Raw genomic sequence first — 213,972 nt, 5'->3', positions numbered from 1 at the left:
TATTACCCAGGGGGCAAAGCAAAAAAACGGACACGGAGCGTTGTAAAAGGTTTGACACCAGAAATGATATCTAGGAACTTCAAGGATTAAAACCTGGGTGGACAACCCGGTCAACTCGCTGCTGGAAAGATACAGGGGGCTAAAACCCCTTTCTGGGGTCATTTTGCTGGCGAAATGATGTAAATGCAAATATTTAGGTACTACAATGGCATAAATAGTCATACAACTATAACATTTGGCAGAGAGTATCTTGACACATAGGGGGAGGCATGAAAAAAAGATTCTGGGGTTTGTTGCAACTCAATTTTAAGATATCTCCCTCAACATCCCAAAAAAGACAAAAAAAAGTACTGTTTGCCTGACAAATTCTCATGAAAATTATTATTTTTCAGCACTTTATGGAGAATATCTATGCTTAACATGTATATAGAAAATTTCCTTAATTCATAAGCTTCCATTTGAAACCAAGATAGCCAGTTTCTATCTCAAAAGCCCCACTTGCTGTGGCCAACGGTCTTCTCTATCTATCTGTTCACTTTGGGGAGACCAGAAATAGAATGGTTTCTGATCATGCCAGTTAACATGTAGTTTTTCACAATAGGTGTTGCATTGTTTGGAGACAGCCTGTAGCTTTCCAGTAGCTAGTAGAAAGGCTATCTTGGACTCAAATGGAAGCTTATGAATTAAGGAAATTTTCTATATATATGTTAAGCATAGATATTCTCCATAAAGTGCTGAAAAATAATAATTTTCATGAGAATTTGTCAGGCGAACAGTACTTTTTTTGGTCTTTTTTGGGATGTTGAGGGTGATATCTTAAAATTGAGTTGCATCAAACCCCAGAATCTTTTTTTCATGCCTCCCCCTATGTGTCAAGATACTCTCTGCCAAATTTTATAGTTGTATGACTATTTATGCCATTGTAGTACCAAAATATTTGCATTTACATCATTTCGCCAGCAAAATGACCCCAGAAAGGGGTTTTGGCCCCTGTAGCTTTCCAGCAGCTAGTTGACCAGGTTGTCCACCCAGGTTTTAATCCTTGAAGTTCCTAGATATCATTTCTGGTGTCAAACCTTTTACAACGCTCCGTGTCCGTTTTTCAAAAAACTGGGATTTTGCCCCCTGGGTATATGGTAGAACTGGTGTTCTGGGAAATAAAAGAAGACAATCAATGAAACAACCAAATATAAAAAACTACAGTCTTGTGATGATGTGGATGTGTAGATGAATGTTTCTGTATAAAAACAACTATGTGCATATTATTAGGAGTTATCGCTACTAAACTGGCTAGAGTTAGCCTACACAAGCTAATGTTATTCTGAACAAGCTGATGTTAGCAGAGTAAGCTAGCTTTAGCTTAAACAAGCCAACATTAGACTGAGCTGGGGTGACTTTAGCTTGCTACCATCACGTTGTTAGCATTAACACAAGTTGGCTTGTTGATGCTAATGCTAGCTTGTTTAGAGTAAAACTAGCTTGTTTGGAATCACTTTAGCTCGTTAACGCTAACAAAGTGATGGTAGGTTTGTTCATGTGTATTAGCTTACTGTGTTAGCAGCAGCATTTGTTTTATCAATTGTGAAATTTCATACCAACTTCCACATCTGCTATCTGTTGTATTGACATCCCTTTAGAAGAAGCTTTTACTGCTATGCTAATGCTAGCTTGTTTAGAGTAAAACTAGCTTGTTTGGAATCACTTTAGCTCATTAGCGCTAACAAAGTGATGGTAGCAAGCTAAAGTCACCCCAGCTCAGTCTAATGTTGGCTTGTTTAAGCTAAAGCTAGCTTACTCTGCTAACATCAGCTTGTTCAGAATAACATTAGCTTGTGTAGGCTAACTCTAGCCAGTTTAGGCTAACACAAGTTGGCTTGTTGATGCTAATGCTAGCTTGTTTAGAGTAAAACTAGCTTGTTTGGAATCACTTTAGCTCATTAGCGCTAACAAAGTGATGGTAGCAAGCTAAAGTCACCCCAGCTCAGTCTAATGTTGGCTTGTTTAAGCTAAAGCTATCTTACTTGGCTAACATCAGCTTGTTCAGAATAACATTAGCTTGTGTAGGCTAACTCTAGCCAGTTTAGGCTAACACGAGTTGGCTTGTTGATGCTAATGCTAGCTTGTTTAGAGTAAAACTAGCTTGTTTGGAATAACTTTAGCTCGTTAACGCTAACGGAGTGATGGTAGGTTTGTGCATGTGTGTTAGCAGCAGCTTTTGTTTTATCAGTTGTGAAATTTCATACCAACTTCCACATAGGCTATCTGGTGTATTGACATCCCTTTAGAAGAAGCTTTTACTGCTATGCTAATGCTAGCTTGTTTAGAGTAAAACTAGCTTGTCTGGAATAACTTTAGCTTGCTACCATCACGTTGTTAGCATTAACGAGCTTAAGTCACCCCAGCTCAGTCTAATGTTGGCTTGTTTAAGCTAAAGCTAGCTTACTCTGCTAACATCAGCTTGTTCAGAATAACATTAGCTTGTGTAGGCTAACTCTAGCCAGTTTAGGCTAACACAAGTTGGCTTGTTGATGCTAATGCTAGCTTGTTTAGAGTAAAACTAGCTTGTTTGGAATCACTTTAGCTCGTTAACGCTAACAAAGTGATGGTAGGTTTGTTCATGTGTATTAGCTTACTGTGTTAGCAGCAGCTTTTGTTTTATCAATTGTGAAATTTCATACCAACTTCCACATCTGCTATCTGTTGTATTGACATCCCTTTAGAAGAAGCTTTTACTGCTATGCTAATGATAGCTTGTTTAGAGTAAAACTAGCTTGTTTGGAATCACTTTAGCTCATTAGCGCTAACAAAGTGATGGTAGCAAGCTAAAGTCACCCCAGCTCAGTCTAATGTTGGCTTGTTTAAGCTAAAGCTATCTTACTTGGCTAACATCAGCTTGTTCAGAATAACATTAGCTTGTGTAGGCTAACTCTAGCCAGTTTAGGCTAACACGAGTTGGCTTGTTGATGCTAATGCTAGCTTGTTTAGAGTAAAACTAGCTTGTTTGGAATCACTTTAGCTCGTTAACGCTAACAAAGTGATGGTAGGTTTGTTCATGTGTATTAGCTTACTGTGTTAGCAGCAGCTTTTGTTTTATCAATTGTGAAATTTCATACCAACTTCCACATCTGCTATCTGTTGTATTGACATCCCTTTAGAAGAAGATTTTACTGCTATGCTAATGCTAGCTTGTTTAGAGTAAAACTAGCTTGTTTGGAATCACTTTAGCTCATTAGCGCTAACAAAGTGATGGTAGCAAGCTAAAGTCACCCCAGCTCAGTCTAATGTTGGCTTGTTTAAGCTAAAGCTAGCTTACTCTGCTAACATCAGCTTGTTCAGAATAACATTAGCTTGTGTAGGCTAACTCTATAGCCAGTTTAGGCTAACACGAGTTGGCTTGTTGATGCTAATGCTAGCTTATTTAGAGTAAAACTAGCTTGTTTGGAATAACTTTAGCTCGTTAACGCTAACGGAGTGATGGTAGGTTTGTGCATGTGTGTTAGCAGCAGCTTTTGTTTTATCAGTTGTGAAATTTCATACCAACTTCCACATAGGCTATCTGGTGTATTGACATCCCTTTAGAAGAAGCTTTTACTGCTATGCTAATGCTAGCTTGTTTAGAGTAAAATTAGCTTGTCTGGAATAACTTTAGCTTGCTACCATCACGTTGTTAGCATTAACGAGCTTAAGTCACCCCAGCTCAGTCTAATGTTGGCTTGTTTAAGCTAAAGCTAGCTTACTCTGCTAACATCAGCTTGTTCAGAATAACATTAGCTTGTGTAGGCTAACTCTAGCCAGTTTAGGCTAACACGAGTTGGCTTGTTGATGCTAATGCTAGCTTGTTTGGAGTAAAACTAGCTTGTTTGGAATAACTTTAGCTCGTTAACGCTAACGGAGTGATGGTAGGTTTGTGCATGTGTGTTAGCAGCAGCTTTTGTTTTATCAGTTGTGAAATTTCATACCAACTTCCACATAGGCTATCTGGTGTATTGACATCCCTTTAGAAGAAGCTTTTACTGCTATGCTAATGCTAGCTTGTTTAGAGTAAAACTAGCTTGTCTGGAATAACTTTAGCTTGCTACCATCACGTTGTTAGCATTAACGAGCTTAAGTCACCCCAGCTCAGTCTAATGTTGGCTTGTTTAAGCTAAAGCTAGCTTACTCTGCTAACATCAGCTTGTTCAGAATAACATTAGCTTGTGTAGGCTAACTCTAGCCAGTTTAGGCTAACACAAGTTGGCTTGTTGATGCTAATGCTAGCTTGTTTAGAGTAAAACTAGCTTGTTTGGAATCACTTTAGCTCGTTAACGCTAACAAAGTGATGGTAGGTTTGTTCATGTGTATTAGCTTACTGTGTTAGCAGCAGCTTTTGTTTTATCAATTGTGAAATTTCATACCAACTTCCACATCTGCTATCTGTTGTATTGACATCCCTTTAGAAGAAGCTTTTACTGCTATGCTAATGCTAGCTTGTTTAGAGTAAAACTAGCTTGTTTGGAATCACTTTAGCTCATTAGCGCTAACAAAGTGATGGTAGCAAGCTAAAGTTACCCCAGCTCAGTCTAGTGTTGGCTTGTTCGAGCTAAAGCTAGCTTACTCTGCTAACATCAGCTTGTTCAGAATAACATTAGCTTGTGTAGGCTAACTCTAGCCAGTTTAGGCTAACACGAGTTGGCTTGTTGATGCTAATGCTAGCTTGTTTAGAGTAAAACTAGCTTGTTTGGAATAACTTTAGCTCGTTAACGCTAACGGAGTGATGGTAGGTTTGTGCATGTGTGTTAGCAGCAGCTTTTGTTTTATCAGTTGTGAAATTTCATACCAACTTCCACATAGGCTATCTGGTGTATTGACATCCCTTTAGAAGAAGCTTTTACTGCTATGCTAATGCTAGCTTGTTTAGAGTAAAACTAGCTTGTCTGGAATAACTTTAGCTTGCTACCATCACGTTGTTAGCATAACGAGCTTAAGTCACCCCAGCTCAGTCTAATGTTGGCTTGTTTAAGCTAAAGCTAGCTTACTCTGCTAACATCAGCTTGTTCAGAATAACATTAGCTTGTGTAGGCTAACTCTAGCCAGTTTAGGCTAACACGAGTTGGCTTGTTGATGCTAATGCTCGCTTGTTTAGAGTAAAACTAGCTTGTTTGGAATAACTTTAGCTCGTTAACGCTAACGGAGTGATGGTAGGTTTGTGCATGTGTGTTAGCAGCAGCTTTTGTTTTATCAGTTGTGAAATTTCATACCAACTTCCACATAGGCTATCTGGTGTATTGACATCCCTTTAGAAGAAGCTTTTACTGCTATGCTAATGCTAGCTTGTTTAGAGTAAAACTAGCTTGTCTGGAATAACTTAACCCTTGTGTTGTCCTCACATTAAACAGACATCCCTTGTCTCCTAGGGTCACACTGTCCCCAATGATTGATCCCGCTGTCCCGATATTACGATTGCTACACACACACACACACACACACACACACACACACACACACACACACACACACACACACACACACACACAGAGACAAGCATGCAGGAACGTACGCAGGGGCTCATCCCCATATACACGTGCGTGGGGTCGGGGGGAGGGGGGGGGGGGGGGGGGGGGGGGTGTATTATTAAAAAAAAATTATCATTATAATTATTACTATTATAAAAAAATATCCCATACCGTACAGCTTACACAGAAACATGACCAATGACAAGTTATGTTTAGATAGATAGATAGATAGATAGATAGATAGATAGATAGATAGATAGATAGATAGATAGATAGATAGATAGAGTGATCACCAATCAATCAATCTGGTCACCAATCAATCCAAAAAATTATTATTATTATTATTATTATAAAAAATATATCCCATACCTTTATCTTTATATCTCATATTTTTATTGTACAGCTTACACAGAAACATGGCCAATGACAAGTTATAGATAGATAGATAGATAGATAGATAGATAGATAGATAGATAGATAGATAGATAGATAGATAGATAGATAGATAGATAGATAGATAGAGTGGTCACCAATCAATCTAGTCACCAATCAATCAATCAAACAATCAATCAATCAAGTTCCAAATTCCCAGCAGCACACTCACCGCAGTATGGAAGCGAACAGCTTTTGCAGATATATTTTTTACACCCGCAGCACAAAGTGTAGGTTTTGTTGTCCTTTTTCCGTGGGCAAAACTGACACATCTTCCTCTTCCTCGCCCCCCCGGTGAGGTTATCTGCTGCTCCTCCTGCTCCTGCTCCTGCTCCTGCTCCTGCTCCTGCTCCTGCTCCTGCTCCTGCTCCTGCTCCTGCTCCTGCTCCTGCTGCTCCTGCTCCTGCTGCTGCTGCTCCTGCTGCTGCTGCTGCATCCTCACGTCCATCGCAAAATCTAGATCTAGCCCCCATCCGAATCCCTCGTACGACTGCTGCTGATGCTGTTGTACGGGGGAGACGCTCCCTCCTTTCTATCAACGGACTCACCAGCGCCTTTCCCAGCTGCTCGAGAAACACCCTCCTCTTGTTCCGCTTCTGAGACATCCAGTCAGGGTTCATTTCTCTCCATATCACGAAAGCATTGTAGGCGGAAATGTCGACTATGTTGTGGAAAATGACCAAGGGCCAGCGAGCGGTCATCCTTCTACAGCTGTACGTTCCAATCACCTTGTCGAGGTTATCGACACCTCCTTTGTTGCGGTTGGTCTAGTATGATGACCGGTTTTCTGTCACGGCGATCGCTCACTCCGGCCTCCTCCGTGTGCTTCGTGCTGACCAGTATCACGTTTTTGTTTTTCTTGGGCACATAGGAAACTGCAGCAGTGGTTGGCGTGAAGGCAAATTTCGACGAGAACACAGCTCTTCCCTTCGCCTGGAGCAGTTCAAGCGGGAGCTCGGGCTTGTTTTTTCGAATGGTGCCGACCATGGTCATCTTTCTTTTCAGCAGCTGCTGTCCGAGTTCATAAGAGGTGAAGAAATTGTCACATGTGACATTGCGATCCCTCAGTCCCTCCGTGACATCGAGCACAACCCGCATCCCCTGGTTCTTTTCTGGGCCTGGACCTGGACCTGGACCTGGACCTTCTCTTCCTCTTCCTCTTCCTCTTCCTCTTCCTCGTTCTCCTACGCCGGCGGCCGCGGCGGTGCTGGTGCTGGCGGTGGCGCTGGCCTTCCCCGTATACACTTGCATCTTCCAAGCGTAACTGGATTTTGCATCACACGCCACCCATGACTTGATCCCATATTTTGCAGGCTTGCTGGGCATATACTGCCGAAAGGGACAGCGGCCTTTGAACGGAACCAGTTGTTCGTCCACCGTTACCTCAGGCCCTGGGTTGTAGAAGTACGGCAACCGACCCACCCACTTGTCCCAGACCTCTCTTATGGCCGCCAGTTTGTCAGTGGCACTTCTCGCGGGTCTCGACTCGCGGTCGTCAAATCTCAGCAGTCTGGAGTAGACGTGAAAGACTTTCAGCGGCATCGTGGCACGAAAGATGGCCCGTCCGCTCTCTGCGTCCCATAGACTGGCCGTAGCCTCACCTCGGGACCTGTAAACGCCCGCCAAGAGCAGCAGCCCTACGTAGGCGCGAAGATCGGTGGCATCCATGGGTTTCCAGCCGTCGTCTCCGTATTTCCGACGCCCCTCCAAATTTGTCATCTTCAAGATTATAATTTCTATCAACGGAGTGGTGAACATGAGAAATGTGGAGACAATGTCGTGGGCGAGGGCGAGTGAATATTCTGTCGGTCCCGGTGGGCCAGTTGTTGGCAGTGGTGGTGGTGGTGACGGCGGTGGTGGTAGTGGTGGCGACGACGACGGCGGTGTAATGTTACTTTCCACCCTCCCGTCATTTCTACCCTGCTGCCGTTCATTGTATGCTATGGAGGACCATTTAATTTTGCCATTTTTTGAGAAAAAACCTTCTTCTCTGTCCACTTCTTCTTCTTCTTCTTCTTCTTCTTCTTCTTCTTCTTCTTCTTCTTCCCCGCGCTCTTCTCTTTCCACGAGTTCACTCTCTTCTTCTTCACTTTCTTCTTCTTCACTGTCTTCTCCTTCTTCTTCGCTGTCTTCTCCTTCTTCTTCGCTGTCTTCTTCTTTTTCACTGTGTTCTTCTTCACTGTGTTCTTCTTCTTCTTCTTCTTCTTCTTCACCACTGTCTTCTTCTTCTTCTTCACTGTGTTCTTCTATTCCTACTCTTACGCCTTCTTCCAATCCTCCACTTTCCTCTCCTTCAGACCATGACATATTGTGCTCTGGATTACATTCATCACAATCTTCTTCCTCAAACACATCCTCCACTTGTTCATCACCATCATCATCATCATCATCAAGGCATGCATTTGAGAGCATCTGTTTTAGACGGCCTAGAGCGCCTAATTCTTGACTCATGGCTACAGCGCAGTATTGTGGTGGTGTTTTTGTTGTAATGTTTTGCTGTATTAGGACTAGGACTTGTAGTAGTACAACTTTTTCCCATTAGCAAGGCAAGGCAAGGCAATAGGATATAGAAAGCCAATTTTATTTGTACAGCACTTAGAAGTTTCAAGCACAATGTGAGAAATCCAACATCATCATCATCATCATCATCATCACAGTCCACATTCTTCTTCTCCCTAGACATCAGTAAACTGTTCCTCAGCTTTTTTTTTTAAACATTAGAGGTGGGAATTATGGTGGGCCAGTTGTTGGCAGTGGTGGTGGCGACGACGGCGGTGTAATGTTACTTTCCACCCTCCCGTCATTTCTACCCTGCTGCCGTTCATTGTATGCTATGGAGGACCATTTAATTTTGCCATTTTTTGAGAAAAAACCTTCTTCTCTGTCCACTTCTTCTTCTTCTTCTTCTTCTTCTTCTTCTTTGTCTTCTTCTTCTTCTTCTTCTTCTTCTTCTTCTTCTTCTTCTTCTTCTTCTTCTTCTTCTTCTTCTTCTTCTTCCTCTTCCCCGCGCTCTTCTCTTTCCACGAGTTCACTTTCTTCTTCTTCTTCACTGTCTTCTCCTTCGTCTTCACTGTCTTCTTCTTCTTCTTCTTTGTCTTCTTCTTCTTCCTCTTCTTCTTCTTCTTCTTCTTCCTCTTCCCCGCGCTCTTCTCTTTCCACGAGTTCACTTTCTTCTTCTTCTTCACTGTCTTCTCCTTCGTCTTCACTGTCTTCTTCTTCTTCTTCTTCTTCTTCTTCTTCTTCTTCTTCTTCTTCTTCTTCTTCTTCTTCTTCTTCTTCTTCACCACTGTGTTCTTCTATTCCTACTCTTACTAATCCTCCACTTTCCTCTCCTTCAGACCATGACATATTGTGCTCTGGATTACATTCATCACAATCTTCTTCCTCAAACACATCCTCCACTTGTTCATCACCATCATCATCGTCATCATCAAGGCATGCATTTGAAAAGTTGATTGAAAATCAGTTTTAGACGGCCTAGAGCGCCTAATTCTTCACTCATGGCTACAGCGCAGTGTTGTGGTGATGATGTTGTTGTTGTTGTTGTTGTAATGTTTTGCTGTATTAGGACAAGTACTTGTAGTAGTACAACTTTTCTTCCCATTAGCAAGGCAAGGCAAGGCAAAGAAAGGCAAGGAAGGCACCAATAGGAATTAAGTCAGTTTTATTTGTGCAGCACAAATCAACATCAACTCCAATACTCCAATACTCACCCTCCTCCCGGCTGTTTTAGAAACAGGGAGACACACAGACACAGAAACACAGAAACAGAGAGAGACACACACACACACACACACACACACACACACACACACACACACACACACACACACACACACACACACACACACACACACACACACACACGCACACACATATTCTCTCTCTCTCTCTCTCTTTAGGTTGCCATGTCAGTTTCATTGTCCAACAAAAGCAAACACTGCTGTAAAACACCAACGGGTGAAGTGTGTGTCTTTGTGTGCGCTTGTGTGTGTGAGACATGCTTCATTGTGCATGCAAACCAGCCACACATCTGGAGCACGAAAGGTCATGCCCCCCACATATCTGAACCTGTGAGTCTGTGTTCAGGCCTGCTGCTTGTTGATTTGGCCATGTACAGTACAGCTTTACAGTGGGAGATACTGGTGAGCCCATGGCACCTCCATGCTGGTCTGTCTCTATTCTCAACAGTATTATTGGATGCTGTTGGAACAGGCATTGCTTAAGAGCTTGGTGCTCAACGCAGTGGATGATTACTGATACCAAAACTTTGGCACACAGAGTAGTAAATTATGATAAACAGCCACCGACAATGAACAATATCCTATTCTTGGTTTCACAGTGCCGCCCTTGGCACCAACAGGCGTTATCATAACGTGCCACATGCCTGTTGTAAACAGCTGCTGGATTCTGCAGTGTTAGAGATACTAGACATGTTAATCAGAGCGATCACATCAGGAGCTATTTTTTTATGTGAAAAGATGTAAAGTTCCATGACAAGTCCAGATGTGTCATCACCTAAAAATACCTTTTTGAGTTGTGACCCATCTGAAAAATTTATTATTAGGCACTACATTGGGACAAAGATACTAAATTACACATTTTTGGCATTAAAAAAAAAAACATTACTGACTGATTGTGACCACATAGGCCTAATAAATCTAAATAGTTAATATTGCATGCATGTAAGTTAATTAATTTCTCATATCCTTTTGAAAAAGTTGTTCAATTGGCTGGTTTGTATTATTCCATGGTATCTCAGGAAATGCAAGACTTGGAACAGCTGGCTGAATGGAGCACACTGATTTAAAAAAAACAACAACCAATGGGCCAATTTAAATTTAGGGGTTTACTATACATGGCAAGAACCTAACAATCACCCCCGGAGCAGCTCTCTGGTATCACTCTGCTTTGAATATATGACAGGGTGTGTTTTACTGATTACTGAGACCTGTGTTGAGCAGACACCATCAAGTACTGTGGGCAGTTTCTTAGATAGTGTCAGCTCTATAAATATATGGGGTGCTTTGAAAGTTTCCATGTCGGTGCTCCATTGTCCTGTGCCACAAGGGGTTCTACAGACCTACAGGCGTGTGTGTGTAGTTTGTATGATTTGTAATTTGACATGACTCATAATTGTAGTGAGGGATCTTTTACAAGTGATAGGCCATAGCAAGACTGTTTTTGGTCTTTCTATCATCAATTTTTATTTAGAGGATAGCTGATTGACTGGAAGTATATTTACATTCTACAACATCGTATTAAAAGAAAAGTTTGTATTCCTTCCCCAGATTTTTGGGATAAGCCTACCTACATCAACCATAGCAGAAAAAAAATCATAGCCTACTCAACCATGGTTAACTTAAATACACAATTTATTAAAGGTGATAAAAGTATGGCCACAGGTGATCTGTTTCTAGTCCTGTGTAAAAATACAAAAATGTTGGAGTGATGTCTCATTTGAAATATGAAAGGTTGAAGAAGGGGTTTGAACTCGGTTTCCCTCCTCATGGGTCTTTCAGTGGCCGTGTGTGTCATCAGAAAAAACTGTATAATGTCATGACATTTTGTGCCAGGAAAATATTCTTCAGCACTGGATTTCAGATAAAGCCCCCTTGGTTGTGGGATGGCATATAGGACAATAATGGACTGTAGCCTACCTCTGGACAATCTGTCTCCTGCTGCACTACAAACTAATGCCTTGAAAGAATATAGAAACCATTTCTTGATAGTATTAATGTAAACTTCTGCTATAATGACAAGATGTTTTGTAATAATAAAAACTGTAGGCCTATTATTTTTCTTTATTTAGCTCCCATTTAGCCTGTCACATTTAGGCTGAACTTATCTGTTAGTGTTTTTTTTTTCTTATTGCCAGCTTGTTTGGTCTTATATGGAAATTAGATTCTTATTGTCTTAAATTAATTAATAAACACATGTAAAAAAAAAAAAAAAAAAAAAAAAAAAAAAGGGCCCATAGCAACCCAGGGGAGTCCATAGCAACGGGCAAGTTCTTCCTGTCAACAATGTAGCTAAGCTGCTAGCTAGTTGAACACGTCTTTTCAGTGACAAAGTGAACTTAATTATCTCTAGGCGACAGGAACTTGAATTATTCGTGGCCATAAATTGTCGCCTTTCTTAAAATGGGGGATGAAAAGCAACGGACTCGTCCCAAACGTATTTTTATCAGCAACGTCGACGGTTATTCCTCCAAGCACATCGCTAAGGTAAAAGTATGGATAGGTCGGTGTGTGCTGTGGGGTAACATGAGCAGTCATTAGCATCAGTGTAGAATAACTTACTGTGTTTATCCCACTGCAATACTGTAGTTTTTGTCGGCGTGCGCGGCCGGGGGGAGCTCAGAGGATGAAGAGCCAGAGACTTCAGCCTCGTCTCCAGCTGAACCTGCTTTCCACATAGTGGGGACTGTTTCCTCCTCCTCCAGCGACGAGAAGACAGGTTTCCTACAGGAACGATATACAGTAAGTCTGAGTAAATAAAAGCACATAAAAACCTCCTGCAATTTTTGATATTGATGTTTTTGCACACTCAAAATTGTTGCTTTTTGCTCTCAAATTATCTTTCTTTATACTGTACTTGCACGCCACCAAACGTTGAATATCTAACCTTTTTTTTTTTTAAATACAGAGCATAATCAGGTTGTATGAGGATGTGATTGCAATAGATTAAAGTATCCAGCACTACACTTTATAATGTATATTACTATTGAGACCATTATATTCTTGACTATTGAGTAATTTTGAATAGCACGCTTTAACTTGCTATAATGCCTTACCTTTTCCCAAGTATAGGATCTAAATGTTTGCTCCACAACACAGGAACATTTTCAGCTTTAACTTATATCTATTTCTGGGTAATGTGATTAATAAAAGATGATGCGTAATATGCTATACAAAATTGTTTGGTAGTCACCAACTCGGGATGAGCTCCTTGAACATCTCCTGGAGTGTGATGTGGTTGTGTACAACATCTCAGAAAATGCAACTCAGCAGCTGATTGAAGAGGCAACATGGGCATTCACAGGTAAGGGAATGAGGTAGGCTTATTATTATGTGGCATGGTGTCATCCTATCAATCTCTTGCAGTTAAAAGATGATATGATTCATCAATGTGACCAAAGTGTAGGCTTAATGTCTTCCCTCCCTGTTCTTTTCCTCCTGGTTTCACAAACAGCCCTTCATGCTCAGTTGGAAAACCTAAAATCTCGGAAAATGTTCATCTTAGTCTCAACAGTGATGACCTGGGCCATGACCAAGCCGCAGAATCCAGTGAGCCTGAATAAAATTAAGGGAAGCTTTTGTCTTTTCCTGGGCATAACAAGCCACAAGTGTGATTATAATTTCTCTTTTCAGGCGGATACAGATGTTCTGCTAACAGAAGAAGAGTTCAGAAGAAGAAGGCCACATCCCGCTTTCAAAAACCACAACAATCTGGAGAAACTTGTCCTCAAATTGGGGAGAGGGGTAAGTAAATTATGATACTGAAAATATTTCAGCACAACAACAGCAAATCATGGCATCACCTGACAAGACAAACACTGGAAAACATTTGTGATCCATATTGATTCAATTGTCCCCTGATTTCAGTCCAAAAAGTCCAAACTTACTGGTTATGTTGTAGCGAGTGGTCTTCAGTACGGAAAGGGGGAGAACCTGTTTCACTACTTTTTCAAGGTAACATAATAAACATATTTAAGATGATATGATATGATACACTGTCAGCTGCATGTACAATTTACAATATCTTTATTTTCAACAGGTGTCTTGGTTGATGCAATTTCCAGAAGTTCCTGTGTTTGGACAGGGCACAAATTGTATTCCCATGATTCACGTACATGACCTTGCAGGGTAATTGTTGTTGTTGTTAATGCTATTCATTAAAGACAAATTCATTTTTTTCCCTTTTTGGATCTTGTGCTAAAATTCCCTCAATTAAACTTTCCCCCGTCAATCGACACTCCATTATGAAGAAGCACAAACAATTTACATATCTGTAGTCTATGGTCTGTATAGATCTGAACTGGTTTTCCCTTTTTTCAGAGTGATCCAAAACATCACTGAGCTCAGGCCAAAGTCAAAGTATATCCTTGCCGTTGATGACTCTAAGAACACATTGGAGGATATTATAAAGGTAAGCTTGTTATAAGCAAGACTGTATCACGTACATTTGTAGTATATATAGCATAGTGGGCTGCTGTGAGACTGATTGCACAACACAATGACAAATAATCTGCAAAAATCTCTCTCTCTGACTCTTAACAAGATGATAAGTGATACACTGGGGCCAGGAAAAATTAACAAGCTACCAGAGCAGGAAGCCATCACCATGAGGGCATTTAAGGTGAAGTTTTGCATTTTTTTTCTTATTCTCTTGAGTTGCGTTCCTGTCTGGCAATAGTTCTCAGTCTTTTCCCTCGGCTGTGCATTCTTTGTATATTTTGTTTGTCAATATTCAGTATTCAACAAACTGTGAAATGTGTATTCAGCCAGAGGAGCTGGAGTACTTTAGTGTCAACCTCCGCCTGGATGCTTTTATCATCAAAGACTCCTTCAGCCTACAATGGACTTCTGACTCTGGGATGATTGAGAACATGGACAGCATTGTGAAAGAATACAAAGACACCAGGCAGCTACTTGTAAGTGTTTAGGTGATTCCGATGAGGAAAAGAGTCACAGCACATTTGTTTTTGATTCTCATTTGTACTTGATGTAAACAAGGCTTCAGGGTTAGATCATTTCTGAATATACTGTATATATGTCAGCAAATTCAGGTGATAAATGCTATTTTTTATATCAGATGAAAGCTGACATGATGCATTCACAATCCAGATGTTTTTTTCCTCATCCGTGTAGCCCATCAGAATCTGCCTGGTCGGACCACCATCTGTGGGTAAAACCACCGTTTCAGAGAAGCTCTGCAATCATTACCAGATACACCACATCAAGATCAAAGAGGTCATTGAGGAAAAGATTACACAACTGGTCAGTGGAAGCCAAAAGTTTGACTGGAGTAATAGATAGAATTTCTCTCATTGTTTTTTCACCGGCATACAGCTGAAGGAAATATACTGCCCTCTTGTGGAACTTCTTCTTTGAAAACAGGAGACGTACTTGTAATGAACATGTACTGTAGATGGGATTTAAAAGGTGTACAGTGAATCTTCTTTATGTCACAGAAGGAAATCGTAGATGGAGGTGACCCTGAACATGTCAGTGAAGAGGTTGAAGCAGCTGCACGGGCAGAGCTGGACAATTTTAACAAAGGCATGGAAATGAATGAAGGTTAGTAATGAAAGCACAGAGAAACTCCACCAGTGTCTCTCAGTGTTACAAACACATGGTTGTTTCTTTTTAGTTCATTAACATCATTTAGATACTTTGGATTGCACAGTGTCTTACGTATTAACCAGTATTCTGATCCATCAGGTCGACTGGAAGACCATCTGGCTTTTAACATTTTGCAGGAAAAACTGAATTCGAGGCCGTGTAGGAACCAAGGATTTGTTCTTGATGGCTTCCCTAAGACCTATGAGCAAGCCAAGATCATTTTCATGGGCAAGTTTCATTCATAAAGCTAAATACCATTTTACTCTTGGTACTATATATATCACCCATATGTGTGTGATGTTCTTTTATCGTTTAGATGAGGACACAGATCACCATGAATCAATGGTCAAAGCTCCTGCGTACAACAAAAAGATCACCCCAGGTCAACAGAATACTTCATTACAAACTAATAAGAGTTGGATCTTCTCTTAAAAAAACAACTTATTAAACTAAAATGTGTTATCCTGTGTGTTTATGCTTTGCAGAGCATGTATTTTCCTTAGAAGCATCTGATGATTTCCTGACAAAAAGAGTACAAGAGCTTCCAGAAAGTGTTGCAGAGGAAATGCGTTACACCCAGGATGAATTCCTCCCTCGCCTGATGAGATACAGGAAGCTCAGCACTGCTGATGAAACCCTGCTGGACTACTTTGATGAGCTGGAAATTCACCCTGAACATATTGGTACTACTGTCCTACATCTCAGGGAAATAATGCGATTTAGACAAACGTGAAAGAAAGATTAGTGCAGAAATGATGAATGGGAAATCGTAAGGAAGGCATATTTCAATTCAGTTTATTCACACGTGTCTTGTTTCTCTCCAGAGGTCAATACAGATGATCCAGAGTACACAGTGGTCATGGAGAAAATCACAGAGATTGTTGGGCTTCCCAAGAACTATGGCCTGAGTCCAGAGGAGCAGGAGGAGGAGGACAGGATGAAAGAAGAGGAAAAGAAGCAGAAACTGTCCACAGATGCTGCTGAGAAGAAACGCAGGAATGAGGCTGTGCTGGCTGAGATGGCTGCTCAGTACGAGGAGTGGGTAAGACGAGAGAGAAGCTGTGCTGTTCACAGAGGACAAAGATGAGCTCTGAATGTCATTCAACAGTGGGTTAAGAGAAATCTTTCAGCGCTAGAGTCCAAGAGAGAAAATAAAAACCATGTCTATCCCATTTCCCAATAGTCAAGGGAATAGATTTTACAGGATGTTTTTTCTTTTGTAGCAGAAGAATTTGTCTGAGGTGAAGAGGCAGGAGCTGGAGCTGCTGGAGGCTCACTCTCTTCCTCTGAGGAACTACCTGATGAAGCATGTGATGCCCTCACTCACTGAGGCCATGTTGGAGTGCTGCAAGATCAAACCAGACGACCCCGTCGACTTCTTGGTGCTCCTCAGTGTTTATATTGAACTGAATTGTCTTTATTACATCAGTGAACCCATACAACAGTTGCCCCTTCCTAAATGTTATGTTTTGTTTTTGCAGGCTGAACATCTTCTGCAAAGCAACCAGCAAGATTAGAAAGTCTATTTCATGAGGTGATATATTTATTTCCAACATCTGAGGGTGTGTTATCTACAATAATAATAATCAAAATGACGATGGTACAACAAATGGTAAGATAGATTTTGCTTTTTTTTTTCTCATCCTATCATTCAAGTACTTGATGTGTCTGATATTTACATACATTAATGACTGTAAAGTCACATGTCATGCTTGGTTGGGCCTTTGTTGTTTAATGTTTGCCTGAAGCAGAGAGAGAGAGAGATGACACTGATCTTATCAGGCAGTGAAAAAAACTTTCTTTATAAAACAAGAACAAAACACAAACAGTTCTCCACAGTGAGTCATTTCAGTTATTATGTAGTCCCTGGTCCGTTCCTAAATTGTAACCAGTGGATTATGTAACATTTTTCTTTTCTTTATCAGCTACAGTATATGACATATCTATTAATAGAAGCAACTTCTTGTGTTGCCAGGTTGTGGAAAGAATCTCTGGCTGTTGAGACATTTACAATCAAGTAACTGAAAATGCTCATAAACTTTTCACCTCTTAATAAACCACCAGATGAGGTATTAATGTTAATAAAGCGCCACAAGTTCCTCACCTTGCACTAAACATCAGTAAAAAAAAAAGAACAAAAAAGGCAGTGTTTTGCAGCCAAATGTCAATGACAAATTACTTGTTTTAAAAATCTTAAATTTGCTGCTTTAAATCTGGAAATTGTCTTTGCCCTTTTCAGAAGGTCAGAGGTCTAAGGTCAAATGCGCCATTGGAGGCTCCACTACTGTAAATAACGTGAGAATTAGGACTGGCTAGTGATTTGTCAAAACTTTGCAACCCAAAAGCACTTCTCGACAATGGCTTAAAAATCATAAAACAGGAATAAAACATTTGGTAAGAGGAGACTGGAGAGCAGTGGTCACAACGACAGCCAAAGTGGAAAATAAATCTTTTTATTGGCTCCTTGGCCAAGTCAGGAAAGTCTGCACAGTGTATAAAATAAAATGAATTCTTTCACCCAGGAGGGTTTCAGGAGGAATTACATCATTGATTATCAGTTTAAATGGACTAAAACTGCATTTAAAGCACATTAGATATCCAACAAACGAAATACCACACTTACAGTATTAAAAATCGTCTTAGTTCAGGACTTTGTTCAGTGATTGCGAGCTCTGTCTATAGTTTAGCCAGGTTTCCACTCATTACAGATCATAGCCTCCATCTGGTCTGTGACTCAGCTCCCACTGTGTTGTACAGTCAGAGCTTACTGGAAGTAGCATGCTGACACTGGTTGTAGTCCAGTGAGGATGTAAACACGGCAATCTTCAAGGAGACTATCTTATTTTGAAGCACTTTATGGCTGCAGCTGTTGGAGATTATTTTCGAAAAAAATGTAGATAACAAAAAGAGAAGCTGATATCGTGTGGGATGTATATTTATGACACTTACCGTTAAAGAGAAATTTGATAATCATTTCACCCATGAAAAAGTCAAATTAGGAAAACAAAATTTTGAATTTAAGTCAAGCATATAATTGTGCAATGGTCAAATTAGTTAGCAAGAATTCATATTGCATGCAGTTATACAGAAATGTACAACCCAGTCTTTCAACACTAGGTGGCACAGGAGTTCTTTCTAGATAGACAAGAGCCTGGACTGACTGAGGTGTTTAAATTAGCATTTTTTTTCTCACTCAGTGCTCCTAATATTAAATGCGCTACAATGCATCTGTGCAAACCAAATGAGTCTGGCTGTGGCGAGGGGCCTTTGTTCTAATGTGGTTGTAAAATGCATCGTAAAATAAGAATGTGTCGCTCCCGTTTGTTGTGGATTATTGAAGTTATTAAGGTCAGAAGTGGTGTCTGGAGTTTACTTTGTAGTTTGTTTGTGACTGAAATTCACCGTCAAAACAGAGGCTGACTGCAGTATATGGAAGATAAATCATGATATTATAGAAACACTTCCTTGTTCTATCTACTTGTCTGTACCACTATAAAGTGCTGTTATAGCTAAGCGGTACTGCAAAACATTATCTGCCTCTATAGTCTTTGTTTTTCATACTGTGAGACCACAGCCAGACAAGCCTTGAGCTTTTTTCTTATAGCACTGGACTGTAAAACTGTTATTATCTTTTCCTATGTTGAGTTATTTCCAGATTACCTGTGGAGCCTGTACTGTACGTCCTTGCATAGTAGCAACTAGAAACCATCAAAACCCCACATGGCTCATCCACACAGGTGTTTTGTGTTATTCTTGCATTAGGCCTGCTCTGTTTGGAAATAAGTGAAAACACCTGTGTAGGTGTGAGTGAGGACCTGTACGTGAGTTGAACACTGACAGTTCTTATTTCAGGCTTTGTATTACTTGTTACAGCAGTTTACATAGTGAACGTGGCTGGATTAACCTCCAAGGGGCCCCTGGAGGCAGAGGTTTGTTGTTGGGCCCCTGTTGACCTTTGCCCATGTCAGTCTTAGTATTTCCTCAGGGAACCATAAACCAACCAGTTGGCTACTATTGACCAGAAATAATTCATTCATTACCTGGCAGAAAATTAATTGGCAACCATTTTCAAAAATCAAAAAATTAACTTGTCCCATTGTGTAAAATTTGAACATCTGCTGGTCTCCCAGTTTTCTATGACAATAGACTCAGTCTTTGGGCAGTTTGAAAATGTTATTGTGCCTGATGATTTTATACACTGAGCAACTGATTGACAAAGAAAATAATGATCAGATGATTTAGTGTCAATAATAGTCGTTTTCTGCAACCCTGTAGATTTTGATAATTGAGTGATGCAAATTTCAAAATTGTAATTCAGTTTTTTCCCAGGACCTTTACAAAGTTGTTGAACCAACCTTAACAGTAGCAGTTTTATTGTGGTTTATATGGTGATTTTAGTATTACCAGAGAAGAAATGTTACAGCATTTACTGTGTTGTAAAAACACAGTTTATATTAGCAACCCTTACCTGAACCCCTTCATGAGTACACAACTTGGATTGCTGTTGATTTAATCCTGCATTAGTTGGATTTTGTCCACTTGGAGGCAGTGCAGCAAACTGTAACCATAACATTATACATATTAACAGCTCATAATGTTTATTTATATGTTGGCAAAGGTTTGATCATTATCCAGTGGACACAGAGCAGCTATACAGCATTCATGTCCCCTGAAGTGGATCTGGTTTCCACAACCTCTGTTCATTGTTGTATTAATAACTCTGTTGATTACATTTTTAATATAAGAAATATTGATTGGGCCAGTTTGAAGTCCATTTACTTTGTTGAATCTTGTCATCGTGAATCGGATGGTGGAATAATCCACAATCAGAAGGCAGGGATCAGCAAACCAAAACCATAAGGGGAAGTGGGGAAGCATGAAATCCAAAAAGACAGTCACAAGATGACAATAGGAAATGCAATGATGTGACAAATTGACTGTCACTCACTATTTTTTATTTTAAGTCAATAATTTAGTCATGTATGCTGTTAATCTGTCTATCATCATCTCTGTGTGGTCCAAAGTGTAGGACAGAAGACTTAGTCGGTGCACTCTCCTTGATGTGTGTGACAGTGATTGGGGCGAGTTCTACAGTTCATTGGCGTGGGACACTGTAATTTGCAGTAGGGCAAAAGGTCGACCCAATCAACCACAATAAAAAGTGTTGGCAGTGACTGTGAGAGCCCCAGTGGTCTGGCAGAACAAGTTGCTTCCCCTGCAGGGACCGAGTCCAGCTCTGTCACTGACATTTAATTTCATATTTATAGGGGAGAAATGACGAGATGTTCTGGCCAAACACCCACGGTTCCCATACTTCATATCCTCAATGCATGTACGTGTCAGTTAAGTTCTTTACTGGCCTCCAAAGTCAGACCACCCCTCTCTTATTTCCTGTATGGTACTGCTGTAAGAGGAGGATGTTATTCTGCCTATTAAGGACTATTTTTCCCACTAGGCACTGGTGCAGTTTAGATGTTGGGAAACTGAAACTTGGAGAATATACTGATTCTGTTTATAGTCAGTATATATAGAGAGGATTGTTGTCATTATAAACTGATGTCCTCTGATCTAAACAGCCATAATGGTCGTTTTCTCCAACCCTACAATACGACTCTAAGGCGTGTCTCTGAAAACAGTGCCTCTATGAAAACAGATGACCTGAGTTGTCATCGTAAAGACACTAACCACAGTACTGTACAGAGAGTGGTCCTACCAATCAACACCACGGCTTGATTATGTATTTATTGAGAAAGAGGAAAAATCAGAAGCAACATTGTAGATCGCAAATTCCATACCTTTTTCGCAAAATTTTCGTTATCTTTTGCTGGTCTGGCTTGAAGTGTGGGCTACACTGAACGGGACAGGCACAGATATCTGCAGATAAATGAACATAGAGTGGAACAGAAGGTCTCTGTCCATATCCGTATGCGAACATGGCAAAGAACATAAATGAGCCGCATTTGCTCCTGTCATAATAATTACGGCCACTAGATGTCGCCTAGTAACAAAACGCATCTATGGGTCATGTATGATCTGCTTGTTTCTTACCGGAAGACAGTTACGAAAACAAATATTTCTTTGCTTGTTTGCGACTGACAGGTGCCAGTTTGAACAGCTGCATCCTAAACTGAAAACTAATATCCGTAAGCGGTGAACTCGGTCCATCTGGCACCACAAAAAGGTTGCTGAGACTTTGCTGTAAATAGCTGGCGCTGTATTTGTATTTATCTGGAAAGCATGAGTCATCATCCCACATGCCTCAGCTTCCTCCTCTGTACTGAAACTTTGAAGCTTGTTGAAAAACAGACTTTTCAGGTAAAAGTAAAACTTCTAAGTTCCTCCCTCTGCCTGGCTGCTCACATAAAGGCGTTTGATTGACTAATGAATTCCATCCACCATTTCTTTGAGACCACAGTTTCTTTTAATAACATTATGACATGCTGTCAATATGTCTAGGGACACCCGAAGCAACCCTCCCTTCCAAAATAAATCAAACAGAAAATAAATAAAAAGACAAAATAACATATCTTCAGTAAAGCTCTCCAAATCCCTCACTGGTGACAGCCAGAGGTCACTGTCTGGTCTCGCTGTGTGGCTGCTGTCCAGTGGAAAACCTCTCATCCAGGATGCCAGAAATAGTAAAGTAGTGAAGACTTTCACCTGAACAAGCGAAGAAGAAAGGTCTCATTCTGTGGTGCAGGGCGTCGTCTCGACCCGCTGAAGTACAGAACATTAATGGTAGAAATAAAGTCCTCTGTCCTTGACCTTTTTTAAACTGCCAGTCTTACATAATGCATCTTAATATTGAGCACTTTCCCCTCTCTGCGTCATAAAGTTTTTTTTCCCTTTATGTATTTTATAGTGTAGCGTTAAGTATATTTTCATTCTCATTGATGGGAAATATGCTGTCACCTTCATCCATATACTGTAGCAGCCCATCCTCCACCTACAGTACAGCAAACACAGATGACTTATGCAAAAGAAAAGGGAGCAGTAAAATTACCCATGGTGCCAAATGGTCTGCACATAGCGTGTGTGTGTGTGTGTGTGTGTTAGAGAGAGTAGGGGAGAGTCAGTGTGAGGTCTGTGGTGGTCTCAGTTTGCCATTTGTTGTTTTATTCACAATAACCTCTACCACCCTTGCAGTGGTCTCCTTCTCTCTTGGTACACACACACACACGATGGAAATAGCATGCGCTGGTGGTAACCCCAACATCTGCTGGTGGTTGCAAATGTGAGGCGAGGACCACACACACACACATCTACATGTCATGGCCCTAAGTGGACACTGAACCATGTCCGTGTTTCTCAATGTAATAACAACACACACGGACGGACGCACACACACACACACACACACACACACATGGACGGACACACACAAATGCCATGGATGCCACAAGTAGCCCTGCATGTCTTGTCTTCACACTTCAAGGAGGAAATTATTCATTCCGACCCCATGTGTTGGCCAGATTGACCTAACACACACCAGAACATGGTGTCGCGTGCTTTAACACATACACACACACACACACACATATTCTCTCTCTCTCTCTCTCTCTCTTTAGGTTGCCATGTCAGTTTCATTATCCAACAAAAGCAAACACTGCTGTAAAACACCAAAGGGTGAAGTGTGTGTCTTTGTGTGCGCTCGTTTGTCTGTGTGTGTGAGACATGCTTCATTGTGCATGCAAACCAGCCACACATCTGGAGCACGAAAGGTCAACTATCATTTGTTTTAACCAATATATAATATCTGTGTGTTTCTACTTGAGATTTATTTTTCTCAAACTTTCATGAACGACACTTTTTTGAACTATTTATTCTATAATTAGAAGTTAATCAGTTCACTGTGGCGACTCTTCCTGGCCAGTGGCTTCTTTCTCCATGTTTACTCACTTCATTTCCAGTTGTTTTTTTGGTCCCAGTTTTAAAATTTATGATGAGACGACAGAGTAATTAAGAGCACACGGCTTAACACATACCAGGTGATGTTCTGCAATGAGGTTCTTTGCGTTGTTTTTTTCTTCTTACCATGTGCATTCCTGCTGTTCAGTCTGGCTTGCGTTTGTGTATTTGTGCATGTTCGTCTGGATGCGTGACTCTTTCATAACATATTTATGGACTTTACCGTAAGAGTGGCTCGTGATGTTGTGCAAAAAACATGGCTCCAACCCCTCTGACCTCTTTGGGTTAGGTGGGGGCTGAAAACCGTGGCCAACATTTGCTTTTATCGTGTAAAGAGTATCAGTTGGAGTAGAGGAAGTGTCAGCAGTTTAACTCATGGCTTCTCCAGGGGTAAACAGACCCTTTCAATCAATCACAGATACAAATATCTGAATGGCTTCCCAATGCTAATGGGAGCCAGGTCCTGCGAGTCAGTACAAGGAATGTTTGGACAGCAAGGACCAAGTTCAAATATGAAGGAAAATGTGATGTGTGACGCAGCACTGAAAGAATTTCCTGCAGAAAAGGTGCAGTTTGGCTTTTCATCAGTCGTTCTGTACAGTAGACTCTCAGTGGATATCCATCATCCGGGGGTATAAGGGTCCTCTGGATAAGAGCACTTTGAGCTCTTAAGAATCAAGACTTAGGCCTTAATACCGCTCAAATTCATTTCCCAAACAAGAGGGATCCAACTGCATCCAGAGGTCGATCTCGTGCCTTTGACTGTGTTTACATGAGTGTGTGTTTTTTAAAAATGTGTTGTGTAGTGGGTGGGTGGTTGTGTGAGCGTGCATGTTTGCAACGTTATGAACATCCCATAATTATCGCTGATTGCCCTGGGGACCCCCGACTCCTACAAGCCCGCAGTCACAGAGTCGCTATCACGACACATGAGGCCGTGTTTCATTTACAACTTCACCATAATCTGCTCCCCATGGAAATAATTATCTGTGTTGAAATGGGTTTGTTTACATTGACAGGCTCTAGTTAGTCTCATTTCATGGTGTCTTCTTTGCACCCCAGAAATACTCCAACCCTGTGTAGCCCATAGTGATCTGATACGACCACCACATCTGGTTCCACTATAGATTATATACAGTATAGGTCACTGCACACAAATAAACACACAGAGGAGAAAATACAGCATCTTTCACAAGCAAGAGGCCACACACTGAAAACACTACTGCAAAACAAAACCTGACTTTATATTGTCAGTTACAACTTCAGCTCCTTTTGTTCTCAATTATTTAGATTTTATTAGTTACAACCAGACAACATGATATAAAATAAAAACAGCCACAACAACATGCAAATCAAGAGATATTAGTGTGGCCTATAAATTAATTAAAAACGCTAAATAAAAACACTGTAAAAACACTGTAGTTTATAGCATCTTTGATTGATTAAATGTTTACACTTCTTAGACACTAAGAACAACAAACGGAGGATGACTCTTAAATTTGAGTTTGAACAGCCGATAGACTGTTAATTAAGGTTGATGTAGCCTCTGTGATGTCACACATATATACCCCTTTTCCACCAAACTGGTTCCAGTGCTGGTTCGGTGCTTAAAGCAGAAGTGAGTGATATATTTGTGTTAATATAAGTCTTAAATAGTTATATCTTCCGACAGCAATCACTTACATAGAGTGTTTGGACTGAAACACGGGTCTCTCAGTCCCTCTGCTCTGCTCTGAGCCGAAGAGAAAACATTTATCGTATCCTACAGTTTTTATCCAATGAGGAGAGAGAACGGCATGCAGGGCTGTGTGTGCAGCCAAGGAACGCCGTGAATGTGGTGACTTAGCGAAGAGGACTGTTATGGTGCGTTCAAGGAAACTCGTATTTTTCCGACCGTGAAGTGGTACCAGTTCGATCTGGTACGAGTTCACCGGTCGGAAGTTACGAGTGGCCGTTATAGTGACTTTCACCGGTAAAACAGGTCGGAAAAACACGAGTGGGTTGCCTGGAACGCTACAAAGTCGTAAGTTGTGACTTGAAGCTGTAATTTACGATTTCAAAAGCCTGCCTGGAACGCAGCATTAGCGAAAACGACCGGATCACTCACTTCTGCTTTAACTGGTTCAACTCTGGTGCCTCCAAAGAACCAGTTTGCTTTTGCACTGGTTAGGAGCCAAGTCAGAACCACCCTCCCCATCCAGGAGCTGCTCCTGTCTATGCTGCCTGCTATAGTTATAAACGGACCACCCGAGGGTGATCAACACTGGACCCGATGTGGTCTGTCTAATTAGCGATAACTATCAGTCTAAACCCAGCTTTTTTTTAAAAAGAAAAAATGTAGCCGTCTTCGTTGTAATTGCCACGACTGGCAACTACGTTTTGACGGCGATATAGCCACTGCCTGTAGCTCAGATCGATTACATAGCGGATAAACAAACTTAATACGTATCGATAACGTCTCTGTATATCTTCGCGCTGGTCTTGTTGCTCAGGTAACCCCAGCCCCCGCCCCTGGAGGAACCGGTTCTGTTCTGTAGCCCAGGAAGGAGTTGGTGCCTGCTTGGAGAACCAGTTTTAGGAACCAAGAACCAGTGCTTAGGTGGTGGAAAAGCAAAGAACCGGTGCTAAACAGGGACTGGCTCCGAACCAGTGCTGGAACCAGCTCGGTGGAAAAGGACTCTAACCCTAACCCTGATGTTTTGAAGCTCAGAGTGGGCTGCTCCGCCATTGCCATCTTGGCAGTACTTGACTCTAGAGTCCTCAACGGGCCGGGCCAGCCCGACAAACCCGACGGGACCCGTGGGTTCGGGCCAGGTTCGGGTCGAAAAAATATGAAAGTGACTCGGGTCGGGTCGGACCTCGGGCTTCCTTTTTTACCCCTCATAAAACACATTTATGGTGTAAATTGTTGTTTGTTCATGTGTGAGTCTCAGACAAATATCCCACTCTGCATCTTGTGCTGCTGTGGGCAGAACCACTGAAACATTACGATAGGCATGTGTCTACTCCACAGCTGCAGCTGTGCGTCAACAGCACGCGCACTGGTTGGTGGATAAATCTCCACAAAGACGCACCGTTCCCACAGCGGAAATGTAATCAATTGCGCCCGCTGATCGAAGGACAAGTGTAGCCTACAGCAGTACGTTAAGTCCCGCCCGTTAGCGGGCCGGTACCGGAGGAGCCAGATGACGTGAGGCAGAAGGCGAGTGCTGCGTCACCGGCAGCGGCACCTCCCGCTGCAAAGAAAGCATGCCGCTTTTTTTTTTTGGGCCGGATCGGGTTCGGGTAGATAATTAATGCTGGTCTGTCGGGTTCTGTCGGGTGCGGGCTTAATAACCCACGGGTCGGGTCGGTTCGGGTTGTAATTTTCAGGCCCGTTGAGAACTCTACTTGACTCCACCCTTGACTCCTGGCTAATCCAAAAAATGGGCAAAGAGGAGGGGCTCATCATAAAGGAGGAAATGAGCCGGAGCTCCAATTCAACCTCCTTATTGTTCAGCAGAATAAACACTGCAGTTCGGCTTGGACAGGAAGTCTTAAGGGTAGCCAGGCTGTCCCAGTATCTGTCCGGTATCAGAAGCGGCAGCCAAGTGGCATTTGTAGTGCTGAACTGTCTCGTCATCAGTGAGCGCATACAGGCCCTGAAGAAAAACATGATTCAGTCAGTCACTACTAGACCGTTTAATGGCAACATAGCTTTGCCAAAAACTACTTACTGTAGGTGAGTTTGTAACACAATTTCCGCTCCCAATGCTTTGATTTATACTAGTGACAGTTTGGGATCATGTAAGAGCTGAGTAGGTGAAGCAGTATGGCCATGTCTGGCTTTGCACTTTGCAGTGCATCATATGCCTGATCCCTGGACTGTTTAACTTCAGTAGAATCAAAATATTCGTTTTATAGCTCTAATTTGCTGCAAAGACATGAAGTGATGAAAATATTTGATCAGTCAGTTGATTAGCAGTGTGTATGAAATGTGCTTGAACCCCTGTCTGGTTCGGATCTGCTGCTTGATGAAGTATCATGAACTCTGAAAGACTTATTACATCACATAATAAATTCAGTTTTTATATTCCCCTGCTTGTGCAAGTGAAACCATGGGAAGTATTACAGCGTGGAGGAGACGTAAGACAGGGTACACCGAGTCAGGCTGCACAACATAATGCAAACGAGAGGTTATTTAAATATGTAATGGCCTACATCCCTGCTCTGGCAGAGCTGCTGCGACTCATTTGATATAAAACAGAGATCGGAGACGAAGGAGCGGGGTGAAGCGTCTGAAAGCAGCAGTTTCCACTTGGAGCAGCTGGACCTGTGTTATTCTAAACACAGGGAGGGAAATGAAGAGAGGATTTTATACTGCAGCTCCTCCCAGACACACTGGGTGAGGGTTAACCAAGGGTCTGACTGTGTGTCTGTACAGGCTCATGTGTTGGGTGCAGCTCTCTAAAAGAAACATACCATATGAATCTGTTAATTTATCCATTGAGCGATATCAGAAATGTAAGATTTGTTGTCTGGAGGAGCGTGAACTTAAACTATACGGAATCAGACACTTCAATCAGGTCCATCACACAATGAATATTCATTGGCGAGACTGTCCTCCATTTAAAAAAGAGCTCTTTTAGGTAATTTGTGCAGCAGATTATTAGGCTATGCCCTATAGTTACATTTTGTTTTGAGGCGACATCTAGTGGCAGAGTGAAGACGTGCAGTGACAAGATGGATCTATCATACACAGGATTTTGAAACAGGAGAGTGAGGTTTGATTCCAACACGGAACTAGCGCCGAAATAGCTTTTTTTTTGTTTTTCACTGCAGCGGTCTTAAACAATGTTATTACTTGATTATTATAGTAACCATAAGAACAAATGTTGAGGAAGAACTTATTTTAACTGCAATCATGATCCTCTCCCAAACCTAAAATAAACCCATGACCGTTATTTTAGTCGACATGTGCCAGTACAATGACATGTTGCATGGGTTGCATCAAGGGGTTAAAAAAGGATCCATGTGGTTTTTTATGGTTGAAGAATTTGCTGTCACTGCTGGTCCATGTTTTTTAGAGTCTTTTGTTCTTGGCTGTTTTATGTCAAACACTCAACAACAAGCCTAAACGACATAACCCCTTGATGCGACCACGATCCTCATCATCATGGTTGCAATACTTACCACTCCTGTGCAGTGTTCAATGATAATTATCTGTGGATTTGTAACACATTAAATGTCAAAATATTTAGTTAATGAAGCTTTAAAAACAAAAACTCATGACTCACTATTGATTTGTTGTCTTTTCTTCAGATAGCCTATTGAAATGATTAGTAGCTGTAGTGGCAATAATTGCACTGACAGGACTTGGAAACACTTGGAGCTTGGAGACAAACATTGTGCATGACAAGAAAGAACATTTTTATTACTATTACTTACTACTGAAATAAAAGTGGAATGAGATGATGAAATGAACTGGTATCGTTTCTCCTTGCATCATCACAATAAGACCAGAAATCCCTGATGTATGGTAAATATTCGCAGAACTGCTTTTGACCGTTTGCCGATGAGCGCTGGAGTTTGCAGTCTGTCAAAGTTTTATGGCTAAAATTTACAGATGATGGCAAAGTCGAAGAGAAAGAAGTTTAACCTCAATAACCTAATTGCTGGTTTTTAATGTGGAGAAACTGTCATGAGTCATCCTCGCAGTCACCACAGCTGTCTCCCATGTGGGTCCTGCATGACTCGAGCACAACTTGGCCTCTAACGACAAACAGGAAAAAGCAATGAGAGAAAACCCACCAACCCACAACAAGACCACCATCCTGTTGCTGCTTAATTGCAATGATCGTAACCAGGACTCGGAGTTTTAACTATTTGGTTCATATTGGTTGTTTAGACGATGATGAAGAAGAAGAAGAAACAGGACTGGTAAATAAAAACATTTCTGATTGCAAAAAGAAGGGATCAGAGGAACAAACATCCACCTTAGGACAAAATCCCAAGTTTACAGAAAAGCAGCAGATAAACCAAACAATATGAGAGACTTTCATCCGCTTTTAAACCTATTTGTGGCATCACTGATCCAGAATTAGACACACGTTTTGCAAGATGAAGCTTTAGACTGTTGGACTTTTTATTTTACTGCTTATGAAATCACTCAAAAACTAAAATAACAAAGTTAATTGCAGAGTTATTACAATATTCTCTCTAGAATTGCGGTCGTTTCTCTGTTTACATGAGGAATATTTTTTATTGCTATCTTTAAGAAAACCACACTGTCCTAATGTAATGTTCTGATTTACGCCTCTGACTCATTGCTCATTATGATTTCTTGACAGGCCTCAGAACGAGGAAGAAGCGTTTATTGGAATTAGCTAATACAAAAATAGTCTGAACCATTTCATAGGAGCCAATTCAAGACGTGTTGGATCAAAGTGCCAGAAATAAAAACAAATCGGCCAGTGTTCTGCAGCGGGTGACTGCAGACTAATCTTCCTCATTTGGCAGCAGATTCACTCCAAACTCCAAACACGTGGTTATGATAATACAAGGCCTCATTCTTCTTTCCCCCCTCCGCTTGCCATGCAAAGCAAACAAACATTTAATACTTTAATTTAGTCTCTGTATTAAATGTTCGGCTCCTTATTGAAATGGCTGCAGTGTCTGGAGGAAGCTGTTCCGCAGGCGAGTCATTTTCCTCCGATGGAGCAAAACAGTCCTAGAGAGAGAGAGAGGAGGATTAAGAACTGGGCCGGTGGTCAAGGTAAACAGGTGTGTGATGTGAAAACTGCAAATGTGTATTTTCATGCGCATTATGCATGATGTTTATTTTGCTTTTATATTGTTTTTTTCTCCATCCTATCAATCTGTCCACACATAGATGTACATACGGTGTATTCTATATACTATTACGTATGGAGGATTCGGTTAAATAGACACTCAGCCTCTGAAATCTGGAAAAAGTAAACAGGACCGAGGCAGCAGCAGCTCTACAAGCAGGAAGGCGTCCCACCACTGAGGTTTCAACATGGTGTGGAGCGTGGCAGCAGGCCAGGCCAGACACTGGTGCTTCATGCTGCTGCTGCTGCACTTTCACAGTTCACTGAGACATTCAAGGTGGTTCATGGTTTGGGGTTATTTGACGTGGGGGTTGTGTGAGGTAGCTGCTGTGGACGAGGACAGCAAAATACAAACTCATACTCAGCCACTTAAAAACACGACCACTGAAGTGGACACTTTATTTTGAATATTTTCATTGCTTCCTGTTGGTGTCAAACAGCCCTTTACTTCACTGAATGTGCTTATACTACCTTACACTGACTAGTACCTCATACAACCAATGTCAAATAAGCTGAACTATATAGTAATAATTATACTAATTACACATTTTTTCCTCACGATGAGCGCCTTGATATTTTTTCTGTTTTTACTACTGCTCTAGCCCTGAACCAGAGAGCACCATCTTAGCAATAAAGTCCTTAGTTTCAGGGAGCACTCGTACTCTTCTGCTTTTTCATAAGCTGAACTATTTTTTCAATGGATGGTCAATGCAACTAGTTCAACATTATTGGACATACACATAACTGCTTTCTTGATCCATCTGAAACATAAAGTTAGCCTGTATCTCTTCAAAGCTTGCTCACTAGCTCCTCCAAGGCTGAACTATCAACATATCTGTTTAACTGACAGATGAATGAAAACTGTACGGTTAGCTCACTGAGCTTTCTAGAATATCTAACACCGAGAGTGCTACCAATCTCACTCGAAGCGAATAACCTAAAATGTTGGACAATCACTTTTTCCTTCTTGGGATCCTGTGTAACCAATGGATGGAAGGGCCCTGTCCAAGTGTTGTGTGATAGATCAGGAAAACTTCTTCAAGTGCTAAGATCACATTGAAGTTGGTTCTATGCAGCATGATGTCATTACTGCTCTGGACATGGACACCATGATGGTTGGAGGATCTGGTCAAACCTGGTCAAATCCTTATTGTTGAGGACTTCCTGCTTTACACCCATGGACCTTTGATTGACTTGCTGAACCAACGTTGCTTTACTTCCATCCCTTTGTTCGATCTCCTCTGTTAGAAGGCCAGCCCATGTATTTGAGACAGAAAAAACATCATGTAATAACATTTGCTCTGCTCTGACATGATAAATCGATGACCAGGCCCACTTCCTTTTTCCCAGCTTCAGGCGGGGACCTCCACAGCACCTCAGCAGAGACGAGGGCAGAGTTCAGGCGGCTCCTCCTGTGTCTGTCGTGATTCCTGCAGACGCTCCCGTGCCTTTCACCGGGCCTGCAGCTCTCCCACCCTCCTCGCTGGCGTCACTGCCAAAAGAAACAGTGCCTCCAGCTGGATGACTCGGGAGGTTCGAAAGGTCTGCGGAGGCCTTTCTTCAGGTTCGAGGCAGAGCTGCTTGTAACTTTAGACAATGCAGACCCTCATAAAACGACAAAGCACAAAAAGCCAGTGTGCCGTTGGCCTGCATGCGTTCCCGACTCGACTCTGACAACAGCAACCAACCACGAATCAAGAGTTACCTCCTCCTACTCTATCCAATAACACCGCACACACCTAAACAACACTGATGAGAGGTTAATACAACTAACCCAATAGCAAATATCCAATCCAACCCAATCCACACACAATTAACAATCCGTAATCACATGCAGAAAGACGTGTAACAGTCTGTTTATTTTGAGATTTCCTTGCTGACTCACTTCGCACAGTGCAGCAGGTGCGATCCCAGTCCTCACACACATTCAGAATAAAAGTTACCTGAGCCAGAGTGAAAGGCCAAGTGTGTTTTTACAGCTGTCTACGTAATGAGCACTTTGGGGGCCTGTCAAGTCAACGGTTAGCTAACGTCTCAAATTGTGTGTGTGTGTGTGTGTGTGTGTGTGTGTGTGTGTGTGTGTGTGTGTGTGTGTGTGTGTGTGTGTGTGTGTGTGTGTGTGTGTGTGTGTGTGTGTGTGTGTGTGTGTGTGTGTGTGTGTACGTGTGCATATATGTACTTAGAGTGACTGTGTGTTTGGGTGTTGGTGCTGCTGGTTAGGTAATGTCTCCCTGTGCCACCTCCCACTCACAGCCAGATTTAATGTCATTATGACTGAGATTATACAACGTGACATGAGAATTAAAGAGACGGGAGAGCTGCACGGGAGAGATAATGACATTTAAAAGAGGAACATTTGAGAGAAATCATTTATTTTATCCCCATGGAGCTCAGCAAACTTAAAGAAGAGATAAGATTTACGAAAGATCAGCACAGAGCTGTTAGATCAATTAGTGGCACAGACATTACAAAGGTGAAGGGCTCAGCTGCCAGTGCTGTCGATCTTAATCGTTATATAAGCAGTTCATGACTTTTACGACTGAGCGTGTCCATCAATAAACATCACTCAGGTCATACAGCTGCGTGAAATTCATCATTAGAGGCTGTAAATTGGAAAAAAAAAAGTCTTTGAGGTGACACTGATGTTTGCTTTCTGTTGAACACGTAACTAAGCAACATCATCATTTTATAAGTCACTGCAGCAATAGGCTACGTATGTGTCACAGAGAAAATTGAGGCATTTTATTATATTCACTGGCGTGGAAGAACACGTCAGGTGATGTTGTCACTCCGTCTACACAGAGTCTTGGAAAATTAGTGTGGAGTTAATGTGTTAATACTAATTACGTGTGTTTTAATTTTGCCAAGTTGTGGTCCACTTCTCATTTGTGGAGCTTTCAGCTTCAGCGATGTGATAACAGGTGGTTGTATTGGATGTTTTAGTGATTGTTTTCAATGTATTTTTGTTTGTACATAAAGACAAACGCTATTTTCGTCCCGGCAAAATCCTTAAAAATCCTTTCCTGGGCATGTATCCAATATCTCCATGCAAAATCCCCACCGAATACAACCACAGGGTCAGGGTATATTTGAGAAAGTGGAGTAAAAGGCTGTCTGTCATTGAGCCGAGGGAGACAAAATAATTGTTTAATGGTTTTTAATCAGGGATGATGACTGTTCGCAGACTTTCCAGGTTGATATTTCTAGCGTTGCACTTGTTTGTAGACACAAAAAAATGACAGAAGTTGAGTCCAGTGACCAAAATTCAGTGTCAGAGCGTCTAGCCGACTGCCAACGTCAACTTGATGTAGAACACAGACGGGAGCTGATGTTGATAATTTTCATACATGTTTTTGCCAACGCTGCCTTGACATATAAAATACAGATGTTCTAGTGGTGAGCAAAAACACATCGTTTACTAAACATCTGCTAAATATGTTCTAAATACGTCAAATTAGTCCACACTGGCGTCAAAGACAATTTAATGACTGTCCGATGTTACAGTCGTTAGCGTGCAACGGCTTTCCGACATTACATACAGTACTGTAGCCTACGTCTGGTGTCAGCTGGGAGAGATGAGACAGAGAAAGTCCAAACATTATTTATTTACTCACTTCCTCACAGCTGGACATTCGCATGAAATAGTTGCGATGGTGATGACATGCTTTGCAAAAAGTCAGTCGGCGTATGGCGGTGACTGGGAATCGGCAAAGTGAGTGTGATTTATCATCTGGAAACCATGAATGTCTGTGTAAAACCTGCTGCCAGCCTGTTTAGTAGATGCAGCTGAAGCAAAGTAAAGTTCGAGGATCGGTTGAGTGACTCTGGGCCGCGGTGGTGAACTGACAGACCAACATTTCCACCCAACTGTCTAAACTCTAAACACAACCCCCTCTGCTCCGCAATGAAATCTGAATTACAGTCTGAAGGAAGGATTGTTTTTTAATTGCAAAACGCCCATGCGATCCCTCGCTCGCATTCAAGCCATGTGCAAGGCATGACATCACAACGCTGAGTCAGCAGAAAGCTAGCAGCGGTCCTGTGTGGCATGTTAAAGGCAACAAAAAACCATTACCCTGTTGCAGCACATCACAGCTACTCAATCCACTTCACAGCCAATCAGCCCCGAGGTGTTCATGTGGAGAGAGGCAGCGAGTGTTACATCCCATCGTTAATGACTAACAGACAGAGAATAGCAGGTAAATCATGAAGTTAGAGCTTTTTCAGCCTGTTGCTAAGCCTGTTTGGGTGAGAAAACTGCACTAATATGAAACCGTGGGGGGAAATTTATTCCACCAGGACAAAGTCGGACCTGGCAGAGTTTGACGAGAGCACATCTGGCTGCGGGGTTTATGCTGGCTGGATCGGGTGTTTTTCACCACAGCTATAGCACGCCACGCGGTCCTCTCACACTTCACACCTCACTTCCTTTTTACCATAGCAAAAAGCTGCTCTTTGTCCATGTTGGAGATTTTTTTTTAATGTACTAACTCAATTCGCTTCTGTTTCAGTTTCACAAAATTATACCATAAAAACTCAAAGACTGCAAGGAAAAGACACCGCTGCTTTTCTCGGTCTGCAAAAAAAAAACCTTGTCATCTCTACGGTCTTGATGAGCATTTGCGGTGTTTTTCTTGTCAAGGCCGTGTGTTTACAAGAGTCTAGGATTAGAGATGCTGAGCCACTATAATAAGTAGGAAAACAATAATTAAGCTCTTCCAAAAAAAATCCCCCTCCTGTGACCTCTGGCGATATTAAAGCTCTCAAATATACCTTGCAAGTAAGCATGCGGTGTGCAGGGCAAACCAAAATTAACAAGAGCTTCCTGCCAGTTTAAACAGGCCTCGGTCCCCTGCCCCTTTTCCCACATTACTCAAGTGAACCATAGTTCGATTGTGGCCGACTGACGATGTGAAACGTGAGGCACTGAGTGTTGCTGTTACTGATGTGAAGGTTTAGATGGAGCTGAGGTTAGAAGACTAAATAATAACACAGGTTATGTATCTTTTGTCTTGTGTCTCGGCCCTTTTTGCGTCAGCTTAAGCAACTAACAGGAGCGTGAGCGTGGCTAAAATTTCATAATGGGAAGACATCTGCAGCGTTTCTGTGACTAACATTTTATCCAGCAGACACGGATCCACACTAGAGTCCTAGGAGCGAATGTCTCAAAACAACATCTGTTTAAGTTCAAGTCACAAAGCCTTCTAGCAGCTGCAGTAACTATGATGGGAGTAAAAAAAGGAAGTCAGATGATGGTATTACAGAGCAACAGAGTCAGAGCAGCGAGGAGGTTATGGAGTCACAGAGGTGCCGTAAAAAAAAAGAAGAGTCAATTAATAATTATGGAAAAGCAAAGATAAATAAATGTCGGAATTGATCTGTTGCTTCATTTGACGTCATATATAGAGCTCCATTCAAGACTGTGCCAGACAAACCTCATCAATAGGTCCATGAAGCACAATTCAAAATGCAAACTAAAACATGTAAAGCAAACATAGAATTTCATTTAAAAAAAATGGAAACATTGAAATTATGTTGTGAGTTGAGAAAACACATGCCTTGCATAAACTCAATACTCAATGGAAACACAGATTATTCACTGTTGTGTCACTTCTCTTTTGCACAATATTGCAATGGAAAGCCAACTAACGTCTGCATTCACGGTTTCTTCCAGTTAAACATTCAAAGGTCTCTCCTGTCTGCAAGTTTTCATTGTTTTGTGTTTAGCTATAGCTGTACAGCTTTGTGTCTATGTGCATATGAGGGTGGATGGATATATTGTATATCGTCAATCACTGGTTATTGTTTACATCTGTCTGCCCTCTCTTTCGCTCTCATTCTGTTATGTTCTCCCTGTGTCTCTGTGTGTTGGATGTGGTGACATCTGTGGTACTGTGCCCTGCAAATTTGTCTCGCAACAGTTTAACAGTCCTCTGGCTCCGCATGTGGAAATATTTGTCTGCTGGAGGTCTCGCTCACCCACAAGGGAGACGCAGAGAATTGATGCTCGTCAGATTGAAGGATTTCTAGAAGAAGAACACGACATACAGTACAGTAAGCAAATCAGACATATGGAGGAATCGACCATATTTTCTTGCTCCGGGGTCCTGAGGTGAGAACAGTGCGTGATTTGGAGCAAATGTTCCGTGCTCATAACTAACAGCCATAGGGGCTTAAGGAATAAGGGATTTGGGTGGACTCTTAAAGGAAGTTTTTGTTGGAGATCAGTTTCCCCAACATCCCACAAGGCCTGTCATGTTCCAGCCCCGTGAAAGAGAGAACTGCTCTGAAAGTATCATCAGCAGGAGATCGGGGCCGTAGCCACAAGCTGCTGCAGGAAGGTTATCAACTACTTTCTGCAACAACACGTCTGCACAAATCCGTGTCACATATTAATATCACAGATGGTGATTTTCAGTGAGTCGTGCCATCTTGATGTTAACGTTTCGTGTGCCCTTTGCTTTTCTCTATTCTATGAACCGCAACATGTAAATTACAGGCCACATTTTTGGCGGAGTACCTATATTAAAACAACAGGGTAAACCAAGACAATCGAATATCTCTGAGGCAGTGGTTGCAGACCTCAAAAATTTTACAGGAGGGGTTGACATGTGTTTTGAATTAATGACAAAACCACTCCCTTTCCCTTCACAGGGCCACAATAGCAGCCTGCTTTGGTACAGTAGGATACTGACAAGACTGGGACTGTTACAAAAAAAAGCATTTATTGAAGTTCGATGCAAGCCAGTCGCATTTCATTACAACACACAGGTTTATACAAAAATAATGTTTCCCTTTTAGAAAAGCCATTTTTAAGGAGATATAAATGATTATTCATTTGTGTATCATAAGACTCCAAAACAAGTTTATAAAGATGTTTTTGTTGTTGTTGCTGCAGGAAAACAAACTGCTACTTTGGTACCAGCATGGTCGAATAAGTTTCATTGACCCTTAAGCCTTCGTAACTGTTAAAGTCGTAGTTCACCATTTTCTATACCACTCTCTTGTTGGTGAATAAAGTACAAGGCTAGAGCTGGGGGCAATTAGCTTAGCTCAGCATAACATAACACATTGGAAACAAAGGGAAATGGATAGCCTGACTCAATCTCCAGACACCTCATATCATTCAAATGGCCATGTTATATGATGTTTGTACTTTATATAAGGAAAATATAGAAAGACAGTTTGTGATTTTAGCAGCAATTAACATGTCAAGAAAAACCTACAACATTCCTCCCAAAACCACAAATGAAACTGTTCTTTTTACATTTCTGTTGGTGTAATACAATGTGTTAATAAGTAAGACCTAGGCAGAGCCAGGCTAGCTGTTTCCCTTTGCTTCCAACCTTTATGCTAAGCTAGGCTAAACACCTCCAGCTCCAATCTGCTACTTAACTTTGTCAAATACAGATCATTAGTTTTGCCCATTAAGTGTAAAAAGTCTTCAGAGATCCTGCTCTGAAAAGCCAAAATAAAAAAGCATCCAACCTTTGATTTTTACTCTTTACACTAAGAATCTATAAAGTGCTATCCACCAGAAAAGGCTATGTCAAAATGTCATTTTTTCCCCCCATGCCCATATAGCAGTGCATGGATGTCAACCTTTGAGTTGAGTAGTCCGTATGGGAAAATACCACTTTAGTCCAAATCTGTGGTTAACAACCCTATTTCAGTTCATTATACCCTGTGAGGTTTTGGTGGCGTGACAACAACCTCAAACACATTCTTTACTTCCAGTACATTCAACTAGGCAAGGCGTCCAAATTTAACAGATTTGTTTTTATTCCTTCATTCCTAATAATCTCATCATCATCTAAGGTAAGGTTTTAATTCTGGTGAAAACACATTCTGTACTTTGTAACTTGTATATACTGTATGAACTAACAGGTTGGAAAGTCTGTTGTATTTGGGTCTAATACAAGAAAAGACCCATCAACATACATAACAGTATGAGATCCATATGTTGTATGAAGACCACAACAATGTAATAGTCTGTATTATAGTCTGTGGTAGCAGTCCTTGGTTCATTTCATGTGGCCGTGTTATTGCATCAAGGGAATGCCTCTTTTCAAACCCCAACTCCAGTTCAATTTGTGGCATTGGATCATTAAGTTCTCCATTGTCTTGGACGATCCCGTACGAGTGGAGTGGACTACTGCGTCTCCAGTCACAATGGACGACATTTCTTCAGTTTGTATCAGATTCTTAATGGTCTTTGTTCTGGACAGATCGTCTCTAGTCCATGTTTCTGTCCATGTCTCTACTGCCTCTTGGACCCCGCAGCGGGCGCCGCGGTCTGCTGCTGCTGGGTGTTGATCCGGTCGTGGGGGTACGGCAGCCCTGGGGGTCCAGGGGTTCCTGGGGGTCCCGGTGGCCCCGCTGGCCCTGGTTTTCCCCTCGGTCCCGTTGGCCCAATGATGCCCGGTAGTCCTGCCTGACCCTGGATCCCTTGAGGCCCCGAAGGTCCTGGGACTCCGTCTTTACCAGCGGGGCCCACGTCGCCCTTCTGACCCCTCTCACCACGCGGCCCTGGTGTACCGAGGGCCCCCTTAGCTCCTTTGACCCCTACTGCTCCTCTATTGCCGCTGGGACCTGGTTCACCTTGTGCTCCCTTGGCACCAAGAGGTCCTTTCTCTCCGGCAGATCCTCTGCCTCCGATGGGGCCTCGGTCACCTTTGCTCCCAGTCAGTCCCATGGGCCCCTTTGAACCGGATTCACCACGATTCCCTTTAGGCCCCGGTGGTCCAGGAGCACCTGTTGGTAAAAGACAGTGAGATGAAGTTAAAAAGAACTGGATGAGACTTTATCTTTCATGATATAATATTTACCGTAAAATTCGGAATATAAGTCGCACTGGTATATAAGCCGCAGTCTATTTTTGAGGGCCTCAAACTGGGAAAACAAGGTTTTCTATTGCTATTTGGTAATTAAAACATTATACAGGTTCCACATGTTTCTGTGCTGCGGTGTAGCTCTTTCTTGTTATTTTATATTTAAAAAGAAAAGAGATTGCGGGGTAATTAAACACTGTAGCCTACATTTAGCGCGATATAGTGCGTTATAGTGTTCCATGAGACTGGGTCCAGCAGGAGGAGGGGCTGAATGACAGAGATGAGAGACGGTGGTTTAAAAAAAAACCATAACAATAATAGTATTTTATGTCGGAGACTATGGCGGGCCCAAATGAGTCTCGTTAATTATCGTCATTGGAAATGCCGTTCCGCCCGCGTAGTCGTATGCGGATACAGGACGCATTACCATTTACACCTGTGTTCACACACATGTGGTCACAATGCGACCCCGACCACCTCCGGGAGGTGGTTTGGCCCATCGGATCACAATCCGTCCTCAATGCACCCTGGTTGCCCTACTTTCAAGTGGTCTATCTGACTGCAGTCTGATCACTGAGAACGCTGTTAATACCAGTTTTAAACGGGGTTGACATTTACCATGGTCTATACAGGTCGCACCGGTGTATAAGCCGCACCCAACTTTTTAGATGAAAAAAAAAGGAAAAAAAGTGTGACTTATACACCAAATTTTACGGTACTGTACCTTTTACTATTGTGAAGTTCTTGATTAGCTGAGTATGGTGAACGTCCACTAGTTTCATCTCCTCCATCACCATAGACAGGTTCCTGACGTCCACATCCAGTCGGACATTTAACAACATGTTCTGTTGCCTCAGCGTGTCGGCCAAGTGGAGGAGCAACAAGACCGTGTTGTTCAGGTTCTGCAGAAAGTATGTGAGGGTGAAGAGAAGAGGGGTAATAAGGAGATAAAGAAGAGAAGTAGAGGTCAGTGAGATGAAATACAGAAGTATCACACTATCAGTGGGTGTACTTTGCCATAGATCGTTGTTTAGATTGCAGCAGCTGTAAAGCGATTGGCCTGTGTGCTGTTCTTGATCAATAGCAGACTGATGGCAAAGATATTTGTCCCTGTCAATCATTTATATCCAAAAACATGGGTCGAAAAGACTGTTGGCCATCAGAAATATGTTCTAAGATAATTCTTGGTTCCTCTGTGGTTACCACCTGTAGATCCTCTGTGTGTCGGCTCATGCGGCCCTGGCAGGACGAGCTCTCGATGTTGATGTACTTGTACATGGACTGGACGTGGGTGACGGTGGCGTTGATGCTGGAGGAGACGGTGTCGATCTCCATCTCGATGGAGTTCAGACGACCATCCAGGGCTGAGAAACGCTCGCCTGTGCGGTTCTCATAGTACCTGAAGACAAAGGTTGAGGGTCAAGGGTTAAGGCAGAGATTAGGGATGAAAGGTTGAAGGAAGTCAATGTAGTACCGTGCTCGGTAACACTTTACTTGACGCCTATCTCTATAGCACATTATAACCATACTTATAATGAGGTATAATGCAGTTATAACACTGTATAACTATAGTTATAAACACTTATAAATGATCATAATGCTTTATAACAATAATCATAACGCACTATAAAGCATTTTATCATGACTTATAAGGTATTATAATACATTATAATTGTTAGTAACTCGCTGACAATGTCCACATCGATAATTCATTATAAATATAGTTATAATGTGTTATAATTGGCTTATAAACGTGTACAACCATAATTATAAACACTCATAAATCACATAAGACTTTATAACAATAAGCATAAAACATTATAGAGCATTATAACTCTATTATAATACTAAGACCTTATACACGTTTATAAGCCAATTATAACACATTATAACTATATTTATAATGAATTATCGATGTGGGCATTGTCAGCCAGTTACTTACAATTATAACCTATTATAAAACCTAACCTTATAAGTCATGATAAAATGCTTTATAGTGTGTTATGATTATTGTTATAAAGCATTATGATCATTTATGAGTGTTTATAACTATAGTTATACAGTGCTATAACTGCATTATACCTCATTATAGGTATGGTTATAATGTATTATAGAGATAGGCGTCAAGTAAAATGTTACCCCGTGCTCTTGTAAATGTAATTGAACAAATTGTATGTGGATTACTTGGAATGGTAGTGAAGGTCGTGCATGTTTTCTTCGTGTTCATCCATGAAAGACGTCACGTTGTCGAGCTGCATCTGCAGGTTCATCACCTGGAGAAAACACAGACACATGTTGTAGCTCTTTTTCCCCTTCCCTTTTTTATATTTAAAGGTATGAAAATATACATTGGTTCTAGTTTTATGGCCACACACACCTGCTGAGTTAGATCATAGTACACCTCAGTGGACATGGCGATCCTCTGGTGATCTGCTACGATGTTGTTTTGGAGGAAGCGCACGGTTTGCGTGGTGACGCTCGAGTTGGATTTGATGGCGCTCAGGACTCGGCTGTAGTTCTGCCAGTCGCTGGTCAACTTCTGGAGGACCAGAGTCTCCTCGTCTGCTTTCCTCTGCAGGGCGTCTATCCACATCGTACTGGAGAAGGAGAGGGAAAGACAGAACATGTACTGTAAGGACCAGGGGATATAAAAAATACTTCTTTGACAGTCCAATTACTCAACAACTGTTTCATGTTTGCAGTTTTGTGCAGACAATGATTGTTCTTCTGACTCCTGATGACTTTTCCTTTAGTGTTTCCAAGAGGTTAACCTTTTTTGATTTAGAGTGAAATGTCACAACAAACTGTTTCTCTGACATTTCATGACATTACCATCTTGTACCTTTGCTTTATGCTAACTGGCAAATATTGGTAGACTCTAACTTAATGTGTTGTTGTGTTGACTATTACCTGCTAAACATCAGTATGGTAATATGCTGACATTAGCATTTAGCTCACAGAGCCTTAGCATGGTTTTTTCACATGCTCTCCTGTGTTTCCATTCACAAACTATCAAAAAGCAGACAGAAAATCACTAATATTTTCCCTAAATGCTTTTTTCCCCTGTTGTTAACAGGAAATAATGAGGTAAAAATACAGTTTCTAGTAAACTAATCATGTACACATTGCAAATTCAATCAAACCCACTCAGTCACATTTCAGATTTGAATCAGCGTTATGTGTCCCAGCTGTGCCTTTTTCAAACAGGAGTTGTTTTTCTTACTGTACTTTGCCTTCATAAATAATGGTTTGCATATGCGGATTGTGAAAGAAATTGCAGTTGTGGCTATGAAGCTGGCTTCTTGCCTGCTCTCGGCCATTGATTACGTTCCCCATTCAGTCAGTTTACTGGAAGTTAATAAACACATGATAAAGTTAGTTGGAAATGATTATAATCTTTAGGGCGCCTGCATGTTGGGTTGGAGATTGTGTCAATAATGACTCAGCTAAAAATGTGCTCATGATCAAGAAATAAAGAAATCTGAAAGTTAAGTGTATCAGGCAGCCGATACCTACATGTAGTCTTAGTATAACGCTGTATATGATGTGTTTGTGAGATCCTCGTTCACCTGAGAGCCACCGTAGTGTTGACCTGCTGTGCCGTGGCTTTGATGTCGTACTGATCCTCACTCATAGTCTTCATCTTCTCCTCAGTTTCCTCGATCACGTCCTTCCAGCCCTCCACTTGGTCCATGTATCTCTCCAGCGACTGGTTGAGCAGTTTGATTGACATGATGTGGTTTTGCATGTCGCGCATCAGCCGGCTGCTGGTGGTCCTCAGGGTGGCCTGGGCCTGGGAGGCCTGGTCCAGGACCTGGAGGGGGGCAACGAGCAGAAGTGATGGGTGCTGCTTTTCTGTGTTTTATTTTTATTTTTTATTTTTTTATTTTTTTTAGAAATTTAACACATTTCAGTTGTGGACAGTTGTTTGATGTTGTCTTTGTGTTACGACCCTGGCTCTATAAGGGAAAAAGGGACGCAACACAAAATGCCTTGGTGAAATAGGCAGGGTAATTTGAGTATGGAAAAGGGGTAACATAACACACAAAACCAACTGAGGAAGAGGGCCGGGGGATGCTGGTCAACTCAAAAACAGAATAAAACATAAAGAGGGCTCACTGGGAGCTATTTCTTGTTATGATCAACTACCAAAAGAAAAGGAAACAAAGACAACTAACTAACTGAAAACCAAACTACAAGGACCAGCACCCCTGCACCTAGTGAAACTAAACATTCAGTATCCTACGTAACGTGAGTGGACAAGAAACAGCATCAGTACCTAAATCTAATTACTAACCCTGGCCACACTTCTCAGAGACGTACCTGCTCCTGTCCCAGTATCATCCTCTGGATGTCTTCAAACTCTCTCTTCAGCCGGCTGATCTCTTCACTGTACAGAGTCACATCCAGACAGCCTGAGCAGTTAGAGGTGGAGCTCAGGTCTGAGAGAAAGGAGAGGAAAGAGGCAGGAAACAGATACAATGAATCAGCATGGGTAAAAAACCTCTGGTAACCATGTGTGTTTTCGAAAAGAAATCTTCTCAGGTCCCATGACATCATCTGGACGACTTTACTGTATGCTTCATGAATTACCTTTAAAAACAAGGTGCAGAGTGCACAGAGTTTACAAAGCCAGGAGCATTTGAGTGAACGGGAACATTACCAAATTTAACTAAGTCATTAGGTGGTTGCAAGCTCCCCAAGTTTCCACGGTCCACGGTGAACTTATGCATGCCCTCAAAAAACATGGATAAGAAGTCCTCGAGGTGTTCAGAAGAGAATAAACAAGAATAAACGATGAACAATCTTAAGGGCCAAAGTAAACTACCGGTACATGTTTTTATGATTCTGAATAATATCAGAAATCAGCTATTTTATGCTTTTTGGGGGGTTTAAAAGAATTAAGTTATAAAATGTATTCATCATGTTCTGTTGCTGTTGTCACATGTCCTGCTGAGGGAACATAACAATAGCTAAAATTAGACATAAACTGATTACAAGTCAATCCAGATGCTTTACCGTCTATTCCTTGCTGAACTCTGTTGATCTTCGTGTGGTAGACGGACTCTTCTTCGGACAAACTGTCGACCTTCCTGAACACTGGAGACACAGTGAGGTTGATAAACAAACAATAAAATGTTCAGGAATTAAAACACAACATTGTTCCAGATATTAGGATTCGTACTTCAAAACAGAAATGAGACGACACTGGAAATTAAACCGTTACTTCTAAGCAGAAAAACATCAACAACATATGGATGTATAAATACTGCTGAGTGGACACAGATATGATTAACATCAGCAGTACCTTGGTGTTAACAGGAAAGAGGAAGTATTTAAAGGAGCAAAAACAGGAAATTGTCATTTAAGCCCTGATATCAAAACACATTATGTTTTCATTAGCTAACAAACGCTGATGGATGGTGGTTTGGCCAGCTGGGTATGTCTCACTGCCCCAACATATTTCCCATGAGAGCAACAACCATTTAGTGAGTGTGAGTTTTTTTGCGAGTGCAAGTTTGCATAAAGTGTGTTTGCAGACTTTTTCAGCCTCCTAGTCTTTGCCTCTGGGGACTCATGCAGGTCTGATCCACAGTGTGTTTGCATATAAAAATACTTCCACATGCTTCCTGCACAGATTACCTGCTCCACTCAATTAGCTGCTGTGAAGATGCTCAACATGGTTCACGCCACATTTTGTGCATGCATGCATTGCCAGTGGTGTATATTTTTAAATATTTTATATGCAATGAGTTGACATAATGTATTTCACTCCAGAAAAGCCTCATGCAGTGATGCACAGAGCTAAAAATTGCTTCAGTCCAAACTTGTCACCTCACAGATCTTTGCAGAGGAAAGTATTTGTTGTAAAACAGATGTTTCCTCAGGGAATGGAAAATCAAAGATTAGTGTTTTTCTTCGAGCACATGCACAGTTTAGGAGTTACAGCCAAGTGCAATACTCTCTCTGTTGATACTAAGCTGTTCGGTGCTTTGGTGTCATACAGCTGGGCTGTAATTTGAGAAAAAACATAAGCTGAGCTCTGTTTCTATGTATAAAGCGTTACGAAACACTGACATGCCATGTGCTGTTTATAAATGCCCGTTGGCAAATATGACGGTTCGTAAATGCTGATTTACGCTTGGAACGAATCATCTAACTCTAACTGTGATGTAATGTGTTTATTTACATTTAAACAAAACCACAATCTTTCCCTAACTGTAACCAGAGAGCTTTTGTTTCCCCAAACCCAACCACAGCTCGGAGACCCAGTTACCTCCTGCGACTCTGATGCAAGTTATAAATGAAGCACTTGATTCGCTCCAAAAAACATGTTGCCACTGAACAAAAGCCAGCTAGTGATTATGTCGCCACCACAACGTAATGAAGAAAACTGTTTAGTAATAATTGAACTTCATCTCCAGGAAACAGGTTTCACATGTGTGTATTACTCAGCCCGTGTACAAAGGACATCACTGTTACTAATCTAGACATACACACAAGTCACAGTTGTGTTTGCCTCAGACAACTTGCTCTGCACAATACTGTAGCTAAATGCTGATCGCAAATATATCACAGTTACAGGAAGCTTTAGGAAATGGAGCACCTAACCAACAAGGGGATTTATGGGTAAAAGGTTGTACTTAATGCTTTTTGGCAACAGATTTGACAAAGTGGTGGATGTGACAAACCTCGGTGAACATGTAGCTACAGTATGTCGACATGTTTCCTGCACAACACTAGACTTTTATTACCCTTCTGTGCATATGTATAGCTATGTGAATACAACCTTAAACAGTATGCCTGTGTGTGTGTGTTGTCTGTTGTGTGGATTTTGCATCACTCTACCACGTCTCTCTCTCTGAGATCTGAGGTCCCAGGGTGGCGGTTAAAGATAAAGATTTATGGCTTTGAAACCCAATAAAAGAGTCACGTTAATGTGAAAAGCATCTGTCGGTGTGGAGCAGCTGTCAGGTAAAACGTGGCACACAGGAGCCAGGACCTCATTCATTTGATCTATGGGAGTTAAATGGACCTTGTTTTATCGAGACAAACACACACACATACAAATCAAAGTCTGACCTTTTCACATTGCAAACCTACTTGTAACTTGTAGCTTGAAATGTTTCTTAAAAATGTCCCAGTATTTTGCCGTACACTAATTGACTTTATGCTGCAAATGTTAGGTCACACTGAGCTCACCAAGTGATGCCAACACTGCCACGGTGATGATGAGGAACACAACGAATCCGTAAAGGACTTTAACAGCGAGCTGAAGTGAGTGGCTCTGCTGACACCTCACACAGCCTCCTCTGCTTCGACCTGGACACACAGTGAATACATGTGAGAGGTGAGAAGGTACAACAACGACACAAAAACTCATCAGACTCATTACAATTTAGACCCTATTTTCTGAGCTTTAAAGGGATAGTTCAAATTGGCCCATTGCCATAATCCCTATAGTTTTAGCAGTAGGTTCGTTACCTTTAATTGTCGGTGCAACGGCGGAGCAGAGCCGCAAGCTGCTCAGAGCTACACTACGGAGGCTCATGGGATTTCTTGGTTTCCCTCATCAAACTCATCAAATACACAATCCAAGAACTCCAAAATGCTCTGGTGGACAAGTTGTGACCTGCACATTCACCGCGCTATGAGATAATAACAGAACGTTACAAGACAGAGTTGTTTTCCAGGCAAATGTAGGGACTGCTTGCCGAAAAACTGCCTCAGACGGGAACGCGCATCAGCGGTTTTGAATGAATTTACCTATAAAACAACTCTGTCTGGTAACGTTCTGTTACTATCTCATATCGTGGTGAATGTGCAGGTCACAACTTGTCCACCAGAGCGTTTTGGAGTTGTTGGATTGTGTATTTGATGAGTTTGATGAGGGAAACCAAGAAATCCCATTAGCCTCTGTAGCGTAGCTCTGAGCAGCTGCTCCGCCGTTCTAAAAACAGCTTGCACCGACAATTAATGGTAACGAACCTACTCCTAAAACTATAGGGATTACGGCAATGGGCCAATTTGCCAAAATGTTGAACTATTCCTTTAAGCATCACCTCCCCTTACTCTAGTGATGCTGCAGCTGCATCTAAAAATAAGTCAGATGGGATGAGAAACATGAGCGCTCAGGAATCACCAAGGTTTCAAACAAACCCTCAAGCAAGTCAAGAGAGAAGAACCGAAGAACCTCCTGGGTTCATTTTGAACTTCTCGTGCAGTTATGTCCACACACACACACACACACACACACACACACACACACACACACACACACACACACACAGTTTTTGTGTGTCATTAGGGATTATTATTGAATTTTAAGGTTTTCTCTCAGTGCTCTTTGACTCTGGTCCTGTCAAACTCATCTTCCCAAACCTCCCTGCAGACGTATCGTAGGAGATGGAAAAAATGCAAATCAGATGAAAACAAGAACCCGAGTTGTGTGGAGCCACATTGAAAAGTCAAACTCAGGCATTCACGCTCGAGCCGTGCGTGAACACACATGGCTGTGTGTACATAACATGTCACTGTTGATACGAATGGCTTTGTTTGTTGTTGTTGGACTTGTTGCGCATGTGTACATGGCCCTCACCTCTAAATGAAGGCATTTCCTCCTCCTCTCCAGTGAAGTCCTCCTCTGGAAAACAAGACGAGGAAAACATGCAAACATGACAATATGAAACAACACAAACTGGACTTTTTGAAATGTTTGCTCTCATGACAATTCAAACTACTCTTAAATACTTAAAACAAAGAGTTGCAATCAACAGCATATGGGTCTTTGTCATCCTGGTTGAGTTACAGCCCTATAAATGGCATGTAATTGTAACTGTGTTAAGATATGACGGGATATCATCATTATAATGCCACATTTATGTCATTTCAGATGGATAGTAGGTATTACTCAAGATCATTGTGTAATGTAAAGTTAATCTGAAAAGGAAACGGTAATTATACGTTGACATTATAGCACAACATCCATCAAATTGAGGTTTAATAACACATTTCTTTGGTTTCCTATTCAAAGTTGCAATTTGCATGTCAATGTAAATGTTATTTTCAACTTCGCATGAAGTTGTAATTAAGATGGATTAACACCAGACTCATTTACTGCTCTCCACCAAACTGACCTCCAGATTCAATCGATAAGCGACAGTCGTGTATAATGAACTGGTTGACACATCGATCGTTACCTTTGAAAAGCTGGTTTTCATATCCACCATAGTTGTCTGCCAACAGAAGAGGAGAGAGGAAGGTTACAAAACAAAACAAAACAAAACGTTAGAAGAGCTGAACTGAACTGACTGAAGCAAATTGTACCGGAGCCACCGACAAGTTTTATTACTCCTGTTGTAAATCATACAAACCAGTTGCCTCACTTCTCCCCCTCTGAATACTCTGAGGCTGTCGTCTCAACAACAACAAAAATGCCTGTTTTTGTTCAGTGGAGCAAGGTTTGAAGCTTTGTGTGCTGAGAGTATTGTGTATGTGTGTGTGTTGTGTGTGCACGTGTCTAGGGAGGTTGTCAACACACGCTGAAAGGCTGAAAACAGACAAAGTACAAATGACAGAATACAACCAGAGGACTTAATAACCCAAGGAAAGACAGTTTACTTTACTTTAAAGTCTCAGACTACACTCAACGTCATGTTTTTATAACTGTATGTAACAGCAGACTCTATACAACATGTCATTTTAACTGTGCACCACTCAAAACCCCACACCTGAGGGCCTGCAGTCGTGGAGCTTGACGTTGGGGGAAACGGAAACACTCGGGGAGTTTGGTTTTCTGAAGGAAAAGCAACCGGGGACTCGCTGAGACGCATGCAGGGAAACGTGGGTTTGGCAGGTTGTTGACAAGCTGAAGAGAGACAGTTGGACGCGTTCCTGTGCTGATGCTGCCAAAAGGAGCTGCAGCCTTTAAGCTAACAATGTCAGGCTGCCATATGATGTAATGTATGTGGACATGTTGAAGACTTACTTTGTCTCTGCACCTGAATATACTTGACTTCACAATTATTGTGGAAAATGTGGAAAATGTGTTGACTGACTCCAGACAGATGTTTTAAAGCACCAGTCCACCGGAGGAAAAATCTACTGCAGCAGTTTTACTCGTGGCGTCGGCTGCTTGGCTTGGCCTCCATCTGACCACTAACATCATATAATCTGATCATAGTATCTGATTTTATCCTGTAATCTTATTCCTGCTTCCAAAAGGAGCAACATCAGTGGTTGCAGCAGCAGGTGCACGAAATCTACGTATGTGCATTTCACAATTCCCCCTAGTGGCTGAAGTGGAGACTTCTGAGACTAAAACCACTGACTAAACAATAAGAGTGCATTATTTAACATGCCTGCAAGTGCATCCCATCCAGGTTTTCCTCTGGAGACACTTCCTTTGTGTTGTGCCTGCACCACTAAATGTGGAGCTCTTGAGGCCATCGTATTTGTGTGTTTCAGTTGAGTAACTCTCAGTACAAGCAATGCATTTGTGGAGACTATGTTGTTGGATTTACTAGTTTACAGTTCATTTTGGGCTGTCAGAAGATATATATATGTACTTTTTTTTGTTTATTCCATGTCTTTCTGAAACCAAACTGTCTGCTGCGGTTAACCACATAATCAGCTCAACACAGAGGGAAGTCTGGGCGCTGACGGAGAGAGAGCCAGAGAAAAATAGTTTTAAAGGTCATGAAGCTGGTGGTAGCGCTACACAATGTCCGACGAAGATCTGCTCTGCATCTATTAACTTACACAAAGTTGTTGTCCAGACTGTTTCGGTGCATTTTTATCCACTTCTCAGCTACTGCACATATACTTCAACAGTTTATCTCTGTTCACTATGAGAAGTTAATAACCGGGTTCAAGAAGGGTGATGATTTGATGATGACACAAACAGGATCAGGTTTAGGTTTTGATCGCAGGTTTTGCTTTCACAAATGATTTGGCTTAAACTAAAGAAAGAAAACATACAGTACCTCCACAAGTTTTGATAGAACAAACTTGACTTGCAAACGTCACTGTGAGGCAAATGTTTATATGAGTCACTGCCTGGTGGAACAGCTGAAGTCAGGTCTGGGTGGACAAGTCACAAAACACTGAGGCTGCTGACATAATGATGGAGGGAGGAGAGAGGAGCGGTGGAGAGAGGAGAGGTGAAGGTAAAAAAAAGACTGCAATTAAGAAAGTGCATCAAAAATAGAAAAGTGCAGCAGAAATGTCAGTTGATGCTCCGAAGTTGTCAAAACATCTCAGAGAGACCAATCTGCACAAACTCTTCCAGGATTAGACAGATTGATTTATCTAGTATTGGTGCTTTGAGCTGAGACTTGGTCATGTCAAAAGGTCACATAAAATGACCTGTAGCAGTAATGGTAACAATTACATACTGTAAGAAATGACTGACATGATGACTCGTTTCCATCTAAGCACACTTGATCAAAAGGTAAGATGTAGCGTACTGTGAAAATGATCTATGCTGTCGTTCCCCTCAGGTCTGTGGAGCACTTCTGTTTCTTTCAGCTCATTGTTTTGGTTTTATAACCTGCAACTTTAACCTCATTTTAAGCAGCTCTCAGTAGAAAAGATTAAATAAATTAATTGTCCAATCCATCCAACAACAAACACCAGACAGACAAAGTTAGAGTCTATAGGTGGTGAACAACATGGAGCTACAAGGTCAATAGATTGTGGACTCCCTTTTGCTAGCTGACCAGAAAAAATTGTTTTGTTTCTTAACCAGTTAGCAAACAAGTCGCTGACCAGTTTTGGCCCCCAAGTGGCCAAAAAATGAACTTCCACTCCTTTAAAATCAGATCACAAACTTGTTCACCAGTTTTTTTTAGTTTTTTTTAAGAGAAGAATGACACATGGAGATTAAAAATGCAAACACAGAGTTTCAGTATGAGTTTCAGTAGTAGCAGTGAGACTAGTATTGAGTATTGAGAGTGCAGTGCGGTTGTGTAGGGTTGTGGTATGGTATCACAATAACACAACACTATGTGGACTTTTACTCAGCTTTCCCACCCTGATTAAAACACATTTCTGTGGGAAAAGTGAATTCTTGTCATTTTTTGGACTTCTGTGGTATGAAAATAGTTAGATCCAGATGTTTCACTGTCAGCACATAATTTTCTATTGCAAAGCTGGAATTCCAAAACATCACAATCAATAACCTCCCTCAAATATATTTATTGGCTCCTTGGTCATATTTCCCCTCCATCCCTCTCTCCTTGCTGCTCTTCTTCTCTCCCTTTCTTCGTGTTTTTCAAACTCTCTGTGGAAAAAAAACCCTGGTTTCTGTCTCGTTAGTGAGGAAGTCGACCCGTCCAACACACACACGGCAGAGCTGAGCCGATCTGACAGCAGCACGACACGGCTCCATCAGGTCGTACCTATACAGCCAGGTCATGGCAAAACATGATGGAACTACTAAATATGTATTTGGTTCAGTCTGAATCAGTGTATGAACCTAAAATACACTTTTTTATTTGAGTACATTCTCTGTCCACACACAAATTAGTTGGTTATTTTATGTATTACTTCATTATCATTATTATAAAACACTGCTTATGTGTAACCACTCTTACTGTAATGTTTCAAATTACAACTTAAACTTAAGCCCGACCTGCCAGTCTGGGTCCATACATACATATAAACAGATGTGAGTATGATGTACAGTACTGTATATCCTATGTTACATGCTTGAGGTTTGGCAAACACGTGGTTAAGATTAGGGAAAGTTGTGGTCACGGTTAATGCAGAAGCGATTAATTAAAAGATCTGTGACGGGAAACAAACCCTGATCACGAGCCTGAAACTCAGACCCAACTACAGTACATGCCAACATCACCCCACCCCCCCCCCCCCCCCCCCCCCCCCCCCCCCCCCGACCCTAACTTTCCATCTCACTACTTAAAGGGAACATCACTCCCTATATGGCATGTCAGTCTAAACCTCTGATCTGGAAAGATGATATACTGTAGGTAATAGGATGAGTGGGTATTAAGATTTAGGTTAATGTGACTGGAAGAAATTACTCAACATGTGCAATTACTTTTAATATTTTTAAATAAATATATTAAGACCAGGCGTGCCATTGGGTGGATGTATTTTGTGGCCTAAATGGATCTAACTAGACCTGGTTGTTCAGTTGTTTATCCAGACTGAGAGGGAGACAGTGAATGGAAATGTTTGGTTGCAGCTAGTGCATGTGCACTTAGCTGTAAGAAGAAGTAAATATATATACAGCAAGGATGTGCTAAAGAAAATCCAACTCTACTAAACATTTCCACCAGTCTTTCCCAATCCTGAACAGAGAGTAATTCAATAAAAGGCACAATAAGGCCATGGAAATTGCTATCTCTTCATAATCTGCCTGGAAAACTCTTTTTGACAAACCATATCATACGGCTGTTAAATTCTGTTTTGACAACTGGTTCCTTTGTTTTGCAAATTAACTGCAGAGCAGCTGACCACTCGGCTCCGCTGGTCAAGGTTGCTGAACTGAAAATAAACTGCTGCTCTCTGCAAAATACCATTAAATTGCTTTGATTTTTAATAGTTCATGCTCATGGGCCGTGTCGAACTGAACACAAATAAGACTAATAAGACTGGTGAGATGAGAATAACACTTCACGGACATAAGTATGTGGATACCAAAACATCACACTTTTCCACAATTAGCCAAGCTTTTGCAGTTGGAGTTTATCCCAACTTCATCCCAATGGTCAATTCTTTCCACAACAAGAAAACAAGATCTTTACAGACCTTATGTCAGAATGAAACAGGAAAACCCTTCCATAAACTAATGCCATAAACTGGTACATGACTAAGATTTCCCTCAGTTTGGAACAAATGATTGATATCCTGATCCTGAAAAACAGTCTAGGGACAAATGACCCAATCTATTTTATGTCCATACACTTGTAGGCATTGTGTACCACTCTATATACCAACATTTTCCTGATGTGAACAACCTAGCTAACTGGTATATATCTACAAATACAAATTACTTCATTAATCCCCAAAGGGAAATTCATTTGTCTGTCATCTCGTCTACCATTTGCAGAAGAATTAAAAAGCCTGATGGCTGGAGGTTTAAACGGTCTTCTATATTTCTCCGTCCTGCAGCGAAGAGAGAGGTAAAACCTTAGTAAAACCTTTGGGAACACAATGGGCTTGACCTTATACCTGCAGTCGCCCCAACTTTCCAGTCACCTGATTCCCTGTATCCACCTGCTGTTCCCTATTAGTTCCCTCAGTGTTTGTACCACCTACTACCACCAGCATCAGACTGAAGGTCACAAGACACAACTTCAACGAATTTGCCACACCCTTTTAAGCATAAGAATAGAAAAACGTCTTTACATGAGTCTCCAACGTCTTGTCTCTACAACGCTTAATTAACTCACCACAAAATCATCAAGGCAACGTTACAGTGACCAGCCACCACACCTATGAAAATATCAACCGGGCAGATATGTTACAGGCTGCTTTACAGAGCTTTTCTAACCAGTTCCATAAGGATACGTGTACAAGCGATTGTATATAGGCCTAGGTATCGGTTACAGAATTAAACACAAGGTTACGGGCAAGTGACTGCAGGGCTTTAAGTTTAAACCGAGTGAAGTTACAAAAATAAACACAACAAATATCAGGATGTTGCTCTTCAACCACATGGAGTCAATCAGCAGCCTCCTCCTACTGTAACCCCCTCCATCCTCTTTCACCCTCAGACGTTTGTGAACGCAGCACCCAGGGCCTTTTCTTGAGTCAGCTAACCATCAGCGCCACTTTATGTTTGTGGTTCCTCTGTGGTGGTTTCTCTCAGGGGGTTTTGGACTTTCCAAACCCCTTCCCCACCCTCGCCCTCTCTCCATCACCCCTCTGTGACTTTGCTTTCGACAGGGGATTGTGCAAAGTGTTATCCTCGGTACATAGCGCCACTTTCCTCTAACCTCACCACCAGGTTACTGTACGTCGCTGTGATGCCCTCATTATTAAGACACTTTTAGATTCAACATGTCATATGAGTTTGACCAGAAAAGTCCTCCTTAAATCCCAGTTTTAAATAAAACCAAGAGTCATGGGCCTTACTCCAGACCAGAGTGGAGGTCTTGACCACAAACGAGTCCCTCCCCAAAATCTCTGAGCTCATCCAAGTCATTTAGGTAGGCTATACCCTCTGACAAGAATGTGTGGTCTCCTTACCAAACTATTAACGCCTGGTATGTGTTGCTGCAGCCTGCAGAGCTGAAGTTATAGACAAGCCGTTACAAGGGGAATGCTTCTTTTTTTGTGGCCTGGCAGTGAAACGGGAGATTTTCAGAGTCACAATCCCATAAACGCATCATGTTTTCTCTGGACTAAACCGCTTTGCATAGCCAGCCTGAGACACGCAGAAAAGCCTGGTTGGGTTTACAGGACTCTGAGGGCCAAAGGGTGTGTACAATACTCTCTAATGCTTTGTTTGGTATTTCTTCACTCGCCCTCAAATTTCACATCATCATCGTAGGCAAACTTCCCACAGAGATAGAGATAGATAACGTATCGGCTATGGGTGGTACTGTGTTGACGCATTAATTTGGATCGGTTTTCTGCACCAAAACACAGAACATATCTCTTGATGGCCCTATAATCTGCTTAGCTCATGGTCATTGATTGAATTACCACGAGATGCATTACAAAAACTAGTTTGATTGCTATTGTCACTAGTTGTCATCAGTTACAGACAGATACATAATTAAGCTATTTTGTCATAAACCATCACTCGACATTGGCTTGCTAACATATCAGCTGTTCTGTTGGAACACATTCATTTAAAAAAAAGTTAATGAGTTCAAAATTATGTAAAATTATGTAAATAGGAAGTTTTTAGTTGAACAAAAGTTACCTAGACAATCAACCTCAAATCACAGCTTTAGCCTTATGGCATTAATGTCCAGATAGCATTGGCTAGGCTAGCTTAAATCTCCTTTGATTGGAAGGAAAACAAACGACAATATTGACCAGAGGAGTCACTTATAGTTAGTTAAATGTTATCAAAGTGCCAAAACATCTACATGAAATGGGATTAAAACCAATCTAAATACAGAGCGACCTCTCACCATAATAATAACACCTCTATCTTTTTAAACACGTATCCAGTTGCTGCACATTCAACATTTTTATGTGTATAGTTTTAGTGTAAAAACAGGGAAAAAATCCAGCAGAAACATTAAGATACGCCAAGTGAGAAAAATAAATCAAAAAAGTGCATGGACTCAGTAGAAAGGAGTCGATATGACGTAGGTAGGATAGTCTCGTAGCGGCTCGATCTCCTCTCAGTCCAAATTCAAGACGCTACGACTCTCGGTTAAAGCTGCTGCCACAGCAGAAATGGCATTAAGAACAAGAAAAACCCTCTTTCTTCACTCTCTTCCTTCAGTCACTCTTTCCTTGTCCTTTGCCAACCATACACCTGTCTCCTAACCTTCCCCCCTTCTCCACTGCCTTCCTCTTCTCCGAGCCCCCTCCTCCTCCTCCTCCTCCTCCACCTCCTCCTCCTCCACCTCTTCCTCCAGCCCTGGTAGGAATGTATGAGGCAGCATGTTTTGTTCTGGTCGGTCTGGGTTGAACTCGTTTTCAGCAAGACTGGAGACCACATTAACAGACCTCCTGCGCTGTTTGGCTGAGGGATGTCCTGTGTATGTTCTTGGAGTTAATTTGCTGTGTCATCCTGAGGTTCATGGCAGCTTTGCTCAACATAAAAACTGCATTAAATCAAATAAATAAATAAAAATCCACATAAAAGAGGTTAAACAAATGCTAATATCTATTCAATACAGCAGAAGTTCATATTCATGCTTTGTAATGTGACGTCAGTATGAGCAAAAGCAGACAGCTGAATAAACTCTCTGAAGAATTATATTTCATTTTGGGGGGCAGATGACTTTCATTTAATTTAGTGAATAAAGTTAGCTTGACAGTTTAAGTAAATTTTTGATTTTCATTCTTGTATGGCAAGGAGATTTCTTACAATCTTGGTTATAGTTATCAGATAAAAACAACTTCTGATTTCTAGCCAGCAACCGTTGATTTTCGCTGGCAGATTCAGAAAGTGGTTAAAATGCTGCATGTCTCCAACTACTTTGTATTGTTTCTCACTGACTTTGTTGAAACAAGAACCTTGTAAAGGATGGTTTGAATCCACACTAGATGCCTGTGCACATGAAACCACTGTAAATAAAGGCATGAAAGCCTCCCAAGAAAAACTTAAAAAAAGAAAAAAAAAGAAAGAAACAGCTGACAAATAACATAATAATAAATAATAATAATAATAATAATACATTTTTTATTTGGTAGATGCTCTTGAACCGACTGTTAGTTAGTTAGTTAGTTAGTTAGTTAGTTAGTTAGTTAGTTAGTTAGTTAGTTAGTTAGTTAGTTAGTTAGATAGTTAGTTAGTTAGATCAAGGAAAGTGGTTTAAGCAAAGTGGTGTCCATGGACCCCTATCCTTGAAGGGGTTCCTGGTTAAAAGAAAAAAGTGAATAACTTACAACAATGAGTCAGTGAATTAATATTAATAAAATATCTACCTCCCCATATCCTGAGGAGATGTGAGACCCTGGGACAAAAGTTCATCAAATGGGGGCACATGGTCTAATCTCAGTTCGGCTACATCACAGGCACTAAGGCACGACCCAGACAAACACAGGCATCACATCACTGAACACATTCACAAGACTGGCACGTGATCTGTGGGAAGTGGAGCGCTGAAGTACAACAACAACAATCATCACTCAGCAAATTAGGAAATCGCAGCTTAACACCTCCAACACCAAGTTTAGACACATCACTGTAGCTACTGTGATATTTCACTTCTAATTGATAATAAATACAGGTCAAAATCCATCATGTGCCAATGTATGTCAGCATTTCTCAACATCTTTCCAAGCTGTTCACCCACATGTGGGATTTTCTTTCTGCTTCATTTCATTCCCTCTCTGTTATCCTCTCTTACTGTTTCCTCTCATCTCTGTCAGCCTTTCACTTCTCCCACTGTATGTCTGGGAAACATGTATGAGCCTCAGCCTCTGCACTGGCAGCTCCCCTTTCATGCCGTGTTGTGAAAGCGCTCAAATTCGAATGTTATGTTTTCACTCTCCATCTTTTAAAAAGGGGGATATTAAGTCAATCTGCGGCAGGCTGGCAGAGTTAGGGAACATTTTATGTTTTATGAAACAGGGCTGTGGTGTGCACGCACACACATATAGAGACTTAAAGCTGACTGATCAAAGTCTCACGTCCAAGAACAACAAGCCGACACTTTCTCAGGATCCACTCGTCCAAGTTTCTGCTCAGATGAGAAACACATGTGGTCGCCTGTGCCCTGTGCAGGTGCTTGCCTGCATGCCACCATGACAGATACAGTTCCTGGCTGCACTTTAAAGTATTTTTCACATAAGAAAATGCACCCAGTCATTAGTAAGAGAAGTTTTTTATGCATTCAAAGGGAAAGGAAGGATGTAGTAAAGAGGTTTTTCTACCTTTCATGATTCCTGGCTCAAGAATCCCGTATTAAAAAAAACTTGTCCAATTTCCTGAAGCTCAGCTTGATGATGATGATGATGGCGGTGATGCTGCAGTCTTGTCCAGGAATAGCAAAGGTTGTCAGCAAGTTACCTTTGAGCTGTCAGCAAAATCACTCCTGCTGCAACATTTTTTCCACTTGTCTCCAAATTTCCAAAGAAATGAAAAGGTCCCCCCCAAAAAATGAAATGACTTCCACAGCTTTACAAAAATGGAGAGGAACGCCTCAGGATGAAGCCGCACTAGATGTCAGCCCATAAGGGCAAAAGGTGTGCACAGATTATCTCAAGTCTTCTTGCTGTATGAGGCTATCAATGCTAAAGGAAGCTGGACAAAGTTCCTCTACCTTTTGGACATGTGTGTTTGCCTGCAGCAGCTCTCTGGCATCACCCCTCTCCCATCCAGAGCCTGAGAAAACTAAACCTCCTCAGACAGAAACCATGTGCAAGTTTAGAGAAGGAGGGAGGGAGAGAGGAGGAGGAGGAGGAGGAGGAGGAGAGGGAGGAAGAAGGGCAAGAAAAAGAAAGAGCAAAGCAGAGTGAGAGAGATGGGAGGGGAACAAAGAAACTGGAAAATGAGGGAGGGACTGGAAAAGGGACAGGATAAAAAAAAAAAAAAGAAGAGGGAGAGGGAGTGGGAGAGGGAGGGTCTCTGTGTTTTGTTGAAAGTTGGTTTTGTGGCCGGGGCTAATTGCTAACAAATGTCTGAACATTGAGGAGTGAGCACCTTGAATATCTTGTGGCCTTGGCCTGCGAGACAGGAAAATATGCCCTGTGAGCACACACCTACACACACACACACACACACACACACACACACACGGTTACACACATGTCAAAGCTATAATCCCTCTCTGGCACCGGCTCGCAGTCTTCTCGGCTTGCTCCCGCTAAACCCCCCGACTACCAGCGTGTAAGACTAACAGCAGGTGTAATTCCCTCATCAACACACACATCCAGCTGACGAGGCAGCTCCAGCGGCTTTCTGGCATCCTCGCTTTTCAGCTCCTTTATTTCCTCCTCCTGCACTCCGTGATGTTTTAACACGGTGTGATACCGCAACGTAACATATTATGGTTATTTTTATGTCCGTCCACAAAATGTGAAGACAACTCAGCGGCTCAGTTGACTGCTCCAATAACATCTTACAACACTAACATGGAGGACAAATACATATTCAGTGGATTATCAGAATGAAAAAAAACAAGCTTTTATAAATAATGACTGTCAAGCTGTTGTGACCTATTAGACAGTAAATATAGCATTATTAATAGGCCATGACCTTTTGACCCCAACCCTTAACCAAGAGGAATCTGTTTACCAGTCTACATCTGTGGTGACACATAAAAGTTTTTGTAAAGTACAGCAGTAATGTGCACACATCAGGTGAATATTTTTTATGAAATAGATGTATATAATTGAAATATGCACACTGGCAACTCTTTGGCCAACCACAGATCTTTCTCATGCAACTATTGTGCATATCCAACCAACTCCAGCTGACATTAGGTAGGTTGACCAGAAAAAAAAAAAGTGGGAAAGTGGGATAAAGACATTTTTTATGTGGGACAAAAGTCTAAAATGTTGATAGATTGTATCTTAATTACAAAAATATTAAACAGACCACAGACTGAAGGTTTCAGTTATACTGGTGCTTTCATCCTCCAAACACAAGACTGCATGTCAAAGTATTTCCTTGCAGAAATTTTGACAGGGTACTGACAGGATGTAATCACTGTGAACATGGGAATTGAACCCGCGTCCTTAAAGGCAAATTTTTGTTTTTTACAATCTGGACCTTATTTCTAGCATAAAATACGATCATTTACTCACCCAGATATGCGGAATGCAGCCTCCAAATAACACATTATCTGCAACGAAACTCGTTCATTTCACCAATATTTAGTTCTGATAGGCTAGTGCTATTCCCCTCTGAGTCCGGGGTTAGCCTACCTGTTATCAACATCCGGGGTCTGTAAGTTGGCCTACTGACCTCTGACCTGGATGATGTCATCTCTGAGCGCGGCACGGCGCGGCTTGTTGGCTACTGCTAATACTACGGTTCGTTTCTGCGTGTTTCCGACTTGTCAGAACAAAATGAGCAGCTGGATGAAGTTCAGCTTCCACAGGCTTCCTCTCCGCAGCCTGGACTCACTAAATCTCCAGCTAGTTGCGCTAAAAATGGACCCGAATACCGAAGTGGAATCATTATTATCAGAATGAGCCGGGCAGCGGTCGGAGATGACATCATCCAGGTCAGAGGTCAGTAGGTCAACCTACAGACCCCGGATGTTGATAATAGGTAAAACCCCCCCGGACTCAGAGGAGAATAGCACTAGCGTATCATAACAAAATATTGGTGAAACAAACGGGTTTTATTTCATTCATTCATGTGGTATTTAGAGGCTGCATTCTACTGCCCCATGTTATATGGATATACGTGGCTCTCGGCTGGATCCAATTTCGTCGGAACGACTCGTAATGACACCAAAGTTCTGTTTATTGTGTTTTGTCTCATTATAATTAGAAAATGGAATGGAAGATATTAATATGGTGCCGCTAAGAACTGACCATATCCAGCTGGATAGGGGAGTGGGTGATGCTATTGACTTTGGAGCAGGAGGCTGGGGGTTTGAATCCCACTCATAGCTAATATGTTTCCTGAGACAACAAGATCAGAAGAAGAAGAGCTTCTTTTCTTATAATAAAAAGATGTGAAAAGTATTTGCTGTAATCACAATGAGTTGTTTTGTGTTAGTATTATCAGGGAGTGAAGTGTAAGATAATAGTATTGTGGGCCTGAGGGCTCAACACATCCAGCTGGATAGCTCAGTGGGAAATGGCACTGACTTTGGATCATCAGGCTGCAGGTTTGAATCCCCCTCATGACTGCTATGTTGCTGTTTGACCAACACGCTCTGTGAAAGAAGAGCTTGTTTTGGAGTGAATAAATGTGAAAAGTATTTGCTGTAATCACAATGAATTGCGTTTGTGTCATAACTGGTAAGCATTATCAGGAAGTAATGTAAGATAATCAACACATCCAGGTGGAAAGCTCAGTGGGAAATGGCATTGACTTCGTATAGGAAGGCTTTGCTATGTTATGGTATGGTGTCGGTGCGATGCTGTGCGAAAAGAAGAAGAAGTGTGGCCTTGGGTTTGGCTCAAGCACATTTTGTAATTACACATGAAATGCCTGAAACATGATTTGCAAAATTAGAGGGAATAAACTTGACAGATCCAAACAGTATCATAATATAATCAGCACAGGGCTAAGCATGATGCTGATCCGGGGAGAAAGGGCTGCATATTTGCAGAAACAGAGGCATGAAAACAACCAGCGAGGGAAAGTCAATACAGTGAAAAATGAAAGTGAGAGGGAGAAGAGAAGGAAACAAGTTTATTGGAGAATAGTCTCACGCCACACCAGTCTTTTTGTTGTTGGTTTTTTGGTTTGTTTTCACATTTTCCGACACACGAATCATCCTGACAGTAAAGTTTGCGTGACATGGAACAAGGGATGAAAATGTTGTGCAGTCTCTCTAATAGAATGAGGCACAAGTCCAGAGATACACAGATAATTCATGTCTTACCTAATCTGCATGTCTATTATGGATTGTAGGAGGAAGCTGAAGAACCGGGAGAGAGGTGCAGAGGTGCAGAGGTGCAGGGAGAACTCCACCCAGAGAGGCACCAGGACTAGTGTTTGATCCCCAAACCCTCTTGCTCTAAGGTTACAGTGCTAACCACTTTCTTATGCAACTTCCCATACGAAGAAAATAGTAACATACACATGGCAAAATTACCCATTGCATTCATGGTTGTAATGTTAACACAAATGCTATTCTCAGAAATGCCTTAAAGGGATAGTTAAACATTTTGGCAAATTGGCCCATTGCCATAAACCCTATAGTTTTAGCAGTAGGTTTTTTACCTTTAATTGTCGGTGCAAGCTATTTTTAGAACGGCGGAGCAGAGCCATGAGCTGCTCAGAGCTACACTACGGAGGCTCATGGGATTTCTTGGTTTCCCTCATCAAACTCATCAAATACACAATCCAACAACTCCAAAACACTCAAGCAGTCTCTGCATTTGCCTCGGAAACAACTCTGTCTCATAACGTTACATTATTATGTCAAAGCGAGAGCGTTTTAGAGTTGTTGGATTGTGTATTTGATGAGGGAAACCAAGAAATCCCATTAGCCTCCGTAGCGTAGCTCTGATAAGCTCGCCGCTCTGCTCCGCCGTTCTAAAAATAGCTTGCACCGACAAATAAAGGTAACAAACCTACTGCTATGACTATAGGGATTATGGCAATGGGCCAATTTGCCCAAATGTTGAACTATCCCTTTAACACAGATCAAATGTATCATTAATACGTCATTCTATGAAAGTGGAGCACTTATTCGGTAGTAACAGGTACAACGCTTTCTTCTCCAGTGATAAAAACAACATTACAGTCTCTTCATGCAAATGCCTAATATGAAGGTATTTACAGTATCAGGGCACAAAACAGAGCTGACGTAATGGCCGACCAATTAAGACGCTCTGTTTGGACAAACACTTCCCAGAACCAGAGCTCCTGGTACCCTGAAGGACATTCCTTACTGTGATTACTACTTTACTGTTACCAGGACATTTCAGTGCTCCCAGATTGTTGTGTGATTGCAATGCATCACCATCGCAACCATAATCAGAGCAAAACTAAATGCCCTCTTGAGCTTTACTTCTGCATCCCCGGACTCTTTCCTCACGAAGAAGTTAAGACAAAGTGATTTCAGCTCTGACCCTGATGCTCCGGTTTGAATCCATGAACTAATTTAATGACCAATATCCCTTTAACGCTCTTTGATCATGAATCCACCAGCCTTTGATTAAAATGAGAAGTTACTTAATCAGCTCAGTCCGTGCACATTCCAGCGCACTCACACATCTGCACACTCACACAGAAACACAATTTCCTCTAAATTGATCCCAGAATCATCCGAGTGTTTGAAGTTCATCTGTGGCCTGTCAGCCCTGCATCGTTCAGTACCACCAATGGCTCCAATTAAGCCTGGTGATAATTATGTTTCATGTTAGAGGCCAAGCAGAGCATCTCCTTCAGAGCTTGCCATGTGTTTCCATGTGTGGAAATTAATGCCACTGGTTGAGGATTGGCTGCAGAGCCCACGAACATGGTTTCAGTTGAAAAGTTGGCCAACTAAACACCAGAGGAGCTCGTCACAGGATGCATTCACACACATACACACACACGTTTCTCCCTTGCCAGCAATAGACTTGTTGGGCTGACCATGTGTCCACTGTTATTTCTAATCATTTTGAATAAACAAAACTGTAATGAATTTGTACAGAGTCTCATTGTAAACATCACAATATCTCCTGTTTCTGATTAACCAAAATACCTTATTTCTGTTTTTTATCCAAAGCTGTTGTGTTCCTGTACTGTAGGTTGATATCTGTAAACTATATACCCAAGTCTTAAAAGGATAGTTCACCCAAAATTCAAATTGCACTCATTATCTACTCACCCTCATGTCGACTAAGGGCTGGGAGAAGTTTCAGAGTCCTCCATCCGTGGCTTCTCGAGTTACAGGGGGTCTCGGCGTAGCAGTGCATGTCCATATGACGGTTGCAAATGGATACCACTTTTCTTTGTAACAAAAAGACACACCAAAAAACATCCAAATACCTCCATGCTGCTCGTATGTAATGTCCCTCTTGTATTGAAGCCCCGAAATGGGAAATTGTTCCGAAAAAAATTAAATAAGTCTATATTTCAAGCTTGTTTGTAGCGGAAGCTCCTCTTCCTGGTCCGTCCAAATCTCGCGTGATTTGCGCCGGCGTCAGTGCGATTACTGACGCAGGCGCAAATCTCGCGAGATTTCCCATTTTGTATAAAGTGAGGCTTCCATGTCTTCTTTGATGATAAAGCAGGTCTACGTTCTGTATAGGCTACTGTAAAAAAAAAATATCAAAGCCTCACTCCACTGAGAAACGCACACAGTCTATATTTAGTTGAATTCAGAAAGTGAGTCTTAAAATTAACATTCTGTAACTACAGTATTGTCAAAGCAGTAACCACTCTCAGCCATGCCCAAGCCCCGCCCACCTGGACCAACTATCCAGTTTTACATGATTTGGTTGCTGTGAATGTTTTTACTGAAATCTGTTGCATCAATCCAAAAAACAGTCAAACCAATTAGATTAGAGTCTCAAAGCCTCGTCTCTTCTGATTGGCTCAGTGACCTTTTGTTACTTGTTAAGCTCCTTAAAGAAGCCTGAGGAAGTAGATGGAAAACTACACTGAGATAGTTTCTGGTTCTTCAAATGTCTTATAATGGATCAACACTAAAATACTAAAACATCATGCTTCTCACGGCATCTTTAAGTAATGTTCCTATTGCGAATGACCTTTAATAAAAGAGCGACAAGGTTGTAAATATTCCCATCTTCTAGACCGCCCCCCTGACAGTTATGTGCTCTTTTGCAACAGCGTCCATCTTGGTTTGATGAAGCTCGATCCAGAGTCCATTGTGACACAAACAAGTCTGCAAAAGAAGAGCAGCAGCAAGCACAGATGGAGGGACACACATACTGTAACAATAGGCTACATAACAATAGAATAATATAGAAATGAACGTCAGGCTCCCATTGTCACTCAAACAGATTTCTTTAATAGATTAAATATGCTAAAGCTGCCGTCATGCAAACAGCTGTTTCGTGACAGTGATGCGTTCATATGTGGAGGCCATACTGGAGGGAGTACAGACAGACAGATATTTTTACAAGCTCTTACTCATATTTATTGCTTCTACAGTTCCTCCATAACTATTTTCTTTACACAGATGTTCTTTACTGAATTTAGAGCCAGTGTGACTTTAAAAACAGGCTCAAACTAACTTGTTGTGGTGGATTTAAACAACAACACAGGAAAACATACTGCAAAGGAAGAGGTGGATAAATCCTCATTAAAGTTAACATAAACCTGAATGTACTATCTTGGGAAAGCAACGAGTAAAGGGTTAGAATAGTACATAAATAACATGTGGAAAAGACAATTTAAAAGTCATATTACAGTTCATTATAGCAACATGGTGCAGATTCACAGTCTTTATTGGCATCTGGGTGAGTGCTGATCTTGGAGAGTAAAATACTTAAGCAGAGTTAGTAAGAATGACGTTCCTGCCACCTAGTGTCACATTTGTGTTTCACACGGATGGAGAAAGCAGCCAAACACCTGGTGGAGCATTAAGGACCACATGTGGTCGACAGTAAACAGATACATGAAAGTTTAGTAAAACCTCACTGACTGTGATGGGATTATGGAAACACATGTGTCCTGAAATAAACTTCAAAGTTTTGTGTAAGTAGACAATGTTAATAAAAAAAAGGAAGCTTCTTCCTGCTGGTGTGATGTCTGGATTAGAGATCCCTCAAAAACATGATTTACTTGACCCAGAAGAATAAAAAATAAAACCTGCAACTAAATTCAGAGGGTTGATTCTTTAGGGAGTCAAGTTTATGCAGGAAACAAACAATGTGGAGACCAGTTTAAAGGGTCAGTGTCCCCTTGTTCCCCTCCGACCAGACCTGAACTCTTCACCTCTCTGAAACTCCTTATGTAAGAAACAGTAAAGGTAAAGGAAGGTAAAGAAAAGTCTCTAGAGGTTCAACAGTACGGCTTTATCATAAAAGATAACACAGGAATTTCGTCACATTTCCTATCTTTTCTCAATGATACAACATTTTATCCCCTTCAATATATTATCTACTGTGGTTTTTCCACTGCTTTTATGTCTTTAGGGGTCAGGAGGGGGCCATAGTAAAATCTGAAGACAGCCATGAGTGAAAACCTCTCAAGAAACATGGCTCAGATGTTCTGAGTTGGGTTCAATTCCCAGGTAACTTGATGAATTTTGAAGTTTGACTCCACAGGACAAAAAATGAAAGATCAAAGAAAGGTTTTGATTAAGTCTAATGTGAGGAAAGGAAAAAGTCAAAGGCTCAAAGAAAGCTCAAGTGTGTCTGGACAAATAGCTCAGGTTGTCAGAGGACCACTTGGCTCCAATCCTCGGGCCCTTCACAGATAATAAACACTCAATGGTTCTATTAAATTCTGATTAAGTGTCTGTTTACAGCTGTCTCTGAGCATGCTTGAAAGTTTTGGAGGACAAGCGCCTGATACTTATTAGCCTCACTGAAATTTGAAGTCCAATGACCCTGAGGCTCAAATGCTCAAAGAAATAACAACTTCAGAGGTGTGCGAAGTTTGGAGGCGGTGCAGGGTTGAGTCCTTGGTGAATTTCCAAGTGCAATATTCAGATGAAAGACTGAACCTCAAGTGTTTCTGGCCAAAGGACGGCCCAGAGGATCAGAGTACATGACGGTCGGTGTTGATGAGGCCCAATAAGTTTTTTTTTTTTTTTGTGAAGAACTTTTTTATTGAACCACAGCGAGTGAGACATACAGCAGCATCCGTACAGCTTAATATAAAGCAGAAGTAAGCGGAATATTTGTGTTAATATAAGTCTTAAATAGTTATATCTTCCGACAGCAATCACTTATATAGAGTGTTTGGTCCGAAACACGGGTCTGTCAGTCACTCTGCTCTGCTGTAAGCCGAGGAGAAAACTTTCCTCGTATCCTACAACCTTTATCCAATGAGGAGAGAGAACGGCATAAAGGGGCGGTCCTCTCTGTGTGTGCAGCCAAGGGATGCGCGTGAATGTGGTGACGTAGGGACGAGGGCGGGGACTGCTAACTCCATCGGCTGACAGGAAGTTAGCCAAAACGACTGGATCGCTTACTTCTGCTTTAATACCCACCTAACCCGCCCCCAAAAAGCCTGAACAGAGGGACATTCCCACATCATGTGTCTATAACATCCTATTGCATTGAGTTGGCACTGCTTGGACTTGGTATCAGTTTCATGCAAAACCTAGTCACACGTGTATAATAGAGTCTGTGACACACTTTAAAGTGAATAAGTTGGTGATTTGGATTCTTGGAGGCGAGAAAGATGTTCTCCCACACATTGTTCCAGGAAATGTCATCATCTTTCAGATCAAAGTCTCTCTGCCATCATGCTCTGAGCATCGATAGAGTCTCTTGTTGTCCAGATAGTTTGGAGTAGACTTTCGATACAAAGTCCCTGCAGGGAAGGGAGTTCATCCAATTTATCAGAGGGTGCATGGGAAGCTTAGCCCTCAGTGGCAAATGAAAAAAGAAGAGTCGATCAAAGCGGTCCTTCAAATCCTGATAGCTAAGCATGCCATTGCCATTATACAGGTTCCCAATAACATGGATACCTTTCAAAGACCATGGTTTAAAGTCCAGCGGCTTATTTCCAATCTGTACATTCATGTTGTGCCATAGAGGGGCATCACTGTGCCACTTTAAGTTCCCCTTTAAGTCTCTCTCCACGATCCTGAAATGTCTAATTGTGTTGGCAATAGCTAATGGGGCCACAGTGCAACATAGCTACAGTATTTGAGGCCCAGTAAGTTTTACAGTCCAAACACCCAAAGTGGGGGACTGAAGAGAAAAAGAAGCTACAACTGCAATCAGTGGCATTGTGGTTCATTTGTGAATATGAGGTCTAGTAGATGTAAAACCACAAGTGGGAAAAGCAGTTTTTCAGACAAAAAAAACAAAACACGACAATAAAAAAAAGAAAAGAAAAAAAAACGTGGTCCTCATTTGGTTTGTTTGCAGTAACAGTTCGCTGTTGGCAAGGTAGGAATGTGTGTGTGTGTGTGTGTGTGTGTGTGTGTGTGTGTGTGTGTGTGTGTGTGTGTGTGTGTGTGTGTGTGTGTGTGTGTGTGTGCGTGCGTGCGCTTTTGTTTATGTGATTTACTGGAAGATCCATCCCCTATGATGCAGCCCTTCAGCAATAATAATAATTTATTTGACGTCTGACCTGACTCACCAGCCACACAATTATAAGTGAGTGTGTGTCTCTCTCTGTGTTTGTGTGTGTGTGTGTGTGTGTGTGTGTGTGTGTGTGTGTGTGTGTGTGTGTGTGTGTGTGTGTGTGTGTGTGTGTGTGTGTGTGTGTGTGTGTGTGTGTGTGTGTGTGTGTACATGCTTTTACTCCTCTGTGCTCGTCTCTCTGGTGTTTAGATTCCTGTGACCTTTCTGCTTACTCACACTTACGGAAAGTGTTGCGAGTTCAGACAAGCTGCTCTTTGTCAGGCAAAACAATCAGGAGGTCAAGAAGAAAACACAACAACGTAAATTCACTACTTTATTCAATGGGCTTCTAACTAGCTCTGCAGTGTCATCATCAAAAGTGAGTTATTTTTTGTTAATAAAAGGTAACACCGTTATTGTTCTGTGCACATTGTCTTGCAGTGGAACAGTGGACAGGCTGTGATAAATCAAAAACATCTGAACGTTTGAATGAGTGGTTCTAACATTTTGCATGGAGAAATTGTTGTTTCGTCTGTTTTTGTGGATGTCTTATAGTTGCTTTGCTTCTTTTTGTGGTTGTTTGATGTCTTTTATGACCAGGGGTCCTGCAACATTGTGAGATTCTGGTCTGGTAAATAATAATAGACCTATTTACTATCTCAATTAATCTCAATTAATGCACTAGGGCTGTGTAAATACCCTAGCATATGTATTTTGTATACCATGAAACACAAAGGAAGCTCTCATTGTACAAACTGTGTAATATCATATGACTTTTGAATTTTGCAAGTCATTTTTGTTGTATTTCTGCTTTCTACTTTTTTCTCTTTATTGTGCATCTCTTGTGAAACAGTGAACATAATGTGGTAAAATGTAAACACTGGTAATGTGTAGTCAATTAGTAATATGCAGACAATGAAATGTGAAAGTGAAATTATTAAATGTTGAGTCACGGTCCGGATGAATCAAATGTTTGTCTTTCTGCTCAGCAGCTCTCAGTGCCTCTGCCAATAAATTACAAAACTTCTGGAAAAGTCCTCTGGCTTAAAAGTGTCAAGTCACGTACAGTTAAACACCACAACAGGAAAACTCACCCTGACTTCAAAATAAAAGCTCAGGGTTTTTTCCCCCTAATAACTATTTTCTCTCTGAAACCAGTAGTTTATACTTATTAGTTTTTATTTTTTTTTAAATTCCATAACCCATGACATGACCCCAACCCTTTCACAAACTTTTTTCCCCATTAAATAAATGTGATAACAAAGGTCAATCGAGGTAACCTTAAGAAACTTTTCTTACCGTTACTACTATACAAAAACAAAATGATAAATGCATGTTTATTATTGTTACCTTGACAATGAAGGTCCAATATGGCTGCCACTGGTGCACTCTTACTGGTTATATTCAAGGTTATATATTCAAAGTCCTATCTAAGAAACTTTTCACATGTGATCACATGTGGTAACGATCACATGTTACCACGTGTTACCATGTAAAGCACATGTGTAAAACATGTTACCACATGTGGAAAATGGGTTCACATGTGTGGTTTTTTTGTAACGTGTGTGAATGAGGCACAACAATCCTCCAGACAGCAACAACAATCCTACATGTTTTTCCTACATAATTCAGCACTGGGAACAGTTCCCATGATGCACCAGCGCCCCCTTGTGGACCAACCATTCATTTATTAATGAATAAATTACATTAATAGTGATGCATCAATGTTTAAACAGCATTTTGAGCATCTATGCATCTGTTTTTTGACTATATTTCCCATATATAGTGCTTTTATTTTGAAGGGTGAGACAGGACGTGCAGTTTGTCCGTCTCAGCGCTTTGACAGTAGCGTGCTTTGCTCAGTGAATCACGTATCTGCACCGTCCCCGTTATCCACGGGTATAAATAGGAGCAGCAGAGAGACGGAGGCAGCTTCAGACAGTCTGGAGTCTCAGGAAACTAACTGAGGTGAGTCACAGGAGCTGTTGTGTTTGTGTTTGAGTCTGTAGTTCATGATGCTCTCAGAGAAACGACCTCTTCATGCGCAGCTGTTAGTGTGTGTGGTAGTTTTATTCTAACAGATTAGAGCAGAACAGTGCAACATCCTGCATTGTTGGTTTGTCTTTAAAAAAAATGTCATGCTGTAAATATTTCTACCTCTAATTCAGCTCCTTGATGTGCATTGGTTTTTATGTTAAATGTTGGTCCATGCAGTTGTTTTTGTCAGTGCAGGAATGCTGACCTCATGCTGTAGGTGTTGTTTGTATTGCTTACTCATGGGTGTGACCTCCATCTCTGGATCAAAACAACTGGATTAGGGTAAATGACATCACTACATTGTGGTTGGCTCACTTGAAAACACACATCACTGTTTGTTAGCGCTGCAAAATTTAAATTCATATGTGTAAATTGTAATAATCATTCAGGTTCACCTGTTCTTTTGACTTACCATAAAATGACTTTAAAACAATACATGTAGTATAGATATTGGGGGATTTTAGTAGATTTTCTGTGTTAGATCTGGCCTGAATTTAGCAGAAACTGTGTAATGAGTGACTCCTCTGGGTGCAAAGAAAATCCCCAAACACTTTAAAATGAGGCCAGAATGAGGCCAAATGTTCTGATGTCCCATTCGTTGTAAATGGAGCTGAGATGATCCAGATTAGTTAATTGTTCTTCCCTTTTTTCTGGCTTTGGGAAAGACTTTAATGAAGATTTTGCACTTCTAACAGAGAAAATTATAATAAATTATATTTAATAAAAAAGAAAAGAAAAGAAAAATACTTTTGGAAGTTGTGCATAAACTCCACAAGCACATCCACTGCATTACCTTGAGCTCCGTTAACATGATACCATAACAAAAATAGAGTCATCATTATCGATTGAAGGTATTCATTTCTGTGAGGCCAAGAAAAACAGGAAGTTTGATGTCTGAGATTGAAGGAGATGCAAAACGTTTTATTTAAAGATGACTTAAACTAATAATGAATTATCAAAATTGTTGTTCTAGTGATTAACTCATTTATTAACTGATTAATTAATCATATCAGTCTTTAATACAATAACAGTGATGGTGTATTATTACAGTAAAATAAAATAGGTTTAGATGTGAAAACATGTCTGATGTAGATGGGAAGATATAATAGACCAGTAAAGACAGAAATAGCTCTTTAATCTGTATCACATCACATCACTTCTTCAGTCTGAGGCTGAACTTTCTGGAAGGCCTCGTCGTCGTCCACATCTGGAGCAGAGGCCCGTCGGACAGTTTGCATTCTTTCTGTTGTGCAACCAGGATCCCTGCAGCTGCTATTCAACAAATAACCGAGCTTGACCTCTGCATGGCAAATTGATTCTGCATTTCATTCCTATTTATTTCCTTTTCTCTGTGTTATTCTCTGACTTTTTCTTTTTTCTTTCTCTTGCACTCTCTCCTTTCTCTCCCTCTGCACATCAAATTACTCTGTTTTTTGTTTTTTTCATTAAATAAGCTGCTGTCATTCCTCCCCTCCTGTTAACAAACCCTCCACTTACTGGCCTGCTAAAATGAAGCGAGAGGTTTAATTTCCTCACATTAATAATGACCTTGTTGTGCGAGAGACTCTGAAGTGTTAAACTCCCGGACACATGAGCTCATATAGAGCGGAGAAAGTGGGACGTTTATTTAGCTCCCAGGTGGGCGTTCAGTCCTGCTGCGTTTGGGAACAGTCGGTGACATTTTTCAGATTAAAATAACGAACTGAGATGAGAACAGATACCAGGAACTCTTTGTAGTTGCTTCACGGATGAGAAAGCCACTGTTGCATCACATAAAACATAAAATCAGGGATTATAAATTTAGCAACAATGCCAAATACTAAGGACAAGGCTTATTTGCATTTGGTTGAATAGTGCAGCCAAAGGGCAAAAAGGGTGGAGGGAACGGGGTATTGTAGGAGTGGATTTATTAACAAATTCATTTAAAAGTCATAAATCTTTGGTTAAATTTATAGGTGAATTGTCGCAGTTGCTTGTTTCCATAGGAACAGGAGACTGTGACTGTGCATGAGAGTGAGTGGAGGAGATGAACAAATAGATCAGGACCATGAACACAGCAAATAACTACAGCATCAAGGTTTTTTTTTTAACACACGTTGCCATTGCAGCATGTGTTTTACTGTACTTATATTTACTTTTACATCCATGGACCAGGACAAAGTTCTGCTTTAAGTTTTTATTGGTGACCATTTGTGTTGATAAAGTCATCAGAGTTTCAGATTTTGATTTGATAGGACTTGATTTCTTGTTAAATTTCTCAATTTTCCTTTTAACTTTTACTTTTCAAGGGGTTTTGATTCATAATTTTCTTATGTATGTTAAAATGTTACTTTCTCACCATTAGGTCCTTTTACTGGAACATATCTGGAGCTTTCAGTTACATTTTATGGCCTTCGATCATCAGCACATAAATGAATCTATGACGCATGTATGTAATTTGGTTGATGAGTTTACAGGTGGATTGAAAACTGCCACAAGGCAACAAGAAGACGTCACCAGATGAGTGTTTTTGAGGGTTGAGCCTTCAAATCCCAGTTTGACTCATGATGTCATTAGTCTGGTGGGCAAAAGGCCGGTCTACTGGTGCGTTGAGCCGCGTCTGTAGAGGAAAATGAGAGATTAACGTTTGGCTGCAGAAACAATGAACAGAGATTAGAGCCACAGAGAGAGATTTGTACGGCCTGGGAAAGACTGCACAGAGAGAGAGAGAGAGAGAGAGAGGATCAGTCCATCTGTCTGAGTCCAGAGGAAGAGGAGGAGGAGGAGGAGGAGAAGAAACCAAATGCTATAGTCTCTCTCTGTTGAATCTATCATTGTTGAATACACGAGCAGCTGACCGAGCTCACGTCACAGAGAAAGGGCCTGCTGTTCTCTTTATGCAATTCCCCTGAAAGACACAAAGTCAAAGTCACAGGAAACACTGATCTGGGGTCAGAGTCCGGTGACCACGACGACGTCCTTGCTGAATGTGACTTTATGAATTATTTATCAGTATTGACCGACCGGTATATTTTTATATTCTGCAGAAAACTGCTGAGCAAGAGTGCTCAATTTCTCCTGCGTAGCTCTTTAACTGGTGTCCAATGTGTGTGTGTGTGTGTGTGTGTGTGTGTGTGTGTGTGTGTGTGTGTGTGTGTGTGTGTGTGTGTGTGTGTGTGTGTGTGTGTGTGTGTCGCCCCCTAGTGGAGCTGCAGGGACGTTACAACAACATGAGGATGCTCAGACTGAACAACAATGTCTCATGTGTCTCTTGTGTTTCCTGCAGGTTTTTGCTCATCACTGCCTGCTGGCCCGCTCAGAGTCAGAGAGGATGTTAATGATGATGATGATGATGATGAAGAAGAAGGGGCTGAAGTCCCTGGCCGTGGTCGCCCTCGTCCTGGCCTCGGCCAACTGCATCCTCCCTCCTTCAAAGGAAGATCTGTCCCGTGAGTGTCTCTCTGCACCGGCATCCGGAAACTTTCATGAAAATAATTGCCAATTTTCAATTTTCATTAGATTTTTTTTCAACAAAGTGAAGTTTTTGGATCATTGTCCCTTTAAAAACAGAGAAACATTGTTTCTGTCACAAAACAGGTGGCAGAAATCTCCAATATTAAAAAATTGAACAAATAAAACTACATTTAAAGTCAATTAAAGAAGTAATTAATAAGAAAAAAAAAGTTTTTATATGGAATAACTTGCAGAATAACCTTTAAATCTCTTGAAATCTTTAATTACATCACATTTTACTTCCAGATGTTCCTGTTTTAGCTCATCTGTACACCCTTATTTTGATGTTTTACGTAATCAGTGTGAAGGTTTTGTTTATTCTGACAGATTTGTGGCTTTTATTGTTCTGTTTCTTGACACTTGATTTTATTGTGTTTTTGTTTCCTGCCACTTTTATATGAGCTCAACACTGGAGTTTCTAGTGTGGAGAAGTATTTTTAACTTATCCTTTGCTCATATGTTTATGAGGTCTCTACTCCACTGTGTTCCCAATTTAAAATAAAGGCTGAATGAACATGCAAAGAGATATAATAATAGCCTCAAAGTAAGAAATGAGCAGAGGTTGGAGAATGACTGATGTTAATGATGTTTGTCTTTGCAGAGCTCTCGCTTCAGGGAGAGAAGTATCTGGATAAACAGATTGAAAACGCCATCAACGGAGTGAAGGAGATGAAGAGCGTGATGCAGAAATCTTCAGAGGATCACAAGAAGTTCCTGGACGAGCTGGAGAAAACCAAGGAGCAGAAAGACGTACGTTATATCAGTGTCACACTCACATCTTAGACAGTGGTTCTTTATATGGTGGTGGAACTGGATTAACTGCGTTTTTCTTAATACAGTCCGTTGGTAGGAGTTAAAATATGAGTCACTGAGAAAAAAAACAAAACAAAGGAGGTTATTTTGTTTCAGTGGAGCTGACTAAACCATTGTAGAACAGTTAATATGCTTTTAAAATCACAGCACAGCGCTACGCCCAGTAGTTTATACAAGAATCCAGATGTTTTCTCTGTTATTTTATTGTGTGGAAGTGAAAAATGAAATGAGAAACAGCTGGAAAGGTTTCCTGACAGGACATAGAATAAGAAAGAAAAGACAGAATACCTTTAAAATGTCTTTAAACAACAGAAAAATAATATTCGGTCTTGAACTTTAAGTGAATCCCTTCATTTATATAGCACCTTTCAAGAGCAAAGATATAGATAGAATAGAATAGAAAATACTTTATTAATCCCTAAGAGGGAAATTCATACCATTCAGCAGCTTACATAACCTAAAATAATATGATATAAATGATATAAGAAAAACTGGACTTTTCAAATAAGAGAGAACCTGCAGTGTAAAACACCGTCTACTTTAGTTTTAACTCTCTACGTGATCACAGGAATATGTCTTACAGGAAATAGGACAAACAGTGATACTAAACTGGCAGTGACGGCACAGTGTCTGAGGATATATAGTTTCCATGATGTTTCACGGCAGGAGGCGATGCGTAAGGCTCAGGAGATGGAGGCCAAGCTGGAGCAGGAGGAGGAGGTCTGCAACGAGACCATGAAGGCTCTGTGGGAGGAGTGTAAGCCCTGTCTGAAGAACACCTGCGTCAAATACTACTCCAGGACCTGCAGCAGCGGGTCGGGACTGGTGGGACGCCAGGTGAGACACACACACACACACACACACACACACGGCTAATAATGCTTATAGACGTCGAATGAGGAGTTGTGAGTGTGGTTTAAAACACTGTTAAAACAGTATCTCTTAGAATTTAATGAATTATTTAGTCTATAAAGAGGACTGGTTTACAGTTTGAATGCAGTTGTGGTTGTACCCTTTTGGTAACACTTTACAATAAGGGTCCCTTAATTAATGTTAGTTAGTACATTATTAAGCATTAATTAACTGTTTACAGATATATTAACAATCATTATTATGTATTACTTCAGATTAGGAAACACATTAATTAATGTAGCCTATTAGTAAGCAGTTAATGTTTACTACTGAAAGTTAGTTAATAAATTATTAATTAATAATAAAAGTTGAATAATCATTATGTATGCATTACTCAGCATTAATTAACACATTATTTAATGTTTAATAATGTACTAACTAACGTTAATTAAGGGACCCTTATTGTAAAGTGTTACCTTTTATTTTTATTTATTTACTTTGTGTGTGTATTATACTAGATTATTTAAGGTATTGAAGTATAGAATGAAATCTGAGTGCAGAGAAATGATGATGTCTGTGGTGTCTGTCAAATGTCTGTCAGATTTTTTTTTCTGTGGTTTGTTTATTTTTAGGGAGTTGTCGTTGTTTGCTCTTGTTGTGTCATGTATAAATGTATGTTTCTTATGTGCAAGTGTGAGTGTAGCCTATGTTGTCCTAATAAAGAAAAGAAAAGAAAGAAAAAGTGTATGATTTAAAGTGTTGTGTCCTCTGTGCAGCTGGAGGAGGTGCTGAACAGGTCGTCTCCCTTCTCCATCTGGATCAACGGGGAGAAGATCGACGTCCTGCAGCAGGAGGGACAGCGACAGAACAAGGAGTTCAGGCAGCTGGAGGAGAAGTACTCCGAGATGGCCGACGGCGTGGACAGCATTTACTCAGACAGCAGGAAGGTACGGGTGTTTCTGAGTGATGTGTTGTTGTATATTCCTGTGATCTGAGCCTCATTCCTCCTCCTCCTCCTCCTCCTCCTCCTCCTCCTCCTCCTCCTCCTCCTCCTCCTCCTCCTCCTCCTCAGGTGGCTGAACAGGGAAGCTTCTGGCCCTTCATGGCTCCCGGTTTCTTTCTCGGCCCCAGTCCCAGGCGCATAACTCGCTCTATTTTCAACAATCCTTTCCACGGCTTCCAAAACCTCTTCTCTCCCATGATGGGAATGGGCAGGAACTTCTTTGGACACATGGACTCCATGACGGACATCGATAGCGACGTCGCTCCCAATGAGGGTATACGATTTCTGACTGTTTACTGTATGAGTTTTAACATTGTGTGAAGTTTCAAAGTGATGTGAGAGCTGAAAAGAAGGAAGAAAAAAGTTGTCTGCACACTGTCCTTTGATTTGCAAAAAACTATAATATGGAAAAAAAGCACAGACTTTTGTCATGCAGAGATTTACTGCGTCTTCAAAAACTGTGAAATATCTTTTTCTGCAATGCTAATTTTTTTCCATCTGTGAAAAATTGTGTAATGAAAGGCAAGTGATTTTTAAAAATATTGTATTACTTTATTTTTTATATTCTAAAATTGACTCCCATATTATTTTTGAGGGTCGCTTTTTCAGAATAATGGGCAAAAGTCCTCTGCACTACTGTAAAATGAAAGTGAGGATGTTTTTTTTTTTTTAAATGAATAGTTGGCTACTTCTACACATGCACGTTTAACATGTAAACGTTTTAGCAGAATTGAGGTGAAGTGTTTGTTGTGTGTGTTTGTGCGTTTGCCTTCAGACGGCAGCGTGAACGAGGACGTGGTGATCACCAGACCGTTTGGTAACGGCAGGATGACCTGCAGGGAGATTCGCCGCAACTCGGCCGGCTGCATCAAGTTCCGTGACGAGTGTCAGAAGTGCAAAGAAATCCAACACATCGGTGAGCTCAATCTCTGCTGCTGGGTCATGGATCCAAGATGTAAACATGGGAAACTAGAAACATGATGTAGAGTAGAGATGACGTTGGAAACAAGGAAGTTAAAAACATAAAAGCAGCCAAAACTACATGAGGAATATGGATTAATTATGTAAAATGTCATAAAACGTATACAAAAAAAACAACCATTTAAAAGGTCCGGCTGTGTCCTCATCTGACAGGAAACAGGAAGTGGAAACCTGGACGAGGAGTCTGAGATGGTTTTTTTTTGTTTTGTTAGAGCTACAAAATTAGAATAATTCGATGATCATAAAGAAAACAGGAAGTGATATTCAAATGAATGACCAGTGACTTGGAAAGACTGAAATCCAATTATGTAACAACTTCCTGTGTGTTAACGAGGTTTGGGACTGCAAACACAGTGGATGGATCACCATGGTAACCTTATTGTTGCGCAGCCAGACCACTGACCAATCAGATCACAAGGAGATTTTCTGATGAGAATGACAATATTATATTATATTATAATATATTATATTATCAGTCAGTCAGCATTTATTTGTATAGCACATTTAAAACAACAGCAGTCGACCAAAGTGCTGCACATCAATAGCAAGTAATAAAATAGATGTAAAACAAAAGTATGACAGGGCAAACAGTGCAGGTAATCATGAAACAGATAAAAAGATAAAAGGGAGAGAGAAACCCACGGGGTCAACGTAAAATCAGGCTGAATGATACGCCAGGTGGAAAAGGTGGGTTTTCTACATAAAAATACAAAATACTTAATAAATATTATATATTTATTAAGTATTTATTGTAGGCTATTATTCTCCTAATTCCTGATTCGATTATGTCACTTTTCATTACCAACTCATGAAGCCAAATAAAGCCAGACCAGTTCAGCCCAGTGTGTAGGTTACCAAGAGGCGTTTTGAAGCTCATTGATTAATTGATTATACTTTATTTATCCCCGAGAGGAAATTTGTTCATGACAGCAGCCTTAGAAAGAAGAAAAAGCAGGACAAATTATACAAAGAATAAAATACACAATTCATAAAAATACTTTAAAAGAAGAAGAAGATGCTACTGTGCTCTCTGTCTGCTGGGCAAAATAACAGATTAAAAAGTGCTTGCTGGTCAAATAAAAAAAAAAAAACAATTTAATGATGATGATGATGATGATGATGATGATGTTTTCCTCCGCAGACTGCTCAGGGAACAAACCTCTGGAGAGCCCCCTGAAGCAGGAGCTGGAGCAGGCCCTGGCGCTGGCCGAGCGCTTCACTCAGCTCTACAACTCCCAGCTGCAGAAGTTCGAGGAGGAGATGTTCAACACCTCCTCCGTCCTCGACCTGTTCAACACGCAGTTCGGCTGGGTGTCGTCTCTGGCCAACATCACCAGCAGCAGGGACGGCATCTTCCACCTACAGACGGTAAAGCACCTTGTTGTGTCGTCTTATTCACTCCCCGACCGCGGCCGTCCATCTGCTCTGAGGAGGCTGGAAACACTCTGCACCAATAGAAAGAGACTGGTTTGGGCAATTTGTACCTGAATTCTGGTTTGTTTTGCCATGTTTGGTTTGGTTGATATAAATTACTACAAAATCACCAATCAGAGCACAGCTACAAATCGACTAATCATAGCACAGCTGCAAACCAACCAATCACAATGTGGTCATAAGTCCACCAATCAGAACGCAGCCACCAAACCAACCAATCAAAAATTACAAAAGCAAATTTTAAAACATTTCAAAAATTGTATCCAGTTGGAATGTGGCTACAAACAAACCAATCAGAGCACAGCTACAAGCCGACCAATCAGTATGGGGTCCTAAATCCACCAATCAGAACGTAGGAATGGAGACAACCAATCAGAATGCATCTACAAAACCGATCAATCAGAAAAACAACTAGACAGAGTTGTTTTCTAGGTAAATGCAGAGACTGCTTGCTGAAAAACCGCCCCTGACGGTAACGCGCTATAGTGGTTTTGCATGAATTTACCTCTAAAACAACTCTGTCTCGTAATGTTCTGTTATTATCTCATAGTGTGGTGAATGTGCAGGTCACTACTTGTCCACCAGAGCGTTTTGGAGTTGTTGGATTGTGTATTTGATGAGTTTGATGAGGGAAACCCAAGAAATCCCATGAGCCTCCGTAGCGTAGCTCTGAACAGCTCGTGGCTCTGCTCCGCCGTTCTAAAAATAGCTTGCACCAACAAATAAAGGTAACAAACCTACTGCTGAGACTATAGGGATTATAGCAATGGGCCAATTTTCCAAAATGTTGAAATATCCCTTTAAAAATATGTATAATGGTTCATTAATAATCACAGTGACTGGTGCGTTTATATCTCTAACATGTAGTGTAACAGGATGAACTGAACCCCCCTCCCCCCTTTGTGCTACAGGTGATCTGTAAGGACGGCGAGGAGCAGCCGGGTGAGGAAGGCGAGGAGAAGGAAGCCGGAGACACCAACGTGTCCGTGCAGCTCTTCGACTCTGCTCCCATGAACTTCACGGTGCCAGGCGACATCCCCTGGACCGACCCCAAGTTCTCCGAGGTCGTGGCCCAGGAGGCTCTGGACCGCTACAAGGAAACCAGTGTGTGAGTGTCTCAATTGGTCTCATTTAAAGGAACAGTCCAACATTTTGGGAAATACAGTTTGTCCCCCTCATATCTTTTCTTACTCTCACTTCATCTGATCTGAAAACATAAAAACAATTAAAAAAATACATTACATTACATTGTCAGTATGCCAGTATTTTATATGTAACAGATATGTTTTAAAATTAATACCATTCAATAAATGTATGTTGATGAAATGCAGTTTAAGATTTTACTTTACTTGGATGATGGAAGCCCTGAACGGCCATATTTTCATAAATTTTTTATAGTATATATGTACATATAAGTAAGTAAGATTGCTTCTCTGATAAAGCTGAAGTCTCCTTAACTTAATCCTCTTCTTAAATGTTGCACGCAAATATGTATGTTGTCTATAACAACACATGAAGCTAGTTTAGCCTCTGGTCATGCACTGATTTTTTTCCTGCTCCTCTGATATTGATACACTGAATGATGTTTCCAGCCAATATTCACTGTTTTGATGATGGGATAATTTTGGGGGAATCTAAAAAACAAGGCAACAGAGGAGATAAAATATATGAATCTATGGCCTCTCAAGGCTTCCATACATATGGGGATGAAAATGAAGCATTGCCTCCTTTCCTCTGATGTTGCTTTCTCTCTCTTTTTTTTCCACAGTGTGCTCAAATAAATTCAGAGTTGGATTTGTTCCCCCGACCCTCATCGTCTGCTGACAAGAAAATGTTCTGGATTCATTGAAACACAAAACAAACAAAAAACCAGAAGCCGACCCAATGATCCTGTTGTAACCCCCCCCCCCCACCCTCAAAGTCCTGCTTTTGCAAATGACCCAGTTTAAACTCAGAGATTTATATTATAACATTAGAGCTGTTTGTCCTGCTGTAAGAACAGATAACTGGCCTGACTCGTGTCGGCTGTTCCTCCAACACTGGGGCTCGTATCAAACCTGGTTTATTCTCTTCTCCTCTCTTCTCTCTCAGCCTTTCTAACACTTGTAACTAGATTAACTTCTGATTTTCTCTGGAAACAACTTCACGGAGCAATAAATTGATTTTATTTGCAACACATGTATAAATTCAGGCTGTTTCAGTGGCTTTAATGACCTGATCGAGCCCTCGACAGATCTCCGATAAGTTCGACCTGAGTTGGTTGAAGCGATTGCTGGAGGCTGGAGTTGAAGTCGCTGATTGGAGAGAATTTGGTTAAAACAGGCGTTGTTAATTCAGGATAAGTCCCTCTGTAAAAAAAACAAAACAAAAAACAACAACAGCCTAGCAATGAAGCAATACATAGAGATTCAATAAAACCTGCTCAAACCCGCTGTGTCTCTTTACTGTGAGCCTGTGTCTGAATTCAGGATGTTACTGAAACATTAAAGCGTCATTAACAGCTTTGTTAAATAAAACATTTCAGAAAAATGTCTCTAAATACAAAGCACTTGCACCATATTTTAAAAATGTCATAATAACTGTGTTACTATTCTAACAAATAAGTGTTTTGTATGTTCCACAGTTTATTTAATAGTCTCAACACTTAAAGGGGTTAAGGAAAACAAGATGGACTCTACATAAATAGTCAAATATTCCCATTCGTGTGATTTACCTGTCTTCATATTAAACATATGTATGTATGGTTTATCCGTTATAAAGTGGTGCATTTCCTATTATTTTAGCCATTATTCTAACTCTGAAACACAAATAAATTTAGAAGTTTGTGCAAATTACTTTTTTCTCCTTCCTTTGTCCTGCTGTTTTAAGTTTTAAGGCAAAGCTAAAACACCAGAAGACACTAAAATAAGTCTTCTTTTAAATGTTAACACACGGATACTTAAGTTCAATAACGCCCTCGTCTGTCCGTTCCTGATTTAGAAGTCTTCACCCACTCTTCCTGCAGATCTCTTCAGATATTTTTAGGTTTGTCTTGCTCACGCAGCTCGTTCCTGTGCCCACAGACTGTCAGTGGTGTGTTCAGGGCAGAGGACTGTTAACAACGTTCAAGAGCCGAGCGTCAGTCTGTGTTTCTAAAAGTAGCTCATGGTGGATTTTTAAAATACAGATTTTTCACATTTAGTAGAATACATTTATTTTCTAAAATAGCGGCTGTTGCTCAACCATAAAGTTTAATTTCTGTTAATAGGCGGAGTTCCTGACACACTTTTGCTCATGCATGAATTCAACTTAAAGTCAGTAAAATAAAATTGGGCAACACTTTATAATAAGCACACACTGTTAAGCATTAGTTAAGCATTCATTTATACTGAGTTCTTCATTTAATGCATGAATACTCATTAGTATGTAGTCTATACATACAGCTAGTGCTTATCAATGATGAGTAAAACATTTTTAACTGTGTTTATAAACTACATACTAATGGGTATTCACTGTTGTAAATGATGAATTCAGTATTTCATGCTTAACTAATGCTTAATAGTGTGTATAAAGTGTTACCTAAAATTTTACTAAGACTATTTTTTGCTGCAGGAGTGTGATGTGGTGCCAAAACTTGCAAGTGTACTTCATTATTTTTTAACACAGCTACAGTGGAAACTAAACTTTATTCACAGTATATTACAGCTAGTGTCACAGTTGATGATTTGAACTCTGAAGGCTTGCATGTGTTGTCAAATTGATACAGATGTTTTCTTTTCTCTTTTTTTTTTATCCATTTGCATGTGCTTCCTAAATTTGTTGGTCATTGACTTCTCAGGGCCACCGTACATTTTGGGTAAACATTGTCATATATCAGTTGGAGTTAATTCCCGAAACTGCTTCCTTATGTTTTTCCTTTATACAAGTCAAAGTTTAGGAACGTTTAGGAAACAGCTGAGCAGTTTTTCACATGAACGAAGAAGTCACTGAGGAGAACAGAGTTTAAAATATTGTGCCGTTTTTATTTTTGTGTAAAAATCACACAGCTGCTAGTTGACTCTGCAGAGATACAGTACATCCATGCAGTTAAACATCTAGGATCCCACAGCCAAGAGAGAAGGAATTAAATAGAATATTCTTTCGCTGTTAGTCAGCAATTAATGCAAATTTACATATGAGTCCAAAAGTGTGTATCATATACAATATACAACACAGATCTGGGAGCAAATAGCATTCAAAATCCCATCAAAGACTTTGTTAACGACTGATTGCTTCTGCCTGCCTGGATTGCCTTTTGGGTCGTGGGGAAGAAAAGGAGGGAGCTATTTTGTGCTAGCAAACATAAATCAATCCCACATGAAGGTGTTTAATAGGGTTTTAAATGGTATTAGTTCCAGGTCTGGAAACAATATAACACACATACATACGTGCACGCACACACACACGCACGCACGCACACACACACACACACCAAGTACACCATCGTCCTCAACAGCAGAAAAAAGAAGGCGAGCCTTGATACGACAAGGAAAAGAGGTCAGTCAGCCACCGTGGAAACCTGAACGCCAGTCGGGGGAGTAAGGCTTTAGAAGACAGATCCTTCACCAACACACAGGAAGCTCCAGGGACAAAACACTTACATTAAAAAAGAAAGAAAAAAAAAAAGAAATCACCAAACAAGACGGGATATTTTAGGGAACTGGCACAAAGAGTAAGAAAAAAAAAAACAAATCAAAGTTTCCAGGTTGTACTGAAGAGATAAAACCAGTGGTTCTATCTTTTTTTTTTTGTCTTAAAGCATCTTCTTTCTTCCTTTTTTTTTTTTTAAATAAACGTGAAAGACAAAAAACAACAACATGCAGGTTAAAAGAAAGCGAGGGTAAAGGAGGGTAAGTAACAAATAAAAAATACAAAAGAAATAAGGAGGGGTAGCGAGTGAGTGGGAGGGGAGGGGGAGTTAAGTTCAAAGTGCTGTTGGGTCATTCAGGTCTCCCTCTATGTCGACTGGTCTCTGTCTGAAGTCCTGTTTCAGCTTCATGTTGCAGATTTCAGGTGAAACTGCACTGATTTAAAAAAAAAAAAGAAAAGAGAAAAAGAAACAAAAACACTGATCTGGAGTTTACGTCCCTCTGGAGCCGAGAGCGGGGAGGAAGTAGTAGACTGACAAAAACAAAAAGAAAAAAGGCAAAAAAAAATGAATCACAAACATACAGTAGATGGGTTTTTTTTTTTTTTCTCTGGAAGATCTACGATACAAAAACCAGATTATTACTGTTCACACAGTTGCTACTATCATAGTACAAACAGCTAAGTATAGTTGGTCTGTGGAGATGTAATCGCCCGTACTTTGCATAGTGCCAACTGCCCAGGTGGAGAGAATCGATAAATCTCTATCAACTCTTCATCCGCACCATCGGTTTTCATCTGTGCATGTGTGTTTTTCGCTGAGCAGGAAAAAAAAGCTTCTTTTTCTTCATCTTTATCATCATCATCAGCAACAACACAACAATTCTTCATCAACGCTGCGTCCTGCAGTCGAGCAGCTGAAAAAAAAATCTTCAAAACCCCCTTTAAGTCTGTGTTTTTTGTTTTTTTTCCCGCCGTCCAGGTGAGATGAACCCCAGGAGACAAGAGTGAAGAGGTTTTTAAAGGGAAAAGCTGAAATGTTGAGCCACAGCGATGTTGAAAGAAAAAACTGTAGGAAAGTGAAATGAAGTTGCATTTTTCTTTCTTTTCTCCTTTAAAAAAAAAAAACACAGCTCAAGTCGAGGTGAGAGCGCGAGCGAGTGAGAGAGAGTTCAGTCATTTGGCATTAAAGTTAACGCATTCAGTCACATCAATCCCCAAAACACTGTAACAGTAAAAGGAAAAACAGACGACAACACATCCATTCATCATATCACACCATCACACACACACACTCATACGTCGACTTCAAGGGGCAGTAAGAAGATGGATGTGGGCTGAAATCAATGTCACAGGATGAGTCAAAAAAAAAAAAAAAAAAAGCCTTCACCATGATGATGACGACGCCTTTGAAGGCATCACACACAAACACACACATACACACAAACGTCCTGTCTGTAGTAGCCTGGTATGTTTTAACAGGGAAACCCACCACACCAAAAAAAAAAAAAAACTCCCATCAGCCAATTTCGCTCCTTGCTTATGGACAAGACGTGCATGGCTTCCTGCTGCAGATAGACACTTTCTACACTTTTCAAAACCTCTATTATGTTAATGTAACGTAATATTTTATCATTTTGAAAATGGAGGAGAAATGGCCTCTACGAGACGTTGAGGCGGAGAGCTGATATTTAAAGCAGAGTAGAGATGTTGTTTCCCCATCACGGTCGTCCAATGAGCAAGAAGACAAGGAAATGGTTCAATACTTTGGGAATTTGTTTTATTCACTTTAAGATGGAACATTTTTTAACATGTAACACCCTTAAATCCACAGATAACTGTTTATAAGTGTCTGTTTTTGTGTTGATTAATGGAAAAACTGTGTTGATTAGTGAATTTTGGTGATTTATTTTTTATGTGTTTTTTTTTTTAGCTTTGAGAGACGTTTCCAGTCTTAGTTCAGATTCTCATCTCACTTTTCTTCTCACAGCGTTTACGGATACTTCAGGGTCGTCGATTTAATTTTTTTTAAATATTTGGTGTGGCGGAGTCTGTAACCCCCCGTACTGATGCTGCTACCCTCTCTAAGTTAAAGTCACCGGACAGGAACACAAATACACAACCAGTCGCACAAACACGTGACTCACACACTCGTTCGCCTTTCTTCTTCTTCTTCTTTTTCTTCTTCTTCTTCTTCTTCTTCAGTCGCTCAGAGAGTAAAGTAAATCAGACGCCAGCGTTCGCAGCGTCTCGTCTGCTTCTCCAAAAACCGTTTCTCAGTTCACCGTCGTCGTCGTCGTCGCCTTCGCCTTCGCCTCTCCTCAGAGAAAACATGAAAAGTGCCAGTTTGTAAGACCCCGCCCACTCCTCCTCCTCCTCTTCCTCCTCTTCCTCCTCCTCCTCCTCTCTGGGTTAAGACTGCGCTCTCACGTCCGTTGATTGATGATCGGGATGATCGAGCGTGAGAGTTTTAACGGAGCGCCCCGCGGCAGGTCCGAGCCTCCATGGGGAGAAGCCGGGATGAGGGAAGGAAGAAGGGAAGGAAGGAAGGAAGGGAGCGAAGGAGGGATGAAGGGATGAAGGGATGGAGGGGGAGGAGGAAGGGTCCCACTGAGGCCAACAGCCTTGCGTTGGATGAACTACAGCCGAGTTTTTTGTTTTGTTTTTTTCTTCCTCCACACGTTGGTTAAAGATGAGAGAAAGGTCTGAGCTGCTCCAGCTGGACTTCCAGAGATATCCTCTCCTCCAGCAGGTCCTGGAAGACCACGAGTTGTTATGAGTGGTTTTTATTTTTTTACATCAGGAAAAAAAGAGTTGAGAACATCCAGTGGCTTCATGCAAACGTTTGGTCACAATGTCTGTTACTGTGTTAAGCAAGTGGAAGATAATCTCCAAAAGACAGAAAGCTCAACATGAAACACTCTTTTGCAATTTTTTTTTTTAGAAATATCAATGTATTATTGTGGGTTTCTACAATTTTAGAGTGAAAAAGCAGAAGCCTGCAGAAGAATGAGAAACCCAGGAGACTTAAACTCTCTGATAACTTTGACAAAGGTATCACACAAGCTATTTACTATTTACATGCTGTGCTACTAGGTACTAACTATACAGGGGGCCCCTTTCCTTTTCTGTCATTTTGAAAATGTAAAATATAATATATATATATATATATATATATATATATATATATATATATATATATATATATATATATATATATATATATATATATATATATTGTTTAAACTGTAAAGGAAATGTGTCATCTGTAACTTTATGCCTTTTGGAGATCATTTCATCTTCCTCTTGCTTAAGAAGAAGAATAGAAGAATATCCTTTATTCTTATCCTCTGCCATCAATATGTGAATGTATGTGTGAATGGGTGAATGCAATGTATGATGTAAAAGCGCTTTGGGTATCGTTGCAGGTATAGTAAAGCGCTATATAAATACAGACCATTTACCATTTACTTTACTGTCATTGTCACATGTGCAATGACATTAAATAGGCCAAACCAGACGGTGCAACCATAAAATGTTAAGTGTAAATGAGCATAAAAAAAGAATAGCTAGAATTAATAATGTTAATACTGAAATAAAACAAAAACAAACACACAACCATACATTCAATTCACCGAACTGCACATCCTATATTGCACTGCGATTAGGTTTTGGTGGTTTTGAGTGTGGTGGTTATTGTTGTGGGGTAGAAAAAGTTTTTGAATCTATTTCTTCTTGTTCACATCAACAGAAACTTTGACCAAACTTCTGCATGATGCCACTGTATAAATACTTTGATTTCCTCTGTACCTTCAGCTGTTGCTGCAGTTCACTGTTCAGTCTCGCCAACACTGTGTTTGTCTCCTTGTTTCTTCTGATTGAAGCTTGAATCGCCTTCTTGTCCTTTCCTACCGACCTGAAGTCACACAAACACACACACACAGTTTACTTAAACATCACACATACAAAATTAAGTATTTTTACATTAAACAAGAGTCTCATTAATGGCTCAGCCCGGTCGGCTACCTGGGGATGGAGGGCTGAGTGGCCAGGACAGCAGCTATGACGTTTGACTTTTGCGGACCGTGCTGTTCGTCCTCCGGCCGCAGCTCATCCTCAGATTTCAACCTCCGACGCACGGGTTTCGGAGGAGGAGCTAGAGGACCGGACGAACCTTTGGCCTGATGGGAGCAAATAACAAAAAACAACACATGTGACTGAGCAGGAGAAGCTTCCACTTGTAAAAAGTTAATAATTATCAAATGAAACAATTGCTCTGAGCTTTGATCCAGATGTGACGCCGGCATCATTTTCACTTCTCAGATACGACTCAGTGAAGCGTAATGACCGGGTAACAGGGATCAGAGGATGTTCGGAGGATGTTAAACCTACAGAGTTGACAGTAGTTGAGGTTCTCTCGTCTGCTTGGCCGTCGCTCTTCACTGATCTCAAGGGGCCGGCTCCCTCTGGCGCCTTCTCCACCTGTAGACACAGAAAGCAGCGACGTGATGTCAGACGATGGATTAATAAACGGATGAGGTACAAACACTTTTGATTTCTGACTAGTAAACTGACGGAGCATAAACTTTAAGTCTTTTACTGGCTCAGTGTTTGAATCTTGAATCTTTATTGTGAAACCGTTGATCATAAACCAGTGATATAAAAAAAAGACAGATGTGAGAGTGTGTGTGGAGCTGCCTCCAGGGTGTTGGTTGGTTGGACTCATCTGGCTCTGAAAGTATTTCTTAAAGGGACAGTTCAACATTTTAGCAAATTGGCCCATTGTCATAATCCCTATTGTCATAGCAGTAGGTTCGTTACCTTTAATTGTCGGTGCAAGATATTTTTATAACGGTGGAGCAGAGGCGTGAGCTGCTCAGAGCTACGCTATATGGAGGCTAATGGGATTTCTTGGTTTCCCTCATCAAACTCATCAAATACACAATCCAACAACTCCAAAACGCTCTGGTGGACAAGTTGTGACCTGCACATTCACCACGCTATGAGATAATAACAGAACGTTACGAGACGGAGTTGTTTTAGAGGTGAATGCAGAGACTTCTTGCCAAAAAACTGCCCCGATGGGAACACGCATCAGTGGTTTTGCATGAATTTACCTCTAAAACAACTCTGTCTCATAATGTTCTGTTATTATCTCATAGCGTGGTGAATGTGCAGCTCACAACTTGTCAACCAGAGCGTTTTGGAGTTGTTGGATTGTGTATTTGATGAGTTTGATGAGGGAAACCAAGAAATCCCATTAGCCTCTGTAGTGTACTTCTCAGTTCTAAAAATAGCTTGCACCGACAATTAAAGGTAACAAACCTACTCCTAAGACTATAGGGATTATGGCAATGGGCCAATTTGCCAAAATGTTGAACTATCCCTTTAAATATTTACCACATATTCCTCGCTGTGGTGGTCGACCTCGGGCAGACTGGAGGGCTGCTCGGAGGCAGCGAACGCCTGGAACTGGCTGAAGTCGGCGAAGTTTGGCTGCTGAGGAATCTGCTGGGGGGAGGTGGTGGCGAGGGCGGCCCCTCCCCCGGGCACGGGCTCGGCATCGACACGGTGGCCGGTGTGTGGCACTGACGTCTGTTGGAGGAGAGGAGAGGAGAGGAGATTTTTTTGATTTTTAAAACCAAACTTTTATTATCAGTCCGTCCTTTGTCACAAAACTCTATCAAATTCAATCACAAAATTCCGACAGAGAAAACCAGGACATGGTCAACTGAGCAAAAAAACACAACAGAAAAGACTCAAAACTTCAGGACCTGGACCGAAAACAAAACCTTGTTTACAGCGGAGAGGAGAGGAGAGGAGAAGAGAAGAGAATAGAAGAGGAGAGGAGAGGAGAGGAGAGGAGAGGAGAGGAGAGGAGAGGAGAGGAGAGGAGGGAAAGGGGGAGGAGAGGAGAGTAGAGGAGAGGAGAGGAGAGGAGAGGAGAGGAGAGGAGAGGAGAGGAGAGGAGAGGAGAGGAAAGGAGAGGAGAGGAGAAGAGAGGAGAGGAGGGAAAAGGAGAGGGGAGGAGAGGAGAGGAGGGAAAGGGGGAGGAGAGGAGAGTAGAGGAGAGGAGAGGAGATGAGAGGAGAGGAGGGAAAAGGAGAGAAGAGGAGAGAAGGGAAGAGAAGAGAAAAGAAGAAAAGAGAAGAGAAGAGGAGAGAAGGGAAGAGAAGAGAAAAGAAGAAAAGAGAAGAGGAGAGGAGAGAAGGGAAGGGAAGAGGAGAGCAGAGCAGAGGAGAAGAGAAGAGAAGAGAAGAGAAAGAGGAGAAGAGGAAGAGGAGAGGAGAGGAGAGAAGAGAAGAGGAGGAGAGAAGAAAAGAGAAGAGAAGAGGAGGAGAGAAGAGAAGAGAAGAGAAGAGAAGAGAAGAGAAGAGAAGAGAAGAGAAGAGAAGAGTTTCTATCACTGAGCCCCAACATTTACTGATGTTAAAATTTACCAAACTAAAAGTCTCTTGTGTGTGTCTGACCTGTGTTGGCAGCGGTCGGGGAGGCACGGCGGGCGGGTACGCTATCGTCGAGGGCTGTGGCTGTCCCGTGGCCGAGGCGGCGGCGAAGGTTCGGTTCATGTCCAGAGACGAGGAGCGGGAGTGGGAGGGGTGAGGGCGGGGGGGAGGCGGGGGAGGGGCGACCACCTTCAGAGCCTCCGGAGACGTACCCGACTGAGACCTGAACACAACACATGAATGAATGAATGAATAAATAAATAAAACGCTCAAACGGACGCAGATCTGCGAGATAAGATACTACAGTACTGATAACGATACAAGTGTGGAAAAATATATCAAATATAAAATTGTGATGATCTGTTAATTGGCACATTTTTTGGATTAAAGGGGAACTATGCAAGATTTGCTAACCCTCCTCCTGGTCATGTGCTTTTCTTTACAATGAAGCCGGTGAGAAATCAATCAATAGAGCAGTAGATAACGTTATATATCATATACGATGTTACGATGTGTATATTTGTGTAGTTTAATGTGTCAAAAACAAAAGATTACGGGTTATGGGGTAGTTTCATCTGCCATAAACAAGAGACTACGGGTTACGGGATGCGTTTGTGTCATGGTGCCACAGAGACGAGGGCTGGGACACTATGTCGGAGGCTCTGATCTTACAAGGTTGGTTTATGGCCAAGAAATGCTAGGTGGAAGGCAGAGAGCCTCCATTCTCCCTCGTAACAAGTTACATATCATTTATAAACCATCACAATTACTCCAAAGCTGTTTAATTAAGGTAAAAATGTAGCATAGTTAAGCTAAAAATCCTGCATAGATCCTCTTTAACTTATCAATTACTTGGTTTAAGAGATGTATAAAACAACAGAGCTCATGGTGACGTCCTCAAATGTAACAGTCTTGTCATTTGGGAAACTGAAATCTTAATGTGTTGTATTTGTTCACTATTTTTTGCATGGTGGAAAATGATAGATTTTTTATGTTTTCTTGTCAAACAACTGCTTGGTTAATTAACAAATCATTTCAGTACTGAACATGAGAATAAATAAATAAAAAGAAAGAGATTGTGAGAGAATATGAGAGCTACTGACCTTTGTCTTGTGATTGGCTCCTGGTCTGACGTGAAGGAGTCTGAACTGCTATAACCATCACCTCCATGGAGACAAACAAACACTTTGTTAACCTCCTGACTGATAGAAATCCTAACAATGTTTCACTCACCACACAAATATATTCATAACATGACAGGAACTGATTCATTAAGATGAAAATACACAGGTTTAACTACTAATATACATAAAACTTTGATCCAGTGTGCACTCGTCTCGTGCTGCAGAGGCCGTCCTTTACTCACCTACAGTGTTAGCGGCTACAAACTTCATGGAGGCAGGTAGGTTGGCTTCTTCTGACAGTTCTGGGGGTTTGGCGAGTAGAGGACTGGTTGGGTGGTTGTGGTCTGAAGGTCAGAGGGAATAACAGGAGAAAAGTGTTGAGTAAATAATGTAAAATGTAAAACAGGTGACAGTCGCAGCGTCACTTCGACCACTGCGTGTTTATGAATTAAAGAAAAGTGTAGTTTGATCATATTTAATGACAGTTTCTGTTTACTGAGAACAAATAGCAGCCCTTTTAGGTTGTTATTATCTTTCCCATGTTGCAGACTCAGCCAAACACATTAAGTGTACGGTAGGTATCATATCGGTTTAAACCACAATCGTCAGTGAGGTGAAGCTCCAAACATATAATGATACAAACTGACTACACTGTCTTTTATTTAATTATAGATCAGGATGGCGACAGTGAGGCGTGAAGTCAGAGGGCTTCTTCTCACCGCTGCCTGTTCTCTTCAGCTCCATCTCCTGCATGTGGATCTTACTGGGCGTCATTCGGATGGGAACCGGGTGGACGATGGCCGTGTCCTGGAGGACGGGGACAAAAAGGTGACAGGGTGAGACAGGCAGGTTTATGAAGGGGAGACAAGACGAGGTTCAGGGACGGAGGAGTTCAGGAGTCTCCATTAGCGGCCCTCATGAGTTTATCTATGTAAATATTATCTACTATTCCCATTGGAAATTGTTTCACTGTGACTCCTGTGTGGACGGCAGTTGGTAAAGTGAAATGTCACCATAATAAGTGCATTTACTCAGAGCAATAAAGTAGAAATTTGAAGTTTTATCTCATTCATTTTAATTCAAAATTAGAGATTTTACGCTAAGTCAGTAAAAACTATATGATTAGTGTGACTACTTCCTTCCTAAAAACTTTACACTGTACCTCTATAACTTTGCATTAAACTGCCCAACAACATGTAAAATTCAAAATACACCATTGAAATGCTCCTTTTTTATGAATCCATCAGTAATATAATATATAACACTTTAAAACACACAATAGCCAATTTTCCCATGATAAACGTTTTACTATTAGAACTTCTTTTTGCCTTGGAAGAACATTTTGCATGACAAAACTAAACTTTTGCCAAAGATAAAAGCTTATTTTGCATTATAAAAACTTTTCTCCACTCATAAGAACTTATTATTACTTTTTTTTTTCTTTTGCATCATAAAAAAATATTTTTTAACATCTTTACAGCACCAGCTAGTGACATTTTTGATACAGGACTTTTAGATGCAATGATATATTTCATATCACAGTATAATAGCTTTATCTACTGTATACTTTGTATGTTTTTTGTTGTTGTTGTTGTTCCACTTTTTAATATGCTGTTTTATATATCCTTCATATGCTAATAAAAATACAATACAATACAAATAATAGCTTTTAATCAGCTAAAGTATTATGATATTTCTTCCCTGACAGCATGAACCTCTTGGTAAAGCGTCTTTTCCACAAAATGTCAGATCATCAATTTATCACTGAGAAAAAAAAGTAGTGGTTATGAATGAAACGATCTGTCATTGTTTAGGTTCTTCTGCTCAGTGATTTTTTACTTTGGGATTTCTGCCCAGAATTGCTGAGCAGTGAGCACCTACAGCAATTTAAAAAAAAAAAAGATGCACACTCTTGCAAATTGTGGTTGTCAATGTCGCACTTTTCATCACATTAATTGTGCAGAGCCATTCCAGAGCCAGTTATTGCTGGAAGGAGAAAAAATTCTGCCTGAGAGACAGAAAAAAAGGTTTTTAAAAAAAGACAACGTAATTGGACAGTTCAACAGTATAATGACAAAAAGCACCGCACACATTTTCTTTTCTCTTTTTAAAAAAATACTTACAGTAATGACCATACATGGAAACATTTATCTGTCACAATCTGCAAGTGCACTAGTGATTGGTGGATGTCACTGTAGGAAAAAAAAAAGAGGCGATGCCCAATAGAAGCTAAGCCAGCCAAATCACAACACACGCTGTCGACTGCTGATGCAGCGGACGGCATTTGGAAAAGAACATCATGCACAGACAGAGTGATAGAGTGACAGAGAGAGTGACAGATACAGAGAGATAGAGAAAGAGATGGAGAGAGAGAGAGAGAGAGAGAAAGAGAGATCCAGAGAGGGTTAATGTCTGTCCATTAATGGTGAAACCATGCATACTAAGTGATTGACTTACAGGGTCAGCTGGTGCAATGTTAGAGTCAAATTGGGTCAGAGTTTGTGAGCTGGAGGAGCGCTCGCTAAACGTCTCCCACTGCTGCAGGAGACAGGACAGACAGTGAGAAAAAACATGTCAGTCAGCCAGTGCAGTGACATCACACAATTACATCATCAAGTCCGCACAATGCGACATCACCGCTCGTTTGTCGACATGATGGGTGGAAACTTTAAAAAAAAAACAGAGTCCGAGAAGTGACAGAAGTGAGAGAGAGGAGCTGGTGAATTATCAGTAATTATGTTTTGTTTTTTTGATGATGATGATGATGATGATGAAGAGGATGGATGGAGTGGCGATCAATTCGATGGTGGATGGATAATAAAGAAAAAAGGCCAAACGTCGCCTGATTGATTAACCATGGGGCGATTATTTCAGATGGATCAAATGCAAACACAAGCAAAAGCAAACAGACGTGTGACATGACACCACAGTACGTGATGAGTGTGTGTGTGTGTGTGTGTGTGTGTGTGTGTGTGTGTGTGTGTGTGTGTGTGTGTGTGTATGTGGGAACCTCGTTGCTCTGGTTCATCTCGGGCCAGGCCTGGTTGAGTGAAGGCATGGAGGGAGACTTGTTGGGCGTCACCTCCACCGGCGAGCCCGAGTATCCGACGTCGGCCGCCTGCTCCGGGACTTCTGTGGAAATAAAACCAGACGCGAGACGGATTCATGTACAGGTGCATTTAAATAAATTAAGAATACCATGGAAAAGTTTATTTATGTCAGTAATTCAATTCAAAAAGTGAAACTAATACCCATTACAGAATGCAACATTTCATGTCTTTATTTGGTAACACTTTAGAATAAGTAGCCTACACACTATTAAGCATTAATAAATACTGAATTCTTCGTTTATAATGCATGAATACTTTAACTGTGTTTATAAACTACATACTAATGAGTATTCATGTGTTATAAACGATTAATTCAGTATTTAATGCTTAATAGTGTGTACTTATTATAAAGTGTAACCCTTTATTTATTTAATTTCTTCCAATTGTAATGATTATGGATTACATTTAATGAAGACCCAAAATTCAGTATCTCAAAAAAATTGAATATTACAAAAGACCAATTAAAAAAAGCATTTTTAATATGGAAATGTTCATCTATATGCTCTTAATACTTGGTTGGGGCTTTTTGACTTGAAATACTGGAAATGGACTATTCCATGATATTCTAATTAATTGAGATGCACCTGTATGTGCTGTATGTGAGCCTCAGATATTTAACACAAATTAATAATTATCATTAGTTACTCAGCATCACTTTGGTTTTAGTGGCATAAAATATTCTGGTTGTGCAGTTTTCTTCATGTGAACATCCTTTATAAATTATACTTATCACCGCAGCTCTGTTATAGTATTATAAAATTATTTAAAAAAATATATATTTCTTTAGTCTAAAAACCTTTTAATCTTCTTATTTTAGCTGATAGTGACAGGACAGAGAGGAGGAGAGGAGGTGACATGCAGCAAAGGGCCGTAGGTTGGAGTCGACCACAGAGCCGCTGCACATTAGGACTTACTAAAGTTAAAGTGATACATGATCTACCAGCTAAAAGAATAATTTGACAACTTGGGAAATGTATTTAATTTAAATGGCTTTGATGCCAGAAGTCAGAGGAGACGGACGATCCCTCTCTGTAATATGAAGCTACTATCACCACCAGCAGGAAATTAGCTTAGTTTAGTTTGGAGGGAAACGGGTAAATTGACTCTGTGAAAAGGAAACAAAACGCCTCCAACCAGCACCGCAGCAGCTCACTAATCCTGACTCACATGGCGCCTTGTTCATTAATAAAAAGAGGGCAAAAAGGGTGCACATCCAAAGAAGGCTGTGTGCAGGATTAAAGATTGCAGACTTAGAAAAAAAGGAAAAGAAATCTGCACACTGCAGAGGCTCCCTGTGACTTTTTATGTTCTGCTGAATAAAAAGTTGAGGATTTCTTTCCCTTTTTTGCCTTGTTTATTGTTAATTACTTATAAGAAACAAGATGTAAAGGTGACGTGCAGTGGCTTCATTCATTAAAAAGACTTTAGAAAGATATAATAGTAGTATCAGTCTCTAAAGAAAATGAAAATGTTGCACAACTCCTTACAAACACAGGTGGATTTGGTGCAGAATCTGCTGCAGAAAAAACAAGTTTTCACTTAAAAAATGACACATTGCAGGGGGGTCTGCTGTGGCGCTGGTGGAAACACAAAATTACCGGAGCTGCTGATCCAGTTACATCAGAACCCGCTGTGATTATCTGCTCTTTCATTGATATTTTAACCTCTGCCCTTCAGAGGATATAATATTGAACAGCAGCAGTTTTTGGCCGGCACGCTAACGAACAATGATAAACACTCTGCAGTTATTACATTTGTCCAAACACAGCTAAAAGGATGAAACCTGAAACACCACCAACAGTTTTTTTTAGTTTTGTTTTTAGTTTTGTTTCCTGCCACAGAGAATTGAGCATCGTGTGTGTCGTTTACTCTGCTGTTCTGCCATTATCTAAAAATATATTAACAATTTAATATTGTTATTGTCTCTCGGCTGCTCCCACGAGGCCTCGCCACAGCACAGATCAACCATCAGTAAATTTGATTTGGTTTAGGTTTTACACCAGATGCTGCTTCCTGACAACCTCATCATGCTTAATGAACATGCTAATAATGGCTCGCAGCTAATGAGGCCACGTCATGTTTTGTTGTTGCTCTTTGTCCTCCTTTTTGGTTTAATTTTGCATGTATACTTCGCTGACATATTTTCGCTTACATAATTATGGATTTGTATTTTTTTTGTGAAAATAAATTAACAAAAAAATAATAAATTCAGGGGGGCGGGCCTTTTCTGCTGCAGCCCCTCGACTCTGGAACAGCCTGCCAGAAGCCATTAGAAAAGCCGACTCTGTTGAGGCTTTCAAGAAGCTCCTTAAGACCCATTTCTATGTTTTGGCTTTTAATTAGCACTTAATCTGTTTTTTCTATAATGCTTGGATTTAATAATTTAATAATTTGTATCTCTTCCTTTGATTAATTGAAGTGTATGATGTTGTTGCATTGTATTGGTTTTGGTTTATGCCTATGTGACCTGTTGACTGTGAAGCACTTTGGTGCAAATGCTCTTTGCTTTTAAAGGTGCTATATAAATAAATTAAACTTAAAAATAAATTAAACTTAAACTAAAATTTGAGGGGACGTCATGTTATAAAAAGGCAGCAGCACATCATGGAGAGAGCTACAACCAGAATACAGACAGGTTCTGCTCGCTCACTGCAGTGCCGTCACCTGACAGGTTTTATGAGACCTGAGGTTGAGAAATTAGGGAAGGGAGCAACAGAGTGTGTGTGCGTGCGTGTACCTGCTGAGTCATCCAGGTCAATCAGCTTTGGCATCAGGCTCTCAGGCAGCTTCTCGGGGAGGTCGTAGCCATTCTTCCTGGCCACAACCAGGTGGAAAGCAGCACAGAACTCGTCCAGGGTCAGCGCTCCGTCTTTATCAAAGTCTGACAGCTCCCTTCAGAAAAAAATAAAAAAAAGATACACACATTACAAACCAGCGAGCCTGCAGTCCTGACTGAACGCCATCGCAGCTGCCACAGAAGCTGCAGCTCAGAGCTCAGAGCTGCCTCTCAAATCTGACATTATTTACTCCCAGAAGTGAATTTTCTTCTTTTATTTTTCCAACTGTGTTTGTTGAAAGCATCAAAGTGCACATGGCCCCATCATACTAGTAGTGACGAGTCCTGCTGGAAAACAAGCTGTGACAACTGAAATTAAGGTTTTACTCCTACGCAAAACGACTCGAGCCTGCAAGAACGGTAATGTGAGCCGACAACTGGTTTTTGATGTGTAGTAATTAAATGTGTAATTATGCAGGAGAATGTTATTCCCCTTCAAGACAAAGGGCAGGCAGGTTGGGAGACTGGAGCACTGGATCGTCCTGCTCAGTCTGTAGCAGCTCAAGAAGTCACGGATCAACTGTTACTATTGATTAAAAGGTGCACAGATGTTTACAAAACTATTAATCTCTGACTGTAAACTCACCAAATATGTGAAAGCTCTAAAATCGGTAGTTTTGATTTGGTGAAGAACTCTTTAGCAGCTGAACCTGGAAACAGAAAAGAAAAGGATTCAGTTGGTTCATAATTTGACAGTGAGCTTGTGTGTGTTGTTTTTGTTTTGTTTTTTATGTGTCTTCCTACCAGGTATGAAGCCGGTGAGGTCCGGCTGTATGGTTTTGAACTGGTTAATATAATACTGTCTCTGCTCGTCCGTGATCTTCCACGGGTCGTCGTAGCCGCTGGACTGTCGCTGGATCTCGTTGGTCATCGCTGCCGAGGCCACTGTTCGTATCGTTGTGCTTTCCTGTGTGCAGAAAAATCACAAAATAAGAAGGTGAAGCAAGTTTGGGTCAAATTTGTATCCATTCAGGAGGCTACAACACTTTTACTATCACCTTTAAGAGTTTTTCATTGTAAAAACAAGTTTTTCATTGAGTTAATTTAAAGGGATAGTTCAACATTTTGGAGAATTGGCCCATTGCCATAATCCCTATAGTCATAGCAGTAGGTTTGTTACCTTTAATTGTCGGTGCAAGCTGTTTTTAGAACGGCGGAGAGTTCACCACGCTATGAGATAATAACAGAACGATACGAGACAGAGTTGTTTTCGAGGTAAATTCATGCAAAACCACTGATGCGCGTTCCCGTCGGGGGCAGTTTTTCAGCAAGCAGTCTCTGCATTTGCCTCTAAATCAACTCTGTCTCGTAACGTAAATCGTTATTATCTCATAGCGTGGTGAATGTGCAGGTCACAACTTGTCCACCAGAGCGTTGTGGAGTTGTTGGATTGTGTATTTGATGAGTTTGATGAGGGAAACCAAGAAATCCCATGAGCCTCCGTAGCGTAGCTGTGAGCAGCTCGCGGCTCTGCTCCGCCGTTCTAAAAACAGCTTGCACCGACAATTAAAGGTAACGAACTTACTGCTAAAACTATAGGAATTATGGCAATGGGCCAATTTGACAAAATGTTGAACTATCCCTTTAACAAGTTTTTCATTTAATTAATTTAAAAGGTTTCAGTTTCTTTAAACCAAAAGCCTCCACATAGTCCTGAGAACCAGGACCATGTGGGGCGGACCAGACGTCATCAGATCTCAACCTCTGAGCAAAAACATGTTATTTAGCTCCGAATGACAATTTCACAAATGAACTAACTTGATCTCAGAGGCTGAAACGCGGCACGACGTCTAAAATTAGCGACTGGGTTACAGGGGCCTTCACAGTTTCTTGATTTGCCTGAGCGGTGTCACACAAGCTGTGTGAGATTCAATCTCGCAGCTCTGGCAGACGCAGCTCTGATCTAAAACGCTGCCTCATGTCTGAAGCGACGCTTAATGTTGTCACGGCGTCTTTCTGTCTAATGAAAGAGGTTGATGATATTTACCATCATGATCAACACAGATTTCATAATATTATGCAGAGCCACTCATAACCTCCTAATCTAAATTAATTACTTATTATATCATCTCCTGTAGGTCGCTGCTATAAATGGCTGTAAACACGCGCCTCATCAATGTTGTGTTGTGTGACAGATATGATGCCGTTCTGTAATTAAAAATAACAGCCTGATATTGTTTTAGCATTATAACAGATGATAAATGTGCTGAAAATTGGCCTGAAACGAAGAGCAGGGGACTGTTACTGTCATTCGTTGTGAAAACTGTTGTGTTTTTGTCTGTGAAAACTGAGACTGAGACTGTGGGTGACGCTATGGTTTCCCCACCTGGACTGACGAGGGATGCATGGCGGGGAGCGTGCTGGATGGCGGCGTGTCTGCTGTGAAACTGACCCAACTTTCCTGGCCTGGAGGGGGAGGCGAGTGGGACGGCCACATGCCTTCACCGGGCACCGGACCTGCAGGGAAGACACACGTTAATTATACTGTAACTACTGACCATTTTCTTGGTTAATCAATTAAACATTTGTCCATAATATAATAAAAAAAAACATGTTTCCATAAAATGCCTAATATTCTGTGGAAACATGAGATTGACATTTTCAAAAGCCTGAAGAGACCAACTTTGAGATCAGTCGTGTGCAGTTCACTCTCATGTGTGATTCCTCACATCTGGAAACAGCAGATGTTTAATTTGCTTTTATATTCATTCAGCAATTTTTCAATTGATATTTTTTCACAATACTCTTTTCTTGTGATTTTGTCCCTGACCACACATCTTGTGCTGACTGAAGTAGGACATGCCAGCGTCATGTGATGTCCGCTTTGTTCCCCTGATGACTAACTGCAGTAACTGGCTTTCTCAGCAAACACCATTAATAGTACGTACTGTACAAGCTGCAAACACACACACACACACATCCAGTTTGCTTCCTGACTACAATCAAAACAAGTGCCAACTTTTCTGCCACTTTTTTTATCATGAATATTTCTATATCCTGTGCTCCAGAGACTGAAAAGCTCCACGCTTCTTTGTTGTAGCCACAGAACCAAAAGGTGAAGAAGAAGTGAATGTTATTCAATTTTTCCTATTCATTTTAACTCATTTCATTTTTCATCATGAATGAATCAATTAAATACTTCTTTTCAATGAATCTGTTAATTGCCGGGCTCATAAAACATCAAGAAATGGTAAAAGTGTAATCCTCAAGCATCTTGCTGTGACTCAATAGACAGAAAATCCGAAACACTGGAGAAAATAAAATCAGGAAATTTGTGTATTTTTTCTGAAAAAACAAAACAAAAACTGGCATGCTGGCATGTCAGCTAAATTAGTGGTAGACAAGAAAAAATATCTGGCATCCAGACATGAGCTGAAACTTTTACCTATTTGTTTGCAACAAATTAGACCATGAATTTCATAAATACACAGAACAGAAAATTTAATACACACAAGACATAATATCAATCAAATCATAAATCAAACCTTCAAACATCTAACACGGCTAGTAGGCTACTCTCCAGACTAAAATCTCAAACAGGAAATCTGAATATGGATCCTTTTCGGCCAAAGTAATGATAACAATAACAAACACTGCCAATTCCGCCAGCCCTCGGTTAATGGCGTTAAAATGACTTCAGTGTTTGGACACAATCCTCAAATGACCGGGTTTACTGGTCAGTTCAATTCTTAAACAAATCAACAACATTACAAAACGGAACATATTGACACCAACCAGTGACCAATGCAAACAGAACTGACCCGTAGTTAAACCAAAACTAAGAAACTTAAGTAATGTAATCTATTATAATACATCCATGTCTGCAACACAGACGCAGAGCTTTATTTTTGCCGAACGCCAAAGCACGGAACATAAATTCAGCACTGAGCAGCTCGTGAGGGACAGGAAACCGTGTACAAAACACCCGATTCATTTTCAAAATAAAATACACCGTGTTTACGGTGGATCATTCCATTTCCGCACTACACTTTGAAAACGTTGTAATTAGGGATGCACATGATTAACCGTTTAACCGTTAACCGATAACAAGAAGTTTGACCGATTAATACTATCGGTTATTTATTTATTTTATTAGCTCCTTATGTCGTCAACTCATGGGGGCGTGTCGACACGTGCAGAGTTCACGTGCCTTCAGTCATATTTCGCAGCAGAAAGTTACACAGGAGGACTGACAGTATGTGCAGCAGCCCCCATGAAGGAAGGTCAGACAATAAATGTAGCTACACAGACATAGATGTGAATCACCTGTAACTACGGCGCTGAGAAAAAAAGAAAAAAAAAAAAGGAAAAAAAAGAGGACGTCGCTGCTCTCCAGCCTGTTCGCCTGCAGCTCTCCTGCAGCTGTCAGAGGAGCTCTGCTGCTCCTTCAGCCTGGTGTTTGGCTGCACTTTGTATAAAAACAGTTCTACATTGGACGATCTAACCTCCAGAGCGCGATCAGCTGAGACAGAGCGCACTGATCAGCTGTTGCGGCGCACGTGTGTATTTAACGGCAAAAAAAAAATTGGAGCGATACATTTTTTTTTTTTTGCCGTGCGCCGCAAGTGTCTTAATCTTATCGGTTAACGGTTAATAATCGGTTAACGAGCGTCGGTTATCGGTCAGAAATAAAATTCAAAATGTGCATCCCTAGTTGTAATGGGCTGAGGCCGACCTGAAGTCAACAGGTCAGAGGTTTTCAGACACCATTTCACCCCGTTGACACCATGAACGAGGAGATACTGATTGTAAACTCACAAAACAGGCAGATCAACAGGTCAGCACCGAGTTGCTGCACGCGACCGGGAGTTTTGGGAGACCAAAACTGAAAGTTCTTTAGTATTGCTTTACACTAAACTTAGTAATAACACACTAAATATGGCTGTTATTAAGAAACTACCAACGAGCATCAGCATCAGGTGAGAGGCCGTTACCTGTTTGTGGTTCTCTGAACTGCGTCCACACGGCTCCAGTCGCCGCGGCCACCGGCACGCCCGCCACCACCACCGGCCCCACCGGCACCACCGGACCCACCGGACCCACCGGCTGTCGTTCTGCGTTTCCTCCGCTGTGCTGCCGCTTGTGTTTCCTCCAGGAGTGAGGGGAGTTGGGGGGAGACTGGTGAGGGGAAACCACCGGGGACGTCGGCTCGGGCTGGTGATGGACAGAAACACACGATCAAACACACGAGAAGCATAATGCAGATATATATATTAAAAAAAAGAAAAAAGAAGAGAGCGTTTCAGTAAACTGGTTTGAATTACAACGAGCAGCCGTGCGATTCATCTCACTCAAGCTGCAGTTTGCCGTGTCACCACCGCCGTGTCTTATTATGAGCTTTCCATCTTGAACATGCCACATTCGAACCAATAAAAGCCGCCGCAAATGCGTCCCTTCATCTGATAGGGGGACGTTCGAGCAACCGCAAAGTGAGCATTTCACAACAGATGAAACTAGATAAGAGATGAGGAGGAAGTCTATATAGTAACTCAGAGGTAAAGAGAAAAAAAAACTTCAGATGGTATTTTGAGTTAAAAGCAATCAGACGTACACAGGAAAAGACACAGGAAATGCAGCAGTTTTCCAGCAGCATATCTCTCTAGTAGCTGCTGCTGCTGCTGCTTTCAGCTGTAGCAGGAAATCAAATGTGTGTAAGATGCTGCCCAAAAGACAAGACGATAGAAAACATCCATATTTAATGCAGTTGTTGCAGAAGTAACAGTGGGAAAAGAAAGCAACTTCAAGCCTAAACCCATACTTTTCATTTGCCGTCTGTACACATACAAAGGATTTTACGGATTAAAGGTAAGAAACAGAGCGTAGAGATAAAAAGATGGGAAGTCCAGGCAATAACAAAAACATGGGAATTCATTTATTATTGAGTTATGATATGAATTTATGGTGCGTGTATAAGAGATATGTAGTACGATGCACATAACTGTTTATATGTTTTGATTATTTTTATGCTGTTAAAGGGATAGTTCAACATTTTGGCAAATTGGTGGACAAGTTGTGACCTGCACATTCACCACGCTATGAGATAATAACGGAACGTTACGAGGTAAATACAGAGACTGCTTGCTGAAAAACTGTCCCTGAACGCAACGGGCATCAGCGGTTTTGCATGAATTTACCTCTAAAACAACTCTGTGTGGTAACGTTCTGTTATTATCTCATAGCGTGGTGAATGTGCAGGTCACAACTTGTCCACCAGAGCGTTTTGGAGTTGTTGGATTGTGTATTTGATGAGTTTGATGAGGGAAACCAAGAAATCCCATGAGCCTCCGTAGCATAGCTCTGAGCAGCTCGCGGCTCTGCTCCGCCGTTCTAAAAATAGCTTGCACTGACAATTAAAGGTAACAAACCTACTCCTAAAACTATAGGGATTATGGCAATGGGCCAATTTGCCAAAATGTTCAACTATCCCTTTAAATGTATGTTTTGTTTGTAGATGTATGTTGTTGAATATGTCATGTTTTTGTTGTATATGTGTTGTTTTGTGTTTGTTATATAAAAAAAAAAAAAGAAGAAAAAAGAAACAGAGCGTATATTTAGACAGAATAACACAGTAACACACCTGTGGCTCTATGCTGGGCGCCAGCGGCTGGATGACCTCGTGGACAGGCAGCGCAGTGGAGGTCGGGGGGACTTTCTTGTTCTGGTGCCCCCGGCCCGGCGGTCGGGGTATTACTGCAGTGGCGGAGCCCGGGTACAGACCCTGGCTGTCTGAGTCCTGGTACAGCGCCGCGTGCCTGGCCTCCGCCTCGTTCTTCCCCACGACGAACCGGGGCAGCGGCAGGTCTTTGACTGAGGGGGAACAGAGGAAAGATTTGTCTCATATTGATTTCAGGGAAGAAGCTTGAAGACAAAAATGAAAGAGAAGACACTCCCCACCTCTGCACATGAGTCTTTTGAGTTTAGTAGTTCACTTTCTTTCCCTACATTTCCCAGAATTCTTAGGGAAAGAGCAATCAGCTGTGGTTTATAGGTGTTGTGCACAAAGTGACAGCTGTGTAATGATGATAACAGCGTGACAGTGTGTCCCGTTCACAGCGACGACGAGGGTTTGCTTCCTCAAAATGAACAAATGCTGAACTCTGGTCTGTTACAGATACAGATACAGCTGCTGCTGCAGTAAAGGGTGAGTTTGTGTTTTCTGCTGTGGATCTGTACGATGCTGGACGTCAGAGTGAAAGAATGAAAAAAGAAAAGACCAACTACTTTCTTCTAACAACAAAACATGGAACTTTTTCTGCCAAACAAATGATAAAAAAGGGATAGAACTAGCAAACATACAATAAAACAGATATACAATGTGCATAAATGTGCGTTTTGTCTATATGTGGGTGATGTATTAATGTGGGTATGTGTGTATACTGTATGTTGCATCTTGAGGATGTTTGTACGGGTTGGTGAAAACAAGTTTCCTGCAAAGGACAAATAAAGCTGAATCTGAATACAAATACGAATACAAATTACTTTATCGATATATATATTGATCAGTATACAATACTGATATACTGAAGAAAGACATAAAAAATACTGATAAATCAATGTGTGCTCTACTGGACTCTTTAATTGATACAGACTGGTATTTTTTCAATGACAAATCTTCAGTGGTCTCTGGAGGACAAACTATGAAATAGAGACTCTTATTTCAATATTTTCAACAAGCTAATATTGTCTAAATGATTAATAATAATATAAGTATTACTTCATGATGAGCTGCAGCCGTGTAACTCGTTGAACACAGATGTACATTCACAAGAGAAAATTTACTTATCTGGTCAATTTATCTTTGAACCAGTGATGGGCATGTCCCATTACAGTGAACAGCAGACATGTGGGTTGTGCTAAGGCTGAAAGGGCCAGTGTGTGTGCATTAAGGCTGCAGACCTTAACGCATGTCGCAGAAAACACAGGAACAATGTGCACAACTGAGCAAAACAAAAAGTGAATCAACATTTTACACATGTTCAACATATATATCGCTCCTGGTTTCACACCATTCACCATCCAAGCTTTAGCCCCTGACATGGTTTAACACTGACTTCAACCCTGAAGTGACTTCACAGTTTTTTACAGCACAAATAAAACAACCACTGTTCACCAACTGTAGCCACAATTTACTGTGTCCACTTCTGAGACACAAGTAATAACCACTGCAGTGTACATCATGTCCATTTTGCTAAAAGGAAGTGGCTGGTCTCTGTGGTTCCTTTTATTTTATTTTTTTTATGAAATTATGAAATCCTTCCCACAACTTCATGTTGCAATAAGTCAGACAAAAAAACAAGTAACTTCATGCAGTAGGTGAAACCACTCTTTGAGTATTTTCAGAGAAGTCACACTGAAGGCAAATACAACAACAAAAAAAGCGATGTTGCAGTTAAACCCTCGAGGGTTTACACAACAAACTCTGTTTGGTTAAGAAATAGAAAGTGGCAGAAGCTGCTTAAACACGGGGCAGCTGCTACCTGCAGATCTGGTTTTGATGTTCTTGTTCAAAGTGATTCAAACTCTTTACCGCACATTTAAGCAGCACTTTGGGCAGGGGGTAAAATTAACACCTGCGGGTAAAAAATGAGTTTGGCGTGTAAAACAAAAACACACACAGAGTTTATTTCTATAGCTCGCCCCTATAGGGATACAACAGGATGAACAAAACCCTGATGTGAACCGTCAGGGTCCTGTTCTGTCCATCTTGTCGGGGTTTATTACTCATCATCCGGCTAATTATAAATTGCCTCTGAGAAAACCTGCCGGCAGCGGTTGAACAAAGCCTAAATCTGCGCACATAGCAAGAGCTGATCACCGGTATCCGCGGTGCACAGCTCCACAGACCTGCTCCCTCAGGTTGTGTCTCTGCTACTGTTTCACACGGAGCTCGGCCCCGTTTGAAAGGTGAAGGAAGCCCCGTATGTGGAAAGACGTCGCCTCCTACTTTTAGTCAAGCAAGGCATGATTTTTTCATTTGGTCGGTGAAAAATATGTTTGGGCGGTACATTTTTGGAGGTCACTAGCCAATCAATGGCCGATGAGGTAAAAAGTTAAATTTTACACCCTGACTTTGGGGTTGGTCAGCAGCTGGGGACCAAACCTCCAACTCTATGATTAATAACCCACTCATTAAAACATATGCTGCATCCTCTGATAGCATTTTCTCTATATTTTTTCTATGTGTAGCTCATGTTTGACTCTGGTCCTATAAAAAAAAAAGACTCCTTTCTTTGCAGCTCTGAAACATTCATGTGCAACTCTTCAAATAAATGAAACACCAAAAAGTGCTACAAGCAGAGAGAGTTCATCCAGAGAGTTAAGCATCAGTAAATCCAGTAACTGGCTTATTTAAATTATTCATGTGAACAACCATATCGGTCCATCTGAGCATATTAGATATATTTAAAAATCTAAATCATAAAAGCCCTCTGACTCCTGCTTCAATAAGTTATCTGATGTAAACAAAGATTAAAGTCCAGTGGAACCTCCCAGAAAGCCTCGTGTCATGTTATGTGTTGGTATTTTTAGGGATTATATATCATAAAAAGGTGCAAAACTTTGCGTCTGTGACTGAATTCACTCACCCGAGTTGAGGCTTTCCACCCTCAGGGGCAGACCGGACTGGGCGATGGCTATGAGCTTGAGAGCGATGTAGAACTGGCTCCTCCCGAAGTGGCCGAGGCGAGTAGCTCCACATAGCTCTGTGATCTAAACCCACACACAAGGACAGGGAGGAACAGTTAACAACATTGTGTTCAACCCTGAGCTGCTCTGATATGAACCTTTACTGATAAAGAAACATCTCCTTCACATTTTCAAACATTTAAAACGAGACTCAAGACCAAAGGCGTCCACTGCATGTAAATTATGCAAACACACAAACACACACAAAAAAAGGCATTCAATCAAGGCATTCTGTGGTGCAGTTTATCTGCTTTTATGCCGCATACGTCACGAGAACGAGTTTAATTTACTGGCATTTGTTCACTGGGTCTCACGGGTAATAAGCCTGATTATCAAATATTGTGTCGACTCGGTGTGATCGTGTGCAAAAAAATAGAAAATGTTTGAAATACGAACACAAAGACATTTTCTGGTGACAGTGCATAAGTAGTGGGTTTACGTGATTGATACGTGGGCACTGGATGATTCATACAGCAGGGAGTTAAACTTCATAACATTAGGGATGACTCCTTTAGGTGCGAGTCCGTCAGCAGCACGGTGAGCAGCAACGACAACAACACCGACAGCCCAACACAGCTGACTGATCCCTTTCTTGCTGACAAAGAACTTATTCTGAGTATGAATGGATACAAAGCACCAGTCACTTTTTTTCCTCAGCCTGTTACAACATGACAGGGGAGCTGGTGGTGGTGTGCGTCGTCGTCGCCTCGCAGGCCGCAGCAGCAGCAGCAGCAGCAGCGTTGGGTGCACATTTTGAAAGTGGAGGATTACAACACTGCCTAATTCTTCCACCACACAGCTCCCCTTGTTGACCTTGAAAAGGATGCTGACTCACAAACTGCAAATATTGGCCTGCTGAGAGACCTGAAATCACAAGAATGGAGCTGCTGCTGCTGCTGCTGTTGAACCGGCAACTCGTAACTCACAGCGTGTGGGATTATTCACGGTGAAGCTACAACGCGAATATTATAGGGGATATGACGAGAGACACATACATCTGACAAAAGTCTGTGTGTGTGAGAGACACAGACTCTTCTGTTATGTCTTGTTTTGTTTTTTAAGGCAGTCCATGTTAAGTAACAACTTCTATAAATCACATTTACAAATGGAGGCTGGGTCTGCGTTTCCAACATGTCAGCTCAACCCTGTAACGCACATACACACACCCCACACACAAAAAAAGCAGATGTTGATGGAGTGGAGAGACAGGAAAAGAGTGGGTAGTAAGTATCTGAAGCAAAAGAGCTGCTGGGGGACATGATTTTACTACAATATGTCGCCATTTATCATAAACCTATATAACCACAGCTCCTGTTAAATGTACAATATGTTCATTTTCAAACTAAGCCTCACTATGCTGCCCCATTTCCATGTTTTAAAGTGTTTTCCTTGTCTGTATATACAACATCTATTGCACGTCTGCCCGTCCTGGGTGAGGGATCCCTCCTCTGTTGCTCACCCTGAGGTTTCTCCAGTTTAAAAAGGTTTTTATTTTTCCTCAGTCGATGTGAGGGTCTAAGGGCAGAGGATGTTGTAATGATGCTGTGTAAAAGCCCATTGAGTCAAACTGTTTTTAAGAAAATGGGCTATACAAAACTGCCTTGCCAAAACAATACTATTACAAAACAATACATGGATGTAAACTTCATATATAGATCATTAATAACCTATTGTTTCAAACTTAAACACATAACCAACATACATGAACAAGCAGTTATACCAGCCTCCATTCATATATTGGGGGAGAGGATGTTGTAATGATGCCATTGAGACAAACTGTTTGTAAAAAAAAATGGGCTATACAAATAAAATTACCTTGCCAAAAGAATACATGGATGTAAACTTAACCTATACAGCATTAATAACCTATTGTTTCAATTCAAACTTAACCAAAACATGACCAACATACATGAACCAGCAGTTTTAGTTTTCACCTCGTCGTACCAGCCTCCATTCATATATTGGGCAGAGGATGTTGTGTAGCTACTGTAAAGCCCTTTGAGACAAAAAAAATGGGCTATACAAATAAAAATCCCCTTGCTTATTTATTACTATACTCTGTGTGGCTAAAAGCTAACACTATAGCCCGGCACAAGAAGAAGGAGAAGAAGGTGTGTCTGCTTTTGCTGCGCAGCATTCATTGCTAACAGAGGCTAACGATAGCTGACAGCTCTGCTCTGCTCCTCTGACAAGCCGGGCAAGTTTGCAAATTGCACATAAAATACATCCATCACAGCTGCCTATTGATAACACTTTTAAAATAAATGAATAAAAGAGGAGACTAGCAGTCAGACAGTCAGACCAGTAACTAGCTACCGGCTGCTTAGCTTAGCTTTTACCTGCAGGACAACTTCGCTGGGGAGCTGGGCCGCCCGGAAAAGGTCAAGAACTCTCCCGTTGGACGCGACTTTCTTCGTGTTGTCCGTGTCGCAGTAAACGAACAAATCCGAGTAATATTTCTGCTCCACATCACTCAACGTTAGACTTTCCATCCTAGTAAGTAAGTTAGCAATCGGACCTTTTAAAAAAAACAAAAAAAAACCCAGACTAAAGTTAGCACCCCCCTATGTTTTTAAGCCAATGGCTGTGGGGGTATGATCCTAAAAAATGGGCGAGACTTTATTCAGCAGAATCTCAACTTAGCTTTAGCTGCTGTAGCTAATACAGCGTTTAGCACTGTGTTAGCTTAGCCGAGGTAAAATAATAATGTTGTTGTTGCTGTCGTCTGATCCCCCCGCTCCCTGCAAAAGTAACCTAATACTGTCTGTGGTGGGGGAAAAGGAGAGAGAGAGAGAGCCGATCCCCACCACTTCACGATTCAGCTTTCGTGCAGTTAATCACTTAGTTAACTTGTTGGGCCAAGCTGCCAACAGCTGGCTAGTAGTAGCAGTAGTTGTAGTAGTAGTAGTAGTGGAGCTAACACAGCTACCTTGATTCAAAGTCAGTGGCACTAAACGTGATGCTAACGGGCGAGTACCGCGTTGTGATATATATATTTATATTTATATATATCAACGCTATTATCACTTCTTCTTTCTTTTTTTCCCCCCCTTAAAAAAACCGCAACGGAGCGCAGCGTTTCTGCGTTTCGTTTGGGAGACGAATTCCTCCGCGGTGCCGCTAATAGACGTAAAGTTTCAGGGTCTCCGGGTTCCTCCTTCCTCCACTGATCAGCGCCGCCATAACTACCGCCGCGTCAAGCCGCGCGCAGCGAACCGACGACTTCCGGCCGCCGCGAGTCCTTCAAAATAAAATAAGAATGAAAACTAGAAAATTTTCTCAGAAATTTTGAGAGGATAGGTACGGAGAGGATTGAGAGAAAAAAAAGAAAATTTGAGAGGATAGGAGAGGATTGAGAGAAAAAAAAAGAAAATTTGAGAGGATAGGAGAGGATTGAGAGAAAAAAAAAGAAATTTTGAGAGGATTGAGAGAAAAAAAAAGAAGAAATTTTGAGAGGGCCATGGGGGGCAGCTGCCGGGGGTGGGTGCCATGTGCGCATGTGTGTTTTTGGTGTGTGTGATTGTGTTTCACAGAGATTTCATGTAAATGTATGGGAGACAAACGGTAGCTCCTATCAGAAAAAGAAGCAGAACGTGGTCGTCGAAAGGACTTCCTGAACCCTTTGATATGATTTTGGTGTTTCTACAGTAAATATTTTAGAAATTCTTGCATGTTAAAAACAACAACTCTTTTATTTAAAAGGGACAATACACATTAATGAACATCAGTACGGGTGTACAGATGTAAATGCGTCGGCGTTAGCAGCCTGCTAATTTGCATCCACAGTCCCTTGGCAGGTAATAAACAAACAGACAGAAAATACACTCTCAGAAAATCTTTTTATTAAGGCCCTTTCACACTGGGGATGTGATGAATAGACGACACGAAATTGCAAATTATTCAGTGGTGAATATTTCACATCAAAACCATTCACACCGGCGGCGACATCATAGTCATTGAACAGTGATTGATCAAGAGCTATAATACCTACCAAAAGCAAAAGGTGAATTTATACAACAGTAGACAAGACTTGTGTATACATTTTAAAGTTTAAATGGAGTCTCTAGGTGAGAGTATGTCAGAGCAGTAGACATTTGAAAAAGTCCAATAATTTGTTTGTTTTTTGACCTTATCCCATTCATTCTCTATGAGAAATTTTCCGCAGTGACTCTGTGCTTTTGCCCCATGCCCCTTATAATAATAACTTTATTTATATAGCACCTTCAAAAAACACAAGTTTACAAAGTGCTTGACAAAAGCAACATGTAAAGACTACAAAAGACAAGTCACATACAAATGTCACAAGCGATAGGAGATGGACCACCCAAGCACTTGTGCATTACTTTGCTTTACATAATTCAGGTCTACACATTAATATGGTAATTAAATGCAAACTTGTTGGGCATTTGCACTAGCAATATCACCAGTCTTGTAGATTTTGGTCTAAATTGTCCTCTAATTTCTTTCAAAGTCCAATACAAATTTGAGAAAAGGGCAGTTATTCCTGATAAACAACATTTCATGATCCCATTTCAGAAAGCAGGTTCAGTGAAAACTCAGAGTTGAGGGACACTCTGGGTTTCAGACACATGACACATCGTGGACATGCGTTCAGCTCAGAGCACATTCTTCTTAGTATTGCATTCGTGTTTCACTTTGTTGTATGATCTAATCTATTAATCAACTGATCATTTAATAATAATGAAACTCCCATTCATAATCTGGGTCAGTGGAGCCCCAGCAGCGATTGTTTTTTCCTGACCCTGCCAATAACCTCCACATATGAAGTGTAAATGTACTATAGCAGTCACAGCGAGGAGGAGCATGATGAAAGTAGATCTGAAATAAGAAAACTCTGATGTGATGAACACGCATCTTGTGTTGTGATTGTATATTGCATATTCCATTGACTATATTCATCAAACTTTGGGACAAGCAATCTTCTCATATGGAAAAAATGTTCAAATTGCAGAGACAGAAGAACAAATCAATTTGGTAAAGGTCTATACATTTATTTTTGCTCTGCAACTCTAATTTTAACTAATTCGTTGTACTTAAAAAAACACTAATCATAAGAGGAGAATCTTCTAGTATGTAGTGCATGAAGATTATGAAAATAACACAAAGCTTTCATTCTGAAGAACAACACTTTTAACTTCCCGTCTAATTTCCTGGCTCTAGCTTGATGTCGCGTGACGTCACTATGGCTACGGTCCGAATCAGCGCGAGTTTACTTGGCTTGTGGGGACCCGGATGAGTGATTTCAAAATAAAAGATGCGCTAAATCCATGTCTAAGAATTGACAGATATTAGCCTATAAGAGTTTCCTGAAAATTATAAATAAGAATAATAAAGAAACATAATTCCATTGTGTTTATGTTATGTTAGACTGGTAGTACAATGACCTTATGTCGTCTTTTGGTGGTCCATCCATTCACCCATAATTCCAGTTAGAAAATCTGATTCTTGAGCATCTGAAACAGTCTACTAAGGCCTACTCTGCTTTGGGGTGAAAAAAGAACAAGAATATGTACATTTTTCAAATAAATAATAAGATACATTGCTTTAACTCTTTGATCAATTACTGTTCATAAAAAATGACATCTGTCCTTGAACACAATCCTGAATAATAACCAGTTTTATGAATTTGTACCATTCTACCATACATTAAAATAAATTAACAGTGATGAAATAACTAAGAAGCCTTTATTAACCGGTTGTGTCAGCCTCTCTGGGGTGACTAGAAAAGGTCAAACCTTTAAGCAGAGGCAGAAAACAAACACAGGACACATCTCCTACCTTTTCTTTGCCATATAAGGGGCCAGTGCCTTCATTCATCCGCGATGTATTCAAGAGCTTTAATGGTGCCTTCAAATGCTATGGGAAAGTTTGCAACTTATCAAAGAACATATAAGACAATAGGCTATAAACAGAAATGTTATATTTTGACACCTCGCAACTTCAGTTAAATTGTAACTATTAATCAAACGTAATTGGTGCATGTGTGCGTAAGAGACGTAGGAGAGTGACAATTTCAACCTATAGCGTCTCATTGAGTTTATGTTTCAGCAGTTTTACGCTTTTACATTTATTGTGTGTGTGTGTGTGTGTGTGTGTGTGTGAACTTTTTACATGTTTATCTGACACAGGCAGCAACATACAGAAGCACATAAGGAAACATGCCACAAGTGAGTTATGTACCACTTCGTCACGTGATTTCTGAACTCAATCTGACTCAATATATGAGGAATTTCCGAGCTTACCCTGAACGCAGCATCATTCTTCAGCAGTGGTGCCGACTCACTAAAGAAACTCGTCCATCACCTCATTCCTGGCGAAAGAAATTAGAAAAAACAAGGTAAATATGTCCATCTAAATGTCTTCAACCTGTTCGCATGTTGAATTGTATTTATTTCATGGTATTTTATTTTATTTTATATATTTTTTACCACCACACATTCATCGATCCCAGTGAGTCCCCGGGTCCTCCCTCAGCAGATCTGTTGGCTTGAAGCTTTAACGTTACCGGCGAGCTCGTCTGCTGCTAAATAGAAAATCTCCTGTTGTGTCTGAACTCGTGTAAAAACACCACAGAGCTGTCAACATGAATCCGCACATATCGTGTCATATCTTTTATTTAAATGTATGAATTTCAGCCAGTATTTGTGCCGCACTGTGGTTAGCTCCGGGTGCTAATCCTCTATTTCCGCATTAACAGTTCATCCTATTCGTGTTGCAGCATGTTACGTTCAATTGCTGCACAATTAATTATCCTGTTAAATCCTATTATTGGTGTATGATTGACTATAATCGATGGATGGGGAAAGATGAAAGATGCATTTGTATCACTTCCCCAGTCATAATTCCCCTTTTCCTGTTTCAGCAGCAAATCTCAGTTCAAGACTCCATTAAAAAATCGATCAAATTTGTAATTGCCTTGCTCATATTTACAAGTATGTCATCGGGAGATTAATAATTCATATTTATTCTGAATTAATATCCTCTTTAGGAGTATTCGGCATGCAATAGATCTCTATGCTTAAATCAATACTCTTATAATCACTAAACACCAGCATGGTTTGCATACACCACCACCCCTATCATAGGTGGGGAAATTAGGTATTTAATAAAAAAAAAAACTCTACTTGTTGGATTAATTGATGCCGATTTGAGGGATGGGCCATCATGAGTAGGATGCTGTAATTAAGAAAGTATTTATTGCTTAGTTAAAGAAATAATTGAGTTTGACTTGGTGGACCCTCCCTGTTCGTGAATGTGGTTTACCTGGAATAACTGCCCCTACCTCATAAATTGTAATGAACCTTTTAAGAAGCAAGATTACTTTTTAAGCTTTGTCTGTTTTTAGTAAATTGTTCGTCTTGTTTATTTAATCATTTAATTTTTGTTATCCCCCCTCCAGCCACAATGAACGTCGCTCACGAGGTCAATCTGCTGGTGGAGGAGATTCAGCGTCTTGGCAGCAAAAGTGAGTCCCAGCCGGGCTCATATCAGACTTTGTGTTGGACACATTGTTCACATTTTCTGTATTCTCCAAGTTCTTGCAATAACAAACAGTCATGTGATGTTGACCAGTTCTGAATGCTGGACACATCAATACACTCCAGTACCAGGTCACAGCGATTAGACAGCATTTCACTGGAGTGTTAATACAAGTATTTGATATGTGAACTATTAGACATTTCATGTAAGTTTTATTTACTTACCAGACTAGTAGTAGGCTACATTTCCTCAGATTTGTGCTGCTAGTTGAGGAAGTACCTGTACCATTAAATGAACAGCATAATTGCATCAAAGCCACTTACTGCTGAAAACGTAAGTAAATTAATTGATAGACAAGTCAAATAATTGATTGCGACACTTGATAATTTAGTTTTTCTAAATAAAATGTGCATATTTCAGCCTCATAAATATGAGGATTTGCTGCTTCTTTATGCTTTTTTATCATTGTAAATTCAATATTTAATTTCAGTTATTGGTCAATTAGTTGTAAAAAGTAACTGACAGATGGTTTGATAATGAAGTTACAGTTACATCTGAGAGTAAACCCTAATATTTACAGTACCATAAACTAACTAATTTGATTAGTTATTTGGTGTCACTGCAAACATTTGACAGATCCCAAATCATTAATTGTAATGATAAGCGTAAGGATTTTGATTAAACATTGTAGGATTGACAGGAAATCAACTTTTTTTGTCTTTTTTTTTTTTTTTAATTCTCATTTCAGATGCTGACGGTAAAACCACGGTGAAGTTTGGAGTGTTGTTTAACGACGACCGCTGTGCCAACATCTTCGAGGCGCTGGTGGGCACCCTGAGGGCCGCCAAGAGGAAGAAGATTATCGAGTTCCAGGGCGAGCTGCTGCTGCAGGGCGTCCACGACAACGTCGACATCATCCTGCTCCAAGAATGAGGCGGAGGGTCGGACCAGGCGGCCTTCGAGCGACCGTGGGGTCTCGCTGGATCCTCCCAAATACTGAGCTTCTGTAGTGCACCGGCTTGTCACCGAGCTTGTTTTCAGTCATCTTCCTCCATGTTTAAGGCTCAGTGTTTGACCTCAAACACAACGACCAAACTGATTAGACCTGACAGTATGTTAACGTACGCAGCAGGCATGTCTGCGTACAATCTCTTTTGATTTCACTGTGCCAAATTTGAGGATTATTATTATTATTTTATTTTATTTTTATTATAGGGTTTTCATCGGCTGACCGACAGCCCCCATCAGTAGTCTCAGATGACATGGAAGAGTGATGTTTCTCTCTTTCTCAGGCGTCGCCATTTTATCAACCACGGGTCTGAAATGCCATTTTGATACACTTTTAAGACTATAATCATACAAATCAGGAATGTAAGTTACCGTTTCTTTAGCACGTTCATTTGGGTAGTTGTTGTTAATCTTTGGGAGAAAAAAAAGCACAGTGTAAGTATCACAACCAAATGCCTCTCTTGGTGGTATCAGTGTGATAATAATGGACACGCGGGGCAAGATAGTGATTAGATTGAGCAACTTTATCAGACTTCTTCTTTAAAAGGTCTAATTGGTGCACTCTGATCTTTACAAATGGTTTGTAAGAGACACTTGTTTTAAAGCTGCACTAGCAAAATCTCCCTTTATCAGCCTGAAGGAGCAGTGGGAGTTATAGCCAAGACCTCTTTGCCCACAAATCCTGCATTTTTATCATGCATTTTTTAATGTATTAATCTAGTGCTGCTTTAAAACAGTGTTTGTTGTGTGTCGACCAACAGTGTCACCAAATGGGCCGTTCCATTTATTGTTTACATGAGCCATTTATACTACCTCTTGTGGACTTTTTAAAAAAGACGTTATTAGACCTGTGCTTTTGGAAATATAACAACAATTCCTTCGTAGAAACTGCAAAGACAAGTGCAAGTGCATTTTAAGTATGACTTTTGCACCTTTTTGTACTCGTTGCAATGTCCAAGAGTAGTTTTTATTCCATCTTTTTATATGTCGTCAGTGATGAATTTTCACAAAACAAAATCCAGAACTTGCCTTTTCATAGGAAATAGTTGATGAGCAAAATGGCGAATGTATTTCTCGTGCAATTTTTATTGAGCTATAATTACGGGATGATTGGTGCCAAATGCAAAAGATGAATTTGTAGTGATTCTCAGGACCAAATGCAACCAAAATATGTTAAATAATTGTCCTATGGCTTAAATTAGATGTCTTAGTCGTGACACAAGATGTGGATTTATAGTTTTATTCATGTTTTTGTTTATTATTTTTAATTTGTGCACTTTTTTTTATTTTGTACTGGAGGTCCAATGAAACTGCATATCAGGTGTGACATCTCTGCTTTGTTTCCCACTATCTCAAAACCTCAAAACTTAAAAATTCAAAGACAGACATATCTGAAAACCAATTGCCATTGCTGATTATGATTATGGAGGCCCACTGGGGGCAAGATTGAATAAACAAAACACTATTCAATACAAATAATGAATTTATTCAGACAATATATGTAATGAAACAAGTAATTGTGGAATAATCTAATTAAAAAATAAACATGTCAGAAATATGAAATGTTATTTTATCTTTGTTCTTTTCACAATAACATTTCATATCATTTTCATGTTATTCCAGCAGTGTTTTTTTTAAATGACCATTTCATTTCATAATGCTATTTTTCATTTAGAACAGTGTTTACCTTTTACTCAAGACTATATAACAGAACTGCTGAAATAAACATTAAAAATAGCCTTTTTACTGTCAATAAAATGTAATCTTCATGTTGAGCAAACCTTTTTTCTTCTCCCCAATGCAACATCTGTTTGGCAGCTGCTGTTCTCAGCTGCGCGATAGCAAACTTTCATTCTATATCTCATCACATATTGGGCCTTCCTCATGTAAACATCCATACTCCAGACTGTTATTTGCTTCTTACAGTGATAAGAGGCAAGTTATCAGACTTGTGCAGAAACCACCTGTTCTGCAGGTTTCATGTGGCCCATGTCAAAGTCACTGCTGTTGTATCAACCAGGCTGGATTCTGTGGATTGAGGAGCTGGTTGTAGCTGGTTGAAGCTTGACTTAATTTTTTTTTTCTCAAAAGTATAGGCTAATAGGCCATTTACTTGATTGTTCTCTTAACAGTGTGTGTTGCATAGATGGACCGAAAAAATGTGGTGAAATCAAGAGAATAAGCGTGAGCATACTCTAATTATGAATGAAACAGAAACATAGCATAGAAGATATTATTATATTCATTATTAGGAAACTGATGGGCGGATTAGAAGTCGGTAAAAGTTGTGAATGATAATGTAGAGAAGCAAGAGGGAGAGAGGAAGAGAGGAAGAAACATGCTGCTTGCATCACGTTCATTTTGGATTTTAAGATGATCCAGCTCACGTTGCGTTCACTGTGTCTCCCTATTGTGAGTTTCAAATAAAGTGCAAATCACAAGTCAGCATTAAGCAGGAGGAGAAGAGTTTTGATTAAGTGGTGCCAATACCTCGAGCCATTTCTGTGAACTGATGGGATGCCTGCATGATGTGTTCAAATGCGTCATTATCGTATTTTATATTTGCAATAACACATTCCTGAGAGAACAGACGTGCCTGTTACTGTGGAATACACTCAGAAGAATAAAGTCTCCAGACTTCAAGCCTTTGGCCTACTTTGTGCTTTTTTACCCTTAAATCAAAACAAACAGGCTTGGACTTGCATTTACACATTTACTCACATTATTATAAGACTTATTATAAAAACAAATAAGAGAGAAAACTGAGACAAAACATGAAAAATTATCGCTTGACTGCAAGTACGTGTCGATTTGTTGTGGGCATCAAAAACTGGCAGTCTTAGGAAATACAACAAGCGTGTGTTATGTTAATTTAATCAGAAAAGCTGGCACTTAACAGCACTGCAATCACAGTTTGTGTAATTGGTTTTTAAGGGTCATCACTGTGTGTTTACTGCAAGAACATGGTGGTTAAAGGCAAACAAATTGACATTTCTTAGTGTGGTTGGTGAAAACTGAACTAGAGAAGTATTTCTTATTTTTGATCATATTTAAATTCATTGTGTTTGTCGACCTTTTATTAGTAAATATAGCTAAATTTAGATATCATTGTACTTTCTGATGCATGCACTATTTGTTTAAAAGGCACAGGGTACTGACCAAGGATTTGAATTGATTAGAATATTGTATTTCCCTAATTTGCAAGTCTAAGCTACATGCAATCCCTGGCAAAATCTATCACCTATATTTACAGTAGGTAGGAGACAGGATGTGAAAGTCAGTCTTGAAATATCACCGCCCATGCTGAATATCTGCTGTCACAAGTGCTAAATAAGACAGTGATACCTCCCCCACAGGTATGTGGCGCTGAGCACTTTACTCTCATCAACTTTATAGTCTCCAGTCTGTTGCTGCATTCAGGGACTGTGGGAATATTTGACACCACAGATTTCAGCAACCTCAAAGAGTTCTGATTGCAACAATCCACATGCAAGAACTTTAGTTGGACAGTTATGTTGCCATGAATGAACTAAAAGGAAGTGCTGAAAGCTGGAAAAAAAAGATTGCACACCCAGATCAATTGATGTTTCCTTTCATTCAGTGCAGGTTGATGGCAATCACCAATGACTGACAAATATTGATGAAAGTAAAGTATTAATTCAAACTTGAAAGAGGTGTAGCCTATATTTCTCATGTTTGATCATTTACCCTAAATAAAAGGAAATACTGGTATGTGTGAATCCTTTTTGTGCTTTATATATTATTACAATAGTTAGACTTTTTAAAACTGTTAATTAAGAAAGCAAGGTGATACAACTAACCGAATCAGAAAAACTTAATTGGTTTATATGAAACAGTGCTTCATATCACATATAGAAATATAATACAAGGAGCTTAATTATAAAAGTATAAATAATGTGACCCGCATAATCGAAATATGGGGAGAGAAAATAAGAAACACACCCTGTCGATAATAAATATATCTTTTTCACCAAATCATATTTAGCTTATAATCATATAAAAAAAAACCTTAGTGTAAAAAAAAGAAAAAAAAGAAACTATTTATTATCGATTATCAAAGTAGGTAGGCTACTTTTCGCTTCGAAGCTGTAATTTCCGAGCTTTCCCACCGCCCCCGAACGCAGCACAAGTCTTTGACAGCCAATGGAAGGGGGCGGGGTCCCGTGACGTCAGAGGGTGGAAGAAAACAGCAGAGCAGGAATCAAAACAAGAGACGGACACGCCTTCGCTCTTAGAGGTTAAAGCAGCTTCTTCGTTTAAACTGCTGCTGTCAGGGCTGCACGAAACGGCGCCGAGGAGACTTCACAACAACACAAAGAGAAAAAAACAAACACTGCACCACCACAACAACCACCACCACCACAACAGCAACAACAGCAACAACAAAAACAAAACACGAGAGCAGAAATGGAGTCCACAGAAATGTCAGACAGCGTTGACAGCAGCAGCAGCAGCAGCAGCCGATAGAGGTCGAAAATAACACTTGACATCCGAATCGTGCAGGCTACAATGCCCAACCAGAAGAACAACAAGGGAAAGAAAAGCAAACGCACTAACAGTAGCGGAGATGAGCAGGAAAATGGAGCCTGTGCGGCGGCCGCAACAGGAGGAGGCGCGGCCGCGGCGGCTGCTGCACCCAGACCCGAGCGGTCGAGCGGTAAGAAAAGACAGAGAGAGAGAGACAGAGAGAGAGGAAACGGACAAAAGATGTAGCGAAGTTTGGTGATGATGATGTGATGCTGCTGTCTGTCTTCCTGCCGAGGGGGGAAGCTCCAGCTCTGTCCTGTCTGTGCGACTGTGACATGCATGCACTGCGACGTTGCTAATGTCTCTACTTCCTCCCCTCACACACACACACACACACACACACACACGCACACAGACACACACACGCACGCACACGCACCTCTGCACTTTTATTTCCTACCTGGAGAGAGCAGCGCAGACAAAACTTGGAGCAGAAAATAAATGTTGACGTTTTAGGCTAATTGTTCCTCGATTATCCAGGCTGCACAATCGGTCGAGCACGACGTTACAATATAGCTTTTACGGCCTTGTATGAATGAGTGCTTTTTGTTTTTAGCGAGTGTAGTGTAGTTTAGTAGCAAACTGCATTGTAATCTCGCCTCGGTGCATGGCATGGCTGCTGCACACTGATTTGTTTTCCTTTCTTCCTCACAAGCAGCGTGGTTTTGTTTGGGTTGCTGAAAGACTGAGAGCGCATGCAGTGAATACGTTGAGATATTGTTATAAGTGTTTCTTGTTGTAAGCCGAATTGTACAGCAACTGTTTCCACGTCGTAAAACCTCTTTATTGATCTATTAAACAGTTGTCAACACTTCTTCTTAAAGCCGAGATTCATAAAAATGTAAATATTGTCAATGGGGTTTGGCGCGTCGAGCTCCTTCTGTTATAAAAAGAAAGAAAGAAAGAGAAAAGCTTAATACCTATAAAGAAAAACACTCCTTATTGAGTATTGTGCAATCGGGGAGTCTAAATGCCTCCATGCTGCACTGCTTTGTTGTTAGACGGTAGATGGGTGTTGTGTGCAGGCCTCAGCTGTCTTCCTGACGCGCACCTTGTCCACACAGTATTTGGTTGTGCATGGCCTTCCTCCTCCTCCTCCTCCTCCTCCTCCTGCACAGTAATACTGACACCTCACCGCTTGTCTGCGCACTCAAGTCCACACTTCATCCCACACAGACTTACAATAGTCACCCTGATACAGCCTCCATGCCCTCTCACTAATAGTAGCTACTGTACATATGATTTAAAGCTGCATTACAGACCTAGAAGTCAAACTGCATCTATTTATTGTGCTGTAAGAACCAGCTGTAACAGTGCACTGAACTTATTTCACTGTTGGATTCAATGGGAATATTTACATATGAAGTAAAGTTATTAAATTGGATGCTTGATTAAAAGAAAACTAATGGGCAACAAATTTTATAATTGTTTGTCACTTGTTATCAGCCAAAATGCCAAACACTTGATGAATGCAGCTTGTCAATTTCCTGCTTTTCATTGTCTTGACATCATAATAAAGCCAATTATCTTTTAATTAGGTTGTCTCTTCTGATTGGAAATTGTTGTACTGACTAACAGTGAATCTGTTTATTCAGAAAATACAAAGCCAAATATATATACAATGAGTTAAATGTGTTTACATTTGCTTTTCCCAGCAGTAAAATAAGTAAAGTGCATTGTTTCAACTCTTTGGGGATATCTGCATGAAGCTTTTTTTTCCATTTCTGTGTCCAAAACCAGATTTATTCGCGGTGACGTCTGAACCCAGTTTAGCACTTTATCAACAAAGTGATGCAACTGAGCTAAAAATGCACACATAAGTATTTTTTCCTCCGTTGTACAACAATGACTTAGACAGATTTAAAGAGAAAAAAATCACTGACAGTGTGTTGTACAGGAAAAGGAAGGAGGAAACTATTCTCCCCCACACACGCCCACGGTGTATTATCATGAGCTGAGACTGTGTGGCCACATTTGCTTGATACACATCCAGACTTGACAATTGGCAGAGCTTGAATAGAGCTGCTCACAGGCTGCGACGGCCCAGTTGGATTGTATTTAAATTGGTGCCAACGAGGCAGAACGGACGCTGGAATCAGTCTTTTTCACATTTTTATGTGGCGTTGTGCTGTGAGGATCGTTTTGTTATTGTAATTTATGATGGAGAGACGCACTGACTGCTGTCGTGGTGCTGTCCTCCATGTAAATCAGTGCTGAAGGTATTATTCTGCTTTTTGATTAATCACAGCAAATGACATCTTAGGGCTGCAAACAAGTATTGCTTTGATTACTGATTATTCTGCACCTTATTATTTTCTCAATTAACAGATTAATTGTTTGGTCTGCACAGTGTTAAAGCGACACATTCATGTGTTATTGTATCAACAGCTCAAAAATATCACTGATTATTCAGTTTCCGTCATCATAAAAGATGAAGAACAGCATCAATTCCTCATGATCTGAGAAGCTCTAACTATCAGATCTTTGGCATTTTTGCTCAAAATATGATAATAATTATCAAGAAAGATCACTTTTCAGGCAAAAATCAACAACTTTCCTGATTCCAGCTTCATTGATATCTCTGTTTTATATCAATTGTAACTGAGACAATACAAGTATTTAGAACTCATAACATTGAGCCCTTGTTTTCCCCTTCTAATTGATTTATTAATTGATTATTCACAGCACTGAAATATAAACTTGTCAATGGATTAAAGACAACAAAACCATCCCCTCTGACTGACTCAGTCACATGTATTATGGAAACGATTATCTCATATCTCCAGGAAACTGTGAGGAACATTTTTAACAATTTACTGATGTTTAAAACCAAACAATTAATCAATTTAATGAGGAAATAAAAAGCAGATTCAGATTAAAGCAGAAGTAAGCGATCCGGTCGTTTTGGCTAACTTCCTGTCAGCAGATGGAGTTAGCAGCCCCCGCCCTCGTCATGGATCTATTGGTCCTCGTCCCTATGTCGCCACATTCACGCGCATCCCTTGGCTGCACACACAGAGAGGACCGCCCTTTTATGCCGTTCTCTCTCCTCATTGGATAAAGGTTGTAGGATACAAGGAAAGTTTTCTCCTCGGCTTACAACAGAGCAGAGTGACTGACAGACCCGTGTTTCAGACCAAACACTCTATATAAGTGATTGCTGTCGGAAGATATAACTATTTAAGAAATAAAAAGTAGATTCAGATTAATTGATAATGAAAATGATAATTAGCTATTATTGTCTGTTTGAAGCAAACTGAAGTTGTTATTTGGTGTCTTTTGCACTACTTTCTGCCTATTTATAGCACAAATCATTGATTGATTAATCTCCACCTCCCCTCTTATGTGTTCAACCCTCAGAGGTCCAGTGTGCGACTCCTCTGGGCTGCAGCCTCAGCCGGGCCATCGACCTGGAGAAGGACGACTACCAGCGGGTGCTCTGCAACAGCGAGCTCTGTCCCTACGGCAACTGGATGCACCTGCAGTGTTTCTACGAGTGGGAGAGCTCCATCCTCGTCCAGTTCAACTGCATCGGCCGCGCTCGCTCCTGGAACGAGAAGCAGTGCCGGCAGAACATGTGGACCAAGAAGGGCTACGACCTGGCCTTCCGATTCTGCTCGTGCCGCTGCGGCCAGGGCCACCTGAAGAAGGACACCGACTGGTACCAGGTGAAGCGCATGCAGGACGAGCGCAAGAAGAAGCCGCCCGAGAGGAGCTCGGGCAGGACCGGGTCCAGCGGAGGAGGGGCGGCGGGGTCAGGGGACGGGTTTTTTGAGGAGCCTAAGAAAAGTAAGGTGCCTGGAGGAGCAGTAGGAGGAGTAGGAGCAGTAGGAGGAGTAGGAGTAGGAGGAGCAGCAGGAGGAGGAGGAAAACTCTCCCACAGAGCCTCCAGTCAGGAGTTACCTCGTAGACAATCAGTGGACCGACAGAACTCCTCAGAGAGAGCAGCAGGAGGAGGAGCAGGAGGAGCTTTCCCTCTGAAATCTCCCTGCGACTCCCCAGGACAATCTCCTCCCACCGGCTTCTCCTTCTCCCCCACTGCTGCAGCTGTGGGACCAGGAGGAGGCGCAGCAGCGGCAGCAGCAGCAGCAGCGGCAGCAGCAGGTCTGAGGTAGGGCTGGACGATTAATCAAAGTTTGGTCGTGATTTCGATTTTGGCTTCTCACGATCATGAAAACATTGTAATCGAAGAAAAAACAACCTTTTTCTGGTGTTCGGGTCACCAGTGACCCGTTTTCAGGTTTTAAATGCATACAACTACCACATAAATTTGTTTATAGCATCAAGGCTTTTTGACTTTGTCAGGAACCTCAATTTAAAAAAAAAAAAAAAAAAAAAAAAAATCACATTTCACAAAATTCTAAAATGCTCGGGTTAAAATTATGACATTTATGGTGTTAGGGTCAATTTTGACCCGGTTATAACGATAAGAACAATAATGAGAGTTCAAACTGAAATCATAAGTGCAAAACCAACCTTTTCATGGATAAGGAAGCCTAACAATGTAACCAAGAGATGAGAAAAAAATGGGATGATAAATAATTGTTTTAGTGTGTTTTACAGCGGATTTAAGACTCGGGTCAAAACCGACCCTCACACCATAGATGGCAGCAGAAAGCTGACAAGAGGAAGGTTGAATTGAAGTCAAGGGGTAGACTGACAAAAAAGGCAAAAATAATTATTAAGACCGATATTTTCATGGATAAGGAAGCATTGGTATTGGTATTATTCGTTCATCACTGAAGCCAGAAGAAGCCTGAAGTGAAACCTCAGTTTGTAGGAAGCAAACTGCAGGAAGTATAGAACAGTCTGAGTGCAGACTGGGTATTTATTTTCATTTATAGTTTTTTTTTATTGCTATTATTATTATTATTTTAATATATCATTATTATTTCACTTTATTACTTGTTTTTCTAAAAGTTATATTTAAAGTTGAGTTTTGGTGGCTTTTTTTTTTTAAATCAATGAATAATCGTGTTTATTAATCGTGGTTTCAATGTCAATCAAAATAATCATGATTATTATTTTTTCCATCATCGTCCAGCCCTTGTCTGAGGGGCTCCCGTCAGCTGGGGGAGTTCCTCAAATCAGCCGTCCACATGGACCCGCAGCAGAGGAAGCACCTCCTGGTGGCGGGAGGCCTCGGCCGGGGAGGCGGCTGCTCCTCCGGCGCCGGGGGAGGAGCTGCTGTGGGTTCCCACCACCTGGACCCCGGGTCGGTCCTCCCCCTATCTCTGTCCCTCGCCCTGCCGCTCCACCACCGCCTCGCCTCCGGCAGCGTGGCGGACGGCGCCCACTCTCACCCGGTGCAGTTCCTGAGGAGGCTGGACCTCTCGGAGCTCCTCACCCACATCCCTCGACATAAACTCAACACCTACCACGTCCGCATGGAGGACGACGCTCAGGCCGGACAGGGGGAGGAGCTGCGCAGGTAGAGACCCCGGGACAAAGCAGATAGGAGATCAAACTGATACGTTACCAAGTTGTTTTAGAGGCAAATTCATGCAAAAACGCTGATGCACGTTCCCGTTGGGGGCAGTTTTTCAGCAAGCAGTCACTGAATTTGCCTCGAAAACAACTCTTGTCTTGTAACGTTCTGTTATTATCTCATAGCGTGGTGAATGTGCAGGTCACAACTTGTCCACCAGAGCGTTTTGGAGTTGTTGGATTGTGTATTTGATGAGTTTGATGAGGGAAACCAAGAAATCCCATTAGCCTCCGTATAGCGTAGCTCTGAGCAGCTCGCGGCTCTGCTCCGCCGATCTAAAAATAGCTTGCACCGACAATTAAAGGTAACAAACCTACTGCTATGACTATAGGGATTATGGCAATGGGCCAGTTTGCCAAAATGTTGAACTATCCCTTTAAATAATGAGGTGCCAATCCATTCGTGGCCTTGGTATTTTAAAATGTATCCTGTAACAGACAGGAAGCCAGTGAGTCTTATACTGAGTAGCTACTAAGATGCAAATTTTTCTGCTTAACTCCTGGATGTGTAGATAAACCGCTATTGTAAACCAGTTCAGCACATTATTGCCATAAATATTAAAGCCATAAAGATCATAAACCAATCAAACCAATCAAACCCAGACCAACAAAATGATTCAAAACCACGATCCCTGTCGACTGTAAATCATCTTATTGGCTTTAAAGGGATAGTTCACCCAAAATTCAAATTTCACTCATTATCTACTCACCCCGAAGAAAAGTGAGCTCCATTCGCAACCGTCATATGGACATGCAGTGCTGCACGGAGGACTCTGAAACTTCTCCCAGCCCAAACTTGAATTTTGGGTGAACTATCCCTTTAACTGTGTCAGGAAGGAAACTAAAGCCTAATTTTTAGTTTTACTGTTGTCACACTCTTCTTTCCCATTGGTGAAAGAAAAGAAGCGTTTGAAACTGACTCCTCAGGTGACGTCGTTATGTGGTGTCGTGTGTGTTCCCGCAGGTTCATCCTGTCGGCCCTCAGCGCGAGCCAGAGGAACGTGGTCAACTGTGCGCTGTGCCACCGGGCGCTGCCGGTGTTCGAGCAGTTCCCTCTGGTGGACGGGACTCTGTTCCTCAGCCCCTCGCGCCACGACGAGATCGAGTACGACGTCCCCTGTCACCTCCAAGGTCAGACACAAATACAGAGACAAAACCACATCGTCTCTATGCTCAAGTCTCATTTTATTGAAACTATCATGGGTTACTGTTAAAAACAATATACACATTATTCACATTTGAATGCTGAAGTCACACATAGATTTTTTTTTAAGGGAGACAGGCTGGAAACAAGTGCACTAACATCCAATAATGATAAAAAAAAATGTTTTAACTGTGTTTCAGCATCATATTAGCTACTAGACATAGCAGAAACGAGCATGAGAATAAACAGAACCAGTGAAAAGCAAACAAATAAAATAAATTAAACAAAAACAGAGCAAACTGATATAGAGAGAGAGATTAATAATAATAATACAGACAGTTCAAAATGTGCATGAAGAGAGGAGAGGAGAGGAGAGGAGAAGAAAAACAAGGAGAGGAAAAGAAAAGAGAGGTGAGGAGAAGAGAAGAAAAGAGAGGAGAGGAAAAGAAAAGAGAGCGGAGGAGAAGAAAAGAGAAGAGAAGAAAAGAGAGGTGAGGAGAGGAAAGGACAAAAGAAGAAAAGAGAGGAGAGGAAAAGAGAGGAGAGGAGAGGAGAGGAGAAGAGAAGAGAAGAGAAGAAAAGAGAGGAGAGGAGAAGAAAAGAGAGCGAAGGAGAAGAAAAGGGAGGAGAGGAGAAGAGAAGAAAAGAGAGGAGAGGAGAAGAGAAGAGAAGAGAAGAGAAGAGAAGAGAGCAAAGGAGAAGAAAAGAGAGGAGAGGAAAAGAAAAGAGAGGAGAGGAGAAGAGAAGAGAAGAAAGGAGAGGAGAGGAGAAGAAAAGAGGTGAGGAGAAGAAAAGAAAAGAAAAGAGAGGTGCGGAGAGGAGAGGAGAAGAAAAGAGAGCGGAGAAGAAAAGGGAGGAGAGGAGAAGAAAAGAGAGCAGAGGAGAAGAAAAGAGAAGAAAAGGAGGAGAGGAAAAGAGAGGAGAGGAATAATAATGATGATAACAATATGACTAATACTATCATTGCTGCTATTACTACTGCTACCATTACACCTACTACTAATAATAGCATTGACAATAATAATAATAGTAGTAATGATGATAACAATATTACTACTAAAAATGATCAAAGATGAAACAATAAAACAATAATAACAGGATCACAGGGCTGCGATCGGATCTCACTGTCCTTCATATAAGAAACATTAATCATCATAAACACAGTCTCGTGTGTGCAGATTGCAGTTGCAGCCTTCAGACAATCGAGCAACAAAAACCCCGTGAAGCGAGCGCTGCTGTCGGGCTCAGTGTGTCCGGCTCAGTGGAAGAACACAGATAAACCATTAACATGTTATTCTTGCTCTTCTCTGATATTCACTTTCATGAGGCTTTCTTTGATGTGGCGCCGGCCCCCGCGAGCTTTGATATGTATCCGCCTTGATGTGCGCCAGTGTGAAAGGTTGATTTATTTAGTGTTTTGTGCTTTGGAGTCGGAATCAATATAAACGTTGGAAAGTGTTTTGAATTGTGCCAGAGTTGAAAAGTTAAGGTTTGATGCTGCGGCTGAAAAGAAAATACACACACCAGCAGCAACACCACAGTCGGACAACACACTGTTGTGACCGGTTTGCTTCTGTGATGTGGTGTAGATGTTATAGCTGGTTTCCATAATGTGGCATTTTTGACCCACAGAGAAGAGTTGAGAAAGTTTTGTTTGCTATTTTCTAGACTGATATTAAGGAACTGAAATCACATCAGAGGATAAATGTGGCATCATGGGATGGGATCATGAGTTTTTTTTCCTTGAGAAACTTGTCTCATTTAGTTTAATATAAAGTGAAGTGTGATATACCAAAGAGTATTGGGGCCTCATTTGCACTTAAAGAATAAAGTCAAAATGTTGAGAAAAAAGGCCAAATATCAAGAAAAAGTAGAAATGTTGAGAATAAAGTTGAAATACAAGAGAGTAAAGTCAAAATTTCCTCCCTGGTCCATCAAATTAGATATATGATATCATATCACGTTTTCATTTTCGCATTTCAACTCATTTCTCCCCAACTGTAAGCACTTTTAAATCCAGGTTAAAAACATTTCTCTTTTCATGTGCTTATGGCTGAGCTCTTTTGAAGAACTTTAAACTTTATCTATTTTTTCTTCTTTCAAATATTTTTATTAGAGCACATTGTAACATTGTTATATTATCCACATCATACACATGAGTATAATGTATATCCATATAGAAATGTGTGCAGTTAGGACATATATCTATTTTTTTTAATATTAATTTTTTATTCTTCTTTGCTCTTACTTTTAACTCTATGTTTAATGTTTACTTCTTTTTTTTAATTTTTAAAAAATTGTTTGTTTTTATGCTGTTTTTTGCTGTTCTTTTTAAAATGGTTTGTCTTAAAGCGTAAAGCACATTGAGTTGCCTTGGTATGAAATGTGCTATATAAATAAAGATGCCTTGCCTTGCCTTTATCCTTGACTTTGTATTTCGACTTTATTCTCGACATTTCAACTTTTCTCAACATTTTGACTACTCTTGAAGTGCATAAATAAAAACGAGTGGCCCTAATACTCTTCCATAGTGACGAGATGCAACGCAGCACTCTGTCTATCTGCTGCCTCTCCTGATAACTAACTAACCGACTCTTCTGACAGCTTGTTGACTCGTCAGTCATTTAGTAAACGTACTGTAATGGCTGACCGTGTGTCTTTGTTTCCAGCAGGCAGGCTAATGCACCTGTACGCCATCTGCGTGGACTGTTTAGAAGGCGTCCACAAGATCGTCTGCATCAAGTGCAAGTCTCGCTGGGACGGGAGCTGGCATCAACTGGGCACCATGTACACCTACGACATACTGGCCGCTTCGCCTTGTTGCCAGGTAGATAATGCTTTTTTTTCTCTTTTGTGTCACACAGAACAGCAGTGAGTTGCTGTTTTCTTTTTAGAGCAAAAACCATCGTGCTCTGGCAGCAGAACAAGCTGTAAACTCTGCACGTTGCACAATGTGTAAGTAGTACGCAACAGTTTACGCAGCTTCATAAAGTGATGATATATCAGTGTTGAGTTTGTGGCTTGTTCTGCTGCCAGTGGGAGAGCAGCAGGTCCCACAAGGCTTTGACAACAAGCCAGTAGCTGCCAACACTGTTCTTGTTCTTGAAAGTTAAATCAGTTGTTTGGCTGCTCAGATTTTACCGCTACAGAACAGAACAGTCTGCTCAGCTGCCAGTTTAGCTGAGACCAACTGATGGGAGATGAATTTGAATATATGAGCATATATTGAATTTATATCCAAACATACAGAAATAAACAGAAAAAATTCTTTATCTACATGTTGTGATTTTGTCATGTGCTATGAAATATTATAATACACTGCCCGTCCAACAAAAAGTCACACACTCTAATATTTTGTTAGACCGCCTGTAGCTCTGATTATGATTCTCAGTGGGGTTGAGGTCTGGACTCTGTGGTCACATTGGGCCACGTTTCTTCCTTGAAGATGATGGTTCTCCACTCTCCTTCCAGCTTTTAATAATGCGTTGCTGGACAGTTCATAACTCAATTTAGTAGTTTCAGCGATCTCCTTAGATGTTTTATTTGCTTGATGCCAATAGTTTGACCCTTGTGAAACAGATTAACATCTTCTCCACGACCACAGGATGTGTCTTCCAACATGGTTGTTTAAGAAATGAGACTGCATCAGTTAGGGTTACATAAGTTGTTGCCAGCTGGAACATAATCATCTATGCAGTAATTATCCAATGGGAGGCTCTAGTCAAATCCAAGTGGTGACTTTTTTTTGGACGGGCAGTGTATATTAAATTAACTGTATATTTATATATGCAAGTTTAATAAAACGCCTACCTACTTGCCCTACCTGCATGTACCTATACTGGTCTTTAGAATATACATTATATATCGTACATACAATATTACCTAGTTTTGTTGTAGTGGATGTACGATGCGATACGATAAACTTTATTGTTGAAATGTGTCTTGGACTCTGTAGCTGCGCCATAAATGCCTTGATGGCCACAATGACAAAAAACAATACACCTCAGCCATACCAACCCAGCAAACACAAGACATAACAGCATTGCACATATCCCATAACATAACACATATTGCACATATCCCACAGCATAGCACATACATACATACACCTCATAAATTCACCATAGTAAGAGCACTATAAGAATTATTGCACAAACTCAAGCAGTATTGTTAAGAAATTTGATGGAAGTTGGGATAAAAGAATTCTCTGTATCATCATATTGTCGGATATATTGAAATATTAAGGCATTTTAAGTGTGGGCACACTGCGTATACCTGCATATCACATACAGTAGACTACAGCATACATTATATATACTGTATATATACATATCCTACATTTGCATCTTGGCACTTTTTCAATGTTCTCAGTCAGTTGATTTAAGATCCTGTAAACTGACCTGTGTCCCTCAGGCTCGTCTCAACTGTAAGCACTGTGGGAAGCCGGTGGTGGACGTCCGAGTGGGGATGCAGTATTTCTCCGAGTACAGCAACGTCCAGCAGTGCCCTCACTGCGGCAACCTGGACTATCACTTTGTAAAACCCTTCTCCTCCTACAAAGTACTCGAGGCTTATTGACAAATGTTGTTCATGCATGCTAGTTAAGCTGCTTCTGTTCTCATTGTTTCTGTTTTGTTTTTCTAACACAATCTAGGAGAGATTTTATTTTTTTGGGCCTTAAGGTGGTTTAAGTTCCCCCTTTTCCTTGGTTTCTTTTTTACGTATAGGAAAAAGTATGATTCTAGTTTTAAAGAATAAATGAAAAAAAAAAAAGTTCCAGGACAGTATCTCTGCTGAACGGTGTCGACAGAGTGTGAAAGTGACACTTGAGTCGAACAAACACATCTATCTGTGACAAGTGAATGTATCTGTATCAGCCAAATTTGCTTTTATTTTTTATTTTTTACCAAAAACCGTGAATATGAATCTCGAATAAAGCAGAGAAAGATAAAAGACTGGTGTTGGCCTGTTGTGTTCTTCACATCTGGGATCATGTGGACACGATGAAATGGGTCGTTGTTGTTGCTTCTTCCTCCATGTTTTCACATTTAATACCTTCCCTAACTAAAAATAAAGTTACTCTCCCTGGTAACTAATTATTTACATGAAGCAGTAAATTACTTTTTTTTTTAAGAGAAGTAACTAAGAACTGTTGCTAATTACTACCGTAATTTTCAGTAACTTGCCCAACACTGATGGTAACTAGACATTTAGGTGATAATTGGCTTTAATAGATGTATTAGAAGCAAATACAGTGTTCAGACGTAAGGCCCCGTTCATTCACATAAAATGAAACGACGCCCTAAAGGACGTGATTCACAGTAACGAATGCTGAATGTGTCATTATTACACAGTGAGCTTTGTAGAAATACCTCCACAGGGGTAAAATCTCACGATGAGTTTTACATCACATGTTGACATTGAAGCACAGAGACGTCTACTTGACTGTTTGTTTGTTATTGCAAAAATATTTTAATTTCCATCAGATCTCTGCTGTATCGACCCCTCTGCTGTGTCCGTGGTGGCGCCATCAGGCGACGTGCCGCTCTGTGCGACCTTTGTGCGAGAAGCGGCGGGCCTCGACGTTGTTGCGTTGTTGTCCTTTCCCTTTTTAGCGATTTCCTTGGCTGAAGGCGGACGGACGATGCACATGGCCGCCTGACCGTCACGTATGACTTGTGGAGGGGAAACAAATCCAACCATCACCTCCATTTGTTTCACCATCTCCTCCAAAGCTGCATCCTGTGGTAACATAGAGAGAACATAGTCAATGACACGTCTCTTCTCCCACTTTGTCTCCAGTCACATCCCTCTCTCCTTTAAGGGAATAGTTCACCAAAAAATGAAATTCAGTCATTATTGACTCACCCTCATGCTGATGAATACTCCTGAGTAGTTTTTTATTCCTCAAAGTGCATCTGGAGATATGAGAGTCAATAGCGCCTGACACAAAAAGGTCCATAAAACTACACAATAACCTTGTAATATTCCTCCACACTGCTCGTCCGCTACAATCCAAGTGTCCTGAAGGGATATAGTCCAGAGTTTACTCGCAACAACATCATTTAGGACATTTTTTACAGCCTAAACAGTCCTGTATTAAATTTGTCTGGACGTCAGGGCGCAATACAGGACTGTTTAGGCTGTAAAAATGTCCTAAATTACCGTACGTTGTTTCGAGTAAACTCTGGACTATATCCCTTCAAGGCAAGACGATTGCAGCGGATGAGCAGTATGGAGGAAGATTACAAGGTTTATGGACTTTTTGTGACTACGAACCCCCCTCCCAGATCTCCAGATGCATTTTGAGGAGAAGAGTATTCATCAGCATGAGGGTGAGTCACTAATGACTGAATTTCATTTTTTGGTGAACTATTCCTTTAAATCTGGTGTGGTCTTCCTCACAGGTTTGACTCCGGTGTTGTTGCGTCCCGATCGCAGAGTAATCCTGACATGGTGCTTCTTCTCCAACCAGCTCTCCACTTGTTTCAGCTTGGTGCTGAGGTCATGTGTCGCGATGCCGGACGAGAACGTGAGCTCCTTCACCTGCACAGTCGCTGTGGAGAAGAACACAGTCAGCTCCGTTTTACACGCCTGAATGTCACGCCATGATGGAAACGGTTGTTGCTGACGACTGTAAGTCCCACCAACAGTTACAGTGACAGAGACAATCAATAGATTTTTCCTTGGGGCAATCCTCAGAAATATTTCCCTGTGGAAAACAATAAGCAGCTCCTATTTATTGACAGCTGGACACATTAAAGGAACAGTCCAAGTTTGTTTGTTTTAGAATTTAGACAGAATTAATAGTGCATCCAAAAATAATCAATGGTAAATAAACAGTTTCAGCAATCTCTCAAGCAAGGTTTCTGAATACTGATCAACTGATTAATGAAGTAATTTAATAAAACAATCAAACACCAGAAACACTGGATCCTGTATTTCCCATAATGCACTTTTTTATTTATTTATTTTTTTTACATTTATTCTCAATCTGAGAATTATTTTTTATGTTTTCACTTCACCTTACAACAAGCCATACAAATTACATATCTCATTAGATTTCTGCATTTTCTGTTTAATCTATGATTCTTAAATCGAATGACAGGTTACAAGTTATTTTTTCTTTAGACTTGAAACAAACTTGTCCTAAAATCTTCACAGAATGCAAAAGACACATTTTTGGTGTACATGTTTTAAATTTAAGGTTAAGGGCAAGTCCAGTCCTTTTCAGCTGTTTTGCCCGAAATGCGAAATTGTCCCGAAAAAAATTAAATAAGTCTATATTTCAAGCTTGTTTTGTAGCGGAAGCTTCTCGAAGCTCCTCTTCCCGGTTCGTCAAATTTGGACGAACTGGGAAGATAGACTTATTTAATTTTTTTCGGGACAATTTCGCATTTTGGGGCTTTCAATACATTTGGATGTTTTTTGGTGTGTCTTTTTGTTACGAAGACAGTTGGTATCCATTTGCAACCGTTATATGGACATGCACTGCTACGCCGAGACCCCCTGTAACTCAGAGAAGCCACGGAGGACTCTGAAACTTCTCCCAGCCCTTAGTCTACATGAGGGTGAGTAGATAATGAGTGAAATTTCAATTTTGAGTGAACTATCCCTTTAAGCTAAAAACCCTGCATAGTTCCTCTTTAATATGGGATTATTGCCCTGACACCACGTACAGTACCTGGCTTTGCTTTCTGTTTCTCCCGCTGTTTCAGCTGCTCTTGGGAGAGCTGTTTGCCCGTCATGAACTTGTAGAGCGGCGGGTCTTTGCGAGCATCGAGCAGGACCAGCTTCAGACCCTGCTCGTCCATCGTTCGGATCACGTTCGCTCGGTGCATGCTGCCCAGGTCCTCGCCCGTCTCGCTTATCACCTGTATGAGTCGCTGTGGGATCTGGTGGCCGACGTTCCTGACCGTGGACTCGGCTCTGTGCTCCTGCTTCTTTTTCTTCGGCGCGGGCGTCGTCTGCTCGGTGTCGTCGTCGTCATCTGCTGCCGTGGTGGAGAACGGAGACCGGCTCCAAGAGGACGCAGCGGTGACCTTTGACCTTTCAGTGCCGTTTAGAAACCGCGATGCTGCTGACGTCCGGCAGCCAGGACCGACACCGCACGCCGTCCTCGCTGCATGGCTCAGCACCCACCTCATGCAACCTGCAGACATATCTTTAAATACAAAAGAGTGGGGACAGATGAGCTGCCAGATGTGATTATGCAAATAATAAGCATTTATTTCCATAACATTGGAAAACCATTTACATGTTTTTCCATATTCCATGTTGTAAACTGTTGTCTGTAACATCTTTGCATGTCTGCCCGACCCGTCCTGGGTGAGGGATCACTCTGTCGCTCACCCTTCTCCAACCCTTTCTCCAATTTTTTTTTTTTCCCTGTTAAAGGGATAGATCAACATTTTGGCAAATTGGCCCATTGCCATAATCCCTATAGTTTTAGGAGTAGGTTTGTTACCTTTAATTGTCGGTGCAAGCTATTTTTAGAACGGCGCAGCAGCTACAGAGGCTAATGGGATTTCTTGGTTTCCCTCACCAAACACACAATCCAACAACTCCAAAATGCTCTGGTGGACAAGTTGTTTTTGGGGCAAATGCAGAGACTGCTTGCCGAAAAACGCGCATCAGCTGTTTTGCATGAATGTACCTCGAAAACAACTCTGTCTCGTAACATTCTGTTATTATCTCATAGCGCGGTGAATGTGCAGGTCACAACTTGTCCACCAGAGCGTTTTGGAGTTGTGTATTTGATGAGTTTGAAGAGGGAAACCAAAAGATCCCATTAGCCTCCGTAGCGTAGCTCTGAGCAGCTCGCAGCTCTGCTCCGCTGTTCTAAAAAATAGCTTGCACCGACAATTAAAGGTAACGAACCTACTGCTATGACTATAGGGATTATGGCAATGGGCCAAAAGCCAAAATGTTGAACTATCCCTTTAAAAGGGTTTTCTTGGGAGTTTTTCCTCCGTTGATGTGAGGGTCTAAGGGCAGTGGATGTTGTTATGATGCTATGTAAAAGGCCTTTGAGACAAACTGTAAAAATGGGCTATACAAATAAAATTTCCTTGCCTTGCCATATGACTGTTGCTATAAGAGGGTAAAACCTGATATTACAAAACATTATGTACAGTTAATCCTCCAATACATCATTAATAATAACCTATTGTTTCAAACTTTAAGGTAAAGATACTTAACTTGTGTTGTCAATGCTCAGACCACATTTAAAAGACATTTGTGGAAAAAGTCAGGGTCTAGCCTACTCTTTAACTTGGGATACATCACACTTTGTTCACTAGTTAGTCTGGAGATGTTTTACACTTACTATGCTTGGTTTCCCCTGTCTTCCTCGCTACTGAAGAGACTCAGTAAACCAGAGCAAATTCAGCGTCAATAGGTGCAATTAAGTAAAAAATATATCAATTTAATGTGATGCCGAATTGATTAGAAATAGACGATAATTGATTAAATATATTAGAAATTGCAATTAGGGCTTCTGTGGGTGAGGGACAAGTGCGTAAACATTTTACTGTAACATTTTAAAGCAGAGTTTGGAGTTGACAAATACAGCTTATTTATCAGTGATCTATACTAAGTGATATAATGGAAACAGTGTCAGTTAAATATAGATGAACCCTCGTTGTGATTTGTTGTTGCCACTTGGCACAAAATGATCCGGATCACTCCTCACTCCACTTACGCGCTAACTCGCTCTGCCATTTTCATTTCCCCACACAAAAACCGAGACAGAGATGCAGCAGGTGAACAGATGGTCACGTTAGAGATGAACACTAGTCACGCATCAGTAAATAAATCCCCCCAAATCATGGTGTTTTCATATATTTACTCACTGTAGGTCAACGTCGTCTGCTCATCCTCTCCGCTGCAGCAGGGTGACTGCATCCACTTCCGCCATGTTCTTCCTCGCTTACATATTGTTGGTTGTTTGCAGGTGCATGAAAAGCGCTGTGCTGCCCTCCCGGGGACGAAGATGGACATTGGTAGCTATTCACTATAAGATAAAAGAAGAATACCTCAGTCCATGTATATCCACCTAACTTTCCTATATGTGAACATTAATCTAGATGGTTTAATTTTGGAGACAGCGACTTAGAGATCATCGTCCATGTTTAACTTAGTCACTCTGTAGGCAACTAAAGATGAGGAGGAAAATGTATTTGCACGGTTTCATTTTTATTTTAGACTACTACTTTTATCTTTTTAACAATTACAGCTAAAATGCAGTATTTCTAATAATTTTCAAATGTTCATAGTAGAAAGAAGAGGCTCCACTGCACATAATGTAGTAATTTTAATGTAATTTATTGTTTAAGTAGATGAAAAATTTACTTGTAGCTACTGGCTCAAATTTTAGGGGCAAAATGCCCCCATTTAGGGGCAGTCTGGAGCCCTGAGGGACCAAAATTTTAAAACACTAAGTATGTTGCGGGCCAAACATGACAATTGTATTGTAACTTCAGAGAAGGGTGTTATATGTAGTATATAGGAAGAACAGTGCAGTGTAGTGTAGTGTAGTTTTCTCTCCTATGCCATTTTGTCCATGCCAGATACTTGGCATCATTATGTTCGGCCCTGAGCTGAGTGGATGTGTGCATCTGTGAGATGACGTCTATGTGCCAATTTATTGTCAACAGAGCAGCAGATAGGGCTTGGTGGCGCTTGTCGATCTAATGCTTGGTCATGATCGTATACAGTAGCCTAGCTGTTGCAGTGTATGGGATTTGTAGTGGGAGTATTGTGAGTGCTATATCATTAATAATAGAAAATATATAGAAATAGGCCACATAAAAGTTCATGCTACAGTGATATTGTATCATGAAAGTGGGGCATTTAAAGTAGAAGTGAATGGTAATCTCCTTATCTCAAACAAGTTATTGAAACAAAAGCTGACAACAGTGGTGGGTATAACCACAAAAACGGTCAACAAGTTGTCATGTGGCCAAAAGACGTCCACTCCTCTGCCTTTCTGTGACTCTTCCAGTCACATACTGTGCGACACTCTGAGCTCAGTGGACACTTCCCTCTGACACCATCCCATCGTATGAAGCCTCAACATGGTCCAGGTCCTGTTGTTGGATCGTTATATAGGCCTACTGTAGGTGTCGTTTGGTCTCATGAGGTCAGAAGAACATGAATAGTGTGATGAAGAGGACTGATTCATTGAACCAGAACATTTGGTGGTCGATTCATGGATCAGACACTTGTTGTTGGGATATTTTGTGATTGTAAGCCAACAGCATGTTATGTTACTGAAACACTGAACAGTTGGACATGTGCATTCAAAAGTTTAGAGAAGGTCAAATTAAGTTCACCTGTAAAGGTTATATAGTGCATTTTAGGTGCATTCTGAAATTTCATCTTTTTTTCATTTCAACACTTTACATCCAAGTGTTTTGGGTTGTTTTGCATTAATTCCTCCTGAGTCTTTTTCAGGAAGTGTGAATTTGCAAATCAAATTCCTTTTTTTTTTTTTTTTTGTGCAATGGGCAGTTATGCAAACATGAATTGCTCTTGTGTAGCTCTGCTGTTCAGTGCTGTGACATTCATCTGGAGAAGAGTAAGAACTGAGATACTTGGGTATATTTCTGGCTGCAGACACCGCTCATTGAGACTTAATGTCATCGAATAAACATGACACAAAAGAGCTGGATGGCATGGATTTGGTTGGCCTTGGTCTTTCTGTGGACTCCGTCTATGTCTGAAATGAATGCCCCACGGTACTATCCTGGTAAGAACTATGCAACTTCAAACAGAGGCATGTGTGTCACATTTGTAGCCTATTCCTCTCTGATGGAACTGTTTTGGTTTATTATTTTGAGAATGAAATGAGTAAAAATCAGAAACTCTTTAATAACAATCTGAAAAGATATTGTGCTGAGACTATGGGATCTTTATCTGCTGTCTGATATGATATGTGTGTTTTTGCCCCAGGACATCCTGAATGCCAGATTGAAAACCCCTTGAAATACTTAAAGAAAATCAATATTTTCGTTGCTGATACCTTCATTAGCTTCGTCAATGACACCATTCGCACATCAGACTCACCGAAAGGTAGCACGATATTATTTCTCCAGAGAAACTCCACCTTTAACTGTGAGTACAACATGCTCATTACAACCACAAATAACTGGATTTAAAAAAAAAAAAGTTCATTTATTTTAAATACACCTCAATCTGATGTCTGTTTTTAATAAACAGCGAGCTGTAATGAACGCTGGCCTCAAATGGGGACAAAGAATGGTTCGTACTTTCTGTACGTTTCTGAATGGTATGTGAAAAAGGATAAAAAGCATCCGCTGTTGGTTTTGCATGGGAAGAATTGCTCAACTGTTCCATCTAAATTCCCAGGTGACATTTTATTTTTTATTTTAATGTCACAAATTTAAGTTGCATGCTTCACCATATAATAAAAGGAAGACAGAGAGATTACATATATGCCTGATTTTATTTCCCAGATGGATGTAACTTCACTTCAGGCAGCAACAGTAAGCTCCTACCTTGTAAAGTTAAATAATCAAAATATTATTGTTCCTGCATTTTTTAAATGTTTTTATTTTTTAACCAACCCTAATAGGGTCATTTGATTTTATGTCACCAAGTCTACATTGTGTTTCTTCTTTATTTTGGATGGATGCGAAATTCTGACAGTGTTTCCATTAACAGATTCTTGCCATGTGAGATGCTTGAGTAAAAAGTCCATCAAATGTAAAAAAACGAATTATGATGAAAACTTCTGCAACGGTCAGGGTGAGTTCCCTTTGAATGTGGTGTGTGTGTGTGTGTGTGTGTGTGTGTGTGTGTGCGTGTGCCAGATTGTGTATTTCTTGAATGTTTTTTTCTTTAGCTAGCAATTTCTACAATTTTTGTCTACAATTTTTGTCTACAATTGCTACAACAGTCCAATGAGTAAAACAAAAACAAGTGAATTAAGCTGTCAGATCAGAAGTGAAAATGGTGAATTGATTGATATTGATACTAAAAACAAAGTGGTCTAACTCACACTTTCAAAGACAGAAAATTAAAATAAGACCTCCCTTCTTTTCAGGTCAAAACATCACAGACAGATACATCATCAACCTTACAGCAACAGAGGCAAAGTGTATCAACTGTTATACTCCAACTGTAACGATTGATAGTGAAAAGGCTCTGGATACATCAATTCCAGATGGCGGCGAAATTAACCCTGAAACAGCTAAGTAGGATGTTTTGATAATTTATTAAATTAATACTTATTTCGGGAATTTTGAGCAGTTATTGACTTTCTTACTGAGGGTTGGATAAATTGATCCAAACACCAATGGAGCTGGATTAAGGACGAGATTGGTTTTGTTTAGTAATTAAGACATGTAAGCAGGAAGGTCGCTGCCAAAGAAATAGGCCAGTTAAAGCGTCTGCTTCTCAGGAAATGACCGATTGAACATAGGAGTATCAGTGAGTTAAAGCAGAAGTGAGTGATCCGGTCGTTTTCGCTAATGCTGCGTTCCAGGCAGGCTTTTGAAATAATAAATTACAGCTTCAAGTCACAACTTACGACTTTGTAGCGTTCCAGGCAACCCACTTGTGTTTTTCCGACCTGTTTTACCGGTGAAAGTCACTATAACGGCCACTCGTAACTTCCGACCCGTGAAATCGTACCAGTACGTCTTTTTGTACAGTCTATGTACCAGATCGAACTGATACGTCACAGGTCGGAAAAAAACGAGTTTCCTTGAATGCACCATAACAGTCCTCGTCCCTACGTCGCCACATTCACGGCGTTCCTTGGCTGCACACACAGCCCTGCATGCCGTTCTCTCTCCTCATTGGATAAAAACTGTAGGATACGATAAATGTTTTCTCCTCGACTCAGAGCAGAGCAGAGTGACTGACAGACCCGTGATTCAGACCAAACACTCTATGTAAGTGATTGCTGTCGGAAGATATAACTATTTAAGACTTATATTAACACAAATATATCACTCACTTCTGCTTTAACTTGTGAACTTCAGAGCTTTTTGTTTTATTTATTCATTCATTCATTTATTTTAACAGTTTTGCGCTGCTTCCGGTCACTATAGCTAAGATGAACTAAAATAACTTAGCTACTGTAAGTGAAAATAAAAATTTAATCGGTTTTAATTGATTGGATAGTTGAGAATAACATGGGAGTGGCAGCAAAGGCTCAACCCAGTTGTTGTATACGACACTCCATATCAGAGTTACTGCTAATGCAAACTGAACATTTGCTACTTCACATGAAAAAGCTTTTCATGAGCATTTCAACCTCATCTTTAGTTACCAAAAGATTTCTGTGGCCCATTGTTGCCTGCATTTTCGACCTGGTCTAAAGTCCCAGGAATTTCATGCAAATTAGGCAAATTATGTTTTCTTCCGCTGAGGACTTTTTTTGAAAGTAGTCACAGTCACCACTGAGATAAATTTGAAAACATGAAATGCAATACGTGAACAATATTAGTTTTATTCGCAGCAGAAAAATATTGACGAACAGCATGACTGCACCCAATGGAAAAACCCTATAACTTTAGACAAGAAGGCAAGTAACATAAATGTGCTTATCATAAATGAGAAATTCCCTCTAAATTCTGAGATTGAAACTGCAGATGTCTCATGATATTTAAAAAAGAAAGTAGCAGCAATGTCTACGTACACAGTAACAGATTAGAGTGAACATCTCATATCTATAAATATTCTTTCATCTATCAACAGTCAAATAATCGAGGAGGTGTCCGAGCTTGTTTCCTCCACCAATGATACTACAATTGCACTGTCTGCGGGAGAAGGAGTCAAAGGTGTCTTGATAAAGACTAACCCTTTAGACCTTGATAAAGTCTCCTTCGCTTATACAAAACCAACTGATCACTTAAAGGTGGGTGCTCTACTCTATTATCACCTTCATGACAACAAAATAACAGGGTTGAAGTAGTAGTAGCAGCATGAAGATGGGAGGGAAACAACAAAGCTATCATGATTTTTTTAGTTTTTAAACCAAGAACACGTTTCAGCAACTGAGAAACTAACTGACATTACTTTAATTTCATTTCATATATAAATAGAAATGCAGAAAATCATTTTTTTTTAGACAGAGATGTACCATAATGCTGGAACTGTTTCTTGGCAAACAAGAGCCAGGTGCAGTGACCTAAGTCTGAAATCCTGAGCTCATTGACCAGTAATTGGGAAAATGGAAATGAAAAAATAGTCCCTGCACACAACTCCTTCTTAAAAAGTAGTTTCCAAAACTTACATTTACTCTAGTGCAGTACTTTGACAGGTTTCAAAGTATTTCCACCTAAACTACTGTGCATACCTATCTGCCACTTCATACTCATGCTATACCATAGTCATTTATTTGACAACTATCTATTGCAACATTATGCATTCATCTAAACCAGGGGTCTTCAACGTTTTTCAGACCAGGGACCCTCAAACTGATGAAGAGATGGAGCAGGCACCCTACTATATTGTATAAAATTGTGTTTTATATTCAACTGGACCTAGTGCCATGAATAAACATAGGCTACCTAAGCTATTCAAATAATACACAAGTTCATATATTAAACATTGAGTGAGTAGGGTGGCCACACCACTGCCTTTTATAAACAGACCTTGTCAACTGATATCAATGTCAATATCAACAATACAAATACAAGCTATACAAATTAACGTTTTTATTTTAAACATAAAGGTGGAAAATATAAAAAATTGTCTAATCAACCCAAAAAAATTTGCGAACCCCCTGCAGTCCTTCTGCGGACCCGCTGTTGAAGACCGCTGAGCTAAACAACTAAAACAAATGCAGCCAAGTGATTTTAACAATGATAGAAAGCTAACACAAACAATAGTTGTGATTTCAATGGTTCAATATACTTTGCTCATGAAACTCCTGTTTTAAGAAAAGGACATTAATATAACACACTTGTAATGCTTTTTCCTGCAGATCATACAAGACCCAACCCTTCTGCCTGACTTTTCAAGATCCATTGAAGTGTCAAAAGAAGCTTTTGAAAAAGCCGTAAATTCAAATATCAGCCAACCATTTGCAGCTGTTTTACGTTTCTTGAACATGACAAAGGTAAGAAGGTTTTCCCTTAACTTATGGATACATCTCACGGATGTGATTATGTTGATATTTTGTGCCAATCCCCCTTTTTCCCCCCATGCAGGATGAGCAGAATAGCACTGTGTTAGGGAATGAAGTTGTAGCAGTTGAAATGGGAGCCAATATTCGTAATCTCACAGACACAATAAACGTCAATTTTCTGAACATGAATTATGTAAGTAAAATTAAGAAAGTTTATAATGAAGTGTGCATTATCTGTATTTTTTTTTTTGTTCATATTTGTTTGAATGTACCATTCAAGAGCACTTTCTTAGTCCAGCTCTGTTGTTTTGTTGACAGGAAGGAACTCCACATTGCAATTCCTGGAACGGTGAAGGTATGTTAGACACAGTTCTACATAGCCTACATGTAAGCACCATTGCTGGGAAATTTTAAAGGGATAGTAGCATTTTTTTTAAAAGTGGGGTTGTATGATCTACAAATAGCCCCTAAGTACTTTAATTGCAGTAGAAGACTCTCTGCACTCCTCCCGTTAGCAACGCCAGCCCATAGCCCTGCCCTTGTGAACAGACCAAAAGAAACGGCCTAAAAGAGGTTTTACCTGAAAAAAAAAATAGACAGTTCCATTGTTCGCTATAATATAATTTTTTTGATCATACAACCCCACTTTTAAAAAAAATGCTACTATCCCTTTAAGGCAGAAACATCATTATTTTTTTGAGCTACTGATTCCTTTTCTGCAGTTTTAGACAAAATGATTATATCTGCTCAATGAAGATTCTTGTCGCAGGGCTGACGCTCATGTCTTTGGTACAGTAGCCTATAATGTTCATCACCTGCAGTTTCTGCTCTTATCTCTTATCATAGGTAGTCGGCCCAACTGGACTGAGGAAGGATGTACGACGCTGACGAAAGGAAACAACATAACGTGCGAGTGCTCACATCTGACGTTCTTTGCTATCTTATTGGTGTGACTTTTGATTTTATACTAAGCTCTCCCCCTTTAATTCCTGGTGTACATTTAATTCTTCTCCCTAATATCAACTTTCCCCCCCTCTGTTTCTTTGTAGACTCCCCCAAATGACACCATCTCAAGTTCTGATCTGAACAACCTCACCATCATCACCCAAGCTGGCTGTGGCATGTCCATGTTCTTTCTCAGCGTAGTCCTCTTCTCGCACTTTCTTTTAAGGTAACAACAATATGATAATATTATCTCCACTGGCCGCCACCGAAGAGCAGCTTTCCTAATGTTGGTTGAGTGGCTGTAGACTAGTCACTAGACACTCATCATTTCTTTGAAAAACCAGCAGAAGTCCTCAGACGCCATAACTAGATATCCATCACTCCTGCAAAATACAACGACCACATTTGTTGACACGTTTTCTGTCGTTGCTCTGATTAGTTAAGATTCATCCATTTGTGTTTGGAGGCATTTTGATCTCAGTCCGTTGGTCACACATCTTAGGAGTTGGGGGTGAATAATACACCTTCCCCAGACCCATACTCGATAACTTCATGGTGTTTGTAAGGCAAAATCTTAATAGCCTGCTGCACCAATGATTTGGGGTCTTATCTTTCACAGGATTGTGCCATAATCTCCCCTGAAAAATGAATAATCTTTTCCAAAGTTTGATTATATATCTAAATTTTAAAAATGCTGAGGTGGTGATGTGATGAATGTCATGTACCACTGCTTACCAGAACAGTTGAACTCAGTTTTTGACACAGTCCACAGTCGGAAAGAAAAAACGAGAGGGTGGAATAGTAGCTTCATTGTATGAGAGGCCATGTTAAAAAAAACAAAAAAACTGTTCACACACTGAATGTCTTATGCAAATAGATGAACATTACACCCGTCTCTGTGGTCATGATGAATCGTCACAGGATCGTTTTGATGTCAATACCCTGCCAGCATTTACAAACATCATACAAAAGATGAAAAAAGGGAAGATAATCCACTGTGTACCCATAACATGTAAATGAATATTACTGATAGTTTGAATAGATTTTACAGCCAAAGTTGGCATTATTTAAATATATATCATTTATTTATTTCCCCTTTATTTAGACTTGGAAATATATTTAGGTAGAAACAACAACCTTTACAATATAGCAGAGCAGACATACTGTATTAGCCTACTGTAAATACATCCACAATACACAAATAACATATCCAAGTAGATAGTAGGTAGGTAATAAAAGATCAAATTAGAAACAAATTAAAAACTTTTAGATTTATAGTAAAACAAGTCAACTAAAAATAACAACAGTTGGAGGTAAAAGAAGATGAAATCAGGCATTTATGTAAGTTGCCGAAATGAAAGAAATTAAGCAAATTTCTGATTGTTCTGCAAGATATTCCATTGGAGGTGCACGGTATAAAAAAGTTAAAGCAGAAGTAAGCGATCCGGTTGTTTTGGCTAATGCAGCGTTCCAGGCAGGCTTTTGAAACCGTAAGTTACAGCTTCAAGTCACAACTTATGACTTTGTAGCGTTCCATGGAAACCTGCAACTCGCGTTTGTGCACTATAACAGCCACTCGTGTTTTTCCGACCCGTGAACTCGCACCAGATCGAACTGGTAGACGACTTCACAGGTCGAAAAAACACGAGTTACGAGTTGCCTTGAACGCACCATAACTTCTTGTCAGCCGACGGAGTTAGCAGCCCCCGCCCTCGTCATGGATCTATTGGTCCTCGTCCCTATGTCACCACATTCACGCGCATCCCTTGGCTGCACACACAGCCCTTCATGCCGTTCTCTCCCCTCATTGGATAAAACTTGTAGGATACAAGAAAAGTTTTCTCCTCAGCTCAGAGCAGAGCAGAGTGACTGAGAGACCCGTGTTTCGGTCCAAACACTCTATGTAAGTGATTGACGTCGGAAGATATAACTATTTAAGACTTATATTATATATATATCGCTTACTTCTGCTTTAACACACAACACAGACACAACACTGAAAGAACATAACAAACAAGGCTACTGACAAACACGCAACAAAGCCATCATGGGGCTGCCATCATGACAGTTTCCATTCCCAGAGACATGACTCATGTAGTTCAACCATTACACAACAACTCAAACACTTGTCTGTTTATACTTTAAAGCTACAATGTTAAATTGTAAATCCCACAAAGTGTCCTCTTTAACAATCCCTGTAAAGTTTAAATTAATAAATCACTTAACATCACTTTCATTATCACTGACATAAAAACTGTGCTATTACCGTATGAAGTTTATGGCGGTCTCCAATTAATTTAAATATATTCCATTTGGTGACAGTATTTTACTTTAATATTTGTTTTGATGATTAATTTCATCAGCATTCTCCTTTTTTAGTATCTAGTTTATGAATTATTCTTAAACAGAAAAAATGTGCTTTTCAATTGCTGCGGACTCACAATGAATATTTCAAATTATAAGTCACAAAACTAAATGCTGGAAACAAATATTTGTATCGTTTTGCCCAATAAACAAAAAACTAGGAAATGAAAAAAAAAAATGCAATGTTGATAAAAATGCATGTCATCATTTGTTCAAATCATATTTAACTCCTTTGCCAGACTGCATTACCATGACAAAAATATTTTTTGATTGGCATTTATTCCTCTCTTGTACCTCTCCTCACAGGAAGACCGAGGCCACAAAAGCCACAAAGATCCTAATCAACTTGGTGCTGGCGATGTTCTTCCTTAACTTCACTTTCCTGACCAACAACTTTGTCGCAAAAACAAAGAACGCAGTGGGCTGCAAGATCATGGCGGCGCTCATGCACTACTTCATGTTGACCACGTTCACTTTGTTCGCTGCACAGGCCTTCCACATTTGCTTACAGCTGTACACGGGCGGAAAAATTGACATCCACCATTACATCCTCAAAGTCTCCATCACCAGTTGGGGTAAGTTGTATCTATGATATGATATAAATGTCTTCATTAATCCCCAAAGGGAAATTCATTTGTATGGCAGTCCAGTGTAAGGACCAAATGATGTGGGAATTTTGAGGCCAATTGGTGAGCAAAAATAACTGATTAATCAGGTGATATCATGTTTTCATGAACACACATTACTTGCAGTGTTATGTATTGGACGTTCAACATATCACTTGTATTATTCAAAAATGGCTTCAATGCAGCAAACTCTTGGAAAATGTACTAAATAAAATAAATAAAAATAACAAAAGGGGCAAAAATCCATCATGAATAACTAGGCTACACGCTTTATTTTTTTTACAAGCCCTAACAGTTGTTTTATGGAGCAAACCTATATAAATAAGAGAGCCACAAACTGAACGAACATAACACAAAATATTTTTTTGTTTCTCTAGCGAACAAACAATGCAATGATATAATTTCTAAATTAAATCCAGCCAATAAATAAAGTATTTAAGGGTTCTTATTGACTACTGCGTGATCAAATCATCCTGCTGATTAGGTCTTAGTTTAGTGGTCAGCAGCTTGTTGTTCATTTCCTGTCTCTATTTCCAGTAATACCCAGCATAATTGGGACTGTCCTGTTAAGCATTGGGAAATATGGTGAACAAGTCATCTACACTGACAACGCTGAAGACAACGTGGCCATGTGAGTCAGCACCTTTTGACGTCCATGATTTACATATTTTACAGTCGACAACGTCATGTATTATGCTGTACTGACGCATGTATCCCTCTGTTCCAAGGTGTTGGATAACGGACGTTAACATCCACTACTTCGTCAACATAGGCTACTATGCCTTGGTCTTCCTCTTCACCTTCACTACCTTTGTCATCACACTGTCCTGGCTCTATTGCCTCAAGAGATCCAAAGACGGCTCTGTACAAACTAAAAGAAACAGCATGCGTATCATAACCATCTTGGGACTGTGTTGCATGCTGGGTGTCACGTGGGGTTTTGCCTTCTTTGCCTATGGTGTCCTCCGAATCCCCGCCACCTACATCTTCACAGCCCTCAACTCCTTTCAAGGTATCTACATCTGGATATGATCCATAAATTATAACCAATAATGCGTCAGTTTATCTCAAATTAATGTGTTTTAAAAGATTAAGCTGCCAACAACAATCGTTTTGGTTATTACGTGTTGTGTTACATGGAATGGGCTGCTCATAGCAACAGTCACAGTGAATTATCAGACTGTAGGTGACAGACAAAACATTTTTTGTTCAGCCTCTCCTGTATTTGCATCATCACCAAACAAACCAAATGAACAAATTTGACCTGAGCTTCTAGCATGTTTATTTAGGCATTTGCTGGTCAAAACATTTCAAGCCACATCACCTCTATATAGTGATATCTTGGTCACATTTTCAGCTTGCTTTACTCCCATGATTCCTCTTTGATACATTTAACTATGATAATATGATCGATGAGCTTCTTAGCAGTAGCACCAGAGTTGCAATGAGGCAACGGTAGTTATAAATGCAAAAATATCGCTCAACTGCCCACAACCTTACACAAAAATAGGTTGAAATTTGTAAATTTAATTTGACTTTAAATATATTATTTTATTTCAATGCTATGTAAAATTTTTCGAGACCTACATGTAGCCTATACAGGTCATTTTCTCATGTTTTCTGTTCACAATCTCTTACTGCATTGAAATCTAAAAGGCAAACCAAAACAGCAAACATTCAATTAAAAAAAATCAGTGTAAAATTGAGATAATCTTCAAAAACATGTCCCTATCTGTGACCATCTGTCTTCGCCTGGCAGGTTTCTTCCTGTTCATCTACTACCACTACACCAGCCAATCAAAGGAGGCAGCCCAGTACCCAGTCAAGGCCGGCAGCACCGAATCAAGCTCCACCACTCTCAACACAGGTCTTGATATCTTTGATAACCCCTACAGCAACCTACCAACCCGGAATAAAATCTGAGATGAAGGCTGAGTGATGAAGAGTTGACGTGTGGTTTGAAGAACAGGCCACAAACACGTGCAAAGAATTAACAGCAGAGCACTAACGTGTGTAATATCTTAATATAAGGCTTGCAATGCCATGCTTGTTTCCTGACATAATTATGGATAATTATTAGTATCAAGGGAAATGGCTTTAATAGTGAAGGCTGTATGATTTACATGAACTTAACCTTTGTTAATGCAATATTATTATAAGTTGTCAAATGTTAAAGGGTTAAATATTTGAAATCAGTGCAAGACCATGAACTCTTGAGTAATGGCTAGACATGTTTTGTAATGTTAGAGGGATTTTTATATTTGACCATCAAATTTGACTAATTTGACAATTGTGTATAGAAAGGTCAAGAATGGGATGAATGTGGGGAATCATAAAGTTTCCTTTCAAGCAAGACACAGGTAAAGCTAAATTACAAAGACAGATGAGCAACATTAGGAAATAAGAATCCTTTATTCTTTTTTATTCACACTTAAAATACACATTAATATACTCATTTTCTTTGCAGATACTCATTTTAAACAGAGAGATAATACTTTTTTACAGTAAGAGAGCCTCTGCTTCATTGAGAGCCTTTTCCATTTCAGCAGCCTCCAGACAAAAGTTCTCTCTTTCCTGCATCATGTGCTCTCGTGCTTTGGTGAGGTCTGTCATTGTTGTTTGGATTTCCTGCAAGTGTGTAAAACAGGAGGAAAATGAAAAAAATCTCTTCCAAAAACATCCCTTCAAATAATTTCCAACACTTAGCAGAAATTTACTTTGGCTCACCTCTAGCCGAGCACGTTGCTGTGACGCAGTATCACCAAATGTCCTTAATTCACTCAGCAGGTCTGCAGAGACACTCTGAAATAGGGACAAGGAAAAGATGTTTTGACTGGATGGTTTTATCTATAAGAGCCAAAAGCCTGTGTGTATCAAATACTTATAAGTGGATTGTGCATTAGAATCATTTTATATTATATATATATATTTTTTTTCCATTTATACTTATATATTCCAGTTTTAAGTTTTTTGTGGGGTTTGGACACAAATGTAATTTTAAGTGTGGTTAAGAATATAACAAATAAAACATGACTGTAGGTAAAGTATATATCACACCACATAAGTTTGCTTCAATAAAGTATATGTACCATAGCTTCTTTTCTCTGATCTTCATTTTGTTGCGCATCTTCTCCGACCCTTTCTCCTAAAACTGAGAATGAAAATGTTTTCATGTTAAGCCACCACTGGAATTGGACTGACAAAAAACACCTTTTGAAACTATGGATATTTATTTACCTGGGTCTATTTTTGCTGTGACTAGGAGAACATGGCAGTCCTTCAGCTGTTTCTGTACCTCTGTATTCTCCTTCTCTATGTCACTGAACTGCAGCTCCAACTCAGCGACCCTTTGCTGCAACAGATCAAGGGAATTTTTAAATACATGCTGTATAATTGACATGTATTTTACCAAAAGCCAAACTACTTATTAAGACAAGCACTTCCCGTACCTGTGTCTCTGTCAGGTTTTTCTGCAGCTCCTCATTGACACTCATCAAATGCTGATTTTGCTCCTTGAGCTCTGCCTGTTGACCGTACCTGGTGGCGACCCTATGAAATGGTGCAACATAAAGGTGTCAAAACAAGACTGACGTCCATTGCTTGGTCTAGATATGCAGCATACAAATGTATGACTTACCCTTTGTGAACTTTAGGTGCAACATTTTTTCTGAAAGACAAAATTATGTAAACTTTGTATCTGTAGCTGTGAAGTAAAGACATGGAGCCTGACACATCAGATGTAGGTTTTTGATGATTTAGGTTGAAGAACAAAGAGATTGAAGAAAGAGGAAGGTTGTGAAGATCTGATCTTTGTAAGACCAAGTTTCTCTGCATGGGATGGAGCATCCACACACTTAATGTACCTTTTTATTTATTTTCTTCTCTTTGATGTGCGTCGCATCTTGAATTTTGTAATATTTTTGTGTTATATTGAGAAAAATAAACACTATGGGTCATGTTTACTAGCCAATTAAGTGCCACGATGTCCAATAAGAGTATAAAGCACATTATGTGAGAGAGATTGGCATTACATTCGGTCAATTAGTGAGCAACCATATTTGTCATTTGTATATGTGAGAACTTGTTTCTTACCTTTGAACATTTTCTTTTTGAGGTCTGAGGATGCCATCTGATTTTTGAGCAGCACTTGCTGTGGCAGATGTTGCTGTAAGTCCAGTTTTCTTCTGTTCAGCAGATAACTGCCCACCTGGATAGGTGGATAGGCAGATTAGTTATGTTCAGGGAAACATCTGGCATCAGCTTTGACATTCAAAACGCAAAAGATTTACCAAATAATCCTACTGCTCACCTCTAGGGATTTTTGATGACATGTTTCTTCTCGTTATGCCAGAGATGATAGACCACCTTTTTCTGCAAAATAATGTAAGTGACTTAAGAGCTACGTAGGTCTAACGTGGACATCTTTACTAACACAAGTTAACTTACGCTCATTTTTGTTTATATTTACTGTAAAGATTCAATATTTCAGCCATGGGTTGCTAAACCCCGTTTATTTGCTGCTAATAAACTGATTTTGAACGGAGTTTTGTGCGATTTTCTCATTGATTCATCGCAGGAATACAAAAAGTTTACGTTAACATATCCCACTTCAGCCAGAGCTGATACTTTAGCAATTTACGTTCAAACGAAGCCTTCAACATAACCTAAACATGCTTCGATTCGATGTGCGATATAGCCACGTAACATATCAATCCTTACCTTTCTGGATACGTTCAATGTGAGATTTGTCAACAACAGTCAACACTGTCTGATGAGCCACACCAATTTTAAAAACGTACCGCCCTCTGTGGTCACTTCCGGTTTGGTAACGTTATTTCCTGTACAAATAAAGCCCATCAATTTACTACTACACCCGTGGTCGTCAAATGAGTGTATTTATCACTTCTGGAACCGATATATTTAACTTTATACGCACTTTATTTTGTAGATTTTTACTTCGTCACCGAGGCCGAAACAAACCGAAAAAGAACGAAGACGGCGACGTCATCGAGCGGTCGGGCTGCGTTAATGCGCATGCGCGGAGGCGGCTAAATTCAAACTGTAGCCGTTAGCATCGACAGCTCCTTGACGTCAACTCGCTTCAGTGTGCAGGCTCATACACACATCGACCCAAGTAAAATAAGCGAAATGAAACGTGTTTTAAAATAGTCAGCCGGTAAATAACAAATCAGTATCCCGTGTAAAACTCGAGGGATTAGTTCGTAAATACAAGGTATGTCCTGTTATCTATTCTGTTTTATTTCTTCGGTGTTCTGTTGCGTATTTGTGTTGTTCAGAGCTAATGTGTTAGCTAAGTTAACTAACCCTGAACTAAAACGCTCTTTAAATTGATGTTTTTGTTCTTGCCAGCGGTGAGAGTAATATTAAATAGTTTTCTATTCTTATTGGGGACCGGGTATGGACTCATTAACGATTTTAAGGGAGGTATGTTTTTGCAGTGGGGTCGTTAGCGTTTGTTGACAAGGATGAATCTGAAACCATATGCACCTAACGTCTCAACAAAAAGCATAATGACTAACGTTACTGTTAGTAAATGTCTCACGTTTTCCTGATATCGTAGAGGCACAATTACTTTATTATCAGAGAATGAATGATAGACATATTTTAATTTATGCAATAACGAAAAAAGAACAATATTTTTCAAGTGACCCAGACAATAAGGTGACTCTTTGCTATTAATTTGGTGCTCCAGATATGGCTGTTTCAGCAAATGTTGAATAAGTTACTGTGCAAAAGTGAAGAGATTATGTTAAGACAGTGAGTGTTTTTGCAATGATTTAAGCATGCAGCAAACATAAATAAATAAATTCATAATTTACTGTAACCCTTCTTTAACTTTGGCACTGATCAGCTGATTAACTCATGGTACTGGTTGTGACTGAGGGCTTTGATGGATAAGGTATCTTATGTGCCTAAAACCTAAGCAGTGTAGTTTACTGTACATTACTGAAAAGGCCATGTCTTGCTAACTTAGCTTCAATGATAATAGGGCTGCACAATATGCAAAAAACATCATTTTGTGAGGGCAGGTACTGAAATATGTGAATGCACTTGACCATATTGCAGTCTCGGTTACATAGAGATTAATTGTCTGGCCCTAAATGATATACAGCTTAACCTGTGATTTACTGAATTTAAATTCATTATTAAAGTCTTGTTTTCCTGCTTTAACAGTTGAAGATGGAGCCCCAGGAGCCTGCAAAGAACGAGTGAGTCAAAATTATGTTATTGAAAAAAAGCTGTCCATAAAGGCCATGACATTTAAAGTACATGTGACTGTAGTCACACCAGAGCTTATTGTGTGTTATGTTATTTTACAGGGAGACTGGTGGATTCTCCAGGCGGCGCATTTCCTCGGTCAGAACTAAAGAGACTTAGGCAAACAATATAGACCTTTTTATACTTTCCACTATATAATTTTGAATTATTATTGTTCATTTTTTCCCCCAGATTTTAAAAGCACCACGGAAATCAGCCAGATTCCCTGACCCAGAGCAACAGGAAAATGTGGTACATGAAATTGCTTGACCTAAGTATTATACCTGGTAATCATCTATAAGCTTATAACATTTTTGATACTTTAATTAAGGTGGAATGTGCCAAACCTGCGGAAAAGAGGAACTCAAGAAGAGTCAGTTTTGCACCTGCCAACGATGTTCTTCTGTTTTCAAAGTGAGACACTAGTTGAACTAAAGTAATTTAATCCTTCATATACAAATACACTGTTATTCCATCCTAATTAATTGATTTGACTTTACAGGGATGTTAAAAATGCTTCTCCTGCCCGAAGTCCTTTACAAGAGTTAATGACAGCAGGTATGTAATGTAATAATATAAACACATGCATCTCCTTTTTATGTATGCTCCTTTGTAATATTTGCCCTATTATCTTCGTAGCAGGAGCAGCTGCTGCAACCACACAGAACAGGTAAGTTGATTTGATTCTTCCAAGTTTGAGAGTATTGTGGATAATATTTTGAAATTTGTCTCAACAATATCAATGTCTTATCATACAAGGGTCCAGGTGGCAGTTACTGAAGATGGAACAAAACAGATCATGGGTTAGGATATTCTTTTTTTTTTTTTTACCTAAAATGAATTATTAAATGCTTATATAACTTGTTACCTGCTATTACTGAACTCAAATCTCCAAATTTAGGTATGGCGACCCTTCTGAACGCCCCTCTACATACTCCTGAACAGGATAAGGTATTCTTGAATTTACTGTGCATTGTTGCTTTTAATTTTTTATTCGCTATTTTCTTTTGTTTAATTTCTTTGTCATGTTAATATTTCCTATATTATTATAATGTGTACATCAGAGTATTTCCTGTAAAACCTGATATTTAGTTACTGTTGACTAATATAAGGTAACTTAACCTCCCCAGGTCACCTTTGATACTGGGGAAGACTTTGCAGAGAAAACAGTGATGTTTTCTACGGACGAAGCCTTCATGGACATGACCCACAGTCACACTATAAACATTGCCAATGATGCGGATATTGCAGATATTTCTCTCCATAACGATGATGTTTTTCTCACTCGTAGAGAAAAAACAGTAATGTTCACTGCTGGTGATGCATCTATGGATATGACCTTAAGTCGTTCTTTCAACGTCACAAACATGTCAGTATCACTACCCACTGGCAGGAACGTGGATTTAAGTGTCGAGAAGAGAAACATATCCTCATCAGTGCCTAAAATGGATCCAGGATTTGAGGACTTCCTCGCAAGTCTCTCTAAACCCAGTGGTCCATCCTCTTTAACTGCCATTGAGACGAACAGCTCTCTTGCCCACGACAAAGAGAATCAGGTTCCACCTTCAGTTTTGGCTTCGACGAAGAAGTCACTAAACACATCGAGGAGGACCGGGGAGTTGTCTTATGGAAGTGTGCTCTGTCCAGAAGCTGATGTTAGCATGGATATGACTGAAGCTCAAACTGGCCGCATTCTGGGATTCACCAGTGACGATGATCCTTTTCAGTGTTTTCTTCCCACACCAGGCATGTACGCCCAGTCTGGTAAAAGAGTGTCACAAACCACTGAGATGATGAAGACTAAACAACAACAGAGCAGTGAAACGCCGGGATATTCTAAACTGAAAGGTACTGAAGTTTTCATTGATTAAATAACTGATTAATGAACTAATTCTTTCAGTACTAGTGTATCTTGTTTTGATACTCAGCGATTTCTTCAGTGATGATATAATTACATAATGCCCTATGTGTAAATTGATATTTTGTTTAAGAACTTGAAATGCCTCATGCTTAATTCTCATAAGTCGTATATTACAATAATATCTCATCTGTTTATGGCTTTAAACATTTGTCCAAACCTCCATTTCATTAGTTTACTATTATGTACATCATAGAAATTAATCAAATCTTCACACTGAGACTGAGGCTGATGAATATTTGGTATTTTGCTGATTAGATTACTAAAAGAATGTAGATATTCAAAATAGATTTCTTTCTTTTTAATGTATCAGCTGATTCTTGCAGATCTAATTCTGTTCTGTTTTAATTTCCATATTTAGATGTGGCGTCCATGAAGAATTCCTCTCTACGTGTTTCTCTTCCAAATCACAAGGTGAGATTTATTGTTAATTTACCCTGCTATCTGAAAATAAACTTTCAAACTTAAACATCAACAAGTAGAATATGTAAAATTGTTTGCTTAGTTAATGCACATGTTTAGTGAGTATGTGGTAATAAAGTGCCTTTTCTTCTTTAGGTCAACTCTGATGCAAGAGATGGATGCAGAGAGAAAACGATTATGTTCACTACGGATGATGAGTTCATGGACATGACTCAGAGTCACACTGTTAACATTGCCCAAGGTCCATTAGCTCCTCGCCAAAAGTCAGCTGGTGGTTTGGATACTGGATCTAAAGGCTTCTTTTCAGGTCTGTCTAAACCAAATGACCACACTGTGGCTGAAAAAATGGTGCCACCAACTGCAGGATCCTTTAAAGCTGCTATCAACACAAATGGCTCCTTGTCCCAGCTTAAAACACCAAGGGCCGATGGAAGTACAGATAAGCCATCACTATACACAAGCAGGAGCTCTGGAGAATCATCTTTTGGAGGTGCAGCCTGTCCCGAAAATTACATGAGCAGCATGGATATGACTGAAACTCAAACAGGCCGCATCATAGGAGTGACAGATGATCCTTTTCAGTTTCTTTTACCCACACAAGACATGTACCCCCACAGTGAAAGTCTGAAGAAAGCAGAGATGACTTCGGGACAGAAGAGCAGTGAAGCATTGGGATCATCTAACCGTATAGGTATGGAAACCTTAAAGCCACTGGTTTATTTGAGTAAGAGTAACCAACATGAAATCCAAAAACAGAACCATAACATTTGCACAAAACATGTCAGTGGTTGGTAATGCAAATTATGACGTATGAACTTTAGAACTGGTATTTTATTTTGAAAATGGCTAATCTGGTTGTTTAATTCTCTGCATTCATTTTAGGTATGGAAACCTCAGTGAAGCTGTCTTCAAAACCAAAGGTGCAAAGACATCAGGTGGGCTGTCTTATTATTCACTTACTTAAATTAGGTTTTATTTATTTATATTTATTTATGAATCGTAATACAACCTACTTGCACTGAATACATGTAATGTAAAGTTAAATTCTTATATCTGTAGCTTTGGCTTGTATCAATTTATGAGTAAAGGAGGAAAGTGATTACATTTTATTTCTTTTTGGATATGGTAGTAAATGTTGTGCCTTTGGAATAAAAATCAATACATAAGAATGAATAATCATTAATGTTTTAAATTCATTCAGTGATTTTTTTTCCCCCCTTCACCAACAGGACAAGTTTGACACTGAAGATGACTACAGGGAGAAAACAGTGAGGTTTTCTGCAGATGATGCCTGTATGGATGTGACGCGAAGTCACACCGTCAACATTGCCACGGATGTCAAACTGCAGTTGCACCAAAATTTGGGCTTTTCACCCTACAAAGAGAAAACAATGAGATTCAATGCAAACGATGCAGCTATGGATATGACTGAGTGTCTCACTGTAAAAATAGACAGTAACCTGAGTGACCTTAGAGTCGATCCTGAGATTGCAAGCATGACACCGAAGGCTGCATCATCCTTGAACATTAGCGACTTATCAGGTTGGGCCCAAATGTGTCCTGAAGATGACGTAAGCATGGACATGACTGAGGCTCAAACAGGCAAGATTTTAGAAATGTCAGATACAGATTACCTTCAGTTGCACCTTCCCTCGCAAGACATGAACTACCAACATGGTGACCTGAAGAAACCAGAGATGACTTCACAACTGCAGAGCACTGAAGTACTCGGATCAACTCATTGTAAAGGTATGGAGACAACAAACCTTCTAGATCATTTTGACTCAGCTGAGCTGTTGACAAAAAACTAGGAAGTTATAAATGAGCCAAACTTTTGGGACATTCATGAGAGTAAGACCATAAATGTTACTTTTGAACTGTTATTGTTTTGAGAATGTGAATTACAATTAGGTGACTTTTTAAGTTAATCTTTAATGTGTTTAATGATGTTTTATTTTGATAAAGCTGAAATTGATCCGGTTTCAGAGTTGAACTGAAATTTTCATGTCCACACTTAGGTATGAAGACGTCTTTACAGACAAAGATGCAAAGACATAAGGTGAGTTTTAATATTTTGATAGTTGTAAAGAGTATTTATTCTTGCAAGACTATTTGTTGGCTTAACAAAAGTCTAACAATTTCATGAGATGATAATATGTCTGTTATATTTTCATCTTATTTGTTATTTTACTTCCAAAAATCCATAATTAGTCATAAATCCCAATAGCCGTATTCCCTGTTGTGGTACATTGAAAAGATTGCACGTATGCATGTTGGATGTTTTGTCTTTTTGTGGCGCTGGAGTAGTGAATTTTTTTTTTTTTTTTTCACAATTTTCTCCTTCAGGTCAATTTTGATGCTGAAGATGAATGCAGAGAGAAAACAGTGAGGTTCTCTGCAGAGAATGCAGCTATGGATGTGACACAGAGTCACACAGTCAGCATTGCCACTCATTTCGTACCACCGACACACCCAACTTTGGACTCCACCTTACCTGCAGGTGGAGAGAAGACAGTGAGGTTTACTGCAGATAATGCCTGTATGGATGTGACACGAAGTCACACTGTAAACATTGCAAGTCATTTGGGACTGCAAGCACATCACAATCTGGACTTTTTACCTACCTGTGGTGAGAAAACAGTGAGGTTCTCTGCAAACGATGCAGCTATGGATGTGACACGGAGTCACACTGTAAACATTGCTTCCATCTCTGAGATGAAATCGCACCGAAATGCCGACCCTCTACCTACATGTGGTGAGAAAACACTGAGGTTCAATGCGAATGATGCAGCTATGGATGTGACACGGAGTCACACTGTAAACATTGCTTCCATCTCTGAAATGAAATCGTTCCAAAATGCCGACCCTCTACCTACATGTGGTGAGAAAACACTTAGGTTCAATGCAAATGATGCAGCTATGGATGTGACACGGAGTCACACTGTAAATATTACTTCCATCGCTGAGCCGAAATCGCACCGAAATGCCGACCCTCTACCTACATGTGGTGAGAAAACACTGAGGTTCAATGCGAATGATGCAGCTATGGATGTGACACGGAGTCACACTGTAAACATTGCCTCAGTCTCTGAGCTGAAATCATATCAAATTGCCAACCCTCTACCTACATGTGGTGAGAAAACCATGAGGTTCAATGCGAATGATGCAGCTATGGATGTGACACGGAGTCACACTGTGAACATTGCCTCAGTCTCTGACCTGCCATCACACCAAAACATTGACCCTCTACCTACATATGGAGAAAAAACGGTGAAGTTTTCTGCAAATGATGCAGCTATGGATGTGACGCGGAGTCACACTGTAAACATTGCGAGTAACTTGGGACCTGAGTTGCAACAAAATTTGGACTTGTTTCCTACTTGTGTTGAGAAGAAGAAGAAAGCAATGGTCAGTACAAATGAAGCAGCCAAGGATATGAGACGGAGGCGCTCTGTTAACATCGCAAGTCATTTGGGACCACATCCTCACCAAAATGTGGACTTCATACCTGCTTGTGGTGAGAAAACGACAAGGTTCAATTCAAATGATGGGGTCATGGATATGACCCAATGTCTCACTGTAAATATTGCCAGCAATTCGGAAGCAGATTCAGCTCTTCCATGCCGTGAGTCAAACATATTGTCCACTCACAGAAGTGCAGATTTAGAAAGAAACAGATCCTTGTCGGTACCCAACCATGATCCAGGATGGAAACACTCCCAGTCCAAGATGAGCGACCCATGGAGCACTCCTGTGGTCACCAAAACAATAACTCCAGCAGCAACATACCCTACAGAAAGTGTCAATGAGAAGAGCTACCTTGACCAGCTCCAAATGCAGAAGCCTGATACATATACTGAAAAAGTAGCTCCAGCTTTTGTTCCAGACACCACAGAGAAGCCCCAATATGACGCCATGACTGACTGTGCAGAAAACAATGTAAGCATGGATATGACTGAAGCTCAAACAGACCACATTTTGGAGCAAACCAGCACAGAAGAAGTTCCTCGATGTCTTTCTTCAACGCAAGATGCCTACACCAAGTCTGACCGTTTGAAGCAGACAGAGCCAACTTCTCAACTGAGCAATGAAGCACTGGGTTCATCCAGCCCTAATGGTCTGGAAATCACAAACTATCCAGATTCTTCTGACTCAAATGAAATTGCAACCTGGAGAGAACCCGAACCTCAGAAGATGGAAAGTCCTCCCAGTGCTATTTACCAAGATCCTGATTTGTTGCATTCACGGAAATCTAGACGAATAAGTTTAGCTGACATCCAGTCGAAAGTAAGGCGGTTGAGCCACATGATCAATGCAGCTCCAGATACTGTGGCCATAGAAAGCTGTATAGCACCTTTGGCTCAGCCGAATGACGACTTGGACAAAAACCCGAAAGAAGAAGCCAAATCCCTGTCTGTAGAGGAGCCTGAACCTGCAGTGGGTTTGGTAAATAGTCAAGATAATACACAAGCTCAGTGTCTCACACAAGAGGAAGAGGCCTCTTATGCTATTACTACTACTCCTTTCAACTTGAAGACTAAACAACTCATGTCAAGACTCTCAGTAGGAGGTTTTAAACCGAAACTCCCACAAAGAAGCAAACCTGATGATCCGAAGAAGAGGAGTTCGGCAGGAGAGCACACAAAGACGATAACTGTCAGCATTACTGATCAGATGAGTAACTTTGACCATGATGTGAGCGACCTTTACGATGAGGAGCTCGGAAGTTATGAAGATATGTCTGAAACGTTGGACACAAGGAGTCCACAGAAAGTCACGGAAAAAGAGAATCATTCCCTGGAGTCAGACATGAATGAGGTTTTAGAGCATCGTGTTTTTGAAAAGGACGTCATTAGTGCTGTCCATGGAAAAAAGAGACCTTTGGAGAGTGATGAGAACAATATGGAGGATGAGAAGACAATGAAAAGATCCACTGAGAGGGCCACTGATTATGGTGAAATGGTAAGTCAAATTAATCAGGTCAGTGTTTAAGGTTTTTTGTTCATTTTATTGGTGAATCTGCACCATATTACATAACATTTATATGCAGCTTTTTTTGTTTAAGACATTCTCATAAGTTTTTTTTTCCCCCTATGTTTTGTATGTTTTATTTTGCTAGGAATTACAGTCTCATTTAGCAGAGTGTGATGGGAACATGAGCACAGCTCCTAACACGACCGTATACACTACTGATTACTCCAGCAGCAGTCACACGGCCAGCATCAGGTGTGAAGCTACATTTGAATCAAGTAAGTGCTTATTATGTTCTCATGTGGATGAAAATCCTCATCTCTCCTATCCTATGCTGATCATACTTCCATTGATAGACTTATTTGTGTGGTTTATGCTTAAGAAATACATTTCCTTATTTTACAGCTTTGAAACACAGCTTGTTTGAATCCCAGCTCGAAGACTACGCAAGTGATGTGCAAAAGGTATTTTTCTTGCATATTTTACAAAACTGTCACTGAAGGTCTAAGCTCTTAATGCCAGTTATTTCATTCTCTTCACTGTTTTGATTACAGAAAATGGATGATGGCACCATTACAGTGTTGGAGTTCTTTAAACTCTTCAACATAGACTTTGTCATCCATAATCCTCGGCAAAGTGTCCTTCCTGGCAGAGTGGGTTCACCTGTATTCATTTTAGAAATTTCTTTTTCATTTAAAAAACTAAATGTCGTGATGTGAGATTTTATTTTGTGTTTGCAGCTTCTGTCAGACACAGATCTCACTCCGATGGATTTATTAAAGGACAGGCACATCAGCCGCCCTAAACAGATGGTGTACGAGACAGACGTCCTGAACCTCACAGAAAAGGTGGAAGGGTATGTATGCATCACCAGAAATCACTGAATAGACCTGGGCATGGCATAGATGGGCTATACCAGTTCAGAAGGTCAAAATAACATTTTAAGTTATCTCTGGAAACTGTTTAAACAACTGAAGCTTTAAAACAGGCCTGTTTAATCCACAGATTGAAGGTGCGAATGCGTGACCTTGACAAACCCCTGAAGATTGTTAATGGACCTTTGTGGGAAGAGATGAGAAATTCTTCAGAGAAAGAGGTATTATTAGGTTATTTTTACTAAAATGTGTTTTCCTGATTGTTACTGTGATGACTACAAGGTATTTTTTTTTCTGATTCCTTTAGATAAACCCTCATTTGCTGTATAATGGCTATAATCTTATTTTTACCCTCATTGCCTGTTTGAATCCACAGCTCAAATCTTTTGGTGCAAAACTAAAAGAGAGAAACAATTTCTTCAGAAAGACGAGCAAAGCTCAGTCTCACGAAATGAAGGAGGATCTGTACTCAAATATTGTGCAGGCTAATCTGGTAAGAGTCATCACTGAGATATTTAATGAAAACATTTCTGAGATTGTTGTAACTATCGAGGGTAATTGTAATTTTTAATCTCTTTCAGGGGGAGCAACAGAAGTTGAGAGGAAAAATCGAGCAAGCAGATGAAATGATAAAAAGCCTGGATGACTGCATTTCTGAATTAGAAGCAGGTATAGCTACTGTGGGGAAAAATAAACACGGTTATCTGGTTATGACAATTATTTATCTGTTATCGGTTTTTCTCTCCCTGTAGAACTTGCTGCAGTTGAAGAAAATGGCAAATCACGCCAAGAAGGTAAATTCAGTTGATTATTTAATTTTTTATAACTTATTTTATGCCATCTTGGATCAGTGATTGAGGTTTTTTTTTTTGTTTGTGTGTTGTTCAACAGAAATGAATAAAGTCACTGAAGCCTTAGCTGACAGCGAAAGGTGAGTTGAGAATATTGATCAGGATATTTTTCATGTAACATCGGATATGAATGTAGATTGTTTCTGATGCTTCTCCTCTTTGTTCCTGCGACAGGCAAATATCTGAATTGCAGTGCAAGCAGAATTTGAATAAACTCGAGAAGGTGAAAGCTGAAACAAGGAACCTCGAGAGCCATGTCGCCATACTGCATATGTAGGTTTAAAATACAAACATTATGAAAATCTTATTTTCATCCTTGTGTTTGCTTTTATTCTTTTCTATTCCTCCTCCTTAATGGTCCTCTTAGGTTATTCCGCTCTTTTCTCCTTTTTTTTTTTTTGGCTCTATAATTTGCACACAAATAAATTCATGTCAATACCTTTTTGTTTGTTTTTTACCCAAGGCTTAACGAATGGAAGTTTGTAGAGAAGGACGACAACTGCACAGTCTACTCCTTTCTCCATGACACCATGCATCTACAGTTGGTGTATGAAAAATGCAAAGGTGAATAGTTTTTCATTATTGACATTATGTCATTATATAAGAAGTTCAGACATTTAAACAGGTAAAAGAAAATCATTTTAACCATGTTGCACTTTTAGCCACTCATGTCAGGACACAAAGTATTGATTACCACCCAAACAATTCTTTTCTCTCTCTTTTTTTTTTTTACTGCCTTCAAAGGAAAAGGTGCTGATGATCAGTCTGAGAGGAAAATGTCTCGCATAAACTTCAAACTCCAAATGGATGGTGAGAAAAAATATGGCATGAGTTCACATATGAGTAACCTCTCTCCCTTCTACATCCTATTTATATTTCTTTAATTTTCCAAAATTACTTTGTTTTCCCTCTAGATGAGAAGTCGCAGTGCCATGCCCGCCTCGTTCACAAACTGCTCTCTCAGTACATTGAGAGTGAAACGTCGTGGGTGGAGAAGTATCCAACGAGTAGACATGTCCCAAAGGTATGCAGAAACACAGGAACAGCTATTATTATATTCAGTCACATTTTAAATATATGGTCAGGTTTATTAAATCTGTTAATGTTCATTTGTATGTTGTGCTTTATTGATTAAAACAGATTTTGGCCATTTTCATCAGTGTTACTATGCTGTTGCCGTGGTGGAAATAACGCTCAGTACATTTACATGACACTTGAGAAAATCAAATTATTGCCTTAATCTGACTATAACTGGACAACTGAGTGCATGTAAACGCATTAGTCCGACTAATATCAGAGTTCTCCAACTCCGATTAAGACACCCAGATAATGCGATTGGAATTCGACTTTCTCCGGCATGTACGGCTTAATCTGAGAATCTGACACGTTCCCATCTGTTATTCGATTTTCTCAGTTGCATGTAAACTGGGACAAGGATAGAAGTCTCATTAGACGCCAAAATCAAATTTTGAGCATAGCTCGATCAAGCTGTGCATGTAAACATACTGACTGAACAGTTAAATCAGACCGATCTTTCCTCTGATGGCTTTTGTCTGCTGTTGTGTGCAGCTGCTCCACGACGTCGGCCTGGTGGTGAGTCGCTGTCGTCTGCTGGGAGAAGAGCTGCGCCTGCTGAAAATGTGGGGAGGTCTACGGCTGGACATCCTGAACATCAGCTGTGTCGACACTCAGTAAGACTTTTTCCTCTTCAAAGATAACTTACCTGTCAGCAATATCTAATGCACTGTTTGAAATGAACAGTCAGGATTTGAATCCATGATAATATCAGACCCATTTTGATTTGAAGCACCACGATATTCAGGCTTAAATTAAATTAAGTAACTAATGTTCACATGTTTGCTCAATGATTGTGTAATATCTTGTTGTCTTCCTGCAGAGTGCACATTGTCTTCTGCAGTCTCAGGAAATGTGCCAAGTTTGAGGTGGTTTTCTCTGTCGGTCTGATCAACCACGTCTGTGTCCTACAAGTAGAGAGCTTTAAAAACTTCATCGGAAGCTCTGAGTAAGTACAACCCAGATGTTAATAATAACAAATGTAGGACATTTTATCATATAGGTTCATTTTTTACTGTTGATATCCTGGAGGTACATCTAATTTATTTATTTATAACATTTACTGAAAGCAGTGTGGTGATAAACTGTTAGAGCTACACCACACTGTTTTTAAGAAGAACAAAAGAACTCAGAATAACATTTGATCTTTTGTTGGATTTGCAGGATCAAACAGATCGAAGAGATCGTGGCGTCGTTCAGTCCGTCAAAGAACCTCTTGACGAAGATTGTCAAAAAGATTCATGACAATCTGCTGCGTTGAAACCAGGAATACATCCCATATCAAATTTTCATTTCACTTTTTTCGGATCAAACCTTGCTGTGAAATAGAAATGTCAAAAACAAAAGATTTGCAATTCTGTCAACTGGCTGTTTTTGTTTGTGTGTTTTCTCTTGTGATGTAATTGTGCCCAGTAATGATTCACATTTCACAACAAAATGTCAAAAAGGACAAGATATATACAGTAGTCAGACCAAGTCACATCAGTTTTGTCTAGTTCTGGTATTACGTGCTGTTTTAGCAATATTATCAAGTTGATAATTGATAAATTGGTTTACTTTATGTGTCACAGAGGCTTTAGGGTTTTGGCTAAGTGATAATGACCATTTGGAATATGAAACACAGTTGTCTTAAATTCCTTTGTCCTGTGCCGTCACCTCCACATGGTGAACATGCACTGACTTCACTGTGTCTCGTCCTTGCAGGTGCATGTGTGCAAATATACAGTACGTATGCATGCAGAAGGTTGTTTGTCTGGCACATTATTGTATCTCTGTGCAAAACTGAACATATGTAAATACATTTCACCTTATTTTCTTCGTTGTAAATCAGCTTCTTTAATCTCTTTCTCTAATTCTTAAGAAAAACTTTGTATGTCAGTCATTAGAAAACAAGACATGTAAAAAATTTTGTACGAAGGACCCCATTAAAAAAATATGTTTACTATTCTTTTTTGTCATGTTGTATTACTTTTTCTGCACCACAAAATAAAAATATTAAAGCAGAAGTAAGAGATCTGGTCGTTTTGGCTAACTTCTTGTCAGCAGATGGAGTTAGCAGTCCCCGCCCTCGTCCCTACGTCGCCACATTCACGCGCATCCCTTGGCTGCACACACAGAGAGGACCGCCCCTTTATGCCGTTCTCTCTCCTCATTGGATAAAGGTTGTAGGATACAAGGAAAGTTTTCTCCTCGGCTTACAGCAGAGCAGAGTGACTGATAGACCCGTGTTTCAGACCAAACACTCTATATAAGTGATTGCTGTCGGAAGATATAACTATTTAAGACTTATATTAACACAAATATTCCGCTTACTTCTGCTTTAATTTATCGTTAAAAGATAGAGCAAAATAAAAACAGATGTAAGAAAAAATATACACACAATATACATTTAAAAAAAAAAGTATGTACATCAGTAGCCTTTTTTATTAGATAAAATACTAAAATTTGAATAAATAGAAGAAGGGATCAACTGTGCAATGGCAGAAAGAACTGTGCAATATGTGCAAAACCTTGTTGTTTTTTCCCATGCCGTAGCTGGGCAGTGTTGTGCAGTCTTATCGCCAGGGGGACACACGAGTTTTTGAGTCTGTCTTTGCAGCAGCTCATGACAAACACAATCTTCAGTCAGTCACACCTTTGCTGGATCACACGTGGCACCTGAGCGTGCGCTAATTTCTTTTTATTAATTTATTTTTTTACACCAGCATCTCCAATAAAGATCCTCCTCGCCTGTCACCTGTAGGCTATTACTCACCAGGTAGGCAGGTCGCCACCACCCTGTGTGTGTTTGTATTAATGGGCGGGGCCTTGACGACTCTGCCGGGGCTCGAGGTTCAATGAAAACACCTGAGCAGAGTTTGGTTATGAGTCGAGAAGGACGCGGTGTGAACACTTCACCTGAAACATGAGGATACCACTGACGACGTGTTTACTGTTGACGCTCGGACTAACACATCCAGTTAACATGTTGGTAAGTCATTTAAATGCTGGTTAGACACATATAGACACATATTGTATAACCTACATACTGTACAAGGTGTTTGCGTCAGTACCGCACCTTCATCACTTCCTCAAGCGAGCCGAGGTTTATCTGTGAGTCACTGAACGAAGCGGGTTTCGATCTATCAATATGTGGGCTTATCAATTATTGAGACCTGAGTTATGTGTGAAAATTGAATCTTTATTAAGTTTTAGTCGCAGGTAGGCTACCTTAAAAGAAGGTAATCAGAAGTGTCAAGTTTGCTCATTGCTTGCTCGTGTCTATTTTATTTATTTCATAGACTCATTAGAGACTTAGGGGAGAGTGGGGTCAAGTGTAACACTTTTGACTATTTTCTAAATTTCTCCGGGACTGATTCAACTAGATAAGTCATTTTTTGCTATGTTGTAGTTACACAAGTCTACTACTGTCTCATAAATTTATTCAGCCCCATATATTACACAAAGAGTACAATGTTGATTTATTTCAGAGAAGTCAAATGTTACTGTTGAGCCGCAGGGTGGGGTCAAGTGTAACACCATGGAGGGTCATGTGTAACACACTACAAAACAACCACAAATAAGAAAATAACTAAAGTTTTATTACATAAAGTATTAATTTAAAACATTTTCTTATCTTAAGTAATCATATTAGCTCATGTAAATTTGATAATATAACGGTGTAATGAATTCTAGCTAGTGAGTTCGAAAGCTAGCAATGAATTCTAGCTAACGTTAGCAGTGAAGCCCACGGGGTAGCCTAAACCTCTGCTAGCTATTCCATAAGTATGTACTAAAACACTGAGTAGGTTTGTTTAATTAAAAACAAGTAAAAACTGCATTGTGACACAAATTGTCATTGCTGAAAACAGGGTTGTCAAGGTGTTACACTTGACCCCACCCTTGTCAGCTAGCATAAACCCCAATGTGCTAGCTAGTAGAAGGCAATGAATCAGATGGCACTCATTTAGGCTGTTAGCTAAGACATCAGGCATCAAAATGATATAACTTGAGGTTCATTGCCTGAAGAACTCAGGACACCAGTTAAAATTTACAGCGATTTTGAAAAATTACTTTCATACCCCAAAAACAGTATTTTCCTGATAAAACCTGATGGGGATGAGAAAATTGGCTGATTTCTTCCAGGTAGGCAGAGGACCATAGTGAGCATGTGCAGAATGAATATCATGACTCTAGCTCGTTTCTGACTGGGTGAAAATGAGGTGTTACATTTGACCCTCCGTTACACTTGACCCCACTCTCCCCTATCAGTGGTTGTAACAAAATTATTTTTTTGCAGCCTGAAGAGTTCAGTTTTTCAGATAAAAAACAATAGCTATTGATCACTGAGAGATGAAGTTATCATAGTAGCAAAGACAATCAGAGTAAAGAGCACCACTTCCTATATTTTGTGGATTGAACACCTTGTACTCCTTCTCCTTTTGGGGCTTTTAGTAGAAATAACACTGGGGCAGAAACCTATTATTTTCTTTTTATAAAAGGTTTACTTGCATTATCACATAGGGGAAGTATATAAATTAAAGTACTCCATAACAAGTAAAGATTTGTAGTTTGACAATTGTTGTTATTGTGTGTGAAATAATAATCTACAAAGTACAAAGAATGTTGCTGACAAAATAGTTAGATTAAAAAAAAATACAATATGCTCTGAGTGATCTGTAAAATTCTGCATCATAAATTGATTGCATTAAAAATCGTGCAATAAAACTGTTAAATATGTATTGTAAAATATGTTTACAGTTGTAGTAGTGCAGATTTCTTTTAAACCATCCATCATTTAGTTTAGTTTGTTAAAAAAAATAGTTTCTCAGAGCTCAAGACGACCTCTTCACATTGTTGTTGGTTTTTTTCTGCAAATCACAGATAGTTTATAATCTGCTTCACAGATAATCAAAAATTGCTGGAAATTAATTTTCTGTTAATATACATACACTAATGGATTTAACAACCTTGATGAAGGTCTTTGAAGTGACTGTGCCAGTCTGACAACACTTTGTTGCTGCACCTGTTAAACCAACAACTTACTAATGATGTGGTTGATTATCAACAATTACAAGTTAAACACTGGGTTTACTGCTTCTTTTTAATCATCCATTATCGCTGCTTCATAAAATGTCTAATGGTAATTGGTAAACATCATTAATGTGCACGTCTACAGCTGGGAGCCACACAATAATATCCCCTGATCCGGGAAGCAGGTCACCTGAGGGCAAATGTGATGCACAAAGAAACTTTTTATTCCTCCTTGGCACTTCACCTTTACACCAGGCTGTAAAACACCTACGTATGTTGTTTCCTCAATGAACAACAACAGCTTGAAGCCATGCATGTTTTTTGCAACGGACACTGGCAATTTCAGCCCCTGTCAATGAGTTAAACTAGTGAATATCAAGAACAGTTTGAGAACTGTTAAATGAAATGACGCAGAATCCTATATTTTAGTAAATGCACAGTAAATAATAGAATATTGATTCTTCATGTTTTGAGTGTTAACAAAATATCATGTGTCCTGATGTGCTTCCTGGTTTGCAGAACTGGTGAGACAACATTATCATTCTTTTATTTGAGTTATATCTTGCCCATGACTCTTTATTGGTGATAAAACTGTCATCCCTTGTGTCATTATGGGTTGGTAAACCACAGTGTGCTTTTAGGGATTGTGTTGCTTCAATGGGACTTTGTATCTTGGACATGATTCATTTCTTTTATTGCCCTAACAAGGAGAGTACCTTCATAACTTTTTTTGTTTACAAAACGATAGTGAAGGAATGAGCAGCTTTTCTGAATGTTGAATATCCTCATTCTTTTTCTCCATGAAATCAGATTTCTGCTGCTCCTGAAGAGGGATCAGCGCTCTACCTGGACGGTTCTGGTTCTGGATCAGGGGACGGGTCAGATCTAGGTAATGCTCGCTACCACTTTCATTGACAATAGAATAATTGCTTTACAGATCTTAAAGGGATAGTTCACTCAAAATTGAAATTTCACTCATTATCTACTCACCCTCATGTCGACTAAGGGCTGGGAGAAGTTTCAGAGTCCTCCGTGCCTTCTCTGAGTTACAGCGGGGCTCCGTGCAGAACTGCATGTCCATATGACGGTAGCGAACGGGGCTCACTTTTCTTCGTCCAAAAAGACACACCAAAAAACATCCAAATACCACCATACTGCTCGTCTGTAATGTCCCTCTTGTATTAAGGCCCCAACATGAGAAATTGTTCCGAAAAAAATTAAATAAGTCTATGTTTTAAGCTTGTTTGTAGTGGAAGCTCCCAGTGTTGCTCTGCCGGAATCATGAACTGGGTGTCAGTGCAAAATCGCGCGAGAGTTGCACAGACACAGGCAAAGCAGTGAACTGAGACACTGGGAGCTTCTGCTACAAACAAGCTTATTTAATTTTTTTCAGAACAATTTCTCATGTTGGAGCTTCAATACAAGAGGGACATTACAGACGAGCACTATGGAGGTATTTGGATGTTTTTTGGTGTGTCTTTTTGGACGAAGAAAAGTGAGCTCCGTTCGTTACCGTCATATGGCAGTGCAGTGCTGCGCTGAGCCCCCTGTAACTCCGAGAAGGCACGGAGGACTCCGAAACTTCTCCCAACCCTTAGTCAACATGAGGGTGAGTAGATAATAAGTGAAATTTCAATTTTGAGTGAACTATCCCTTTTTAATAATGCGTGATCACTTGACAAAGACTATATTGTTTATCCCATCAGGTGAAAGTGAAAACGATGTGGATTCCACCATTGTCGACAGCAGGATGCTTGACTCTTCACACTGGCCTAAAAAAGACTCAGAAGAAGGATATATTATTTTGGCAAACGGCAAGAGCCGCTTGTCGGACGAGCGAGTCGTTGGAGGTACTTTACAGTTTGTTTTATGTTTGTTGGATTAACAAAGTGATACACTGTGAATTGTAACTAAATTTTATTCTTTTTTCTCCATAGCTATTATTGGGGGATCAGTGACAGGAGTGGTGATGAGCGTAATATTGTTAGCAATAGTAATCTACGTGCGGCACAACAAAGACATTGAAGGATGCTTTCTGGGCGAAGAAGTTATCTAACTGTCCGATGCACACATTTTAAAAACTGTCTTGCCAACGTTGAAGATGCCGTTTCCCCTTCGGTGCTGCTGTAAGTGTATTTTTCCTCAGTCGACTTGACCACATGGGGATGACAATTGTTCCTGCATTTGATGCAAATATCTCTGTTGTTGTTTTATTATTTATTTATTGATATGATGAATAGAAATTTAATTTAATTTAATGACTCCTTGTTTGTGTATGTTTTACAATTCTTTGAAATTGCTTCAGTCTTACGCCGATAGTAATGTAGCGGGGTAAAGTCTCTCAGGATCATGGTCAGTAGCATAATTGAAATATAACTAATATATTGTTTATGGCACAGCTCTATAGTGTTTCCATGTGGCTAAATTAATAACTGTAAAAAAGTGCTTTATTTGACTAATTTATTTACAAATTGTCTATCAATACACATTTCTGTTGCATTTTAAAGAAATTAGTCCTAGAAGTTAGTTAGACTTCTTCAAATTTTGCCTTAAAATGATCAAATACACACTGTAGCATGTACATGGTGATGTATAACAATGTCAGTGTAAATAATGAAATTGTTAATGGATAAATTTCATGTAGCTGCTTGACTTTCAGGTTCAAGTTCATGGTTTGTTGAGATACTTGAAAAAGTTTTACATGACATGTAGAACTGAAATGGCTGTTGTGAAAAAGACTTGTTGACCTCCATCCAGAGTTGCATATACAGGACTGCTTGAACCATAAATACCTCTAAGTCAAGAGATATAGATACAGATAGAGGAAACTCATTTGAGGTTGTATAACATATCGTTTACAGTGATTGGGTAATGATGATCAGCTGCTACAATGTAACACATTATGTTGCCTATGTACTGTATATGCCATAAAATAATGTGCTATTTTTGTATTGTAAAATGATGAATAAATTAGAATTTTGCATATTTCAATTCACTTTATGTGCAATATTAAAAGTGTCTGGATTCCAGCTGTCAGAAAACAAATTTGATTGGTCATTATCGAGCGGGCGGGATATTCAATGTTTGGGGCGAGACCGAGCTCGTGTGTGTGTGTGTGTGTCTCAGACATTTGATTGACGGATGACGGATCCAATATCAGTGGCTGATGAATGAATCGTGAGCAGCGTGACGCATAATTTGTGTGCCTGCATTATCCAATGCGGAAAAAAAACTACCACACTTTCATCCCGGATTTAGTCGAAAATAGAATTTTGCACAAAGTTTGGGCTACATCGTCTGATAGATGAGTTATTATTACACTAATTTTATGACCCAGAATGGAATCAAATTCATTTTTCTTTTCTGTTCACCTTTAAAGCAGAAGTAAGCGATCCGGTCGTTTTGGCTAACTTCTTGTCAGCCGATGGAGTTAGCAGTCCCCGCCCTCGTCCCTACGTCACCACATTCACGCGCATCCCTTGGCTGCACATACACAGAGAGGACCGCCCCTTTATGCCGTTCTCTCTCCTCATTGGATAAAGGTTGTAGGATACAAGGAAAGTTTTCTCCTCGGCTTACAGCAGAGCAGAGTGACTGACAGACCCGTGTTTCAGACCAAACACTCTATAATGATTGCCGTCGGAAGATATAACTATTTAAGACTTATATTATCATAAATATTCCGCTTCAAGCAAATTAGTAAAAAAAAAAAAAAAAAAAGCTCCAGAATAACATCCCCAACCCTACCTTTAAAAAATCTCCATGCATCCCACTGGTGGAAGCTCCTGTCAATCAAAGCCGAGTCTAGCCCCGCCCCTTCCGGCCTGTCAGAGCGTTTGTTTTTATCCGCGCTGTCGTCGCGGGGGAAGTCGGGTGGGCGTTCCTGCGTGTTCAGCTCGGCTTCACTGTTGACAGCAGCAGCAGCGCCGCACTGAGAGGCTTTTTTTCGTCGTCCACGACCAGCGACTCTACCGATGTTTCTCCCTACGCTCGTAGAGGACATGCATCACTTTAAACCGAGTCGAGACAGACTGTACACCACCAGGTGTTGCGGATGTTGCCATGTCCGGACGGGGACCATCATCCTGGGGACATGGTACATGGTACGTAAGATGGTTGATGAAGCGTTAGCTCGCCTGCCTGCTAGCGGAAGTCACCGCCGCTGCCAGTTTCAGTTCGATTAAGTTCGCCAAAGTAGGATGTAAGAAACTAAATATTAACCAGGTGGCTTTAACAGCTTCTGGAAACGTATAAAGATGATAACTACAAACTCCTATATGAGCTAAATGTCACTTTTTAAAACAGTCGTTAACATGACGAGTTAACGGTCACAGAACGCTAGCGTTAGCATTTTAATTAGCATTAGCGTTAGCCTGCTATCGTTTCTGGTTTGGATAAATGCGTCTGTCCACACTCTCATGACCTTTTAATGGCGTGTATAAGCTCTATTATAATTAAAGACGATATATATTTATTAGTTCTTAGCTAGGTGGGGGTTTTAAAGACCATAAAAAATATTTGATATCAGACGCGTGTAGCACAGTAGCTTAGCCGACCCCCGGACTGACTGGCTAACGGTTGTCAAATCACAACAGAAGTTTCAGAGAACAGGTTTCGCTGCAACAGTCGTTACTGTGAACAGCGCGTAGATTTTAAATAAATTACTCTCGAAGTCATTTAGGTTTACAACGTGATTGCAGATGTATTTCATAGTTGACAAACTTAAATCTGACTGTTAACTGTCGCTGTCCTACCAGGCACAATTTGTCCCTGCAGCTCACAGTCTGGACTAATCCTCTTCTCATTTTCCCTACATCACATCACAGATGTTTTCTGCTTTGTGTTGCGTTTTCAAATCCCTTTTTTTTCTCCTTTTTTTTTTTGCCAGATGGACAAAATGTGAAAAAAATCCCAGTGATTGTAGCCAAGTAGCTGCATAAATGCATAAAAAGTCTGCATAAAATCAATCCGTTTTATTAATTTGGCTTGAAAAAACATATTAGCATAGTATTAGAATAGATTTTTCATAGGGGCCGTTTTTGTTTCACACAGTTTTTTTTAGTTTTTGTTTTTTTAAATCAAGCTCTTCATATTTATAATTTGGTAATCAGAGTTTAAAGTGTGGATTTTGTTTTCAGTGTCCTAGAGATTAGTCCTCTGGCAGTTTCATTTGTTGATGTTAAAAATCGTTCCGCTTGAGCAACTAAACAACACAAAGTTAAGTTGTGTCTGCACCATTGGCATTTCAGTTTAATATGAGAATAACACCCAGATAGACACTTAGAGCCAGACTGGGACATAAAGGACAGTGGCCAATATCAGAATTGATTGGAGATTTGGACCATGGTAACAGCCAGTGTAATGGGTGGCAGTGTACTTGGAGACGTTTGCTTGTGTACTCAACTTGTGTGTCTTTAAACACTGACTTTTGAAAGTTAGGTCTATAAACATTATTGGGTAGTTGTTAAGATAGTTGCTAAGTAGTGAAAACACAATCACTGATAGATAAGCTTACAGTTTAACTGGGGTTCTGGCATGGCTGCTTCTCTATGAAGTCAAGTCTCCGTGAACTGGTTTAGATTGTGTGATAGATGAAGCATTTTCCTCCTGTACTTACTGGAATACTAGTGTGTGATGTGAACACTTTCACACTTCTGCTAATTAACCACAGTTGAAATGGGCACTTTCTTCAACACACCGCTCTCTCTCTTTAAGTTGCTTCAGTTTGTCTTGTTGTGAAGGCATCTTTAGTTTCACTTCTCAAAAGTTAGCTTCAAATAACTCATCATTTTACGTCATTAACAATTATTCCCATAGCACAAATGTTTCACTTCTTAACTTCCAGGTAATTATTGGCTTCACTAAATTCTAATTTATGTTCCATAGTGTTAAGAATTATTTGGTTGTTATATGAATTTTTTTCAGTAATAGCTGTTTCTTTTTAAAGGCAGTGCAATGTCAGAGTGCCCTTGAGTCCTGGACTGGCTCCCCTTCACGACAGTGTCCTCACACAATGATAAAGCAGATTTAACTAAAAGAGTGATGAGTTGCTTCCTGGTGTATTTGCTTAGCTCTTGCTTGTCTCTGCAAGTTGGTTTCTGTACAATACTGAACTAAAAACAAGTAGCTATTGGAGGGAAAATAGATAATCCATTTTTTAAGATACACAAAACTGTAGATGTAGTCCTTTTTTAACAAGCTTAACCCTTCTACTTCCTCTCTTCAGGTAGTCAACCTGTTGATGGGCATCCTGCTGACTGTAGCTGTGACCCACCCAGAGAACGTACCCACCATCGACTTGCAATATGAGGTCATCGACCATTACTTTGCCTCCAACAGGATGTCCGGTAAGCTTTGAAGTCGACATAACAATCACTGAAAATGGCTAATAAAGTGCATTGTAAATAGAGTTGCATTTTATTTTGTGAAACAATTATGATAATCGCTCAACTCATTCATTCATTTTTTTTTTTTTCATTTAACACTAGCACCGCCGTTGCACACTATATACCTATAACCGCCATGAGTCGTTCATTGGACGAACTGTAATAAAGCGTTAATTAGTGCTGTATATGTGTTACATTTGTCGTAGTCTTTTAACAGCTACTCTGGGCCATGAAGTAGGCTGCACCCTGCAGCCTCCGCGAAGGGGGGGGGGGGCATACCGTAGGAACCCCGCCCCCGCCTGTAAAGCCGGGTTTCCACCGTATAAACGACTTTTTTTCTTTTTTTTTTCCCTCTTTTACGGCAACATCCATAGTCCTTAGTGATCTTTGTTTGATATGTCAGGTGGAGCTGCTGCCCATCATACCGACGCAGGATTCCCCCCCCCCCCCCCGCATGCGCTCACGTCGGCGCTTTACATGAAGAGCACAGCGACTCTGTTTTTACATAGTTTGCTCCTAAATACTGGCTTCATAAAACAAATTTCGTTTTCTTTTGATATCATATTGATATTTCCCCCCTGAATGTAGGCTACACCTCTTCTACAACTAGTCTGTCCAGTCTGGAAAATAATTTCTGCACCGTGCGTGTGTGAAGTGTGGACGTGAGTGTGCATCTGCGCAGCCTGCGCACGTGTATACACAGAGACACACGTACACACACACGCACGCACGCACGCACGCACACACAAACACACACACACACACACACAGAGAGAGAGGGAGAGAGAGAGAGAGAGAGAAAGAGAGAGAGCGCATAAGCCCAATAATGTCGGCGCAAATCGGTGAATTCTCTGGTCGTCCAATGAACGAACGTGGCGGTTATAGGTAAAAATGAGAAAACATGATCGATATTTTTTTGTGTGAGTAATATTAAAGCAGAACTATGCAACTTGGCCGGAAATAGCTCGCTCCTTCGTTGGTTTCTCTTTTTTTCCCTCTCCGGGGCTCCCCCACAGTTCTGGGAGGCACATGTCACTGTCGTAAAAAAAAAACTCGCCGCCCACCTCCTCCACCCCCTCCCTACACGTGCTTGTGTTTACTGCTGAAGGTAGAGAGCGGTGTTTGCTAAGCACGGAGCTAATGCTAACACGGAGCTAACGCTAACAGGGAGCTAATGCTAACACGGAGCTAACGCTAATACGGCCACACACAGACAAAGACACAAAGACACAGACATACACACACACATGAATAAAGGTTCCAAAACGCGAAGGCGTGTGTGTGTGTCATGATGTATTACATTATCTTATAAAAGATCCATGGTGTGTGTGTGTCTGTTAGCATTAGCTCCGTGTTAGCCACAAGCCGAACTTCATCAGTACAAACATGTTTCCATGGTTTCCTCCGACTTTCCGAACTCAAACCAATCACGATTCATGACATGTATGACGTCATCTGCGTTCTTATCTCGTACTGCCGTAAGGCAGTTTCTCGCGATAGTTCTATCCATTGATGAGATTTACACCGAGACGGAGGACTGATCTTGCAAGTGCGGTTTTCAGCCAGTGGGGGGGGTGAGCGCATTGGCCTAGACCCCATTCACCTCATAATAGGTCACTCTACCATCACAGTGACTCTGAGCCACAATAATTACAGCCGAAATCCTGCATAGTTCTGCTTTAATTGTATTTAACAAAACGGGGTGCTGCCCAACATCATTTTAGGAAAAGTCACAGACTGGTGGACTTCAATGTATTTTTTAAATAAAGTTATGCACAAATGAAAATCAAAGTCGTCCAATGAACGGCAGTTGGCGGTTCTAGTGTTAACAAATTACAAACAGAGGTAACTCGGCCATTCATTCATGATATTCTTGTTAGGAAAACATCTGGATACATCTTTGTCAATGTGAGGATTTGTTGGCTTTCTTTGTCTTATACAACTGTAAACTGAATATCTGGGTTTTGTTGGTCAAAACAGTACATTAGATAATGCCAACAAAGACTCAGATAAAGATGTAAAGATGGGCTCGTTTCACCGTTTTATAGAGGAAATGATTTCATGAATTATTGGAGAAAATAACCCACAGAATAATCAATAATGAAACTGTCATTTCCACTGCTTATTGATTCAAACACAACTCATTCAGTTATACTCGGCCTTTGAATTCCCCTGTGTGATTATGGTAATTATGAATCTGCAAATGATAATGATGCAGTTGATAAATTACTAATTGAAACCATTGAACAGACATATTTCCTCAGTGTATTTTTAAGTGGGGCCCTGCTGTTGTGCTCAAGTTGAACATGTGATTCATCTTCCACGGGGAGTACAACAACTCCCTAGTGACTGCTAAACAAAACTACTCATGAGGACAACAGGACACGGCTGTGCTGTTTACACGCCGTTGCAAAATGTTGTCATTGGTGTGATGCCGCTGGTGTCGATTCTTGGCATTTCCTCTTCGGTGTTTCCTATTTGTATGTTGAGCTGGCAGCACAGCGAGCGTTCCTGTCTTTGTAGTTGGGTGTTCTTTTGAAGGTTGGCCCTTGTGAAGGCTTCTTCAATTTTCTGAAACGGTGACTCAGCGGGACGGGAGGGGGGAATAACCATGGTGGTGGCGGCGATGACCTACCCACAGCAGGCTCATGCCAGCACACAGGGCAGTGGAGGTTGTTCACAGCCTGCAGAGACAATGTTAGCATTCAGCCTGGTTAAGATGCCATTACTCCTGACTTCTTTAGGCTGCACTCATTTTATTCCACATTCCTGGTCATGACTGAAAGTTATTGATAAGTTAATTGAGAAAAAAAACTGGCATAAATTGATAGTGTAAATAACCCTCAGCTGTATCTCTGATCAAAACCACCCAATTTTATTAATTTGGTTTGAAAAGTAGAGGTTGTAATGAAGACAGATTTTTTTTAAGCATTGCTAATTTCTGGAACAGTTTGAATAGAATAGATTTTCTATATACATTGAGTCGGTCTGTTTTATGTATATACTGTGCATACTTTTTGTTTAGCGCTTAACAATGTTTACTGTCTACTGTACATTGTCCTTTAGTACAGTTTGTTAACATTTTTTAGCTCATTTAGTTTGCATTTCTCTTATATTCTGTTTTATGATGACATTGTAACATCTGTCCAGGGACAACAGATGAAAAATAGCCTTGTTGGCTAACTCTGGCACATCTACAGAAATGTTTATTGATGTACACTGTCCCCTGTTGAATAAACTACTAATAAGATTTAAAAACATTGATCCATAAGGACCATTTTTGTTTTATGCAACAGTTTTTTTTAATTAAGCTCTTCATATTTATCATTTAGATATCAGAGTTTAACCTCATGTGGATTTAGTTTTCAGTGTCCTAGAGATGAGTCCTCTGGCAGTTTCATTTGTTGATGTTCAAAACTTCATCCGCTTGAGCAACTGAACAACAGAAAGTTGTGTCTACTCTGCACCGCACGGGCTGCAGCGGCTTTCTCACAAGCAACAGGCAGAAACAGTTTGAGGAAGTGAGCGACAGAGTGATGGAGGGAAAAGAGGATATGAAAGGCAGACCTTTTAATTATCTCAGACTGAGTTTCATTGCAGCAGCGAAGGAAGAGGCTTAATGCTCCCTGTTGGCCTTTAAAAGAGTTGACTGGAAAGAGAAGCCCCGGAGGCTGTTGAGTTTGCACTGTATGCAAATCACAGCTGCATCAAAGAGCACGGACAAACATCCATTCATCCACACTCGCCATACATTTGCGTTTCATATTCAAGGCTAAAGCTGAAATTACATAATATATATCTCTGCCTGTATGTGGTGTATTTTATTTCTTGTCACTTTGTCTCACACAGAGAACGCATGTGTTGGATTTGCCATCTCTCTGCTGATGCTCACTATCAGCGCCATGATGGTGTACGGAGCCATTACCGTAAGTCTGCACTATAGATATGGAGCATTTTTATATATATTTTTTTATATAATATTCTCTTTAGGCAGCAGGCATTTCATTTAAAGGACTGTCACGGTTTCTTATGCAAATCTATAATCCAAAAATATGCTGCATCAAGCTTTCAACTTGTGTAATAATAGCACCAGACCAAGTAACAGGAAATGCCGAAGCACGCACCCTCCTCCTTTTTTTTTTTAACTACAGCGCATTTTAGCAGACTGTCGTAATGAGTCTCGCTGCGGTGGGGGTGCAGCGCTCGATGCTATGTTCTCACTGCCTTTCATCTTCACCTCACAGGCCTGTCTGATGGTATCAAGACGTACAGGTTTGGTAGCCTTTTGACGTGGACCAGCGTTATGCCGCAGATGTAGCAGATACCCTGTCGTACAGTATAGCGTGGCGGTGCGGCGCTGCTGCTTTGTAGTGTCCCAGTGAAGTCCCCCTCGAAGTTTGAACTATGGTTATTAAAGCCAAAGATCTGCACTACTTTGCTTTATAATGTAGAGTGAAGTAGATTTGTGTGTAAAGGCTCCTGGTAGAAAACCACCCTGTATCGCCTGTAGAGTTTTTGGTGATGTGACCCCTTCTGCTGATTTTCAACCTTCTCTAAATGTATTTGTTTCATTTGAGTTAATATGAACATTTACAGTGTCAGCTCTCCCTCTTCCCGTGGGCAGGCTGTTTCCATTTACCCCAAACCACATCTGAAGGTGCAGTTACTGCCTGAGCAGCAGGAAAAATGTTTTCAATCCAAGAATACTCAACGTTAACGACATTTCTTGCCTCTCAGGATTCATCCTTAGTTCACCATCAGATGTTAAAGTTAAAATATGTAACTTTTCCACTTTTGATCTTATCTGTCGGTGGCGTCATACATCCTTTTTACACATGTTTCAGCAGTGGTGTCTGACGGGTATGGTTAAAATTTACTTTTTAAAAAATCCAAATTTAAACCACATTTTACAAAATATTTTTAGATCTTTGATATTTTTCTTATAGTATATTTTTGGGCTTTTATTGCCTTTAATTGATAGTGCAGTCGAGAGAAAGACAGGAAATGGGGAGGCAGAGAGTGGGGGAATGACACGCAGGAAAGGGCCGTCTAACACGGGATTCGAACCGGGGCCGCCTGCACCGAGGACTGAGCCTCAACATGGGGCGGCAGCTCTACCCAGTGAGCTAAACGCCACCCCTGATCTTTGATATTTTTAAACTATGTATTTTAATTGGAGGAAGGATTTTAAATCGTCAGACATCTGGATTATAGGTTATAAGAGAAACATGCTGAGGAAATTGACTGTGGCAGGTCGGCCCCCAGCTGCTCCAAGCCTGTGTAATGAAACACTGATATTTCACATGAAGCTGCTTAGTTTAGAGTTAATTGATTTATTTTGGAGCGAAGGAGAGGATTTTTATTGATAATACCAGAAGCTCCAAAACCTTGACACTGAAGGAATCCTCCTATTTGTTTTGATTGTGAGACCCCTAGTGGCAGAAGTTAGGTAGTGCGCTCATAATAAAAACCTGCCCACATGGAAGAATGTTAAATGAATGTGTAGAGGTTAGGTTGAAAACACAAAGCAGGAGGTTCTTTAAAAAATAAATAAATAAATAAATCTTGAATCAGATCTCCTCCATTGTTCAGTCACTGTTTTCCACCTTTTTCTGATTTCTTGTCTCTGATTTCTTCAGCACCGTGACGGATGGCTGATCCCGTTCTTCTGCTACCAGCTCTTTGACTTTGCTCTGAGCTGCCTGGTGGCCATCAGCTCCCTCACCTACCTGCCCAGGATCAAGGACTACCTGGACCAGCTGGTACGTCCCAGCAGCCCACACTGTTGATGTTACCTAGGCACAATCTCACAACTTCATGTTTCAGCACTTTTATTCCACGTTTAAAGAAACTGAGAGGAACAATGAGGAAAAAGTAAATGAGCTGTTAACTAGCCTGTTGCTATGTTTACTTTGTTCCCTCAGCCTCAAGTCCTCATAGCAGTCTGGTTTATTGCTTATTTATTCAGCGGTAGTGTTGATGGTGATGTGAGCTGAATTAGTGTAAAGAGGTTTTATTGATTATCTGACATTGTCTGTTGTTTTCCTCCTCAGCCGGACTTCCCCTACAAGGACAACCTCCTGTCTCTGGACTCCAGCTGCCTGCTGCTCTTCGTGTTGGTCTTCTTCGCCTTCCTCATCATCCTCAAGGTGAACTGAGTGGTTATTAACAGCTGAGTCTGGTTTATGTAACGCGTTGGTTTGTTTCATTAATAGTAAAACTTACATGAAAAGGACGATATCGAGTGGTTCATGATGGATGAAAGATAGTAAAATGAGAGAACTATTAATGGATTGTCCATGCGTTCAATAAAGGAGTTAATTCAAGACATGGTTTCCAGAGCCAGGCAACCACTGTGTTGTATTATCGTACCAATGACAGTGGAGCTGACTTAATATATAACTGTCAAAGTCACATTTTCCTGCATTATTAAACATGTAGAAATGAAAAAAAAAACTTCAACCTGACTCCAAACATTCAAATGCAACCCTCTCTGTGCTGTGCAGGCTTACCTGATCAACTGTGTGTGGAACTGCTACAAGTACATCAACAACAGGAACATGCCAGAGATCGCCGTCTACCCTGCCTTCGAGACCCCTCCCCAGGTAAAGGAGCCGTCTGAGACAACTCTCTGATTGACCATAAGAACGCTGATGAGCAGTTACACGCATGAGGCAAACACGCTTCAGATGGAGCAGTGTGTAATACTGGAGTGAAGTCAGCAGGTGGCGTCCTGTCCCCATGGTGACAGCCTTGGTAGCCCATTGCTGCAGCCTCAGTAGCCATGTTTCCATCCAAAGTGATTCGAATTACTGGGAAATGCGCATTAAAAGAAAAAAGAAATTCGTGTGTGTTTCCATCTACAGACTTTGCACTCACCACCCCCCCCCCCCCCCCCCCCCCCCCCCCCCGCCCGGACGGACTGACGGTCTGATTTGAACACTTTAGCGCATGTTTATTACCTTCATAACGCAACCAGAGAGAGAGAGAGAGAGAGAGAGAGAGACCACAGACTTTATTAATGATAAACGCTGGATTCGCTGGTTGATAAGTTTGGTTTTTTCTGAGGAGGAACTATGAAGAAGTGCAGTAACATAATTATGAAGGTGTGTGGGGGCTTTTATTTTGCCGTGGCGGTGCAGAAACCCTGATGTTGTCTTGTGAGTGAACTGCAAACATGGGAGCAGTCGGGGTGAAAGTACGTCACACTTGATTCGCATACAGCTGTTTCCATCCCATTCGAATCAACCAAAACCCGGCCATAGCGAGCGTATTTCATTTTGTGCGAATCAGGGGATTTTAATGCGAATCACGGCGTTTCCATCATCATTTTCCGATGCGATACATCTCGATGCGCATCTAAACAGCTGATGGAAACGCACCTATTGTGTCATTGTGCATATAAGAGTTAATCAAACTTTACTTTAGTGGGTATTGATAATAACTGTAATTTGTTAATTTCTTAGCCCTGTAGTGAAGCACAAATGTTGTTTTTTTAATGCTTTATTTTGAAGTTTTCAGTTATGCAAAAGCAGTACAACTCAACTCAAGTAGAATAAATAATAAAGACAAACAAATGAATAATAATAAAATTATTTAGAAATAAATAAATAGATACAATAAAATAAAATAAATCTTTTTTTTGTGATAAATTTTTTTATTGAATTTTTCCATTGCATTTTTTAGAAAAAGATTTTGGTCAGCGTGTCGCATGTATCGCACCAAAATGTAGTAACTTTAGTGCATCGCCATGCGCAATGTAGCATGGTACCCTCAGCAATACTGCATCTGAAACAGATATTTGAAACTGAGGGATTATACCAGTGTAATTTTTGAGGGGTGAGGTAAAGTTGGTGGAGAAAATTGTAGTTGACCAGTCTGAATCTGGCATTTATAGCGGCAAATAAGTTATTCTGACACAAGTTGGACGTGAAGCACAAATGTGTATCAATATATCAACACAGCTTCATGATCTTGTGTGCATCCTACAGAAATATCACAGTTTAATCTTTCACGTTAACACTTACTGTATGTCTTTTTGTTTCTTCCTTTCTTCTCCAGTACATCCTGCCCACCTATGAGATGGCGATGAAGATGCCAGAGAAGGAGCCCCCTCCTCCTTACATGCCCGCTTAAGCACCAGCACCAGCACCGGTTGTTGCCAAGACACACGCACACATGCACACACATGCACACACACACACACACACCCATCATATGCATTCCTACATTCCCTCTCCTAAAACCTTTCTGAACCCCATTTACACCCTTATACCCCAACATCCCATCCCCTCTCCTTACCTCCCCCTCCCTCCCGCCCGACCCACTGTGTATGTGTAAGGCCACTGAAGATGCTTTGTTCAACCCGACCCGGTCCGCTGTGTTTCTATAAAGTGTCCATAGGGGTGTGAGAGGAGACAGGTGGGAAAGACTTGAGGTTCTGTGTGAAATAAATAAATAAATAAATGAGTGAATGAATGAATGTGATGACTGAAAAGCAATGGAAGCTACCAGCCCATTTCCTCTCTGGCCTTTTTTATGTCTTAGTAAAAGGGATACATGTGACAATTTAAATTGCTTGAAATGCTCTCATCAATCCAGCACCATCCTATCTATAGATTGATATATGAAGTGTAAAAAAAAACAAAAAAAAACTATTAAGACAATCCACTTATTATAGCTCTTATTGTACAATTGTGTTATGTTTTTTTCCCCTAATGGATAATATCTAGACTATTCGTTCTCAGTCTTGAATGGAGTCTGTAGCTCTTTTTTGTCTGTTATTTATTTAGCTTTGCTGTGGTTCAGTTCACGCAACTCCCCCCCCCACACCCACAACACCCCCCTCCCCTCCCTCTGACATTTTCATCACTCTGCCGCCCGCCCTGATGTGTTAGCAAAGCTAGTGATTAGTTTTCCAGCTGAGTCTGACAGAAACAGCAGAGGGCACTGACGGCGGATCGATGCCTCTTTGTCTCTCTGTCACCTCAAGTCTGCAGCAAACGGCTAGTCTTGTGAACATAAGTAGTTGCATGCTTATCAAACACACCAAACCCCCTCCCCACCCCCCAACCCCCCACCCACGTCCCATTACTTTAATGGTTATATGATTTTATCCTAGTGAAAACACGTTTGACTTCAATAAACATTTCAGAACATTTACATCTCCGGTTGGCTCTTTTGTTCATGTCAGATATGCTGAAGTAAATTCAATCGGGACATTAACAGTAAATATTTACAGGATATTCAAACTTCCAATATCCTGTGACTTTGGTTCATGCAGAAATAAAAATGTTCGGTTTCTCTTCATGGCAGTTTAAGGACTTTTTTGTCCACATTAGCTTTTCTGATGGAGGTGAAATTGTTCAGTCAACTTCTGCTTCTAAGGAAAAACATTGAAACTCTAACATCATCGGGAAGTGAGAATGAAAACTATGCAAGTATCGGCCACCATGCACTTTCAATTGTAATTTTCATTCAGTAATAATTTTAGGTCAAATGTGTTTTTGATTTGCCCGTCACCAGGTAGAATTAGCCTGAGTCAAAAGATGATTTATGTTAACAGAATACAAAACCTGATATAAAATGTGCCTGTTAAACCTATAATTTGAAATTACACCCCAAATGTTAACATCCATCCTTGTTTGCAGACAGCTCACTCCATCATACAATCCATATTTAATTGTAAATGTTTACATCCATTTTTTTTTTTCAATCTTACTCCTCAGCCATTAAATATATCAAGAGATTTGTTTTGTTTGTTCGCTCAGTTTTTATGTAGTGAAGTTTGGTGTATGGCATTTTGTATTAAAGCTAACTTTTTTCCATCAAATTTAAAAAAAAAATGCCTTCAGGACTATTTACACCCTCCTGTAGGAAAAATGTATTGCATGCAAAGTTAATTTTAGTAGATATGAAAATCCAAGTACTAAATTTTGAGATTGTTTTCGGTTGTCACATCTCTGAGTGGTACTAGAGAGTCGACCTCTGTATTTCTTAAATCTTGGCTTCAACCTCGATCACGATGAGGAAATCGGCTTTCCAGAAAAAAAAAAAAAGGGAGGGCGGGAAACATCTATCAAGTTATAAATCTCCCCCCAGACTTTTCTGATTAGGACAGATTATTTAAATCTTTTTGCATAAAGTCCTCCACATACCATTGTTTACCGTGGCATGCAGGTCATGTCCCACCACTGGATTGGGTGGACGGTTTGACGTGTTGCACTGAGAGCTGCTCATAATGAGGAGGCGGTCAGGACCCTCGGAGACAGAGAGCAGCAGACACTGACCGGACAGACCACTGGAGGACTCTTGTGTGCAGATAAGATGAAGTCTTTCCCCTGGAGCCTCGTCTACTGTGCTTCCCTGCTGCTGTCTGATGTCCTGGGCACATACCACCAGCACCACGGTGCCGGAGACCCTCACCTCATCGCTGCACAAAGCTACGCTCAAACCAGGAATAACGGCCGACCACCACACAGGACCCTGAATCCATCAAGTAGGTTTCACTGGAGCCTCAAAATACTTGTAGGAAAGTTTCAGCTGTTAGTTTCTAGCACAACTGGAAGAAATTCAGTAAAATTAGTACAGTAAAAGAAACACTAGTGTGTAATAAGTAAGAAAAGTATATTTACTTAAATATTGTACTGAGGCAAGTACAGATGTTTGTTAGTTGCTTGAGTATTTCTATTCTACTAGTCATTTCTTCTACTCAACTACAGAGAAATGCTGCACTTTTTACTCCACTCATTTTATTTGATAGTATCCTTTGTTTTTTCAAAATAAGACTGTGCAGTGAAAATGACTCTTGTAAGTTTAGACTTAAAAATACTTGTCTAAAAAAATGTAAATTAAGGTTTTTGAAGTCACAGTTGCATCAAAGAGACATATTGTTATATGTAATAACATCAATCACACTTTTTCCTGCAGAACAAGTATTTGTACTTTGATACTTTAAGTACATTTAGGCGATAATACTTATACAGGATTTTAGGTGTAAAACTTTCACTTCTGTTGCAGCTTTAACTTATGTCACAGATTTTTGTTCAGCTTTCAAAATTAAATTGTATTGTGCTCAGGTAAAGTTCAAGATATTACTCCATACGATGCATTCATTGTATGTATAAGCAGCATTTTATTGTAATGTAAAGGTAGTTTTTACTTAGACCTCTTTATGTGCTGTTTTGTGTAGAAAATGTATTCTGCCAAAAAAAAAAAAGCAGTGGAGTTAAAAGTTCAGTATTTTCCAAAATAATGTTTAATCATAATGTTGAAATGCCGAAGTAAAGGTTAATATAACTAAATTTACTTTAATGCAAATTGTTTTGTAATGTACGTTGTTTTTTGGTAATTACACATTCAGATGGTTATATCTAAGCCTAGCGAGAGCAGATATTTTGTCTTTCAATAATCTAACCAACAGTATAACAACAAAATTTTATACTTTATGCAAGTACAACATTGCATGGAATCTAAATTCTTCACTGGGGGGTTTCACAAGCACTGTACAGTACAATTGAAACCAACCAGGTGGCTGAATGTACACTCATGCTTTAACTAATCTAAGCAAACGTCATTGTTGTTGTCTATTTCACAACCAACTTTCTACACAGTTGTATCTTAGACACAGCTCTCCTGTTTGTCGCCCTTTCAACCTACTAATGTTCTCTCTATCACTTTTCCTTTCTGGTGGTTTTCCTGTAGCTCACAGAAGTGACTACACGTATAGAGGAGGGTATCACTACCACTACCAGCCACCAAGGATCCCTCCACCGGTAGTGTATCGACCTATTCCTCTCTCCCCGCCAATGACTTACCACAGACCCCCGGCCCCCATGCCGCCTTATCACCACAGGTTCACAGGGCCGGTGGCGCCTCAAACGCACCACATTTACAAAGGTCTATCTCCACCTCTAGTTTACCATCCACACCAAAGGGTCAAAGGCCCGTTTATTCACAAATTTAAAGGTCCATGTCCCACAAAGTCAGCAGCCCCCACCACCGTACCAACGCCCCCTGTGGTACCCATACCCCTCCTACCTATCATCCTCCTCCCAACTTCACCAGCGCCAACACTGCCGCCAACCCTCCCAGCAGCAGCAGCAACTACTACTACGGTGGCGCCGCCGCTGACAACCATCATGCCGGTGGTGGTGACCACAGAGCCGCCAGTGGAGACCACCGCTCCTGCTGTGACGCTACCGGTCAGTACCCAAAGCGGCTCCATCACCACCATCAGTCCTGTGGAGACAGGTAGAATATTACCAGTCAGGTTTTGCATCCCATCATAAAAAAAAATAATGCTCCTCAATGCTTTCCAGGTCAGATCATTTGGTTTTCATTCAGAAATATAGCAAAAGAAAAACACATATTTTCCTTCTGCCTGAAATGTTTGATGCCACTCTTATGTCCGTCTGTGAAATAAACCTAAAGCCAGCATGTAGTTAGCTTAGCTCCATTCAAAGACAGAGTGAGTCAACCTACCAGCTAACATCTGGAAACACTGTACCTTAGGTGTTCAAGCATCAGATTAATACAATCAATGGATATGAAACTGTGAAGTTTAGTCAGATCAAGTTTTGTTGTGTTGAGTATGCTGCCATTATGGTCACAGCTCTCTCTTGTAAAAGAAATAATGTAAAATGAAGAGACTTCCTGGTTAAATAGAGATTGAATAACTAGAATAAAGATATAACAGAGTGGTATCAATGTTTAAATAAAGGTATTTCCCCCCAAAATTGAGCTAATGCCTTTGAAAAAGTAGTTTAGCTGCAGCTATAAAGAAGGCAGCAAGCTGAGTTCACACTTAGCCTACTTTAAAAATCAGGGAGAATCTGATGTTAAACATAAACAACAATGAATGTGTAGTTTTGTGTGCTGTTTTGTGGAAGTGGTTGGTCAGGCAGGGCTCCTAACACTGTCTCCATCTCTAGGTGTGATGTCACTTTTTATGTTTATGGACATCAAGCATCCTTTTCATTCAGGGCCATGAGATGAAAGGATCAGATCAACGAGAAGTCTCTGAGGGACTGTTGAAGCTCTGAAATGATGCACAGTATGTCTTACTGAGGCATACTCTATCATTTCAGCAGAAACCTTTTTATCTTCACACTGCGGTGATGCAAAAACATGCCCTGTGTTGTTGTGCATCCCAAAGTCGTCTGTTTTTTTTGATAATCAACTGTGTCAAGGTTGAATCAGATAGTTTGACATGTTTCTGTCTGAATGATGAACTGGGTTTGAGAATTAAATGGACTTAATCCTGCCATGGTTTGGTTGATCACCAGAAACAGACTCTCAGTGCAGGAGCCGCATCCTGGACCTGGTCTTCATCATCGACAGCTCTCGCAGCGTTCGTCCCGGTGAGTTTGAGAAGGTTAAAATCTTCCTGGCCGACATGGTCGACACTCTGGACGTGGGCTCGGAGAACACCAGAGTGGCCGTGGTCAACTACGCCAGCACGGTGAAGATAGAGTTCCTGCTCAAAGACCACTTCAACAAGCCCGACATGAAGAAAGCCATCACCCGCATCGAGCCCCTGGCCGCCGGCACCATGACCGGCCTCGCCATCAGAACCGCGGTGAACGAGGCCTTCACCGAGCAGTCCGGAGCAAGACCTCGCTCGAGGAACATCGCCAAGGTGGCCATCATCGTGACGGACGGGAGGCCTCAAGACCAAGTGGAGGAGGTGTCCGCGACGGCCCGGGCCGCAGACATCGAGATCTACGCCGTCGGGGTGGACCGTGCCGACATGCGCTCGCTGCAGCAGATGGCCAGCATCCCTCTGGAGGACCACGTCTTCTACGTCGAGACGTACGGCGTCATCGAGAAGCTCACCTCCAAGTTCAGGGAGACGCTGTGCGGTAGGACAAAGTCGAGGAGCCGCTCGGCTGCCGGCGAGACGTTTTCCCGCCATTAACCCACCTAGTTCTAGTTCCTCAGTAAGGGGCACCTACAGTCTCCAGGGGGGTTGTTTCAGTTTGTGTATCATTTACACTGTTATTTATTGGTGAATTATAAACTAGACGCCCTCAACCCCCACATGGACTGCAGATGTCGGCACTAGAACCTGCTTGTAGCTGCAAAGCTAAACCCATGGAAAGTCTTGGGGGCCATGCAAACCCTAAACTTTCAGCTTCTGTTTTAAGCAAATATATATATAAATGTTGATCATTAGTTGTTTTGCAATCAAAGCTTCATTGTAGATTGCTTACACCTTGCTCCTTTTTTATTTAAAATTATTAAAATGTACAGTAGAACCTCACTTTTCCAAATCAAAGACCCAGAATGAAATGAAATGAATCTCATTTTAATTTTAAAGGTACAGTGTGTAACTTATTTGGCTTTTTATTAGCAAAAATCAAATATTACTTTCACATATTTGCCGACGTTTAATCACAATCGCATACAAATGAAAGCTTTCTCGTAACTTAGAATGAGTTACTACATAGGTGGCGGTGCACCCAACCAACGCTGCCATAAGCATCGCCATCTTTGAATGCAGTAGCCAAAAGGGGACAAACTTGGGGTTTTTTGCCTTTCAAGTTTTACCCATTGATGTATGGTTTTACCATTAGCGCTAACGGCACAAATGGAGCTAACCGTGCTAACGTCGATAACGCCGTAACGGAGCTAACAGATACTCAAGTCGCTGATACCGATGCCAGCATTTTCGGTAGTATTGGAGTAAGTTTTTCGTCCTCGGACCGCCACTTTGCCAACAGGAGCCGAGCGTGAGTTAGCGCTGCAATCTATAATCTGAAAGCTAGATGTCACTGTTCCTTTCCCATTTTATACACTGGACCTTTAAACTTGTCACTAATTGTGTAGAACTTTTTGCTGATTATTACTCTAGGATTTCACAGACTTGGGCTAATGCGCTTCTGCTGTTGACCTGATTTTGTTATCGTGTTGCTGTCTGATGTTTGTCTTCTAATCCAGCTCAGTTATAAAATCGTGTTTTTTACTGTACCTGTCCTGTAACTGTTGCACTTCAGGGTTGTGTGATTGTGTGAACCTCAGCTCTTCAACTGACCTTGGCTGAGATGTCGTGACATGTGGTCAAGTACACACAAATATGAATATTTATATTGTCAGCATGTCGTGATGTCCTACAGTACACTGTGATGCTGGCACATGATGAAGCTGCTCTCATTCTGCCATCTTGACAGCTCCGTCCTAAATCTGGCTCATTGCAGGTCTGGACCCCTGCGCCGCGGGAAACGACTGCGAACACATCTGTGTCAGCAGCAACGCCTCCTTTTACTGCAAGTGCCGGGCCGGTTATATCTTGAATGCAGACAAGAAAACCTGTTCCCTGAAACGTAAGAGCACATTGTATGGTTATTTCTGCAGGTGACACGATCTTCTAGCTGCAACGCCACTGCAGTCCAAGAGTTTAAAGTTTCCAGTTTAAAGTATATGTGCTTTAAGCTTTAACGGGATAGTTCAACATTTTGGCAAATTGGCCCATTGCCATAATCCCTATAGTTTTAGGAGTAGGTTCGATTACTTTAATTGTCGATGCAAGCTGTTTTTAGAACAGCGGAGCAGAGCCGCAAGCTACTCAGAGCTACGCTACGGAGGCTGATGGGATTTCTTTGTTTCCCTCATCAAACTCATCAAATACACAATCCAACAACTCCAAAACGCTCTGGTGGACAAGTTGTGACCTGCACATTCACCATGCTATGAGATAATAACGGAACGTTACAAGACAGAGTTGTTTTAGAGGCAAATGTAGAGACTGCTTGTCAAAAAACTGCCCCAGATGGGAACGCGCATCAGCAGTTTTGCATGAATCCTAAAACTATAGGGATTATGGCAATGGGCCAATTTGCCAAAATGTTGAACTATAGTTTTAAGATCACTGTGCATAAGATTTTGGATAAATATTGGATAATTATCAGGTCATTTTACCCGTGGATATCATGTGTGGAAAGATGTCAGTGGTGAATAATGTGGATTATTTAAGGGAGTGTATTTAGTGCAGAGTGTGTTTGTTTTGTCTTTGGTTTTTCTCCTTGAACAGAAACCTCTCTGGAAAAAAAAAGAGTGTGTACTGTGCACTTTTTCACTCCCCCACACACACTATCTGTTACATTGATGTGATATTTGCTTTCTCCTAGCCCAACCGGTGAAGGCGGTGGTGGTAGTGGATCCCTGTAAATGTGAAGCCAGGCTGGCTTTCCAGAAGCAGACGCAGGCGGCCATCCAGCAGCTCACAGCCAAGCATATCCTTTGTGTTGTTTCAGGTGGAGGACGCTTTATTATAAACAACAGTCGCTGCTGCAGCACGACTCACTGAGCCGACAGCTGCCGGTTATTCCTACACTGCTGGGATTTGTTATTGTAATATGAATTAACAGCGTGTCGTGTGTATGTTTTAAGACAGAGCACGTCTCATCTTGCTGTAGTTGTGGCCTGTGAATGTGTTTTCAATGAGTTTCCTTGACTGACCTCACTCGCCGATGTGTCTGGGAGAATAGAGCATCTGGAGAACATGGTGGGCCGAGTTTAAAGCTGGACACAGGGGTGAGTGTTGGCAGCTTTCGTTTTACTCTAGAGAAATAAAAAAGCCTCCCACCCACCTCACAGTTTGACCTTGTGTTTATTTACTCTCTGCAGGAGCAGCTAACTGGTTTTGTTTCCTGTCAGCAGCAGCAGCAGCAGAACCATGGACTCACTGCAACATCCACATCTGCTTCCTGTCGTCTGCCTCCACCCATCACTGCTGCATGTCCTCCGAAGCTGTGATTCATACACCGGTATCCCTCATGTTACTCACTGTTTCTATGGACTGTTACTCAACAACACCCACTGTTCATCTGGAAGTCGTATTTTTTATTTTATTTTTTTTAAATCAACATTAAATTAAATGTTTTGAAACTGCTGTAAAAGCTACTTATAATATTTTTTCCCAATACTAATATGATCATGGTGTGATGTTAAATAACCAAAGATAATTAGTTATTACTTTCAGTGTTTTCTCTGTACTGTATTATGACTGTCTTGTGTCAAGTTTGTATAAAGATACATATTGTATATAGTGTAGTTATTTGTGAAAATGGATTAAGAATTGGATTAAATAGAACAATTACTTTATGCTCTGAGGCAGCCAGAATGCAAAAGGTTATACTTCACTAATACTTTGCCCTTTTTTTCCTTTGTTATATATACTTTCCATAAGAAGTGATATATATATGTTGGTGAATCCCTTAAGGTGACATGTAATGTTTGTTAAAATCTATGAATATAATGAAACACAAATCGGACAATAAAATAATCATACAGAAGTTTGCAGTGCACTTTTTTGGTCTTTATAATCTGGAGAGTAGAACACTCACAATATTATATGTAAAATGACACTTTCATTAGGTTATATAGTGACACTATGAGATAAAATGAAAACATTAATCCTGAATTAGAAGCACACAAAGTGCCTTTTGAGGCTGAATACACCAGACTGTGAAGTCTACTATATAGGCTAGAGATATATAAGTGAGAAAAGTAGTTTATAAGCATCAAAAATATGATTTTATTTATCTTCTTTTATCATGATTACAATCCTATACACAAGTTGAACCCATTAACTATGTAATTCAAGATCTACTCATTTTCTATGTTGAGTTATAAGTTTGCATCATTAAAGCTGAACAAGTCAATTCACCTTGGTAAAAAAAAAAAAAAAAAACAGCAAAAACACAGATCATTATAACAAATAAGATATTCTATCTTTATACAACCTATGTATCATCGGTCTATAAATCATTTGTGAAAACTGACACAACACTGTGCTCTGTGTGTAGAGAGGAGACATTACATCACATGCTCATGTGAAATTGTAAATGTCTGTGACATGCATGTATTTCTGTGTCAATATAGAAAGATAAATATGATGGTACAGCTCTGACATTTCTCTTTACAATGTGCTATAATTCACTCTAACCTCTCAAAAACTGTCAACCCACTTTGATACATGGGGTCAGGGCGAAATCGTTACCTAAGTTCCCAAACTGTTTTTACTTAGAAACACAACACCAAAAAAAAAACATGAAGCTGGTTTAAAGTCTATGGCAGAACTGTGCGGACACTATTTTAATTATTGTAACTTCACCTGTCTTTTTGTGTCTTGTTATCGCCATCACTTTTGTTTTTTACACCCTTCGTGTTTCCAGTAAAACAACAGACAGAGGTCATGATGTTTCCTCTGGAATGAGTTGGGTTGTTTGCCTGAAACAGGACTGACAACAGAGCTCCTCTGTCTGCGACGTCTGTGTGAGGCGGAGAGTCAACATGCCAACGTTTACCTCTATGTCTGGTTTGGACCCCTCTCCTTCCCTTCCTTTAACCTGACAGCTGTTTTATGTTTGTTTGCTATTTCACTGGGCTTTCATGGCTACCACACACACACACACACACACGGTCGGGTGGTCGGAGAGGTGAGCCCACCGGTGTTTCAGTGGGAGAAGATGAATGGGATTCACACGCCTCCGAGAAGTGGAAAAGACACGTTAAGTTCAGTGCAGTGTTTCCCTGTTGAAAAGATTTAAAGCAGAGAAGTTGAGGATAAACTTCAACCTTCATAATACAATATCTCAGAAATATCTGACTTGTTCATTATAATGTATTTGAATATAAAGCATAATAGAGATGTTTTTCCTGTGTCTGCTAACAAATGTCAATAATATGGCGAGTAATAGTAACCTTACTGGTGTTCTAGGAAATACACGTATTCTCTTTCCCTGCAGAAAGTAAACAAGGATATTCCCTAAAATGTCAAACTATTTCTGTGTTGTTTCCAGCCATCAGTTGTGGTTTCACCCTGTAAACCAGATGTTGGACAGATGAACATCTGAATGCAAATAGAAATGAAGTAAATTGTGCAACTTTCTATATTAATGTTTTAGTTTAAAAAGGCTGTAGGGAAACTAGACCATTAACAACAGAATAGTCTTAATTTTCTGTGCAACAGAATCATCAAAGGGAAATCACTGATATAAAGTTAAAACATAGAAACTTAAATGCGCATTTTGTTGCAGAAACATGCCACTGGATGGGAAAACTTGAATAACAGAATTATACACATGGATATGTCACTAAAAAATAGATTTTTTCATGTCAATACATTCAATTTAACATATTTTTCAAAGTTTCCTGACTCTTCAAATTAGTGTGGCATGCGGATGAGGAAGAAGAGGAGGAGGAGGAGGAGGAGGAGGAGCAGGAAGGGGAGGAACCCCCCTGGATGAAGGTGTGTGTGATGGATGTCTGACCTGGTTCTGCCAGACCAAAGTGGACTTTGATATTTTCTGCTAATTCTCTCGGCAAACAGCAACATTTAAAGCGCTAAAAGAAACAGCGGCTTCGAGGACACACTGAACATTGCAAATCTTTGCTTCATGTGTGTGTGTGATTTCCCTGCCAAAATAAACCTGTGCTATAATTCGCTTATTATATTTATCCAAGTTATTTTAAAATTACCAACAGGAAGAAGCACACCGGCACTATGTTATTGCCATTTTATCAGTAGTAGTGTCAAAAGCCAGAGGTCTGAGCCTCCGGGTCAAACTGGTCTCCATTTGATCTCTGTCAACTCGTCCACGCAGTCTGGTGATAAATGGGCCGCAGAAAGGGAAGTGCACGGCTCCTGACTGACCTTTGTTTCCTCAAGGTGACATTCTTCACCAGGACAGTTGACTTCCTCACCTGGGAGATGGTCTGAGAATTTCTCACCAGTTTACTTATGGGATGGCCTTTTTCTTGTTGTTGTGTATTTACTGTAGCGAAAGTCCACACTGTCCCACAACAGGCGTGACAGATGTGTCAGGCTGTTACAGTTCCTCGTTTTTGTTTCAGAGTAAAAACCTCCACATCTTTTACATTATCAAGATACAAACTTTAATCAGCAACAGATTGGATCTTATGTTAATATCTCGGGCTGGCTATTATGTTCGTACAACTTTGTACAACTTTACCCTTGCTCTCTTACCATCTCTACTGGTAAATTTCTTCAACTTCATTGTATTCTCACATACATTCAATGCCTTGTTTTAATGGGGTTGGAGTCAACTCTGCCATCTGCTGTTAAAAAAAATATTTTGAACATCAAAATCAAATGTGTACATGCTTACTTTGAAATGATCAACTTGTTTTGGAGTGATTTTGGCACACTGGAGCTTAATCTTCCATTAACAGTTTATGTACCCTAGATAGATGAACATTTATCATTACAAAAAAGTGCAAAAATACATGGGTACACAGTGAAACACACAAATATATATAAACAGTATATATTTTATCCATATATACTTATATAATATAATGAATTGAGATAAGAATAAAATAGAAAAATACATGCACATGATAAAGAAAGTTGAAACAACAAATGTAATGGTTATGTTATGTAAAATGTAATGTAGCCTGCAATGTATAAAACTGATAAATATTTTTGTTTATATTTTATTTAAATATACAAGCATAGAATAAATTATGAAAGGATTTGTAACTTCTACCCCCCCCCCCCCCCCCCCCCCCCCCCCAAAATGATATGTATGGGAGGTTGTGGAAAGTAGTTATGTGTTAAGTGTAGTTAAGTGTTATGTGAGGTATATAACAATATTTACACAATAGCGCATGTTAATGAAAGTTATTTTTGTTTATTTAAATGATACAAAGTGATGCAGTTGGAAAAAGTATTCTTCCTCTTTACCAAATGTTTTTTTCTTTACGATATAAATAGCTAAAGGTCACAGAAGACCCTCTGTAAAAGTGCCAGGCCTGCTAAGCCCCGCCCACTCCTGACGCAGTAAAACGTGATTGGACGTTCTCTGGGGCTACGTCACATCCGGGGTACAAAAGAAAAACCATAACAAACTTGTATGAGTAACTACGAAGCCTCACAGAAACCTGCCAATGGAGGAAGATAACTCCCAAATGCTTCAACATGCCAACTCTGAGTTTAAGAAGAAGAATTTCAAAGAGGCAGAGGAGCTGTACACAAAGTTTATCTCTTCCTGCTTAAAGTCAAGGTGCTCGTCTTTTCCTACAGAAGCGAGTTAGCAGCTAACAGTCAGTTTGCGCTGGTGTTGTTGTGCTTATCTTACATTTACTTCATTTTTCTGTCTTCTTTATCATTAAACCACATTCACTCTTTGTAATAAAACTGAAATGCGGCTGTGTCATGTTTCCTCAGGGCTTGTGAAGCTGGTGATTTGGCCACCGCTTATAACAACCGAGGGCAGATAAAATACCTCCGGGTGGATTTTCATGAAGCGATAGAAGATTACAGCTTCGCCACAGAGGCCGACAGTCAGTTTGAGATCCCTTTCTACAACAGAGGACTCATCCACTACAGACTAGGTAAGAAGAATAGACACTTTCTGGCCTGATAACAGTGAACTGCACTAATATAAGGGAACCAGACAGAGTAATATGAATGACTTCCGCCCATGCCTTTTCATAATAAATGTCTGATTTATGATGTTTTTTACCGTTGTTGTTGTTTTTTTCCAATTAAATCAAGTTCAATCCGATAATTAAATGTATTTAAACATAGATCTGTAATGAATCAACTCGTTATTTGGTCTCAAGAAGAGATAAACTGTGGCCACAGACAGGTGACAAATGAGAGCATGAGGGGTAGCTACCAAACAGATCAATCAATGTGATGACTATAAAATGAATTCAAATCAAATCAAATAAACTTTATTTGTCCCACCAGGGGGAATTTGTCTTGAGCAAGGGAGTTATGACAGCTGCCATGTACAGTACATGTAAAACATCCATACACAGTACATAATATACAATAAAACAGTAACAAAGGCAAACAAATCCAAGAAAAGAGAAAGAAAGAAAGTGCGGGGTGCAATAAATAGAGTAAAATACAAAAACATACTAAAATTAAATCATACAATATACATTAAATCATTTGAAATTAGCTCCATAGTCACAAATTCTCAACTTTGTTTGACATATTAGTCTTCAGTTTGTCCACCAGAACTGTTTCACACGTCATCATAGTTACAGACACTGGCAGTGGCAGCACACAGTTTGTATATATTTACCATCTGTAAATGTGACCTGTAAGTGTAGTCAGAATAGATGCACGTTAATGGAGGAAGGAAATGGTAAAAAGCACTTGACTAACAGACATTTAAGTTCCACATGAGTGTGTGTGTAGTAATAGGATTGCAGTAGAGGTGAAAAAGAAGAAGCTTGTCCTCCTGAGTATGTGACTCTGTTGACCTTTGCAACACAAACTTCTGTAATTATTATTAAAAATAGAATCAGTTATAAAAACCAATAATCATATCCAGTTTTTTATTTTTTATTTTATTTTTATTGTTGACCATGAACACAATGTCATCGATGATAAAGTGTAGGTGTGTTCTTCCTGAGGACACTAGATGGAGCTGTAATCCAGACAGTCGTCATCCCCTCTACTCATGATGCCTAGAAAATGAAACTGCTGGCTCTAAACAAGTCAGTCTGGCATTGCACTACACGTCATAAACTTATACACATTTTCTATTTGTTATGTAATCTTACAGGCTTTTTTGACGATGCCAAGAGTGACTTCAAACAAGCATTAAAGCTCAATCCAGAGTTTGAGGATGCCAAAGTGAGTCTACAACAGACACTTCTGGACCAGCAGGAGAAGACAAACAGGGGATACTGACAACATCATAACTGCAGAGTTCATGTTTTATATATTTTTGCAATGTGCTGTCAATCACTGTCAAATTATTTTATGTTAATTTATTTGATTTATTTTGTTATTTAATCTGAGGATGGACAGTTTTATGTGTCACACAAACCTTATAAAGCTTTCTGCACAAAAAAATGATGCACAGCTTAAATCCAGATAGCTGCAAAATGCAAAAATCATTTGCTGTTTGTTCACATAAAAGGAAGGAGACATCCCGCTGGATCAGGCGCGACACCAATATGGATTTTTGTTAAGCAGAGCATCGATGATTCCTTTGCTGCAACGACTCAAGACTTTCAGCCGGGTAAAAAAAAAAAAGTGTAATGACCTCATAAAAGAAAGTATATCACTGTATAAGTCTGTAAGTGGACGGTGCCGACCGATCGACCCCGATGCACCAGGTAAAGCGATGAATCTGGGATTTTTACTGTCAGTAATAAAAGTTAGTGCACCATCTTGGAGACACTGGAAGGTTCGTTTATGTGAAACCATAATCAAGAGTTAATTAATGAAGAGTCTTGGCTGAAAAGGAAAAAACATGAGGATGGTCTTTCCACAAGATGAAGATGAAAACAATACTGTACTTATATATAATAAAATGCATCTTTACTTTGAAACACACCTGTAAATATCCTTTAAATCAATTAACAATAAAACGTTTTTTACTGCACATTTCTAATTCATGCTTGTTTATTTACACACATGCAGCTTCATAGTGTATCAGTCAATCAAATCAAGCTTTATTTGTAAAGCACTTTTCATGCCCACAGCAACTCAAAGTGCTTTACATGATAAAAACGATGAAGATAGGGGATGTATATATAGATACACAAATGCATTCACACAAGAATTTTAAAACACTGGAATGAAAGGCATCGAGGAAACGTTATCTTACACTCAATCATTTACAATGGGGAAAACACTATAAAATAAGATAAAACAGTGAAATGGGATAAAATGAAATAAAAATGAATGCATTAAAATAGAATAGGAATAAAATAAAATAGGTAAAGTATATGTATATTGTATAAATCGATCAAGGGGATAGAGAGATAATGCAATTAAGACATAATAGTTTCAGATATCAGTTAGAAGCCAGGTTATCCCACCTCGCCCAAAGTGAGAGAGACAGGTGTGTGATTACTGACGAGCCTCAGCTGTGCGCTGTGATCAGGTGATATATAAAACACCTGGTGCAGCCTCAGTGCAGCAGACAGCCACTTAGGAGCGGGTTTGTAAGTGGGGCTTGCTGGGGTTTCAGTGCCAAGCTCTGACAGTGGTTTGATTCCTGTGTATTTTTTTTGTTTGGCTGTGAGTGAGTGGACTGCAACATGAGGAACCTTGAACACATGTAAGTTCATTGTCTTGTTTTTCCTTTTCATATTGTATTCTTTTAAGTGTTTGATTGTTTGAAGAGTATCTTGATTGATGTTCTTTTGTTTTTTAAGTTTCTCATGGAACTTGTTGGCTGCGTTAATCATCTTCGGTCAAGCAAGGCCAAATGTGAAGCTCAATTCGCAGTCAAGTAAGATGAATTCGCAGTCAAGTAAGATGAATTCACGTTTAACCACTTCATGTCAGCTCAAGTCAGTTTTACACACTCTGTCTGACCAGTGTTGTGTTTTTTTCTCTCTCTCTAACCAGGCAGTGGTTTAAGGTCAGACTGTGCGGGTAATCTAATGAGGCTGTCGTTGGACAAAGCTCTAGCAGTGGGGAACCAGCTCGAGGTGGAAGCAATCAGTGAGTATAAACTCTGCTAATTGTGAGCAGATTGCTTCATCACTGGGAGAAGCGATCCCTGACATGTTTGCCTCTCCTCCTTTCCTTTTCCAGATGGCACCCGGCACATTGCGCTGACACCCAGCCTGGCTGCTCAGTGTGGATACAGCATGGAGTCTGACCCATGGGGCAACACCAGAATCTACACGTCTCTGATGGGCTGCTATGTGGACAATGAAGTATGTTGAGCTAATGATGATATATCCCCCACCTGTAATACACTTAAGGGCCAGATTTTTAAATGATCTTGGCTTGATCATGCAGGCAGTAGTTGGGATGGGGGAGGGAAAGTGTTTATAAAGTTAATTTCCTGTGTATGAAAGATTTGAGTACTATTGATTTTTGTTTGGCCACATTTTCTAAATTCAGTGAATTGTTTGGTCTCTAAATGTCATGATATGATCAATGCCATTTTCAAATAACTTGCTCTAAACCTGCACATATTAAATATTTGACTCAAGACAGAATCGACAAATCTTCACATTGGAGAAGCTGAAACCAAAAAAGCATTGTCATTATACTATTCATTTCATTTTCTAATGTGTAAAAAATTCTATACATGCTATATTTCCTGTAACAATGCGTTGATTTACAGGATGATACAACATTTAATGTTGGGTTGAGGCTCCAAATGCACGGCCAGAGTCCCTCCGATGTGACCAGTCATGACGTGACTCAGACGTGCAGCTACACCCGCTGGGCCTCCAGAGAGGTTCTCTGCGACAGGAACTACATGGAAGTGGGTTACTGTGACACAATTGCACAACACCTGTCATCAGCTGCTGCAGCTGTGTATAAATCTGGTATTTCTCTCTTTTTTTTTTCCTTAGGTGTCAACCCGCATGGCTACACCTGATGTTAATGCAAAGGGGCAGACTCAGGATGTTCAAGATGTATCCCAGCTCAACACCGTTCCTGAAGTATGTTTAAAAAATCCTCACAATAGGGAAGATGCAGACTTCAGGTTATGAGAAGAATTAAATGTGAGTCTGGGTTTCTTTTCTCAGGCATCAGGCGCAGCACATGGTATCTGGAAGATGACGTTTTTCACTCCAGAACCAGTGACGATGGTGCAGAGGGAGGCCGAACAAGCTGGCTATGCTGCCACGACTACATCCAGCCGCCTGGTTATGCGAAGCCCGTTCAACACGGCAGAAACTTATTCTGAGGATGTAAGCAACCACACAGCTTCTCCTGTGTTTTTATTTATGTTCTGCATCATTATGAATGGGCGTTTGTGTTTTTGTAACACCACTTGCAGGTGGCTGGAGTCCCCATGGAGGTTTTCAGGGCCAGTGTTTACTACAGGGCACCGCATGGTTTGAGTGTTGTGAACGTGGCAGCTGCCTGTCCCACAGGTGAGTCTCACAGAAAATGTCAATGAGTCAAGTCAATGGAAGTACAGTTTAGTCATTGGTTGTGTTGTCATTATCATTAACAGGCGGTGTCCTCTTCACTGAGGATCTAATCTCTTGGCACGTACCTCGCCGTGTGACACCGCTGATGGACGGCAGCTTTAAAATCGTCGAAATGCACATGGGAGTCAACGGGCAGAGGCTGGATAAATCTCAGATGGCCGCACGGGGGTACATGCTATCTACAACAGACTTCCACATCGTTATGGAAATCCCAGTGGGCTCAGTCGATGGTTACTACAAGGTTGGGATATGTGTGTATTTACCATGCAAGACTTCAGGTCACTTGTCCATTTGCATGTTTTATTAAAATGCCATGAATAATTGCAGAGCCATGCCCCAGATTACCAGTACCACGTCACCTTCAGCGTGGAGCCCCTGCTTGAGGTGCTGTGGAGAGCTGATAACCAAGATGACACCAGATACAAGGTTTTGTTCCCCATTACCACCCCTCTGATGCCCAGACCCCCACAGGCCACAGATAGTAAGTCAATCCCCCCTTTTTTTTGACATTTGAAAATCAAGCTCTGTGGAAAAAAAGTGTAGCTCTGACATGTTGTGCTCCACAGATACTGTCCCTGAGGACCAGATGTTCAGCGTTCACTTGGGGGCTTTTCTTCACGACGTGGAGCTCAGGAACATCACCTTTTCCACCGGGGTCCTCACCATTGAGGAAAGCCGAGCCAGAGGCTTCGTCATCCAGGAGCACGGCCAAGCTGACGGCCTGAAGAGCTTCTCTTTGCAAGTGCCCTTCGACGCCGATGTCGTCCTGAAACATGTATGACAGTCATGACAGTTGAATGGCAACATTTCATTTGCACAGGCCGGTGGTGAAGTGCTCTTCAGTCGTGACCTGAGCTTTCTTTGTTCTGCAGAATCCCGAACCATTGGTCACAGTCTACTCCCTTCCTTTGGTGTTTGGGTTTTCAATTCTGCCGGAAGATACTCCTTTTGCCCATCCAGTGGATTTGGAGGCATCTCTACAGGATGTTGGTGAGACTCTCTTAAACGTATTTGGTTTTCTTCCAGAATTAAACAAACAAACCCAACTTAAAGCTACAGTTGGTAAGTTGACAACTCAGCGACTTGGTTGGAAATTTCAAGACAAAACACCGTCGGGTCCCTCTTATGAAGGTTGAAAAGAGGGAGGTGACGGTGTATTGTCTTGAAATTTCCAACCAAGTCGCAGACTTTACTTTCACATCGTCAGCTCACTACGACGTGTAGGAGCTGCGATTGGCTGCTATGTGACTGGTTGAGAAGCTTTGGTCGTGGATTTTGGCAAATACGATCACAGGCTGTAGGTGGAGCCAGAGGAGTTGGATTTTGTCCTACATTACCCTTTAATGTCAGAATATAGTGACGGTTACAGCAAAAATGACTGAATAATCGTTACCAACTGAAGCTTTAATTACATGTTTGACCTCTCCCCCTCAGTGCTGCCCACCATCACTGGCACCTGCGACAGGAATGTGTTTTACGTCAGTGTGAAATATGGGAGTCAAGGCTCTAATTTCCAGACCATGGTTGGTACTCAGCAGCTCACCTCCGAGCTGGGCGAGGTCTACAACTTCAGAGAAAACGGCACACACTTCCACCTTGTGGTTCCCTACCAGGCCAAGGCCAGCGGGTTTGAGGTAGGTCGTGTTACAGGGTTGTTGTTGTTGTTTTTTACAAACTGGCTGAACTCCATCTGCACCAAATAACTTCACTTTCTGTTTTTGCAGCTGATTACCTCCAATTCAGTCAGAGCCCGACTTGACATTCTGCTGTGGGATCCAATCAACAACTGGCTGCTTGGTGATTTCTATTTGGCCTGCAATTTCCCCTTGACGACAACTAGTAAGAGTTTTTATTTTCTTTCTATTTAGCAATGCCCTTTGTCCTCTCAGTGCTACAATGTTTAAAACTTAATCTTAAATTTCTCCATAGCCTGCTACCCAAATGGAACCATCTCTGCTCTGGCTGTGAAGGTGGAATCGGTCCCCAGTCTTGAGCCAGGTCAGCTGACTCTGAAAGACAAATCTTGCAAGCCAGCGTTCAGCGACGATCGATTTGCCTTCTTCTCCTTCAGCGCTGATTCCTGCGGGACCACTAGAACAGTAAGTCACAACACCTTAATTACACTAATTGGTGCCTTTGGTGACTGTATTAATGCTGCCTCATCTTCTTTTCTTTTTTCTAGTTCTTTGGCCACTACATGCTGTATGAGAATGAAATTGGCCTGCCTTACCACAGTGGCCACAAAGGAGCAGCCTACACGTCACCTGTTGATCCTGAATACAAGTAAAGTGACGACTGTTTATCGTGACTTGAGTTTGAACTCTTATGTTCATAATTGTATGTTTTCTCCTGTAGGCAAACGGTTTCCTGCTACTATGTTGTCAACGACACTGAGACGGTTGCATTCAGCTACAAACCGAGAACCATTAACCCAGCAGCAGAGATCGGGACAGGACAGCTGATTGTGCAAATGAGGCTAGCCCAAGGTCAGACCAAAGGGACAACTTTTGACTTATTGGCATGACATCATTTGGCATATTGACAGTATTAAGATATAACTTGTCCCTCAAATGTGAATCTCCTCCTCCAGATTCATCATATGAACACTTCTACGAAGAAGAAAGTTATCCAGTGGTGAAGTTCCTGAGAGAGTCTCTGTATTTTGAGGTGGAGCTGATGTATTCGACTGACCCCCATTTGGAGCTCATCTTGGAGAACTGTTGGGCAACTCTTCATGAGGACAGGACATCGCTGCCCAGCTGGGACATCATTGTGGACACGTAATGTGCAACACAAACTTTACTCTGAATTTCAAAGCTTTTTAATGCACTGAGGGTTAATTGTGTTTGTGTTTTTTTTCCTTTCCCATCAGCTGTGAGAACCATGATGACAGCTATATGACCATCTTTCATCCTGTTGTGGGCGACGCCAGAGTTGCTGTCCCATCGCACTTCAAACGCTTCTCCATGAAGATGTTCACCTTCACTAAAGATGATGAGGTTCTCAAAGACGAGGTAAACGCCCCCCAAATGTTCAAGCCACAGTAGCACATGAACCAGATCCATGTCGCCCTCCTGCCTAAATCCTTCTGTCTGTTCACAGATCTATGTCCACTGTGACGTGGTGGTTTGTGACAAAAGCAGCCAGACAGATGGCGCCTGCAGAGGCCAGTGTCTGCACGGTACAAGCACGAGTAGCTACAGACATCAAGGGGTAAAAGGACAAAAAAGAGGTAAGTGTTCAAATGTTATGGCCAAAACTATTCAATCTAGAAATGAAATTTGTGACTTATACTTCTCTCATTTCCAGAGCAAAGAAGTACAGCCATGAACAACCAGCAACATCTCTCATCTGGACCTATTCTACTGACCACTTAAGACTTCTAAATAAAGTTTCTTAAAAAAAATTACCCAGCTTTGTTGTTCTTTACCTCCAACCATTTATAAATAATTCACTTTACATCTTATCATCCAACTCGCTGCACAGCCAGTCCGAGTCCTGGTGAATTTTGAGGTCTGTGTGACCTTGACTACTGTACCCAGCGTTCCTGCTGCTCCTTTTTTGGACGAGGTGCTGCAGTTTAGACGGATCAACAATAGGTGACATTAGTAAACAAATGAAGTTGCAGCTCCAACAGGCTGTCTTCACAAATTGCTTCAGAAGATTAATGTCACTATACCATGGAGTCCCTGTAGTGCATGAAGTTTCAGCTCAGAGGTTTTGATTGCTTCTGGAAATAAATTTCTGCCACCAAATCAATGAGCAATGGATTAATTTAATGTTTAGATTCTTTCCAAAAGCAATATTCTTCTTGTCCTAATCTAGATTGCTCTGAAGTGGAACTTGTTACACCTAATTGTCTGTAATGGAAATGTCAGTGAGGGCAGACCTCACCGACCTATCGGGAGTGATTTGGAAATGTGTTTTGTTTTAAAGGATGGTCCACATGTTTAGAGACTTAATTAAAATCTGTTTTAGACAACATGCTTTTGACTATACACTAAAGTAATCTTTTCTGTGTCAGGCTGTCTTAAGGGCAGACATCCCTTTGAATCTAGTTTCAGTGTCTGATAACTCTATGAAATTAAGATTCAGTTCACACACTTTAACAACTTTCAGTCCCTTAAAGCAACACGATGTAGTTTTTCAATGTTTCTAAACTCAATGAAGTGGTAGAAAAATAGTTAATAGGATAAATGGTTCCACCGCTGCAGCCTGAACGGGGTCGTGCCGGCTGCAACTACTACCTAATTTTCTTGTGAGGGAAGGAACACAGTGGTCCATGGTACACCGCAGCTCTGCTGAGCTCCAGAGACCCAGCTCAAGCCCAGTCTCCCTGCTCCTCTCACCCACACACAAGCTCCCTGCGCTGGGCCGAACGACTGGCCAGCCTCCCCTCCAAAACTCACCAGATGCTCAGGCTGTGTATAGCTTTGCTTGGCATTGTACCGGCAAGGGCTGTGCTTAGGCTACTGTGCTTCTCTGGGAACAAAGTAGCAGACGGTTGCTCTTCTCAACCAAAGCATCAGTAGCTACTACAAGTCCTACATAGTGCGGCTTTAACTTTAGGACATTTGCCCTCAAATGATACAGAAATCCTGAAGGAGTCCAAATATGTGTCGAGTTTGTTCCAAGGTCAGATCATGAGTTTTAAACTTAGTGACTGATGGTTGGGTGAGGTTCACTATAACAATAGTATATAGAGTCTGGTCCATTTCCTGTAACTGGCTCTGTAAGAGAGACAGGGACCACAAGCCGCATGCACATGGCCAAGCCCAAGGCCACACCGTCTCCAGGTCTGAGGGAGACGGGCAGCTTCTTCTGAGGGTTCACAATAGGCTACATCTGCAACATACTAGTCCTGAGTGGGATTTAAACCCCAGCCTCCCAATTCAAAGTCACTAGCATTACCCACTGACCTATCCAGCTGCACAGCCGGTTGACATCTCCCACATGTCGGTGTTCAGAGAGAGAGATGTGTCTGATTAGCTCTGTACAATATATGACTCCTAAATGAAAGGTTATAGGCACTAAATTTAAGGACATTTTCTAGTTCCTTCTTTTCTGGAGGAGGGTCTGGCAAGCAAGACTTCATTGTAACAGTTGCATGGCTGTGACTTACCATGTTGATATTAGATTTTATTAATCTAGGCACCCCCTTTCCCCAGGAGTTTTACTTCATTGGGTTAAAGTAGAAGTAAGCGATCCGGTCGTTTTGGCTAACTTCTTGTCAGCCGATGGAGTTAGCAGTCCCCGCCCTCGTCCCTACGTCACCACATTCACGCGCATCCCTTTTGGCTGCACACACAGAGAGGACCGCCCCTTTATGCCGTTCTCTCTCCTCATTGGATAAAGGTTGTAGGATACAAGGAAGGTTTTCTCCTCGGCTTACAGCAGAGCAGAGTGACTGACAGACAGTGTTGTGGGTAACGCGTTACAAAGTAGGCTAACGCGTTAGAGTACTTTAATTACTTTTTTCGTGTAACGTGTAACGTAACGCGTTAGTTTCGTGAGTTGAGCAATCAGTAACTTAGTTGTTTTTTTTTTAAAGTAATCCGTTACTTTTCGCCGGATAAGGAAAAGAAAATCCCGACTGCAGCCTGCTTTTTGTCAGACAGACTACTGTGCAACCTGCGGATGTGTCAGCCGAGGTGCACTGCTGTGATGCGTCTGTGCCCTGCTGACCTACGTTACCTATGTGTGTGTGTGCGCACGTGCGTTTCAATTCGCCGGCGAAAAGGACAAGAGCATAACGGTAAAATGCACACTCTGCGGTGGTGATAAGCTTCTATCGACCGCAAAAAAAATCCACATCCAATTTAAAGGCCCCATGCTGTGCACTTTTCTCTGGGTTTATTTACCTGCTGATATCCCTAACAAGATGTATCATTGGTTTTGAGTACCTGTGATCTGCTTAATAATGTTTCTACTGCCCCTTTCTGTTGCCTCTTTCTGGAGCTCTAGCAGGCACAGGTCATTTAGCCAATCAGAAGAGAGAATGAGAACCTCTCCTCTGATTGGCTCACTGTTTTTGAGTTGCATGTGGTCGGGCCAATCACAGGCAAGTAACTGAAGCCTAAGCTGCATTCATAAAAATTGAAAGAAAACAACTGGTCACGGTGGGCGGAGTTACCTTGTGTGTGACATCACAGAAAGGAGGAAGTGCTATCTGCTCGTCTTAAAGAGAATGTTCCTACAAATGGGCGGTGTGTGTTTCTCCGTTTATGACCAATTTGATGCATGGGGCAGTATATACGTGGCCCAGAGACCTCCCCAAGCACGAAAAAATAACAAAAATCACATTTTTCATGCCATGGGGCCTTTAAGGGCCCATTTACATGGATCAGCTCCACGTACGGACCTGCTTCTCCAGCAGCAACAAGCAGCCCGGGCCGGCTCTCAGTGCTCGCCCGCTTTCAGCAGCTCCCTCTCGGCAAGCGGCAGCCCAGTTCTCCCCCGGTCCAACCCGGATCTCTACTCCATAGCTGCCATAGCAGCAGTGTGATACCAGTACATTCAACCGCATTTTTTTTATTTTTTACTTTTATTACACACAAGGCAGGAAGTTCACGTCTCGCCAGCCTCCCTCCTCTCCACACGTGAGTCCTCCGTTCAAACTGACAGACAGATCGAGCAGTGAAGCTGCTGAGAGGGATTCACGGCAATTCCTGAATTTTGATCAGTTCTGCGATCAAAAAAAAAAAAAAAAAACCCGCTATGTGGCATATTTCTGACTGTCTTTCCTGTTATTGTTATCCTGTAGAGTTAATTTGACTGATGTTATTCGTCAGGACGTGCATTTAAAAGAGGCTGTGTGTCAGTCAGTTAAGTTGCAGCATGTACGAGGCGCTGCAAAAGGCTTTTAATTTTTGGTAACGCATGAGTACTCTAACGCGTTACTTTTATTCATAGGTAACGCAGTAACGTAACTGATTACTTTTAATTGATGTAACGTTGTAACTTAATTAACTACTTTCAAAAGTAACTATACCCAACACTGCTGACAGACCCGTGTTTCAGACCAAACACTCCAAGTGATTGCCGTCGGAAGATATAACTATTTAAGACTTATAACACAAATATTCCGCTTACTTCTGCTTTAATGAATATTTAAAAAAATCAATTTGTCCTGGCTTTTCTAAAGTCATTTAAGGCCATTTTAAATTACAATATGTCAGAGGGAAATGTTGCACTTTCTATTCCACTACATTTGCTTATCACCTTTAGTATAACAACCAAAAAACTGGAAGGATTCAAATACACACTTCACTCAGCCCGTCTTGTGTTCTCCTTTACCTTGAAAGAAAAGTTTACCTCAGTTTTAATTGTATAATTTGTATTTCACTTTCACTTCACAACTTGCTGTGTCCCCCAATCTAATTTTAAAGATAATCAACCAGTTCAAGTGTCACTGAATGAACCTCTTCCAAACACAATTTCAGTGAGACAAACAACTCAGCCAGCACACTAATGAGGTACCATTATGAAGGTCAGCTCTCCAAATTGAATATCACCCCTCTCCCCTCCATAGCATGGGTAATATTTCCAAGAAGACAATACTCAGTGTGAACTCTTGTAAAAAAAAAAAAACACTTTATTTTAGGATTCATAGTTTATAAATATGGGTCCTGATGACACTTGTTTGAAACTGTGTCCATCTGAAACGGCACGTCTTTGACCTGCAAAGGAGATAAAACAAATGTGAGCCATTTCTCATTACAGACTGATTTGACACCTTCGGAGATGGGCAGCCTTTCTGTTATACAGAGATCTCAATGCAAGACATATCCTACCTTTTATCGTGTTTTCCTGATTTGAACACGGCCCGTTACAAACTCCACCCAGAGGATTTCTCGGATCACAGATCACCACGTCGCAGTGGACGAAGAGCTTGAAAGGTATGAACAGATATGACATGTACATCTTTATTATATAATCACCATTTCACTTGTGAACCATGAGCATTTCCTAGAGTTGAAATTACCTGGCGACTCAAGTTGTCTTCATCTTCGGCAAAGGCAAACATCTGGACCTCAAAGCGTTTGAAGTGAGAAGGATACTGTACTCTGGCATCAACCCAGACGGGATGAAACACCACCTGGTATGGGTCGACTGGGTTTGTACAGCTGAAACAGAAGAGTTTGTTGTACCTCAACCCACCAAGTTTAGGTTTTTCCATTTCTCACACATAACGCCACATACTAATACAGACACAAATGCCCGCCAAGTTACCCATCGATGATGAGGTTCCATCTGGGTCTGGAGGTCCTGTCATCGTTCAGCGTCGCCCAGCAGTTCTCCAGCTCCAGTGATACTTTGGGATTCTTGGACCTCGTCAGCTCAAACTCAAAATACAGCGGCTGTTGTAAATACTTAGCAACTGGGTAGTCCTCAGGTCTGTGAAACAGGCTGAACGAGTCATCTGAGTGAACAGAGGAAGAACATAGGCGTTAACTTCTCCCAACTTGCCAAGTTTTCCATTGTGATTGAAGCTTCAATGAACTTGTTAAAAGTCCAATTACTTGACAAACTCAATTAGCTCAAAATCAGTTGGAGAGGTCGACTGTCAGTTCACCAATGTAGGAATATCCCAATTGATTTTACATTTCGCATTGTGCAGGTCTAGAAATCCATTGGAGCTAAGGTACCGTATTCATATTTAAGACATAATTGAGTTGTATGGCACCATCATCAAAAAGTTAGGGTTAGAAAATGATGGTAAGTAGCCTACTGATGTTGAGGAACCAGTGTAAACACATTCACTTACCCGTAGCCAGTCTCATTGCAACTTGCAGCTCGCCTTCTGCCTCTTTAGCGAATGGTTCACTCCTTCGAGGTCTGGTGTGGAAGGCTACGGCACGAGTCGTGTTGATGTCGTAGTAGCAATAAACCTTCAACCTGAGTAAAAAGCATGTGATTGACTGAAAAATGCTTTCAATTTTAAGAATCTCATTTGATCATTTTACAAAATGATCAATTATACTTTTAATTGTGTTGCTCATGCAGCTTCAGTTAATCTAAATGCAATTTGTTTGAAAATTGTTGTCAGTTCAGAGCTTCCGGCTGGGCTGCAACTACCCATTTTGATTATTTTAATTCAATTGAATGGTTATCAAAAGGGTGGCACATTGATCGTTTCAGTTCTGTGGTAAAATGTTTGAGATACTCACTCGTAGTCAGGCTCCTCTGATTTTGGATCCTTCATCTTTTCAAGTTCATCTGGCAGGGAGATTTCATTTTCATACAGCATCACATTGGGAAAAAACTAAGAAACAAAAAAAGTGGAAGGAAATTTTAATTTAGCTGGTCAATCTTGGTGGGTTTTTTTCTTTAAAAAAAAAAAAATACATTGGTGCACCTTACCTTCCTGGTAGTCCCACAGGAGTTCCCAGTGAAGACGAAGTAAGCGTATCGGTCGTCGCTGTAGGAGGGACCACAGCTGACGTCTCGGAGGGTGAGCTGACTGGGGTCCAGACTGGGAACCGACTCTAGTTTCACAGCCAGAGCCGTCATGGTCCCATTGGGGAAACACTCTGAAAAACAGGAGGATCATCAATAAACATGTGTTGTGCGTTTTCTGAGTAAAAACAAATGTAATTTTCTCCAAAAACAAACCAGTCAGTGTTGAGGGAAAATTGCAAGCCAAAGAGAAATCTTTGATATTTTTGTTGGTTTCTGGATTCTTCAGAACCACATCAAGTCTGGTCCTGATGGACAATGACTCGACAGCCTGAACAGTTGTCAGAAACCAAAAACACAAGAGTTAGAATATAAAATTCAAACACGTAGCATGATGATCTCTAGTACTGTTGTGATCTTACCTCAAACTCAACGTCAGGGGCTGAAAACGGCACCACCAAGCTCAAGTGTGTGCTGTTCTCCATGAAACCGTACTGCTGAGCCAGACCAGTCGTCAACATCTGTTTACCCACCATGGTGTAAAAATTGGAACCTTGGGTCCCATATTTTACGAGGACATAGAAGTTTTCATGATCGCATCCACCAGAGATAGCAGGAGGAACTACAATAGACAGATTTTGAAAAGATTGAACAGTTTAAAAACAAAAAATGCAATTAAAAAGGCCACATCGAATGGAGAATGCCTTTTAGCCTGTCATGCTGATCACATTGGCAAAACTGACACACTGCTATGCTTCTACCCAGAACAATATTTGGGGTAGTCCTATTGTTGTGGACACAGTATTTCAGTGTGGTGAATCTACTTTTGAATACATCCATTATGCCAGAGTACCGACCTGTGTCTACCAATTTAGCTTCCATATAGGTCGTGAGAGAAAATGGAGTGAACTCTGGCAGGACCAGCAGGCCAAAGGTCAGGTGGAGAGAGTACCCCGTAGTCCCCTTTCCTCTCTGTTGGAAAATGGAAGTAAATAAATAAAATAACAAGCAACCAAAATGTGTAAAACCCTGCACAATTATCTCCAAATCCCACGCTGCAGTTAAAGCGTATACCATTTGTTGTACGACCCGGTCTGTGAAGGGCACGTGAAGTGTGAAGACCTTCGAGCTGCCATTAGGGGACATGTGCTCAAGGACGTTAAAGCCTCTGGCGATGCAGTCTGCCACGGACAAAACCTCAGAGGGGAAGGTAATGTTCATTAGTGCCACGTCTGAGCCGAAAGGCCCGAGCAGCACCTTAAATATCCGCTCCCCTGGAACAGTTTCTGGGAGGAAGGAGGGAGGGAAAAGCAATGAAGGCAGCTCGCAACGGATTAATAATCACGAAACACCGCAATTACAAGACTCACTGTCAATAACTTGTGGCGGTTGAGGCAGCAGTGGTGTGGTGATGGGGAGGAGGACTTTGTATCTGGTGTCTTCGTGAGTGGTTTCTTCAGCCCAGAGCATCTCGATCATTGGCTCGATTGTGTAAGAAGTGAGGTACTGATCATCCAGGGCATGACTCTGCAGAATTTTTTGACATTATGTGCATTTAAAAAAAAAGTTTGACCTTACCTTAAAGGGATAGTTCAACATTTTGGCAAATTGGCCCATTGCCATAATCCCTATAGTCATAGCAGTAGGTTCGTTATCTTTAATTGTCGGTGCAAGCTATTTTTAGAACGAGCTGCTCAGAGCTACGTTACGGAGGCTAATGGGATTTCTTGGTTTCCCTCATCAAATACACAATCCAACAACTCCAAAACGCTGTGGTGGACAAGTTGTGACCTGCACATTCACCACGCTTGAGATAAACTGCTTGATGAAAAATTGCCCCTGACAGGAACACGCATCAGTGGTTTTGCATAAATTTACCTCTAAAAACAACTCTGTCATGTAATGTTCTATTATCTCATAGCGTGGTGAATGTGCAGGTCACAACTTGTCCACCAGAGCATTTTGGAGTTGTTGGATTGTGTATTTGATGAGGGAAACCAAGAAATCCCATGAGCACCGACAATTAAAGGTAACGAACCTACTGCTAAGACTATAGGGATTATGGCAATGGGCCAATTTGCCAAAATGTTGAACTATCCCCTGCAAATGTCCGTACCACCGACCTTAAAGTGACCGCCAACGGCCCCGACAGGAATTTCGACGATGACGTGCTCGTCGTTGATGAACATGGAGTATTGTCTGGCCGCCATCTCAGCAGCGTCCAGCCTCTGGCCGTCGATGCCCATGTGCACCTCCAACAGTCTGAACTGTCCGGAGGAAACGAGCGGGTCGATGTACTTGGGCAGGTACCAGGTAATCGTGGTGGGAGTAAAGAAAACGCTGCCTGGACAGAAGAAATTATAACATCAAGAAAAATTAAACTGGCAGTGGCAGATTTTGGAAGCCATAATCAGAATTTCAGAGACGCTGGATCGTGAGTTCAAGTCCACTCTCCTCAGACAGTTTTGACTTGATGCCAATAGAAAAGTTAGTTCAATTGCCATTTTCTCATTTAAGTAATGAGGGCGGTTTCCAGAAATGTCAAAACATCCTCAACTTTCAAGTTAAACACTAATCAACTCTCGTCTTTACCATGTTTAATGTTCCGATCTGACATGATCCCATTGTCCCTGAGCGATGGCCCCATTTACAGATCTCCAAATATTTTCCTTACCCTCTTGTACTGGACAGGCAGCTGCAACATCGATTTGCGTCGCCAGCCACTTCTTTTCAAAGATGACAAATGCTTTGAGCACCGTCATAGGCACTCCTGCTACCTGCGGGAGTGAGAGCACGATGTGTAAACGCTTTTGTTTACTTCATTTAACACCTTAAATGGCATGACACCCTTGCATAATGCTGGAGCAAAGGATTATCTGAAGGGCCAAGAGTATCTGGGTAATTTAACACAGTGCAGAATGTAAATAAGAAAGTAGCCTACTGGTGTATTTATCTGTGCCAGCTGGATTTGAGACAAAGCAATTCATTTAAAAAGGCAGTTTGATCACATTGTGTGATCTAAATATTGGAAGGCTGGAAGTAGTAAGTAATAAGTCATCTAATCGGCTACAAGTAATTTGACCAGAGGGTGAGATGGGAAATCAAGCGGCGTAGTGAACTCAACTCACGCTCTGGGTGTAAGTTTCAGGTGCGGTCGTGTGGCTTCGCAGAACGAGCCTTGAAGGAGTGTTCGCCATCCCATAACCACTCCTCTGGGCCTCGGTCACAGTCATCATCTTTTCCACAGGAGTGTAAAACACGAGTGTTGTGATCCTGAATCCGGCATCAATGGGCCTTTTCTGTGAGGCAAGTATAAAGAAATGTCATCTTCCCAGGAAGAAAATGTTCCCAGAATATAAATATAAATATATACTATATAAAAAAACATAGACAGACAAAATTAGCTCATCTAACCTCTGCAGCTCGTCGAGGATCACCAAACTTTGAGTTAGCCCCTGGGAGGGGATTTCCAGGCAGAGCATAATCATCTGGAGCTGCCCTTTTCACAGACACCTACAGTAGAAAGGAGGCTGCTCTGTGAGTGATAATCCATCTCTCCCTCTCCCCTCCACATGCACCAGCCTTGATGCTTATATGAGACATAAAGCCACTTATCATACAGACTGAAACACGACCCCCCGAGAGTCCTGCAGCAGCGTTCACTTGCCTCCATATAGTTACGGTTACAGACAATTTCCCTGGAGGCCCAGGCGGGGTAGTGGCAGGTTTCAGCCACCTGGTACTCCTCATCATCGTCAGCCATCCGGTTCCCATGCAGTCGAAGGCTCAGCGTCGTTGTGAACGTTTTATCTCCCTACAAAAAAAACACACAGAAGGGGGAACTTCAACTCCACATTAGGACACATTAGATTCTGCTTTACAAAGATTTAATCTCTGGTCTTGTTACCACATTTTGAGCAAAGCAGTTTTGAATGGAGGCATAAATCATGGTGTTCCCCAGCTGGTCTGTCTTCATGCTGAAGCCACACTGAGACGCTAAAAGTGGTGTAAGTTCGACAGCAGTGTCATCTGAAGAGAGAGGGAGAAGGTGGTTTGAGAAAATGTGAGAGTAAAAAAAAAACCAAAACCAAAAACAATATTCAGAATTACTCACTTATGACAGCAGCAACTTCAAGAAGATTTCCTCCAAGTTGTCCAACATCCACACGCATGATGTTCCCCAGACATTTTGAGTTGATTCCTGGGATTAAAGATTTACATTATTATCACGCTAGCAACTGACTTTCAATGTGTTTGAGGAACAAAATGGACAAAAACCTACTTATAGATGCCGTCTTTTGAGCTGCTATGTGCACCACTGCTATCAAGAGAGTAATCCACCTGAAAGAGGTTGAATCATTGTCAGATAAATCAAATCTAAAACTGTGAACGTGTGAAAATTTGGTAAGAACAAAACACTACAAACCCCAATCCAGATAAATAACCCATGGCGCGTGTGGTGGCAAACTGGTAACCCCCTCTGCTTTTGCAGCTTTTATTGAAGTTTGTGTTGGAAATAAACTCCACAGGCCTTGAGGGAGGTTCCTACTGAAGAAATACAGCCACACACAGGTGGCTCCTGTTACAGCCTGATGGAGATAATTGAGTGGCCTGTGATCTGGACTGAACTGAATCTCATCATGCACCAAAAGGGAGGTTTTCAATTTCAGTTTCAGTACATTTTTATTGTAAATTAGTTTTTCCCAAAGATCCTGAAATTGCACAGCATTATATACTGTAGATGTTTGTTAAATTATAAACTGTTTGTATGAGGGGGATGGATAATGGATAATAAAATAGTTTCAGCTTTTTGTGTAATAAAAAAATTAGCCTCTATATTCCACCACACTGCACCTGCACTACATTTAAAATTATGATCTTAATTTCCCCCAATGAGACACAAAAATGTTAAAATGCCACATTAATTTTAGGACCGGTGCAGAAATAGTCCACAACACTGCCAGGGTTTGGAGGAAGTAGTTTTCCGCCATAAGCAGAGGATGTTTTTTATTGAGGTAATAAAAAGACAGAGAGCGCTCTCAGCGAGGGCACAGAGGTTAGATGGCAGAACTTATCGCGTTGTCTCACAGATTACAAATTGTCAGCCATGTTTGGTTTGTATCTGAACTCTCCACAGCTTTTTCATCATGCTGTTACAATAAAGGTATGTCGTATTTGGCTTTTGCTGCCAGATACAGTGTTACTTACTGCCTAGTGTTGGCAGTTGGCCTGCGAGCAGTGCTTTTTCACAGAGGATTGAAATGTCAGTGTGTGATTTTTCTTATTTTCTTTCCTCCTCCCTCCAGCATGCAGACAAAGCTGTGGTCAGCTGCTTTTAGTTGCAGTAGAGTTTCAGTTAAAAACAAACCAGGTGCTTTTATTTCCTGATGAAACATTTAA

The 213,972-nt window shown here is 40.7% G+C and overlaps 12 protein-coding genes across 15 annotated transcripts; 8 read left to right on the top strand and 4 right to left on the bottom strand.

The window, feature by feature from the left end:
* Window positions 1–11,929: 11,929 nt before the first annotated feature.
* On the top strand, window positions 11,930–16,788 carry LOC311007164 (adenylate kinase 7-like; the record flags this gene model as incomplete). The annotated part of the gene is made up of 18 exons (XM_084000252.1): window positions 11,930–12,151; window positions 12,254–12,406; window positions 12,854–12,968; window positions 13,119–13,213; window positions 13,298–13,408; window positions 13,535–13,618; window positions 13,704–13,792; window positions 13,985–14,075; window positions 14,208–14,285; window positions 14,431–14,580; window positions 14,798–14,926; window positions 15,121–15,226; window positions 15,371–15,499; window positions 15,588–15,653; window positions 15,757–15,954; window positions 16,096–16,313; window positions 16,495–16,653; window positions 16,753–16,788. Exons 1-18 carry the CDS (start codon window positions 12,068–12,070, stop codon window positions 16,786–16,788), a joined length of 2,091 nt encoding a protein of 696 aa, XP_083856378.1. The 5' UTR covers window positions 11,930–12,067.
* A 19,995-nt stretch (window positions 16,789–36,783) lies between these two features.
* Window positions 36,784–57,810, bottom strand: scara3 (scavenger receptor class A, member 3). Its single transcript, XM_084000630.1, has 12 exons — window positions 57,378–57,810; window positions 48,041–48,076; window positions 47,440–47,484; window positions 46,044–46,163; window positions 43,860–43,940; window positions 43,164–43,282; window positions 42,410–42,654; window positions 41,218–41,437; window positions 41,025–41,113; window positions 40,047–40,239; window positions 39,565–39,742; window positions 36,784–38,763 (listed from the first exon to the last, which is right to left on the bottom strand). The coding sequence occupies exons 1-12, from the start codon at window positions 57,382–57,384 to the stop codon at window positions 38,270–38,272; spliced, it is 1,827 nt and encodes a 608-aa protein (XP_083856756.1). The 5' UTR covers window positions 57,385–57,810; the 3' UTR covers window positions 36,784–38,269.
* Window positions 57,811–69,221: 11,411 nt separating this feature from the next.
* On the top strand, window positions 69,222–80,727 carry clu (clusterin). The gene is made up of 10 exons (XM_084001018.1): window positions 69,222–69,302; window positions 72,637–72,799; window positions 73,465–73,613; window positions 74,343–74,513; window positions 75,305–75,475; window positions 75,601–75,805; window positions 76,307–76,447; window positions 77,654–77,880; window positions 78,858–79,054; window positions 79,715–80,727. The coding sequence occupies exons 2-10, from the start codon at window positions 72,682–72,684 to the stop codon at window positions 79,725–79,727; spliced, it is 1,392 nt and encodes a 463-aa protein (XP_083857144.1). The 5' UTR covers window positions 69,222–69,302; window positions 72,637–72,681; the 3' UTR covers window positions 79,728–80,727.
* Window positions 80,728–81,962: 1,235 nt separating this feature from the next.
* On the bottom strand, window positions 81,963–108,914 carry reps1 (RALBP1 associated Eps domain containing 1). Of its 3 annotated transcripts, none has more exons than XM_084000324.1 (19): window positions 108,091–108,914; window positions 105,652–105,775; window positions 102,645–102,874; window positions 101,002–101,221; window positions 98,394–98,524; window positions 96,812–96,974; window positions 96,654–96,717; window positions 95,969–96,123; window positions 93,132–93,253; window positions 92,579–92,659; window positions 90,841–90,928; window positions 90,364–90,465; window positions 90,101–90,161; window positions 89,022–89,220; window positions 87,952–88,146; window positions 86,944–87,033; window positions 86,578–86,732; window positions 86,362–86,467; window positions 81,963–85,306 (listed from the first exon to the last, which is right to left on the bottom strand). In XM_084000324.1, exons 1-19 carry the CDS (start codon window positions 108,241–108,243, stop codon window positions 85,238–85,240), a joined length of 2,508 nt encoding a protein of 835 aa, XP_083856450.1. In that variant the 5' UTR covers window positions 108,244–108,914; the 3' UTR covers window positions 81,963–85,237. The 3 variants fall into 3 exon arrangements, with proteins under 3 accessions (XP_083856450.1, XP_083856451.1, XP_083856452.1); XM_084000325.1 differs by having other exon boundaries at window positions 98,460–98,524; XM_084000326.1 differs by lacking the exon at window positions 92,579–92,659.
* A 3,105-nt stretch (window positions 108,915–112,019) lies between these two features.
* abracl (ABRA C-terminal like) lies at window positions 112,020–115,928 on the top strand. The gene is made up of 3 exons (XM_084000373.1): window positions 112,020–112,109; window positions 113,172–113,237; window positions 114,000–115,928. Exons 2-3 carry the CDS (start codon window positions 113,177–113,179, stop codon window positions 114,182–114,184), a joined length of 246 nt encoding a protein of 81 aa, XP_083856499.1. The 5' UTR covers window positions 112,020–112,109; window positions 113,172–113,176; the 3' UTR covers window positions 114,185–115,928.
* Window positions 115,929–118,489: 2,561 nt separating this feature from the next.
* On the top strand, window positions 118,490–130,345 carry heca (hdc homolog, cell cycle regulator). 2 transcript variants are annotated; one of them, XM_084001194.1, is made up of 6 exons: window positions 118,490–118,937; window positions 122,168–122,918; window positions 123,852–124,238; window positions 125,259–125,425; window positions 128,111–128,265; window positions 129,852–130,345. In XM_084001194.1, the coding sequence occupies exons 1-6, from the start codon at window positions 118,790–118,792 to the stop codon at window positions 130,014–130,016; spliced, it is 1,773 nt and encodes a 590-aa protein (XP_083857320.1). In that variant the 5' UTR covers window positions 118,490–118,789; the 3' UTR covers window positions 130,017–130,345. The 2 variants fall into 2 exon arrangements, with proteins under 2 accessions (XP_083857320.1, XP_083857319.1); XM_084001193.1 differs by having other exon boundaries at window positions 128,108–128,265; window positions 129,852–130,334.
* A 312-nt stretch (window positions 130,346–130,657) lies between these two features.
* mtif3 (mitochondrial translational initiation factor 3) lies at window positions 130,658–135,348 on the bottom strand. The gene is made up of 4 exons (XM_084001195.1): window positions 135,293–135,348; window positions 133,123–133,602; window positions 131,844–131,995; window positions 130,658–131,180 (listed from the first exon to the last, which is right to left on the bottom strand). Exons 1-4 carry the CDS (start codon window positions 135,342–135,344, stop codon window positions 130,911–130,913), a joined length of 954 nt encoding a protein of 317 aa, XP_083857321.1. The 5' UTR covers window positions 135,345–135,348; the 3' UTR covers window positions 130,658–130,910.
* Window positions 135,349–147,977: 12,629 nt separating this feature from the next.
* knstrn (kinetochore localized astrin (SPAG5) binding protein) lies at window positions 147,978–150,256 on the bottom strand (the record flags this gene model as incomplete). The annotated part of the gene is made up of 9 exons (XM_084000251.1): window positions 150,198–150,256; window positions 149,788–149,849; window positions 149,571–149,685; window positions 149,116–149,145; window positions 148,928–149,027; window positions 148,716–148,830; window positions 148,568–148,629; window positions 148,206–148,280; window positions 147,978–148,106 (listed from the first exon to the last, which is right to left on the bottom strand). Exons 2-9 carry the CDS (start codon window positions 149,807–149,809, stop codon window positions 147,978–147,980), a joined length of 648 nt encoding a protein of 215 aa, XP_083856377.1. The 5' UTR covers window positions 149,810–149,849; window positions 150,198–150,256.
* Window positions 150,257–170,751: 20,495 nt separating this feature from the next.
* laptm4a (lysosomal protein transmembrane 4 alpha) lies at window positions 170,752–182,430 on the top strand. Its single transcript, XM_084000810.1, has 7 exons — window positions 170,752–170,985; window positions 173,109–173,229; window positions 177,118–177,194; window positions 178,908–179,030; window positions 179,322–179,417; window positions 179,775–179,873; window positions 181,330–182,430. The coding sequence occupies exons 1-7, from the start codon at window positions 170,857–170,859 to the stop codon at window positions 181,402–181,404; spliced, it is 720 nt and encodes a 239-aa protein (XP_083856936.1). The 5' UTR covers window positions 170,752–170,856; the 3' UTR covers window positions 181,405–182,430.
* A 1,164-nt stretch (window positions 182,431–183,594) lies between these two features.
* On the top strand, window positions 183,595–189,787 carry matn3a (matrilin 3a; the record flags this gene model as incomplete). Its single annotated transcript, XM_084000248.1, has 6 exons — window positions 183,595–183,766; window positions 184,972–185,520; window positions 186,555–187,130; window positions 188,466–188,591; window positions 189,396–189,509; window positions 189,732–189,787. The coding sequence occupies 6 exons, from the start codon at window positions 183,595–183,597 to the stop codon at window positions 189,785–189,787; spliced, it is 1,593 nt and encodes a 530-aa protein (XP_083856374.1).
* Window positions 189,788–194,133: 4,346 nt separating this feature from the next.
* ttc32 (tetratricopeptide repeat domain 32) lies at window positions 194,134–196,627 on the top strand. The gene is made up of 3 exons (XM_084001349.1): window positions 194,134–194,297; window positions 194,462–194,628; window positions 195,819–196,627. Exons 1-3 carry the CDS (start codon window positions 194,182–194,184, stop codon window positions 195,944–195,946), a joined length of 411 nt encoding a protein of 136 aa, XP_083857475.1. The 5' UTR covers window positions 194,134–194,181; the 3' UTR covers window positions 195,947–196,627.
* Window positions 196,628–197,506: 879 nt separating this feature from the next.
* Window positions 197,507–202,550, top strand: zpax1 (zona pellucida protein AX 1; the record flags this gene model as incomplete). Its single annotated transcript, XM_084000247.1, has 20 exons — window positions 197,507–197,522; window positions 197,621–197,716; window positions 197,810–197,934; window positions 198,351–198,494; window positions 198,586–198,675; window positions 198,763–198,927; window positions 199,017–199,113; window positions 199,197–199,414; window positions 199,501–199,654; window positions 199,740–199,948; window positions 200,046–200,163; window positions 200,608–200,807; window positions 200,898–201,012; window positions 201,103–201,272; window positions 201,356–201,456; window positions 201,529–201,659; window positions 201,764–201,953; window positions 202,046–202,187; window positions 202,276–202,354; window positions 202,483–202,550. The coding sequence occupies 20 exons, from the start codon at window positions 197,507–197,509 to the stop codon at window positions 202,548–202,550; spliced, it is 2,628 nt and encodes an 875-aa protein (XP_083856373.1).
* Between the last annotated feature and the right edge of the window lie 11,422 nt (window positions 202,551–213,972).

Source organism: Trachurus trachurus (assembly GCF_905171665.1).
Source record: "Trachurus trachurus genome assembly, chromosome: 24".
In the NCBI taxonomy this organism is placed as follows: Eukaryota; Metazoa; Chordata; class Actinopteri; order Carangiformes; family Carangidae; genus Trachurus; species Trachurus trachurus.
This window is presented reverse-complemented; position numbering and strand designations above follow the sequence as displayed.

Coding starts and splice junctions, on each gene's coding strand:
- scara3 (XM_084000630.1), bottom strand. Junction 43,283..43,859: donor AGTTCAGCAAGGAATAGACG/GTAAAGCATCTG, acceptor CCTTTCTCTCAG/ACCTGAGCTCCACCTCTAAC. Junction 38,764..39,564: donor GAACTTCACAATAGTAAAAG/GTACAGTACCGT, acceptor TTTTACCAACAG/GTGCTCCTGGACCACCGGGG.
- clu (XM_084001018.1), top strand. CDS start 72,682: ATGTTAATGATGATGATGATGATGATGAAGAAGAAGGGGCTGAAGTCC. Junction 72,800..73,464: donor TTCAAAGGAAGATCTGTCCC/GTGAGTGTCTCT, acceptor TTGTCTTTGCAG/AGCTCTCGCTTCAGGGAGAG. Junction 73,614..74,342: donor AAACCAAGGAGCAGAAAGAC/GTACGTTATATC, acceptor GTTTCACGGCAG/GAGGCGATGCGTAAGGCTCA.
- reps1 (XM_084000324.1), bottom strand. CDS start 108,243: ATGGAAAGTCTAACGTTGAGTGATGTGGAGCAGAAATATTACTCGGAT. Junction 102,875..105,651: donor GGTGGAAAGCCTCAACTCGG/GTGAGTGAATTC, acceptor GTTCCCCCTCAG/TCAAAGACCTGCCGCTGCCC. Junction 93,254..95,968: donor TGACCTGGATGACTCAGCAG/GTACACGCACGC, acceptor TTATTTCCACAG/AAGTCCCGGAGCAGGCGGCC.
- abracl (XM_084000373.1), top strand. CDS start 113,177: ATGAACGTCGCTCACGAGGTCAATCTGCTGGTGGAGGAGATTCAGCGT. Junction 113,238..113,999: donor TCAGCGTCTTGGCAGCAAAA/GTGAGTCCCAGC, acceptor TTCTCATTTCAG/ATGCTGACGGTAAAACCACG.
- heca (XM_084001193.1), top strand. CDS start 118,790: ATGCCCAACCAGAAGAACAACAAGGGAAAGAAAAGCAAACGCACTAAC. Junction 118,938..122,167: donor CAGACCCGAGCGGTCGAGCG/GTAAGAAAAGAC, acceptor TTCAACCCTCAG/AGGTCCAGTGTGCGACTCCT. Junction 122,919..123,851: donor GCGGCAGCAGCAGGTCTGAG/GTAGGGCTGGAC, acceptor ATCATCGTCCAG/CCCTTGTCTGAGGGGCTCCC.
- mtif3 (XM_084001195.1), bottom strand. CDS start 135,344: ATGCAGTCACCCTGCTGCAGCGGAGAGGATGAGCAGACGACGTTGACC. Junction 133,603..135,292: donor GCAGACGACGTTGACCTACA/GTGAGTAAATAT, acceptor TTGTATTTAAAG/ATATGTCTGCAGGTTGCATG. Junction 131,996..133,122: donor GAAACAGAAAGCAAAGCCAG/GTACTGTACGTG, acceptor TCTTCTCCACAG/CGACTGTGCAGGTGAAGGAG.
- laptm4a (XM_084000810.1), top strand. CDS start 170,857: ATGTTTCTCCCTACGCTCGTAGAGGACATGCATCACTTTAAACCGAGT. Junction 173,230..177,117: donor TGCCTCCAACAGGATGTCCG/GTAAGCTTTGAA, acceptor TGTCTCACACAG/AGAACGCATGTGTTGGATTT. Junction 177,195..178,907: donor TGGTGTACGGAGCCATTACC/GTAAGTCTGCAC, acceptor TGATTTCTTCAG/CACCGTGACGGATGGCTGAT.
- ttc32 (XM_084001349.1), top strand. CDS start 194,182: ATGGAGGAAGATAACTCCCAAATGCTTCAACATGCCAACTCTGAGTTT. Junction 194,298..194,461: donor TCTTCCTGCTTAAAGTCAAG/GTGCTCGTCTTT, acceptor ATGTTTCCTCAG/GGCTTGTGAAGCTGGTGATT. Junction 194,629..195,818: donor ACTCATCCACTACAGACTAG/GTAAGAAGAATA, acceptor GTAATCTTACAG/GCTTTTTTGACGATGCCAAG.